This window comes from Brienomyrus brachyistius, unplaced genomic scaffold, assembly GCF_023856365.1.
Source record: "Brienomyrus brachyistius isolate T26 unplaced genomic scaffold, BBRACH_0.4 scaffold53, whole genome shotgun sequence".
Taxonomy (NCBI): Eukaryota; Metazoa; Chordata; class Actinopteri; order Osteoglossiformes; family Mormyridae; genus Brienomyrus; species Brienomyrus brachyistius.
Window position 1 is genome coordinate 1,388,911 of NW_026042328.1, and position 239,049 is coordinate 1,627,959.

At 49.8% G+C, this 239,049-nt stretch overlaps 3 protein-coding genes and 2 long non-coding RNA genes across 16 annotated transcripts; all 5 read left to right on the forward strand.

Moving 5' to 3' along the window:
- Window positions 1–907: 907 nt before the first annotated feature.
- On the forward strand, window positions 908–93,981 carry col15a1b (collagen, type XV, alpha 1b). Of its 4 annotated transcripts, XM_049000840.1 has the most exons (45): window positions 908–1,021; window positions 11,477–11,600; window positions 20,180–20,345; window positions 20,429–20,505; window positions 54,524–55,071; window positions 58,817–58,891; window positions 59,898–59,990; window positions 61,917–62,043; window positions 62,661–62,701; window positions 63,921–64,118; window positions 68,399–68,425; window positions 68,740–68,802; window positions 69,033–69,104; window positions 69,305–69,361; window positions 69,781–69,894; window positions 74,256–74,309; window positions 74,526–74,561; window positions 74,658–74,801; window positions 74,888–74,941; window positions 75,483–75,518; window positions 75,608–75,649; window positions 76,472–76,534; window positions 76,860–76,895; window positions 76,979–77,062; window positions 77,232–77,294; window positions 77,776–77,817; window positions 79,104–79,166; window positions 79,865–79,954; window positions 80,029–80,064; window positions 80,369–80,422; window positions 80,635–80,691; window positions 81,937–81,996; window positions 82,086–82,127; window positions 82,726–82,753; window positions 84,312–84,404; window positions 86,109–86,134; window positions 86,765–86,863; window positions 87,706–87,850; window positions 88,466–88,530; window positions 88,756–88,884; window positions 89,797–89,901; window positions 90,260–90,319; window positions 90,588–90,785; window positions 92,251–92,366; window positions 93,038–93,981. In XM_049000840.1, exons 3-45 carry the CDS (start codon window positions 20,335–20,337, stop codon window positions 93,252–93,254), a joined length of 3,840 nt encoding a protein of 1,279 aa, XP_048856797.1. In that variant the 5' UTR covers window positions 908–1,021; window positions 11,477–11,600; window positions 20,180–20,334; the 3' UTR covers window positions 93,255–93,981. The 4 variants fall into 4 exon arrangements, with proteins under 4 accessions (XP_048856797.1, XP_048856794.1, XP_048856796.1 ...); XM_049000837.1 differs by lacking the exons at window positions 908–1,021; window positions 11,477–11,600; window positions 20,180–20,345; window positions 20,429–20,505 and adding an exon at window positions 48,753–49,237; XM_049000838.1 differs by lacking the exons at window positions 908–1,021; window positions 11,477–11,600; window positions 20,180–20,345; window positions 20,429–20,505 and adding an exon at window positions 48,754–49,237 and having other exon boundaries at window positions 77,782–77,817.
- Window positions 93,982–99,662: 5,681 nt separating this feature from the next.
- Window positions 99,663–150,914, forward strand: LOC125723977 (reversion-inducing cysteine-rich protein with Kazal motifs-like). Its single transcript, XM_049000794.1, has 21 exons — window positions 99,663–100,035; window positions 114,073–114,134; window positions 117,618–117,692; window positions 118,707–118,743; window positions 120,759–120,844; window positions 121,865–121,912; window positions 122,189–122,222; window positions 123,482–123,679; window positions 123,833–124,097; window positions 125,156–125,335; window positions 128,940–129,146; window positions 132,788–132,924; window positions 134,021–134,161; window positions 139,092–139,280; window positions 140,349–140,471; window positions 141,025–141,196; window positions 142,672–142,867; window positions 145,041–145,251; window positions 146,669–146,742; window positions 147,993–148,148; window positions 149,500–150,914. The coding sequence occupies exons 1-21, from the start codon at window positions 99,966–99,968 to the stop codon at window positions 149,713–149,715; spliced, it is 2,877 nt and encodes a 958-aa protein (XP_048856751.1). The 5' UTR covers window positions 99,663–99,965; the 3' UTR covers window positions 149,716–150,914.
- On the forward strand, window positions 143,165–145,024 carry LOC125723980 (uncharacterized). The gene is made up of 3 exons (XR_007387086.1): window positions 143,165–143,376; window positions 143,613–143,848; window positions 143,908–145,024. It is a non-coding gene; the product is annotated as an uncharacterized LOC125723980 (long non-coding RNA).
- Window positions 150,915–157,585: 6,671 nt separating the features above from the next.
- LOC125723978 (TGF-beta receptor type-1-like) lies at window positions 157,586–193,616 on the forward strand. Of its 2 annotated transcripts, XM_049000796.1 has the most exons (9): window positions 157,594–157,744; window positions 179,849–180,094; window positions 182,367–182,603; window positions 182,835–183,065; window positions 183,189–183,356; window positions 184,050–184,206; window positions 190,214–190,338; window positions 190,428–190,558; window positions 191,966–193,616. In XM_049000796.1, exons 1-9 carry the CDS (start codon window positions 157,675–157,677, stop codon window positions 192,089–192,091), a joined length of 1,491 nt encoding a protein of 496 aa, XP_048856753.1. In that variant the 5' UTR covers window positions 157,594–157,674; the 3' UTR covers window positions 192,092–193,616. The 2 variants fall into 2 exon arrangements, with proteins under 2 accessions (XP_048856752.1, XP_048856753.1); XM_049000795.1 differs by having other exon boundaries at window positions 157,586–157,744; window positions 182,835–183,356.
- On the forward strand, window positions 186,698–190,205 carry LOC125723979 (uncharacterized). Of its 8 annotated transcripts, none has more exons than XR_007387080.1 (3): window positions 186,698–187,100; window positions 187,140–187,295; window positions 187,374–190,205. It is a non-coding gene; the product is annotated as an uncharacterized LOC125723979 (long non-coding RNA). The 8 variants fall into 8 exon arrangements; XR_007387082.1 differs by having other exon boundaries at window positions 186,698–187,061; XR_007387085.1 differs by having other exon boundaries at window positions 186,698–187,061; window positions 187,140–187,217.
- Window positions 193,617–239,049: the final 45,433 nt, after the last annotated feature.

A 239,049-nucleotide genomic window follows, 5' to 3' on the forward strand; every position in this document is an offset into this window, starting at 1 on the left:
TACATAAGTATATTGATCAGTTACATTACAGATGGTATTGCTGAAGCACAGTGTTCTGAGGCGTACGAGTGTTATGACTGTTCAGTATGAAACTGAAATGAAAATAAGCCACATTGTGTTAAAATTAGATACGCTAACCAAGTGCATTACTGAAGCGTTTTACTGAAGTAGGAAGTACAATGACTGACTGTAGCCCGGGACGTTACAAAACTGGGGGCTCATCAGGTTTTTCTATTTTCTTTTATAGAATTTCTGTACCCTGAAAAGTACCTAAGAAGGTATTTAAGAACGCACTGCATCTCAAGCTGGTAAGCAGCAGATCTTACCAGAAGGAGGTGAGATCTTGGGTTCTGCATCTCAGTCAGAGCCATCTGAGGGTTTGGTTGTGGCGAATGCAAAGGGACATCCAGCTGAAGGAGCTGGAGCTGAGAAGCAGGCCTGCTCCTGATCATCCTCTACCTGCCAGGTTTCCTGCACCTACTCCTCTTGCATCCGCATGTAGGGCCTCAGAGCTTGTCATCTGTACGCTTCCCTGGACCGTGAATCCCATCCTGTGGGCCACAAATCTAAAATGGGGAGATTGCATTGGTCCACGAAGGGCCACCGGCACCGTGCTTAATTTGGGCAGTAAGTACTGTATAATAGGGCTGAATGACTTATCGATTCAAAATGAAAATCTCAATTTTAAACAGCATGACTAGCAAATCGCAAAGGCTACGATTTAGAATATACATTATACAGCAAGTCTGACCAGGGTTTAAAACTCAAATTCATGCTGTCCTCTTTGTGTTACAGTCACACTAGCCAATCAAAAGTGCCGTGCACCTCATGTCAATCATGCTGACCAATCAGAGTGGCCCAAGGCGACTGCATATACGGCCACAAACAACAAACACGTGAAACCCAATAACATTTTGGCCATATTGCCCAGCTCTACATATTTGTCAGGTTGTTCCCTACATTTATGGCTGCTGATGGCTCACTCAGCATTTTTGGGGCTGCTCCCATTGAAGCTTTTGAGGTAAAAATAAAAAAAATATTTCATTTTCAAGTGAATTATCTGAACAGTTCACTGCATGTTAGCTTCTCTGTCTGAATTTGAATTGTGTTTCTGTGCCAAATGAATGACATTTTTTAAAAACACGAGTATCGGTACTTGGTTATCAAATGGGATCTAAAGTGCCCCAATGGGCCTTGCCAACGTGTAGTGATAAATAGGTGGGCCTTAATGTCGAAAAGCTTGGGACCATTGTATTAGCAGACTTATTTTAGTGGTTCCTATGTTCACGGAAAGTGAAGCTGACACATACTTTCCTGTGTTTTGAGTGCATTGCTCTCATGTTACAGTGGCCAAAGAATATCTGGGTCTTAATGCTGCAATGAAAGTTTGTGGGGAGAGTTCAAGAGGTGGGTTAGGGTTTGTGTTATGAAGCTGCTGAGGCTCTGTTGCACGCCTATGAACTCGCCCCTGTGGTCTAACAGCAAACGTTCCGGAAACATGTCAAAACCGCCAGCCACACCTTTGTTGAATTCGCCCATGAGAAAACTGCTCCCTTTGATAAACATTGTACTTCAGCCAAAGTTACAAAACCTAAAGGAACTGATCTTGTTAGAGGTTATTTGAATGAACAAAAGGGTCTCTTTACTCTCTGATGCTGCCGTTTTAGCAGATGAGTCTGTGCTCAGCCACAGAAGCACCATTTTTGGATGGTCTCACTTTCTGACGTTTCTGACTGTCAGCAAAAACATGTTGATATTCTGAGGGACGCTGGAGCTGCACAGCCCTTTATTCTGGACAGTGTCCTACCATTTTCTGGTCTGACCTTGTCTATGGCTTTGTCACAGTTCTAGTCGGCGCTCACTTTCGAATGGCAGGAGTCTCTTTTATACTCGAGAATGATTTAGGGAAAGTTACTTTTTTTGCCTGAAGTTGATGTTAGACTGTTGTTAGACTTCACAGAAATGCAGGGTAGAGATCATAGGTGTGAGTTTGGAGCGCGCTTGTTAGAAAGGGCAGGAAAACCACAAGATCGTGCAAAGTGCAGATACTCTAGGCCTGCAGATTATAGAGATTATAAGGGGCATATGGCAGCATGCAGATTATAAGGGGCATAAAGTAGCATGCAGATTATAAGGGGCATATGGCAGCATGCAGATTATAAGGGGCATACAGAGGCATGCAGATTATAAGGGGCATAAAGTAGCATGCAGATTATAAGGGGCATACAGATTATAAGGGGCATACGGCAGCATGCAGATTATAAGGGGCATACAGCAGCATACAGATTATAAGGGGCATACGGCAGCATGCAGATTATAAGGGGCATACAGCAGCATACAGATTATATGGGGCATACGGCAGCATGCAGATTATAAGGGGCATACAGCAGCATGCAGATTATAAGGGGCATACAGCAGCATGCAGATTATAAGGGGCATACAGCAGCATGCAGATTACAGTATAAGCCATCTGCGGGTCCTTGAACAAGGCCCTTAATCACCAGCTCCCTGGGTGCTGCTATGGCCTGCTACCTTTCACAGACAGCTTACTCTACAAAGAGCAAATTGATGGAGGCATAAAGAGAATTTCTTCACAGGGTTATTAATATTATATGAAGTATATACATGCTTGCAAGATGCAAAAAGCATAAAGTATATGTGTTGCAAGGTGCTCGCCCCACCCTAACCAGTTTGATCTGGTTCTGAGGAGGGGCGTGAACTGTCTGTGTACCCCTATAAAAGTTGACTAGAAGGTCTTCAGAACATTACCACAGAGATGTCATTGAAGTGGTTGTTACCTTGAGTTCAACAATAAACGACGTCATATTTCAAAGCATCAACTAAGTGTCATAAATTTCTATGATAGCATATATTGTAATTGGACACAAGCTTAAACAATGTAAAATGTGATACATAATTCCCAGTCCTTTATGTGTAACGATGGTCCTGAAGTCAGGCACACTGCTCTCTTTACTCATAGTAACATTAAGGATAATTCTTACGAAGGAATGGATGGCAGTATGTTCCCCTTGGATCAGGCACAACTAGTTTATGCCCAGAAAACTGATGTTTCATTATCGCGCTGCATCTCTTCTGCATCACATCCTTCAGAGCTGCCTCAGCATCCTGTATCTTATTTTTTATGCTCATGTGCTTATGCAGGAATGGACACCAGCCAACTCAAGAATGATTCAAGTTCAGTGTTTCAAGTTGTTGTTTCTAAACCCTTGCAGCAGCATGTGTTAAGTGCGGCACATGACGGTAGCCTGTCTGGTCGTCCTGGAGTAATAAAAACCTACGGTCGTCTGTTAAAACATTTCCTTTGACCCTCCATGAAATCATGCAATTAAGATTCTGTTGTATAGTGCTCCAATTCTATGTTTCTTCTCCAAGAAGTTCAACCATAATCCCATCAACTATAGCACCATCAAAAAAGAAGCTATTGCGTGGTTATTGGCCTTTCAATACTTCAAAGAGTACTGGATCCACTTCAAAGGGTACACTGGATCCACTTCAAAGAGTACACTGGATCCACTTCAAAGAGTACACTGGATCCACTTCAAAGGGTACACTGGATCCACTTCAAAGGGTACACTGGATCCACTTCAAAGGGTACACTGGATCCACTTCAAAGGGTACACTGGATCCAGTTCAGAACCCATCCTATTAGCCCATGCATCTATGCTGCCAGGCTGTGGGGCATCAAGGCAGAGGCCTCGACTACGCTTGGACATCAGCCTAACTGCAAGCCCAAGCCACCAGTTAGACCACGGGAAGTCCAGTGCAGCCCCTTTAGTAGACTCCTCCATTCCCCCATCTAATGTTCCCGGTCTCCCTGGCTCTTCTAAACTTCCCATAGCCCATCTTTGCGGAGGTGCATACTGTCTAGCAGCCCAATATGAACCACCCAGCTGCCTCCCCTTATCCTACCCAGCCTGTTGAACCCAGCCTCCAGATATATCTAGGGCATGCACATTCCACCCCAGTTCTCATGTCAAGTTTAAAAACATCACCATCTACTGTTAGGCAGGATATGCCCTGCTAAACTGTATTACCAAATTCCATCACAGCCCCCGCCCGACAAGCCCAGCTTATGTCTGCTGCTGAGGGGAACACACCTCATTCAGCACAGCCTTTAAATGCTTACAGTGCATGGTATCCTGAGCAAATATGGGCAAGCAGCAAGGTGAAGAAGACTGGCACAGGAGAATAGGAAGCCCCCGTTGGTGGGCCCCAGGGAGAGATGGTAGTCACTGGAATAAAATGCAGGGTTCTCATACACTCTGCCTCTCAAGTAACCAGTATGACTCACAACTACTGGTGCAGCCACCTGGTCCTTCAGAAGTGGAAACTACGATCTTCTGAAATACTCATACAGGGTGCAGCAAGTCAGATCGTGCCCTACTGTGGTATCCCGTATGCTGAACTGAAAGAGTATAAGGTTGTACCAACTTTCATAGTTCCTGATTCTGACTTCATTCTTTAGTATCCTTGCTGGTGGGAACCAGTGTCATTGAAGCCTCAAGGATCCAATTCAATTTAATTCAATTCAATGTTATTTGTATAGCGCATTCTCACAACATTACATTGTCTCAAACTACTTTTTACATTATCCCCGCCCAAAGCCCCCAGTGAGCAAGCCAGAGGCAACAACCGGGGGGTAAGTAGGTGATGGCAGGCAGGTGCTGGTGCTGCTTCTAATGGCAGGATGAACAGTGGTATAACAGCAGAACATTCAGGAGAGACGTCACAGGCAGGAGGGCGAGCAGACAGGAAGGACGTCACAGGCAGAAGGGTGAGCAGGCTGGAAGGGCGTCACAGGCAGAAGGGCGAGCAGGCCGGAAGGGCGTCACAGGCAGAAGGGTGAGCAGGCTGGAAGGGCATCACAGGCAGAAGGGCGAGCAGGCCGGAAGGGCGTCACAGGCTGAAGGGCGAACGGGCCAGAAGGGCGTCATAGGCAGAAGGGCGAGCGGGCCAGAAGGGCGTCATAGGCAGGAGGGCGAGCGGGACGGAAGGGCATCACAGGCAGAAGGACGAGCAGGCCGTAAGGACGTCACAGGCAGAAGGGCGAGCAGGCCAGAAGGGCATCATAGGCAGAAGGGCGAGCAGGCCAGAAGGGCGTCACAGGCTGAAGGGCGAGCGGGCCAGAAGGGCGTCATAGGCAGAAGGGCGAGCGGGCCAGAAGGGCGTCATAGGCAGGAGGGCGAGCGGGACGGAAGGGCATCACAGGCAGAAGGACGAGCAGGCCGTAAGGACGTCACAGGCAGAAGGGCGAGCAGGCCGGAAGGGCGTCACAGGCAGAAGGGCGAGCAGGCCAGAAGGGCATCATAGGCAGAAGGGCGAGCGGGCCAGAAGGGCATCACAGGCAGAAGGACGAGCAGGCCGTAAGGGCATCACAGGCAGAAGGACGAGCAGGCCGGAAGGGCGTCACAGGCAGAAGGGAGAGCAGGCCGGAAGGGCGTCACAGGCAGAAGGGCGAGCAGGCCAGAAGGGCATCATAGGCAGAAGGGCGAGCGGGCCAGAAGGGCGTCACAGGCTGAAGGGCGAGCGGGCCAGAAGGGCGTCACAGGCAGGAGGGCGAGCAGGCCAGAAGGGCGTCACAGGCAGAAGGGCGAGCAGGCCGGAAGGGCGTCACAGGTAGAAGGGCGAGCAGGCCGGAAGGGCGTCACAGGCAGAAGGGCGAGCAGGCCAGAAGGGCGTCACAGGCAGAAGGGCGAGCAGGCCGGAAGGGCGTCACAGGTAGAAGGGCGAGCAGGCCGGAAGGGCGTCACAGGCAGAAGGGCGAGCAGGCCGGAAGAGCGTCACAGGGAGAAGGGCGAGCAGGCCGGAAGGGCGTCACAGGCAGAAGGGCGAGCAGGCCGGAAGGGCGTCACAGGCAGAAGGGCGAGCAGGCCGGAAGGGCGTCACAGGGAGAAGGGCAAGCAGGCCGGAAGAGCGTCACAGGGAGAAGGGCGAGCAGGCCGGAAGGGCGTCACAGGCAGAAGGGCGAGCAGGCCGGAAGGGCGTCACAGGGAGAAGGGCAAGCAGGCCGGAAGAGCGTCACAGGCAGATGGGCGAGCAGGCCGGAAGGGCGTCACAGGTAGAAGGGCGAGCAGGCCGGAAGGGCGTCACAGGCAGAAGGGCGAGCAGGCCGGAAGGGCGTCACAGGGAGAAGGGCAAGCAGGCCGGAAAAGCGTCACAGGGAGAAGGGCGAGCAGGCCGGAAGGGCGTCACAGGGAGAAGGGCAAGCAGGCCGGAAAAGCGTCACAGGGAGAAGGGCGAGCAGGCCGGAAGAGCGTCACAGGCAGAAGGGCGAGCAGGCCGGAAGGGCGTCACAGGGAGAAGGGCAAGCAGGCCGGAAAAGCGTCACAGGGAGAAGGGCAAGCAGGCCGGAAAAGCGTCACAGGGAGAAGGGCGAGCAGGCCGGAAGGGCGTCACAGGGAGAAGGGCAAGCAGGCCGGAAGGGCGTCACAGGGAGAAGGGCAAGCAGGCCGGAAAAGCGTCACAGGGAGAAGGGCGAGCAGGCCGGAAGAGCGTCACAGGCAGAAGGGCGAGCAGGCCGGAAGGGCGTCACAGGGAGAAGGGCAAGCAGGCCGGAAAAGCGTCACAGGGAGAAGGGCGAGCAGGCCGGAAGGGCGTCACAGGGAGAAGGGCGAGCAGGCAGGAAGGACTTTTAGCTTGTCTATGTAGGTTTAGGTTTAGAGTTTATATTTTTTCGTATTATATATGCAAATTCTATGTGCCTTCTGTTATATGTACTCTGTAAAACTGGAACCACATCGTCTCATCTGTCTATACTTGTATATAGTGACAAAGATTAGTTTGACTTGACTTTGCAATTATCCTTCTATTTGATAGGCATATGTCGCCCTCTGGTGGTGATACTAATTGAAACTAGTTGAGTCTGTGTTAGAAACTGAATGAAAGAGGACTTTCATAAAAGGATTCAGCTTCTTTTCTCAACACAAGTTCCAGTTTGTATTAAATCAGGTGCACATATTTCTTCTGTTTTCTTCCTAAATTATATCTGTTTGAGATTTAAGATAAGATTAACTTAACTGACTTAACTAGCTTTTTATTATGAATATAGTGATTAAAGGCTGCCTCGTGCCCATTGCTTCCAGGATAGGCTCCGGACTGCAAAGAGAATGTGCTTCGAAAAAGAACCTGATGCTTTTTAGTTCTTAGACAAATAACCGATGCTTCTTAATTCTCAGAAAAATAACCAAATGCTTCTTAATTCTCAGACAACCTGATGCTTCTTAGTTCTCAGCTGAATAACTGATGCTTCTTAGTTCTCAGCCGAATTACTGTAATGTCCAATGATCAGAGAGGAGACGGACCCCGTAATGCGGGAGATCAAAGGTTTATTTATGAAGCCGGGAGTGAACGAAGCCAGAGGGAATTTCCAAAAGAGATGTCGAGTTGCAAGCAAAGGTTCCGTAGCCAGGGAAGTCAGTCGAGGGTGTAGAACAGGGCAGGCAGGCAGGGCAGGCTGGACAGGCAGGCAGGCAGGGCAGGCAGGCAGAACAGGCGAGGCAGGCAGGGCAGGCAGGACAGGCAGGCAGGGCAGGCAGGCAGGCAGGGCAGGCAGGCAGGATGGGCGAGGCAGGCAGGCAGGATGGGCGAGGCAGGCAGGCAGGCAGGACGGGCGAGGCAGGCAGGCAGGCAGGCAGGACGGGCAGGCAGGGCAGGCAGGCAGGCAGGCAGGCAGGCAGGGCAGGCAGGCAGGCAGGGCAGGCAGGCAGGCAGGCAGGACGGGCGAGGCAGGCAGGCAGGCAGGCAGGCAGGCAGGACGGGGGAGGCAGGCAGGCAGGGCAGGCAGGCAGGCAGGACGGCGGAGGCAGGCAGGCAGGATGGGCGAGGCAGGCAGGACGGGCGAGGCAGGCAGGCAGGATGGGCGAGGCAGGCAGGCAGGCAGGCAGGCAGGCAGGACGGGCAAGACAAAAGGGTTAGACACAGCAGGCAGGGCAAGCGGGAAAGACACAAGACAGATTAATGCTCAGCAGTGCTCCAGCCCATGGCAACAATACTTCGCAATAATAGTGAGGTGACTTCCACCTTAAGTGGCAGAGTGATTTCTAGGACACTGATTGCAGCCGTCCCGTCCTGCCCATGTGAGCGTGACAATAACCCGATACTTCTTAGTTCTCTGATAAATAACCTGATTCTTCTTAGTTCTCTGATAAATAACCCGATGCTTCTTAGTTCTCTGATAAATAACCTGATGCTTCTTAGTTCTCAGAATAACCCGATGCTTCTTAGTTCTCAGAAGAATAACCCGATGCTTCTTAGTTCTCTGATAAATAACCCGATACTTAGTTCTCTGATAAATAGCCTGATGCTTCTTAGTTCACTGATAAATAACCCGATGCTTCTTAGTTCTCTGATAAATAAGCCGATGCTTCTTAGTTCTCTGATAAATAACCCGATGCTTCTTAGTTCTCTGATAAATAGTCTGATGCTTCTTAGTTCCCTGATAAATAACCTGATGCTTCTTAGTTCTCTCATAAATAGCCTGATGCTTCTTAGTTCTCTGATAAATAACCCGATGCTTCTTAGTTCTCTGATAAATAACCCGATGCTTCTTAGTTCTTTGATAAATAACCCGATACTTAGTTCTCTGATAAATAGCCTGATGCTTCTTAGTTCTCTGATAAATAACCCGATGCTTCTTAGTTCTCTGATAAATAGTCTGATGCTTCTTAGTTCTCTGATAAATAGTCTGATGCTTCTTAGTTCTCTGATAAATAGTCTGATGCTTCTTAGTTCCCTGATAAATTACCCGATTCAATGTGGTCCTAGTCTGTTGTATAATTTCCACCTGGAGTGTACCCTTTCTTTGTGCCCTCTGCTGCTTGGGACAGGCCCAAGTCATCCCCCTACCCTCCTGCCTGGGACAGGTGGTTGGAAGATGGAAGGATGGATCACCAGGGAGAAAAAGCTTTCAAAGGCTCACAATCTGCTGTGGGAGTATGCTACAGGAGATCTAGAATGTCCTCATTGTTCAGTGTTCAGGGCCACTATTCACTGGTTACTGAAATGCACTGTATTCTATAATGCTACCCTTCTGCTTTCGAAAGCAAAGTTCCGGGGCTTTCCGGGTTATGTATGAAGCACAGGCCGATGGTGAAGAGATGGACTTGTGAGAAGGTGGAACTAGACAATCTCATCCTAGAGATTCTTACACTTTAGAGACACATATCTAGTTTCGGCATATTTTAGCATTAAAACACAAGATTAAGCATTTGAACAGTTTTGAGTTTTTTAAGGTTAAAAGAATACATTTTTGGCGTCAACACTGAAGAGCCGGGAGAATATTCTTCATAGCTCTGAGCATATGAACATAGTTATACGTCCCGGGGTAGCTTTGTCTAGTCATTTTAGTCTATTCATTCTAGTGCTTTCCAGTGACTCCTGAAAGACTCACCGGATGATCTATGCTTGCGTCTTTCCTCTGGTGCTGCTTGTTCCCAACTAACCTTGAATTTCTGATCAAAGAAGGTCGCACTTTGCATGGTTTGTGAAGCCAGCAGTGCCAAAAAGCCCAAGTGCCAAGGAAGCTTGTGTTTGAACTCAAACCCGATCTAAGATGGGCTTCTCCAGGCAAACCACGGAACATCGGGGCTGTCAAAAACCAGGTCTGAAACCAGGTCTGAAACCAGGTCTGAAACCAGGTCTGAAACCAGGTCTTTTGATTCTTAATGTAATCATATGTGGTTAATGCGGCAACAGTCTCAGCATCAGTAAATGACTAGAGTCAACTGAAAAGGGCAAACTGCAGACTGTATTGTTCAGCGTAGGGAGGCGTCGGATGCGGGATTGTTACAGACTGGCATTCCTGTCAGGGAGGGTCAGCTGATCGCAGGCTGATGAGGGATGTTTTCAGGTGTGACCACCTTGTCATGATTTTTAGTTTCTTCAGAGAAAGTTGTTTCTCTTCATGTTGCAGGCTGAGCATTTGATGACTCACATTTGCTTGGTATGAACAAAAGCACAGAAGTATATGACCACAAATTTGTGATAAAACAGCACCTACACTATTCTTTCTGACTAATTGTTTTGTTCTGCAAATTGTTTTATTCTGAGAATGAAAAAACCTTTTTTTTTGTTATTGATGATCAGAAGTAAGTCAGGTGGTGCAGAGTCAGCGCCTGGACACGACCCAGATGCCCTGCAGCTGTACGCAGCAGACCAGTGTGGAGTTCCACAAAGGGCAGTTCTGTGACGGCCTTGCGTGTATGTTCCTCCTAAAAGCATGAGGGGTAATCCCGCATGCTCCCACGGAATCCATGAGGGGTAATCCTGCATGCTCCCACGGAATCCATGAGGGGTAATCCCGCATGCTCCCACGGAATCCATGAGGGGTAATCCCGCATGCTCCCACGGAATCCATGAGGGGTAATCCCGCATGCTCCCACGGAATCCATGAGGGGTAATCCCGCATGCTCCCACGGAATCCATGAGGGGTAATCCCGCATGCTCCCACGGAATCCATGAGGGGTAATCCCGCATGCTCCCACGGAATCCATGAGGGGTAATCCTTTGTGTTCCTGAAAAAACCAGGACAGGTAATCCCATGTGCTCCTGCTGAAAGCAGGAGGGGTAATCCCGCGTGCTCCTGCTGAAAGCAGGAGGGGTAATCCCACGTGTTCCTGCTAAAAGCAGGAGAGGTAATCCCGCGTGCTCCTGCTGAAAGCAGGAGGGGTAATCCCGCGTGCTCCTGCTGAAAGCAGGAGAGGTATTCCCGCGTGCTCCTGCTAAAAGCAGGAGAGGTAATCCCGCGTGCTCCTGCTGAAAGCAGGAGGGGTAATCCTGCGTGCTCCTGCTGAAGGCAGGAGGGGTAATCCTGCTAAATTTTAATACCTACTTTAAGTTGCTTTGATTCTGGTACTTATAGGAGACATTTAAAAATCCACTCCTGCATGAGCACTGACAGTTTTTTAATCCTGTCGGGATAATAAACACACTGTGACTTGTGCAGATCTTACTTTATGTTAACTTGTAAGTAGCAAAGACATTAACGCTATTAGTAGCAGCAATATTGGAGTTTCTGAAAAATGTTTAGAGGCGACAGGCCCCTATATGGGGGGGGGGTCTATTCAATGTTTTCACCCAGTAAGTCTTTCCTGGCGTATAGAGTATCCCAGCTTTCTAAATAGAAAGTCTGTATTCGTGTCAAACAGCCCAGCCTCTGGAAGCCAGGGGCATCGAGTGGGCATTTGCAGGCAAGCGCAGGAATTAGCAGATGCATGTAGTTAGCAGAGTCCAGCTAGACTTTTTTCCTTTTAAAAGTAAATTTAGCATATTTTGATTTCTTTCTTGAATTGATCTGAAGCTTTCACGTCAGCTAACAGCCTTCATGTGAACTTCCTAACCCACATTCCCTGACCTTTAGTGTACATTCGTTTCCTAGCCTGACTTCACAGCACGCAGCTTCGTTTGCCAAACGAGCCATTGTCCTGCTGTTCCCACAGAGCTTTCCTTTGTCTTTCAGAATGAGCCCTCAGTCTGGGCCACTTGGCTGTAGGCAGATGTCTCTGGAGACCAGATGATCTCCTCTGTCATGTCCATCTGCACTGCTGACATTGCGATGTGAAGCGACACCATCAGTTATGGAGGTTAGTTTGCGTGTGAATGACAAGCAGGTACATAATGAAAACAAGACAAAATGTCCAGGCTGCTGCTTTCCTTACCTGCTATTGGGCTCGAACCTCTAATTGGAGTTCATGTCTGCCCCGGACTCCATGGTATTTGTTGTATTCATGTTCCCCACGGTCCTCATGTTACCCAGTTAACTATTCTGATGTTTATCCAAGGTTAAATAGCATGTTTGACAGTATCTTTGATCCTACAAGCTGTCGTACAGTCATGACACTCTCAGAATCTGAAAACATTAGGAATTCTCATGTTACTCATGTGCTGTTTTTGTTCCTTATTATTTAATTTTAAATTTCATACATCATCCACGCTAAATTCATGAAGAGCATGAATTTAGTCCACAGCATGCTTTAGTCCACACGGCCTGTCCATCTTCAGCCTGTTCCCAGAACAGCGGGTCCCTGCACAGAGCCGTGCTTTAGTCCACACGGCCTGTCCATCTTAGGCCTGTTCCCAGAACAGCGGGGCCCTGCACAGAGCCGTGCCTTAGTCCACACGGCCTGTCCATCTTAGGCCTGTCCCAGAACAGCAGGTCCCTGCACAGAGCCGTGCTTTAGTCCACACGGCCTGTCCATCTTCAGCCTGTTCCCAGAACAGCGGGTCCCTGCACAGAGCCGTGCCTTAGTCCACACGGCCTGTCCATCTTAGGCCTGTTCCCAGAACAGCGGGTCCCTGAACAGAGCCGTGCCTTAGTCCACACGGCCTGTCCATCTTAGGCCTGTTCCCAGAACAGCGGGTCCCTGCACAGAGCCGTGCCTTAGTCCACACGGCCTGTCCATCTTAGGCCTGTTCCCAGAACAGCGGGTCCCTGAACAGAGCCGTGCCTTAGTCCACACGGCCTGTCCATCTTAGGCCTGTTCCCAGAACAGCGGGTCCCTGCACAGAGCCGTGCCTTAGTCCACACGGCCTGTCCATCTTAGGCCTGTTCCCAGAACAGCGGGTCCCTGCACAGAGCCGTGCCTTAGTCCACACGGCCTGTCCATCTTCAGCCTGTTCCCAGAACAGCGGGTCCCTAAACAGAGCCGTGCCTTAGTCCACACGGCCTGTCCATCTTAGGCCTGTTCCCAGAACAGCGGGTCCCTGCACAGAGCCGTGCCTTAGTCCACACGGCCTGTCCATCTTAGGCCTGTTCGCAGAACAGCGGGTCCCTGCACAGAGCCGTACCTTAGTCCACACGGCCTGTCCATCTTAGGCCTGTTCCCAGAACAGCGGATCCCTGCACAGAGCCGTGCTTTAGTCCACACGGCCTGTCCATCTTAGGCCTGTTCCCAGAACAGCGGGGCCCTGCACAGAGCCGTACCTTAGTCCACACGGCCTGTCCATCTTAGGCCTGTTCCCAGAACAGCGGATCCCTGCACAGAGCCGTGCTTTAGTCCACACGGCCTGTCCATCTTAGGCCTGTTCCCAGAACAGCGGGGCCCTGCACAGAGCCGTACCTTAGTCCACACGGCCTGTCCATCTTAGGCCTGTTCCCAGAACAGCGGGTCCCTGAACAGAGCCGTGCCTTAGTCCACACGGCCTGTCCATCTTAGGCCTGTTCCCAGAACAGCGGGTCCCTGCACAGAACCGTGCCTTAGTCCACACGGCCTGTCCATCTTAGGCCTGTTCCCAGAACAGCGGGTCCCTGCACAGAACCGTGCCTTAGTCCACACGGCCTGTCCATCTTAGGCCTGTTCCCAGAACAGCGGGTCCCTGCACAGAACCGTGCCTTAGTCCACACGGCCTGTCCATCTTAGGCCTGTTCCCAGAACAGCGGGTCCCTGCACAGAACCGTGCCTTAGTCTACACGGCCTGTCCATCTTAGGCCTGTTCCCAGAACAGCGGATCCCTGCACAGAGCCGTGCCTTAGTCCACACGGCCTGTCCATCTTAGGCCTGTTCCCAGAACAGCGGGTCCCTGCACAGAGCCGTACCTTAGTCCACACGGCCTGTCCATCTTAGGCCTGTTCCCAGAACAGCGGGTCCCTGCACAGAGCCGTACCTTAGTCCACACGGCCTGTCCATCTTAGGCCTGTTCCCAGAACAGCGGGTCCCTGAACAGAGCCGTGCCTTAGTCCACACGGCCTGTCCATCTTAGGCCTGTTCGCAGAACAGCGGGTCCCTGCACAGAGCCGTACCTTAGTCCACACGGCCTGTCCATCTTAGGCCTGTTCCCAGAACAGCGGATCCCTGCACAGAGCCGTGCTTTAGTCCACACGGCCTGTCCATCTTAGGCCTGTTCCCAGAACAGCGGGGCCCTGCACAGAGCCGTACCTTAGTCCACACGGCCTGTCCATCTTAGGCCTGTTCCCAGAACAGCGGATCCCTGCACAGAGCCGTGCTTTAGTCCACACGGCCTGTCCATCTTAGGCCTGTTCCCAGAACAGCGGGGCCCTGCACAGAGCCGTACCTTAGTCCACACGGCCTGTCCATCTTAGGCCTGTTCCCAGAACAGCGGGTCCCTGAACAGAGCCGTGCCTTAGTCCACACGGCCTGTCCATCTTAGGCCTGTTCGCAGAACAGCGGGTCCCTGCACAGAGCCGTACCTTAGTCCACACGGCCTGTCCATCTTAGGCCTGTTCCCAGAACAGCGGGTCCCTGCACAGAACCGTGCCTTAGTCCACACGGCCTGTCCATCTTAGGCCTGTTCCCAGAACAGCGGGTCCCTGCACAGAACCGTGCCTTAGTCCACACGGCCTGTCCATCTTAGGCCTGTTCCCAGAACAGCGGGTCCCTGCACAGAACCGTGCCTTAGTCCACACGGCCTGTCCATCTTAGGCCTGTTCCCAGAACAGCGGATCCCTGCACAGAGCCGTGCTTTAGTCCACACGGCCTGTCCATCTTAGGCCTGTTCCCAGAACAGCGGGGCCCTGCACAGAGCTGTGCTTTAGTCCACACGGCCTGTCCATCTTAGGCCTGTTCGCAGAACAGCGGGTCCCTGCATAGAGTCGTGCCTTAGTCCACACGGCCTGTCCATCTTAGGCCTGTTCCCAGAACAGCGGGTCCCTGCACAGAGCCGTACCTTAGTCCACACGGCCTGTCCATCTTAGGCCTGTTCCCAGAACAGCGGATCCCTGCACAGAGCCGTGCTTTAGTCCACACGGCCTGTCCATCTTAGGCCTGTTCGCAGAACAGCGGGTCCCAGCACAGAGCCGTGCTTTAGTCCACATGGCCTGTCCATCTTAGGCCTGTTCCCAGAACAGCGGGGCCCTGCACAGAGCCGTGCTTTAGTCCACACGGCCTGTCCATCTTAGGCCTGTTCCCAGAACAGCGGGGCCCTGCACAGAGCCGTGCTTTAGTCCACACGGCCTGTCCATCTTAGGCCTGTTCCCAGAACAGCGGGTCCCTGAACAGAGCCGTACCTTAGTCCACACGGCCTGTCCATCTTAGGCCTGTTCCCAGAACAGCGGGTCCCTGAACAGAGCCCTGCCTTAGTCCACACGGCCTGTCCATCTTAGGCCTGTTCCCAGAACAGCGGGTCCCTGAACAGAGCCGTGCCTTAGTCCACACGGCCTGTCCATCTTAGGCCTGTTCGCAGAACAGCGGGTCCCTGAACAGAGCCGTACCTTAGTCCACACGGCCTGTCCATCTTAGGCCTGTTCGCAGAACAGCGGGGCCCTGCACAGAGCCACAATGCCCAAAATGTTGGGATTCAGTTAGTTTGTTCCCATTGCTTCTACTTGGAGGTTCTAAATGGCCTGATGACTGAGCTCCTGCTGTCAGTCATTCTCCTGTTGTTCTTCTCGGGACGTTTAAACGGCCCGATTACTGAACTCCTGCTGTCAGTCATTCCGCTGTCGTTCTTCTCGGGACGTTAAAACGGCCCGATTACTGGGCTCCTGCCGTCAGACATTCTGCTGTTGTTCTTCTCAGGACGTTCTAAACAGGATGATGACAATCATTATGCTGTTGTTCTTCCTGTAACCCCCCTGTGGGTTTGTGGACCTGTAACCCCATTGGGAGGGGAGGGTGGACCTGAAACCCCACTGTGGGGGGGGGCGGTGTGGTCCTGTAACCCTACTATCAGGGGGTGTGGACCTGCTCAAGCAAACCTGATGCAGATTGTGAGGCTTCCCTGCCTGCACTGCTAAATGACAAACTTACGAAGGAGCCGAACTCTTTATAAAATCCCCTCTGCATGCAGTAAATAAATACTGGGATCACTGAGAATGAGAAGCAGTGGTAGCCATGGATCTACATTATGTACATGAGCAATAAGCAGAAAATCCAGTCACTATATGACACCGATTTCATTCCTAATGAAGATAAAATCTGTGTCAAAGAGCTAAATGACTTGCAATCACTCCAAAAGGTCCTCGTGCTGATTTTTTCCGTCCTCGCGTGTAAAAGAACCAACGAGCTGCTTCCACAGCATAAGGAGTGAAGTGCTGTTTGAACAGCACCATGACGACACAAAGCCTGCACTCACTCACCTTCCTGGAGTCCCTGGAGTCTCTCTGCAAGCTTCCTATTTGAATGGAAGCCATTCAGTAAGAGTGAGTGCATACTGCATTCACCACGAAGGCGGGCTTGTACCAAACCCAGGCGTGTGCTCTGCTATTTCCACTATGTCATCTAGAACCATTTCAGCAGAGGGTCACTTAGGTTCTGCATGAACTATTATACAGTTACAGTACATTTCTCTTGTGTAGAAATGAGCTACAATCTTCCACAAACAAGTTGGTGTCAAATATTCCCTTAATGTAAAAGATGACATTAAGAATGCAGGAAGGGTCCAGATGAACTTTATAGAGTGCTTAGGGTACCCCCGCTACCCCCGCTACTATGCCCCTCATGTGGTCATGGCAACAGCCCTGGGAGCACTTGGCTGGCGGCTCGCCGCTGGGCCGGTACTGCCTCATCCTACACATGCATTCCTGACAAGTCACGCACTCGTTCATGGAGATCTGACGGCGAGGGGGGGCATCCACTTTAAAAGCAGAGTCTCCGGCTTGTCTGTCTAACCTGGGGCCCTTTGACCTCAGTAACCGAGTTCAGACAAGCCACTCCTGTTACGCCAACAAGATATCACAGTAGCTGCTGGGAGCTAGAACACACACAGATCTTCTCACTTCTAGGACCTGAGCAGCTCAGCAGAAGTTATTATCCATCCGTATCCTCATGACACAGGCAGGTTTATGTCGATTTTTGCCTGTACCCCTGTGACAGCAGTTAATCTGCCAGCATGTCCTTAGGGCGATGTGTGGAGTGGAAACCATTAGTCCGTTATAGATAAGTCCCCTGGAAATGGCCCTTAGGGTGGCTGTACTGCACCTCCTACTGAGCTCTGTGTGAAACTGAAAGGCAGCCCAGAGAGAACAGGGGGCAGCAGGCCACTGGCAACCCAGAGAGGACAGGGGGCAGCAGCGGTGCCCAGAGAGGACGGGGGGCAACAGACCGCAGGGGACCCAGAGAGGACAGGAGGCAACAGACCGCAGGCGACCCAGAGAGGACAGAGGGCAACAGACAACAGGCGACCCAGACAGGACAGGGGGAAACAGAACGCAGGGCGACCCTGAGAGGACAGGGGGCAGCAGACCACAGGCGAACCAGAGAGTATAGAGGGCAGCAGGCCACTGGCAACCCAGAGAGGACAGGGGGCAGCAGCGGTGCCCAGAGAGGACAGGGGGCAGCAGCGATATCCAGACAGGACAGGGGGAACAGACTGCAGGCGGCCCAGTGAGGACAGGGGGCAGCAGACCGCAGGTGGCTCTGAGAGGATAGGGTGCAGCAGGCCACTGGCAGCCCAGAGAGGACAGGGGGCAGCAGCGATATCCAGACAGGACAGGGGGAACAGACTGCAGGCGGCCCAGTGAGGACAGGGGGCAGCAGACCGCAGGAGGCTCTGAGAGGATAGGGGGCAGCAGGCCACTGGCAGCCCAGAGAGGACAGGGGGCAGCAGCGGTGCCCAGACAGGACAGGAGGACTGTATCACACCCATGTTAGCTGACACCATGAGTGGCACGGTATCACACCCATGTTAACCACCGTGTGTGAGGATACAAAATCAAGAGAAAAGTCTGACAATGTTTCTAATTTTCATTTTATGATCAGTGATCTTGCCGGCAACTCAGATCGGCCTGAGGCCCCCAGCCTTTTTCAGGCAGGATCATTACGCCAGTTAGACCACCACAGCCACACGTCTTAAATCTGGTGTATCTGCATCTGTGAACAGGAAACCAAGACACACAGTAAGTAATCCAAGAGGTCTAAGGCTGGAAAAGGTTGCCTGAACAGCCTCCTGCCACGTTCAGGAGTTGGTTAATAAGACACATTGGTCTCTGGGCTTGAGGAAAGCAAATCTGAGGACCAATGTTTGTTATCCTGACTGTGGGTGGGAGGTTCACCCCCCGTATGTGGCTTACTAGTTACCCGGTGCATAGGGCACCGCGCTTCGCCAGCATGAATGCACAATATTTGGCTGCCTACATGCGGATTCCACGATACCAGAAATCCCCCAGCATGTTGGTTTCCCAAGTCAGAGCTACACGGCTGATGAAAGTGAAGCCCTCAGCCCCACATGACGGCCTGTGGGCGCGGCTGTGCCCTTGGCCCCAAGTGACGGCCTGTGGCCATGACTCTGCCCTCGGCCCCACCTGACGGCCTGTGGGCGCGGCTCTGCCCTTGGCCCCAAGAGACAGCCTGTGGGCATGACTCTGCCCTCGGCCCCACCTGACGGCCTGTGGGCGTGGCTCTGCCCTTGGCCCCAAGTGACGGCCTGTGGGCGTGACTCTGCCCTCGGTTGCAATTGACGGCCTGTGGGCGCGACTCTGCCCTTGGCCCCACCTGAAGGCCTGTGGGCGTGGCTCTGCCCTCGGCCCCAAGTGACGGCCTGTGGGCGCGGCTCTGCCCTCGGCCCCAAGTGACGGCCTGTGGGCGCGGCTCTGCCCTCGGCCCCAAGTGACGGCCTGTGGGCGTGGCTGTGCCCTCGGCCCCACCTGACGGCTTGTGGGCGCGGCTCTGCCCTCGGTTGCAAGTGATGGCTTGCGGGCGCGACTCTGCCCTCGGTATCCACCTGACGGCACACACCATGCATCTGCACGTGCCATGCAGCGCCTCTGCATACGTCAGATACCGATTAAAAATGCTCTGACCTACTGCCCTGAAACCAATGCCTGCCTATCAGATATCAACCTTTCACAGACCGTTGATTAAAGTCCAATGGAAGAAAAGTCCCCAGTTGCAAAAAAGCTCTTCAGATGTTCGGGGTTAGCCGGGATGGCTGTGATGGGGCTCATCTGCTGATAGGGATCTTCCCGACTGCGTCTAGCTGTGCAGGCAGGCAGAGAGCTGAATGAAGGGCACATTTTTACATTCATTAGTGCACAGAGGAAGATCTGATGCCCACTGCACTTCTGGCCCAGACAGGAACACATGCTGTTATGACAGAGGAAGGGCTGATGCCCACTGCACTTCCTGCTTGGACAGTAACACAGACTGTTATGAGAGAGGAAGAGCTGATGCCCACTGCACTTCTGGCCCAGACAGGAACACATGCTGTTATGACAGAGGAAGAGCTGATGCCCACTGCACTTCCTGCTTGGACAGTAACACAGACTGTTATGAGAGAGGAAGAGCTGATGCCCACTGCACTTCTGGCCCAGACAGGAACACATGCTGTTATGACAGAGGAAGAGCTGATGCCCACTGCACTTCCTGCTTGGACAGTAACACAGACTGTTATGAGAGAGGAAGAGCTGATGCCCACTGCACTTCTGGCCCAGACAGGAACACATGCTGTTATGACAGAGGAAGAGCTGATGCCCACTGCACTTCCTGCTTGGACAGTAACACAGACTGTTATGACAGAGGAAGAGCTGATACCCACTGCACTTCCTGCTTGGACAGTAACACAGACTGTTATGACAGAGGAAGAGCTGATGCCCACTGCACTTCCTGTTTGGACAGTAACACAGACTGTTATGACAGAGGAAGAGCTGATGCCCACTGCACTTCCTGTTTGGACAGTAACACAGACTGTTGTGACAGAGGAAGAGCTGATGCCCACTGCACTTCCTGCCTGGACAGTAACATAGATTGTTATGACAGAGGAAGAACTGAGAGGAGGGGGTCTGAGAGGGGACCAGGGGCCAGAGAGGAGGGGGTCTAAGAGGGGACCAGAAGCGTTTCTAGATATTGAAAAGATCAGGGTACAAAGTGAAGTTTAAATGGGCCTTAACTTTTTTTTGTTTTTGGGGGAGGATAATTGGCATCGGAGCTAGAATACTTGGTGCTATAGCCCAGAGTGATGAGACCTAATGACGTCCGTGGTGGGGACTGTGCCGAATCATGCTCGACAGGCTGGCTGTAGGTGAAGATCGATCTTTTATTCAGGAAAAGTTCAGCTATCATTTCATTAGTGGCTGTTTAGATTCACCAGAAACATCTGATGAGTAAAAAAAATATTCAGACATATTTTGCTAAATAGCAAATAAAAATCGATGGACTGGAGGTGCAAGGTTTGAGGCGGGGGTCTACAGGGGGACTTAACGGCATCGGGTTTCACTGTCTGAGGGCCGTTTGAGGCACTGAAATACTGAAGCTCCCTTTGTTTGGTCCAGAGCCGCCAGCGGTTTAGAGAGCGAGAAGGTAAAGGGAAGGGGGGAGAGGAGGAGGAGAGAGAAGGAAGGAGAGCGTGTGCGGGACGAACTGGGACTGCAGCACGCGCACGTTTGCATGCCAGGACTTTATCCCGGGATCGCTATTGGTATCCACAATGAATTTCCGGTACGTACCTCACTATTAAATGTTATTTCAGTTAGCATGGTTTGCGAAAATGAATGCTGTCTAAGCCCTGACTTCGCCTTCAGCCTCTCTGGGTGGCCGCCGGTCGTACAGCTCGCCTTCTGGATTTACCACCTTTCCGCTGCTCTTCAGCTTATGGAAGGTAAGTCACGCTGCTGTTTTACCTGGACGGGTTCGTTAGCTTCGATCGCTTCGCTGAATCACTGGCATTTAATACGAAGGGGGTGGGGGATGTTCCCGAAATAAACGTGCAGAATAACAAGCGATATGAGGAAATGAGGCGTATTCGTGTGTATCTTACCATTTTTGACGGTGATGTTGCATGTTTCATGGAACAAACTAAAAAGTTTGTGGAACATGTACTGATGATTAAAACGTTGCGTTCGTAATATTTTTAGTAGTTTTTTTATCATTAAAGAAGAAGCTTATTTGTAAACTTCTAGCGACATAGAATGAATCAATTTATCCGTGTTTTTATGGAGGTTTTCCAAATGACGGGTTTGTACAAATACTTGTTCATCGAATTATAAATATTTCAGGTAAATGCCTGTAATTGCAAATTTCTTGGCATCTCACGTCGACTTTTTGACGAAGTTTCAATCAATAAAAATGTTATTATATGGCAGATAGCATGTTATTGGTATCTATTCGTTATCTACGCTGATTCTTTCATCTTTTCATATCTTAAAATCGTTTTAGGGGATGATTTGTAGCATCGATGATATTTTAAATGAACTGATGGGCGTTTTCTCTGGTGTTGGTTTGTTTAGGCTGTGTATATTCATGAACATTTATAACAGCATCAAGATATTAAGCCATATCCATAGCCATATCCAACTGTTAAAATGCTAAGATGGTAATGATAAAGTAAGAAGTTATGCAAAACTATGGCCGTATCGACCTACGTTTGTTTTATACACGCACACACACACACACACACATTACTTCAGGAGACAGGACACATACTTTCCCACACACAATGTTTATCTCATTGTAAATGGTGGGAAAAACAGTTCCCAAAGAAAACCTTGGTTTCTGTTTATTGAACTTAAATGGAACTTGGGATCAAAAGTGAATTTATTTGTGGCATAAATAACCAGTTGCATGTACAAAAGAACATTTTTATATTATATTCATTTTGTAGCCTATTTGTCTGGCTGAATGCTGGATGATGGACACAGATAATAATACTTTATTTATTGATCTGTGTGGGGAAATTGTCGTTACGCTTCCCTCAACTTACTCTTTTTTTGTAGAGTAAGCTGTCTGCAAAGGACAGCCACCTGTTGGGGCACCCAGGGAGCTGGGGGTTAAGGGCCTTGCTCAAGGACCCACAGACATGCAGAGGCTGGGTTTGAATCAGTAATCTTCTGATTATAGGCTAAACCCACTGAACCACACACTGCCCACGAAAGATTAAGTGCTGGATTGGTAGATACGAGTGGTGACTGATCATGAAGAACGACGGGATATTGGAAATGAGGACTTGTTGCAATTGTGCTGAGGAGGAGAATAGTTATAATGATAAGAAGAGTGATGAACAGGGACCAGTACTATGCTGAATTGGTATCAAAATTAAATTTTTAGGGTGGGTGTGATGTTTAGAGATTTAATCTAGACGTTTGTCCGTGTAGGGGAAGGCTGAGGGTCCCTGGTGAGGGAACACGCAGAAGGCAGTTCTCAGGCCAGCGAGGGCCAGAATGAGCAGCGGCTCCTGGTCAGGCTGAGGGTCCCTGGTGTGGGAACACGCAGAAGGAGGCTCTCAGGCCAGCGAGGGCCGGAATGGGCAGCGGCTCCTGGTCGGGCTGAGGGTCCCTGGTGAGGGAACACACAGAAGGAGGTTCTCGGGCCAGCGAGGGCCGGAATGGGCAGCGGCTCCTGGTCGGGCTGAGGGTCCCTGGTGAGGGAACACACAGAAGGAGGTTCTCGGGCCAGCGAGGGCCGGAATGGGCAGCGGCTCCTGGTCGGGCTGAGGGTCCCTGGTGAGGGAACACACAGAAGGAGGTTCTCGGGCCAGCGAGGGCCGGAATGGGCAGCGGCTCCTGGTCAGGCTGAGGGTCCCTGGTGAGGGAACACACAGAAGGAGGTTCTCGGGCCAGCGAGGGCCGGAATGGGCAGCGGCTCCTGGTCGGGCTGAGGGTCCCTGGTGAGGGAACACACAGAAGGAGGTTCTCGGGCCAGCGAGGGCCGGAATGGGCAGCAGCTCCTGGTCAGGCTGAGGGTCCCTGGTGAGGGAGCACACAGAAGGAGGCTCTCAGGCCAGCGAGGGCCGGAATGGGCAGCGGCTCCTGGTCGGGCTGAGGGTCCCTGGTGAGGGAACACGCAGAAGGAGGCTCTCAGACCAACGAGAGCCAGAATGGGCAGCGGCTCCAACTCAGGCTGAGGGTCCCTGGTTAGGGAACATACAGAAAGAATTTCTCGGGCCAGCGAGAGCCAGAATGGGCAGCGGCTCCTGGTCAGGCTGAGGGTCCCTGGTGAGGAAACATATAGAAGGAGGCTCTCAGACCAGCGAGAGCCAGAATGGGCAGCGGCTCCTGCTCAGGCTGAGGGCCCCTGGTGTGGGAACACGCAGAAGGAGGTTCTCAGGCCAGTGAAGGCTGGAATGGGCAGCAGCTCCAGTCCTTGTCTGAACTTGCTGCAAATTTCAGTGGGCAGCACATCTGATAAAGGCTTGAGTGTTTTCCTTTTGGCTGACATAAAGTCAAAGGTCACGCCTTGTGGATAGCTCCAAGACCTTCCTACACCCAGGCCCTCAAGATATGAGGTCAGGCTAACTGCAGTGGAAACAGCACATGTCAGGCTAATAGCAATGGAAACAGCACATGTCAGGCTAACTGCAGTGGAAACAGCACATGTCAGGCTAACTGCAGTGGAAACGGCACATGTCAGGCTAACAGCAGTGGAAACAGCACGTCAGACTAACTGCAGTGGGGGAACAACACATGTCAGGTTAACTGCAGTGGAAACGGCACGTGTCAGGCTAACAGCAGTGGAAACGGCTCATGTCAGGCTAACAGCAGTAGAAACGGCACATGTCAGGCTAACTGCAGTGGAAACAGCTCATGTCAGGCTAACAGCAGTGGAAACAGCTCATGTCAGGCTAAAAGCAGTAGAAACGGCACATGTCAGGCTAACTGCAGTGGAAACAGCTCATGTCAGGCTAACAGCAGTGGAAACAGCTCATGTCAGGCTAACAGCAGTGGAAACAGCACATGTCAGGCTAACTGCAGTGGAAACGGCACATGTCAGGCTAACAGCAGTGGAAACAGCTCATGTCAGGCTAACAGCAGTGGAAACCGCACATGTCAGGCTAACTGCAGTGGAAACGGCACATGTCAGGCTAACAGCAGTGGAAACAGCTCATGTCAGGCTTACAGCAGAGGCTAACACGGAGCTGGACAGCAGAAAACTTAGACACTTTGGTGACTGTCAGCCATCAATAAAGACTGATTCTCATACCTATTGCTTTTTATTATTATTATTATTATTATTATTATTATTATTATTATTATTATTTGTCATGACCTGCTCGTTGGCTCCTCATGTGTGCCATGCCCCCTGATTATCCACGTGTGCTTCCCCGATTGTCTCCAGCTCTGTCTGATTACGTTGCCTAGTCCTGTGGTACTTAAGTCCCGGTCTTACCTGTTTCCCCCGTCCGTCATTGTGGTCTGGTGATGGTTAGTGTGTTTCCTGTCTCATGTTCCCGAAGTCCCCGAATAAACCCGTTGCGTTTCCCCGATTTCCGCCTGCCTGGCTCGTTCCTGACCCACCTACCCGCACGATCGCCCGTCTGCCAACCCTGGTCGTGACATTATTATTATTATTATTATTATTATTATTATTATTATTATTATTATTACTGTAATATAACGCAATTAAGAAAAAAGTTGAGTAAAGCAACAATCTAACCAATAATGTAATTGCAATAACTGTAATCAATTCTAACCCCAATTTTAAATCAGAAATGAATGCAGCGAGGCTGAATGGGGGGCACGTTTTTATGTGTATTCAGATAAGCTTTCACAGTAGGTCATTTCTGATGTTCAAGTAAAGGCCGTGAGGTGGAAAGACAAAAAATGTGAGTCTCAACGGTAAAATGAGAGACTTGACACCTATGAACCCGCTTGGCTCAGGACACAAGCATGTCATTATAAACTAGCCTGTTAAACTATAGAAAAATGCTTCCCAGTTCCAGTCCTGGAGGGTGATAATCCAACACAGTTTGCAGATTTCTCTGTTCAAACACATCTTACACAGCTAATTACCAGGTTTAGTAGGTAATTTTTAGTAGCTGTGTTTGAGCAGGGGAATCTACAAAATGTGTTGGTTTTTGGCCTCCAGGACTGCAACTGGGGAACCATGCTGTGAAATTATACACAGACAACCGCCTCAGTCACTTTTCTGTGGTGTTGAATAATTGATTATTATTAATTCCCTGTGTGTTTGTGTAAGTAGATGTAAGCTTCTTTTTATCAGAGCTGCTCTTGACAGGCATGTCCAAAATCATGAAGGAGACTTTGAGGTGCAGCTTAAGGCTGCTGTCACAATGCACTGTGTTGCTAATCATCAGAAGACATTCAGGAATGTTAGCTTTAACACCTTCATTGCAGTGTGAGGACAGCCTTAACACATTCATTGCAGTGTGAGGACAGCCTTAACACTCTCATTGCAGTGTGAGGACAGCCTTAACAACCTTATCACAGTGTGAGGGCAGTCTTAATACCCTTACCACAATGTGATGACAGCCTTAACACCCTTTCTGCAGTGTGAGGACAGCCTTAACACCCTTATCGCAGTGTGAGGGCAGCCTTAACAACCTTATCGCAGTGTGAGGGCAGCCTTAATTAACACCCTTTCCACAGTGTGAGGGCAGCCTTAACAACCTTATCGCAGTGTGAGGACAGCCTTAACACCCTTACCACAGTGTGAGGGCAGTCTTAACACCCTTACCGCAGTGTGAATGCAGTCTTAACACCCTTATTACAGAGTGAGGGCAGCCTTAACACTCTCGCAGTGTGAGAGCAGCTATAATACTCTTATTATAGTCTGAGGACAATGTAAGCAGCTGTGGTACTCCATAGATCAGTGAATGGTCCTGAGTTAGCCACCATTCTGTCTGTACAGGGTACTGGTAGGACCTCCTTGTTTCCTGGGGATTCCCTTCCACTTCCCAAAGATGTGCAGTTTAAGTGAGTATAATTCTCTGGCCAGAATGTCAGTGTGTTCCTGCCCAGACATGGACTGCCGATCCATCCCCTTGTCTTGTGCCTTTTGCTATCCATGACTCTCCTCTGGAAAGTGGCTATTGAAAACAGATGGCTGCTTCTGGATGCACCAACATATAGATAAGGGCCCTTTTTTAAGCACACAGTTAAAGAGCTGTCAAATTCGTGTCATGGCAAGCCGGCTGATTAGCTGCCGAGCCACCCAGCACTCATGTGTCTGCAGAAAGTGTGTGGGGGCACTGAAGAGATGAGCAGCTGTTCCTCTGGTTACATCATGGAAGACTTAAGGCGATCAGGTGTCAGGTGCCGTTATAATGATTATCCTCGTTCGCCAGAGGAACTGGGCTGTCTCCTAATGATAGAGCAGCCTTTTGTGCTGACGGAGTTATGAAGTGTTCCTCTTCAGAAGCAGGAGTGAAAAACACGCTTGGCCCTTTTTGAGGTTTGAAGCTGATGTTGGGGTTTCCACTGCCTGTCAGTCAACACCTTGCTTTTTTCCATTCTTCTTGCTATGGTAAAACACTCTTGTCAGGTTGGCAGTATAACAATGACGGTCTTCTCCGTGTCATTTTGTGGTACAAACTAGCAAGTGGCTGTGAGCCCTGGGCTTCATATACATCGGAGTGGATTGTATGGCAGATGCATCAGAGGTAGACTCTGGGAAACAGGTGAGAGAAGGTGAACATTGAAAAATCCAGGAGCATAAATACAATGTTGAAATCTTTAATTTATTCAAAGGACATTAAAAATGCTTTGTTAGGGTGTCACATTTGGTCTGATGCATTCATTTTGGATTCAGGTGAAGCGTTTAGTGCAGATAGTCTGTTTTACATCCCAGATAAGCTGAGGAATGTCCAGCGCGGCAGCTTGAAGGTGAAGGAAATTATCTTGTAGGAGATGGAGCCGTTTGTCTAGAGGGCGAGAATGAGGTTCTGGGTTTCAAGGCTTTATGAGACGGGGGGGGCATGCCTGTGCGTGGCAAACACTGTCCACGAGACAACAGGGGGCATGTCTGTGTGAGGCAAACACTGCATACGAGACAGCGGGGGGCATGCCTGTGTCAGGCAAACACTGTCCACGAGGCAGTGGGGGGCATGTCTGTGTGAGGCAAACACTGCATACGTGACAACGGAGAGCATGTCTGTGTCAGGCAAACACTGCATACGAGACAGCGGGGGGCATGTCTGTGTGAGGCAAAAATTGCATACGAGACAGCGGGGGGCATGTCTGTGTGAGGCAAACACTGCATACGAGATAGCGAAGGGCATGTCTGTGTGAGGCAAACATTGCATACGAGACAGCGGGGGGCATGTATGTGTGAGGCAAACACTGCATACGAGACTGCGGGGGGCATTTCTGTGTGAGGCAAACACTCCATACGAGACAGTGGGGGGCATGTCTGTGTGAGGCGAACACTCCATACGAGACAGTGGGGGGCATGTATGTGTGAGGCAAACACTTCATACGAGACAGCGGGGGGCATGTCTGTGTGAGGCAAATACTGCATACGAGACAGCGGGGGGCATGTCTGTGTGAGGCGAACATTGCATACGTGATGACGGAGGGCATGTCTGTGTGAGGCAAACACTGCATACGAGACAGCGGGGGGCATGTCTGTGTGAGGCGAACATTGCATACGAGACAGCGGGGGGCATGTCTGTGTGAGGCAAACACTGCATACGAGACAGCGGGGGGCATGTATGTGTGAGGCAAACACTTCATACGAGACAGCGGGGGGCATGTCTGTGTGAGGCAAACACTGCATACGTGACGACGGAGGGCATGTCTGTGTCAGGCAAACACTGCATACGAGACAGCGGGGGGCATGTCTGTGTGAGGCAAACACTGCATACGAGACATCGGGGGGCATGTCTGTGCGAGGCAAACACTCCATACGAGACAGTGGGGGGCATGTATGTGTGAGCCAAACACTCCATACGAGACAGCGGGGGGCATGCCTGTGTGAGGCAAACACTGCATACGAGACAGCAGGGGGCATGTCTGTGTGAGGCAAACACTGCATATGAGACAGCAGGGGGCATGTCTGTGTGAGGCAAACATTGCATATGAGACAGCGGGGGGCATGTCTGTGTGAGGCAAACACTGCATACGAGACAGCGGGGGGCATGTCTGTGTGAGGCAAACACTGCATACGAGACGTCGGGGGGCATGTCTGTGTCAGGCAAACACTGCATACGAGACAGCGGGGGGCATGTCTGTGTGAGGCAAACATTGCATACGAGACAGCGGGGAGCATGTCTGTGTCAGGCAAACACTGCATACGAGACAGCGGGGGGCATGTCTGTGTGAGGCAAACACTGCATACGAGACAGCGGGGGGCATGTCTGTGTGAGGCAAACACTGCATACGAGACAGCGGGGGGCATGTCTGTGTGAGGCAAACACTCCATACGAGACAGCGGGGGGCATGTATGTGCGAGGCAAACACTGCATACGAGACAGCGGGGGGCATGTCTGTGTCAGGCAAACACTTTATACGAGACAGCGGGGGGCATGCCTGTGTGAGGCAAACATTGCATACGAGACAGCGGGGGGCATGTCTGTGTGAGGCAAACACTGCATACGAGACAGCGGGGGGCATGTCTGTGTGAGGCAAACACTGCATACGTGATGACGGAGGGCATATCTGTGTGAGGCAAACACTGCATACGAGACAGCGGGGGGCATGTCTGTGTGAGGCGAACATTGCATACGAGACAGCGGGGGGCATGTGTGTGTGAGGCAAACACTGCATACGAGATAGTGAAGGGCATGTCTGTGTGAGGCAAACATTGCATACGAGACAGCGGGGGGCATGCCTGTGCGAGGCAAACACTCCATACGAGACAGTGGGGGGCATGTATGTGTGAGGCAAACACTCCATACGAGACAGCGGGGGGCATGTCTGTGTGAGGCAAACACTGCATATGAGACAGCAGGGGGCATGTCTGTGTGAGGCAAACATTGCATATGAGACAGCGGGGGGCATGTCTGTGTGAGGCAAACACTGCATACGAGACAGCGGGGGGCATGCCTGTGCGAGGCAAACACTGCATACGAGACAGCGGGGGGCATGTCTGTGTGAGGCAAACACTGCATACGAGACAGCGGGGGGCATGTCTGTGTGAGGCAAACACTGCATACGTGACGACGGAGTGCATGTCTGTGTCAGGCAAACACTGCATACGAGACAGCGGGGGGCATGTCTGTGTGAGGCAAACACTGCATACGAGACAGCGGGGGGCATGTCTGTGTGAGGCAAACATTGCATATGAGACAGCGGGGGGCATGTCTGTGTGAGGCAAACACTGCATACGAGACAGCGGGGGGCATGTCTGTGTGAGGCAAACACTGCATACGAGACGTCGGGGGGCATGTCTGTGTCAGGCAAACACTGCATACGAGACAGCGGGGGGCATGTCTGTGTGAGGCAAACATTGCATACGAGACAGCGGGGAGCATGTCTGTGTCAGGCAAACACTGCATACGAGACAGCGGGGGGCATGTCTGTGTGAGGCAAACACTGCATACGAGACAGCGGGGGGCATGTCTGTGTGAGGCAAACACTGCATACGAGACAGCGGGGGGCATGTCTGTGTGAGGCAAACACTCCATACGAGACAGCGGGGGGCATGTATGTGCGAGGCAAACACTGCATACGAGACAGCGGGGGGCATGTCTGTGTCAGGCAAACACTTTATACGAGACAGCGGGGGGCATGCCTGTGTGAGGCAAACATTGCATACGAGACAGCGGGGGGCATGTCTGTGTGAGGCAAACACTGCATACGAGACAGCGGGGGGCATGTCTGTGTGAGGCAAACACTGCATACGTGATGACGGAGGGCATATCTGTGTGAGGCAAACACTGCATACGAGACAGCGGGGGGCATGTCTGTGTGAGGCGAACATTGCATACGAGACAGCGGGGGGCATGTGTGTGTGAGGCAAACACTGCATACGAGATAGTGAAGGGCATGTCTGTGTGAGGCAAACATTGCATACGAGACAGCGGGGGGCATGCCTGTGCGAGGCAAACACTCCATACGAGACAGTGGGGGGCATGTATGTGTGAGGCAAACACTCCATACGAGACAGCGGGGGGCATGTCTGTGTGAGGCAAACACTGCATATGAGACAGCAGGGGGCATGTCTGTGTGAGGCAAACATTGCATATGAGACAGCGGGGGGCATGTCTGTGTTAGGCAAACACTGCATACGAGACAGCGGGGGGCATGCCTGTGCGAGGCAAACACTGCATACGAGACAGCGGGGGGCATGTCTGTGTGAGGCAAACACTGCATACGAGACAGCGGGGGGCATGTCTGTGTGAGGCAAACACTGCATACGTGACGACGGAGTGCATGTCTGTGTCAGGCAAACACTGCATACGAGACAGCGGGGGGCATGTCTGTGTGAGGCAAACACTGCATACGAGACAGCGGGGGGCATGTCTGTGTGAGGCGAACATTGCATACGAGACAGCGGGGGGCATGTCTGTGTGAGGCAAACACTGCATACGAGACAGCGGGGGGCATGTCTGTGTGAGGCGAACATTGCATACGAGACAGCGGGGGGCATGTCTGTGTGAGGCAAACACTGCATACGTGACGACGGAGGGCATGTCTGTGTCAGGCAAACACTGCATACGAGACAGCGGGGGGCATGTCTGTGTGAGGCAAACACTGCATACGAGACATCGGGGGGCATGTCTGTGTCAGGCAAACACTGCATACGAGACAGCGGGGGGCATGTCTGTGTGAGGCAAACATTGCATACGAAACAGCGGGGGGCATGTCTGTGTCAGGCAAACACTGCATACGAGACAGCGGGGGGCATGTCTGTGTGAGGCAAACACTGCATACGAGACAGCGGGTGGCATGTCTGTGTGAGGCAAACACTGCATACGAGACAGCGGGGGGCATGTATGTGCGAGGCAAACACTGCATACGAGACAGCGGGGGGAATGTCTGTGTCAGGCAAACACTTTATACGAGACAGCGGGGGGCATGCCTGTGTGAGGCAAACATTGCATACGAGACAGCGGGGGGCATGTCTGTGTGAGGCAAACACTGCATACGAGACAGCGGGGGGCATGTCTGTGTGAGGCAAACACTGCATACGTGATGACGGAGGGCATGTCTGTGTCAGGCAAACACTGCATACGAGACAGCGGGGGGCATGTATGTGCGAGGCAAACACTGCATACGAGACAGCGGGGGGAATGTCTGTGTCAGGCAAACACTTTATACGAGACAGCGGGGGGCATGCCTGTGTGAGGCAAACATTGCATACGAGACAGCGGGGGGCATGTCTGTGTGAGGCAAACACTGCATACGAGACAGCGGGGGGCATGTCTGTGTGAGGCAAACACTGCATACGTGATGACGGAGGGCATGTCTGTGTCAGGCAAACACTGCATACGAGACAGCGGGGGGCATGTCTGTGTGAGGCGAACATTGCATACGAGACAGCGGGGGGCATGTCTGTGTGAGGCAAACACTGCATACGAGATAGCGAAGGGCATGTCTGTGTGAGGCAAACATTGCATACGAGACAGCGGGGGGCATGTATGTGTGAGGCAAACACTGCATACGAGACCGCGGGGGGCATTTCTGTGTGAGGCAAACACTCCATACGAGACAGTGGGGGGCATGTCTGTGTGAGGCGAACACTCCATACGAGACAGTGGGGGGCATGTATGTGTGAGGCAAACACTTCATACGAGACAGCAGGGGGCATGTCTGTGTGAGGCAAACACTTTCCACGAGGCAGTGGGGGGCATGTCTGTGTGAGGCAAACACTGCATACGTGACGACGGAGGGCATGTCTGTGTGAGGCAAACACTGCATACGAGACAGCGGGGGGCATGTTTGTGTGAGGCAAACACTGCATACATGACGACAGAGGGCATGTCTGTGTCAGGGAAACACTGCATACGAGACAGCGGCGGGCATGTCTGTGTGATGCAAACACTGCATACGAGACAGTGGGGGGGCATGTCTGTGTGAGGCGAACATTGCATACGAGACAGCGGGGGGCATGTCTGTGTGAGGCAAACACTGCATACGAGATAGCGGGGGGCATGTCTGTGTGAGGCAAACATTGCATACGAGACAGCGGGGGGCATGTCTGTGTGAGGCAAACACTGCATACGAGACAGCGGGGGGCATGTCTGTATGAGGCAAACATTGCATACGAGACAGCGGGGGGCATGTCTGTGTGAGGCAAACACTGCATACGAGACATCGGGGGGCATGTCTGTGTCAGGCAAACACTGCATACGAGACAGCGGGGGGCATGTCTGTGTGAGGCAAACATTGCATACGAGACAGCGGGGGGCATGTCTGTGTGAGGCAAACACTGCATACGAGACAGCGGGGGGCATGTCTGTGTGAGGCAAACACTGCATACAAGACAGTGGGGGGCATGTCTGTGTGAGGCAAACACTCCATACGAGACAGCGGGGGGCATGTATGTGCGAGGCAAACACTGCATACGAGACAGCGGGGGGCATGTCTGTGTGAGGCAAACATTGCATACGAGACAGCGGGGGGCATGTCTGTGTGAGGCAAACACTGCATACGAGACAGCGGGGGGCATGCCTGTGTGAGGCAAACACTGCATACGAGATAGCGGGGGGCATGTCTGTGTGAGGCAAACATTGCATACGAGACAGCGGGGGGCATGTATGTGTGAGGCAAACACTGCATACGAGACAGCGGGGGGCATGTCTGTATGAGGCAAACATTGCATACGAGACAGCGGGGGGCATGCCTGTGTGAGGCATGCACTGCATACAAGACAGCGGGGAACCACTGACTTCACTGACTCCTTGTGAATGAGAGAGGATTTTCTCTCCTAATAAACCGAAGGTACCTTTGGTCCTTGGCACAGTAGTTCCTATACATTTCTCCTGCATAGCCTTCACAGAACAGATCAGCTCATTTTTGAAGAACTACAGTAGCTTATTTCTAAAATGATGTGCTGTGTCTCGTGAAATTCATTACTTATTTGCCTTAATATGGTTATTTTTCTGCAAAGGTTCATGGTAGCCAGGGGGCCCCTATTGTTAACCAAGCTTAATTTGAGCCTGTTAAGTCATTCATCAGGAAATCTCTCTGTTGGTAATGCAGCATAACTAACAGGATTTAACTGGGGCTTTTTCCTTGGAAGAGCTTCCACTTTCCACATGATTAGCCTTTTGAAAGAGAAACTTTATAGCATGGACTACCTGTCAAAGCTGTTAATGGCTTATAAAATGACTCTCCGACTTTCAGTGATGATTCTTGGAGGGACATGAGCATCTTTTCTTTAGCCCCTGTGAAAACATTTTAAAATGTCATAGTACTTGACATAATGGGAAATTAGCTTCTTTGGGGCACTATAATAATGGCACAGTGAATTAAAATGTCCATACATGCATACATCCTTCCATCCATCCATCATTTCCTGCCATTTATCCTGGGTTGGATCACAGGGGTAGCAGTCTAAGCTGGGATGCCCAGACCTCCCTCTTCCCAACCACCTCCTCCAGCTCCTCTGGGGGAATACCAAGGCGTTCCCTGGCAAGTCCAGAGATATAATCTCTCCAGCGTGTCCTGAATCTGCCATGGGGCCTCCTCCCGACTGGACATGCCCAAAACACCTCCCCAGAGAGCTGTCCAGGAGGCATCCTAGATGCAAGCTGAACCACCTCAGCTGGCTCCTTTCAATGTGGAGGAGCAGCGGCTCAACTTTGCGGCCCACTGCATTACTTCGTAGAAATATCTAAACACAGCTGATCCTGTATCATCTGCAAATAAATAAATAAAATTAATTAGAAAATGCATGTAATAAAAAGTATGTGAAGTACAAATGGATAGAAGTATTTGGAAGTCTAAAGGAAGAACACAGGTGGAGCACAGAACATGCTGAACCGCGATATAACGGGGCATCACTGTATTACAGTTCTTTTCTGTTTCGAACTGGAAAATTTGTTCATTCTTGTTTAATTACTTCAGTGCTCCATGGCATACGTTATAACATGTCTTGCATGTTTTGACAACATCAAGTACAACCTGATGCTCTGGGCTGTTTATAGAATTGGTGCTACTTTGTATATACACTCACTGGCCACTTTTTTACATTGTGCTGCTGATATATGATTGGCTCATTAGATATTTGAATTTGTATTAGTTGTATTGAGCTGATAATGCAGTGACTGAGGTAAGAAGAAGGCTGCAGCATGACATGCCATGAATATCAGCTTCACAGCTTCAGGCTTGCACAGAATGCTGCAGCGTGACATGCCATGAATATCAGCTTCACAGCTTCAGGCTTGCACAGAATGCTGCAGCGTGACATGCCATGAATGTTATATCTGTGAACATGCTTCTTCAGTTTCATAGCTTCAGGATCCCTCATCGTCACAGTTGAAATTAGTCTGTCTGGTGGGTAAAATGATGTAAATGTGTCATATATGCTGAAGTAAATGTAAAGTCCTTCAAAAGCAGCTCTTTGTTGCTTCAGTAAGCCTGAGTGGTAACTGCTTCTGCTGAGCTGCTCTTCTCAGTGTGAGATGTGTGACGCTGCTCGGTGACATCTGGAGGTGATGTTCATGATGGCAGTTACACCACGCATGTGAGTCATGGATCCTGGGAACTGCGGTGACTGCCTGATAGAATCCCTCAGTCAAAACTCTGACTTGGCAATGTGCCAGGTGAAAGTGACATTTGCAGCATTTACTTTATGTATTTTTTCAGATTTGGCTATGCTGCTTACTAAGGCAAATACAGCATTAAGTCTTTGGGAATGATGTGTGGTTCAGCGGGTTAGACTCTGCACCTATGATCAGAAAATCCCATGGCCAGGAGAGTGGTGCCACTGTTAGGCTTTGAATGAGAAGCTTAATCCCAACTGCTCCGGGGATTGGCTGACACTGTGAAGCTTAATCCCAGTTGCTTCGGGGATTGGCTGACACTGTGAAGCTTAATCCCAACTGCTCTGGGGATTGGCTGACCCTGTGAAGCTGAATCCCAACTGCTCCGGGTATTGGCTGACACTGTGAAGCTTAATCCCAACTGCTCCGGGGATTGGCTGACCCTGTGAAGCTGAATCCCAACTGCTCCGGGGATTGGCTGACCCTGTTTCCCAGCTGCGTGTCACTTTGTATAAAAGAGGCTGCTAAATAAATATTTGTAAATGTTTGTAATGACCAAGATGAGTTATGCAGTGCGACAAATAGATATTAACATGCATGGGAAATGTAGTTCATGGAAGATGTATCATTTATGTGTGAAACAGTTTGAAAGGTTGAAAACTGCAGTTTTCTTCTGCCTGAGTTCAGTTCAAAATGAACTGAATGTTTTTTTAGGCTTTCTTTGGCAGATTTTTGGTGTATTTACTGCTTTTTATATTCTCTTCTGGGAGATTTTGTAAGTTTCTTTTTCCATTAGACGATACAGCCACACTGACCTCTAAAAGTTAAGAGTTAAGAAAATGCTGGATCTGGGAAAACACTTTTTGGGATCTGAGTGTTTTATCCTGCTACATACCGTCTCGTATGAGAACTGAGGAGAGTGCAGCCTGCACCCCCACACCCCTGCACCCCCCCACCTCGAGAACCAAGGGAACAAACAAAGTCTTGGCTACATGAAGATGTAGTTGCAACATTCAGTTGGATAAATAAATAAGAAAAATCTAACTCATGTCTCTATTTCTGGTCTCCTTCCTTTGAATATATAGGAGCTCTCATGTGTCATTATTATTATTAATATCATTATCATTGTTATTATTATTATCAATAATGACGATAATGATAATAATAATAATCATCATCATAATAATAGCCATTCACACCTGGCCGCACCCCCCCATCCTTTTATGGCGTTGATGGGGATGTTTCCTTGTTCATCAAATTACCGTGCAAATCAGGTTTGAATGCATGGTAATACGGCTATTTAGAATGTGAATAGCGATCTTGAGGCAACACAAGCCACCCATGCAGGTAAAACAAAGTAAGTATCACGATCGCCGTGGAACGGATAAGGCAAACAGGCAGGCGGGCAGGAAGGCGGAATACGGGACAAACTAGGGGTTTAATCGGGTAAGTAAGGGCAGGACGGAACACTGGCATTGACAACATCAATGACGGACAAGGGAAACCGGGGAGACCAGGACTTAAAACAGGACAAGACTAATCAAAGTAATCAGACACAGCAGGAGACGATCAGGGAAGCACACATGGGTAATCAGGGGGGCGTGGCACACACGAGGAGCGGACGAGCCGGGCATCACAGTAAGGTGACATGGTTTACTTTTTTGGCAATTTATCCTAATTTTAAAACTTTAATACTTCCGACAATGGGCGTTTCGAAAACAGATTACGGATTTAGTCAGCGTTTTTTTTTTTCATGATTCTACACACAGACTTCAGTGAGATATAAACTGAAATACATGCGAAAAATATGCGGCATCGACTACGCGGCACTCGACCCCAGAAGGTTAAAAGAGTGTCTGATGTGTGGTTTGTCCTTTGGGCCCTAAATGACAGACCTCTAATGGACTAGACCTTAATGGACTGGGCTCTAATTGACTGACTCCTAATGGACCAGGCCCTAATGGACTAGGCCCTAATGGACTGGGCCCTAAAGGTCCAGGCCCTAATGGACCGACCCCTATTGGGCCAGGCCCTAATGGACTGACCCCTAATGGACCAGACCCTAATGGACTAGGCCCTTATGGACTGGGCCCTAAACGTCCGACTCCTAATGGACCAGGCTCTAATGGACCGGGCCTAAAGGACCAACTTCTAATGGACCAGGCCCTAATGGACCGACCCCTATTGGACTGAGTCCTAATGGACCAGGCCCTAATGGACCGACCCCTAATGGACCGACCCCTAATGGACCGGGCCCTAATGAACTGGGCCCTAAAGGTCTGACTCCTAATGGACCGACCCCTAACGGACCGACCCCTAATGGACCGGGCCCTAATGGACCAGGCCCTAAAGGACTGACCCTTAATGGACTGGGCCCTAATGGACCGGACCCTAAAGGACCGACTCGTAATGGACTAATTTCTTTACCTGGACCTGTCAGTCACTTGATCCCTTCAGAAGCTATTTTGCCATTTTATTGGAATTGTTTAGCAGTACCATGCTGCTGCTGTTCCTCTTTATCTTACTTAAATTCCTCTGTACTTTATGAATTAACATGTCTGTCAGGTATGTTAGAGCAACCTTTGCTCAGGGGTATGTTTTGCAGATCATTAGTTTGACAGCCATAAATGTGTCAGACAGGTGTCTGGGCCTTGGTAGCTGCCCTATGGTTTTTGACGTTAAATTTAATTTACGTCCATAAAGTTAATGAGGACAAGTACAAGTTTGAGGTCAAGATCAAAGCCCTACGTGTGGAAATGTCCTGAACAGCTGAAGGGTAATAAAGCTACATCTACAGTATCTTACAGTACTTATAGGTACAGGTAGTTTGAGATTTTTATAGTCTGTTGGATCACACAGGCAGCTGGGACTTTCTGTTCATGCGTCTTGTCCGCATCCCCGAGGGACATTTCATTTGTAAATATTGAGACTACTTATGTCAGCTCTGCGTCTCTGTCAAACCCTCATGAAGAAAAACTGAAGAAAACGCAGCAGATAGCAGATGAATGCATATAAAAGTACTGTAATCATCCTACTCTGAAGTAATTGTGCACTTGTAAGGCCTGTCTGCTGTGTGTTTGACCTTTAGCATTAGCATCTGGATGCACATAGAGTAAAGGAGCCCTTAGCTTCAGTGCAGTGGGGTGGTTAGATAAATCAATCGCTTTGAACAGTAATTATAGCACATGGTGATCCTGACCTGAGCTCTCAAAACAGTCAGGTTTCCCTCCCCCGGCTTGACTTGATGACCCCCGTCCTATCAGGCTTTATGGGTCTCTGTCCTGCCCGGGATCAGCACAGACAGGTGGCAGGCGGTCCCTTGAGGTAGGACTTGAGACATGTTCAGAAAGGCAAAACCAGGTGGGCTGACAATGTGTAGTGTGGGGTTTTAGTCCCAGTGCATCCCACACCAGCCTTTGCACTCAGGGACGCGGCTCCGTCCTGCACATGGACTTGGCGTGAGAGGGCCAAGCTGGGCCAAAGAGGAACAGTTTGTTTGCACAAAGACCACGAGTCTTTGATGTCGACCTTCCTGACAGAAAAATCTGGGGAATTAGGTAATGGAGCCAAAGCAACCAGCCTGTTTGACCAGACAACATGGGTCTGGCAGCCTGTGTGTGAATCTTATGGCTAAAGCCCGTTGGAACTCGGCAAGAAGAGCAGAATGGTGAAGCAGAGGGGTGGCAGCCTGAAGCCTTTCCCTGACGTTTAGTGCGGAGGCTTCACAGCTGGTTAAATGCAGGGCAGGGCAGAGCTGTGAAATCCCCACATCACTTAAATGACATCCCCGGTTCCCAGAAAGTGCTGGTTCTGCCCAGAAGTTAAAGTGGAGGGTCGTCTCATTATTGTGTGTTAGGGAAAGTAGGGAATGTTTGGAGTTTCCCCACAAAGAAAGTTCACTTACTTTGAAAAAAGTACAAAAGCCTCCCATGCTTTCTCACAAAGAGGGTTTCATTTTTTTTTACCTCCACAGTCTGATTATTTTTTCACTTTGAAATGGCAGCTTCCCTCTTCTCTGTATTTATATCTTTTGCCCTTGTTTTCTAGGTCACTGCCGCCTTTCGGAAGGCTGACACCTGAATTCACCAATTTCACAGGCAGTTTTACAGGCCTTGTGAATAATAATGACAATAATAATAATAACAAGATCATCATTCTTCTTCTTATTATTATCATCATCATTAATAATAATAATAATAATAATAATAATAATAATAGTATAATTATCATTGTTGATAATAATAATAACAATAATAATGCATATAAAGGCTCATAAGTGAGCAGACTGATGGTCCATTTTCCATCAGCTGCATTTTGGAGATCAAACCCAAATGATTAACTTCTGGGGGTCTCGCCTTCCAAGAGCCCGTTTGGGCATCGTGAGGGCCGAGACACACAGGCACACACACACACACACACACACAGGCACACACACACAGGCACACACACACACACAGGCACACAGACACACACACACAGGCACGCATGCAGACACCCATCCCAACACATCACTGGAAAGTAATCTGTTACTCCCAGGCCTGGTACAAAGCAGCTTTTTGTGAGTTAACCTTCTAGATGAATCTACCCAGTGAAGATGGGGAGCGGAATCTCGACTGAGTCATTTTCGTCGCTTTGACTGTTTTTTGTTTAATTCGCCAAGAATCCCTGCCAAGTTTTTGTGAAAATGTCCTTTGGAGTTGAGATGATTTTCACACTGGATTTGTATAGAAATCCTGGTTCGACAATGTGAAATGTAACAGTGACAAATACCACATGAACCAATCAGCTCTGTGATTTTCCCCACAAAATAAGTTTCTAGCATTCTTTAAAGCATAGTTTACCATCTCAAGTTGTTATCTCTTAAAATATAAAATTAAATAATAGCTTTGTGGTTGTTTCTTACAGACTAATAGGACATCGCTGGACTTCTGTTTTGACTCAGACTGGAAACCTGGCAGTGTGCTATAAATCCCTCAGCAGCCGCTTTTGTTTGCAAAGACAGGTGTCCCTGTCTGACGGGATGAAAGGAAAGAGGAAGACAGTCCTGTAAATGCCTTTGTCTTCTGGAATCTTCTTCTGCAATCCTGCTGGCACTTGCTGGATCGCCTGGCCGGGGTGATGGGGCCAGCTGTGTGCAGGGCGTTTCCCCTTCTCACTGTTTGCTGGGTGAAGCAATATGCGGACTTGAATTGTACAGTGAGAACAGTTTGCTGGCCCAAGTGTGAGAAATTGTCACTGTGCCAACTTCCAGTCCCTGTGGAGAGGTGGAGGGTTCTTACACATGCACACACAGACATGCACCACATGCGTGCAATTACACAGGCAGACACATGCTGCGGTACACACAGGCAGTGGATGGAGGGGTCTCTCACAATGCTGAGGGCCTTGTGGATGCTGTGGTACCTCCTGCCAAACGGGAGGCGGGTGAGCAGTCTATGCAGTGGATGGGAGGGGTCTCTCACAATGCTGAGGGCCTTGTGGATGCTATGGTACCTCCTGCCAGATGGGAGGTGGGTCAGCAGTCCATGCAGTGGATGGGAGGGGTCTCTCACAATGCTGAGGGCCTTGCGGATGCTGTGGTACCTCCTGCCAAATGGGAGGGGGGTCTGCAGTCCATGCAGTGGATGGGAGGGGTCTCTCACAATGCTGAGAGCCTTGCGGATGCTGTGGTACCTCCTGCCAAATGGGAGGGGGGTCTGCAGTCCATGCAGTGGATGGGAGGGGTCTCTCACAATGCTGAGGGCCTTGCGGACGCTGTGGTACCTCCTGCCAAATGGGAGGGCAGTCTGCAGTCCATGCAGTGGATGGGAGGGGTCTCTCACAATGCTGAGGGCCATGCGGATGCTGTGGTACCTCCTGCCAGATGGGAGGTGGGTCAGCAGTCCATGCAGTGGATGGGAGGGGTCTCTCACAATGCTGAGGGCCTTGTGGATGCTGTGGTACCTCCTGCCAAATGGGAGGTGGGTCAGCAGTCCATGCAGTGGATGGGAGGGGTCTCTCACAATGCTGACGGCCTTGCGGATACTGTGGTACCTTCTGCCAGATGGGAGATGGGTCAGCAGTCCATGCAGTGGATGGGAGGGGTCTCTCACAATGCTGAGGGCCTTGCGGACGCTGTGGTACCTCCTGCCAAATGGGAGGGCAGTCTGCAGTCCATGCAGTGGATGGGAGGGGTCTCTCACAATGCTGAGGGCCATGCGGATGCTGTGGTACCTCCTGCCAGATGGGAGGTGGGTCAGCAGTCCATGCAGTGGATGGGAGGGGTCTCTCACAATGCTGAGGGCCTTGTGGATGCTGTGGTACCTCCTGCCAGATGGGAGGCGGGTGAGCAGACCATGCAGTGGATGGAGGGGCCTCTGAAAATGCTGAGGGTCTTGCGGATGCTGTGGTACCTCCTGCCAGATGGGAGGCGGGTCAGCAGTCCATGCAGTGGATGGGAGGGGTCTCTGAAAATGCTGAGGGCCTTGCGGATGCTGTGGTACCTCCTGCCAGATGGGAGGTGGGTCAGCAGTCCATGCAGTGGATGGGAGGGGTCTCTCACAATGCTGACAGCCTTGAGGATGCTGTGGTACCTCCTGCCAGATGGGAGGTGGGTCAGCAGTCCATGCAGTGGATGGGAGGGGTCTCTCACAATGCTGAGGGCCTTGCGGATGCTGTGGTACCTCCAGCCAAATGGGAGGCGGGTCAGCAGTCCATGCAGTGGATGGGAGGGGTCTCTCACAATGCTGAGGGCCATGCGGATGCTGTGGTACCTCCTTTCCAGATGGGAGGTGGGTCACCAGTCCATGCAGTGGATGGGAGGGGTCTCTCACAATGCTGAGGGCCTTGTGGATGCTGTGGTACCTCCTGCCAGGTGGGAGGCGGGTCAGCAGTCCATGCAGTGGATGGGAGGGGTCTCTGAAAATGCTGAGGGCCTTGTGGATGCTGTGGTACCTCCTGCCAGATGGGAGGCGGGTCAGCAGTCCATGCAGTGGATGGGAGGGGTCTCTCACAATGCTGAGGGCCATGCGGATGCTGTGGTACCTCCTGCCAGATGGGAGGTGGGTCAGCAGTCCATGCAGTGGATGGGAGGGGTCTCTGAAAATGCTGAGGGCCTTGTGGATGCTGTGGTACCTCCTGCCAGATGGGAGGCGGGTCAGCAGTCCATGCAGTGGATGGGAGGGGTCTCTCACAATGCTGAGGGCCATGTGGATGCTGTGGTACCTCCTACCAGATGGGAGGTGGGTCAGCAGTCCATGCAGTGGATGGGAGGGGTCTTTCACAATGCTGATGGCCTTGCGGATACTGTGGTACCTCCTGCCAGATTGGAGGTGGGTCAGCAGTCCATGCAGTGGATGGGAGGGGTCTCACACAATGCTGAGGGCCTTGCGGATGCTGTGGTAACTCCTGCCAAATGGGAGGGCGGTCTGCAGTCCATGCAGTGGATGGGAGGGGTCTCTCACAATGCTGAGGGCCATGCGGATGCTGTGGTACCTCCTGCCAGATGGGAGGTGGGTCAGCAGTCCATGCAGTGGATGGGAGGGGTCTCTCACAATGCTGAGGGCCTTGTGGATGCTGTGGTACCTCCTGCCAGATGGGAGGCGGGTGAGCAGACCATGCAGTGGATGGAGGGGTCTCTGAAAATGCTGAGGGCCTTGTAGATGCTGTGGTACCTCCTGCCAGATGGGAGGCGGATCAGCAGTCCATGCAGTGGATGGGGGGGGGGTCTCTCATAATGCTGAGGGCCTTGTGGATGCTGTGGTACCTCCTGCCAGATGGGAGGCGGGTGAGCAGTCCATGCAGTGGATGGGAGGGGTCTCTCACAATGCTGAGGGCCTTGTGGATGCTGTGGTACCTCCTGCCAGATGGGAGGCGGGTGAGCAGTCCATGTAGTGGATGGGAGGGGCCTCTGCCAATGCTGAGGGCCGTGTGGATGCTGTGGTACTTCCTGCCAGATGGGAGGAGGGTCAGCAGTCCATGCAGTGGATGGATAGGTCTCTCACAATGCTGAGGGTCTTGCGGATGCTGTGGTACCTCCTGCCAGATGGGAGGCGGATCAGCAGTCCATGCAGTGGATGGGGGGGGGGGTCTCTCACAATGCTGAGGGCCTTGTGGATGCTGTTGTACCTCCTGCCAGATGAGAGGCGGGTGAGCAGTCCATGCAGTGGATGGGAGAGGTCTCTGATAATGCTGAGGGCTTTGCGGATGCTCTGGTACCTCCTGCCAGATGGGAGGCGGATCAGCAGTCCATGCAGTGGATGGGGGGGGGTCTCTCACAATGCTGAGGGCCTTGTGGATGCTGTGGTACCTCCTGCCAGATGAGAGGCGGGTGAGCAGTCCATACAGTGGATGGGAGGGGTCTCTGACAATGCTGTGGGCTTTGCAGATGCTCTGGTACCTCCTGCCAGATGGGAGACAGATCAGCAGTCCATGCAGTGGATGGGAGGGGTCTCTCACAATGCTGAGGGTCTTGCGGATGCTGTGGTATCTCCTGCCAGATGGGAGGCGGATCAGCAGTCCATGCAGTGGATGGGGGGGGGGTCTCTCACAATGCTGAGGGCCTTGTGGATGCTGTGGTACCTCCTGCCAGATGGGAGGCGGGTGAGCAGTCCATGCAGTGGATGGGAGGGGTCTCTCACAATGCTGAGGGCCTTGTGGATGCTGTGGTACCTCCTGCCAGATGGGAGGCGGGTGAGCAGTCCATGCAGTGGATGGGAGGGGTCTCTCACAATGCTGAGGGTCTTGCGGATGCTGTGGTACCTCCTGCCAGATGGGAGGCGGATCAGCAGTCCATGCAGTGGATGGGGGGGGTCTCTCACAATGCTGAGGGCCTTGTGGATGCTGTGGTACCTCCTGCCAGATGGGAGGCGGGTGAGCAGTCCATGCAGTGGATGGGAGGGGTCTCTCACAATGCTGAGGGCCTTGTGGATGCTGTAGTACCTCCTGCCAGATGGGAGGCGGGTGAGCAGTCCATGCAGTGGATGGGAGTGGTGTCTCACAATGCTGAGGGCCTTGTGGATGCTGTGGTACCTCCTGCCAGATGGGAGGCGGGTGAGCAGTCCATGTAGTGGATGGGAGGGGCCTCTGACAATGCTGAGGGCCATGTGGATGCTGTGGTACCTCCTGCCAGATGGGAGGAGGGTCAGCAGTCCATGCAGTGGATGTATGGGTTCTCTCACAATGCTGAGGGTCTTGCGGATGCTGTGGTACCTCCTGCCAGATGGGAGGCGGATCAGCAGTCCATGCAGTGGATGGGGGTGGGGTCTCTCACAATGCTGAGGGCCTTGCGGATGCTGTGGTACCTCCTGCCAGATGGGAGGTTGGTCAGCAGTCCATGCAGTGGATGGGTGGGATCTCTCACAATGCTGAGGGCCTTGTGGATGCTGTGGTACCTCCTGCCAGACGGGAGGCGGGTGAGCAGTCTATGCAGTGGATGGGAGGGGTCTCTGACAATGCTGAGGGCTTTGCGGATGCTCTGGTACCTCCTGCCAGATGGGAGGCGGATCAGCAGTCCATGCAGTGGATGGGGGGGGTCTCTCACAATGCTGAGGGCCTTGTGGATGCTGTGGTACCTCCTGCCAGATGAGAGGCAGGTGAGCAGTCCATACAGTGGATGGGAGGGGTCTTTGACAATGCTGTGGGCTTTGCGGATGCTCTGGTACCTCCTGCCAGATGGGAGGCAGATTAGCAGTCCATGCAGTGGATGGGGGGGTCTCTCACAATGCTGAGGGCCTTGTGGATGCTTTGGTACCTCCTGCCAGATGGGAGGCGGGTGAGCAGTCCATGCAGTGGATGGGAGGGGTCTCTCACAATGCTGAGGGCCTTGTGGATGCTGTGGTACCTCCTGCCAGATGGGAGGCGGGTGAGCAGTCCATGCAGTGGATGGGAGGGGTCTCTCACAATGCTGAGGGCCTTGTGGATGCTGTGGTACCTCCTGCCAGATGGGAGGCGGGTGAGCAGTCCATGTAGTGGATGGGAGGGGCCTCTGACAATGCTGAGGGCCGTGTGGATGCTGTGGTACCTCTTGCCAGATGGGAGGAGGGTCAGCAGTCCATGCAGTGGATGTGGGGGTTCTCTCACAATGCTGAGGGTCTTGCGGATGCTGTGGTACCTCCTGCCAGATGGGAGGCGGATCAGCAGTCCATGCAGTGGATGGGGGGGGGTCTCTCACAATGCTGAGGGCCTTGCGGATGCTGTGGTACCTCCTGCCAGATGGGAGGTGGGTCAGCTGTCCATGCAGTGGATGGGTGGGATCTCTCACAATGCTGAGGGCCTTGTGGATGCTGAGGTACCTCCTGCCAGACGGGAGGCGGGTGAGCAGTCTATGCAGTGGATGGGAGGGGTCTCTCACAATGCTGAGGGCCTTGTGGATGCTGTGGTACCTCCTGCCAGATGGGAGGCTGGTCAGCAGTCCATGCAGTGGATGGGAGGGGTCTCTGAAAATGCTGAGGGCCTTGCCGATGTATTGCTTGTGAAAGATGTCCTGAATGGACAGAAGATAGGTCCTGATGAATTTTTGCACTGTATTCACTGCATCATCCTGCCCCCTACCCCTCACCTTACATTATCTGACTCTTGTGACTCCACACCCTATATTATCTTCCCCCTGTGACACCTCTGACCGGCTCATACCAGTAGGTGCTGGACGTGGGTTTTAGGACTCTAGTACGAGGTAGCTGGCCATTATGGGGACTTTGTATGTTTTGGGTTAGGGGGGCGCTGGGGGCTGCTGGGGGTTAGGGGAGTGCTGGGGGGTGCTGGGGGCTGCTGGGAGGTTAGGGGAGTGCTGGCGCTGAGTGTGGACATTCCTCACATTTCGTTCCCCAGAGCTGTGTGTGCTCTGCCTTAACTTGGGAGTGTGAATCACAATGGGCTTTTGCTCCACCCCCTTCAGCTTCACTGCTAACTAAGCTGTTCCATTTCCCTCGGGCCGCTTCCCTGCACAGTACCGAAATTAGCCAGCAAGGGCACACAGTGACCATTTTTCACCAAAGGAGTCAAAATCCATGTAACTCATATTAACAACTCTCACATTCAACCTGTGTTAATTCAGTGAAGCAATCTGTAGGCATTTCTAGACTGTGAAATATGTGAAATATTAGTGGTGCTTATTCTCTAAGGGCTTATTTCTGGATCATGCTCTTGGCTGTGCGGTGAGATCTATAATATGCTGTCCTTACAATTTATGATTTTCTAATTTTCTGAGCTGCTACAAAATATTCCCTTGTTGACTAAGGGGTGATTTTAGGGAATTTGAGTTTGAGAAAGTATGAAGTGTTATTTATAAAAATGTGATATAATTATTACATCACAGCGTACTGCACTGTGTCTCTCTGTGTGGGCAGTCCGTCTCTGTGTGGGAACAGCGTGTCTCTGCATGTGAACGTGTCTCTGTGTGTGAACAGTGTGTCTGTGTGCGAACAGCGTGTCTCTGTGTGTGAACAGTGTGTGGGGACACATGATCGGCTTGGCAGCCCCCCCTGCCTTGCTCACATTATTCAGCCATCCCTCAGCTGGGAGTACAAACCAGGGGGCACCGCTGAACATGAGATCCTACGGCATCGAAAAGGATCAACAATAACTTCCTGTCCGTGAAGGCTATGAGAGAAAATCTAAAAGAATCTCAGCATGAAAGATAATATTCATGTTTAACTTCTAATGAAAAAATGATGTTTTGTTTCTTGGAAGAATGTAGACAAAATCAGTTTATGATAGTTATGCATGTGAGTATAAACACAGAGATACTTCAAAGAACATAAAATCTGGCGGGTGACTAGGCTGGTTCCGTCTTGGGGGGGTGAATGGGCTGGTTTTATCCGGGGGGGCTGGGCGGGTGAGACCTGTAATGATAATTTGGCCTGTTGGGTTGTTCCAATCAGGCTAATGAAGAGAGTGCAGGGAATGTCTCTGACTTGCGAAATGAGACCTGGATCTCATTTGGACACCGAGGACCATCTGTAAACATTTCTTTTGAACGATAATTGTAGTTTTCCATCCATCCATCCATACATCCATTCATCTATTCATCCATCCATCCATCCATTCATTCATTCATCCATCCATCCATCCATCCATCCATTCTGCATAACAGACTTTCCACTACAGGGTCACAGTGATTCTGGGGCTTTCCCCCACCTCAGGGCAGCCGTCCAGGCACCAGGAAGCCCTTGGGAAGGCAGTAGAGGAGAGAGGAACTGTCTGCGAGGCCATAGAGAGACATAGGAGCTGTACAGGCCGACAGAGGTAGAGTACAGCGTTTACAGCAGTGCTGAGGCTGAGGAGCCTCCTGGTATGTCTGTGCATGCGCTTGGTGCAATGGAAGCCTTCTGCCCTCCTTGCGAGCAGCAGCACATTTAGTCTGAGCTCCCCTCGCAGCCAGGCCTGTGGTTCCCCCTTCACCGGCTCCTCTGATGCCTCTGCTTTTGTGCCCAGATCTTCAGCAGGTGTCCCACCCTCTGGCTATGCATGAATGGCTCTTCTGGGGTTCTCCACGGCGTGAAGGTCCCTCTGAGGGCTCTGTGCCCTGCTTTCCCAGTGATTTAGTGCAGTCATCTGGAAGCCATGCTCACTTTGGTTTTTCCATGTGGCTGTTAACTGCCTTTTGATGGACAGTGAATGCTGGCTCAATGAATGGCCATTTAATTGCATCTGAGTGGCAGCCAAGACAATACCATGACCTACTAAGCTGCAGTTATTCTGAAAGCCCTCACTCCAAGGCTGTCATGGCCAACGTAGGATCTGCTGCCATGCTAACATTTCCTTCGGTCCATGCATTTATGGGTAGGAGAGATTGTCTTGGGCCAAGGCCTACTTTGCAGAATTGAAACTACCCCAGAATGTCATTCAGATCATTCCTGACACATGTGGAGCCCAGAGAAAGAAAGTCAGTGACATCAAGCTTTTTAGAATGTCCCACTAGCAGCTGGTAATGGGGGGGATACAGAGCCAAGTGAAACACAGGCTTCTTCCTTGAAGACTACGTAAAGAAACAGAGGGGGCTTTCAGACACAGCTGTGAATCAGATGATCCCTCATGCTGCATTCACTGTCCCTTGTGCTGCATTCACTGTCCTGACACTGCATTCACTGTCCCGCATAATGCACTCACTGTCCCTCATGCTGCATTCATTATCCTGATGCTGCATCCACTGTCCCGCATGCTGCATTCACTGTCTTGACACTGCATTCATTGTCCCGCATAATGCAGTCACTCTCCCTCATGCTGCATTCACTATCCTGATGCTGCATTCACTGTCCCGCATAATGCACTCACAGTCCCTTATGCTGCATTCACTATCCTGATGCTGCATTCACTCTCCCTCATGCTGCATTCACTATCCTGATGCTGCATTCACTGTCCCTCATGCTGCATTTACTGTCCTGATGCTGCATTCACTGTCACTCACGATGCATTCACTGTCATGATGCTGCATTCACTGTCATGATGCTGCATTCACTCTCCCTCATGATGCATTTACTGTCCTAATGCTGCATTCACTGTCACTCACGATGCATTCACTGTCATGATGCTGCATTCAGTCTCCCTCATTATGCCTTCACTGTCCTAACACTGCACTCACAGTCCCTCATGCTGCATTCACTATCCTGATGCTGCATTCACTGTCACTCATGATGCCTTCACTGTCCTAACACTGCATTCACTATCCTGCTGCTGTATTCACTGTATTACTGCTACATTCACTGTCCCTCATGCTACATGCTGGACCTGTTTCCAGTTTATCTTCATACTGGGCTTCTGTAAGGCATCCAGATTGTGGATCTTGCTGCTGCCACTGTTCTTATGGCCACTGCTGTTTATGCCAAAGCCCATGGCTTCTCTGGGAGGACTCTATCCTCCCTTCTCATGGCCAGTGACGGCCAGATAGGAGCTTTGCTGCGCATCAGAACAATTCACTTTTTGTGGTGAGGCTTTGCCCACTGCTAAGCGGGCTGTAGAGGCTTGGCAAGCCCCCCCGTCTCACGTGGACCCTGCCTCCATCTACAGAGACTGTGATTTGCGCCATGGTGGGAGTTTTTATTTGCCTCTTCCAGGGGAAAAAAATTACTATGTTCTCAGTAACCAGGCCTTTTAAGGGGCAAAAGCAGAATCCTCAGCTAAAGGAAGCAGTCGAGACAGTGGGGCAGACATCACCTTTGCTGGTTCACTGAGCTCATAGATGCCGGTGGGGAACACAGCACTGGTGTCCCATCTGTCAACACACAGCACAGTTTATCTCATGGGCTGGGGGTAGACTTCTGATCTTCCTGGTAGTATTATTTTATGCTGACATGAGCTGTGTACTGGTGGCATGTGCTGCTGCAGTCATCACATGACGAAAATGTCTCAAAGGAGGAGAGAAGGCAGAGCAGAGGTGCACGGCACTGCCAGGATCGGCTTTATTCACTGGGGGCCGCCTGTTTGGTAAGCAAATCTTGTGGTTGGCCCACACCGAGCTGTGTTTCATTTCCATCATAAAAGGTGCTGGGGAGGGGAGTGAGTTTGGTAGAATTGGGACGCTGCTTAGGGCTGGAAAGGCGAGGATACAAATAGCACCTTAGAGGATCCGTTCGGATATTCTCATTGCGCAGAGGGTTGTCTCTCTCTGGCAGCCGGTAAATGCCAGTGGCTGCATTGCCTTAGAGGTCTGAGGTTTTGGGAGGTGGGAGTGGCCAACGTCCACCCCCCACCCCCCCTTGTGAATGAGACACTAAGGCTGACTTCAACACAGCGTTCCCTCACTGGGCCATGCTGAGGATGGAGGCCAGGATCACTCGCCTCTGCTGCCTGCTGGTCCTCTGCTCTCCGGGGAGCAGCCAGTGGTGGGGATTTCTCTGGGGTGGCGGGGAGATCCCCACAGCCCCTGGAAGCACCATGACAGCAAATGCAGGTCCTGGCCATCCGGGGGAGGAGCGCGAGGAGCTGGCCAGTACTGATGCCACTGCCGGGAAGATCAGGGAGAGCAGCCTTGCCAGAGAACCGGTTGTTGAACCCAAGGCTAAGAAGAGACTTCTAAACCTCTGGAGGAGCGGTGAGTGAGTGAGTGAGTGAGTGAGTGAGTGAGTGAGTGAATGAGTGAGTGAGCAAGCCAGAGAGTGAATAAGTGAGTGAATGAGTGAGCAAGCCAATGAGTGAATAAGTGAGTGAGTGAACAAGCGAGTGAGTGAATTAGTGATTGAGCGAGTGAGTGAATAAGTGAGTGAGTGAGCAAGTGAGTGAATAAGTGAGTGAGTGAGCAAGTGAGTGAACAAGCGAGTGAGTGAGCGAGTGAATGAGTGAGCAAGCCAGTGAGCGAGCAAGTAAGTGAGCATGTGAGTGAGTGAGTGAGCGAGCGAGTGAGTGGGTGAGCGAGTGAGTGAGCGAGCAAGCCAGTGAGTGAGCGAGTGAGTGAGCAAGCCAGTGAGTGAATAAGTGAGTGAGTGAGTGAGTGAGCGAGTGAGTGAATAAGTGAGTGAGTGAGTGAGTGAGTGAGCGAGTGAGTGAATGAGCAAGCCAGTGAGTGAATAAGTGAGTGAGTGAACTGGGGGAAAAGGAGAGGCTGAGCGACCCACCGGTTTGTTCTCTCACCCTAGAGATAATAGATTGACCCAATGCAGTGTGACTGCCTCTGATGGGATCATAAGAGAGAAATCTGCATGATGGCTTTGTACCTGCCTGTTTGCGATTGTGAGCAGCTTGGACTGGATTAGTTTAGAAAGTTCTCCTATGGGCTTTTCGGCTGTGGTCCAGTTCAGAAACATGCAAAAATAAGTGGGAAAAACACCAAAAAAACCTGAAGACTGACAGTAAGGGTACAGAAAACCTTGGGATGTGATTATGACAGAGAAGAGGGAATATGGGATAAAAGTCCGCTACATGCTTCAGGACAGTCCAAGGCAGCGGATGTTTGTCCTGTTTGGTTAACCAGCGGCACTATCCTCCCTCCATGTGCAGCGATTCACTGGCAACGCTGGTGGCCGATTAACCTGTCGCTAGGGGCGTCTATCAGTCGTTTAAACTTTCACCGAGGGTGTCTGGTATCTGTTTAGCCTGTTGCTGGGGGCATTTAGACCGGCTGCTCGCTGTTGTCTCCCTGTTTGCTGTTGTCTCAATTTCTAAAGCAAAATGCTGTCACATGAATTTGTATCAGGACAGATGATGAGTATTTCCTATGAGATGTGGAGTGACCCGCGGGTATGGGGGCATGGGGATTGCCGGGAGGGAGGGTGAGCACCCATTTCAGGGGGGGGCATGGCGAGGAATTCAGCCCAGTGTGTAATTACAGCATGAAGAATGCCCCATGTGGATTGTGGGATGTGGGGGGATTGTAGCTGTGAATCCCGTGGGTAGCTGTGAGTCCTGTGGGTAGCTGTGAATCCCGTGGGTAGCTGTGAGTCCTGTGGGTAGCTGTGAATCCCGTGGGTAGCTGTGAGTCCTGTGGGTAGCTGTGAATCCCGTGGGTAGCTGTGAGTCCTGTGGGTAGCTGTGAATCCCGTGGGTAGCTGTGAATCCCGTGGGTAGCTGTGAATCCCGTGGGTAGCTGTGAATCCCGTGGGTAGCTGTGAGTCCTGTGGGTAGTGGTGAGTCCCCTGGGTAGCTATGTCTTAAGGGTAAGCCAGTAACCTCGCGAGTTTCAGGCAGGCGTATCAATTTAGTTGCAGTTTGGGACAAAGCTGGAGGCAAGATGGGGTGGAATGGCGGTGGCCATGACTTGGACTTGCTCCCAGGTCCTGGATGGAACTTGGATGCACAGTACCACGCAACTTATGTGTCCTTAGAAGTTTGGAGTACCATAACTGGGCAGGTGCGGTCAATCAATCCTATAGACACTGAGACAACAGAAGAGAGCAGAGGGGCAGCAGAGGTCCTGCACAGGTAGACATGGTGTGTCCTGCTAAATGGATTAACAGCAAGGCAGCATTATGTGGCTGTGCGTCTGATGGACACATGGCAAAAGGAACATTCTGCTTCACCTTTAAGTAATGAGGAAGGAACAATAGGGTCCAGTAATCAAGGTGTGGATGGAGGGTCTCTGAGAAGTTTAGAGAAGTATGACGTTTCCCCTGTACTCAATTGATGAGTTACAGGGCATTACAGACTGGATCTGTCATCAAATTGGAAAACAATGTTTTAACTGGTTATGTAATGGTGGCAGGGCTGTGGGCGTCATATTCTGGTACACGGGGGTGTGGGGGTCATGTTCTGGTACGCGGGGATACAGGGGTCATAATCTGGTACGCGGGGATGTGGGGGTCATGTTCTGGTACGCGGGGCTGTGGGCGTCATATTCTGGTACACGGGGGTGTGGGGGTCATGTTCTGGTATGCGGGGATACAGGGGTCATAATCTGGTACACGGGGGTGTGGGGGTCATGTTCTGGTACGCGGGGATACAGGGGTCATATTCTGGTACGCGGGGATACAGGGGTCATAATCTGGTACGCGGGGATGTGGGGGTCATGTTCTGCTACGCGGGGCTGTGGGCGTCATATTCTGGTACACGGGGGTGTGGGGGTCATGTTCTGCTACGCGGGGATACAGGGGTCATAATCTGGTACACGGGGGTGTGGGGGTCATGTTCTGGTACGCGGGGATACAGGGGTCATATTCTGGTACACGGGGGTGTGGGGGTCATGTTCTGCTACGCGGGGATACAGGGGTCATAATCTGGTACACGGGGGTGTGGGGGTCATGTTCTGGTACGCGGGGATACAGGGGTCATATTCTGGTACACGGGGGTGTGGGGGTCATGTTCTGGTACGCGGGGATACAGGGGTCATATTCTGGTACACGGGGGTGTGGGGGTCATGTTCTGCTACGCGGGGATACAGGGGTCATATTCTGGTACACGGGGGTGTGGGGGTCATGTTCTGCTACGCGGGGATACAGGGGTCATAATCTGGTACACGGGGGTGTGGGGGTCATGTTCTGGTACGCAGGGATACAGGGGTCATATTCTGGTACGCGGGGGTGTGGGGGTCATGTTCTGCTACGCGGGGCTGTGGGCGTCATATTCTGGTACATGGGGATGTGGGCGTCATATTCTGGAACGCGGGGATACAGGGGTTATAATCTGGTACACGGGGGTGTGGGGGTCATGTTCTGGTACGCGGGGATACAGGGGTCATATTCTGGTACACGGGGGTGTGGGGGTCATGTTCTGGTACGCGGGGGTGTGGGGGTCATGTTCTGGTACGCGGGGATACAGGGGTCATATTCTGGTACATGGGGGTGTGGGGGTCATGTTCTGGTACGCGGGGGTGTGGGGGTCATGTTCTGGTACGCGGGGGTGTGGGGGTCATGTTCTGGTACACAGGGGTGTGGGGGTCATGTTCTGGTACGCGGGGGTGTGGGGGTCATGTTCTGGTACACGGGGGTGTAGGGGTCATGTTCTGGTACGCGGGGGTGTGGGGGTCATGTTCTGGTACACGGGGATACAGGGGTCATATTGTGGTACACAGGGGTGTGGGGGTCATGTTCTGGTACGCGGGGGTGTGGGGGTCATGTTCTGGTACACGGGGGTGTAGGGGTCATGTTCTGCTACGCGGGGCTGTGGGCGTCATATTCTGGTACACGGGGATGTGGGGGTCATGTTCTGGAACGCGGGGATACAGGGGTTATAATCTGGTACACGGGGGTGTGGGGGTCATGTTCTGGTACGCGGGGGTGTGGGGGTCATTTTCTGGTACACGGGGATACAGGGGTCATGTTCTGGTACGCGGGGGTGTGGGGGTCATGTTCTGGTACGCGGGAGTGTGGGGGGTCATGTTCTGATACGTGGGGGTGTGGGGGTCATATTCTGGTGTGCGGGGGTGTGGGGGTCATGTTCTGGTACGCGGGGGTGTGGGGGTCATGTTCTGGTACACGGGGGTGTGGGGGTCATGTTCTGGTACGCGGGGGTGTGGGGGTCATTTTCTGGTACACGGGGATACAGGGGTCATGTTCTGGTACGCGGGGGTGTGGGGGTCATGTTCTGGTACGCGGGGGTGTGGGGGTCATGTTCTGGTGTGCGGGGGTGTGGGGGTCATGTTCTGGTACGCGGGGGTGTGGGGGTCATGTTCTGGTACACGGGGGTGTGGGGGTCATGTTCTGGTACGCGGGGGTGTGGGGGTCATGTTCTGGTACGCGGGGGTGTGGGGGTCATTTTCTGGTACACGGGGATACAGGGGTCATGTTCTGGTACGCGGGGGTGTGGGGGTCATGTTCTGGTACGCGGGGGTGTGGGGGTCATGTTCTGGTACGCGGGGGTGTGGGGGTCATGTTCTGGTACGCGGGGGTGTGGGGGTCATGTTCTGGTACGCGGGGGTGTGGGGGGTCATGTTCTGGTATGTGGGGGTGCAGGGGTCATGTTCTGGTATGCGGGGGTGTGGAGATCATGTTCTGGTGCGCGTGGGTGTGGGGGTCATGTTCTGGTGTGCGGGGGCGTGGAGGTCATGTTCTGGTGTGTGGGGGTGCAGCGTCATGTTCTGGTACACGGGGATGTGGGGGTCATGTTCTCGTGTGCTTGGGTGCAGGGTCATGTTCTGGTACGCGGGGGTCATGATCTGGTGTGCGGAGGTGTGGGGGTCATATTCTGGTAAACAAGGGTGTGGAGATCATGTTCTGGTACACGGGGGTGCGGGGGGTCATGTTCCGGTGTGCGAGAGTGTTGGGTTCATGTTCTCGTACGCGGGGGTAAGAAGGTCATGTTCTGGTAGGTGGGGGTGTGGGGGTCATGTTCTGGTACGCGGGAGTGCAGGGGTCATGTTCTGGTACACGGGGGTGTGGGGGTCATGTTCTGGTACACGGGGGTGTGGGGGTCATGTTCTGGTACACGGGGGTGTTGGGGTCATGTTCTGGTACTCGGGGGCGCAGGGGTCATGTTCTGGTGTGCGGGGGTGTGAGGATCATGTTCTGGTATGTGGGGATGCGAAGGTCATGTTTTGGTATGCTGGGGGCGCGGGGGTCATGTTCTGGTGTGCGGCGGTCATATTCTGGTTCTCGGGGGTACGGGGATTATGTTCTGGTATGGGGGGTGTGGGGGCTATGTTCTGTTTTGGGGGGTGTGGGGGCTATGTTCTGGCATTATCGCACAGGCACTTTGGCCCAAGTGAGAAAAGTGTGGGTTCCATGAGTAGAGTTAGCCAGTGTCCCTAGAGCAGTTAGAATTATGGGCCCAATAATGATGTGATTATTGTGAGATTAATAATGATATGATTAACGTGAGATTAATACTGATATGATGTGTTAGCCATGAGATTTACAAACAGAGCTGTATTGATCTTTCAGGTTTGCCTCACTTCAGCACCTGTTGGTAGTTGCATTGCATTGCTTTGAGCTGGGTTTTGTGTTTTTTGCAGACCGGAACACTAAGGACAACCTGAACTTGCTGGAGTTAATTGGAGTGCCCCTCCCCCCCTCTGTCTCCTTCATTACTGGATATGAGGGCTTCCCGGCCTACAGCTTCGGGCCGGACACCAACATTGGGCGGCTCACAAAGACGTTTGTGCCTGACCCTTTCTATCATGACTTCGCCATAATCGTCACCGTAAAGCCGATCACGGACAGAGGGGGTGTGCTGTTCGCCATCACCGACGCCCTGCAGAAGATGGTGTATCTGGGCGTCGTCCTGACGCCAGTGGAAGACCAGACGCAGAGAATTGTCCTGTACTACAGCGAGCCGGGGAGCTCCAGCTCCCAGGATGTGGCGTCTTTCAAGGTGCCGAGCATGACTGGCCGCTGGAGCCGCTTCACCCTGGCCGTGCAGGCGCGCGAGGTGCGGCTCTACATGGACTGCGAGGACTTCCATGCCGTGGCCATGCAAAGGCTCTCCCAGAGCCTGCGGTTTGAGGCCGGCTCGGGCGTCTTTGTGGCCAACGCTGGTGGGACTGGTCTGGAGAGATTTGTGGTGAGTAAAGCTTTGGGTCTCTTTAGCCAGAATGTGAGCATTTCTGCAGGAGTTTGTCATGCATTTGTGTGTGAATCTGTATGGGAATATGTGTCAGTCTCATCATTGTCTTCAATTCATATTTCAGACCAGTTGATGATTTATCTTCCCAATAGACGAGAGAGACCAGGTCATGCAAGACAAAGATTACCCATAGAAATACATGACGCTTTCCTAGTCTTTACAGATAACGTGACGGCATGAGAGTTTGGCTAGTCATGTGGAAAAGGATTATTGTTGCACCAGAAGCCTCCCGTAGCCGATTTAGTAGGGATTAGGGTTTGTTAATGGGCCATTATGCCCATGTTATGGGGGAGCTATGCCTGTATGGGGTCTCTGTGGCACAATGGGTAGTGCATTGGACTTCTGGGTGGTGATTCAAAGGTTGTGGGTTTGAGTAACACTGGAGCCATTTTTGAGGGCAGTGTGGCTCAAAGCAGGTTGGGACTCTGTGCCTATAATCATAAGGTTGCTGGTTTGAATTCTGCAACCACCTGGCTGATGACACAATTGGGCCATTGCGCAAGGTCCTTAACCTAGCTCTAGGGGTGCTGCACGCTGGCTCACCTTGCACTGTGACCCCAAGGTTGCTCTGACCTCTGTATGTGTCCATGTCTCTCATGGAGAGTAAGATGGGTGGCTGAAAATACAATTTCCTTACATAGATGGATAAAGTGTTACTGTTTTATTGTGTAAGTCTGAGACCCATAATGAGTGGGGCTACCCAGCTCTGTCAGACACTGATTGGTTTAATCCATTGGGAATAAGTTAAGTAACCAATAGGAAGTGGGTCAAGCCTGTCAGCAATTGACAGCAAATGGGAATCCAGACTTTCAAAGCCTCATTCTTCCCATCACCAGTACTAAAGCCATGCGACATGTTAAATACGTCATGCGTTTCTACATATCAGACAAACTGTTTTTAACTTCTGCTGCTGGATCCGGGGACATGTTACTGAGGAAGGTTTGCAGTTCAGGCTTGGGCCAGGCCGACCTTGGAGCTGCAGCTGTCCCAGGTCACTGTGAAGGAGGAGGATATTACGCCACGGGGGGCAGGGTCTTCTGCCTGAGTATCTCTTTGATGTGGATGTTCTGCATTGACTTCCTGTCAGCCTGCAGATGGAGGGGGCAGTCACTGTCCTTCTAATGTTCTTAGAAACCTCCACGCTCAAACTCTGATTCATGTAACACGCCCTCTGCCCCCTCATTGGCTTACCTCAGGATTGAGGGGCTTACCCTCAGATTGGCCAGAGCTACCACAAAGCCGCCTTGGAGTAATAAGCTAAGGAGAAGTTCTCTCAGACTTCATCTCCTTGTTGGAAATGCTCAGTTAAGTCCCCTTTACTGGTGCCACATTTGCCCAAAAAGCAAAGCTACTGGTAAGGAATAGATAGAATGGAAGGACTAATGACAGCATTTTAATGCAGAAGAAAAATATATTCTGTCTTTAATAAGGGGCAGATTTCAACTTTTCTCTCAAAGTGGTAAGAAATGCATGTTTGAAGTGAATGAACTTCCTGCTCGGTGCTGCACGGTCGGCCGGCCGTCATTGTCAGGGCGCTCCTCATGCGCCTAATTGCTCAGTTTATGAAGTTAATCAATTATTCTGGCCTCAGATGTGCCCTTTACTGTCTCATTAACATGCAGACACTGCCAGCAGTGGAGTGTTTACAAAAGCAGTTGGCATGGCAACGGCGGCCCGGGAAACGGCTCTTTGTGCGGACTGACTGGTGCCTCATGTGCTGGGAGTGAACTGGGGTGAGGGGCCCTGAGATCCATCGCTCTGTAAGGAGGAGGAGGAGAAGGAGGGGGAGGAACAGGAGGCGGGGAGGAGCAGGAGGCGGGGGAGGACTGCTGCATCCTGGCGGAGGCCAAGGTCTCTCGGCGCAGACAAAACCCTGTTTGTTTAGAGAGCTCGCCTGCTTCCCCTCAGCACACAGTCAGGATGCAGAGCTTCACTTCTCATTTTATTGCTCTCTCTGTTTTTGTACAGATCTCTCTCTCTGAGATCCCAGTGTATCATACTTAAATATACCACTATTCTGCTTGGTTGGTCGCAACTGGATTTACTGTGATTGTTTGAGTGGTCATGTCCCTCCATCGTATCCTGTCCCGTTATTTAGATTGTGCAGGAAATGGCGGAAGGCACTCTTAGAGAGAGACATCGTCGACATTGGTGGTGGGGGGGCCACATGACAGATGGTCTCAGCACATGTCGCAGCTACACCTTGGTGTTGACACAGAGCCAGGAAATGCAGCTTGAAGCAGATGTTTAGCATTTTTAAGGTACGGCCACAGAATGCCCTTGGACCCGGGCTTTGGCCAGGGTAATCTGCACCAGTGGGCTTATTCTGGGATGTCTAATGCCTCCCCCCATTTGTCCTGGTTTGGAGACGTACTCAGCTGACTCTGACGGGAGGAAGCGGTGCAGGAGGTCACCCCGGGGGTTTCTCTGAGTGTGGCGGGGGGGGGGGGGGTGGGGAATTCTGGCAGGGGTGGACTTGGGCAGATGTTGGGAACAGTAACACTGGGTTATAGGTTAGGTGTAGAGCAATAACTCTTCTCCATCTTCTCTTTTCCGAGCTGATACTGAGCCGACTCTACACTGTGAACCCGCACCTGGACTCCTGGAGATAACAACATGAAACCAACTGGGACTTTATAACTATATGAACTCTAATGAATCTCAGTATAAATGCAGTTTAATGCTTCCCGGTCGCCCAGAGGAGGATGGGGTCCCCTTCCGAGACTAGGTTCCTCTCAAGGTTTCTTCCTGCTAGAGGGAGTTTTTCCTTGCCACTGTCGAGGCGACAGTGGCTTGCTTGGTGGGGTTCTGGCCGGTTAAATGTAAAGTGCTTTGTGACAATGACTGTTGTTAAAAGCGCTATATAAATAAAATAAAATTGAATTGAATTGAGGGGCGGCATGGTGGTGCAGTGGTTAGCACTGTTGCCTCACACTTCTGAGACCCAGGTTCGAGTCTCCGCCTGGGTCACATGTGTGTGGAGTTTGCATGTTCTCCCCATGTCATCGTGGGGTTTCCTCCGGGTACTCCGGTTTCCCCCCACAGTCCAAAGACATGCTGAGGCTGATTGGAGTTGCTAAATTGCCCATAAGTGTGCATGTGTGAGTGAATGGTGTGTGAGTGTGCCCTGCGATGGGCTGGCCCCCCATCCTGGGTTGTTCCCTGCCTCGTGCCCATTGCTTCTGGGATAGGCTCCGGACCCCCCACGACCCAGTAGGATAAGCGGTTTGGAAAATAGATGGATGGATGGATGGATGGATGGATGAATTGAATTGAATTGAGGAAACACTCCATAAACCTCTGCATAGACCATTCGGGCTCTTCCTGTCGACAGTAGTGCCAGCAATAAGGTGCCCTCCTGGTTGGGGTGGGAAGCCGTGTGTCACAGGTTCCTGTGGGATGTTCCTGTACTCACTGCAGCCATAGTGAATACATTTCCTGGGTCTATGATGCCCCCTCCAGTTTGCGAAAGAACATCTGACTTGGTTCTGTTTGATGAGTGGAACACCTGTGAAGGTGATGCATTGTGGCTCGTCTTCCTGCTCCGTCATCTGCCCCCTGTATCTGCTTGCTTTCTTACTGGCTGCACTCATCTGGACTTCTGAAGCTTCTGGGGTGAGGAATTTCAGTGTGCCTGATTAAATCTCTCCCACCCACCCCCACTCCCTATCTCTCACCCCAGGGCTACATGCAGCAGCTGCTGATCCGGCCAGACCCCCGAGCGCCAGAGGAGCAGTGCGAGGAGGATGACCCCTACGTAAGTGCACTGAGCTTAGACGCAGTAGCTGGGACTAACAGTGTCACTGCTGGAAGACTATGAGACAATTATGTCCCCCTAGTGGTCAAAGGAGAGTCATGTTTTTCTGAATGGTTTCTGATTGATCAATGGATCTGTCACAGAGTTCTCTGTTAAAGTAAAACAAGAGATGAATACCCAGTAAGGTTGTAAATATCCATCCATTTTCCAAACCGCTTATCCTACTGGGTCACGGGGGGTCCAGGGCCTATCCCGGAAGCAACGGGCACGATGTAGGGAACAACCCAGAAGGCCAGCCCATCACAGGGCACACTCACACACCATTTACTCTTACGGGCAATTTAGCAAGTCCAATTAGCCTCAGCATGTCTTTGGACTGTGGGGGGAAACCAGAGTACCCAGAAGACTAAGAGAGCTGCACGTAGCACAGGCTGAGAGAGCTGCACATAGCACAGGCTGAGAGAGCTACATGTAGCACAGGCTGAGAAAGTTGCACGTAGCACAGGCTGAGAGAGCTACACGTAGCACATGCCGAGAGAGCTGCACGTAGCACAGGCTGAGAGAGCTGCACGTAGCACAGGCCGAGAGAGCTACACTTAGCACAGGTCGAGAGAGCTGCATGTAGCACAGACCGAGAGAGCTACACGTAACACACGGTGAGAGTTTCACGTAGGACAGGGTAAAGGAGCTTCACATAGCACAGGGTGAGAGAGCTTCACGTAGCACAAGGTAAGAGAGCTTCATTCATGTAGCACAGGGTGAGAAAGCTTCATTCATGTAGCACAGGGTGAGAGAGCTTCATATAGCATAGGGTGAGAGAGCTTCACATAGCATAGGGTGAGAGAGCTTCATGTAGCACAAGGTAAGGGAGCTTCATTCACATAGCACAGGGTGAGAGAGCTTCATTCATGTAGCACAGGGTAAGAGAGCTTCACATAGCATAGGGTGAGACAGTTGGGGTGCATAGTGGGTTGGAGCTACGGGGCTGAGCTTTCTTTTGTTCCAGGCCTCTGGAGAGGGCAGCTCTGATGACAGCCTGGATGACCGTGAGATGACAGATGAGGTGGTGAAGAGGGAGAGGAGGCCCACGACTTCACAGGTGAGTAACATGTGGACTGGGGGGCCTGAAACAGCCCACTGACAGGTACAGGTATGTCTGCACTCAATGAGCTCAAAATGCAGAAGAGGCAGAATCATCACAGTCAGCCCAGGCGGTCCCGAGATGCCCCCCAGTGTTGGGTATCAGTCCGGCACAGAAGGCCGGGGAGCTCTGTGGAGTGAATGCACAATACCTCCCCTGAGTTATGAGGCAGTTAGCACAGGTGTCAAGCCTGCAGTGTGCCTGGCTCAGCCTGTCCTCCTAACTGTCAAACACCAATTCCTGGGGAGCAGAGGCTGGCCCGTCTGCGGGGTTCCCGTCTGATGGCCCGTCCGCAGGGTTCCCGTCTGATGGCCCGTCCGCAGGGTGTCCGTCTGATGGCCCGTCCGCAGGGTTCCCCTCTGATGGCCCGTCCGCAGGGTGTCCGTTTGATGCCCCGTCCGCAGGGTGTCCGTCTGATGCCCCGTCCGCAGGGTGTCCGTCTGATGCCCCGTCCGCAGGGTGTCCGTCTGATGGCACGTCCGCAGGGTTCCCATCTGATGGCCCGTCCGCAGGGTGTCCGTCTGATGGCCCGTCCGCAGGGTGTCCGTCTGATGCCCCGTCCGCAGGGTTCCCGTCTGATGGCCCGTCCGCAGGGTGTCCGTCTGATGCCCCGTCCGCAGGGTGTCCGTTTGATGCCCCGTCCGCAGGGTTCCCGTCTGATGGCCCGTCCGCGGGGTGTCTGTCTGATGGCCCGTCCGCGGGGTGTCCGTCTGATGGCACGTCCGAAGGGTTCCCGTCTGATGGCCCATCCGCAGGGTGTCCGTTTGATGCCCCGTCCGCAGGGTTCCCGTCTGATGGCCCGTCCGCAGGGTGTCCGTCTGATGGCCCGTCCGCAGGGTTCCCGTCTGATGGCCCGTCCGCAGGGTGTCCGTCTAATGGCCCGTCCGCGGGGTGTCCGTCTGATGGCCCGTCTGCGGGGTGTCCGTATGATGGCCCATCCGTGGGGTGTCCGTCTGATGGTCCATCCGCGGGGTGTCCCTCTGATTGCCCGGCACTCTGGGAGTACAAGCCCCTCCTCCTCATTCCTTCATCTCCAAATTCTTAAACTGCCTTCAGCTTCAGGCCTGTGCATTTTCAAATCATAACCATTCAGTTGAAAGAAGCCTGGAATGGGTGACGCGTCATATCACCATGAGTAAAATCACTCAGGCAGTTCATCACTTAATAAACTTGGCTTCAGAGATGGAGCTGCAGTACATAGCTTCCTTTTGATAAATAGCTGTTTATCTGAGATCAGCTCTCATTATACTTAACTCAGTTATTGTTTAATAATGTCTGATCTGTGTGTGTCGTTTCATCTATGTGATGGTTACAGGTGACTGGTGAAATTATTGTTGGTATTCTGGTTCTCATCTTACAGTGTCTCCAACTGCCCAGACTGTTAGCTTGAGTGGCCCAGCTGTGTAACTTTCTGACAAGAGTCCAGCAAAGCTTTTGTTCTGGGTCTGCTGCTTGTAAGAGGAGACTTTTGTGTCCACATGCAGCGGCCTTTGCCGTTAGGGAGCGAGGCCAGCAGAATTCAGCTACAGTACAGCACGTCTCAGCTGCCTGTGGGAAGTCCTGCTCTCACATAGATCTCTGTCACCCCCTGCTGGACACTGCAAAGAAACGTTTTACTCTCTCAATCGATCATCTTAATAGGATAAGTATAATTGAATATAAGAATAATAAGAATAATAACTTTAATTTGTTAGCGCTCAGAGCTTTACAGTGGGTGATGTTTAGAGGACTCAGCCTAAGGTGACCCAGCACATTGTATTGACATCGTGAGGACTATACACCAAACTCTCAGAAGCTGAGGAGCTCATTGAAAACACCAATGCATACATACTCATCTAAACGTGTGGTGGGCTTGTCGTGAGTGGACTTCATTTACCCTCTCAGATGGAGGGAAGGCGGAGCTCCCCAGTACAAGCCCCGCCCACAGAAAGTCCCAAAGGAGACGAGCCAGAGGAATACTCTGGTCAGGTGACCCCCACCGTGGAGCCTGCTGAGGAGAGCTCAGTGTACAGTGAGTGTCCTTCAGTTTGATGCTGTACTGCTGAAGCTAAAGGCTCTAGGCAGACTGCTGTGTCTGCTGCTGATAGCAGAGCGCCATGCCGGAGATCCCCAATAAGTTATTAGGTCAAAAGCAGTTACTATTCTTCTTATTATTATTATCATTATTGTTATTATTATATGTGTATGAAACATGCATGAACAGTATCTGTATGTCATTGTTTTAGCTGTCAATCAATACTTATTATTGAATTAAAAACATACACCGTAAAAGAATTGTAGTCTTTAAGGACTTTGCAAAAACAGGTTGTGCTGTTGGGCTGTAAAACTGCCACTAGGTGGCACTAAATACAAAGATTTCATGAATGGTTTGCCTGCCTTAGGTAATAGCTAATGAAACCAAGGAGAAATCTGCTTCTATACCAGGATCTTATTGTGATTTTTACAGTATTTTAGTTCTTGTTTTGTTTATCCTATGAGGAGAGTCTACAATTTCGTGCGATATCAGCCAGATGAGTAATATGAACTGTCATCATAGCTACGCATTTCAAATAGCTTGTCATGTGTGTCTGCATTGAAGTGAAACTGTTATTCCAAGATTGTTAGTTGTTGCATTTGTGATACTTGCAGGACTGGACCCAACCGATGAGCTGGGAGAGCCATACAGGACGGTGAGTAACTCTTCCTCGATGAGGCACGTTTTGACCCTAGGGGGACTAACAGAAGCTCCTCCCCTGCAAGTGACACTCAGACCCTCGGTGGCGAACAGGAGCTCCTCCCCCGCAAGTGACGCTCAGACCCTCGGTGGCGAACAGGAGCTCCTCCCCCGCAAGTGACGCTCAGACCCTCGGTGGCGAACAGGAGCTCCTCCCCATGAGGCACGCTCAGACCCTTGGGGGCGACCAGGAGCTTCTCCCCATGAGGCAGGCTCAGACCCTCTGCGGCGAACAGGAGCTTCTCCGCATGAGGCACGCTCAGACCCTCTGTAGCGAACAGGAGCTTCTCCCCATGAGGCAGGCTCAGACCCTCGGGGCGAACAGGAGCTTCTCCCCATGAGGCAGGCTCAGACCCTCTGGGGCGAACAGGAGTTTCTCCCCATGAGGCAGGCTCAGACCCTCTGGGGCCAACAGGAGCCTCTCCCCATGAGGCAGGCTCAGACCCTCTGGGGCCAACAGGAGCTTCTCCCCATGAGGCAGGCTCAGACCCTCGGGGGCCAACAGGAGCCTCTCCCCATGAGGCAGGCTCAGACCCTCGGGGGCGAACAGGAGTTTCTCCCCATGAGGTATGCTCAGACCCTCCGGGGCGTACAGGAGCTTCTCCACATGAGGTACGCTCAGACCCTCCGGGGCGAACAGGAGCTTCTCCCCATGAGGCAGGCTCAGACCCTCGGGGGCGAACAGGAGCTTCTCCCCATGAGGCAGGCTCAGACCCTCGGGGGCGAACAGGAGTTCCTCCCCATGAGGCAGGCTCAGACCCTCGGGGGCCAACAGGAGCCTCTCCCCATGAGGCAGGCTCAGACCCTCCGGGGCGTACAGGAGCTTCTCCACATGAGGTACGCTCAGACCCTCCGGGGCGAACAGGAGCTTCTCCACATGAGGCAGGCTCAGACCCTCTGGGGCGAACAGGAGCTTCTCCCCATGAGGCACGCTCAGACCCTCGGGGGCAAACAGGAGTTTCTCCGCATGAGGCACGCTCAGACCCTTGGGGGCGAACAGGAGCTTCTCCCTATGAGGCAGGCTCAGAACCTCGGGGGCGAACAGGAGCTTCTCCCTATGAGGCACGCTCAGACCCTCGGGGGCGAACAGGAGCTTCTCCCCATGAGGTACGTTCAGACCCTCGGGGGCGAACAGGAGCTCCTCACATGCTCATGTTCTGACCCCCCTCCCTCAGGTGGACCCCAGCCAAGGACAGAAGGGAGAACGTGGGGATCCGGGCCCTGCAGGCCCTCTTGGCCCTCCGGGGCCACCTGGTCTCCCCAGTCCGTCAGTAGATGGAAATTCTCAAGCAGCTCAGCCGGGTCCCAGAGGCCCCCAGGGACCGATGGGACCTCCAGGTCCAGTGGGAAAGCCAGGAAAAGATGGCCAGCATGTAAGTGGTCTGGAGCCTGTGGTATGCATTGATAATGTGGGAAGTGAATGAGATTACACTGCGCTGGTAACCAATGTCGGCTTTACCCTCATGAGAACCAGTACCATAGATAATATGCTGTACATGTATACGATAGAGCAGTGGGTTACACTAGTCTGTGATTGGCAGTGCATGGTCCCACTAGTGGTAGGCATTACATCACTGACATAGGCGAATTAGTCATTAGAGAAACATGCAGAAATGTATGTTATTGTAAATTTGAATACTTTGTTTCCAAGTACACAAAAAGGTCATATTTACACACGTCTGTAAAGTATCAGCCTTCTGTTGAAACTCATAAATGAGATCTGAGGCTGCTGCAGTGGATAGCATCACAAAGACTGTATGCTGGCCTAGATTTGTGTGCAGAGGTGCAGCCTGGGGGGGCACTCTCTGACACCGGGACCGCTACTCAGAAGCCGTTTACATTCACTTGTCTTTGACTTTGCCATTAAGCAGCCCCCATTAAGCATTTCCTTTCGTCCACTATGCCACCCCGTAAGCTGTGGGTGGGGGTGGGGTGGGGGGATGTTTACGGCAGTGTTTGATGGCACGGAGCTGCCCATTTTCCTGTCCCTCTCCCCACAGGATGCAGATGTAGGCCGTTGCTATGATACATACCCGGTAAAGTTCAACCTGTGACATTAAGGGCAAAAAATTAATTTTATCAAATAGTAAAATTAGGCCAATATATTGTGTACTCTGTCCTCTGAGCCCCTGTATTCTGTTACTCTGTCCTCTGAGCCCCTGTATTCTGTTACTCTGTCCTCTGAGCCCCTGTATTCTGTTACTCTGTCCTCTGAGCCCCTGTATTCTGTTACTCTGTCCTCTGAGCCCCTGTATTCTGTTACTCTGTCCTCTGAGCCCCTGTATTCTGTTACTCTGTCCTCTGAGCCCCTGTATTATATTAATCTGTCCTCTTTAATAGCTCAGAGTCCAATCTAATCAAATCCTATCTAGCTCTGATTTAAAGGAACTCAAGGTTGAGCCATTGTAGCAGATTTCGTTCTGCATTGTGTAGATTTCCTTTTTCCAGTATGATGGACATGATCAAGTCAACAGACAAGTTTATTTCTTTCACCTTTCACTTGAGCAGAGAGTTTACAAATATGTTAATAAAGCACATCTTCTCTCTCTCTGCACCTAATACATGTCAATAATAACACAATTAATACCCTAACATTACTGTCACGGGAACGCTCGCGATCGCGGGCAGAGCGGCGATCGTGCGAGGCGAACGTCGGGGTAAACTGGGGTTTATTAAACAGACTGGGAGCAGGAAACATGAAACGCCGACTTACATCAATGACAGACAAGGCAAACAGGTAAGACCAGGACTTAAATACACAAGACTGATTGAAAGCAAACGGACACAGCTGGGTACAATCCGGGAAACACACGTGGGTAATCAGGGGGCGTGGCACACACGAGGAGCGGACGAGCCGGGCATGACAGACCCCCCCCCCAAAGGCGCGCTACGCCGGGCGCGCCAAGGAAGGGGGCGACGGACGGGACGAGGCAAAACAGGACCTGAAAAACAAGAACAGAATCAACGCAGGACAGGGAACAGGACCGAGGCACAAAACAGAGCGAGGGACAAGACAAAAGACAAAACCTGACAGAGGGTCGGGAAGGCAGACAGGCAAACCAGGAAGGGAGACACAGAAGGAACGGGCGGAACAAAGGGGCCAGGAGTGCAAGGCGGGTACACCGGGGCACAAGGAACAGAGACGGGCGGAACGAAAGGGCGAGCAGAAAACAGAGGGGCAGAGACAGGCGGGACAAAGGCAGGGGCGTAGGGAGACAAGGAGGGGGAACTAGGGGAGCCCGAGGGAGACCCAGCGGGCGACGGGGGGCAGCCGGAGGGGCCGCAGGCGGCCGGGAGGCCAGAGCAGGAGGGGACCGTGGAGGGGCCGAGGAGACAGGGTGAGGGACCCGCGGAGGGGCCAGGGAGGGAGCAGGAGGGAGCACCGGGGAAGGGGACGAGGGAGCTGGAAGGGGCCAGGGCGAAGGTAAGGTGAGGGGGGGAGCCGCCGCAGGCGGCGACGTCCTCCGACGGGCCGAAGGTAGGGGCCCCGCAGGCGACCGAGGAGCCGCCGTCGGGGAACCCCCAGGCGACCGACCAGGCACCGGAGGGGGGAGCGAGGCAGGGCGACGAGGCATCGGAGAGGGACCCGCAGGCGACAGCCGACCCGGAGGGCCAGGACCCGCAGGCGCCAACCGAGCCCCAGCGCAGGCGAGGCAGGGCGAGCCAGGGGGCAGGGTGGGCGGGACCCCAGCCCTGCGTCTGTGTCCCCTTCCCCTGCGGGACACAGACAGGTCGACCCTAGGTCGGGGTCGACGCTGCCGGGGCGAGGGACAAGGGGTCGCAGGAGCGGGGCCAGGGACAGGAGTGGGGCCAGGGACAGGAGCTGCTGCAGGCGGAGGGGGCGCCTCTGGAGCTGCTGCAGGCGGAGGGGGCGCCTCTGGAGCTGCTGCAGGCGGAGGGGGCGCCTCTGGAGGAACTGGAGCGCGGTCAGGAACTGCAGGCTGCTGCAGTGGGGGCGCCTGCCCGGGAGCTGCAGGCTGCTGCAGTGGGGGCGCCTGCCCGGGAGCTGCAGGCTGCTGCAGTGGGGGCGCCTGCCCGGGAGCTGCAGGCTGCTGCAGTGGGGGCGCCTGCCCGGGAGCTGCAGGCTGCTGCAGTGGGGGCGCCTGCCCGGGAGCTGCAGGCTGCTGCAGTGGGGGCGCCTGCCCGGGAGCTGCAGGCTGCTGCCGTGGGGGCGCCTGCCCGGGAGCTGCAGGCTGCTGCCGTGGGGGCGCCTGCCCGGGAGCTGCAGGCTGCTGCCGTGGGGGCGCCTGCCCGGGAGCTGCAGGCTGCTGCAGTGGGGGCGCCTGCCCTGGAGCTGCAGGCTGCTGCAGTGGGGGCGCCTGCCCTGGAGCTGCAGGCTGCTGCAGTGGGGGCGCCTGCCCTGGAGCTGCAGGCTGCTGCAGTGGGGGCGCCTGCCCTGGAGCTGCAGGCTGCTGCAGTGGGGGCGCCTGCCCTGGAGCTGCAGGCAGGGGGAGCTGCGCAGGCGGCTGCGAAGGCAGCTGCAGTGGGGGCACCTGCCCGGGTGCTGCAGGCGTTCTCCGGAGTTGGATTAGCCTCCGGAGGTCCTCAGCCATTCTCTCCAGATCTGAGAAAGGGGAGTCTGGAGTGAAGGAGGCGAAGTCCTGCCCCAGCTGTGCGGCGAGTCTTTCCCCCTCCAGGGGGGCCTGTGGGGCCGGTTCTCCCATCACCCTTCAATAAAGCCCCTGGAGGGTGAAGTATCGGTCAGCTAGGACCGCGGGTGAAATGGACGTGGCCCCTTTAAGAGGGCGAGGAACCCGCGGGATGGCGTCCCTCACTGCCCTACTTCCTCCCCACGTTGTCAGCCGCTCGGGCTGGTTATCATACCTCTCGGGGGGTGGCAGCTGTTCCGCGGGGAGGGGCTCTAGGTCCGGGAAGACGAAGGGCGTGTCCTCTTCGTCGTCGCTCGGAGCCCAGAGCCTCGCCAGGGAGCAGGGTCCCAGACCGTATGGTCCCAGGTCGGGACCCAGGACGAGCTCCTCCTCCTGAGGGAGCCAGGGGCTGGAGAGCGAGCAGGCGCCCAGACAGATCGGCTCTTCAGGGAGCTTCTTCCTTCTCCTCCGCTTCTTTTTGTGGTCTGTCATTCTGTCACGGGAACGCTCGCGATCGCGGGCAGAGCGGCGATCGTGCGAGGCGAACGGGCAGAAAGCAGGCGGAAGTCGGGGTAAACTGGGGTTTATTAAACGGACTGGGAGCAGGAAACATGAAACGCCGACTTACATCAATGACAGACAAGGCAAACAGGTAAGACCAGGACTTAAATACACAAGACTGATTGAAAGCAAACGGACACAGCTGGGTACAATCCGGGAAACACACGTGGGTAATCAGGGGGCGTGGCACACACGAGGAGCGGACGACCCGGGCATGACAATTACAATAATAACAAAAATTACATATTTGTATACATATAAAACAAAAAGCAAAGAAAATTAGCGAGCAGACCACAAGTACCTTTCACCTGCGTGCCATGTATCGGAAAGAAAGAATAACGGGGCTTCTTTACCCTTAACCCAGGGGCATGGATCAGTCCATATTACAGAGGGGACAACAATGCAGGAAAACAACAAACACTGTGACAGGACAACACAAATGCTTCTGTTGTTCTTCTGCCTTGAAGAAGCTGCACACTGACATTATTCGCCTTACTTTACAGGGAGATCGGGGCAGAGACGGCGACCCCGTAAGTACCCTCTACGCATGCAAGCACATTTACTTTTGTATTTTAATAGATTACACCTCTAATAATATTTAATGCAGAAAATGTGGCTGACTCTATGCATGTACCTTCATGCCCAAGAAGGGTTTGGAAAAAATGTGCAGCACACTCTTACAGACATGGCAGCAATCAGCGTATTCTTAAAGATGTTTATTTATGTAACTGATTAAAAAAAGGTGGTTCTAGTACCGGGTGCCTTCTCTTGGTGGGTGTGTCTACCACTGGCTCCACCCACATTCTCATGATTGGCTGGTCCTCTCTTTGCCCTCATCATACAGGGTAGCAGGGGTCCTCAGGGAACTCCTGGTTTTCCTGGAGAAACTGGAGCCAAGGGAGACAAAGTAAGATTCTTAATTGTGTCCAAAAGTCACTGTGTCCAACCGTCAGTGTGTCCCAATAGCCAGTGTGTTAGACTGCAGGGTTAATATCGACTCTAATGTATACACTGTGCTATTGCTGCTGAAGGCCAGCAGAGGGCAGTTATGCATATCTGGGTCTGTGATGACAGCAGGGCCTCCCATGCTGAGCCCTGAGCTCTAACCTTTGTCTTTCCTATCTCCTCTTCCTGTAGGGTGACCACGGAGTTGGCCGCCCCGGACCACCAGGACCACCTGGACCACCGGGACCACCAGGCCGGCTCTTGGTGTGTCTGTGTTTGAGAATCTGTGTGTCTGTGTGTGTGTGTCTGTGTGTGTGTGTGTGTGTCTGTGTGTCTGTGTCTGTGTGTCTGTGTGTGTCTGTGTGCCTGTGTGTGTGTGTGTCTGTGTGTGTGTGTGTGTGTGTCTGTGTGTGTGTGTGTGTATGTGTGTGTGTGGCTGATGATTCTGACACTATGTCTCGCAGGGTGCCATCGATGGCTCCGGCTACAGTGACCTTGACAGCGATTCAGAGCCCATTCGAGTACGTGGGCCTTTCCTGCCGCTCTTACGGCATCAGACCAAGCATAACCATGACAATCACATCATTGGTCCAAGCATAACCATGACAATCACACCATCAGTCCAAGCGTAACCATGACAATCGCACCATCAGTCCAAGCGTAACCATGACAATCGCACAATCAGTCCAAGCGTGACCATGAAAATTGTTCGTTTCTCACCACATGAACCTGTTGGAAATCAGTACAGTCGTCACATCATAGCTTACATAAGTATGAACACAATGTGGCATATACCCTGGTAGGATATATATTAATAATACCCCTGAGTAGTAAATAGATAAGTAATAAATATATATTTAATTTTTGCATGTGTTTTTTTTTCTTGTCTGTTTTCTGTTCTCCTTTGATGTCATGATGTGCTGTCCCGTGATCTTTGCAGGGCCCTCCTGGCCCCCCTGGCCCACCGGGGCCCCCGGGGCCCAGTGGCCCCTCAGATGGCCCTTATCTGCCGGGGACTAGGAAAGAAGGGGGAAAAGACCAGCAGGGGCTGCCTGTAAGTACATGAGCATGATGGGGGGGAGGTCACGTGTACCTGCATGGTGCTACCATTAAGCAATACGACGTGGCTTTACTGATCTGCTGCATCTGGGTACTGATCTGCTTCATTCGTTAAGGTCCACAGCTCTCAGTGTCGGCTGAGCAAATAAAGATAGAAGCCACACTGATCAATTCCCATATGACCAATAATCAGCCAGGAAATCCTTAGATATGTGAGGTAAACAGAGATAGCACAGTCCTGCGTCTATATGTGAGGCTAAACAGAGATAGCACAGTCCTGTGTGTATATGTGAGGCCAAACAGAGATAGCACAGTCCTGTGTGTGTATGTGAGGTAAACAGAGATAGCACAGTCCTGCATGTATATGTGAGGCCAAACAGAGATAGCACAGTCCTGTGTGTATATGTGAGGCCAAACAGAGATAGCACAGTCCTGTGTGTATATGTGAGGCCAAACAGAGATAGCACAGTCCTGTGTGTATATGTGAGGCCAAACAGAGATAGCACAGTCCTGTGTGTATATGTGAGGCCAAACAGAGATAGCACAGTCCTGTGTGTATATGTGAGGCCAAACAGAGATGGCACAGTCCTGTGTGTATATGTGAGGCCAAACAGAGATAGCACAGTCCTGCGTGTATATGTGAGGCCAAACAGAGATAGCACAGTCCTGTGTGTATATGTGAGGCCAAACAGAGATAGCACAGTCCTGTGTGTATATGTGAGGCCAAACAGAGATAGCACAGTCCTGTGTGTATATGTGAGGCCAAACAGAGATAGCACAGTCCTGTGTGTATATGTGACGCCAAACAGAGATAGCACAGTCCTGCGTGGATATGTGGGGCTAAACAGAGAAAGCACAGTCCTACGTGTGTATGTGAGGCTAAACAGAGATAGCACAGCCCTGTGTGTATATGTGAGGCTAAACAGAGATAGCACAGTCCTGTGTGTGTATGTGAGGTAAACAGAGATAGCACAGTCCTGTGTGTGTATGTGAGGTAAACAGAGATAGCACAGTCCTGCGTGTATATGTGAGGCCAAACAGAGATAGCACAGTCCCGCGTGTATATGTGAGGCCAAACAGAGATAGCACAGTCCTGCGTGTATATGTGAGGCCAAACAGAGATAGCACAGTCCTGCGTGTATATGTGAGGCCAAACAGAGATAGCACAGTCCTGTGTGTATATGTGAGGCCGAACAGAGATAGCACAGTCCTGTGTGTATATGTGACGCCAAACAGAGATAGCACAGTCCTGCGTGTATATGTGAGGCTAAACAGAGAAAGCACAGTCCTACGTGTGTATGTGAGGCTGAACAGAGATAGCACAGCCCTGTGTGTATATGTGAGGCTAAACAGAGATAGCACAGTCCTGTGTGTGTATGTGAGGTAAACAGAGATAGCACAGTCCTGTGTGTATATGTGAGGTAAACAGAGATAGCACAGTCCTGCGTGTATATGTGAGGCCAAACAGAGATAGCACAGTCCTGTGTGTATATGTGAGGCCAAACAGAGATAGCACAGTCCTGTGTGTATATGTGAGGTAAACAGAGATAGCACAGTCCTGCATGTATATGTGAGGCCAAACAGAGATAGCACAGTCCTGTGTGTATATGTGAGGCCAAACAGAGATAGCACAGTCCTGCGTGTATATGTGAGGCCAAACAGAGATAGCACAGTCCTGTGTGTATATGTGAGGCTAAACAGAGATAGCACAGTCCTGTGTGTATGTGAGGTAAACAGAGATAGCACAGTCCTGCGTGTATATGTGAGGCCAAACAGAGATAGCACAGTCCTGCGTGTATATGTGAGGCCAAACAGAGATAGCACAGTCCTGCGTGTATATGTGAGGCCAAACAGAGATAGCACAGTCCTGTGTGCATATGTGAGGCCAAACAGAGATAGCACAGTCCTGTGTGTATATGTGATGCCAAACAGAGATAGCACAGTCCTGCGTGTATATGTGAGGCCAAACAGAGATAGCACAGTCCTGTGTGTATATGTGAGGCTAAACAGAGATAGCACAGTCCTGTGTGTATGTGAGGTAAACAGAGAAAGCACAGTCCCGCGTGTATATGTGAGGCCAAACAGAGATAGCACAGTCCCGCGTGTATATGTGAGGCCAAACAGAGATAGCACAGTCCTGCGTGTATATGTGAGGCCAAACAGAGATAGCACAGTCCTGTGTGCATATGTGAGGCCAAACAGAGATAGCACAGTCCTGTGTGTATATGTGACGCCAAACAGAGATAGCACAGTCCTGCGTGTATATGTGAGGCTAAACAGAGATAGCACAGTCCTGTGTGTATATGTGAGGCCAAACAGAGATAGCACAGTCCTGTGTGTATATGTGTGGCTAAACAGAGATAGCACAGTCCTGTGTGTATATGAGGCTAAACAGAGCTACAGTAGCACAGTCCTGCGTGTATATGTGAGGCCAAACAGAGATAGCACAGTCCTGCGTGTGTATGTGAAGCTAAACAGAGATAGCACAGTCCTGCATGTGTATGTGAGGCTAAACAGAGATAGCACAGTCCTGTGTGTATTTGTGAAGGTAAACAGAGATAGCACAGTCCTGTGTGTATATGTGAGGCTAAACAGAGCTACAGTAGCACAGTCCTGCGTGTATATGTGAGGCCAAACAGAGATACAGTAGCACAGTCCTGCGTGTAAATGTAAGGCTAAACAGAGATAGCACAGTCCTGCGTGTATATGTGAGGCCAAACAGAGATAGCACAGTCCTGCGTGTATATGTGAGGCCAAACAGAGATAACACAGTCCCGCGTGTATATGTGAGGCCAAACAGAGATAGCACAGTCCTGCGTGTATATGTGAGGCCAAACAGAGATAGCACAGTCCTGCGTGTAAATGTAAGGCCAAACAGAGATAGCACAGTCCTGCGTGTATATGTGAGGCCAAACAGAGATAGCACAGTCCTGCGTGTATATGTGAGACCAAACAGAGATAGCACAGTCCTGCGTGTATATGTGAGGCCAAACAGAGATAGCACAGTCCTGCGTGTATATGTGAGGCCAAAGAGAGATAGCACAGTCCTGCGTGTATATGTGAGGCCAAACAGAGATAGCACAGTCCTGCATGTATATGTGAGGCCAAACAGAGATAGCACAGTCCTACGTGTATATGTGAGGCTGAACAGAGATAGCACAGTCCTGCGTGTATATGTGAGGCCAAACAGAGATAGCACAGTCGTACGTGTATATGTGAGGCTAAACCGTGAAAGCACAGTCCTACGTGTCTTTGTTAGGCTAAACAGAGATAGCACAGTCCTGTGTGTGTATGTGAGGTAAACAGAGATAGCACAGTCCTGCGTGTATATGTGAGGCCAAACAGAGATAGCAAAGTCCCGCGTGTATATGTGAGGCCAAACAGAGATAGCACAGTCCTGCGTGTATATGTGAGGCCAAACAGAGATAGCACAGTCCTGTGTGTATATGTGAGGCCAAACAGAGATAGCACAGTCATGTGTGTATATGTGACGCCAAACAGAGATAGCACAGTCCTGCGTGTATATGTGAGGCTAAACCGTGAAAGCACAGTCCTACGTGTCTTTGTTAGGCTAAACAGAGATAGCACAGTCCTGCGTGTGTATGTGAGGCTAAACAGAGATAGCACAGTCCTGTGTGTATGTGAGGCTAAACAGAGAAAGCACAGTCCTACGTGTGTATGTGAGGCTAAACAGAGATAGCACAGTCCTGCGTGTGTATGTGAGGCTAAACAGAGATAGCACAGTCCTGTGTGTATGTGAGGCTAAACAGAGATAGCACAGTCCTGTGTGTATATGTGAGGCCAAACAGAGATAGCACAGTCCTGTGTGTATATGTGTGGCTAAACAGAGATAGCACAGTCCTGTGTGTATATGAGGCTAAACAGAGCTACAGTAGCACAGTCCTGCGTGTATATGTGAGGCTAAACAGAGATACAGTAGCACAGTCCTGCGTGTAAATGTAAGGCAAAACAGAGATAGCACAGTCCTGCGTGTATATGTGAGGCCAAACAGAGATAACACAGTCCCGCGTGTATATGTGAGGCCAAACAGAGATAGCACAGTCCTGCGTGTATATGTGAGGCCAAACAGAGATAGCACAGTCCCGCGTGTATATGTGAGGCCGAACAGAGATAGCACAGTCCTGCATGTATATGTGAGGCCAAACAGAGATAGCACAGTCCTACGTGTATATGTGAGGCTGAACAGAGATAGCACAGTCCTGCGTGTATATGTGAGGTGAACAGAGATAGCACAGTCCTGCATGTAAGTATTTCCCTGTGTCAGAACCGCACGCATGACGTTTGTGATCAGCTGTCGTTATTTAAGGTGACACTGTCTCATGGGGGCTTTTACAGGGTTCTCCTGGTCTCAGAGGGATGCCTGGGCCCCCAGGGGTCAAAGGAGAGAAGGTGAGGAGGCCTCTTTGCTCTCGGTTGGTCAGACCCACACTAAGAGTCAGGTGATGTATACTATCCAGCAGTTATAAAAGGAGCTGGGGCGGTGTCTGTCAAACTGTGTTCCGTCTGCTGGACGTTGCTGCTGTTAGAGGTAGCGTACCACACTGAACTTAGACAGTGTTTGTTGTGATATTCGTCACGAAAATGCACCATGTGTCGCTCTCACAGGGTGAGCAGGGTGCTGTTGGAGAAGCTGGACCAAAGGTACTCCAGCAGTCTCACAGAACATGTTTTGGTCTGAGACCCGTGGTTGCACTCCTTCTGGACGAAATACTCTCTTTTGTTCCTCATTTCTCTCAGGGTGAACAAGGCGATCCAGGGGTGGCTGGACCCCCAGGACCAGTGGGAACTCAGGGGCCAGTGGGTCTCCCTGGACGTGAAGGCCCCCCCGGGCCCCCGGGGCCCCCAGGACGTACAGCTTGGGTCCCAGTCTCCGACCCAGAGGTAGAGGTCTTCGCAGCCTCGCTTGATTTTCTGTGTCACTTTCATCATCCCCGTAAAACAGTGGTTCACTGTGCTTATGCTTTCAGGACCTGGACGGGTCCGGAACCTCGCCTGTGTTTGCAAGTCACAGAGGCACTCTGGTAGGTTCTGCCAGCTGGGTCCCGAGACATTGAAAGTCACAATTTTCACAATAATAATGTTTTTGTGGGGCAGTGCAGTGGTTAGTGCAGTGGGCAGCATTGTTGCCTCATGCCCATGAGACTAGGGTTCGAGTCTCTGCCATGGTTCCATGTGTGTGGAGTTTGCATGTTCTCTCCATGTTATCGTGGGATTTCCTCCAGGGACTCTGGTCCCCCCAGACAGTCCAAAGACATGCCGAGGCTAATTGGAGTTCCCAAATTGCCTGTCGGTGTACCTGTGTGAGTGACTGATGTGTGAATGTACCCTGTGATGGGTTTGTGCCCCATCCTGGGTTGCTCCTTGCCTTGTGGCCATAGGTTCCAGATTCCCCATGACCCTGATTGGGGCATGTGGCTGAGAAAATTATGAATAGATATATGGAATATTTTTCTGATCATATAGAACTAAAGTCTGTCATGGGCATGAAGGTGGACTGGTTGGTTCCACTGCTGTGCCTAATTTCCCCTACTGACCTGGACCACACCTCTATGTCTTCTGCAGGGAATTCCTGGTCTGCCTGGCCCTCCTGGACTTCAGGTAATAGGCTTTGTTCAGCAGTCATTTGGGGTGTCTGAAAGCACGCCATTGGCTGCTGTCCTGATGCCAGCGTCCCTCTCACCACGCAGGGTCAGAACGGAGCTCCCGGGCCTCCCGGCACTGCAGTGAAGGTAACCCCACCCCCCACCTCTGACACCTGCTTCTGATTCACCTCCACCAGGGGGAATGCTGGACTGTGTCAGTGACTACTCACCCCTGTGCCAGTGTCTCCTCACCCCTGTGCCAGTGACTCCTTACCCCTGTGCCAGTGACTCCTCACTCTTGTGCCACTGACTCCTCACCCCTGTGCCAGTGTCTCCTTACCCCTGTGCCAGTGACTCCTTACCCCTGTGCCAGTGACTCCACACTCTTGTGCCACTGACTCCTTACCCCTGTGCCAGTGACTCCTCACCACTGTGCCTGTGACTCCTTACCCTTGTGCCTGTGACTCCTTACCCCTGTGCCAGTGACTCCTCACCACTGTGCCTGTGACTCCTTACCCTTGTGCCTGTGACTCCTTACCCCTGTGCCAGTGACTCCTCACCACTGTGCCTGTGACTCCTTACCCCTGTGCCAGTGACTCCTCACTCTTGTGCCAGTGACTCCTTACCCCTGTGCCAGTGTCTCCTTACCCCTGTGTCCCAGGGCTGATGTTAACATATAGATCATTGGAGTTACCAAATTCCCCATAGGTGTGGATGGTGTGTGAGTGACTGATGTGTTTGTGTGCCCTGCAATGGGTTGGCGCCACATCCTGGGTTGTTCTCTGCACCCCTGCAACCCTGAATAGGACAAGCTACAGAAAATGGATATTATGGAGGAAACATGAGATTTTATACTAAGCAGAAGCATCAACCAAACAGTTGTACCAGTCCATACATCCACCCTTCCATGTTCTGCTTGTTTGTTTGGGGAAATTTCATCTCTCCCCCCCCCCCTCTCATTGCCTGCAGGGTGACCGTGGCCCCCCAGGCCCCGATGGCCCCCCCGGCCCAGCAGGCCTGCCCGGACCCATGGTCAGTACATTCCACATCCACACTTTGTCCATTGTAGGAACTGCCAGCAGGATTCATGATTCAATGCTGCCCCAACATCTAATGCTTTGCCATATACAGGCTTCCAGGAATAACACCTTTATCCGGTTTTTTGTCCAGCTGCACTGTACAGCAGGCTGCCATGTCATTATTATCTTTATCCGTATTAATACTTGACAGTTTTAGCCAATAAATAGCGACGATACTGATGGTTCTGTTTCATCACTGGTGGGCATCAGGCAAACACTAAGAAGTATGTAGAGCATCCCCCGAACGGTACCGTCCGTCATGTCTGTGTCTTTGGCAGGGACCAGCTGGGAAGAAGGGCGATCCAGGACCAAAGGTATGTACTAGAGCTTCTCTGACCTGCCATCATCATGCATGGAGTCACAGCACAGACGAGCTCAGTGATCTTCTGTGTTTCAGGGAGAGCTGGGCCAGAATGGGAGAAGCATCGTGGGCCCACCGGGGCCCCCGGGACCCCCTGGACCAGCCGTTAACCTGCAGGATGTAAGTGACGGGTGCCATTTGCCAGTGTCTACCTGTGTATTGATAGGTGTTTCCAGACTGGGTGATGTCACAGTGATAGTGAATTAGCTGCCACTGAATGACAGTTTCCTATGTTTGGAGATATACGGAGGCCCCCAGGACATAACTCCTTTTATGCCCCCCCAATTAGCTCCTTACTGACGCAGAGGGAGTATTTAACCTCAGCTGGATCCCGCCCCCCCCGGGCCCTCCGGTGAGTAGCCAAGACCGTCGATCCAGCATGGCAATCGCGACTCGTGTCTGTAGGTGATTAAAGCATGAGCGGATGGCCTGGCAACCTGCGGCCGGCTCTGTGCCCTCGCCAGGCGGCCGTGAGCGGATGGCCTGGCAGCCCGCGGTCGGCTCTGCGCCCTCGCTGGCTGCAGAGAGTGGCCTATCTGCCCTCGATCTGCAGTGGGCGCATACTGCCAGACAGACCAAGCACTCGTGCAGATTATCCTTGTTTTTTTCTAAAATGGGCAGAAGCCTATAGTCTTTATTAAACCTTTAACTATCTTCACCCTGAGCTTTTTATTGTTGTGTAGGGACTTTTTCTTTGTATCTGCACAATTCCTTTCACTTATAAATGAAATGGGTCCCTTTCTGTAAGTTTCAGAGCCTGTTCCTCTGGCTTTGTGTAGAGCTGTTGTCTTCGCCCTTGTACCGACTCTCTGTGCCTTTGTGTCTCCCACGAGTCTCAGGGTCCCGAAGGCACGCCTGGACGCCCCGGATTTCCCGTAAGCTCCTCTCGGCTACGCTGACTGTCTTCTGTGGAACGTTGCCTGTTGTGCTCTGCTGAGAATTCACCTCCTCCTGTGCCGAACACGACCATATGAAAGGAAGATGTCACTATAACCACAGCATCACACAGCAAAAGCCACTCTGAAAGACAGCTTGCAGTACGGATGTCCGTAACTGCAGATTAACATCCAGCTGCAGCATCATTATATTTAATTTAGCTGAGTAACTCAGTGCAACAAGAAACTTCACGACTTTGTTCCTCAAGTTCCACGACGCAGGTTTTTGGGAATCCCACACCTGATACTAATTGGGTCGAGAGGCCTTAACAGCACAAATACCAAAACTTCACTTTGATGTTATTAGTTTATACAGGGAAACAGTCTGTGCTGTAGTCATTGCTGTAGTCATTATGCTCTTTACACTCAGAGCCGCGACGGATTCTCCTGGAAAGCGGCACCCAGCCTCCTGTGCGGCGCTTCACAGTCAGAGATCCAGGCTTATCTGAACCACAGCACACAGTATCAGGCCCACAGATATTGAGGAGCTTACAGACACGGCTGTGTTCAGGATTCCTGCTCTCCTGTGCGGCGTTTCACAGTCAGAGATCCAGGCTTATCTGAACCACAGCACGCAGTATCGGGCCCACAGATATCGAAGAGCTTACAGACACGGCTGTGCTCAGGATTCCTGCTCTCCTGTGCGGCGTTTCACAGTCAGAGATCCAGGCTTATCTGAACCACAGCACGCAGTATCGGGCCCACAGATATCGAAGAGCTTACAGACACGGCTGTGCTCAGGATTCCTGCTCTCCTGTGCGGCGTTTCACAGTCAGAGATCCAGGCTTATCTGAACCACAGCACACAGTATCGGGCCCACAGATAACGAGGAGTTTTACAGACACGGCTGTGCTCAGGATTCCTGGTCTTACAAATTGCTCCACGCTGCTTTAGAGCACGAAGTGTCATTAAATCTTCCATTTTGTGTAAGAATGTCTTTATGGTTTTTTTATGTATTTATTGAATAATTACTCAAATCCCATTTTCCTGCTATCCTGGAGGAAAAAATAGGTATGTGTTGCATTTATTGGACAATATAGGAGCTAAACCATGTTCGCTATAAATCATATGATATGTAGCATTTTTCTGAAGACTTTACTATTTGGAAACACTTTTCGGACATCATGTTGCTGTCACATGGTGTCACAGGAGGAAATTCATAATCCGCAATTAAATCCCCACCATGCCACCATTTTACAGTTAAACATGCCCTATGCTTCTTGCAGGGGCCAAGGGGCCCGAAGGGGGACATTGGAGTGCCGGGTGTCCATGGGCCTCCGGGACTGAAGGTGAGAATCAAATGGACTTCCTGCGCAGTGCCAGGACCTGCCAGGTGTATTTGCTGAGCAGGCCGACGGCTGTATTGAAGGTGGCAGTAGACACAGCAGAACATTCAGAGCATATTGAACGGACACCTTGAATCGATGCTACAGGGCATGATGTTGTCAGGTGCGGGTTTGCGATCGCTGGGTAAACGTGTGATTGCACAGGCAGGAAGCAGGCAGGAAGCAGGCAGGCAGGCAGAATCGGGGAAAACGGGGATTTATTTTAGAGCAGGGTTGCACAGACGGAACAAGGGCTCGAACATCGACTAACATCAATGATGCTAACTAACATCAATGACGGACCAGGAACGAAGGCAAGACATGGACTGAAATAGACAGGACTGGGCGAAAATAATTGGACACAGCTGGGTACGATCGGGGAAGTACACGTGGATAATCAGGGGGCGTGGCACACACGAGGATCGTACGAGCTGGGCGTGGCACACACAAGGATCGGACGAGCCGGGGATGACAGTTCCTGTGTCTGATCAAGTTTTGTCTGTATAAATCGTACAGCAAATGCAGCTTAGATACATGGAATGTGTCAAATGAGAGGAAGACCAGGGAATGTAAACACCGTCCCGGAAAGCGATAGTCTGCTGTGCAGGGTTTCCAGGACCTTATACACATGTGGAGATCATTACCCCCGCCTGCATGTCTAGGGCGAGAAGGGAGAGCCGGGCACCGTCGTCGCCGCAGACGGGTCCCTGGTGTCTGGGCTGCGGGGTCCCCAAGGCCCCAAAGGGGTTAAGGTCAGTGTCGTTTCTCCAGTCTGTCAGCAGGTGCACTTGCTGCTTGCTAATGCCTGTTCTGGTGTGTTGTGCAGGGTGACCACGGCACGCCTGGAGCTCCTGGATTTGTGGTAAGTGTGTCAATTCCATGTCTCCAGTGCATGACACCTGATTCTGATCTGTCTGCGTTGCACTCTGATAGCTGAGGTTTTCACGCCAGCTCACACGTGAGGAGCTGCTCTTTTGTTTATGTTCTGATCTCTGATCTTTGGGCCGATTGTCTTTCTGGAGCTGCTGTAGTTGATTTCGATTCTGAAAGATCATTGCAGTTATGCTGACTGTTAGGCCAATAGCCGAGTATCGGGAAATTCTGCACATCACAGATGAAAGTCAGCTTTCTTACAATCGAATGGTGCCCTTCTTGCTGTGTCGCAGGGGCCAGTAGGACCTCAAGGACCAAAGGGAGAATACGGCTTTCCTGGGCGTCCAGTAAGTACTTCACCTTTCCAAGAAATGTGCCTCTGTCATGGTCTTTCTTTTAACTGAGCTTGAACATGGTCATGTGACATCCCTGCATGCCGATTGGTGCGCCAGCTGAAAGGCCTGCGTTACGATGTGTCCCCAGCCGGGGGGGCGTCACCCCCAAGTGCTGCTCCTGCTACCACAGTCCGCAGACATTAGTGTCGTTTGTCACCCCCCAGGGTCGACATGGAGCTGCAGGCAGGAAGGGCGAGAAAGGAGACTCTGCGGGTCTGCCGGTGAGATTCGCCGGGGGGGGGGGGGGGGTGAACCACACATGGATGAAACATGAACAGCAGCTTGAGAGACTTTCCCACGCAGCTGCACATGTGTGTTTGCTGTTCGATGTGTGTATCTCTCAGGGACAGGATGATACTCTTCTCACCAATGTGTTGGTGCACCTGATTTTTACGCCACTATTGCATAAGCATTAAATGTTAAAAACAGTCATCCTAGGAAGTCTGGCCGATGGTGCTGCCTCCGTCTCTCTCAGAGGATGGTGTAAGGCGTAGGACGACTTCTGCCCTGAAAACTCACAGTCTCCCTCTGCTCCGTCACTCTCAGAGTATGGTGTAAGGCGTAGGACGCCTTCTGCCCTGAAAGCTCACAGTCTCCCTCTGCTCCGTCACTCTCAGAGTATGGTGTAAGGCGTAGGACGCCTTCTGCCCTGAAAGCTCACAGTCTCCCTCTGCTCCGTCACTCTCAGAGGATGGTGTAAGGCGTAGGACGCCTTCGCCCTCAAAGCTCACAGTCTCCCTCTGCTCCGTTACTCTCAGAGTATGGTGTAAGGCGTAGGACGCCTTCTGCCCTGAAAACTCACAGTCTCCCTCTGCTCCGTCACTCTCAGAGTATGGTGTAAGGCGTAGGACGCCTTCTGCCCTGAAAGCTCACAGTCTCCCTCTGCTCCGTCACTCTCAGAGTATGGTGTAAGGCGTAGGACGCCTTCTGCCCTGAAAGCTCACAGTCTCCCTCTGCTCCGTCACTCTCAGAGTATGGTGTAAGGCGTAGGACGCCTTCTGCCCTGAAAGCTCACAGTCTCCCTCTGCTCCGTCTCTCTCAGAGGATGGTGTAAGGCGTAGGACGCCTTCTGCCCTGAAAGCTCACAGTCTCCCTCTGCTCCGTCTCTCTCAGAGGATGGTGTAAGGCGTAGGACGCCTTCTGCCCTGAAAGCTCACAGTCTCCCTCTCCTCCGTCTCTCTCAGAGGATGGTGTAAGGCGTAGGACGCCTTCTGCCCTGAAAGCTCACAGTCACCCTCTGGTCCGTTACTCTCAGAGGATGGTGTAAGGCGCAGGACGCCTTCTGCCCTGAAAGCTCACAGTCTCCCTCTGCTGCTTGGTTTGGGTTTTGCAGAAAAATAAATCCCAATTTTGTCTAGCACCTTTCAGTGGTGGTGGCGCCTAAAAGCTACAGCACTGGGCACTGGCTTGTGGTTCACTGTCCCCCGGTCCAAAGATACGTCACCTCACACCTGTGTCTCTTCCAGGGTCCACCAGGACCTCCCGGACCACCGGGAATCCCAGGACGCGTCATTGGCCTGAACGGGGTGAGTTTGTCCTTGGGCCTCGCTTCTTATTTGTCACACTGTTGCTCTATTCTGAATCAACTCAATGCATTTTCCTCTAAATTTTAAAGACAGTCTTTCCGGTTCCTCCGCGACCTCACTGCAAAACAGCAGTAAGTGAATGAGAAGCCTCCGTAGGCTGGAGGAAGCCTGTGTCAGACGGACGTGGGGAGAGAGGCGTGTGTGCTTGGGGATCCCGCAGCCCTTAACCGATGCAGGCTTGATCAAAAGTCCCCCCTTAAGCATGCTGCATGGCATAAAGTTTAGGCTTTGGGGTGTCTGGGGTGATTTTAAGGTGCTTTGAAAACTAACAATGAGAAAGCAAGGTGACCTTCCAGAAACAGCACAGTATTGGAATTGTCTTACAAACGGTTAATGCAATGGTGTCTGCCTTTAAATTTCAGTTTCATGTTGCATTTTTGGAAAGCCACCTTCAGTTAACATTCCCATCTAAGACTCCAACTCTTCATTCTGTATTTTTTCGGTGTCTTTGGTACTGACTGCCATTATTCTTCATTATTCTGTCATCTTCCCAAAGCCGCTTCTCAAACAACTAATTTTTGTAAATTTATAAATATGTTGCTTGGCTTTGTATCTGGCTTGTTAATAATGTCAGTCTCTTACAGACTGCATCATTTTGGCCGTCCTCTGTTCAGCAGAATAATTTGTCAGAATTGTCTTGCCAGATTTGTCCTTATGTGCTTTGTGCAGGTGAGCGGTGATCGGGACGCCCCACAAGGTGAGCTCATGCCCTGCAGCTCATTTTAGCATTTTATAACTTTCTAAGTTTCTGATATTGCTTAGCCAATTATTTTGTTAGCGCTGTTAAAAGTTATTAGTGCGCAGAACATGGGAACAAGGGTTAAAATACAGCTGCTGTTTTCTTTTTAGTTGCTGAGGATCTGCGGGTGCTACTCGTGCATTAAGCCTTAGCGCTCCGTAGCGGTGACCCCCTGTGGCCATGCTGAGGATCTGCGGGTGCCGCTCATGCACTAAGCCTTAGCGCTACATAGCGGTGACCCCCTGTGGCCATGCTGAGGATCTGCGGGTGCTGCTCATGCATTAAGCCTTAGTGCTCCGTAGCGGTAACCCTCTGTGCCCGTGCTGAGGATCTGCAATGGCTGCTCGTGCATTAAGCCTTAGTGCTCCGTAGCGGTGACCCTCTGTGCCCGTACTGAGGATCTGCGGGTGCTGCTCATGCATTAAGCCTTAGGGCTCCACAGCGGTGACCCCCTGTGGCCGTGCTGAGGATCTGCGGGTCCTGCTCGTGCACTAAGCCTTAGGGCTCCGCAGCGGTGACCCCCTGTGGCCGTGCTGAGGATCTGCGGGTGCCGCTCGTGCATTAAGCCTTAGCGCTCCGTAGCGGTGACCCTCTGTGGCCGTGCTGAGGATCTGCGGGTGCCGCTCGTGCATTAAGCCTTAGCGCTCCGTAGCGGTAACCCTCTGTGGCCGTGCTGAGGATCTGCGGGTGCCGCTCGTGCATTAAGCCTTAGGGCTCCGCAGCGGTGACCCCCTGTGGCCGTGCTGAGGATCTGCGGGTCCCGCTCGTGCATTAAGCCTTAGCGCTCCGCAGCGGTGACCCCCTGTGGCCGTGCTGAGGATCTGCGGGTGCCGCTCGTGCATTAAGCCTTAGCGCTCCGTAGCGGTGACCCTCTGTGGCCGTGCTGAGGATCTGCGGGTGCCGCTCGTGCATTAAGCCTTAGGGCTCCGCAGCGGTGACCCCCTGTGGCCGTTCTGAGGATCTGCGGGTCCCGCTCGTGCATTAAGCCTTAGCGCTCCGCAGCGGTGACCCCCTGTGGCCGTGCTGAGGATCTGCGGGTGCCGCTCGTGCATTAAGCCTTAGGGCTCCGCAGCGGTGACCCCCTGTGGCCGTGCTGAGGATCTGCGGGTCCCGCTCGTGCATTAAGCCTTAGCGCTCCGCAGCGGTGACCCTCTGTGCCCGTGCTGAGGATCTGCAATGGCTGCTCGTGCATTAAGCCTTAGTGCTCCGCAGCGGTGACCCCCTGTGGCCGTGCTGAGGATCTGCAATGGCTGCTCGTGCATTAAGCCTTAGTACTCTGCAGCGGTGACCCCCTGTGGCCATACTGAGAATCTGCGGGTCCTGCTCGTGCATTAAGCCTTAGCGCTCCGTAGCGGTGACCCCCTGTGGCCATGCTGAGGATCTGCGGATGCTGCTCGTGCATTAATTTTTGCATTTATTGCTTTCTTTCCCTGTCATGTGGCACAGAGACAGTTCTGGGCTCTTGGCTGTGTCATGCCCTCTGAACTGCCTGTCTCTACTCTGCACCTTCTTTCAGGCTCATCTGTGGGACGGGACAGGAGGAGGGAAGCCATGGGGGCCAAAGGAGAAAAGGGGGAGCCAGGACCTGCGGGGGAGCCAGGACCGCCAGGTGCTGTACAGTGCTGAGCATGGTTATACCTTTAGAGTGTAGGAGAGTACCAGCTTATACTTCTGCAGTCACTGCACATTGAACATGGTTATACCCTCAGAGTGTGGTAGAGTACCAGCTTATACTTCTGCAGTCACTGCACATTGAACATGGTTATACCCTCAGAGTGTGGTAGAGTACCAGCTTATACTTCTGCAGTCACTGTACATTGAACATGGTTATACCTTCAGAGCGTGGGAGAGTACCAGCTTAGGCTTCTGCAGTCACTGCACATTGAGTATGGTTATACCCTCAGAGCGTGGGAGAGTACCAGCTTAGGCTTCTGCAGCCACTGCAGATTGAGTATGGTTATACCCTCAGAGCGTGGGAGATTTCCAGCTTAGGCTTCTGCAGTCATTGCACATTGAACATGGTTATACCCTCAGAGTGTGGTAGAGTACCAGCTTATACTTCTGCAGTCATTGCACATTGAACATGGTTATACCTTCAAAGCGTGGGAGAGTACCAGCTTAGGCTTCTGCAGTCACTGCACATTGAACATGGTTATACCCTCAGAGCGTGCGAGAGTACCAGCTTAGGCTTCTGCAGTCACTGCACATTGAACATGGTTATACCCTCAGAGTGTGGTAGAGTACCAGCTTATACTTCTGCAGTCACTGCACATTGAACATGGTTATACCCTCAGAGTGTGGGAGAGTACCAGCTTAGGCTTCTGCAGTCACTGCACATTGAACATGGTTATACCCTCAGAGCGTGCGAGAGTACCAGCTTAGGCTTCTGCAGTCACTACACATTGAGCATGGTTATACCCTCAGAGCGTGGGAGAGTACCAGCTTATGCTTCGGCAGTCACTGCACATTGAACATGGTTATACCTTCAGAGCGTGGGAGAGTACTAGCTTATGCTTCTGCAGTCACTGCACATTGAGCATGGTTATACCCTCAGAGTGTGGTAGAGTACCAGCTTATACTTCTGCAGTCACTGCACATTGAACATGGTTATACCTTCAGAGCGTGGGAGAGTACCAGCTTATGCTTCTGCAGTCACTGCACATTGAACATGGTTATACCTTCAGAGCATGGGAGAGTACCAGCTTAGGCTTCTGCAGTCACTGCACATTGAACATGGTTATACCTTCAGAGCGTGGGAGAGTACCAGCTTAGGCTTCTGCAGTCACTGCACATTGAACATGGTTATACCCTCAGAGTGTGGTAGAGTACCAGCTTAGGCTTCTGCAGTCACTGCACATTGAGCATGGTTATACCCTCAGAGCGTGGGAGAGTACCAGCTTATGCTTCTGCAGTCACTGCACATTGAACATGGTTATACCTTCAGAGCGTGGGAGAGTACCAGATTATGCTTCTGCAATCACTGCACGTGGACAATGCATGGTGCTACTCACGCTGTGAATCTGGAGTACCTCACAAACAATATATTTATTGTTTTATAAGCGTACATTTCTTGAACTACACAATGTTCAACAAAACTATACTTTTTCTTATATATGTTCACAGTACAGTTTCATGGTAACATGCATTAAATTTGTTGCCTTTCTGGAAAATGAATAACAATTACCAGTTTTCTCGAGGTTCTTCTATCTGTGTTTGTTATCAAAGGGCCATTGTACAGTTTCCTTTCTTCGACTGGCATGGCAGCCTTCCATTTGCAGAACCACACAAAACCGTTCTTTTTTCCCCCACACAGGTCCCATACTTCCTGACAACTTCGTGGTGAGTCTGCTCTCGTGCCTTTGCTGCTAGGAGGTGGTGTTCAGTGAAGGTTACATGGTTCTGTAGAGAATGAAATGTAGGTGATAGGATGGGGTAACTCTATTAGATTGTGTACTAGATAAAAGATAAATTTCTCAAACTAAAATTAAATTAGACTTGCGGGTCACTGCGGGTAATTCTAAGAACATCTTGCGGGTCACTGCGGGTCACTCTCAGAACATCCTGTATCAAGGTATATGTACAAGGCGCTGCTGAGTGTAATATTTTAGCATAAAGTTTTACGTAAACTTTCAAATGGCCACATGATGGCTCTGGGGATGGTGCCAGAAGGTCAAGGGTTCGAACCCTCCTTCTGAATCTCAGAAGTTTGCTCCTGCAGTCCTGCATTATACAAAATTGTGTCCCTTCATTGTCCTTAGTGTGTGATTGTGTGTGTGTGCCAGCAAAGCGCGTCACCCACAAGGTGTCTCCTGACATCCCAGCTCACTGCGCCCAGACCTGAATCAGTGCCTAGAAGGTGGATCGTCACAGTGATATTTGGGCACCGTTATTGTGTCACTGTCACTGTGTTTCTGTCCCATTAATCCCATAGTCAGTGGATGAGCCTTTACTGGGCTGGTTCTCTTTCAGGGGAACAAGGGAGACAGAGGCTACAAAGGGGAGAAGGGGCAGAAGGGAGACGCGGGGGCCCTGGGCCCCCCCGGGCTGCCCGGCAGGTCGGGCCTGGTGGTGAGTCACGGCTCCACGAGACGAGGCAGCGTAATCGCTTTCTGAGATGACACTCTTTCCTATACACGAGCAGCAATAAAACCTACCATGTGATTACACAAGATGCAAAAAGGAACTGCACAAGGGCAGCTGTACTGCTCTTAACCAGTCAGTCACACGTCACTGAAGGGAGAGGGGTACATGTGTACATATGCATATCCGTGTTTGTCTTATACGGTTACATGTGCATATCCGTGTTTGTCTTATACGGTTACATGTCCATATCTGTGTTTGTCTTATAAGGTTATATGTGCATATCCGTGTTTATCTTATAGGGTTATATGTGCATATCTGTGTTTGTCTTATACGGTTACATGTGCATATCCGTGTTTGTCTTATAGGGTTATATGTGCATATCCGTGTTTGTCTTATAGGGTTATATGTGCATATCCGTGTTTGTCTTATACGGTTACATGTGCATATCTGTGTTTGTCTTATAGGGTTATATGTGCATATTCGTGTTTGTCTTAGAGGGTTATATGTGCATATCCGTGTTTGTCTTATACGGTTACATGTGCATATCCGTGCTTGTCTTATACAGTTACATGTGGATATCTGTGTTTGTCTTATAGGGTTATATGTGCATATCCGTGTTTGTCTTATACGGCTAGATGTGCATATCCGTGTTTGTCTTATAGGGTTATCTGTACATATCCGTGTTTGTCTTATAGGGTTACGTGTGTATACTGTATATGCATACCAATGCTATTCCAGCAGCTCGGCTGGTACCTCTCATACTGATATCATTTTGATAGTGGTTGAATGTGTGGATTTATTCTGTACCCCTGCTTTTATCACTTTAGGGCCCCAAAGGAGAATCTGTCATTGGTCCCCCAGGACATCCTGGCATCTCAGGGCCAGCGGGAAGCCCAGGGTATGGACATCCAGGACCGCGTGGCCCCCCTGGTCCTCCGGGGCCCCCCGGGCCTCTTTCCCTGTATGGCTCAGGTAGTAAATGACATTAATATGTGTATTAATACAGCCACTGAAGTGTTGACATTCCTCCACACATTCATTCGTGTCGATGCCAACTTTCTGCCAAACTTCTCAGATTTCTCACTCTGCTAAAGTGAATGTACTTAGAGCTGGGAAAAGTGGTGTGATTTATGGTGGAAAGTAAAGACAGGACTGCTGCTTTCTTGATGCATTTAGCACAAATTCAAGAGTATCACTGTTTAGAAAGAAAACATCTGCTGCCTGGGGCTTATCGAAGGTTTATGACTTTTCAAAAAGATATATTACTTACTTTTGATATTTAATTTAAAGGAAAAACAAACAGATTAAATGAAAAGTGTATGTATTTCCATTATTAAGGTTAGCAAATTCATTGCTGATGTGGAGACAAAGCACCCCCACGCACTGTTTGGTATTCAGGACGGCTCTGGTTGAATATTGGGTGTGGAGTTGGATTTTTTTTTCTGTCCTTTTTATTGTTTTATGATTTAAGCTGTAAATTAATGATGGGATCATCTCTTAGTTCCGGTCAGTACTTCATCTAGCAGAGGACCATGTCTGTCAGTTTGAACCTTTGTCTCAGAGTGGTTCTTCGTCGCTTCATTCCAGCTGTTTCTATTCCGGGGCCTCCAGGCCCTCCTGGACTTCCAGGGTCGCCCGGACACGGAAACCCGGTAAGGAGACACCAGGAGCTGCTTCTCGAACATCAGCAGTGGGTTGTGGCCTCAGAGTGTTTTGAGCCTTATGTTCTCTAACCGGAGGTGCATTGTGTGAGGATGGAACCATATCTGCCCATAGGATGGGACCTTATCTGTACTGTCGACTTCTGCAAAGCCCTGTCTTCTATTGTTATCCTGCTTCTGAGATGGTCCAGTGTGACTGTTTTGGGCCCTTTCTAGGTTACGACATACAGAGACGGTGACACTCTGGTACGGGAGATGTACCGCATGGCGGAAGGCACCATGGCCTATGTGTTGGATAAAGGCGAGCTCTACATCCGTGTGAGAGAGGGCTGGAAGAAGGTCCAGGTGCTGTATGACCACTTTTACCTGCTCCATTCAAGTATTCACTGGTAGTCACTGTGTTGAAAGTGTTGTGTGTTAGATTTGCTTGGCATGACCTTGACCCGTTACATTAGCTTAGCATGACCGTGGCCAGTTACATTAGCTTAGCATGACCTTGGCCCGATACATTAGCTTAGCATGACCTTGGCCCGTTACATTAGCATAGCATGACCGTGGCCCGTTATATTAGCTTAGCATGACCTTGGCCCGATACATTAGCTTAGCATGACCTTGGCCCGATACATTAGCTTAGCATGACCTTGGCCCGTTACATTAGCTTAGCATGACCTTGGCCCGATACATTAGCTTAGCATGACCTTGGCCCGTTACATTAGCTTAGCATGACCTTGGCCCGTTACATTAGCTTAGCATGACCTTGGCCCGTTAAATTAGCTTAGCATTACCATGGCCCGTTACATTCGCTTAGCATGACCGTGGCCAGTTACATTAGCTTAGCATGACCTTGGCCCGATACATTAGCTTAGCATGACCTTGGCCCGTTACATTAGCATAGCATGACCGTGGCCCGTTATATTAGCTTAGCATGACCTTGGCCCGATACATTAGCTTAGCATGACCTTGGCCCGATACATTAGCTTAGCATGACCATGGCCCGTTACATTCGCTTTGCATGACCATGGCCCGATACATTAGCTTAGCATGACCTTGGCCCGTTACATTAGCATAGCATGACCGTGGCCAGTTACATTAGCTTAGCATGACCTTGGCCCGATACATTGGCTTTGCATGACCATGGCCCGTTACATTAGCTTAGCATGACTATGGCCCGTTACATTCGCTTAGCATGACCATGGCCCGTTACATTCGCTTAGCATTACCTTGGCCGACCTCACAATGTGATTTTCAACCCCGCAGCTTGGAGAGCTGATCCCCATCCCTGCTGACAGCCCATCATCAGCCTTGTCTCAGGAGCTGAAATGGGGAGAGGTGGAGCCAAAAAAACCCAACATTCTGAGCCAGGTGCTGCTCGGGTGCTGCACAGGGGTCGCCCTTAGGGCTATTATACCTACTAGCTGAGATGCTAGTCTGAAACGATGCTACCAGGAAGTATAAAATATCAATATGCCAAGGACATGAAAGAGAAGTGCTGTGATCTGTGGGAGAAACGTCCTCGAGATGCACAGTGGGCATCAGTCCCTGCCGAAAGCAGCCAATAAACCAACCAGTGGCACTGGCCACAGTGACCGGCACCTCATGGTACCACCACCTTCCATGGGTGTCAGAACGTCCCTTCTCCCATAACTGCTCATTTTATTTCAGTTACTGACTGTTCCCCGGGGATGTGATTGAGTATGTAAGCCTCTGTGTTGTGTTGTAGGAGTTCCAGGAGCTGCCAGGCTATAGCACCCTACCAAGCATGTATCACAGAGCCTCTGGGGTGAGTCCTGGCTTGTTTTTCTCTCACCAACTGGGCTGGGCTATGTTACATTGTGTCTCATTTTTGCCACATGATGGTAAAGACTAACATACCGGGCATGAATATAGATACACTTCTGCTCTGCGCTTGTTTCAAAGCAGCCTCCATTTCTGCTCCATTTTACAGTTTGTTTCAGAAGCTCTTACGGGGTTTCTGGTAGAAGTTCCTGAGGTGCTTCAATTGGGATGTCACCATGCCCTGATAGTGTTTTTTCTGTCCTGCTCTCCAGCTCCACCTGGTGGCCCTGAATGCCCCGTTCTCAGGTGACATGCGTGGCATCCGGGGGGCCGACTTCCAGTGTTACCAGCAGGCCCGTGCCATGGGGCTGGTGTCCACCTACAGAGCCTTCTTGTCATCACACCTGCAAGATCTCGTCACCATTGTAAAGAAGGGCGATCGTGACACCGTGCCAGTCGTTAACCTCAAGGTCAGCTTGGGCCTTCAGACATGCTGGGTGATCTTAGACAGACGAGCTCAGCAGGACTGGATGGAGCAACACTGCTCAGCAATTAGTTATTATTAGAGGTGGAAAGTTCAAGTTCAGGAAGAACAAATCCGGGCAAAGTTTTATTTCATCCAACCAGTTGAGTATTCTGTGAATAGCACTCTTTATTCTCAACTGGTTGGCTGAAACATAATATTGGTCTGGATTTGTACTTTCTGAACTGAAACTTTCCACCTCTGGTTATTATAGCCTAAAATGTGACTGCCAGTAAGCAGTATGACATCAGAAAGAGCGCAGAGCTGGAATAAACTGAGTCTCCAGGCAGGAGGAGCTTAGCTTTATATCTGACGTTCATTGTGCTTGATGATAATTCAAATGAAGAGGAGCTTAGCTTTATATCCTACGTTCATTGTGCTTGATGCTAATTCAAATGAAGAGGAGCTTAGCTTTATATCCGACGTTCGTTTTGCTTGAAGCTAATTCAAATGAAGAGGAGCTTAGCTTAATATCCGACGTTCGTTTTGCTTGATGCTAATTCAAATGAGGAGGAGCTTAGCTTAATATACGACGTTCGTTTTGCTTGATGCTAATTCAAATGAGGAGGAGCTTAGCTTTATATCCGACGTTCGTTTTGCTTGATGCTAATTCAAATGAGGAGGAGCTTAGCTTTATATCCAACGTTCGTTTTGCTTGATGCTAATTCAAATGAGGAGGAGCTTAGCTTTATATCCGACGTTCGTTTTGCTTGATGCTAATTCAAATGAGGAGGAGCTTAGCTTTATATCCGACGTTCGTTTTGCTTGATGCTAATTCAAATGAGGAGGAGCTTAGCTTAATATACGACGTTCGTTTTGCTTGATGCTAATTCAAATGAGGAGGAGCTTAGCTTAATATCTGACGTTCGTTTTGCTTGATGCTAATTCAAATGAGGAGGAGCTTAGCTGTATATCTGACGTTCGTTTTGCTTGATGTTAATTCAAATGAGGAGGAGCTTAGCTGTATATCTGACGTTCGTTTTGCTTGATGCTAATTCAAATGAGGAGGAGCTTAGCTTAATATCCGACGTTCATTTTGCTTGATGCTAATTCAAATGAGGAGGAGCTTAGCTTAATATCTGACGTTCGTTTTGCTTGATGCTAATTCAAATGAGGAGGAGCTTAGCTGTATATCTGACGTTCGTTTTGCTTGATGTTAATTCAAATGAGGAGGAGCTTAGCTGTATATCTGACGTTCGTTTTGCTTGATGTTAATTCAAATGAGGAGGAGCTTAGCTGTATATCTGATGTTCGTTTTGCTTGATGCTAATTCAAATGAAGAGAATATAGCCAAAGCTTATTGGATACAGGTGTTTTTAGCTGGTTGTGCGGAATGTGCAGCAGGCAGGGATTCGAACCTGCCGCCGGCTCCGAGAGCCTCACCCCCCCTTCTCCTGTGGCTCTGTTCCCAGGGGGACATGCTCTTCAGTAGCTGGATGGCCATCTTTTCTGGAAACGGCGCCGTGTTCGATCCCCAGATCCCCATCTATTCCTTTGATGGACGGAATGTGATGACAGACCCGTCTTGGTGAGCCAGCCTGGGGTTTGGGGTTCGGGGGGCGTTATCCCATCCAATCACTGGAAGGGGATCCTTAGGCACAGATGGGTGAATGTAGTGCTGAAAGCAGGACTGCTGGCGGCCTACCTTGGAGGGTTCATGTTCAGGGCTGGTCAGTCCCTTATGCGACACAGGCGGCCGCTTAGGGCGCCATCTGCTGGGGGGGTGCCAGCTCAGCAAACCGCCAAATTCCCTCTGTCTCAGGCAGGGGGCGCCGGTGGTGAAGCTTGCCTAGGGCATCGCATGGGCTTCGACAGGCCTGTTCATGCTGCCCCTACCCCAGGCAGCCGGGTCTGTTCCCCCTTCACCAGAAACTGCCACACTTACAGCCATCGTTAATAGAGCAGGCAGTGATTGGTGATGCCAGACCTGGGATGCGACTGAGCTAAATGCCTTCATGTAAGCAGAAACCGGGGCTCATCACCATGTAGCCATAAAGCATTAACGTTATGGTCAGGTTAGCACTGCCGCTATGGAGGTTCTAGATTTTTGTCAAAAATAATTATTAAAAATGTCAAACACCACAAAAAAGGCAAAATTAGTGTTGAATGGCAGATGTGAAACGAAGGCAGCTATTTGAAGTCCCCCCCCCACATAGTCCTGCTGGTGTGGTATAACCCGTGTCGGTGCTGTGTGTGCAGGCCTCAGAAGCTGCTGTGGCACGGCTCCAGCGAGGGGGGCATCCGCAGGACGTCCAGCTACTGCGAGGCGTGGCGTGCGGGGGACACGGCCGTGACGGGGCAGGCCTCCCCGCTGCTCAGCGGCCTGCTGCTGGGCCAGAACACGCGCAGCTGCTCCAACCGCTTCGTCGTGCTCTGCGTGGAGAACAGCTTCATGCCCCCCCCGGGCAGGAACTGAGCATAGGTCCCTAAACCGCAGAGAACCAACCCCGCCCCCCAAAATCAGGCAATGTCTCCTCCCGTTTTTTAATTTTGTTGTTTCCATGTGTCACTTTTTCAAAGATGTAAATATATGTAAATCAATCCCTGATGCTGCAGTTTGTCCCCCTCATTGTCCAATCAGCAGAAGGAATGCCAAAGAGCTGATACCTCAAGTGCCATACCCCCCCCACAGGAAGTCGCCCTCTCCCTCCTGCTGTCTGGTCACTCCCCCCCCTCCCCCCTTCAGCTTCTGACATTTAAATGGATTTAAATGACATTTAAATGACATAATTTAAGAAGACAAATATCCTCGCCGCAGCTGATTAACGTTCCTGTCCATGTTCTAGTAAGAGAACCATTATTACTTCCTAACCAATCGCTCAGCACCATTTAAAATGTTTGTTTCATCCCAGAGGCTTCAACACACTCCTTTTTTAAAGGGTTCTAAGGGTTTGTGGTGTCGGACTCACACCTTTTTATATGTAAAATACGTTCAGTGTTTTAATTTATACGGCATAGCATAATACTAATAAAACAAGTGGTTCATGTTAGATTTTTTGATGAAGACACAAACACTACTGTGCAGAGTGGTATTGCCTTTAATAGCAGTATGTCTGTAAGGCATCAGGTTTCATGTATTAACAGTTCTAAGGTTCCATACTAGGAACCAACTGCTTGAAGAATAAAATGATGTGTGTAAGTGACTTTTTATACGTTATAAACATTCAGATGAAAGTAGTGGGACTTTTACATTTACACCGTTTTACTGTAACAAAAAATGGTCTCGCTTACCTAACTGAAAAAGAAAAATCGGTGTATTTTTGGTTCCAAAAGCTAATAATCATGAGAAAGTATGTGTTGTACTCTCTGGCTTAAATAAACGTGTTTTTTAAAAAATAGCAGATTTAAAATACAACATGGCCGGAGTTCCCTACTTCAGCGGCTGACTATGAACAGCGACTCCCGATCCAGTCCGGCCATATCCACTCCAGGTTTTTGTTCTCTTCCAACACCTACGTGGTTGAGCCCGGTGTTAAACGGTGAGTAGTGTAATCAGCAGTGAGTGGAGTCAGGACTGCAGGGCCATGGGGTCCCTCAGGGAGGGGGGACACACGACAGCCTCAGTCACGTTAGTGTCACGTTATTATTTACAGGGCGAGTGGCAGCCCCCTCATAAGACGTGCATTTGCCGGCACAGGCTGCCCCGCTGCTGAGAGGCCGGAGACGGTCCGTGTGGCACTGAGGGAGCAAGTTGGCGTTAATTTAAAAAGCTACAGACGGGACTGTGTGATTCCAAAAGCAGCCGCAAGGACGCTGCCGGGGAACAATTTTGCAAGGCAGCTAAGTCCAGCTATTAGAAAAGAAAATGAAAAGAAATGCCTGGACTTCCGGGTACAGTATGACACGCTGAAAACGTATCGCTTAAATGGCACTGAGCAGCGGTTTGCTTTAAAAGTCCATGGACAGAGAGAAACGGCCACGGGAGAAGCAGAACGGATCCCTCCCCGCCGTCTGGGCACCGTAGCCACAGAAACGGCGGCACTCGGAGTGACTGGCAGGTCGTGCTGCCACCAGGCAGGATGGGGGGTTCGTTCAAAAACAAAGACAAACTGGAAAAACACTCATATCAAGTTGCTGAAAGAAACACTCAGACGCAAAGGTTAGCTGATGAAAGCACACATGGAGACCCCCCCCTTCCTGTCCCCCCCATTTCCCCCTAACACTGCCCCACCCCCCTCCCAGGCCTTACAGCTGACCCCCCCATATCTCCACCGAGCCCATAGAGTTAACAAGGTCCAGCTGGACTTCACAGGCTGGCTTACCTCTAGGCTCAGGTCCCAAATCCCCCCCCCTCCCCCGTGCCCCTGCGGGGCTCAGCTTGTCCATAATGCCAAAAGGACTCTCATTCTCAGTGTATCTTCATTTATATCGAATGTGTGGCTTTTTGACTGCCCCCTTATGAACCCCTGATGCCAAACGTTACTCATCTTGCTCAAAGCAGCCGGGTTCCGGACGGTCCGAGGTCGGCCCCTTCGCACAGCTGGCACAGCGAGGAGTTCATGCTAATCAGCTGCTCTTCACATTTTTGGAAGCATTTCACCACTATAAACAGTAAAACAAACAATCCAAATTTAACTGCCGTTCGTTAAACTCAGAAGATTATTCTCTGTATGAATCCTGTCATGTTGCGTTGCCTACATGAGTAGTCAGACTTCCGTTTTGAGAATGGCGAAGAGTCATTTCAATTTTAGGAAATGACCCTCAAGTGCACATAATCTATATATATATATATATATATATCTCACAGTGTTGGATATCTGATAAGTCATGCAAACGCATACCCATAAACATCGTATCCTATTCTGCTGTGTCCTGTCACCGGGCTTCCTGTTCACTCTGCGGGTTCCTCGTACAGCCTATTGTTTAGTGATCTGACCCCCACCTGCACCCCTGAGCGGCAGAAGCGGGGGGATATAACCTCCCGGCACCCGGGAGGGGCGTCGTACCCCAGGACTTCAGCTGCAGTCATTAATTTCCTGAGGAAAACCTTCTGCGTAACCCACACTCGAATAAGTGATCTGCGTGACCTCTGCTGAGAGCAGCACTCCTGAGATGATGGGATTTATATTAATAGAGCTCCTGCTAAAGGCCTAATGGAAGTGCGGACAGGAACTGAAAGAGATGCACTTAGTCGCAATGGAAAGTGCATTAAACCAGAGATAGGATGTTGCAGAGAAGGTGTTTCTCAGCATGCACACTTGAACGTACTTGTGTTCTCGCGGACCCGTTCTACGTCACCTTCCACTGCTGAAGACCGGTTCCGATACCGAGAACAGAAGTACAGAGGATGGTACAAATCCCAGCATGCTGTTCTTGCCCCTCCCAAATCGCAACGGTACATTGGTTGCATCTTTGCCAAACGAGACTAATCCCATGATTCATTGCAGCCCAAGTTTGTTCTTAGGAGGCAAGATAGCAAGATTGCTGAGAAATAGCTAGACTCTGTTTACAGAAACAATGGCGGCTTCATCCAAGAACCATTTTCTCCTCTCCTAGGCTGGGTTTCACGCAGCAAACTGCATATGTTAGCCTGCATTTAGCTACATGTGTAAAGCACATTTGAAATGGAATGTATGGAAAAACATCCTTTTGTGAAGCCTGAAGGCTTTTTCTGAGAAGTGACGTCATGGGAATTGGACATTCATTGATATATCGCCCCGTCCGTCTGCGTCTGTAAGACCCGTATCGCCCCGTCCGTCGGCGTCTGTAAGACCCGTATCGCCCCGTCCGTCGGCGTCTGTAAGACCCGTATCGCCCCGTCCGTCTGCGTCTGTAAGACCCGTATCGCCCCGTCCGTCTGCGTCTGTAAGACCCGTATCGCCCCGTCCGTCGGCGTCTGTAAGACCCGTATCGCCCCGTCCGTCGGCGTCTGTAAGACCCGTATCGCCCCGTCCGTCGGCGTCTGTAAGACCTGTATCACCCAGGTGCTGACGGTGTCATTTTCGTTACGGCGACGTTCAGCACAACATGAAGCACCAGCCGTCCTCCTGCTTTTGACATCAGTCACACTTCACAATCATTTCCAGCACTGTTTACATCTTGTTCATTTTCAGCCCCCCCCCCCCACCCCCTCACCCTTTGGTATGCAGCACCAGACGGACGTTTGTTTACCTGAAACACGTCTTAGATTGAAGATTCATGAGATTCACGATTATATATTTGTCATTTACACAGTTATTCAAGTACAACATGTAGTGAAATGTACCCTGATTGGGTCCTGAGATTGTGCAATAAAGTTTAATAAATTTAAAAGCAGAAATATGAAAAGGCTTAAACTAAGGAATTGTAAATACACCACCAGTCAAAAGCTTTTGTGCACACTGAGATTTTCTATATTTGCATTTTACTCACTTAACATTTTACGAAAAATACACTCAGTATTCTTTGCTAACAAATAAATGTACAGTATGTTCACCATTTGAGTACCTTTTTAGCAAGAAAGTGTCATATCTTTAATTCATCAAAGTAACCTCCTCTAGCAGTTATAACAGCAGAGACAATTTGAGGCATTCCTTCTATAAAGGACATTAAATACTGCTCTGTTTCATGGGATGAAACAGTTAACTAGTGCACTTAGACAGCATATTTAACCCTGCCATCACCACACAACCTTTTAATAGGATGTCAGACATGCCTGTTACATACTCTGTCCATGTTATAAAGGAAACTTGTTTTATTATATTTTCATTAATAGTTGTTCACTCAACTTTCCAAAGCTTAACAAGAAAAAAAATACATTTAAAAGTGCTTAAAAAAACGCCGGTTATCTACAAAAACTTTTGACTGATTGTGTATATAGAAAAATATATTCCAAATAAACATTAAAATTATAGACAATATCTGTGTAATGTACAATGTAGCAGAATAGAATATATCTACATATGCATTGTAAAGAGCAGTGTGCTGGTTTGTTGTTGATGTAAATATACCTAAGATGAATTTTATATATATGAGAATAGCCAGTCTCCTAGGTATGACTCTCCATCACTACAGCCTGTGCATCAGATCCCTTGATCATCCAGCTACAGGGCACCACACTGGGCAGCATGCACTGTGAATGGAACAGGGCACCACACTGGGCAGCGTGCAGTGTGAAGGGCACCACACTGGGCAGCATGTAGTGTGAATGGAGTAGGACACCACACTGGGCAGCGTGCAGTGTGAAGGGAGCAGGGCACCACACTGGGCAGCGTGCACTGTGAAGGGAGCAGGGCACCACACTGGGCAGCGTGCAGTGTGAAGGGAGCAGGGCACCACGCTGGGCTACGTGCAGTGTGAAGGGAGCAAGGCACCACACTGGGCAGCGTGCAGTGTGAATGGAGCAGGGCACCACGCTGGGCAGCGTGCAGTGTGAAGGGAGCAGGGCACCATGCTGGGCTACGTGCAGTGTGAAGGGAGCAAGGCACCACACTGGGCAGCGTGCAGTGTGAAGAAAGCAGGGCATCACGCTTATATACATTATGGTTTTGATGACATTTAAGTCTCTTCAATTAAAGGCCGTGCCTAAGATGCCCTCGGGGTCTGCGAGCTGTTCTCTCTACACTTTGATGTTTGTCCTCCATGCTGATCATATGATGACAGAGACCCTCAAGGCTAGAGGGGTCATGTAACCCAAGGTGCCTGGGTTGAGGCCAGAGGGGTCATGTGACCCAAGGTGCCTGGGTTGAGGCCAGAGGGGCCATGTGACCTAAGCTTACTGGGCTGAGGTCAGGGATCATGTGAGCCACTTATTAACTAAGACATGCTAATACACTTTCCTTCTTTCTGATTATGGCCTTGTCTTTGCAGTTTGCATGTTATTCATATGATGATCATAATTATTATGTCAGCCTTAATTGTAACTGTGCACACAATTGCTAACACTGGACTAAACCTTTGTTCTACAGTGTTGACCACTAAAAATAAATTACACACTTAAATAAAGATATATATATTAAAAAAAAAAACAAAAAAACTTTTAGGTCTTGGGAGCAAGATGAGTGTGTATTATTTAATGAAACATGCCAGCTCTCAGGGATGGATTCGGGACGCGCATGACGTCATATCTATTGGAGACTGAAAGTCCAGCGAGGCTGCCTGCGGGAGTGTTATACCATAGTCCAACAGCAGCAGACTTACCGCCTCTGATGGCAGAACAGCCGGCACGGCTGGGGCTCAGTGTGGTATTTCTGTACCGATGTGCTGCCGCTGACCAGTATTTGACTTTTTATCCGGGGTGTCGCTTGAGATGGCTTGGTGCAGCGTTCCCGGGAATGGCATCGCACCCCGACATGAACAGGCACAGACTCCCGCACGAACGCTCGGGAAAATAACCCCAGTTTGGTGCAAGGAATCAGAAACCATCAAAACATTTGCTAAATACCCAAACGATGCATAATGGATTTAATGAATCGATATGGTAAAGGTAAAAAGGCTCACCGTGGTTTGAAGTACGAAAACACAATATAGAGCCCCCAGATTTCACATACGGAACTCGTCATTACCCCCATGACAGAACGTAGGAACGATCAGTGAGTGTTAAAAAGTTCTCGTTTTTATTATATATTGACGTCTATATCGAAGGTTACTGTTAATTCATTGACGTTCAATAAATGCTGTTTTGTTACTTAAAATTATTCCAGACCTCTAACTCCGAACCAAGGGAGTTTTTAGCTATCGAAAAGACGGGGGATAAGTCAAGTTTGGGGCTGGATTTTTTTTTGAAGGAAGATTGGCATCAGGGTTAAAGTTCCCGGGGAGGTTGGACCTATAGTGACACTCATGACTCTGAACAAAATATCTGATGCGGACTTCAGATCAAGAAGTTTGAGAACCGCGGATTTAAAGCAACGGGAAGGGATACGTGCTTTGCCAAGGACCAACGCCGAAGTTTTTCCCCGTTAGTTTTCTTAAAGACAGTTATCAGTGCGCTAAATGCCCCCCGCCCTATAATAAAGCGCAGCCCCCCCCCTCCTGCACATGCTCAGTCGGCGCCGCCCGCGGAGGCCGCTTCTCCATCTCCGCGCTCCGGCCTGCGAACCGCTACAGAGCTGGGAGCGAAGCCCCGGAGCGCCTCCCATGGAGCTTGTCAGTGCCGCAGACGCCCCTCTATGTTCCCCTTCACGATGTACTTCGGGATTTCAGTAAGATGTTCCTGTGTTTGGAGATGATCTTCTTTTTCCTGGCGTTCAACACCTACGATATCCTCCGTGCGCAGGGTAAGGCTGCTTTAAATTAAATACGTCTTTCTTTTAGGAGGGGATCTAGTCTTCGCCGGGCCTCTTCCCAGATTGTTTTAAGGTTTTCCGCTCTCTGTGTTTTTTTTTTTTTTTTTTTTACTTTTTTGATGTTTAAAGTTTGCGTTTTCGCTAAGAGCCGCGGATCTAACTGCTTTGCTAAGTGCCCCTTTGCCCCAGTCTGGCATTTGCCGCTGTAGTTAGTGGCTTAGAAAGGTAAACAAACGCATAAAATCAGCGCTGCTGCAATATACACCAGTTATAAAAATGGCAAAAAATACTAATAAGCATCTAGGAACTGATCGCAGCGTTTTTTGATACGTTGCACCACTTTAGATCTTTGACAGCAGAACTAAGTGTTTCAGAGTCGGATGCAAGTAAGTTGGTTTGCAGAGGGAACTCATGTAAGATTAATGTGTGCTTTCTTAAACAGATTTTTTTCTCATTTTATCGTTAGCTTTTTGTTCTACAAAGAACTGATCAATGACAAATAAACGAAAAAGTGACAGTTAATCTGCGACTGTGAACGACGCTGATAGTTATTTTACTTCTCGTTCAACCGTTAAGAATGACTGAAATATTTCGTGCTTTCCCCGAATTTAGGCAGTTTCTGGCATTTCCTGTCCAACCTCTGTTATAGTTACGAACAAAGTCACGATAACTCTCGTTAAAGAATAAAATACATCAGTAACTAACATTAGAATACGTGTTTTCAGGATTAGGATGTATTAATGTTTTTTTCCCTTGCAATCTGAGTGAATACGACAAATTATCTTAAATGTGTTTTGGGATCACGGCGGTAAAGATGTATTACGGGAGCGGCGACGATACTTGCTTTTAAAAACCAGGAAATGTTCGACTACGTCTTTCATTTACTTAGTGTCTAAAATCATGTATCATCTGAGTTTATTAAAACTTCAAAAAATCCGTCTTAAAATGGTAACTTTTTTTTAAAGGAAACGGGGTGGCTCTATAGATTAGCATCTGGGTCGTCTCTGAAGTCCTGTTTCCCTGCACATGTGCTCAGGATGTGGCTTTCTGTGGTAAATGCTGCCCTGGAGAGTCACCGCGCAGAGTGGGGGGCAGAGCAGGGGACAAAGGGTGGGACAGAGCAGGGGACAAAGAGTGGGACAGAGCAGGGGGCAAAGAGGGGGACACAGTGGGGAACAATGAGGGGGACAGTGCGGGAGACACAGCAGAGGACAAAGAGGGGGACACAGCGGAGACACAGCAGGGGACAAAGAGTGGGACACTGCAGGGTACACAGCGAAGAGGCAAAGAGGGGGACACTGCAGGGTACACAGCAAGGGGCAAAGAGGGGGACACAGCGGACGACAGCGAGGGGCGAAGAGGGGGACACAGCGGACGACACAGCAGGGGGCGAAGAGGGGGACATGGGGGGGAGACACAGCAGGGGACAAAGAGTGGGACACTGCAGGGTACACAGCGAAGAGGCAAAGAGGGGGACACTGCAGGGTACACAGCAAGGGGCAAAGAGGGGGACACAGCGGACGACAGCGAGGGGCGAAGAGGGGGACACAGCGGACGACACAGCAGGGGACAAAGAGTGGGACACAGCGGACGACAGCGAGGGGCGAAGAGGGGGACACAGCGGACGACACAGCAGGGGGCGAAGAGGGGGACATGGGGGGGAGACACAGCAGGGGACAAGGCGGGGCACAGTGCGGGGGGCAAAGAGGGGTGTGTAGCAGGGGACAGAGCGGGGAACAGAGCGCCCCTACACCGGAGCGTCATCAGCGCAGGTGATGCATCGCAGTGCCGCACACAGTCAGCCGAAGCCGCTTTAATAACCCCAGGTGACGCGGACTGTAGCTGCGTGTCTGTCTCCATCGGGATGGGCGATTTCCCCCCCGTTTCTCCTCTGCATTTCCCCGCTGCAGCCACGTCCCAAAGCCGGAGCCTTCATGCCGAGAAACAGAACAACATCTGTAACCAATTGAATCCCTGTAAGAGACTGTAGGAGTGTCTTTCCGAAGAAACGCCATTGTTAGTTTCTTATTTTTTTACATTTATTATAATATTAATAACAACCATCGTCGGTTATTAAAAGTTATTTTTAAACTTGGGCTATTTAGATTGTATCCATTCTGTCTTTTTATTGGACGGAATGGGAGATGCACTCAGAAAACACGTTTAATGAGACTTTTCTGTTATACCGAGAGAGTACAAAGTGGTCGGAGTAGGTGTGGGGGCTGCTGGCTGCACGGTCCCGCCTGCGGTACCATGTCCCGACATTCTGGCCTATTTACATCAAGCCCATTGGGCCACGATTTGCCGCGTTTACCGCCTCTGGCTCACTAAAGTCTAAACACTAAAGTGTTTAACACGTGTGATGTAATTTCCCTGGGATATTCTGTGAAAGACTAAAGCCACACACTCTGCACTAGTACATTGTACCTTAATAGTGTCTAATGTGTGTTCATGTATTTATTTATGTTTTTAAATATAAATTGGGATAATCTAGGATGGAAAAGGCAATTTAGGAGTCTGTCACATTGCATCAGGTGATATTGTATCAAACTATGAAAAAAAAAGTTTGCTATATGCTAACTATAAACGTCTAGTTTTTTGAATTGCTTCTGATTTTAACTTATATAATTTTTGACGAGTCTTCGCAGAATGTGCTTTGTAACAATGAAAGAGGATCCTGAGAGATTGTAATCACAGGTGTGATTTGTGTGCGTCTCAGGAAGTGTTGCGATACCGAGCAGGGAGGTGAATGGAGCATTTTCTAATCGGAGCACATTTTCATTGTGCACAGGTATGAACAGAACAAACACAGGAATCGGAGTGCAGTATCTCTGCTCTGTGAGTGCTGTGTAACGCAGAACGTTTTGGACGTGAATTCTAAGAAAGTAAATATTTTGAGAAGTAACACAGGACCAGGGCTTGTGAAAGAGGCTGTGTGAAAATAATAAAATAATGCATTCATAACTATTTATCCAATTTTTTGTATTTGCATTATTTTTAAAACGATGTTTTCACTAAAATGGTATGCCAACTTGTGTGCCCCGGTGGGGTGCCCCCTGCCCCGGTGGGGTGTCCTCTGCCCTGGCCGGGTGCCCCCTACCTCAGTGGGGTGTCCCCGTGTCCCCTGCCTCGGCGGGGTGCCCCCTACCCAGGTGGGATGTCCTCTGCCCCTGTGGGGTGCCCCCTGCTCTGGTGGGGTGTCCCTTGCAGTGGTGGGGTGCCCCCTACCTTGGTGAGGTGTCCCCGTGTCCCCTGCCCCGGTGGGGTGTCCTATGTCACCCTGTACTGCATATGCAGCTGAAACATGGATGGAAGTACTTTTTTTGATGCCAGACACATAAAGTCACCTCAGGCAGTCCTAAAATATTTCACTTCTCCGTGTGTGTTTACATCTAAGCTTGGGCCTAAGGACCAAGTGACTGCCACTGGCCTGGCACTGCATTTACTTTGCCAGTGAAACTGAAGCCACGCCTGCGGCACAAAGTCATATCATTGGTTACTTGTGAGATTCTATATAGGATCCCTCATTAGAGGTTAGCATAAGGGAAACCTGTATGACTATTTTCAGACCACCCTCAAACCAGTCAGTATTCTGTTTGGTTGTTGTAGTGCCCCAGAGGATGATGGGACAGATGGGTATCCTTTTACTTAGGCCTTAGCTTTGACTAAGGATCATTATTGCGATCAACCTACAAATACCCACAGGCTGTGAACCTGATTAGGTTTAGACCAGTGTTTCCCAACCCAGTCCTTGGGCACCTACAGATTGTCCATGATTTAGCCCCCTCCCAGCACCTTGCCAGACAGTCCATGTTTTTGCTCCCTCCCAGCTCTTTGGGAGGGAGGAAAAATGTGGACTGTCTGCGGTTCCCTGAGGATAGATTGGGAAACACTGGGTTAGACTATAGACACATCAGTGCACTGCTGTTCTGCACTAGTTAACCGTAGAATTTTCTCTACACATCGTGTTCTTCAAACTTTGTCCATCAGATCTCCGGGTCTTTTTCAGCAAGTTGCCTATGCAGGTGTTGGACACCTTTCTCCTTCTGTGACTGGCAGTCTGCAGTCATCACAGTCTTGTCATTTCAGTCCAAGTTAAACCAAAGAAAATCTAAAACCGGAGATCTTCTCTTTAAATTTGTTGGCTTCCTTATATCCACTAGTCATGTTAGCTTTAAATGTGACCATGCAAGACCATCTCAATTACAGGAAGTGAACTCTGATCCACAGACATTAAGCTCCCACTAAGGGGCATGGGCTTGCCACTAAGAAATGCTTTTGGGGAAAAGAAAATTGAGAGAGACACGTCCCTCTTTCATTATGCTGGCAGCTCGACTCTAGCCAGGAAATGATTGATTTGGTCGTGCTTTGAATTGTGTTAGTTCCTAGAAGATGAAGGAAAAGACCCCAGCATTTACATTTATGCTGAAACCAGCACTGCAGTCATCATACGACAAACGTGTAACCATTTTGTCAGGAAATATAAAGCAGGAAACAACCATGAAACTCTCAGGGGAATTGGACAGATGGAAAACTCTCCTTGTCATTTGATTGTACCATCAATGTCCCCCAGAAAGGCTATAATCTTGATGCTAGTCTTTTGCATGATCCTTAGGAAATATGTTTTTTTTTTTTTTATGGTACTACAGCATACGCTGCAGAGATGTGATGCTGCCTGTAAACCCTCACTTATCAATCCTGATGTCTTTCCAGCCTTCTAGAAGATATTTTTCAGCCATGTCACCCTTGAAAACATTTTCTATTACCATAATGTGGACAGGCAGTCAGCACACTCAAAGTTGTGTGCACGCTCGCATATGTTGGGTAAGCATATCTTTGTGGGGACCGCTCATTCATTTCTATTGGGAAAATGCTAATGCTAACTATGACAACCTTAGCCCCTACCCAGACCTAACCACAACCATAAGTAACCAAGTGAAATACTAGGGTTTTTGCATTTCTAGTTTTTTCATTGCAGTCACAGATTTTTATTAAATTGAGTTTTCTCTTATGGGGACTAGGAAACTGGTCCTACCTGTTGGCTTAATAATTAATGTTCAGGAAAATGCTATTCAATTGAGAAAGGTGGATCTAAAGTAGGTCTTTGGTTTGAGAATGTGGAATAAAATCTGTAGCCTATATGTTAATATTTAGTAGTGATTATTACCACAATAATCACAGCCTAAGAAGGTGGGTCTGAGTAGTAAATCTGAAAATGTAGCATGAATAGCCCATGAGCTGGCATGGATCTGTGCATTGAGAGACGGGTTCACAGAGGCGTGAGTAGCCGTGAGCTTGCTTGGATCTGTGCATTGAGAGAAGGGTTCACAGAGGCGTGAGTAGCCGTGAGCTGGCTTGGATCTGTGCATTGAGAGAAGGGTTCACAGAGGTGTGAGTAGCCGTGAGCTTGCTTGGATCTGTGCATTGAGAGAAGGGTTCACAGAGGCGTGAGTAGCCGTGAGCTGGCTTGGATCTGTGCATTGAGAGAAGGGTTCACAGAGGCGTGAGTAGCCCGTGAGCTGGCTTGGATCTGTGCATTGAGAGAAGGGTTCACAGAGGCGTGAGTAGCCGTGAGCTGGCTTGGATCTGTGCATTGAGAGAAGGGTTCACAGAGGCGTGAGTAGCCGTGAGCTGGCTTGGATCTGTGCATTGAGAGAAGGGTTCACAGAGGCGTGAGTAGCCGTGAGCTGGCTTGGATCTGTGCATTGAGAGAAGGGTTCACAGAGGCGTGAGTAGCCGTGAGCTGGCTTGGATCTGTGCATTGAGAGAAGGGTTCACAGAGGCGTGAGTAGCCGTGAGCTGGCTTGGATCTGTGCATTGAGAGAAGGGTTAGGCTTTCTGCTTCCATTCTGTCTCAGATACATCTGTTGCTGTTTCAGAAAAGCAGTGATTTCTTTCTGCAGAGAGGTGAGCAGGAGGTTACACCAGTCTGGGCCATAGAAAACATTTTTAAAGTACCGAGGTCCAAAGTGTTATCCCTTCCTATGTGTGGCCTGTAATGGGTCATGGCTGTTGGGCTTGCAGAAAAAGTGCCTGACCTGGGTGTCTTCAATGGTAGGTCATTAGTGAATAGTAACTTCACACAGTTCATTGTGATAAAGGTCTGTCCTCCAGAAATCTTAATTTAAACAATTGCGCGAAAAAAATCTGTGTTGAGGGACCCACAAAGGATTCCGGGAAGCGGCTGATGTATTTCATTATTTTGAAGAGCTGGCATGTTGGCACACACGTGTCCGCACCCCAGGCATGGGTGGGTGCTAGTGCGGGGCGGGGGGGGTGCATGTCTGTGGGCTACAGCTGAGTCTTTCGACATCCTCTGCTGTTCTGATGCTAGCCAGACTCAGCTTCAAAGAGAGCCCCCCCCTCCACCAAAGCCCAGGGAATTAGATTACCCTCAGCTGTTGGTGTTACACCACCAAGAGCTGTATAGAAATGCCTTCAAAGGATCAATACAATACAATACAAGACAATGGTGAGGCTCTGATAATCACACCTCTGTGCAGTGATTATTAGTATTTTCCTCTCTTACAGTTCTAGGACTAGTTGACTAATCCTGGCCGTTTTTTTGAAACTGACTGCTTGTCACTGTAATCTGTCTTCCCCTGCCTCCGTTGACTGTGGTCCCATTGGCCACTCCCACCTTCATTTTGCGTGGTCCCATTGGCCACCCCCACCTTCATTTCGTGTGGTCTCATTGGCCACCCCCACCTACATATGCTTCCATTTCCAATGGTCCCATTTGCCTCCCCTGTCTCCATTTCCCATGGTCCCATTGGTTACACCTACCTCTGTTTCCCATGGTCCCATTGGTTACCCCTGCTTGTGTTTTCCACGGTCCTATTTCCACCCCTGCCTCCATGTCCCATGGTCCCAATGGCCACCCCCTAACTCCTGGCCATTTTCAAAGTTTACCTTCAAATCTCATCCTGGGTCCTCCCATGATGATATGGATTTGACGTGAACACCCTAATTCTACTTAATGCCTGCCCCTCCCATCCTTAAGCGTCTTACTTGCCCATTCTTACCCCTCTAGCCCCCCCCACGCTAACAATGCCTCACATCTGCGTGCAACCTGCAGACTCACGGGCTCAGCCTGGGGTCTGCCACATAACTTTCCAATTCCATCTATCATCTGACCGCAGGCCATGAGGCTCTGCTAATCATAGGGGGCGCCAGAGAGCATTTTCCTCAAGCATGGCACTGGAAGGGCTGCACACGTTGCAGTATTGGTAGGAATGTTTAAAGGGCATTTACAGCAGGCAGGGCTGGCTCAGCGGGGAGCAGTGCACCCTCACTGTTGTGGGTTCGCGACCCGCCAATGGCTCTGAGCTTGTGCCTCTTACCTATGTTTGCGAGGGTTTCCTCTGGGGCCTACGGCTTCCTTCCAGGCCAGAAACATGCAGTCAAGGGAGTTCTTGCCTGTAAATTGTGAGCTTCAGCTGGTGTTCCCTGCCCTGTTCATTTGTGTAACGGTCAGTGGTTTCATTCAAGCATCAGTTCGGTGAGAAGTCTGTGGAGGCCAACTTCCCTGCAAAGGGTGTGGCTCAGTGTGCTGCGAGCCTCTGCCTGTGTTCAGGGGATCACCAGTTTGAATCCCAGGGTTGGCAGAGTGATTTTACTGTTGAACTTCTCAGCAAGGAACTTAACCCCAATTTTTCTCCAGGGACCGTAAGCCTGCTTTTTCCCTTTTGATAAAAGCATTAGCTAATTGCCTGATTGTATCATGGTGAATTTTGTGGATGTTGTTGACTGGAAAAAGGAAACTGCACATTGTCTGTGGTCCTGCTGGCTGCTACGGCTGTGTCACGCAGCGGCAAAATGTCTGCAGTGGAATGTGGAGAATGGAAGACATAAAGACCCCGTACGGTTGGTCTGTTTTCCAATTGCAGATGTGTGTAGAGAGCAGTGTGGCCGTCTGGGTGGGGGGGATTGCCTATTTGTCCCATCCCATTGCTGTATCTGTCCCCCAGGACCGTAGGCACACACCCTGAAGCCACGTAAACTCCTGCCAGAGAGGAGGATGTTAAACTGCTGCTTTGTCCACTCCTGTACATGTGGTCTCTTTGCAGGGCTCTGTGCGCCCGACAGTGTGCTGTTTCAGAAGGATGTGGATGCAGAGGGCTTGGGGGTGGGGGTGAGCTCCTGGGAGGCCATCTGTAGCAGTTTGTTTGGAGGGTGGGGGGTGGAGGATGGGGGGGCAGCGGGGAATGCCTTTGATGGAGCTTTTGGAGCTTTCTTTATTTTTTCCTATTAGAAATAGGGAGACGGTCACAGGGAATCGAGGGCGCATGTGTAACCGGTGCTGAGCCACAGGATATGAAGAGGGCATTCCAGCGAGGCAGGGGCCGGGGAATCGTGGGCACATGTTTAACTGGTGCCGAGCCACAGGATATGAAGAGGGCATTACAGCGAGGCAGGGGCCGGGGAATCGTGGGCACATGTTTAACCGGTGCTGGGCCACAGGATATGAAGAGGGCATTACAGCGAGGCAGGGGCCGGGAACGGGGCAGGGGACGGGGAACCGAGTGCGCATGTGTAACCGGTGCTGAGCCACAGGATATGAAGAGGGCATTCCAGCGAGGCAGGGGCCGGGGAATCGTGGGCACATGTTTAACCGGTGCTGGGCCACAGGATATGAAGAGGGCATTACAGCGAGGCAGGGGCCGGGAACGGGGCAGGGGACGGGGAACCGAGTGCGCATGTGTAACTGGTGCTGAGCCACAGGATGTGAAGACGGCATTCCAGCGAGGCAGGGGCCGGGGAATCGAGGGCGCATGTTTAACCGGTGCTGAGCCACAGGATGGTGAAGAGGGCATTCCAGTGAGGCAGGGGCCGGGGAATCGAGGGTGCATGTTTAACCGGTGCTGAGCCACAGGATGGTGAAGAGGGAATTACAGCGAGGCAGGGGCCGGGGAATCGAGGGCGCATGTTTAACCGGTGCTGAGCCACAGGATGGTGAAGAGGGCATTCCAGCGAGGCAGGGGCCGGGGAATCGTGGGCACATGTTTAACCGGTGCTGAGCCACAGGATGGTGAAGAGGGAATTACAGCGAGGCAGGGGCCGGGGAATCGTGGGCACATGTTTAACCGGTGCTGAGCCACAGGATATGAAGAGGGCATTACAGCGAGGCAGGGGCCGGGAACGGGGCAAAGGACGGGGACGGGGAACCGAGTGCGCATGTGTAACTGGTGCTGAGCCACAGGATGTGAAGAGGGCATTCTAGCGAGGACGGGAAATCGAGGGCGCATGTGTAACCGTTGCTGAGCCACAGGATGTGAAGAGGGCATTCCAGCGAGGACGGGAAATCGAGGGCGCATGTGTAACCGTTGCTGAGCCACAGGATGTGAAGAGGGCATTCTAGCGAGGTTGGGGAAGGGGCCAGGAATGGGGACAGGGAATCGAGGGCGCATGTGTAACCGGTGCTGAGCCACAGGATGTGAAGAGGGCATTCCAGCGAGGACGGGAAATCGAGGGCGCATGTGTAACCGTTGCTGAGCCACAGGATGTGAAGAGGGCATTCTAGCGAGGTTGGGGAAGGGGCCAGGAATGGGGACAGGGAATCGAGGGCGCATGTGTAACCGGTGCTGAGCCACAGGATGTGAAGAGGGCATTCCTGTGAGGCAGGGGCTGGGGAAGGGGCCAGGGACGGGGACAGGGAATCGAAGGCGCATGTGTAACTGGTGCTGAGCCACAGGATGTGAAGAGGGCATTCCAGCGAGGCCGGGGACGGGGCCAGGGACGGGGACGGGGACAGGGAATCGAAGGCGCATGTGTAACCGGTGCTTAGCCACAGGATGGTGAAGAGGGCATTCCAGCGAGGCAGGGGCTGCGGATGGGGCCGGGGATTAGGCCGCGTGGGGCTGGGGATGAGGCCAGGGACGAGATGAGGCTGGGGCCGCACAGCGGGAGCCGCTGGGCTCCAATCCTCCCCCCCCCCATGACAGCCTTCTGCTCCAGATGTGTGTGCATGTACGTGCATGCATGTGTGTGTGCGCGTATGTGTGTGTCTGCATGTGCATATGTGAGTGTATGTCTGCATATATGTGTGTGTGTGTGTGTGTGTGTGCGTCCATCTGTTTCTGCATGTGCATATGTGAGTGTGTGTGTGCACTTGTGTGTCTATATGTGTATATGTGTGCATATGTGTGTATCTGCATGTGCATATGTGAGTGTATGTCTGCATATATGTGTGTGTGTGTGTGTGTGTGTGTGTGTGTGTGTGCGTCCATCTGTTTCTGCATGTGCATATGTGAGTGTGTGTGTGCACTTGTGCGTCTATATGTGTATATGTGTGCATATGTGTGTTTCTGCATGTGCTCATGCGTGTGTATGTGTGCATGTGCGCATATGTGTGCCTGTAAGTGCATATATGTGTGTGTGTGTGTGCGTGCACATGTATGTGTGTGTCTGTATGTTCGTGTGTGTATGTGTGCACACGTATGTGTGTGTCTGTATGTGCATATGTGCGCATAGTTGTGTGTCTGTATGTGCATATGTGCGTGTGCATGCGTGCGTGCGTATGTGTGTATCTGTATGTGCATATGTGCGTGTGCGTGCATGCGTGTGTGCGTATGTGTCTGTGCATATGTGCGTGCGTGCGTATGTGTGTGTCTGTATGTGCGCGTGCGTGCGTATGTGTGTGTCTGTGCATATGTGCGTATGTGTGTGTCTGTATGTGCATATGTGTGTATGTGTGTGTCTGTATGTGCATATGTGCGTGCGTATGTGTGTGTGTCTGTATGTGCATATGTGCGTGCGTATGTGTGTGTCTGTATGTGCATATGTGCGTGCGTATGTGTGTGTCTGTATGTGCATATGTGCGTGCGTATGTGTGTGTCTGTATGTGCATATGTGCGTGCGTACAGTTGTGCTCAAAAGTTTACATACCCTGGCAGAATTTGTGATGTTTTGGCCATTTTTCAGAGAATATGAATGATAACACAATAACCTCTCTGTCACTCGTGGTTAGTGGTTGGGTGAAGCCATTTATTAGCAAACAATTGTGTTTGCCTTTTTTACATCATAATGACAACAGAAAATATCCAAATGACCCCGATCAAAAGTTTACATACCCTAGTTCTTAATACCTTGTATTGCCTCCTTTAGCATCAATGACAGCTTGAAGTCTTTTGTGATAGTTGTGGATGAGACACTTTATCTTCTCAGATGGTAAAGCTGCCCATTCTTCTTGGCAAAATGTCTCCAGTTCCTGTACATTCTTGGGCTGTCTTGCATGAACTGCACGTTTGAGATCTCCCCAAAGTGGCTCAATGATATTGAGGTCAGGAGACTGAGATGGCCACTCCAGAACCTTCACTTTTTTCTGCTGTAGCCATTGACAAGTTGACTTGGCCTTGTGCTTTGGATCGTTGTCATGTTGGAATGTCCAAGAGCGTCCCATGCGCAGCTTCCGAGCTGATGAGTGCAAATGTTCCTCCAGTATTTTCTGATAATGTGCTGCATTCATCTTGCCATCAATTCTGGCCAAGTTCCCTGTGCCTGTGTAGCTCACACACCCCCAAAACATCAGCGATCCACCTCCGTGTTTCACAGTAGGGATGGTGTACTTTTCATCATGGGCATTGTTGAGTCCTCTCCAAATGTAACGTTTATGGTTGTGGCCAAAAAGTTCAATTTTAGTCTCATCACTCCAAATAACTTTGTTCCAGAAGTTTCGAGGCTTGTCTCGGTGCTGTTTGGCATATTGTAAGCGAGCTATTTTGTGGCATTTGCGCAGTAATGGCTTTCTTCTGGCCACTCGACCATGCAGCCCATTTTTCTTCAAGTGCCTCCTTATTGTGCATCTTGATACATCCACACCACTTTTTTTCAGAGACTCCTGTATGTCAGCTGAAGTTATTTGTGGGTTTTTCTTTGCATCCCGAACAATTTTCCTGGCAGTTGTGGCTGAAAGTTTTGTTGGTCTACCTGGTCGTGGTTTGGTTTCAACAGAATCCCTCATTTTCCACTTCTTAATTAGGGTCTGAACACTGCTGACTGGCATTCTTAATTGCTTGGAAATCTTTTTATATCCTTTTCCTGTTTTATGAAGTTCAACAATCTTCTCCCGCAGATCCTTTGATAATTCTTTTGCTTTCCCCATGGCTCGGAATCCAACAAAAATCAGTGCAACACTGGATGACTCATGTCAGGAGCCTAGAAACTCACTGACTTTTTATACACACCCACTAATTACAAGCAAACAGATCACAGGTGAGGATGGTTACCTTTAGTAGTCATTTACACCTGTGTGTGTCAACCTGTGTCTATGTTATCATGCCAGAATTTCCAGGGTATGTAAACTTTTGATCGGGGTCATTTGGATATTTTCTGTTGTCATTATGATGTAAAAAAGGCAAACACAATTGTTTGCTAATAAATGGCTTCACCCAACCACTAACCACGAGTGACAGAGAGGTTATTGTGTTATCATTCATATTCTCTGAAAAATGGCCAAAACATCACAAATTCTGCCAGGGTATGTAAACTTTTGAGCACAACTGTATGTGTGTGTCTGTATGTGCATATGTGCGTGCGTATGTGTGTGTCTGTATGTGCATATGTGAGTGCGTATGTGTGTGTCTGTATGTGCATATGTGCGTGCGTATGTGTGTGTCTGTATGTGCATATGTGCGTGCGTATGTGTGTGTCTGTATGTGCATGCGTGCGTATGTGTGTGTGTCTGTATGTGCATGCGTGCGTGCGTGTGTGTCTGTATGTGCGTATGTGTGTGTCTGTATGTGCGTGCGTGCGTGTGTGTGTGTATGTGCGTGCGTGTGTGTGTGTGTGTGTGTGCATATGTGCGTGCGTGTGTGTGTGTGTGTGTGCATATGTGCGTGCGTATGTGCATGTGTGTGTGTATGTGCATATGTGCGTGCGTATGTGTGTGTGTATGTGCATATGTGCGTGCGTGCGTATGTGTGTGTGTGTATGTGCATATGTGCGTGCGTATGTGTGTGTCTGTATGTGCAAATGTGCGTATGTGTGTATCTGTACAGTACAGTGCCACCATCGTTCCCCCGCAGCATGTGAATCGCTTTTGGTTTAGTTTGTTTTTGCTCCATATCAGCCAGATGCTGGTGTCATTCTTGGTGGATTCGCTGCACCACTGCCGCTGTGGGGCTGTGCCGTCCTGGGCTGTGACGGAAATTCTCTGCAGGAAATCGGTAAATGACGTACTGGGTGACATCACAGTGCTAACTTTACGTTATGTGTGTCAGAAAGAGGCTCCAGTAGGAGGGCAGATAGGCAGAAAAGTCTTATTAAATGCTGTCTGAATATTTGAGCTGTCTCCTGAAAAAAGATGTTTGGTCAGGAGGGGCTCACCAAGGGCTGGATATTTACAAGATATGTGTGTCTATCCAAGACAATGGCTGATAAACCCAGTAACAGAAAGTGTGTCTGTGTGTTTGTTTTTGTGATTATAATTATTATTTTGAGAACAGTGGACGTGATAAACGAATATAAAGTCCATTTAAGCTGTGGTACCTTAAATCTGACAAGTTACCCCTATAAGCCAGTAACCCGCTTCGTAGTACAGGCCCCAGATTTCCCCACAATGTGATAAAACCCGGTTATTTTGAATTTTTTTCAGTTTGCACAAGAAGAAACTTAATTTAATAAAAATATTCAAAACCCTAAAAATGCCAAAAGTCTTGTATTTTGTTTGGTTACTTATGGTTAAGGTTACGGCTGGTTTTCAAACTAAGGTTTTCATTGTTGGATTATGGTTTTTCTCAAAAAAAAGAATGGCATTTCCCCACAAAGACTCATGTTTGTTTGTGTGTCCAGGTGTACATCAGCCTTGACACAGGTGTAACATGTAACTTTCCTTAAAATGCTATACGATCTCATCGTTGTAGATGTCCAGCGTCTGTAATGTTTCTGTAACATTAGGCCTCATTTATTCGGAGCTGGCTTGGTTTGCCATGGCTTCTTTTGAAGGTATTATCTGAATATGGACCTGCTCTGTCTCGGAGGAGTTAATGCTTAAATGCCTGTCTTCCTCTTTCTCTTTTCTCCTGACAGATTCCTCGTGTTGTGACCATGCAGAGGCGGTGCCCTCAGCATGTAAGGAAGCATGTGATCAGGTAGGACATCTCCTTCTGAGCAGCGCTTGGTGTCGCCTCTGAGTGGACGTGGGCGGGGGTTGGGGTGGGGCGGCGGAGGGTCATCGATATTGATTAGAGCTGGAAGTGGGTGTGCCCTGTGTTTGGATCAAAGTGGGGGATCCTGGTGTGAGATCATTGCGGGAGATGGTCAGGCGATTATCGGAGATGGTACATGGGTGATCTGGATCATCGCTCTCCAGAGCTTTATATAGCCCCTCGCTTCACTGTGGAGTGAGTCAGATCTTTGCAGAGAGAATTTGTTCATCTGGCCTTGAAAGCCGGTAGGAGTGTCTGAGAGCAGATTGTATGCTGAACATTTGTGGGAACTTTTGTAGGAGCATAGCATCGCCAGCCCAGTCCCCTAATAGGTCATACCCAAGCTTGTGGGCTTGCATTTTGTGGGATCCTGTTCCTCTTTCCACTAATGGTTGTTTTGGCTTTTTTGAATCCGCAGTGAGTCCCTGAATATTGGGTTTTGCTTCACGAGGTTCCAGCTAGAAACAGCTTTTTATACTGTGGACCGATGGTAGGACGTGTCCAAACTACACGAAATAGCAGTCAGTTACCACAAAGCAATCATTTGTTTGTCATTTTTGGACAGCTGTGCAGTATATCTAAGTATTACAATTCAATTTGCTCCATTTGTTTGGGGAACGAGAGCAAAACCGAAGGACCACTGTGTAGCCATGTTAATTATCCCTTCAGTGAACGGAACTTCAGATCAGCAGTGGCGACTTCAGAGGCTCGGCGAGACAGCCTGTAATAAAAATAAAGGACGAAAAGAGGCACTGCGATTCGTGGGAGCTCACTGCAGTGCCGAAGCGGGTGTTCGGCTGCGTCATATTCAGCAATGACACACTAGTTAGAAAATTCCTCATGCCTTTATAACCATTGAGAGAGGGAAGGAAGAGGAAGAAAAGGGACTGTACAGTTGTACACAGCCGGCTGAATGTGTCTTTATGGCAGGGTGAATGTACCACTGGAGCCGGGCAGAGTCCAAGGTGAAGCACAGCCTTTGGGCTTTCAGCCTTGGCCCCTACGGTAAATGCCCGCTAATCGAGAGAGAAAACTTTTCCTTCTTTTGATGTCCGGAGATGAAAAGGAGACCCCCGTTCGTGGATGGGACTGGGGGGGGAGCTCTCATCCGTGACCCCTCCTCCCTCACATTGCTCCAGACCTACTTCACCCGTTCCTCTGTGTCTCTCTCTCACGTGGGGGACATGAAAGGCCATTTTTATTAGAGAAGGTTTCGTACCCGTGGCATTCCACTGACCCCCCCCCCTCCACTCCATGTGAAGGAAAAAGCCCCGCCCCCCTTTGATTGTCTGCTCCGTGCACCTGCCTGTATTGAGTGTTGGAAACAGCGCCCCCTAGGTCCTCATGGAATTACTACTGGAATCCTGCCTCAGAGAGGTGTCCGGTTTTCAGGAACACCACGTCATGGACGTCATGGACCCCGTCACAGATATGACCTTTCAGGTGTACTCTCCGTGTCCCCGTCACAGATATGACCTTTCAGGTGTACTCTCCGTGTCCCCGTCACAGATATGACCTTTCAGGTGTACTCTCCGTGTCCCCGTCACAGATATGACCTTTCAGGTGTACTCTCCGTGTCCCCGTCACAGATATGACCTTTCAGGTGTACTCTCCGTGTCCCCGTCACAGATATGACCTTCCAGGTGTACTCTCCGTGTCCCCGTCACAGATATGACCTTTCAGGTGTACTCTCCGTGTCCCCGTCACAGATATGACCTTTCAGGTGTACTCTCCGTGTCCCCGTCACAGATATGACCTTTCAGGTGTACTCTCCGTGTCCCCGTCACAGATATGACCTTTCAGGTGTACTCTCCGTGTCCCCGTCACAGATATGACCTTTCAGGTGTACTCTCCGTGTCCCCGTCACAGATATGACCTTCCAGGTGTACTCTCCGTGTCCCCGTCACAGATATGACCTTCCAGGTGTACTCTCCGTGTCCCCGTCACAGATATGACCTTCCAGGTGTACTCTCCGTGTCCCCGTCACAGATATGACCTTTCAGGTGTACTCTCCGTGTCCCCGTCACAGGTATGACCTTTCAGGTGTACTCTCCGTGTCCCCGTCACAGGTATGACCTTCCAGGTGTACTCTCCGTGTCCCCGTCACAGATATGACCTTCCAGGTGTACTCTCCGTGTCCCCGTCACAGATATGACCTTCAAGGTGTACTCTCCGTGTCCCCGTCACAGATATGACCTTCCAGGTGTACTCTCCGTGTCCCCGTCACAGATATGACCTTTCAGGTGTACTCTCCGTGTCCCCGTCACAGATATGACCTTTCAGGTGTACTCTCCGTGTCCCCGTCACAGGTATGACCTTCCAGGTGTACTCTCCGTGTCCCCGTCACAGATATGACCTTTCAGGTGTACTCTCCGTGTCCCCGTCACAGATATGACCTTTCAGGTGTACTCTCCGTGTCCCCGTCACAGATATGACCTTTCAGGTGTACTCTCCGTGTCCCCGTCACAGATATGACCTTTCAGGTGTACTCTCCGTGTCCCCATCACAGATATGACCTTCCAGGTGTACTCTCCGTGTCCCCGTCACAGATATGACCTTGCCACTGTTGCATTTCAGTTACTTTTTGTTACGGTCAATGTCAGAGTGTATGTTCCCCCAGAGAGCTTGCCAGCTATGAGGCACCGGGTACCTGACCACATCAGACTGGTATTTGGTGTGAGACCCTGCTTTTGGGGATAGTTTTGTCAGTGACGCCATAGGTTCTGATGCGCTGATGTGCTGATGGGCTGGGATTTTTACACTGTGAAATATAAACTTTTCCCACATTTCAGCAGTGTTACGCAACACTGAGTAGAGTCATCGTCGTCTCTCTGTGTTACAGGGGAAGTCATTAATCTCACCTTGCATTGCTTGGGGACTTTGAAGCCCTGTAGATGAATTTCACACCCTCTTTGTCCTGCCCAAACCGAAAACAGCTTTTTTGGCTGGGGAGGGTTTGCTTTCTGTTGCGTGGTGGGTTACGCGCTGTGCTTGTCAGGCCCCACTGGCCCCCCCACGACCCCGACGTGAGGCCGGTTTACATAAAGCCATCGCGCAATGCGGGGGGTCGGAGCTTCACAGCAGGACTTCAGCTACGGTGCAGGAATCCTGAGGAGTGACACTGTGATGCGGAATTTAAACAAACAGCATGGCTGTGTGCAGGAGGAGCGTCTGAGAATGCGTGTGGCTTCCCCCCTGATCCTGCCGCCTGCGACTGTGAGAACGCATGGGTGTGTGTGTGTGCGTGTGTGTGTGCGTGTGTGTGCGTGTGTGTGTGTGTGTGTGTGTGTGCGTGCGTGTGTGTGCGTTTGCGTGTGCGTTTGCGTGTGCGTTTGCGTGTGCGTGCGTGCGTGCGTGCGTGCGTGCGTGCGTGTGTGTGTGATGCACACATGCAGACTCTTTGACGTGAAGCCTGTCTTTCTGCAGCTCTCCACCATAAAGAGCGAGTCCCGGCTGAAACATATGCTCCAGCTACTGCCAGACTACTGCCCAGAATCTATGGTGAGCTCATCTGTCTGAAACATTTACTCCATCTCTGTTTTTCTGCTTATTCCAAACCTCAATATACATCTTAGCGACTTGGATGCAACATAATAATTTACTGCTCTCTCATTGAAGCATCTTGCAGTTTTTTTGTGATTAAACATTTGCTGTGTGACTCAGTTCCCTTTTCATTGAGAAGTAACGGCAGCTGATTCTTGTTGCCAGCTTTGGCACCGTGTCAAACCCGCCCAGCCCAGATTCCTTGGCAGTTCAAGGGCTACGCTGGGACTGGCTTAAGGAAAAGCACAAGCGTCTTCTCTTAGTCACACACGCAGTTAATTTATCTGTTTTCGTCTCTGTATTTCTTAGATGTTTGTCTTTCATTTCTGACTTCTTGTTTTCCTTGGGTTCCACGTACAAAGCTGGTGTTTGATGTTCTGTTCCTCCCGTGCCCCAAGACCTTGGGCTGCCAACTGCTAGAACTTATGAACATGAATCACAAGCAGTAATCAGATCTTTCATATTAGTCATTTTTCCTCAAAATGGAAGTTGGTACTGCTAACATCATAAAGCTAATGTTCAAGTCCGAGAGATATTTTTACATAACTTACTAAGTACTACTGCCGGTGCAGTATTGCAAATGTTAAATCATTCATGGAACACATGTAATACAAAATCAATCACTTCCGCTGAGGCAGTAAATAACTAATAATTAGTTGCCGTGGTAAACTTTAGCAAGGATTCAAGGCACATTTATTTAATTAGTTCTTTGTTTCATATTTTTCACTGTTGCTTATCTTGGACAGTAACATGGCAAATATTATTGGCCAGATGTATGTATCTGTGAGGTTATTTGTGATCTTAAAATTGCCATGGAGACATAAAAAGCCCCTTGAAACCCCGTCGTATGATTGTGTCACGTGACTGCTCAGACTCCAGTGACAGTTTTAGAGCCATGTACACTTCCTCTGACTTTGTGTGTTTTTTTACATGAAGCCATTTTTATTGTGGTTATTTTTTTGTCTCTCACAGAATGAGCTTTGGAACTGCATCAATGCTTCTCTACCAGGTAAAGCATAAAATAGCCGATGATACAGCCGTCCCTACGCCCCGCGTGGGTGACTCAGCCCTTCCTACGCCCCGCGTGGGTGACTCAGCCCTTCCTACGCCCCGCGTGGGTGACTCAGCCCTTCCTACGCCCCGCGTGGGTGACTCAGCCCTTCCTACGCCCCGCGTGGGTGACTCAGCCCTTCCTACGCCCCGCGTGGGTGACGCAGCCGTCCCTACGCCCCGCGTGGGTGACGCAGCCGTCCCTACGCCCCGCGTGGGTGACCCAGCCGTCCCTACGCCCCGCGTGGGTGACCCAGCCGTCCCTACGCCCCGCGTGGGTGACCCAGCCGTCCCTACGCCCCGCGTGGGTGACCCAGCCCTCCCTACGCCCCGCGTGGGTGACCCAGCCCTCCCTACGCCCCGCGTGGGTGACCCAGCCCTCCCTACGCCCCGCGTGGGTGACCCAGCCCTCCCTACGCCCCGCGTGGGTGACCCAGCCCTCCCTACGCCCCGCGTGGGTGACCCAGCCGTCCCTACGCCCCGCGTGGGTGACCCAGCCGTCCCTACGCCCCGCGTGGGTGACGCAGCCGTCCCTACGCCCCGCGTGGTTGACGCAGCCGTCCCTACGCCCCGCGTGGGTTACATAGTCGTCCCTACGCCCCGCGTGGGTTACATAGTCGTCCCTACGCCCCGCGTGGGTTACATAGTCGTCCCTACGCCCCGCGTGGGTTACATAGTCGTCCCTACGCCCCGCGTGGGTTACATAGTCGTCCCTACGCCCCGTGTGAGTGATGCAGCCCTCCCTACGCCCCGTGTGGGTGACGCAGCCCTCCCTACGCCCCGTGTGAGTGACGCAGCCCTCCCTACGCCCCGCGTGGGTTACATAGTCGTCCCTACGCCCCGTGTGAGTGACGCAGCCCTCTCTACGCCCCGCGTGGGTGACGCAGCCCTCTCTACGCCCCGCGTGGGTGACCCAGCCGTCCCTACGCCCCGCGTGGGTGACCCAGCCGTCCCTACGCCCCGCGTGGGTGACCCAGCAGTCCCTACGCCCCGCGTGGGTGACCCAGCCGTCCCTACGCCCCGCGTGGGTGACCCAGCCGTCCCTACGCCCCGCGTGGGTGACCCAGCCGTCCCTACGCCCCGCGTGGGTGACCCAGCCCTCCCTACGCCCCGCGTGGGTGACCCAGCCCTCCCTACGCCCCGCGTGGGTGACCCAGCCCTCCCTACGCCCCGCGTGGGTGACCCAGCCCTCCCTACGCCCCGCGTGGGTGACCCAGCCCTCCCTACGCCCCGCGTGGGTGACCCAGCCCTCCCTACGCCCCGCGTGGGTGACCCAGCCGTCCCTACGCCCCGCGTGGGTGACGCAGCCGTCCCTATGCCCCGCGTGGTTGACGCAGCCGTCCCTACGCCCCGCGTGGGTTACATAGTCGTCCCTACGCCCCGTGTGAGTGATGCAGCCCTCCCTACGCCCCGTGTGGGTGACGCAGCCCTCCCTACGCCCCGTGTGAGTGACGCAGCCCTCCCTACGCCCCGCGTGGGTTACATAGTCGTCCCTACGCCCCGTGTGAGTGACGCAGCCCTCTCTACGCCCCGCGTGGGTGACGCAGCCCTCTCTACGCCCCGCGTGGGTGACGCAGCCCTCCCTACGCCCTGTGTGGGTTACATAGTAGTCCCTACACCCCGTGTGAGTGACGCAGCTGTCCCAGTACCCTGTGTGGATGACATAGCCTTTATAGGGAAGATAGACTTAATCTGGATGTTGCTTAGGTATTTCCCATTTGACCGCAGGTAATACATAATATGCAGTGTGATCTTTTTCATGTTGCATGGTTTGCTCTGGAAAAATAAATTACAGAAACCAGTGAATGCTTAATGGTTTCCAGACGTTAATTAAAAAAGTTCATTTAAACCTGAAATCAGAAATAGTTGGTCATTAAACCACAACAGGGAGATTCAGTTTTTGAGGAAGGAAATTTTGTATTTCTCCAATGTTCACTATTGTTTTTTCTCAAGTTAGCGTGGTACCGTTTTCAGGGGCGTCCAAAAAATCTGACGGATGGGTGGGTCTCGGATGCTGTGAGCTGGCCATTTCTGCTGAGTGCCGTCAAAACTGCAAGCTGGTGAGCGATCCTGCAGGAGTACATTTCCTCACTGAAATGCCATGTGCATTAAAATGGAAGTTAAAACAAACATACAGAACTGTGCAGAAATCTTAGACAACAAAATTATATTTAAATGGTCTTTATGATATCATACACACTAACTATCTGTTAGTGTGTGTCAGCTTGACCATGGTTTAACCACTCCTTAACTTACTCCAACGGTTCCTGTATCCATCCAATATACCTACAAATTTGCCGAGTCAGCCAAGCTGTACAAGAACTTTGGTCGTGGAAACAGCAGCACGGCATCTCAGCATCAAGCATCTCATCTCGCGTCACCCTTTTTTCAGTCTCGGTCTCGGTCTCAGTCTCAGTCTTGTTACCGAATGCAATAATACAAGATGTCAGTGAAAAGGAAGAGCATGACTTCACCTGGAGGATGAATTTTATAATTTTCTATAACATGTAAGAATTGTGTAAATTAAAACAAAGTTTTCAAGTTGGAGTTTCCCTTTGACCTTTTCTTTATGTGTGTCGAGGCTGATTTAATGGTGCAAAGGTGATATTAAAGAATATTTAAAGATGATTGGCACAAACCAACTTCCAGTACAGCATGCATGGAATATCGGTTAGGCGCTGCTCCTCGTTTGTAGGAATGGAACTCGGTCGTTAAGTTGGGAGTGTAAGTGAGCTGGTGGCAAAAATTGACAAATGTTTGGAATGGCTGGGGTGCCCTGGAGGAGAGGTTAGGGAGCTGACATGGCATTCGTCTCTCTATCCAACAAGATATCAGTCTTCTTATGTTTTTTTATCATATCTCTATTGTTTTACTGTTCATTTGCAAATATTATAATGTTGAATTGTGTGAATTTTTTCTGCGCAAATACACGCTTTTTTAAACATTCTGTTTGATGGTGTAGAACTTCTGCAGCACTGACTGCCTCCATGGTGTGATTACAGGCTCTTCTCTTCTCTGGTCGGTTAGCAGAGTGATGAGTTTTTTTGCCAAGTGAAGTTCACCACCATTTTCACTTGCAGGCATCATCCAGGAATGACATCACAAAAGTATGCAAGAAGGACTCCGAGGTGGGGGTCCACGTCACGCCGTCTCTGACAGCAATGTCGCCCTTAAGCCTCAGCGGAAATTCACCCATCAGAGTAGTGCTCTGGCTTTTACAGCCGCCTAGTATTTGCCGTCGGAAGCAGAATGTTTATCATATCAGGAATGTTTTATGTGCTGTTCAGCTGATGTTTACTTGAAATGAAAAGAGAATGTTGTTTTCATGAAGATACGGTGTCAGTTGCAGAACATGCCACTGTAGTTGTCTGTCTTCAAGCAGTTCATATTATTTTTGTTTACAGAAACCACTTTACAACTGTATCACCAAGAATGAGAGTAAGTTGTGCATTTCAAATACCATGAATATATTGTACTTACCACAATTTCATTTTTTTATCCTGAGTTTAAGGGCAAAAATACATAATGAATGTGTTTCTGCTGGAATTGTTGTTGATTTGTAATTGAATTGCCTCACATTATGAGCTGAAGTTCTCCACTTCAGTGTGCCCTGCCCCCCCCCCCCCCCCCGCCTTCGAGCAGTGAAAACAAGCCTCTGCCGTGTCCAATGAGCTGTGTGCGTGCCTCCAGGGCAGGGTCGCGACCTCTGGCTTGCTGAGAAATGGGCTCATCTGTTACGAAGCTCAGCACTGAATGGAATGCTTGTTTATTTTTTCCTCAAGACCTGGCATGGCAGACGTTTGCTTCTTCCACGCAATGAGGGCCAGTGAGGGTGAAGGTTCCCTTTCCCCATACCTTTTAGCTGTATGGCAGCCATTCTGTGAGGGTGAAGGTTCCCCTTCCCGTCTAGCTGTATGACAGCCATTCTGTGAAGGTGAAGGTTCCCCTTCCCTTCTAGCTGTATGGTAGCCATTCTGTGAGGGTGAAGGTTCCCCTTCCCGTCTAGCTGTATGGTAGCCATTCTGTGAGGGTGAAGGTTCCCCTTCCCTTCTAGCTGTATGGTAGCCATTCTGTGAGGGTGAAGGTTCCCCTTCCCGTCTAGCTGTATAGTAGCCATTCCATGAGGGTGAAGGTTCCCCTTCCTGTCTATCTTTATGGCAGCCATTCTGTGAAGGTTCCCCTTCCTGTCTGTCTGTATGGCAGCTATTCTGTGAAGGTGAAGGTTCCCCTTCCCGTTTAGCTGTATGGGAGCCATTCTGCGAGGGTGAAGGTTCCCATTCCCGTCTAGCTGTATGGTAGCCATTCTGTGAGGGTGAAGGTTCCCCTTCCCGTCTAGCAGTATAGCAGCCATTCTACTTGTTTAGTGAATTGCGCCTGGAGATTCACAGAAATCTTTGAAGGTCACCAGGAAATGTGTTTTTGGACAGGATGCTGTGGAGAGGAAAGCCTGGATAGCATCATTATCTTATATTAAACTCAGAGTTGCAAAGGAAAAGTGTCTCTTTTAAATACACAGTGGGTGGGACTATGGAGCTTTCAGTCATGGGATAATTTAAGCCAGTTGAATGATGAGTTTACAGTAATTTCACCCACCATGGACTTTAAATGCACACTTGCTCCATCAGTAATTAAAACCATGCTTGACGCATCTGTGTCTCTGTGCCTGCGCGTGTGCGGACGTGTGTGTCTCGCACCAGTGGGCTCGGTGTGTTGCAGCTATGCCGGACGACACACTAACTGCCGGGAGTACTGCCAAGCCATCTTCCGCACAGACTCGTCCCCCAGCGGCTCCCAGATCAACGCCATCCTCAGCTACTGCCAGAGCGTCAGTCCCCAGCTGATCAGCTGTGTGGGCAACTACACCAAGTCTTACCCAATCAGGAGCCCCGTGGACAGTGAGTGCCAGCCTCCCATGCTCACCGTCACCCATGAGCCAGTGGTGACTACTGTCTTCTGACCTATGAGAGATGTCAGCTTGCCTGCTGCACTGGCACGGAGGAGAGAGTGGTTTCCTGCCCTGACCTCTCCCTCGTAACCCCTTCCCCCAGGCCTGTACTGCTGCGACCGCGCCGAGGACTCGCACTGCCAGAGTGCCTGCCGCCACATCCTGCGCACGCGCACCACCGAGCAGGAGATCATCGACGAGCTGATTGCCGAGTGCGACCGCCAGCCGCTGCCGCAAGACCCGCTCTGGCAATGCTTCCTAGGGAACGCGCACGCCCCCCAGCCCAGCCATCCTGACACCTCCCCCACTGCCAAAATGGACTGCGCCAAGCTACACTGCTGCTCCAAAGCCAACACCTCGGTGTGCAGGTTAGTGCGACCGAACCTGAGGAAATTTAAGCAAGACCGTGTTTCATGTCCACTTCAAATGCAGCTTCCGCTCAGAGTTGGCAGCATGAGAATGCCCTGAGGCTATTGCCACGGGGTATATGGGAATATATACGCAAGGTATATGGGAATATATACGCAGGGTATATGGGAATATATACGCAGGATATATGTGAAGTATATACGCAGGGTATTTGTGAAGTATATACGCAGGGTATATGGGAATATATATGGAGGGTATATGGGAATATATACGCAAGGTATATGGGAATGTATACGCAGGGTATATGGGAATATATATACGCAGGGTATATGGGAATATATATACGCAGGGTATATGGGAATATATATGCAGGGTATATGGGAATATATACGCAGGGTATATGTGAAGTATATACGCAGGGTATTTGTGAAGTATATATGCAGGGTATATGGGAATATATATGCAAGGTATATGTGAAGTATATACGCAGGGTATATGGGAATATATACGCAGGGTATATGTGAAGTATATACGCAGGGTATATGTGAAGTATATACGCAGGGTATTTGTGAAGTATATACGCAGGGTATATGGGAATATATACGCAAGGTATATGGGAATATATATGCAGGGTATATGTGAAGTATATACGCATGGTATATGTGAAGTATATACGCAGGGTATATGGGAATATATATGCAAGGTATATGGGAATATATACGCCGGGTATATGTGAAGTATATACGCAGGGTATTTGTAAAGTATATATGCAGGGTATATGGGAATATATATGCAGTGTATATGGGAATATATACGCAGGGTATTTGGGAAGTATATACGTAGGGTACATGAGAATATATACGCAGGGTATATGGGAATATATACATAGGGTATATGGGAAGTATATACACGGGTATATGGGAAGTATATACGCAGGGTATATGGGAAGTATATACGCATATGGGAAGTATATCCAGTCAGTCCTTACTCTTCTCAGGAATATCCCTGTGTTGTCTAATTGCTGTCCCACTGATGCATGGCACCCGCCTCCTATCAGGGAGATGTGTCACCACAGTAGCACCAACTGGCGTATGCAGACCATGCAGGAGTTCGACCAGCTGTGCGAGTATAACCCTGTGGAGGCTGAGCTGGTCAGCTGCCTGGCCGACGTCCGGGAGCCATGCCAGCTGGGCTGCAAGGACCTCAGCTACTGCACCAACTTCAACAACAGGCCAGTCTCCCATATGTGCTGCTACTGCACTAGCTTCAATAACAGACCACTCTGTCATACTGCTACTACACCAGCTTCAATAACAGACAAGTCTGTCATACTGCTACTGCACCAACTTCAACAACAGACCAATCTGTCATACTGCTACTGCACCAACTTCAACAACAGGCCAGTCTCCCATACATATTGCTACTGCACCAACTTCAACAACAGACCAGTCTGTCATACTGCTACTGCACCAACTTCAACAACAGGCCAGTCTCCCATACATATTGCTACTGCACCAACTTCAGCAACAGACCAGTCTGTCATACTACTACTGCACCAGCTTCAATAACAGACCAGTCTGTCATACTGCTGCTGCATCAACTTCAACAACAGGCCAATCTGTCAGACATACTGCTACTGTACCAACTTCAACAACAGGCCAGTCTGTCAGACATGCTGCTACTGCACCAGCTTCAACAACAAGCTGGTCTGTCATATATTCTGTTGCTGCATTAGCTTCAACTACAGGCCAGTCTGTCATCCATTCAGTTAGTACACCAGCTTCAACACCACCTTTTACTGCTTGTAGTAGTATTGCAGTGTTTGACATTTCTCACTGCTTGTCTTTGTTTAAATGAACCCACTTTTCTTTCTAGCTTTTCAGCATGCTTTTTAACATGATTTTATCCCATGAATCTCTTAGACTGAGTAATTAGCTGGATATCTGTCCTGCTTTCGCACAGACGGCCTGTGTAGGGAAACAGGCTGATGTTTATTTGTCTGAGTGCACTGTGACAGTCCCCAGTTTGCAATGACCTCACCGTTCCCAGGCTTCCTGCTGAGTTCAGACAGACAAACAATGCTTTGGAATTTCCTTTGAAGGACCTTAGGAGTTGTGTGTCAGAAAAGATCATGGCGTGTGGGAAGGACTGAAGCTTGCTTGTGTTTCCTGGAGTTTAGGAGTGTTACAGATATCAGGTTTGTGGTGAGCAGCTCAGCAGGCTAAGACGCTGTGCCCATCATCAGAAGTCCGCTGGTTCAAATTCCCTGGTCGGTATAGTGATTTCACCATTGGGCCCTTGTGCAAGGCCCTTAACTTCAGCTGGTCCTGGGCCTGGCTGTGTCTGTTTTCTCAATAGTACGTCACTTTGAATAAAACCTTCTGCTAAATATATGAAACGTAATGTAGTGCTAGTGACCAGTCTCACGTCTTTGAAGGCATTTGTACCAGTGCCACCTCTGGCCACCAGGGTGGCGCTCTTTCATACCAGCCGAATTTTGTATTTCAAATGTTGGGCAAATAAGAATGGAATGTAAAGTTGCAAAATATGCACTGGGACCTGTACCTGGAAATGGCCTCTTACCAGTTACATTGGGAATGTTACGAAAGTAGCTTGATCAAAGCTTTAGCAGGAATTATGGCAAATGTTTTCCTGAGGAAGTCTTTAACCTGGAGGGCTGGACCTCGTTCCTCATTCAGAAGCCTTTCATCGCAATTGTGGGTAGTTGTTCTATCTTATTAGCATAGATCATGACTCAGATAAACATAGCCGGCTGGAGGAGGGGGGCTACCTCTCACAATGCTTCTCAGGTTTACCTCACAGATCTGGTGTTAACTCTGCTTTGACTGTCCCCCCACCCTCCCACCAGCCATTCCGATGCCCTTGAGGAGGAGCAGGGTGCTGGACACTACAATCCAGCCATGGAAGCCAAACCAAAGGACCCCTATAAAAGCCGTAGCCAAAAGTTTTGAGAATGACACAAATATTAATTTTCACGAAGTCTGCTGCCTCAGTTTTTATTATGGTAATTTGCATAAACTCCAGAGTTTTATGAAGAGAGATCAGATGAATTGTAATTAATCACCAAGTCCCTCTTTGCCATGAAAATGAACTTAATCCCAAAAAACCCATTTCCACTGTATTTCAGCCCTGCCACAAAGACCTGCTGACATCATTTCAGTGAGTCTTTTGTTAACACAGGTGAGAGTGTTGATGAGGACAATGCTGGAGATCATTCTGTCATGCTGACTGAGTTAGAATAGCAGACTGGATGCTTTAAAAGGAGGCTGGTGCTTGAAATCATTGTTCTTCCACTATTAACGTTGATTACATTTGCAGACATTGTTGCTTTGCACAAAAAGGGCTTTACAGGCAAGGATATTGCTGTTAGTAAGATTCTACCTAAATCAACCATTTATTGGATCATCAAAAACTTCAAGGAGAGGTTCAATTGTTGTGAAGAAGGCTTCAGGGCGCCCAAGAAAGTCCAGTAAGCGCCAGGACCGTCTCCTAAAGTTCATTCAGCTGCAGGATGAGGGCACACTTGCTCAGGAATGGCAGCAGGCAGGTGCGAGTGTATTTACACGGACAGTGAGGCGAAGGCTTTTGGAGGATGGCCTGGTGTCAGGAAGAGCAGCAAAGAAGCCGCTTCTCTACAAGAAAAACATCAGGGACAGACTGATATTCTGCCAGAGATACAGGGACTGGACTGCTGAGGACTGGGGTAAAGTCATTTTCTCTGATGAATCCCCTTTCTGATTCTTTGGGGCATCCAGAAAATAGATTGTCCAGAGAAGAAAAGGTGAGCGCTACCATCAGTCCAGTGTCATGCCAACAGTAAAGCATCCTGAGACCATTCATGTGTGGGGTTTCTTCTGAGCCAAGGGAGTGGGCTGACTCACAATTTTGCCTAAGAACACAGACATTAATAAAGAATGGTACCAAAACGTCCTCCAAGAGCAACTTCTCCCAACCATCCAAGAACAGTTTGATGATGAACATGCCTTTTCCAGCATGCCGGAGCACCGTGCCATAAGGCAAATGATAACTGGATCAGGGAACAAAACATCAACATTATGGCTCTATGGCCAGGAAACTCCCCAGACCTTAATCCCATTGAGAACTTGTGGTTAATCCTCAAGAGGCTGGTGGACAAACAAAAACCCACAAATTCTGACAAACTCCAGGCATTGATTATGTAAGAATGGGCTGCCGTCACTCAGGATTGGGCCCAGAAGTTCATTGACAGCAAACCAGAGCAAATTGCAGAGGTCTTCAAAAAGAAGGGCCAACGCTGCAGATATATAACTTAATATAATTGTCAATAAAAGCCTTTGACACTTATAAAATGCTTGTAATTATACTTCATTAAACCATAGAAACATCTGACAAAGATCTACAAACACTGAAGCAGCAAACTTTGTGAAAACCAATATTAGTGTCATTCTGAAAACTTTTGGCCAGGGCTGTATAGAGATACGTTTATGCACAGTTAAAAAATAATTAAAATGGCAAATTATGCATTTGGACTGTGGAACAGTTTAATTGCTAATGAAGGGATCCTGTTATTGTTATTTTGTGGGTGTGACTCTGTGGGTTTGGATACTGTGCCTGTGATGGTAAGGTCGCCGGTTTAAATCCCAGGGTCGGCGGAGTGATGTCCCCATTGGGCCCTTGAGCAGGGCCCCTAACCTCTATTGCTCCAGGGACCAGCTGACTTGCTCCCTCAAATTGTATGTTGCTTTAGATAAAAGCCTTTCTAAATAAGTAAATGTCTGCGTCCTGAGCCTGCCTTGCAATCCGCACCTGAGCTTCTCTCACACTTGCTCTCACAGGCCGACGGAGCTGTTCCGCAGCTGCAACACGCAGGCAGACCAGGGCGCCATGAACGACATCAAGCTGTGGGAGAAGGGCAGCATTCAGATGCCGCATATGAGCATCCCGGTGCGGGACATCGGCAAGTGCCAGCCAGACATGTGGAAGGCAGTGGCCTGCTCACTGCAGATCAAGCCCTGTTACAGCAAGTCCCGCGGCAGTGTCATCTGCAGGTGGGAACTGCCGTAACACAGGCAGGCGGGTCGGGAGAGACGGGCCGACCAGTACACCTCACACATAGATGGGCGGGTCGGGAGAGACGGGCCGACCAGTACACCTCACACATAGACAGGTGGGTCGGGAGAGACGGGCCGACCAGTACACCTCACACATAGACAGGTGGGTCGGGAGAGACGGGCCGACCAGTACACCTCACACATAGACAGGTGGGTCGGGAGAGACGGGCCGACCAGTACACCTCACACATAGACAGGTGGGTCGGGAGAGACGGGCCGACCAGTACACCTCACACATAGACGGGCGGGTCGGGAGAGACGGGCCGACCAGTACACCTCACACATAGACGGGCGGGTCGGGAGAGACGGGCCGACCAGTACACCTCACACATAGATGGGCGGGTCGGGAGAGACGGGCCGACCAGTACACCTCACGCATAGATGGGCGGGTCGGGAGAGACGGGCCGACCAGTACACCTCACGCATAGATGGGCGGGTCGGGAGAGACGGGCCGACCAGTACACCTCACACATAGATGGGCGGGTCGGGAGAGACGGGCCGACCAGTACACCTCACGCATAGATGGGCGGGTCGGGAGAGACGGGCCGACCAGTACACCTCACGCATAGATGGGCGGGTCGGGAGAGACGGGCCGACCAGTACACCTCACACATAGATGGGCGGGTCGGGAGAGACGGACTGACCAGTACACCTCACGCATAGATGGGCGGGTCGGGAGAGACGGGCCGACCAGTACACCTCACACATAGATGGGCGGGTCGGGAGAGACGGGCCGACCAGTACACCTCACGCATAGATGGGCGGGTCGGGAGAGACGGACTGACCAGTACACCTCACGCATAGATGGGCGGGTCGGGAGAGACGGACTGACCAGTACACCTCACGCATAGATGGGCGGGTCGGGAGAGACGGGCCGACCAGTACACCTCACGCATAGATGGGCGGGTCGGGAGAGACGGGCCGACCAGTACACCTCACGCATAGATGGGCGGGTCGGGAGAGACGGGCCGACCAGTACACCTCACGCATAGATGGGCGGGTCGGGAGAGACGGGCCGACCAGTACACCTCACACATAGACGGGCGGGTCGGGAGAGACGGGCCGACCAGTACACCTCACACATAGACGGGCGGGTCGGGAGAGACGGGCCGACCAGTACACCTCACACATAGACGGGCGGGTCGGGAGAGACGGGCCGACCAGTACACCTCACGCATAGATGGGCGGGTCGGGAGAGACGGGCCGACCAGTACACCTCACACATAGATGGGCGGGTCGGGAGAGACGGGCCGACCAGTACACCTCACACATAGACGGGCGGGTCGGGAGAGACGGGCCGACCAGTACACCTCACACATAGATGGGCGGGTCGGGAGAGACGGGCCGACCAGTACACCTCATGCATAGATGGGCGGGTCGGGAGAGACGGGCCGACCAGTACACCTCACGCATAGACGGGCGGGTCGGGAGAGACGGGCCGACCAGTACACCTCACGCATAGATGGGCGGGTCGGGAGAGACGGGCCGACCAGTACACCTCACACATAGATGGGCGGGTCGGGAGAGACGGGCCGACCAGTACACCTCACACATAGATGGGCGGGTCGGGAGAGACGGGCCGACCAGTACACCTCACACATAGACGGGCGGGTCGGGAGAGACGGGCCGACCAGTACACCTCACACATAGATGGGCGGGTCGGGAGAGACGGGCCGACCAGTACACCTCACGCATAGATGGGCGGGTCGGGAGAGACGGGCCGACCAGTACACCTCACACATAGATGGGCGGGTCGGGAGAGACGGGCCGACCAGTACACCTCACACATAGATGGGCAGGTCAGGAGAGACGGACTGACCAGTACACCTCACACATAGATGGGCGGGTCGGGAGAGACGGGCCGACCAGTACACCTCACACATAGATGGGCGGGTCGGGAGAGACGGGCCGACCAGTACACCTCACACATAGACGGGCGGGTCGGGAGAGACGGGCCGACCAGTACACCTCACACATAGATGGGCGGGTCGGGAGAGACGGGCCGACCAGTACACCTCACGCATAGATGGGCGGGTCGGGAGAGACGGGCCGACCAGTACACCTCACACATAGATGGGCGGGTCGGGAGAGACGGGCCGACCAGTACACCTCACACATAGACGGGCGGGTCGGGAGAGACGGGCCGACCAGTACACCTCACGCATAGATGGGCGGGTCGGGAGAGACGGGCCGACCAGTACACCTCACGCATAGACGGGCGGGTCGGGAGAGACGGGCCGACCAGTACACCTCACGCATAGATGGGCGGGTCGGGAGAGACGGGCCGACCAGTACACCTCACGCATAGATGGGCGGGTCGGGAGAGACGGGCCGACCAGTACACCTCACACATAGATGGGCGGGTCGGGAGAGACGGGCCGACCAGTACACCTCACGCATAGATGGGCGGGTCGGGAGAGACGGGCCGACCAGTACACCTCACACATAGATGGGCGGGTCGGGAGAGACGGACTGACCAGTACACCTCACGCATAGATGGGCGGGTCGGGAGAGACGGGCCGACCAGTACACCTCACACATAGATGGGCGGGTCGGGAGAGACGGACTGACCAGTACACCTCACGCATAGATGGGCGGGTCGGGAGAGACGGACTGACCAGTACACCTCACGCATAGATGGGCGGGTCGGGAGAGACGGACTGACCAGTACACCTCACACATAGATGGGCGGGTCGGGAGAGACGGGCCGACCAGTACACCTCACGCATAGATGGGCGGGTCGGGAGAGACGGACCGACCAGTACACCTCACGCATAGATGGGCGGGTCGGGAGAGACGGGCCGACCAGTACACCTCACGCATAGATGGGCGGGTCGGGAGAGACGGGCCGACCAGTACACCTCACACATAGATGGGCAGGTCAGGAGAGACGGACTGACCAGTACACCTCACACATAGATGGGCGGGTCGGGAGAGACGGGCCGACCAGTACACCTCACACATAGATGGGCGGGTCGGGAGAGACGGACTGACCAGTACACCTCACACATAGATGGGCGGGTCGGGAGAGACGGACTGACCAGTACACTGCAGATAATCTTTAGACTTTACCCTCCTTGAAAGTGTAACACCATGGCTGTTCAGTAACAGGTGGTTAGAGCGAAGCTGACATTTTTTGCTTGATTGCAAACCGGTGCTGTGCTGTGGCCAGGTGACGGACCCTATGGTACCTTGGGTGTGGGTGAGCCTCAGGTAAGGCTCATTTTTGTGTTCGCTGAGCCGTGATTCCAAAAGAACCAACTCAGGATATAAAAGGAATGGAAGGCGGCTTTGGGGAGCACTGGCCGATGCCAGGTCACCTGGGAAAACACAGCATTGAGCGTGGGAAATGCATTTGCCCCCCCCCCCCCCCCCCCCCGCTGACGCCAGTGTTTCCAGTCTGCTGACACTCGGGCTCTGCTCCAGCATTTTCACTTCATTTATGTTGGCTTTCTGAAGTTGTCTGGGCCGCAAATCCAGTGAAACATTAGGCATGTAAAAGTCACTTGTGCCTGAATAAGCAGCTCCCCCCATGCTGAAACTGCCTCTGTCCCTCCCCCTACCCTGTTTTCCTGAAGGTCTGACTGTGTGGAGATCCTCACCCAGTGTGGAGACCACAGCAGGTTCCGTGAGGGCCAGACTCCAGAGAGCATCTGCGATATGCTGTCCCCTACTGACGACCCAGACCGTTGCATCCCACTGGAGAAATACCTTAGTGAGTCTGGGAGGGCAGGGGCCTTTCAGGATTCCAGGTGTACACAGGAAGTGTGTGCTGAAGTGTTTACAGGAAGTATGTGTAGAAAATGTATACAGGAAGTGTGTAGATGAAGTGTTTACAGGAAGTATGTGTAGAAAATGTATACAGGAAGTGTGTAGATGAAGTGTTTATAGGAAGTATGTGTAGAAAATGTATACAGGAAGTGTGTAGATGAAGTGTTTACAGGAAGTATGTGTAGAAAATGTATACAGGAAGTGTGTAGATGAAGTGTTTATAGGAAGTATGTGTAGAAAATGTATACGGGAAGTGTGTAGATGAAGTGTTTACAGGAAGTATGTGTAGAAAATGTATACAGGAAGTGTGTTGATGAAGTATATACAGGAAGTGAATGCAGGAAGTATGTACAAGAGATGTGTGCAGGAAGTATATGCAGGAAGTGTGTAGAGGAAGTATGTGCAGATAATGTGTACAGGATGTATATGCAAAAAGGGTCTATAGGGAAAAATATACAGGAAGTGCATGCAGGAAGTATATATGTAAGGGTGTACAGAGGAGAGTACGAGACGTGTATGCGGGAGGTGCATACGAGAAGAGCAGAGGGCCGAAAACGTCTGGTGTTTGTGTTGCTGCGGATTTGGGTTTATCGGGTGAGCAGACGGCTGTGTTGATGTTCACACTAATTGCCTGATGAGATAACTGGTAACGCCCCCGCTGGCGGTGGAGGATCGCCATCTGCCGTGTGCCCATGAGGTCAGCGGTACGCTCAAAGCCGCCTGCTGAAGGTACACGGCTCGGCGGTAACCAGCGAGCTCACACGGCTCACACACGTTCTACATGCCTGCTGTCTGATTGTCTGAGAAGCGTTTCTGTCGGGGTACCTAGTCTGCTCTTCTGCTGTGAACGACAGAGAACATGAAGTGTCAGATAGTGGGGGCTCTCAACACAGCGCTACTCGAGGACTATGCTCTGAGCCACTGTAACTCTTGCAGCCCCCAGTGCCCTGGGCGACATCACACAGGAAGTATCAGATAGTGGGGGCTCTCACCACAGCGCTACTCGAGGACTATGCTCTGAGCCACTGTAACTCTTGCAGCCCCCAGTGCCCTGGGCGACATCACACAGGAAGTGATTCACCCCTGCAATCCAAACCCCTGTCCCAGCCACCAGCTGTGTGAGGTCAACAGGAAGGGCTGCCAGCCAGGCCAAGACTGTCTTCCCTACTTCTGTGTTCCAGGTACTGTAGCGCCCCCTGCTGCTTTCCTTATTGTACTTAAACCATGAAGAATGTACATTTGTTTCAAAGTAAGTGATTATAAGTTATTTTCACATATCCCATCTTGGTCACTTTTGAGACACACACACATATGCAGGTGATTGAGAGAAGCTTGGGGCCAGAGCACAGGGTCGGTCATTTATCCTGCACCCTGGATGGGCCAGAGCACAGGGTCGGTCATTTATCCTGCACCCTGGATGGGCCAGAGCACAGGGTCGGTCATTTATCCTGCACCCTGGATGGGCCAGAGCACAGGGTCTGTCATTTATCCTGCACCCTGGATGGGCCAGAGCACAGAGTCTGTCATTTATCCTGCACCCTGGATGGGCCAGAGCGCAGGGTCGGTCATTTATCCTGCACCCTGGATGGGCCAGAGCACAGGGTCGGTCATTTATCCTGCACCCTGGATGGGCCAGAGCACAGGGTCGGTCATTTATCCTGCCCCCTGGATGGGCCAGAGCACAGGGTCGGTCATTTATCCTGCACCCTGGAAGGGCCAGAGCACAGGGTCGGTCATTTATCCTGCACCCCGGAAGGGCCAGAGCACAGGGTCGGTCATTTATCCTGCACCCCGGATGGGCCAGAGCACAGGGTCTGTCATTTATCCTGCACCCTGGAAGGGCCAGAGCACAGGGTCGGTCATTTATCCTGCACCCCGGATGGGCCAGAGCACAGAGTCGGTCATTTATCCTGCACCCCGGAAGGGCCAGAGCACAGGGTCGGTCATTTATCCTGCACCCGGGATGGGCCAGAGCACAGGGTCGGTCATTTATCCTGCACCCTGGATGGGCCAGAGCACAGGGTCTGTCATTTATCCTGCACCCTGGATGGGCCAGAGCACAGGGTCTGTCATTTATCCTGCCCCCTGGATGGGCCAGAGCACAGGGTCGGTCATTTATCCTGCACCCTGGATGGGCCAGAGCACAGGGTCGGTCATTTATCCTGCACCCCGGAAGGGCCAGAGCACAGGGTCGGTCATTCATCCTGCACCCTGGATGGGCCAGAGCACAGGGTCGGTCATTTATCCTGCACCCCGGAAGGGCCGGAGCACAGGGTCGGTCATTCATCCTGCACCCTTGATGGGCCGGAGCACAGGGTCGTTCATTTATCCTGCACCCCGGAAGGGCCAGAGCACAGGGTCGGTCATTTATCCTGCACCCCGGAAGGGCCAGAGCACAGGGTCGGTCATTTATTCTGCACCCCGGAAGGGCCAGAGCACAGGGTCGGTCATTTATCCTGCACCCTGGAAGGGCCAGAGCACAGGGTCGGTCATTTATCCTGCACCCCGGAAGGGCCAGAGCACAGGGTCGGTCATTTATCCTGCACCCCGGAAGGGCCAGAGCACAGGGTCGGTCATTTATCCTGCACCCCGGAAGGGCCAGAGCACAGGGTCGGTCATTTATTCTGCACCCCGGAAGGGCCAGAGCACAGGGTCGGTCATTTATCCTGCACCCCGGAAGGGCCAGAGCACAGGGTCGGTCATTTATTCTGCACCCCGGAAGGGCCAGAGCACAGGGTCGGTCATTTATCCTGCACCCCGGAAGGGCCAGAGCACAGGGTCGGTCATTTATCCTGCACCCCGGAAGGGCCAGAGCACAGGGTCGGTCATTTATTCTGCACCCCGGAAGGGCCAGAGCACAGGGTCGGTCATTTATCCTGCACCCCGGAAGGGCCAGAGCACAGGGTCGGTCATTTATTCTGCACCCCGGAAGGGCCAGAGCACAGGGTCGGTCATTTATCCTGCACCCCGGAAGGGCCAGAGCACAGGGTCGGTCATTTATCCTGCACCCCGGAAGGGCCAGAGCACAGGGTCGGTCATTTATCCTGCACCCCGGAAGGGCCAGAGCACAGGGTCGGTCATTTATCCTGCACCCCGGAAGGGCCAGAGCACAGGGTCTGTCATTTATCCTGCACCCCGGAAGGGCCAGAGCACAGGGTCTGTCATTTATCCTGCACCCTGGATGGGCCAGAGCACAGGGTCGGTCATTCATCCTGCACCCTTGATGGGCCGGAGCACAGGGTCGTTCATTTATCCTGCACCCCGGAAGGGCCAGAGCACAGGGTCGGTCATTTATCCTGCACCCCGGAAGGGCCAGAGCACAGGGTCGGTCATTTATCCTGCACCCCGGATGGGCCGGAGCACAGGGTCGGTCATTTAGCCTGCACCCCGGATGGGCCGGAGCACAGGGTCGGTCATTCATCCTGCACCCTGGATGGGCCAGAGCACAGGGTCGGTCATTTATCCTGCACCCCGGAAGGGCCAGAGCACAGGGTCGGTCATTCATCCTGCACCCTGGATGGGCCAGAGCACAGGGTCGGTCATTTATCCTGCACCCTGGATGGGCCAGAGCACAGGGTCTGTCATTTATCCTGCACCCTGGATGGGCCAGAGCACAGGGTCGGTCATTCATCCTGCACCCCGGAAGGGCCAGAGCACAGGGTCTGTCATTTATCCTGCACCCCGGAAGGGCCAGAGCACAGGGTCTGTCATTTATCCTGCACCCCGGAAGGGCCAGAGCACAGGGTCGGTCATTTATCCTGCACCCCGGAAGGGCCAGAGCACAGGGTCGGTCATTTATCCTGCCCCCCGGAAGGGCCAGAGCACAGGGTCTGTCATTTATCCTGCACCCCGGAAGGGCCAGAGCACAGGGTCTGTCATTTATCCTGCACCCCGGAAGGGCCAGAGCACAGGGTCGGTCATTTATCCTGCACCCCGGAAGGGCCAGAGCACAGGGTCGGTCATTTATCCTGCCCCCCGGAAGGGCCAGAGCACAGGGTCGGTCATTCATCCTGCACCCCGGAAGGGCCAGAGCACAGGGTCGGTCATTCATCCTGCACCCCGGAAGGGCCAGAGCACAGGGTCGGTCATTTATCCTGCACCCTGGATGGGCCAGAGCACAGGGTCTGTCATTTATCCTGCACCCCGGAAGGGCCAGAGCACAGGGTCGGTCATTCATCCTGCACCCCGGAAGGGCCAGAGCACAGGGTCTGTCATTTATCCTGCACCCTGGATGGGCCAGAGCACAGGGTCTGTCATTTATCCTGCACCCCGGAAGGGCCAGAGCACAGGGTCGGTCATTCATCCTGCACCCTGGATGGGCCAGAGCACAGGGTCTGTCATTTATCCTGCACCCCGGAAGGGCCAGAGCACAGGGTCGGTCATTCATCCTGCACCCCGGAAGGGCCAGAGCACAGGGTCTGTCATTTATCCTGCACCCCGGAAGGGCCAGAGCACAGGGTCGGTCATTTATCCTGCCCCCCGGAAGGGCCAGAGCACAGGGTCTGTCATTTATCCTGCACCCCGGAAGGGCCAGAGCACAGGGTCGGTCATTTATCCTGCACCCCGGAAGGGCCAGAGCACAGGGTCTGTCATTTATCCTGCACCCCGGAAGGGCCAGAGCACAGGGTCTGTCATTTATCCTGCACCCTGGATGGGCCAGAGCACAGGGTCGGTCATTCATCCTGCACCCTTGATGGGCCGGAGCACAGGGTCGTTCATTTATCCTGCACCCCGGAAGGGCCAGAGCACAGGGTCGGTCATTTATCCTGCACCCCGGAAGGGCCAGAGCACAGGGTCGGTCATTTATCCTGCACCCCGGATGGGCCGGAGCACAGGGTCGGTCATTTAGCCTGCACCCCGGATGGGCCGGAGCACAGGGTCGGTCATTCATCCTGCACCCTGGATGGGCCAGAGCACAGGGTCGGTCATTTATCCTGCACCCCGGAAGGGCCAGAGCACAGGGTCGGTCATTCATCCTGCACCCTGGATGGGCCAGAGCACAGGGTCGGTCATTTATCCTGCACCCTGGATGGGCCAGAGCACAGGGTCGGTCATTTATCCTGCACCCTGGATGGGCCAGAGCACAGGGTCGGTCATTTATCCTGCACCCTGGATGGGCCAGAGCACAGGGTCGGTCATTTATCCTGCACCCTGGATGGGCCAGAGCACAGGGTCGGTCATTTATCCTGCACCCTGGATGGGCCAGAGCACAGGGTCTGTCATTTATCCTGCACCCCGGATGGGCCGGAGCACAGGGTCGGTCATTCATCCTGCACCCTGGATGGGCCGGAGCACAGGGTCGGTCATTTATCCGGCCCCCTGTAAGGGCCTCGCTCACTGGCAGTGTGTTCCGGGTGCAGTGGGTTAACCCGCAGAGCCACACATACTTGCTCATTTACAGCTTCTGATATTGGACATGAGCTAATGTTTCTCGGCACATGTTGCTGCATCCTTAAGCGTAGCTGTGTGGAAATAGGGGAGGTGATGACAGAATGTTTATTTCACTTAGATTTCATTTACATTCTGTGTATAACGTGTCTCTCAATGTGTGTCTCTGTGCTTTTCCATGTATGTGCGTGTGTGCTGCTTTGCATGTGTGTGTGTGTGTGTGTGCGCTCCTGTTTGTGTGTGTGTTTATGCGTATGTCTGTATGTATCTGCATTTGTGTGTGCGCGCGTATGCGTGAATGTGTATGCGTATGTGTGTATGCGTATGTGAATACATGTGTTTGTGTGTGCATATGCGTGAATGTGTATGCGTATGTGTGTCTGCGTATGTGAATACGTGTATGCATATGTATGTATGTGTGTATGCGTATGTGAATACATGTGTATGCGTATGTGTATGTGTGTATGTGTATGTGCGTATGCGTGAATGTGTATGCGTATGTGTGTCTGCGTATGTGAATACATGTGTATGCATATGTGTGTATGTGTGTATGCGTATGTGTATGTATGCGTATGTGTGTATGCGTATGTGAATACATGCTTATGTGTGTATGCGTATGTGAATACATGCTTATGTGTGTATGTATTTATGCGTATATGCGTATGTGTGTATGCGTGCATGCGTATATGTGTATGTGTGTATGCGCATGCATGCGTGATGCAGGCTGCAAGCTGGGTGAGGCTTCAGAGCTCCTGGTGCACATGGACTCCCTGATCCAGGTACCAGTGCCAAGCGGTAAGGCCGGTTGCTACGAGGTGTGCTCCTGTGGCCAGAGCGGCCGGCTGGAGAACTGTGCCGACATGCCCTGTGTGGACATCTCCAAGACCTGCGTCGTGGGAGGCCAGAGGAAAAGTAGGCCATTGTCACCCCCCGTCACAGCAGAGAATGGCACATTCCATCACTGGGCTTCTCCAGTGGCCTGACGCACTCTCTCTCTTCTTTAAACATTTTGCTCATTATGTTTCTGGCTGCAAGTCTATTACAAAGATTAAGGTTAAGCTTCTCAGTGGTACATCATCTGGGCTCATCCTGGGACATCACTGCCGTGTGATAGATGCAGTCACCATGGAAATGTTTCATCATCATTAACAAGCTCGGGGATACCCATTCCAGCACCGAGTAATAGCTCAAGGCGCTGATGGCCTGGGTGGGGGTAGGAGCTGTGCTCATAGATTGGTCAGCCTTGGAAAGCGAGGGGCAGGTATGCCGCCCCGCCCCCCCACCACTGTGGAGGGCCAGCATGCAGCACAATGGGCACGCTTGTTCCCCAGGCCCTGAGCACAAAGCCGGCCTTGCAGCCCTCGGAAAAGCCCTCAGCGAGGCCCTTTGTGCCCCCCGATGAACTGTAGTGACCTGCAGCGGCCGGATCACATTCCCACTGATGGCAGCGGGCGGGGGGGCAGCTTACTTGTTTCACACAGCCGGTGCTGCTGCACTGCACTGTCCGGGGTCCGAGGTGCTGGATGCAGTCCATCTGCAACTTTTAAGCTTTAACTTCCACCCATCAGCTTTATGGTCGCCGTATTTATAAGGATGCTATGCATCTGTACTGTTAGAGCAGGAAGGAATATGTTTGTGTGCAACAGGTAATTCAAACGGCAGAAATTAGTTCCAATGAAATTCATCCAGCTACAATAATGACGCCACCTAGTGGTTACATTACAGCAGAAGGCCTCTAGTAGTGTTTTTCTAAGAGCCAACCGCATATAAACCCAGAGCACTTCCCATACAGAACTTTATGTTTGTGTGTAACCAGCGTCCTGCTAAACCATGGCTTTGATATTAGCGTTCAGGGTAAATTAGCTGTCTTGAGTTTTAGCATTTGTGTTATTTTATACATTCAGTGTGAATGACATGTTGATTGAGCCTGGGGGCCACAGATTGGCTGCTGAACAGAATGTGGCTCTCCTGTCTCCACAGGTCATGGCTCTGTCTTCAAGGTGGACTGCCAACTGTGCTCCTGCTTTGCTGGGACGCCCATCTGCTCCACACGCCAGTGCCTGAGCTTGCTGAGCTCGGAGGAGGACCGGCAGCACTTCACTGGTGAGGAGCCAGGAGGAGACCTCGGTCTGTAGTAACTTTTGTTGATGTGAAGCTCAAGGTTCGGTCTGTAGTAACTTCTGTTGATGTGAAGTTCAAGGTTTGGTCTGTAGTAACAGTGAGGCAGAGTGTGGCTTTGTGGGGTAAGATCCACAGTAGATGTCCAGATCACATCTCCAGGTCGGCAGGTTAGCTGCACCATCACTGCGCCCTCCAGCAAGGCCCATGGCCACACTTTCTCCAGGGCCTGGCTGATCTTTCTCTCTCTCAGTTCTACGTCAGTTGGGATAAAACCATCTGCTAAATAATTACATTAAATAATTAACCTCTGTGCCTCTGAATTACCATGTTATCTCTGTGTGAACTTCTGTTTAATAAGTATCACTGATTTCCTAACATCTGCTTAATATGCAGCTAGGCCTTATTTATGCTAACTTCTGCCTTAGCAGCAGGTGGCTGCACTGGGTCATCAGAGAACAAACGTTCTCTCTGAACCTCTGCCCTTTCCTGTCATCGCCCCCGGGGTCCATGTTGAACATACGTCTCCTGCCCACAGGTCTTCCCTGCAGCTGCCCAGACCAGTTTGTACCGGTGTGCGCCCAAAACGGGCGGACCTACCCCAGCGCCTGTGTGGCACGCTGCATGGGCATGCAGGACCAGCATTTCAGCTTCGGCACCTGCAGGAGCAGGGATCCATGCATGCCTAATCCCTGCTCCAAGAATCAAAGGTGATGGGGCGTGTGGGGCATGTGGGCATTGTGGGTTAGCAGGGCAGCGGGATGCTGACGGTGTCTGCTACACGCTTCAGCCGTTTCCTGTGGGTATATGCTGACAAACTGTGGTACTACGTGACTCCAGAGTCATGGGTGACTTGGCTTCGAGGGGGCTGTCTCCCAGATGAGCCATGGTACCCATAAACCATCAGTGTTTCCAGAACATGGTCAAGGAGTAGGCAAGTAACGATGAATCGCGAATCGGTTAAAAATCAATGTAAATGTACGACGATTTAAACCGGCTGATATGGAAAATGAATCGCTACTTTAGGAGAACTTCACGGTACTTTACTTAACAGAAAAACTGATGTAATTACATTTGATTTTACAACGTCAGTTCGGCATTAAATGTCACTGCGTATTCACGTCGATGCCGGATGTTAGATTTTGGTTTTGACCGAACTCGAGATGGGGAGCGAATTTGAGATTGAGGACACACCCCTCGATCTTAAATTGGCAATGTGGCAGCATTTTAGCTTTCCGGCAATCGCAAACGAAAACGGCCAGAAAAGCACAGACAAGACAAAAACTGCATGCAAACATTGTAAAAGACTGAAAACATACACAAATAGCACAATGAACATGCTTCAGCCTGTCCACCGGCACCACGGTGAGCTCAATTCACCACCACCAGAGCGAAGATTATTAATAGGGCAAACCATGCTGAAAAGCTGCACATGCAAGCCTTAGTTTATTTGGTAACACTTTATATTAAGTTCACCTTCATAATGCATTAATTAGGCATTTATAGAATTCAGTGCACATTCATAATGCATTCATAGAACATTCATAAGCAGCTTGCAAGTACAACATCCCAACATCCCTTAACAGCTTTAATATACATTAATAACAAACATTACATGATTATACAATGATGATGTTTGTTATTATTATATAATGTTTGTTATTAATGTATATTACAGCTGTTAAGGGATGTTAGGATGTAATGGTATGCATCCATGAATGTTCTATGAATGCATTATGAAGGTGTACTGAATGTTTTATGAATGCAATATAAAAGCATTATGACGGTGCAGTTAATATAAAGCATAACTGTTCATTTGAAGATTTTTTTTATTATTATTATTATTTTGATTTGTGATTTTTTTTTTAAACAATATTTAATTCAATTTCAGTTGCAGTGATAAGAAGAGGACAAGTTTTGTACAGTTTAGAAAGATAAATAAAGGAATATTTCTGAATGAATTTGTCTGCAGCTACTGAATTTGTAACAGTAGTTAGGGCTGGGTGAGGGTGAAGGCTGTCATGACTGGGATTAGGGTTTTGCCCATAGAAATGAAAGATGTCCCCACAAAGATATGAGTGTAAACCTGAGTCTGTCTATCTGTGTGTGTCTGCCTGTCTGTCTGTCTCTCCATCTGCCTGTCTCTCCATCTGCCTGTCTGCCTGACACCATTCCCCTCCCGCAGGTGTACCCCAAGCCGCAAGGTCTGCCTCAGTAGCACCAGTAGCTCCCCCTGCAGGCAGTACGAGTGCCAGGCTCGTTCCCTCACTTGTGACAAGAACCAGTTGGACCCAGTGTGTGACAGCACCAACACGGAGCACCCCAACCTCTGCTTGCTCTACCAAAGAGGAAAGACACTGTCCTACATGGGCCCCTGCCAGGTAGGAGCTGCAGGGGGGGCTGGTGAAAGTATCAGTGGGTCTCCCTTATGCTTCTTTTCCTTCCTGAGTAAACACAGGCTGCTTGGTACTCCCTGGCAGTAACGCTGCCGTTCGCCTTGCACGTGGTCCCTTGGGGGGGGAGAGGATTCTGATTCTGGGACCAGCCTGATCACATGGTTATGACTCTGAGGCCTGCATGCATGGCGCCTGTGCACATTCCTCACACTTCTTTCCAGCTACGCGCACGCCTTAGGGTTAGCATCCTTAGTGCAGGTTCTTCTTGTTATACCCCCAGCTACGCGCACGCCTTAGGGTTAGCATCCTTAGTGCAGGTTCTTCTTGTTATACCCCCAGCTAAGCGTATGCCTGAGAGTTAGCATCCTTAGTGCAGGTTCTTCTTGTTATACCCCCAGCTACACACACGCCTGAGAGTTAGCATCCTTAGTGCAGGTTCTTCTTGTTATACCCCCAGCTACGCGCACGCCTGAGAGTTAGCATCCTTAGTGCAGGTTCTTCTTCTTATACCCCCAGCTACGCGCACGCCTGAGAGTTAGCATCCTTAGTGCAGGTTCTTCTTCTTATACCCCCAGCTACGCACACGCCTGAGAGTTAGCATCCTTAGTGCAGGTTCTTCTTCTTATACCCCCAGCTACACACACGCCTGAGAGTTAGCATCCTTAGTGCAGGTTCTTCTTCTTATACCCCCAGCTACGCGCACGCCTGAGAGTTAGCATCCTTAGTGCAGGTTCTTCTTGTTATACCCCCAGCTACGCGCACGCCTGAGAGTTAGCATCCTTAGTGCAGGTTCTTCTTGTTATACCCCCAGCTACGCGCACGCCTCAGAGTTAGCATCCTTAGTGCAGGTTCTTCTTGTTATACCCCCAGCTACGCGCACGCCTCAGAGTTAGCATCCTTAGTGCAGGTTCTTCTTCTTATACCCCCAGCTACACACACGCCTGAGAGTTAGCATCCTTAGTGCAGGTTCTTCTTGTTATACCCCCAGCTATGCGCACGCCTGAGAGTTAGCATCCTTAGTGCAGGTTCTTCTTGTTATACCCCCAGCTACACACACGCCTGAGAGTTAGCATCCTTAGTGCAGGTTCTTCTTCTTATACCCCCAGCTACACACACGCCTGAGAGTTAGCATCCTTAGTGCAGGTTCTTTGCATGAACCCCCAGCTACCGGCATTCCTGAATGTTAGTGTCTTTAGCACCCGGGAGATTCTCAGCCCCGCTGACATTTGCGACCGCAGACTAAGCAGGTCGATGCAGCTGCTGATTGACAGGCAGCAGCACGGACAGGCCGCCGCCCAGTCATTCCTGTTTGTGTGTATGAAGGCACAGCACCTGTTAGCCTGGCAGCCTGCAGGAGTGTGTGGCAGCTACAGCAAGTCAGTCTGCTCCTCCTCTGCTAGACTCTGCTCTGTTTCCTGCCTCTGACTCCATCTGTTTTTCTTTCTTACCCTGTCCTTCCCTCCCTCTCTCCCTCTGTTTTCCCAGCCGGTCCTCCTCCCTCCCTCCCATCATTTTCTCAGCTTGCCCACCTGTCTCTCTCCTCTCACTCTGCCCTTGCTCTCTATCCCCTTCCTCTGTTTGGCGCTGGGGACTGAGAGACCCCTCTGGGGGCACCAGTGTACCCCGGGCTTCTGTCGCCCCCCCACCTCCTCCTCCAGCTCCGCATCTCCTGCTGCAGGACGCCCCCCCCCCTTAGGTAACATACAGCAGCCTTTCTAAAAATGTAACATTATCTTGTCACCTGTGTGCATGTTTGTTTTCATACAAATGGGTGGGTGCAGACACCCCACACAGACCTGAATGGAGCATCGGCTCATTGATGGACCTTTGACCACCAGTTGACCTCTGACCCCCAGAGGTTCTTGCTTCCTCTCCTCCGTTGTCATCTAGCTTCCCTTCTTTCATTGCTGTCTCCCCTTTTGCCTATTTTGTATCATTCTCTCTTAATGACGCTGTAATGTATAACGGCCCCCATGTGACACCCCTTGGGGCAACTCTGTTGTGAAAGGGGCTATATAAAAATAGACTGAATGTAATTAAATTGATTAAATGCATGCATTTCCTGCGGGCTGCAGCCTGCATGCGGCAGAGGGGGCAGCATGAGGAAGGGCCACGTGAGGCTCGCTAACCCGAGTGTTTGTGTCACCGCCCCCCACAGGATGCTTGCAGGAGCCGCAGGCCAGTGTGCGGCCATAATGGCGAGACCTATGGCACGGTGTGTGAGGCCTACTCAGACCGCGCGGCGGTGGACTACGCCGGGCCGTGCCACGCCGTGGGCTCCGTGTCCGAGTTCGGCGGCGAGTCTGGCTGCGATGCTGTTCTTTGCCCGCCCCTGCCTAGGAGAGGGTGTCAGCCCGTCAGGCCGCCAGGTCAGGGGGGGGCGCTCACGCACCACACACAGCATTAATGGAGGGCTTGCCTACACAGTACTCTGAGCTTGGGAGATTATATTTCACATACTTTAAGTTAGGGGAACTCTTATGAAAATGAATTATTAACTATTACTTCGCTGAAAACTGGGGTGTCAGCCCAAAGGAGGGGGCGGCAGTTGCCACCTGGAAGACCCTCCAGTGCGTTTCGGTCCTGATGTGGCCCAGAATCCACCAGCTGGTGAACATTTGGCATCGGGGTGTAATGCTATTGATGTTAATCTGTATTGCATGTGGCCACTAGGTGGTGCTGTAAGTCACCTTATACAGGTTGTGAGCTGCCAGCTCGCAGTTCGCTAACTCTGCTCCTCTGGGCTTGCTTTTGTCTTGTTGAGCTCTTAATTAGAGATATTAACTGAACGCTATTCAAATCATATTATGGGATTCATTATTCGAGGGCCCCTTGTTATTTATTACTTTACTCAAACTGGAAAATAAAAGCAGGGTAAGGGCTGCAGGGTTAGAGCTGCACACACACTGAGCCTGGGCTGGATCGTGTCCCCGGCCATGCAGGGTTAGGGCTGCACACACACTGAGCCTGGGCGGGATCGCATCCCCATCCCTGCAAGGTTAGGGCTGCACACACACTGAGCCTGGGTGGGATCACATCCCCATCCCTGCAGGGTTAGGGCTGCACACACACTGAGCCTGGGCGGGATCGCATCCCCAGCCCTGCAGGGTTAGGGCTGCACACACACTGAGCCTGGGCAGGTTCGAGTCCCCAGCCCTGCAGGGTTAGGGCTGCACACAATGAGCCTGGGTGGGATCGCATCCCCAGCCCTGCAGGGTTAGGGCTGCACACACACTGAGCCTGGGCAGGTTCGAGTCCCCAGCCCTGCAGGGTTAGGGCTGCACACACTGAGCCTGGGCAGGATCGCGTCCCCGGCCATGCAGGGTTTGAGCTGCACACATACTAGCACTGTTACCTAATGAGACCCCTAAAAGTCAAAACACTGGACTGTTGTCCTCCTTTGCTGGAGACATAAAGTAGTCTTAACCCTATGCCTTCCTTGTTCGTCTTTGTCTCATGGTCCAGTGTGAGTTCTGGTTTACACAATCCACAGTACGACAATCCAGCCAGCTAACATTAGCTACATTCACATTACAAGCTTCATTGTCCAGGTCCAATTGTTTGCTCAGATCGGGTTTTCCTATCTTTAGGGTTCATATCTATAATTACAAGTGACCTGTAATGTTGCACATGCACATTGATATGTTTTAGCACGAGCTCAGCGCATGTGTGTAGGCAAAACACCACAGGAATTCCGGCCTATGGCTGGGCTGGGCTGGGGTGTGGTGTGGCAGAGGACCCATGCCCCCTGGTGGAGCTCACTGCGTACTGCGTTCATCTCCACAGGAGCCTGCTGTCCTCTATGTGCTGGGATGTTGCAGATCCTGTGGAATAAAGAGCAAATGAATGTTTTTCCTGAGGTAAGATTGCATTCCATCACACCTGTGCCTGCAGGATGTGAAAATGCCATCACACTTTTCTGGGGATTGGGGGGGGGGCACTCATCTATAATTACACGACTGCTGCGTCATAATCGCTGTATCTAACCACAGAGTCCATTTCTACTCTGTGTGTGTCTATGTATGTGTGTGTATATTATATATACATTCACACACAAACATAAATATGTATATCCAGTTTTCCAGTTAGTCACAATAACAGGCTGTGATTAATCATGATTTTAAACAGAACTTCTGTGGGGACATCCCTTTATGCCCACAGTGTACTCACCTTCCAATGGCTACTTCCAGCAGGATAACCGCCATGTCACAAAGCTCACTGCATCTCACGCTAGTTTCGTGAACAAGTTCACTGCAGTTGGCCTCCACAGTCACCAGATCTCAATCCAGCAGAGCACCAGTGAGATGCAGTGGAATGGGAGATTTGCATCAGGAAGGTGCAGCTGACACATCTGCAGTGACTGTGTGACGCTGTCATGTCAACATGGACCAAAAGCCTCTGAGGAACGTTTCAAGCAGTTTGCTGAATCTGTGTCACAAAGAATTAAGGCAGTTCTTACATAGAAAATTATCATCATCAAAGCATTGGCATTATTCTCAGCCCTTAATTTGTTTAACTATCTGCTCGTAAACTTGTCTTTAAATTCATTAATAAATTAATAAATCCATTAGACAATTATCAAATGTCACTCTACTGACATTTCCCGGTCCACTTGCTGTTTTTAGAAGCATTAGCAGCATAACTGAAGGACCTTCTGTCATTTTGTGACATTAAAGTGGTCCACATTAAGGGCTTTGCGTAGTCGAGTTCCCGCAGATGCATGGAGACTGATTTTCTCCCAGCCCTGTAGTATGTAGCCTGCATGCCCCTTGGCTGGGGTTACCGCTTCGATAAGTTCTGTTTACATTGGCTGTTTAGCTACCCGCTTACCTAAGATGGCCTTGAGTGACTGTGCGGTTTCTGGTTCATGCTAAATCGATGTTTGCGCAGACTGACTGTGGGTCTCATATCCATTGGGGTCAGGTATTCACACATGGCCGTTTGCTGTCTGCGCACATTTGGCCAATGCCGGTTGTCAGGGTAAAGTGTCCAAATGCAGTGACTGCACTCTCCACAAGTTGGTGTTGGGGGTGTTGGGGGGGGGGGGGGGGGGGCGGGCAGGTCATCACACCGGTGTTACCATAATGCTGACGCCGTCTCTGTCTTTCAGTTGAATCACAACCGGCCCATGACAGTGCATGACGTCCTGCGCATCCTGCGACTGCACGTCTCTGTGCCCCAGTGTGACATCTTTGGCTACCTGAGCATCGACTCGGCCATCGTGGTACTGATTGTGCCTGTGGACTACCAGCCCACATCTCTGCAGGTACAGTAGCACTACAGTGCAGGAGTCACCCTTGATGAGATTCCAGTACAGTGTCCTCACACCTATTATACACTGCAGGCAATGCAGGAGTCACCCTGGACGAGATTCCAGTGCAGTGTCCTCACACCTGCAATACACTACAGACATTGCAGGAGTCACCCATGACAAGATTCCAGTGCAGTTCCCTCACACCTGCAATGCACTGTAGGCAATGCAGGAGTCACCCTGGATGAGATTCCAGTACAGTGCCCTCACACCTATAATACACTGCAGACATTGAAGGAGTCACCCATGGCAAGATTACAGTGCAGTTACCTCACACCTATAATACACTAGAGGCAGCCCAGGAGACATCAGTCCTCCTAAACCAGTTTTTTTCACTGCTTGAGGAAACTGAACCTATACACACAGAGCCATGATGGGATTCAAACCCACAGCCTTGGTGATGACCATCCTACCCACTGGGTCTCCCTGCTGCCCTGCAGTGGTGCTGTTCCCATACACATGCACTGCCATATTGACCCACTGCAGTGCTGCATTTCTGGTGAAATCTTGTTCCTCCCAGCCCCGATATTTTTGATAGCACAGTAGAGCTTCTGCTCATTTTCTACACTTTCTGTCTGAATGTGTCAGAACACAGATTGACTAGCTTGCCTGACCCCAAACCTTCCTATTTGGCACGTTTCATGGTGGAGCACGATGTTCCGATCCAGATTCTGGTATTGTCAAACAAAAACCCAAAGAAAAGGGTCCAGGATTGTATGAACATTTCAGTATAAACCCACAGAGTTTGTTTATGTCCGTGAGTAATGTTACTGTAGACTGTGCCACTTGGCAGTATCTGTGTTTATTCCTGCAGAAATAGGCTACATTCGGGGGAGCATTTCATGTCCTGCTAGACCTCATAACATACCAACGTCCAGTCATCATACATCTCCCTCTGGCCAGCTTCGCACTCACCCCCACACACACAGGCACGCGGTCGGGACACGCAGATATCACTGCAGAGCACTGGAATCCCATGAGCCTTTTGGCCAGCAGTCTTGGACGGGTTAGTCGTGGGTCGGGATACGATCAGGCCCATAATATCTGCTGGCATCGAGATAAGGTGACTGATCTACACAATCCACATGTGTAGAAACGCCTCACCCCATCTCTGACATTAAAAACAAGGCCCTTTACCTCAGAGCGGACTTTCATTTTCACTTGTAGCCCATCTCTCCTTTTGTAACCTCGCTGTTGCCTCAGTTCCCGACTTCAGTACTCGGCTCTTCACCCTTGAAAGCGTCAGCTTCACGCTGGAATGTTTTCTTCTCGCCACCCCCCGTGCCCGTGCTTCATCCTGCTGCAGATCGAGGCATGTAACAAGGAGGCAGAGAAGATTGACTCACTCATCAACTTTGGTAGCCCCACCCTGGTGTCCCGCGTGCCCCTCTCCGCCTTCGTCATGTCCGAGGTCAAGGTCTCCGCCATCAGCCAGGCCACGCGCCCCACCCCGGGTTCCCCACCCATCCAGCTGCTTGTCTGCGCACTCCTGGCTCTCCTGCTCACTCTGTGGGCCCCCTAGCTGCTTCTGCCCCCTTCCCCCCTCCCCCGCGTCCCAGTATCAGGGCCTCAGCACAGCAGTGCTCCATGAACTGCACCATGGGAATTTCCTGACAATCACGCTCCGTCCCTGCCAGGCTGCGAGGAAGAGACCGCGTTCCAGAACGTTCACTGCCGCCACCTTCTGCTGGAGCCCCTCCAGCTGCGGAGACTGAGGGGGCGGCCTGGCTGTTTCTGCTGAGGGTGTGACGGCTCAGCAGTTAGACCAGGTGGCTCAGACTCCTGGGCACACATTTGCTGTGACACCGGGCTGGCTGGCATGCCCATCAGTCCTGCCAGTGCCCCCACCCCCCCCAGACCTGCCAGTGCCCCCGCCCTCTAAGGCCTCCACATTTTTAGCTTGCAGATCCACGCCGCATGCGTCCAAAATACTGGCGGCAGCGAGATCAGTGCAGAGAAGTAGCCGCACTGCCGCCTGTAAACTAACGTGGGAAAAAGGGATGACTTGTGTACCTCGGCGTAAATAAATAATCTTGTTCTCGCTAAATGAAGAACAATAGCCATGCTAATGATTATGACAATCGATGCTCGTGGGCAATGCTGGCTCATGGGTCCTTTGGACATTATATCACAGTATAAGTAAAATTCTTATATAATGTAATACAGTCATTTTAATGTTTGAGGGAATCTTTATGTTTGTGTGTTGGCGAAATCAGGGTAGGGCTCTCCTGGCCTTCAGCTAAGGGAGCGAGATCACCGTGCCGACCGTAATTACTCTTGCGTCTTGACATTTACAAAGTGTTTCATCTCAGAATATAAGTCAGTGGGGTTCGCTCCTCGCGTCTGAGTGCCTTTGCTTCCTCTGTCACAAGAAGTGTTTCCAGTGTCTCAGTATTATTGTGCTGGGGGGCGGGGGGGGGCTCGGGGAGCAGCAGGTTTAACGTACTTCCTGCGTCTGATGCCATCACCTCTGACGCTTTCAGGGCCTCTGCAGAATGCGTCCTTTTTAAATTTGTCATTGTTATGTTTCTGTCTTTTGTTGCATTTTATATTTTTCTTTATTTTCTCTACAAAACATGTAGTAAAAACAAATGTAGGCACTTACGCATAAACTACAGTGTATTTCTTTGTGATTTAGTACAAATGCAAGCGTTTGTAATTTCTTAAAATGCCAAGAAAATGCATATTTTATAAATTTTTAAATTACAAGTGTCAAAAGGACAGGTGTGTGCTGTGGTTCTTTAGGCTTTGATACACCACAACTGGGGAGCGAGACCATCTCGCCTTTCCTTCCCCTGCATAATTCATTGGCTGCGGTCGTTTTTTTGCGATATCGATTTCTCCGCTGCGATAAACAGACCTTTCTCTCGGGGGCTGTCGTGAACCTGATAGGATGCGAGGGGAGCCAGTGAGCCACACTGTGTGAGCGAGTCCCGGACAGCAGTGCCCTGCTTGTCGCCTGGTGATGGAAAACAAAGTTTCACCCAGTGAACTGAATAACTGGGTCAGCCATGCATGGTGTGATTTTACAGGTGTTTTCACTGCGCATTTCACTGCATGCTGCCTCATCAGAAGCATGGACTGTTTCACTGATTATTTTTCCTCCCCATCGTTCTTTCCCACTTTTATCTTTGATCATAAGCAGCATTGAAGAAATGAGACACAAAGAGTAGCTTGTGGGTGTCTGATTGGCTTTCAGGGATGATATTCTGGCCTATCATTTGCAAGCTCCCTTTGTCACATGTTTTATTGGGTCGCTTCTGCGGGTCATAGTCAGGAATAGGCTTTCAGCTCTGCCCCTGTCTGTGTGTCCGCCCTGGCGACCCGCTTGAAACTGCAGCTTAGTGTCTGGGGCAGCGATGCATTGCATCATTCTGATAACCAGACCAGCTTATTGCATCATGCTGATAACCAGGCCAGCTTAATTATGCAGACCAGAGTAGCAGCATAAAGGCAGGAAAGTACACATGGTATTCTCTGACAGCAAAACAACATGAAAGATGACACTCAAAGGTGCATTTGCTGCCGCTTGGGCTTGCTGTTAATTCTGGTTGCAGGTTGCTCTGTGTACCTGGGTGAGAGACACGGTAAACACCGCCGGCCCCCAGGACAGCGCGGCATGTAGCAGCTACAGCACGGAATACTGAATCGCCCACGAGCCAGAGCACCGCAAGTGCGCCGCTGACGAGGCCGGGTCCCGCTGTGCGTCCCAGAATAGCGGAATGGCGCTACGCTAGCCTGTAGCGTAACCAGCTGTTTATGCTGGAAACAGACGAGCGCGGGGAGAAGGCCGACATCCTCACGACAGGCCGTCACTGACCGGCCCGGGCTGCTGGAAGGCGGGAGCTGGCGTGGCATGCAGTGTGCGCCAACAGACACGACAAATCCACCTTTCAAACGTAACGAGCAGCACTGTCACACTTTTTAAAGTGAATAAGATAATGAATAAAATAACTGACCTGTATCTTCCCTAATAAAGTAACTGGTCTGCTTTGCCCATATAAGAAATTTAATGCTGTATTTGCTGCGCGTGGTGCCTAGTATCAGCTGTAATGGTTACTCGCTCACTGTATAACAGGTGTAATGGTTACCAGCTGGCTGTATAGCAGCTGTAATGGTTACTCGCTCACTGTATAACAGGTGTAATGGTTACCAGCTGGCTGTATAGCAGCTGTAATGGTTACTAGCTCACTGTATAACAGGTGTAATGGTTACCAGCTGGCTGTATAGCAGCTGTAATGGTTACTAGCTCACTGTATAACAGCTGGATAATGGCCTGCACAGTTTGACATAGCATGTAGCATGTTGGTGCTTTATTGATGTTTCAATTAGGAATGTCAAACAGTCATAGGCGCTGGATGTTTCCTCAGGTGCCGGTTCTGATTGGGGTGTCCGTATCTCATTACACGGTTGGCTCTGGGCAGCCATTAAGGTCGTCTTCTATTCAGGTGTTAATGGAGCCTCACCATATGTCTGGGCAGGTACCTTCAGCGTCCTTTCTCACACCATCTGGCCCCTCTGCATCTGCTGCCGTGAGCACGGATGGGCCTGACCAGGTCCCTCGCGCTCACCTCTGCCTCTCACTGATACCACTCACCCCTGACTCTCATTCCTGCCGCTCACCCCTGCCTCTCACTACTGCCGCCCACCCCTGCCTCTCACTCCTGCCGCTGATCCCTGCCTCTCACTCATGCCGCTGACCCCTGCCTCACTCCTGCCGCTCACCCCTGCCTCTCACTCCTGCCGCTGACCCCTGCCTCTCACTCCTGCCGCTGACCCCTGCCTCTCACTCCTGCCACTGACCCCTGCCTCTCACTCCTGCCGCTGACCCCTGCCTCTCACTCCTGCCGCCCACCCCTGCCTCTCACTCCTGCCGCCCACCCCTGCCTCTCACTCCTGCCGCCGATCCCTGCCTCTCACTCCTGCCGCCGACCCCTGCCTCTCACTCCTGCCGCCCACCCCTGCCTCTCACTCCTGCCGCCCACCCCTGCCTCTCACTCCTGCCGCCCACCCCTGCCTCTCACTCCTGCCGCCGATCCCTGCCTCTCACTCATGCCGCTGACCCCTGCCTCTCACTCCTGCCGCTCACCCCTGCCTCTCACTCCTGCCGCTGACCCCTGCCTCTCACTCCTGCCGCTGACCCCTGCCTCTCACTCCTGCCGCTGACCCCTGCCTCTCACTCCTGCTCACAACTGTCCCTAGCGCTTCAACTCCCCTTGATCATAGACTGTTGTGTCCGAGTTTCTGTCCAGGACAAACTGCCACTTATGACACAGAATATTTTACCACAAAATAAACCATGACTGTGCTGGTAGCTGCAGCTTTCAGATGATTACTGTTAACTAAACAGACTTGTATTCCAAACAGCCTGCCTCGCTCGGAGCAGTAGCATTCGGTTTAGCGTGTTAGCCGTGTACTAGCAGTTAAGGCTGTCGTTTGCCACATGACCCATGGAATCATAGACTGTGTGTTTCACACGCACCCCTGGATGCACAGCGGCTGCGGCCGGTTCCTCCCGCTATGCCGGTGCATCCTGGCATAAAAGGCTTCCGGTGCTTACCAGGATAATGGAATTGATGTGACAGGTTCTGATGACATGCTAAAAATAGTGGCAGGACGTGATGCATGTCAGGAACATCAAGACCAGTTTTGCTGCAGCACGGTACAACAAAGGATCCATTTTAAAAGGGGAACTTGGAAAGATTTTAAAGAATAAAAAAATGGACAATTTGTGTTACATGCTGAATGGCAGAAAATGATGACAGGGCTTGTAGTTTTATTTTCATATAATTAACAGTGAAATGCAGCATCCTGCAATATTCCTCAAAAACAAAGCAACCGAAAGCCATAAATGAGACTTTACAGGCAGAGAAACTTTACAAATATTTGGTGGCATCTAAGATTAATTATGTACTGCAGTTTGTTTCTATAACCCCGGACCACTTGCAGTTCACTGCTCTTTGCCAAAGTCTTCATGTTTCAGCTTAATTCACGCAAAGTAAACTGGTGCCTGTGCGTGTATGTATACATTTAAACATATACATATACATTTTTACTGATATCACTTGCGTATATACATATACATTTTTACTGATATCATTTGTGTATGTATGTATACATTTTTACTGATATCACTTGTGTATGTACGTATCCATTTTTACTGATATCACTTGTGTATATACATATACATTTTTACTGATATCATTTGCATATATACATATACATTTTTACTGATATTTGCATATATACATATACATTTTACTGATATCATTTGTGTATATACATATGCATATACATTTTAACTGATATCATTGGCGTATATACATTTTTACTGATACCATTTGTGTATATGCATATACATTTTTACTGATATCAATTGCGTATATACATATACATTTTTACTGATATCATTTGCGTATATACATATACATTTTTACTGATACCATTTGTGTATATACATATGCATATACATTTTTACTGATATTTGTGTATGTACGTATCCATTTTTACAGATATCACTTGTGTATATACATATACATTTTTACTGATATCACTTGTGTATATACATATACATTTTTACTGATATCACTTGTGTATGTACGTATCCATTTTTACTTGTAAAATTTGTGTGTTTATAAATAAAACATTAACTCAATGGCATGAAAGGTGAAGCGATTCCCAAAAAGTCTGCCACAGCATTTGTGTGTCATGTTTCTCTTGCCACCTGTCTTGTGTGGCGACAAATTAATTTGGCTGTTTGCAGATAATATTCTTTCATTAACGGAAAGCACTGTGGCGAAAGCTGCATATCATTTGATAAAATTAAATCAAATTATACATCTTGAGGTATTCTTAGAGACAAAGACTTTCCCGGAACCCCTGCCCAGCCTTCGCTCCCCCCCCCCCCACCTTCTCCTGCAGGGACCAGATCCCAGAGTGAAACAGATTCAGACACAGTCACACAAAGCAGAAGCGGATGGCAGATAGAGCAGTCAGCTGCACCCCCACTGGTGCCCGCCTGCCTGTTTGCAGGGGGGGGGGGTCACAGTTCACTTGACAATCACACAAACAACGTTGCAAAACCCTGAACGCAGCCTTCCACACCGATTGAGTCTTTGGGGAGCTTTCCTGCAGTGCGTACATGACCAGCGGTAAGACCAGCAGACTTCCGGACCGGGACCGGACAATGGCCAGGCACCCGTCTCCGCCCACAGACTGGTCCAGCGTGTGCTGGTGTGGACTAGTGGGGAGTGGAGATGTGCAGCAGGAGTGCAGGAATAAGGTGTCCATCCATATCCCTCCTGTACAGTTCATGCTGACAGATCTTATAACCATACACACAAATGACAGTCTTAATTCTTAACAGCTAGTTACATCTGCATTCACCACCACTGTTTAGACATGACAAGGTACTCATATAGTTCCTGGATTAAGTTCAGGATTGTGGTACATGTTGCATTAGTTATTCTGTGTCATAACTGTTCTTGCAAGATTTTATCTTAATTTAATAACTGGTGTCACGCCAGGCAACTGAAGTTCAGGCCTGAAGCCATAAACAGGCAGATGTATTTATGTTAGTTTCTACATCGAATTCTGTCAAATATTGTGCTTGTAACCAGCTTTTAAAGGAAGTAATAGATTGCATAAATGTTGAATTTCATGGCAAAAAATATTAGACTTGATGGGGGGAATACACTGCTGCATGTTTTTCTTCTATTTATTATTAGCAATAAAAAATGTAATGTTACAATAAACATGCTTGCCTAACACTGTATATGGCTGTAGAGAGTGGTTATTATGCCAAATATAAAAATCAGCTAATTTTTCGTCCTCTGGGTTATTGAACTTCAAGGTCAGTCGACAAAGAAGATGTAAACAAACTACATTTTTAAGCATATGTTAGACAGATAGCGTTCAGTTATTTGTGTAGGTGAAGGAACGAACAAATCACGAGAAAGCAATTTACAAAACGTTACATTATTCATAGAGCGAAGGGAGGCTCATAATTCACCGAGGATTATATTTACGCTTTATAAGCTCCTATAAACACTATTTTAAAATTGTCTCTAATTGGTTCAGGAGCTGTATTTCAAAACATTAGTAGGAAATGCTTTTGCGAAGGCGACAAGCAAAGCCAAACAAAAGGTGCTTTACGGTAATCTGCCCACAGGCGTCGAAGGGGCGCGTGCCGCACGCTCTGGCACTTATTCATTTCGTCTTTCACTGTCATTTGTTTTCACGGTATCATTACAAATAAATTAACTGTTAACCTAATATACGCTTTTAAATATGTATTATATTAAGCCCCTACTATATTAAAATAAACTTCCCATGTGAGTTCATCTATAGACATTAGTCTTGAGAGTTTTGGTTTTGTATAATTAAACGATTCCCACTATATCCCCAATGTTATAAATATTTCGTGGATGTAGCAAATTTCAGTTCTTTCGTACTAAATTGTATTTGACAAGATACTCCTTATGTTTCACTTCAATGTTTTTTCTGTCTTATATTTTAGGACGCCATAGTGAAAGAATAAATACATATAAAGTTTTTCCCCTCCGATTTCTAGTCTGTTTTCATCTTTTTCTTCTTGTAATTTTGTTTGCTATCACTTGATAGCCAAATTTATGTTGGAAAAAAACTGACGCCAGTGATTTTCTTACTTATTAATAGAATGTAAATGCGCATAAATTTGTACAAAAAAATCGCTCGACACACTTAAATGTCATAAATTATTTTCAAAGATGTTGACATTGTACATAGGTATGCCCGCATTTCTGCCATTGTTTACGTTTCAGCTATAGATTGTGAAGATTGCGCAGGCATGAAACGTGATTTTGAAATTTGTTATTGCGAAAGAATAGCACCGCTGGATTATAGAAAATAATTCTAGACACAAATTCACATGCAAAATTTAAATCATGATCAAATATTACTAATACCGTCAATGTTACAAAAACTATTAATATTATATACAATAGTAAGGAGCCCGCGTCGTTACCTTCATAGACTTGGTTTACATAAGCGGAAACTCTTACTATAATAAACCAAATAACCAATCAGTAAGTAATTAAGATACAGAACAAACGACTTGAGACACTGTCAGTCTGCCTGCGCATGTGTATCTCGAAACTGAATGCACTTGCAAAGTAACCGCAAATGATCAGACTTTGGCTCACATACAAAGCAAGATGTCCGTGACACTGGCATCTGGCCCTGACTTCCGATGTATTAATCTCGCCATTTCCCACTGGCGTGCTGCTCGGTCGCAGCCGCCGCCGCCGCAGCCCGGACCTGCGCTCGTCACGGGCGTTTGTGGCGCGCCGTGAGCGAGGAGACTACTCCGCGCGAGCTGGGCGTGGCGTGACAGCGGCGCCAGCCAATCAGATGTTTGTTTTTTTCCTCGAGCGAAGACTGGAGAAGTTCTTTTAGAGAGGCAGCCTGCTGGCTCGCGAGTCTGGAGTAACTTAGAGCCGCGATGGACTCACTTTCTGTTTGTCTGGTGTTATTAGTCCTGCTTTCAGGGACGGGATTACGACAAGCCGAAGGTAGGCATACGCTCAGGCGCCGTTAAGGCTTTTGCACTTTGAATCGGTTTTTAAAGTTTGGTTTTGAGTCTAGGGCTCCCTCCCCCCTCTTTTTACGTTGCTGTTTTCAAGACTCGCTGCCTAAAGACTGTTTTCAAAGATGGCGCAGGTCAGAGAGCGAGCGAACTCGAGCCGCACCGTCAGGAATCGTTAGTCTTATGTGACTTGCGAGCTCCCGAGGAGGAGAAAACGAGAGCGGTGGGGAGGGAAAAAAACGGAAAGTCACTACAGCTTAATTAGGCTTTGGCGCGGCTGGTCCGAGATTAGAGCCAGCTCCAAAGTCGCCTAACTGGTTTCCATCCCAGCGGTGCCTGGGCGCCCCCGCCACGACGAGCGGAGCCCCGCCGCAGCCGCGCACTGCCAAGTTGCCCCGAGGCTTTCCTGCGTGACTGGGACGAATCGGACCGGGCGTATAGTCAGGACGTGGCCGCGGCGGACGGTGTTATAGCGGGAGTGCGGATGAGTGTGAGCCCGTACGGTCAGCGGCCTGTGTGTGTGTGTGTGTGTGTGTGTGTGTGTGTGTGTGTGTGTGTGTGTGTGTGTGTGTGTGTGTGTTTCCCGTGCGGTGGTGCAGCGGGGAACCGGGTGGGGGGGTCTGTGCCACTAACTATACAAACAATCCAACAGTGATACAAATGTCTGACACCGATGGTCGCTCTATTGAAAGCAAATCCTTTGCCTTCAGTTTCCAGATGACATTCCAGCATGTTAACCTGACTCGCACGTCGCCTGTTGTCAAACGCATGTGCATGTCCAGTTTCGATGGATATGTAGTTACCGCGAGGTTGTCAGTTTGTATAACCTTGCACTGATTTCTAGTTTTCAACACGGGGTACTAGTTAAACAAACGGGTGGATAGATGTGCGATGAGTGAAGCGGACTGTTATTGTGCACGCAGCGCCTTTGTCTTCTCGGATACTTGTTGAAGGACGTGATCGTTAGTGTATTGGCGTCACCGAGTGAGCATCGAGACGGTCATTTTTATTACTACTTAAATTATATGCTAACAAACCGTTTTAAATCAACTTCCGATGGTGGTCTTACTGGGTCAGAGCCGTTCGGAAAGCCCTGTGCTTGCCTCCGGACCGTCACACGCCCATCTCGTACCGCCTGTAATCATTGCTGGCCGCAGCGTTTTCCGTCCATTTGCTCCCCGCGGCTGGCACGCTGTGGCCGGGCTGGCGAGGAAACGACGCTGTGACGACCAGCTCCATGTGTAATTTTCACTCGTGTTACACCTTCACAGTTTGGAATTGCACGGGCACATGATCGCGGGGCATATGGCAGTTTGTTCTGCTATGTTGACATTTCAATACAGCCTCTCTGGGTGCAGACAGTTTCACCATGCGAGTGCTTACGTTATCGCCACGCTGGTTTTTATATAGTGAAAGAAAATAATATATTCCGTTATGTATAAATAACAGTGTAAATTAGTACATGTCAAAGAATCGTTCTTGTCGCGTTAGTGGTTCCTTACGCGAGTCGGATAATCAGCATCACAATGCGATGGAATTCAGATCCTGTACCGTGTACTCTGGCGTCTCTCTACCAAACGGCTGGGATGCGCGCCCTTTCCGCTGTTTTGATGGATGTTCTCGTTCCCGTCTTTGTTTGCTTTAGTATGCCCAGAAACACGTACACCGTTTCCCTGCGGGAACTGATAAATAAAACATAAATAACGGTACGCGCTTCTGAAATGCAAACATTACCTGTGCACACATGGGTATTGTTACATTGTGGAAATCTTTTGGTTCAGTTCCTGACACAGGTGTGACATTCAGGTTACATTTTCACTTCACCAGTGAACAGTTGAATCCTCTTGACCAGAATGTTAACTTTCTCTCACTTAACCCAGGCTGAATGCCCAGTGTGTGTGTGCTGTTGCCTTTTACAGGAGCCAGGAATTTTGCAAACACTTGTTTCTCCAACATCCTCATGTCATTCACTGCCCTGTGCATCTTCCCGCTGACAAACCTGCTATTTAGTCAAAGTCATGTCTTTGCTATGCAGTGACAGCCAGTAAGCAGCATTAAACATTAATGGCCTGTGCTATGAAGAGTGAGTGTTGATGAGTCCGGTCCCCAGCTCTATGGTGGTGAGGAGAGACATTTTTGATCCACGCTTTTTCAGAGTCCAGGGGCAGGTTCATTCTGGAAGTCTGTTCCCTCTTCATTTCTGTAAGAGGTGATGTAGTTGTGTTACAGAAAAAATAAAAAATACACATTCGCTGTCAAGTTTATTTTTTCAGCATTTTTGCCGTTATGGTGTATTTTTCCCACTGCAACTGAATTATTTGAATGGGTTTCGTTTTGGCTGTATGGTATTATTATTATTATTATTATTATTATTATTATTATTATTATTATTATTGTCATTGTTATTTATTACATTTTATTTAGAGATGCACCCGTTGCTGTTTTTGCTCTTTCTGATTTTTTATTTTTTTATTTTTTGCAGTTGTGACCAACCGATTCTGATTTTCTTTCTAAGAACTATAATTGACAGCATATAGAAACAAAAATCAGCTTTCATGCAAAATTTTATTTTCATAATATAAGAAATTGTAAAGTTTAGCAATTTCCCCCAACCTGGACTGAGTTACCAGGTCTTCTCTGTGCTCTGTGACTGGAAAGGGGTGCAAATAACAACTAACTCGAAATGAGCTGCTGTGTGCCCAACTTTACCCGACATATTTTACTTTACCAAACAAGAGCAACAGATTTAAATAACAAGACAGTTACTTATATCATTTTCCAGTTTGTTTAAACTCACCAGATAACACATTTGACCTTTTTCTTTTTTTACTCGTGTTAAAGTCCACAGCTTGCAATCCTCCAAAAAAGTGAAGTCTAATATGCTCTTCCAAATAATAATAGGTGCAAGTTAATATTGATACCAGCATCACATGTTATGCACATAATCTAACTTACTAGCGGTGTAAGTATTGTAAGATCAGCCTTTTTCATACCTTCATACTGTTTGGACGTTATAGCGCAGTGGCTTAAAGTTTCACTGAACTGTTTTTACTCTCATAGGAATAAACCTTGGCTAGCTCTGCACTTTTAATGATTATTCATTCTCAAGATTACCTTGTATATGGTTAACGATCATTTTAAAGTTCACCTTCCGACGTTTCACCACGTTTTCTTCTTGCTTCCCTCACAGTTTACTTTAGCTTTACATATATTACAAATTGCAGTTTTCATGTCGTCTTCATTTACAATGAAGAACTTGCTTGCTAATGACATTTTATCATGTGGCTGTGAGCGTGCAGGTGCCTGTGAGGTTGTTGCCTGCACTGCTGTGTGTATGACCTGTGGCGCATGCCTGAAAAAGACCGGTTTGGTATTGGAAATGCACGAGACTGACCAGCTGGTCTCCGGTCCGGGCCAAGCACGCTGAACATTGGTCGATTCCGGTCCCTGGCCAATCGATCGGTGCATCTCTAGTTTTATTTATTTATTTCCTTGCATAAGCAACAAATAGTCAAACCTGCTGTACAACTGAGTTCCTGAAATGCAATCAGACTGTTTCCCAGCAGGTGGATGTGGTTTATGGACCTGGAAGTCACTGCTTTAGCAGTTACTGAGGATGGGGACCCAGAGACTGATCTGCAGCCGCACCTTGGCGGTGATGGCAGTGAGGGGCTTTAGCAGTTACTGAGGATGGGGACCCAGAAACTGATCTGCCATGTGCCTACAGGAAGCAAGCAGGCAGGCTGCAGCCACGGCCTTGGTGGTGATGGCAGTGAGGGGCTTTAGCAGTTACTGAGAATGGGGACCCAGAGACTGATCTGCCATGTACCTACAGGAAGCAGTCAGGCTGCAGCCACGGCCTTGGTGGTGATGGCAGTGAGGGGCTTTAGCAGTTACTGAGAATGGAGACCCAGAGACTGATCTGCAGCTGCGCCTTGGCGGTGATGGCAGTGAGGGGCTTTAGCAGTTACTGAGGATGGGGACCCAGAGACTGATCTGCCATGTACCTACAGGAAGCAGTCAGGCTGCAGCTACGGCCTTGGCGGTGATGGCAGTGAGGGGCTTTAGCAGTTACTGAGGATGGGGACCCAGAGACTGATCTGCCATGTACCTACAGGAAGCAGGCAGGCTGCAGCCACGGCCTTGGTGGTGATGGCAGTGAGGGGCTTTAGCAGTTACTGAGAATGGGGACCCAGAGACTGACCTGCCATGTACCTACAGGAAGCAGTCAGGCTGCAGCCACGGCCTTGGTGGTGATGGCAGTGAGGGGCTTTAGCAGTTACTGAGGATGGGGACCCAGAGACTGATCTGCCATGTACCTACAGGAAGCAGTCAGGCTGCAGCTACGGCCTTGGCGGTGATGGCAGTGAGGGGCTTTAGCAGTTACTGAGGATGGGGACCCAGAGACTGATCTGCCATGTACCTACAGGAAGCAGGCAGGCTGCAGCCACGGCCTTGGTGGTGATGGCAGTGAGGGGCTTTAGCAGTTACTGAGAATGGGGACCCAGAGACTGACCTGCCATGTACCTACAGGAAGCAGTCAGGCTGCAGCCACGGCCTTGGTGGTGATGGCAGTGAGGGGCTTTAGCAGTTACTGAGGATGGGGACCCAGAGACTGATCTGCCATGTACCTACAGGAAGCAAGCAGGCAGGCTGCAGCCACGGCCTTGGTGGTGATGGCAGTGAGGGGCTTTAGCAGTTACTGAGAATGGGGACCCAGAGACTGATCTGCAGCTGCGCCTTGGCGGTGATGGCAGTGAGGGGCTTTAGCAGTTACTGAGGATGGGGACCCAGAGACTGACCTGCCATGTACCTACAGGAAGCAGTCAGGCTGCAGCTGCGGCCTTGGCGGTGATGGCAGTGAGGGGCTTTAGCAGTTACTGAGGATGGGGACCCAGAGACTGATCTGCCATGTACCTACAGGAAGCAGGCAGGCTGCAGCCACGGCCTTGGTGGTGATGGCAGTGAGGGGCTTTAGCAGTTACTGAGAATGGGGACCCAGAGACTGACCTGCCATGTACCTACAGGAAGCAGGCAGGCTGCAGCTGCGGCCTTGGTGGTTATGGCAGTGAGGGGCTTTAGCAGTTACTGAGAATGGGGACCCAGAGACTGACCTGCCATGTACCTACAGGAAGCAGGCAGGCTGCAGCTGCGGCCTTGGCGGTGATGGCAGTGAGGGGCTTTCTCGGTGAGCTCCACCGCACGAGAAGGAGGACACTCGACATTTCCTGTGTTACCAGTGAATTTCAGAATTTTTTTGCAATTTTTCCAAAATGTTTTACTAAATTTATAGGTAATTTCTTCTGTAAAAGGTCAGGTGGCTAGCTTGGGAGCTTCAGTATGCATTCAATGGCCATGTTATTAGGTATCCCTACATTAGTATAATGTGGAATCCCCTTTTGTTCCCAGAGTATTTGTATGTCAGTATTCGGAGATGCTTTTCTGCACACCACTGTTGTATTTCACTGTTATTTTTGCACTTTTTTTGCTCTCCTATTAGCTGACTCTGGCCATTCTCCTCTGGGCCGTTTCATTAACAAATTTTTATCAACAACAGCCCTGCCCCTGACTGGATGTGTTTCTCTATTGTACCATTGTCTATACATTTATAGACATTGGTACTTGCAATTCTCAGGAGGGTTTCAGTTTCTGAGATGCTGCCACCAACAATCACACCACAATTAAATTATTGTACACAATTGTGCAGAGTGCAATTTTAAATGCGCTTCTCTTGCTTCAGTAAGTTACTCTGCAGTTCTGTTGAAGGGGATCAGTACTGCTGCCAGTTCTGATTCCTACCTGTGTAATTTAACAAAATACTTGCTCTGTGACATCGAGGAGGAAGTCTTGTGAGTTTGGTCTGTCATCCGCCTATGTTGTAATTACTAATAATAAAATAGACAAACATTTGTGCAGTGTTTTTTTTTTTCAAAACCCAAAGGTGCTAACAATATATATATATATATATATATATATATATATATATATATATATATATATATATATATATATATATATATATATATATATATATATATATATATATATATATATATATAATAAAAAACATTTCTCAGAGGATGATGTGTAATTTGTCGCCCCTGCTTTTGTTGAGCCAATTTATCGTTATATTCAAGGTATATGCCTGAACATTTTTCTTATAGCGTTTTTAGGTATTTCTTACCTTATGCAATTCGGCAGGTCCCGGCACCTGTAATTTCCATTATCTGGGAGAGAGATGGGCAGTGAAGCCAGTGCCTGTACTTATCCATACACTGAGCCTGCAACAAAGGACTTGGGGACCTGTTCCAGAATATCGTGTCTGATATCACACACTTGAGCAAAAGAGGTATTACATATATATCATTGTTTTCCAGTGGTACCATAATTATGTGGAAATGCTGAATGTCAATTGAATTTTGACAGAATTTTAATACTGTAACCATGAACCCTTAAATTCCAGAGTAGAAACGGAAACATTTGGTTTCCAATCTGATTAAAAATCGAGACACAAGTGTGGTGATTCTTTTTATTCCTCCTCCCTTCTAAACGCTAAAGCAATGAATTGTTTCTTGATGGTCTGTGAAGGGGAAAGCTGTAGCAATATGCAGAAGGTAATAGGGAAACAGTATCTGGGCAGACGCTCTGTTTTCGCTGAAGGCGTAGGGTCTCCGTGGAGGTACTCGGCGCTTTCCGCTTGGCTTCAGCGGTACTTGCAGTAACTCGGATGATGTAAAGGATGCTCAACCCAGAAGCAAGGATTAGCTGAAACGTGCTGCAATTTCATAATTTTCAGTGCCTTATTTTTTTTTGTCATTGACGTGTGCGTGTCCTGGTTTTTCCTGCAATGCTTCCGCATTGTACCTTTCCTGTCCAGTGCATTTCCTTTGATAAGGTTTTGGTGAATAGGATTCTCCTTCTGTCACCACTAAAAGGTGTGGCTGTGCACTATTGCTGCATGAGGCATTCATTCCGATATCCCAGCAGAAACATTGCATCACCATGATTGCAGCACTAAGCTCAGTTACTGTCTCTGGTGTTTAAACTAATTATTACTGACAAGAATAAAACTGTTTGTTCATTATGCATGGCTGCAGCTTGCTTTTCTCAAAGTAGTTTTTAAATGTTGTGAAATGTCCTGATTTGACTGCAAGAAATTTTATTTGTTTTCCTTTTATTATTTTTTTGAGTTTGTTAAACTGTTGCATACACATTTGAAATTGTGTTATATATATATATATAATTGGACCTTTTAAGCCATCATGTTGTATTTAAGGTTTCCTAAAGTGTGTGTTGCAGTTCTGCAATGCTATTTAGAAGGTATTTAGGCAGGATAATTAGTGGATTATGTTAGCTGGCCTTTCGGGGAGACGCTTTAAGTGCAGTCCCGCCTAATTGACGGCTCCAGTACGACACACACCTCATGCCCCACGAAGGACAGACTGAACTTCCTGCGTGCCTGAGATCACTTGTTCCCAGGTCCCTCTCCAGACATTGTGTCACCTTGCAAAATAGCACCAGCCTCATTTCTGATTCTCTAATTCTGATAAGACTTTGCATGTGTTTCTGTTCTATCATTATTACTGAGCCATTTCCTTGTACATCGGCTTTCTAGCTGGAGACGGCTAGAGTCACTTTGCCGCTTTTGCCGAATGTCCTGATCATGGCTCATCTCTTGATGAATAGGTGTGGCTTCGGCTCGGGGGGGTTACAGACCCACCATTGCTGTTTAAGGGCTCTTTACCTAAACCTGGCTTTTAGGCAAAGTGCCACCGGTACCCTGTCCTGTTTGCCTGCCCCTTGCTGTATGGTCCCCCACCCCACACCCCCCATGTGCTGTTTTCTTACACAGCTCTGTGGTTTCCTGGGTCATTATACGTGTAGATTCTATACAGTTTATTGATCATTTTTACCTGGTGAATGACATGGACTAGACCTTACAAAGTGAATTTCCCACTTAATTTTTAAAAATCAAAATAATGTCTTATTAATGTGCACTAAAATTTGACGAAATATTTACTATTTTTTGGCAGCGGCTGGACATAGAAAGTATAGAATTAGGCCTCATGTTCATTTCTCTTGAGAGACTGGTCACATCCCATCTGTGACTGGGATTTGAAATTTACATGTGTGCTTGCCGCAGTTTCCTTGGCGTGCATAGGTACATGCGGTGCCCCCTGTCCAGTGCAGCGCTATTGCCGTGAGCAGGGGCTCCACTGTAAGCTGTGGGGTCTCAGTGATGACCTGAAAGAGAAGGTACAGTGACGTGTGCTGCTGGCCTGTTTTAAATGCTCAGATTTGCTCCCTGACTTTGAGTCTGGTGTTTACCCACGATGCACTTTCAGACCACCTGAAGTCTGGCTTCTCGGAATCTTTCAAGTGCTTCTTGTGCAAACTTCTGCCAATGAGGAGATTTTTTTTTTTACTTAGCTATGCTATTCAGAGGGTTGCTTTGTTTATTAATGGCTTCTTTGGGCCTGTTAGTTACTAAATACGCATCAAAAGAATTTCTCTTTCTCTTATCCTAGCCTTTAAAGAAATGGATCGGTGAATTGATGTGTACTAACATTATCCATGCATAGCTTACACATTAGTGATGTAGGGTACAGATGGTAAGCTGGCTGCATTAGCCCAGAGGAGGAGCAGGATCCCGGTGTGAATCTGAAGGCTTATGATTTAACTGGAGGGTAATAAGCAGGGAAATGAAGTTCGGAAGCTCATCAGTGCTGACCAGTATATGCTGTGTATCAGTCGGGGGGCATGTACAGTTTTTTTTTTTTTTGGCTCTCCCCTTCATGTCTGGAATTTTTATGACGAACATCAGTACTTGTGCCAAAAATGCTAATTTTCAGATAATTTTGCAGTAAATGCTTATATGAGCAGTATTTTTCTTTTATGTTAATTTTGCACATCTAAACTTAAGGCCACTTAAAAAAAAATTGGTTCTCATCCTTTTTTTTTGGAGGGGGTGGGTAGGGGGGAGGGATTTTTTAATTTTTTTTTTTACAAATTTTGATTGTTCGGACTTTCAAATATGTAAGAAAATACATATTTGAAAATACATACCGAAGAGAGCAGACCTACTTAGTACGCCTCCTCAGTTCTTCCAGTTTGTTGCGTTTCAAATATATTAAATGTAAGAAAATACAAGAATGTAAATTCCTTGATCCATGTGTATCTCATAAATGCCTTCCCAACTATGGATTTGGATACTTTATGCTGATGTTTCATTCGTGAATATAAAAATGATACTATTTGAAAGCAATATTCTGTTTGTCATTCCCATTCTAAATGAACAACCAAGATTTTAAAATATATATCTAGAAAGAAAGTGTATTAAAACATGTTAAAACACGAGGAATTTACAAAATACAGGAACCTGAATGGTTGAACAAGGAAATGCAGCTCTACAAACAAGTACTTAAGAACATGTACCACATCACTTCCCCAGATTTAAATCTTTGCACCAGCCCATCTCAGGTAGAGACAAATTTAGGTTCATGAAACCATTCCATGACTAGGATTACACAATGTGGATCAATCGTCGATGTGGAATGTGCGGGAAATTGAAATTTCGTCATTCTTGGGCATTTTCCAGGCGATTTTTACAAAAAAAAAAATAAAAATTTGGGTCGGAGGGATTTCGGCGGGTCGGGAAGGGACGAGAACCAATTTTTTTAAGTGGCCTAATTCTAGAATTTTTTTTAAAAGAAATGAGTGAAATGTGAGCTCTGGTTATGGTTTTTCATTGGTAACTAAAAATATTCAGACCAGCTTAACATTTCCCCCCCTCCCTCCACCACCACCATGAGACACACCCCTATGTGTCACACACTGTTATGTCTAGACGCTGTTAATCAGTGCGTTAACATGTCTCACAGCTGTTATCTTTACCCCAGCAGATGATGTTCTGTCACATTGTAGTGTCATATAGGCCCCAAATGCAGAATGCTCTAGATGGACTCCTTAATTTAATTTTTTTTTTGTAGCCAGGTCAGGTGATCTGGACTCTTGGGCCCAGGGGGCAGCATTTGTGCACCCAATTCTCTGTAAAATGGTGCCATACACACATTTGCGTGCGAGGTGGGCAGTTCCTCGGGAAGACAAACTGCCCTGCAGTGAGTGTTTTCGTGCTGGTATGTTTGCTGCCGTTTAGTGTGAGAGGAGCCCTGCCAGTGGCCAGTGTTAAGCAGCCGCTGCGCCCTCTATCTGTGGAGTGGGCTGGTGGTGAACTCTGTAATCTCTCAAGGCAGCAGATTATAGCACCAAAGCAGCGGCTTGGGAATTGGCATTCTCAGGGTTTAGCAAGTTGCCTTTTTTTTTTGCACGTACCTGCCGTCGTATGTCGCTATGGAAATGTCACCCTGTTTGGCAGCGCTTATGTGATTGTGGCCATGGTCTTTCAGATCTTACCCCGCTGTTGATGTGCAGGGACGGCCACGCCAAGCTGACCGGTCAGGTTTCAGATCTGACCCCGCTGTTGATGTGCAGGGAGGGTCACGCCAAGCTGACCGGTCAGGTTTCAGATCTTACCCCGCTGTTGATGTGCAGGCAGGGTCACGCCAAGCTGACCGGTCAGGTTTCAGATCTGACCCCGCTGTTGATGTGCAGGGAGGGTCACGCCAAGCTGACCGGTCAGGTTTCAGATCTGACCCCGCAGTTGATGTGCAGGCAGGGTCACGCCAAGCTGACCGGTCAGGTTTCAGATCTGACCCCGCAGTTGATGTGCAGGCAGGGCCACGCAAAGCTGACCGGTCAGGTTTCAGATCTGACCCCGCTGTTGATGTGCAGGGAGGGCCATGCCAAGTGGACCAGTCAGGATTCGTCTTATTTTCGGGTGTGACCTGCACTCTTAGTTCTTTTGGGACATTATGTTGATGTTGCGCCCCGGCGATATAATCGCTTGGAGATGGAGACAGGAAACGTGAGTCACGGCGGCTTGATGAGGAAGTTGCCGGGCAGATAGATTCCCGCTATGTTGTGTACGATGTGCTGTCTCGGAATTCCCCCCCCGAAGCTGTGGTCAGCTCAAAGAAGGGCGTGTCCTATGTAAGAAGCCCGCCTCCGCATTCAGAGCCTCTGGCGTTGCTTCATAACCAGTGGCCGGTGCTACGAAGCGGGGTTACTGGCTTATAGGGGTAACTTGTCGGATTTAAGCTAAGTTTAAATGGACTTTATATTTGTTCACTTACATTTTGCCCAGACTCCCTTAGATCTGACAAGTTACCTTGCTAAATCAGTAACCCTGCTTCGTAGTACAGGCCATTGGCTTCATCTTTAGGATTGTGCGTGTGTGCGTGCGCGTGCGTGCGTGCGTGCGTGGTCTTCTTGGAGTGTCCACTGGTTGAATTTTGAGGAACTGAGAACGTGTCTGTACGCTGAGATTTCAGCTGCCTGTCCCAACCATATTTAAATGAGTTGCGCTGGGTGAAGAAGTGAGCACAGATGAATGGGCTTTCTGGCTAGAACTGCATTTTCTGTATTTTCACTTATTTTGTAAAGCAGGTTTTTTAAAAGGGGCTTAGGTTATGCTATATGCCCTATTAGTCAGTGTGCTTTTTGTGTCTGTGCCATGAGCCTGATTAAGAGGCATATTCAGGCATCTGGCTGGCAGGGAGGAAGGTCACAGAGCAGAGCAGTTGCTGTGGACATCTGGTGGCGAAGAGCCTCATCTTCTGCCAGACCTGCTTCAGGTACAGCAAGGACAGGCGGATGCTTTTGTGTGCAAGCGTGTGAATGTCCACATGCGAGTGGCACATGTCAGCGTGCAGTGCGTGTGGCGAGTCGTGACACCTGGGTACACCCCCCCCCCCCATATGCTGCGATACGGTATAGACACAGGCAGCCCATAGGGGTGCAGGGATTGTGGTTGCCAGGAGACGGCAATAATTAATTCAGCCATGCAGCCTTGTGGCAAATAAGGAGTTAAGGGCTGCATATTGGCGAGGGGCTCACAAGCACGCCCCACCCCCACACAGAGTGAGGCGAACACGCGATCCTGCAATCAGTCAGGATGAATGTGCCTTATTTTCGCAGGCAGCTTTTATAGTGAGCTGACTGTCAGCTTTGGGGCCTTTTGCTCTTGTGTGTGTGTGTGTGTGTGTGTGTGTGTGTGTGTGTGTGTGTGTGTGTGTGTGTGTGTGTGTGTGTGTGTGTGTGTGTGTGTGTGTGTGTGTGTGTGTGTGTGTGTGTGTGTGTAGGGGTGCAGGTAATAAATAGTGGGAAGGAGTGTGTTAGGGCTGTGAGCGACAGCTGATGCAGTTTGAACCTCTGGCCTCATCCGGTTACCGATGTTGCTCTTTTGATGTTCAGCAATTTCAGTTACACGATGTTCATTTATCACAGAATATATAAGTAAGCGAAACATGACGTGGCAAATGCTCCCCTTTCACGGCCCCTTGGAGGGAGACCAGGTGGGCAGCTGCCCTCGGAGGACGGATCAGGCGTCCTGATCGATCAGCCGGGCTCCCGTCATCGTGCCGCAGCTCCTGCAGCAGAGCAGCTCTCGCTTCAGTGGCGCCGCCGTCCTGCTGCCTGTGGCCCCGACCCGGACAGCTTTTCTGTGTGGCGTTGCTCCCCTATGCTGTGTCAGGTTATATGTAAGCCCATACCACCCACTGTCTGTCTCTACATCCAGTAAATCTGAATACCACCGTCAGTTGGGTCATTCTTATGCCATATTCTGACTGCCGATGGAGATGTGAACATTTGTCAGCTTAAAGTTTAAACGCCTCATAGTATTGGCTGTTAATTTAGTCTCTTAATGGACACCTACTGGCGGATTCTGGAACTGAATTTATTAAATGTACTTTTTGTCCAAGCCTCTTGTATCTTCGATAGACTAAGATTGCACCATTTTTATAACTTGAGATTAGTCTTCCTCACCTGTAAATGTGGAGTAACAGCGACTCTTTCCATAGCGTTATAACATAATGCCATGTTTGCCATTGCAGCTCCTGTATGGAAACACTGATCCTCTTTCTTGGCTCCATCTGTAATTCTGGCTTTTCTTACGGAAAAGGTCTCACGATTTGCCCACTGGAAGACTGTTCTGGACGTACGTTCAGGGGCTGATGGTCCCATGCATCAGGTTTTTGCTGTGTCCGCTGAAAGACGTGGCTGTTGTGTCAGGTTAGGTTATGCCTCCCTTGCAGCTGAGCTGCGCAGACACCAGGGGAGACGAAGGACCTTGGCTTGCAGCTATGGCCGGGAATTCGGGGAACACAAACGCTGCAGACAATGTGCAGAGAGTGCAATCGCAGGCCCCATTAAAGGAAGACGCTGCATTTCCCACACTTCCCGCTCTCCAGTGACACATGGCTTGGTCCTGAGCAGCAAAATTTAGGGGAATAGGCTTCTGGCTGCCGCCCTCTTACTTAAGTAATTACTTTGATTTGAGCGCTTGGTTTTCTGGCATGTCTTGTCAGCGTCACTCCCTTTACTACTCATGGTTATGCAAATGCTCGCCAGCCCTGCACTCGGTGCACTCGCCGAAATAATCAGTAAGTGTACTATAGGGAGTGGCACGAGCTACCGAGGGACTCCGGCAAATTGATTGCACAGATGGACCCATTTCAGCCCATTCATGGAGACTCGTCGCTCTCCTCCGTTACCATCATCGGGAACAAGTCCGCGTCGTGGAGGCACAGCACGCGGAGTTTGTCAAAGGCCGTGCAGCTGCCGTCTGCAATGCTGCCAGCATTACCTTTTCCCCACTGAGGCTTTTCGACATTCCCCTTTTAATGTACCTTTTATGTCCCCGCCTTGCCATTTTCACCCGTGGTCAGGAGCTAATTCACAGGTGTTAACTTTGCACTGCACGCATGTGTTATATAGCAGTCTGCTCTTAGTCAGTTCTTAACTGGCATTATATATGGCTCCCACGCCTATGTCTGGCACGTCCAGTGTCGAACCTGCAGCCTTTGTCCTCTGTCACTCCTCCCCTAACGATGACTCACCTTTGTCTGCTGTAGTGTGAATGGCCTCTTATTCCTATGCAGTCGAGGAATATATATGGATTTCTGATGATTTCTTTATGCTTTTCTGTCTGTTACGGTTATGGTTCTACTCAAGGAGAATTTATCTTTTGTCTTGTTTTCTTTCTTTGCAACAGCTGGCATTCTGACAGCCTGCAGGTCCACATTCTGGCATCACTGTACGTCTCAAACTGCGCGTTTACCTTTTGAGCACGTGCAGAATACTGAAATACCACGGAACGGTGTGTGTGTTGTCTCTTGGGAAGAGCTGATGGGTGCGGAAGGGCTGTCTCGCTAAGCCCGCGTGCAGTACCTGCAGGGCAAGCCCTTCCTTCTCTGCCATCTAGCTGCAGAGCCTCGCCGCGCTGTTGAATGCCTGGTAATTCAGTTACCTCTTTGGAGGTCGTAAGCAGCGGCATTGGGAATCCTGTTACTATCGAACATCTGAAATCTGAATTGTGGTTTGCTTCAGTAACAGCCCCAAGAATCCCAGGAGAGATGCACCGATTTGCAAATTTTTTTTGTGTTTGACCAGCCGATTCCAATTTTATTTCTAAGAACTATAATTGACAGCATATAGAAACAAAAATCAGCTTCAGTGCAAAATTTTATTTTCATAATAAAAGAAATGGCTAAACTTTACAATTTCTTTCCCCCAACCTGGACTAAGTTACCAGGTCCTCTCTGTGCTCTGTGACTGTAAAGGGGTGCAAATAACGATAAACTCAAAATGAGCTGTTGTGCATCCAACTTTATGCAACATATTTTACTTTACCAAATGGGCAACAGAATTAAATAACAAAACAAATGCCAGTTATATCATTTTCCAGTTTGTTTAAACTTGCCAGATAATACGACATTGACCTTTTTCTCCACAGTTTACAAACCTCAAAATAAAACTGGAATTTACTATACTCTTCCACATAGGTGCAGGTTAATATTAATGCCATCACCGCATGTTATGCACATACAATACTTACATCGCTAGTAAGTTAGATTAAGATCAGCCCTTTTCATACCTTCATACTGTTTGGATGTTATAGCGCAGTGGGTTAAAGTTTCACTGAAATGTTTTTACTCTCATAGGAATAAACCTTGGCTAGCTCTGCATTTTTAATGATCATTCATTCTCAAGATTAAAATGATCATTAACCATATACAAGGTAAAGTTCACCTTCCGACGTTTCACCACGTTTTCTTCTTGGTTCCCTCACAGTTTACTTTAGCTTTACATGTATTACAAATTGCAGTCTTCGTGTCGTCTTCACTCACAATGAAGAACTTGCTTGCTATTGACATTTTATCGTGTGGCTGTGAGCGTGCAGGTGCCTGTGAGGTTGTTGCCTGCACTGCTGTGTGTATGACCTGTGGCGCATGCCTGAAATAGACCGGTTCGGTATTGGAAATACATGAGACTGACCAGCCGGTCTCCGGTCCGGGCCGAGTAAGTTGAACATCGGTCAATTCCGGTCCCTGACCGATCGATCGATGCATCTCTGCATTCAATTATTTTTTTTTCTTTTCCCAACTGGAAAAGTTTTACTTTGCTGTGAAGGTCATGTCATCTAATGTGCTGTTTCCAAGTAAGTGTTTGGTAAATGTTTTTTATTTTTTGTGGGTTTTCACAACATCCTGGAGAGGGACGAAAAGTACTCTTAAGCACTGGAGGACGAGGGGTCTGTTTTGAATTGTTTTATTGACAGATAATTGTCTTTTTAATGGCATTATCTGTGTAATAGGTTTGTGTGAGTTGAGGATGGTCATTTTCAATTACTGATACTGGCAAGCAGCTCAGTGAAAGTGTCTGACAGGCGATTATTGCTTTTCTTGAATTTTACTTGCCTTAGACTGTTATAAACGGGCCGCAATGCATTTTTAAATCATAATTAAATCCAACTCCCTGATCAGTTGTTCTCCAAAGATGTAATGTTATTTATTTTTAGATTATTTTCTTCATGCTTTCATGTTTTTCTACGAGCTAAAAATTTAACTGGCCTGCCCCGTGGTGTGTGTGTGTGTGGGATGCTGGTGTGCTCAATTTTATCATTTTACTTTTAAAAATTGCATTGTTTTTATTGACTGATTGTGATGGTTGCAGTAACGCCGTTGTGATTTGAGAACATGTCTTCTTTGAAATAACTTTTCCTACTTGCCATCATTCATAGATAGATAGATGTAATTTTTTTTTATTGATCCTTAAGGAGGTTTTGGCATCCTGTAGCTCAAACAGAAACAAATACAACAGCACACATAACACAACAATAGAATAAAACTCAGGATTGCAGAGGTACAATGTGTATCTATGGATGCTTTGAAAATGGTCAATATATCCATAGGATAGAATCGACTTTACGCTGCGTGTGTCTTTTGAACAGTTAAAGATAACATAATGGAAAAAGTAGAAGAAAAACACGACACTCAGAGATATTGGTTAGGCAGGTACTTGGGGCAGCATTGGTCATATACTGTTTAAATCCTGTTTAAGTTTTAAAATCAGGCCTGCTGTAACCAGTTGAGCAGGCTGTTGAAGGATATAATATGTGGTCACAGAATACATCACTGAAACGGTGTAAACAGTAATATAGAATTCATTACATGCCATCTATTGCAAATAGCCTTTACTTTAGTTCAGCCTATGTTGTTTAATGTCTTTTTAGGGAAGCGAACAGGGCATGAATGAGCAGGTGAGTCTGAATAAGTGAGTCATATGCACTTTTGTACTGGTCCACTTATTCAGATTCCTCTGCTTTAACAGTCCTAGTGAAAAGTTTAGATCCTATTAAGTAAAGCCAGGCAGCTGCATTCAAACAGCAGAAGCATCAGTATGAGGTTGATTTCCGACGTATAAAATGAAATTGGCTGGTGTGTTCAGCAGATTCATTAATGAGTGTAGTGTGGCAGTCATGGTGGTTGTCAAGGACCTGCGGAGATGTACGATAGTACAGCGCCCGCACACTTCCACCCTGATTATGTTCCCGCCCTTACAGGTGTTGGCTTGTCCCGTCCATTTTTTACTCCTTTCAAATGATGGCTTGTATTTTTATATTTCTGTGTTTTATTTAGCAAATGCAATAAACACACACTCGTCATTTTGTATTAGTGGAAGAACTACCACTTCCCTAAAAAGACATTAAACAACATAGGATGTAAAGACTATGATTTAAAAATAAAAAAATGAATGCTGTAGCAGCCAGCAACTGTCCTAAATTACGTTGGCTAAGTTCTGAACTCTGTTCACGATTCAGGGACTTTCAGTTTTTCTACTTGCTGCCTTGATGGCACCTGTTGGCCCCAGTGCTGGCTTGCCTGCCCCTGGGAGAGGTTGTGGATTATTATGCGTGAATCCTAGCAGGACCGGCCCCCTTTGGCTCCTCCCCCCACCACTGGGAGAGGTTGTGGATTATTATGCGTGAATCCTAGCAGGACCGGCCCCATTTGGCTCCTCCCCCCACCACTTGGAGAGGTTGTGGATTATTATGCGTGAATCCTAGCAGGACTGGCCCCCTTTGGCTCCTCCCCCCTTCTGTAGTGGTACTCGGTGTTTTCGTGGGTGCCCTTGTAACAGGGGTCCATTAAACCAAGGCCACGCGTGTTGACCACCACCACCACCACCACCACCACCACCACCACCAGCAGCTGGGCTGGGCTCCCTGAGCTGCATAGATCACATTTGCTGAGCTGCCCACTCTCATGGGCTCCACACGCCAGCATGTTTCCAGGCTCTGCTGGTCAGATCTGGGTCGCCGAGGAGGAGATGGAGCAGGGAAAGAGCATATGAACAAGCCCTCTGTTTGCTGTGGGAAGTTGTGCTGTTTTTTTCTGGTTTGGGCACTTTCTTATCTTCCTTTTCAGATAGTTTAAAGGGATCAATGCCCTATTTCACCCCCACCCTTTAGCCCTGTAAACAGTCGAGCCGTCCCACAGTACATTTAAGCCCCCTCCCCCCGTGCGTAGACCCCTTTCCTTCCCAGTATATGAAATTCTGCATGCTAACTAGTCATGCACCCATCCAATAATTAGATCGTATCGGCATTCGGGCCAGACCCATTAGACAGATCGGGAATCGGACATATGTGACTGATCCATATCCGATACTTATTTAGTTTTCGGCAGTTGGTAAAAAGAGAGTTCCTACTTCGTGTGAAATCGATTTGTACAATCAATCGCAGGACAGCAATTTCCCATTTTAGATGTTTTTTTGCAGCATTCAAGCTGAACGCTAACACTGCCTGCAGTGAGGTCATGTGCGTACTCTTTGCAGTATGAGGGGCGTAAGAACGTCAGATAAGAAGAGGCTGATTATCTGGAAGTATTTTATGCTTTTAACAATGACTAGTAGCACAGCGATTTGCGATCTTTGATACAAAGCTTTGAGAGGTAGAAACAGCTTTTAGTGGAAAATCCCTCTAAACTGACTGCACGCAATTGTGCAAGACAACCCGAATAATATGGAAAAAAAGCCGTGGATGACTTGGGAGTCGCAAACCTGGGCTGTTTCACACACTCACTGCGGCTTGTGATGTGTAAGTGACGCTGTTACCAGTGGGAGAAAAATTGTGGGGCGTTTTAAGCATTTGCTATTTGTGTGTCCACGCTTGGAAGATATTCAAATTGAACTGCAACTGCATCATAAACACGTAAAACAAAATGCATAAACAAGGTGGAACAGTATCTTATGTTTGTAGTGGCCTAATTAAATCTTTTTTGGGTATTTTTACATTTGTATTTACTAGTGTTTTTAAAAATATTTCCGTTCATTATATTAAAATATTAAAGTAAAAAGAACTCGTCCATCAGAATCTGTGTCTGTATCGGCAGATGTGTATTGGAGTCGGAGATGTGTATCGGATCAAAACTGGAATAACGTGGATCGGCCCTCCCTAGTGCTAATGATGTCCTATGACTTATTTTTCATCCCCTTAAAGTGAAAATTAGTTTTTAAAATGTGGCATTAGCCATTAGAACCTGACATCCATGGTGCCCCCGGCCTCTCAGGAGATCTTTGAGCTCTTGATCTTAAATGGTCATAACTGCACATGATGCAAATGTTGTTTTTATCTGGTGAATAATCTCTCTTTGTCTCTTTAGGATATAGAGGCAATAAGCATGAATGTCCACTCATTATAGTAGCTTATGAACTCGTTTTGAATGAACAGGCTGCCTGTATTGGGTAATGGGATTCATTACACAGAATTAGATTTGGAGATTTTGGGATGTGTACTTTTCAGTTAAACTGATAGCAGGTACTTCATGTTTAAATTATAACAATGAAAGTGAAGTCAGAGGCTATTGTTAATGTTATTCTACCCCATAGTGCCCTGGGGGGGAATGAAAATTATTAATTACTTTTGTTCCTGCCCGTATTTCTTATTGATATTCCACTGCTCTGTCACAAGAACCCTGAAAATGCCTTTGATGTCAGTCTTGGGGGGGGCAGGGGGGGAGAATGATTTTTGATTCTTTGTTACTGTAACGTGCCCCCCCAGAAGCTGCCATTCCAGAGGTCTGTAATACGTTTAGCCTGGAGGCCCTCTGCTGGAGGTCTGCTTTTTCCGATGCGATGGAGGGAAACGAGTTCTCACTGAGTATCGGGGGGGGGGGTCTCGTCCTGAGGTCAGGGCTGGTCAGTGATGGAGGAGGTAGCCCCCCCCCCCCTCCCATTGCCAGCTGGAGGCCAGGGCCCTGTATGGGTTAGCGGGTTGAGCTACCGTTCCTGCAATCCAGGCTCAAAGCGGCGACCTTCCAGCTGCATGTCCGTGGGCCCTTGAGCAAGGCCCTTAAGCCCCTGCTTCTGGGATGCCGCACGCTGGCTAACCCTCTGCCGTCACCCCCAAGCTTCGCTCTCAACTGCATATGTGTCCCTGTGTCTCATGGAGAGAAACATTGTGTAGGCGAAGATGAAACTTCTCCACTGGGATTTCCCACCTGGAATCGCTGTTCTCTTCCCCTTCTAATGGCCGAGAGGGCCTGCACCTCCAGCCGGAGAGCCGCTGTCTCCTTGCCGGTTCCGCTTCTCACAGCACTGTGTGTCCTCTATGTGAGCATGACTGTGGCAGATTCACGTAGCGTAGCTCCATCTTTAGCTGAGCAGAAGTAATAATCATCCGTCGTTGGTCAACATGGGCTGAGCAGGCTGGCCAGCCGTCCGCCGTTTGGAGTAGGTGCCGCCATGGGCTGAGCAGGCCGGCCAGCCGTCCGCCGTTTGGAGTAGGTGCCGCCATGGGCTGAGCAGGCCGGCCAGCCGTCCGCCGTTTGGAGTAGGTGCCGCCATGGGCTGAGCAGGCCGGCCAGCCGTCCGCCGTTTGGAGTAGGTGCCGCCATGGGCTGAGCAGGCCGGCCAGCCGTCCGCCGTTTGGAGTAGGTGCCGCCATGGGCTGAGCAGGCCGGCCAGCCGTCCGCCGTTTGGAGTAGGTGCCGCCATGGGCTGAGCAGGCCGGCCAGCCGTCTGCCGTGCGGAGTAGGTGCCGCCATGGGCTGAGCAGGCCGGCCGTCCGTCCGCCGTGCGGAGTAGGCGCCGCCATGGGCTGAGCAGGCCGGCCGTCCGTCCGCCGTGCGGAGTAGGCGCCGCCATGGGCTGAGCAGGCCGGTCGTCCGTCCGCCGTGCGGAGTAGGCGCCGCCATGGGCTGAGCAGGCCGGCCGTCCGTCCGCCGTGCGGAGTAGGCGCCGAGCCGGCTGGCTCTAGGGGAAAAACTTATTATGCAGTGGAAATGACTCGTTTTTTCAAGGTATTAAAGTGGCTGGAGGGAGGCAGCTTTGGGCCACCTAGGTTACCCTTTGGCCCGGCAGCCTTGCACAGCTGCCCAGCGCACCAGCACAGTGTGACTTCCTCAGTAGCCGGAGGGCGCTGTGACAGCATCTCTGTTTGCCTGCTTTCTTCTTATTCTTTATGTACTTCAGATGGTGTCATTCATGTCTCCCGCCTTGGATAACAAACCTTTTCTTTTCATCAATAATTCATGTTTAGTTCCGACATTACGGAGCAAAGAATTTATTACGTGGTCAAAAATTTAATAGAGAGCAGTAGTTTTTAAATGGTGTTTAAACAGTGCCTTTGTATGATCTGGTCGAGCTACCTAATAACTTAGTCTTACAACTTAATGCACAGTCTACTCACTTTGGTGCTCAGCTATTTAGAGGTAGTTCTAAGTGCCGCCCCCCGCAAATGTTTAATTTATGAAAGGCAGGGACTTTTTAAGATCAAGTAGATGTGGGGTTTTGTTGGTTGTTCTGGACAGAATCCATATCTGATGTTGGTTCTTGGTCTTTCACCTCACACGTGTAACCACTGCACACGAATCTCAAAGCAAAATGAATTTCTCTTTACCATATATGGCTCCATACGGGCATAGGCTGATTCGCAAAACCTACCTCTGCTAGCTTGGGACTGTTAGTAAGTTTTAATGTAGGAAGCATCACTTCCTGGCTTTTTCTCCTGCTAGAAGCTTTTTTTTTCTCTTCAAATCATAAATGTTTAAAGACATAGTACGGGCGGTTTATCAGTGGGTTTTCTGCCTAAGACCGCATTAAGGTGCAGGAATTCATCAGCCAGTTGAAAGAGATGTCAAGTCCTGTTCCTTATACAGACACATCAGAAAGCTGCTCTGAGCCGGCCTCCACTCCTACGGTGACCAAAGGGCGTTTTCCATGACTTCCACAACTCCTGCAATGTAAAGGCTGCTCTGAAAATAAAAAATGCGGAAGTTTTTCTGCGTCCGAATTAAAAACATAAGACCGTGTCTAGACCTAGTTGACTCACCGGCTGCTTGTGGTTTTGCGTGTGACTGGGGCGTCATGGTGCCGCCATGGTGCTCTCAGCCGGGGGAGGGCTTCATGCCGCTGAATAGGTCCCGTGCATGTAGGCTGGCCCCGGCCCCCGGCCCAGCATCCCCTGAGCTTCCTCTTCGGTGTCTCTGCCTCGCTACCCGGTTCCCTGAGCAGAAGGATGGTGGTGCCTCCACAGCCGTGATTGCCGAAGCTGTTTCTGGGGCCTTTTTGACACCGAGTCCCCAAGTCCCGACAGAGAGCTTGTTGTTTTGTACGTCCTTAAATGGAATAAACAAAACTGTAATCACAGCTAGCTTGCCTTCTAACCCCCCCCCTTCTTTCTTTTTAGCCTTAGAGTGTTATTGCCCACACTGCAGTAACTCTACATGCTCTACGGACGGTGTGTGCCTCATCACCATCTTGAAGTCTGGGAACAAGATCACCGTGGGGGAGAAGCTTTGCGTCGCTAACAAAGACCTGATTCCCCAGGAGCGACCGTTCATCTGTGCCGACTCCATCAAAGGGGACACTAGAGTCCACCCCAAATGCTGCTACACCCACATGTGCAACAAGGACTACGAACTAAATATGACAGGTGAGCCCCGTAGCCCCTCCATCGGGCCATGCTTGGCTGAGACTGCCTGGCTTCTTTAGGTAAGACCACAAGCGTCAGTCCCTGAGAGCGCGGCCTGTTTATTTACATTGTGCCTGATGAGGGCTGGATTCAGCCTGCTGTGGTGGACAGCCTTATGGGTAATATTTGTGTCTTCAACCTCAGTGCTGGAGCAGACTGAAGACCAGGGGCCAGTTGCACAAAACACATTAAGTTGTCCCCTTAAGTATTAAGACACTTAAGGTTTAGTTTTTCCTTAGCTAAGGGATTTACAACATTGAAAGATGCTTTACAGCAGTAAAATTGTCCCGTTTCCATGGAGACCTTACATATTCTTGCACTCGTGACTGCTTGTGATTTCTGTTATCGCCTCTCAAAGTTACTCACAAAGTAAAAGAAATGGGAGAAAAGAAGACAAGGAAGCCACATTGGTCAGAGGAGGAAAAGATTATACTTTTGCAGGAATACAGTAAAGGAAAGAACATACTAAACAGTAAATTTTATCCGTAAATAACAGCGAACAGAAAACGACGATTGTGGAAGGAAATTGCAATGAAAATTAATTCAAGAAGTTTGGTGAAAAGGTCCATCCAAGAGGCCCAAAAAATACAGCTTATCTGTTCTGGCCAAAAAAGAGATTCTAATTACAGGAGAGAATGCGACAGAACTGGTAAGAGAACTCTTACCAGAACTCTTACCAGTTGACGTTAACTTACAACTATAGGTTAAATGACTAAAGGACTTGAAGGAACTGTTAATGTTAGTCTGTGTTGCTAACAGTGAAATAGATCTCTCTACAGAAGTTACTCATCTTTCAATAAGTATTATTACACATTAAAGTATTTAAGGTATAGAAGTATTTAAGGTATATAAGGAGGAGACTTAAGGGTGTTAAGGGAGACCTTAACTTGGACTTTAAGGAAGTCTTGACTTAAGGTGTTTTGTGCAAGCGGCCCCTGGTCCTTAACGCAAATCTGGCTTCTTTAACTGCTGTATTCTGTGGCCGAATGCTGCCCCATACTGAGTGGGAATCGCACTGAAGACTCTGTGCGAGTTTTGGCTGTACTGAGCTCTGGGCACAGGTGCTTAGGTTACTAGGCTAATTAGCAATTTGAACTGCTTGTTAAGCGAGATCCTCTGCTTCTCACATAGTTGGCATGCCACAGGGTGTGACTGCTTAGCACTATATCTACATAGTGCTTAGGGGAGCTTGTGGGCCATTCTTTCTAGTGAAATTATTGTTATATATTTTTAAATATGATTTTTAAAGTACATTATGACATGACCAGCTCAAAAGTGCTTTTCTGAGCGGAGGTGTGCATGGCCCTGCGATCAGACTCTATAAGCATGCCTGCCAGACCGCCAGCGGGCGCCCAGTGCAGCGTAGTGAGAGGAACTGTCCTGCAGGCTGAGCTCTGAATGGGGCGTCTGTGCCGGAGGCAGTGCAAACGTGTTGTCAGTGACAGGCGGCTTTGTTCGGCACAGCGGGACGCCCACTGCTGCGGTGCTGTGTTCTTGTACAGCAGACACTAATACGCCGTGCGTCAGGAGGGTAGCGGCCGTTTTCGCCTGCCTGTCGGGACGGCCGCCGCTCCACCTGTCTGTACCGCGCGTCTTTCCGCCCCTGAGCGCGTGTGCCTGCCACCTCCTACCTCTGGAACCCGGGTTCGAGTCTCTGCCCGGGTTCCATGTGTGTGCAGTTTGCATGTCCTCCCCATGTCATCGTGGAGTTTCTTCCTGGTACTGGGGTGCCCTCCCCCCCCCACAGTCCAAAAACATGCTGAGGTTAACTGGAGTTACCAAATTGCCTGTAGGTGTGGGTGTGAGAGTGACTGGTGTGTGAGTATGCCCTGCGATGGGCTGGTGTCCCATAGGGTCCGGACCCCCTGCGACCCTGAATAGAACAGGTAGTTTCAGGAAAAGGATGGATGGGCGGAGATTTGTATAACAGCTGTCTGGGTGTGTCTGTGTGTCTGGTTCATTTGCTTTAGCCGCTCTCCGATTCAGCAGCTATTTAAATGCCTCTTTTAGGGTCCTTAGCATCACATTCTATGTACTGGCTTTAGGAGAAAAAAAATAGGTGAAAAAGTAAACAAATAAATTATTTAGGTTAAAAATAATTCCTTTAAAAGAGAGAAAGAAAATTCTGTGTATGGTGTTTATGATTTTTAGCAAATATAACGGTATAAATGCCTACCTGTGGGTGGGAGATTGTTTCACTCACTGCTATGCTTTCCTGTCTTTTCATGGCCAGATGCCCCCCCTCGAGCCTCCCCCCTGGGTCCCGTGGGACTGGCGGCAGTAATTGCGGGACCTGTCTGTGTGCTTTGCTTCGTGCTGGTCCTGGTCTTCTACATCTGCCACAGCCGCTCCGTCATCCACCAGCGCGTGCCCAATGAGGAAGACCCGTCCATGGACCACCCCTTCCTGGCTGATGGCACCACTCTCAAAGACCTCATCTACGACATGACCACGTCCGGCTCTGGCTCTGGTGTGTCTCTCCTGGGCTCGGAGGTCTCCACATCACCAACGTTCCCTCTCATGGCTTACATTGGCTTTCGACATGTGTGCCGTTAGAGAACTTGCACCTCTCCTGCAAGTTTGCAGTCAGCTTTTGTGTTGCGGGCCTATCTATGAGGAGTCGGCTGAGCTTTGGTTGCGTGGGGATCACGTGACCTCGTGCCATGTGACATGGGAGTAACACATGATTATCTTCCTGCAGGCTTACCCCTCTTGGTGCAGAGAACCATCGCAAGAACCATCATCCTGCAGGAGAGCATCGGCAAGGGTAGGTTTGGGGAGGTGTGGCGCGGCCGCTGGCGGGGGGAGGAGGTGGCCGTTAAGATCTTCTCCTCGCGAGAGGAGCGCTCCTGGTTCCGGGAGGCCGAGATCTACCAGACCGTCATGCTGCGGCACGAGAACATCCTGGGCTTCATCGCCGCTGACAACAAAGGTGAGAGCCCCACGCGTAGCCTGGCTGCCGTGATGACATCATCCATGCTCTGCTGCTTACGGATGCTAGCAGCTTGCTGCCTCCCAGAGCCTCAACCAACCCCCCGTGTGCTTGAACCCCCAGATAACGGCACGTGGACCCAGCTGTGGCTGGTCTCTGACTACCATGAGCATGGCTCCCTGTTTGACTACCTGAACCGGTACACAGTCACTGTGGAGGGCATGATCAAACTGTCCCTGTCCACCGCCAGTGGTCTGGCCCACCTGCACATGGAGATTGTGGGGACGCAAGGTGAGGGGGCCGGAGTGACCCCACCGCCATGCACAGGCTAGCTGACACACACACACCGCGTGCGCATCACACACACACACACACACACACACACCGCGTGCGCATCACACACACACACACACACACACACACACACACACACACACCGCGTGCGCATCACACACACACACACACACACACACACACACACACACACACACACCGCGTGCGCATCACACACACACACACACACACACACCGCGTGCGCATCACACACACACACACACACCGCGTGCGCATCACACACACACACACACACACCGCGTGCGCATCACACACACACACACACCGCGTGCGCATCTCTCTCTCATACACACACACACACACACACACACCGCGTGCACGTCTCTCTCACACACACACACACATATGCAGAGGTGCCTCATTAATTAATCGCAGGCTTCCTCCCAGGCTGCACTGACCCTGCGTGCTCAGGTCTGAGATTGAGGCCAGTGTTCAGGCCAGTGTTCAGGCCAGTGTTCAGTGCCTCTAGCCCACTCTTCATCATGGACATTTTGAGTCTTTAAGTATTACTGCTGTCTTCCAGTTGCCCTCCAACACAGAGAGCTTTACAAGAATGATGCAGCATGATTTCTTTATTTTCTTGGCTTACCAATTCACACCCTGCCCTTGCACTGTGTCCTCTCCATGCAGGGAAACCCGCCATCGCTCACCGTGATCTGAAATCCAAGAACATCCTGGTGAAGAAGAACGGCACGTGCTGTATCGCGGACCTGGGCCTGGCAGTGAGGCATGACTCTGCCACAGACACCATCGACATCGCGCCCAACCACCGGGTGGGCACCAAGAGGTAAGGGGAGCGGGTGAAAGCGGCCATCGCTCTGGTCCCGCCCCACGCCTCCCGTTTCCACATCTCCGCTCTGTCATGTGACCTTGCTGTTTACACCCTTAATCCCGCGCTGTTGACTCGTCTCCGGCTGCTTGTCCCGGTCACAGCAGTCCGATATGCAGCATTGATTTGATCGAACTTTTGCGCTCTGTACACAATGAAGGTCTTTGCACAACAATGGATCCATTGGCCTCTGTGGCAGATGGATGATGCTGTCAGTGTCCTTTTAGCACCATGCGTGCGTGCGTGGCTGCGTGTGTGGCTGCGTGCGTGCCTGCGCGCGTGCCTGCGAGCGCGTGTGCCTGCGCGCTTTAAAGATGGTGCTAAACAACTGCGCAGGAGATATGCGCCTTGTGTTCACTTTGCAACTTTGACTTTGCTGGTTATTGTTCCTCCTGTGAAATTTGCCTCAAGCTGAAAGCTCGAGGATGAACAGCCCAAATAATCGCCCCCATGGGGCTCCGTAGGACAGGATGGACTAACTCATCCTTGTGATTGTAATTAAGCACCCCCCCTACCGCCTTGATTGATCAGTTGATTAATTGTATAATGCAAAGGTCGCTAAACCGGTACGACTCGCTTTTTCTATTTAGAACCCTGTCTGTTTTAAGAAAGTATGTTGTATTCCCATCACATGAATATTTAGCTCTTTAGTATGTTCATTATTAACCAAGACTTCTGAGTGCTTGTGTGTTATTTCACAATGAAGCATTGTACATTTTGAATCTTTCTAATAATAATACAATATTAAGCAGTGGATGCCCACAACTTAATTTTAAATTCTGTGTTGTCTGGAACAAATCCCGGTACAACCTTGAGCACTGGAGCTCCATCGGATTTTAGCTCCGTTTTTAGTGATGTGAAGATGGATGGAATCGGTGGAAGGCGCCCTGCACAGAGGCTTGTGGTACCGCAGCTCGTTTGACTGCTTATTCCACTGACTATTTCAGTGTTGCTGCTGCCTCATCTTTAAAATAAGATCTCTGTATGCCTGCTGTCGGAGACCTGAGCTTCCTTCTGAGGTGCCGTGTATCTGCCTGTTGGTGTGCAGTACCCATTGTCTTCTCGCTTCCCAACTGTGCTGTATTGACAAGCATTGCCTCAGCCCAGAAATGCACAAAGTAGCTTTCTCAGTATGTTTTAAGCGTTTATTGGGCTCCCACATAACCCCTCCTCGGCACCCTACCAACTCTCTGTCTGCTGTTCACTGCTCTTGAATTCTTCTTTCTTAACTAGCTGTTTCTTGTGTTTCTATACAGACAGCCCCCGGGTTAAAAACACCTGGCTTACGGACAGGGCTGGGTACCGAACTTCTGTACTTTTGTGGTACTGACTGAAATGCTCCAATCCAATCGAGGATCACATTTTTTTTTATAAATTTTTTTTCGGTGCAAAATTCTGATACCGAAACCGTAAATTTCAGCATCTGCGAGCAAACGAACATGTAGCATACTTGTGTAAAAGTCGCTGGTGATTGGCTGTGTAATGTAATGTCACACAAACACGTCATAGAGGCTTGGAGGGAAAACGTTTACACAAACTTGTGAACTAGTTTGTGTGTGCTTTCATTTGTCACGTAGTGTAAAAAATGTTTAAGAAATCAAAAGTGTGGCTCCACAGGGGCCCAGGCAGGGGGGGAGAGAGAGAGAGAGAGAGTGTGTGTGTGTGTGTGTGTGTGTGTGTGTGTGTGTGTGTGTGTGTGTGTGTGTGTGTGTGTGTGTGTGTGTGTGTGTGTGTGTGTGTGTGTGTGAGAGGTCATCGGAGGTACAGTTGTGGAGGCGTTTACAGTGATCACTTGCTGATTGCTTGACCACAAGCACCTGCACTAACATGGAAGTCACACAAGTGCAGCAAAAAGAGAGTAGATGCCATTATTTTTGTACCTCAATAAGACTGAATAGCGTTTGCCTGAGTCTCCAGCCGCTGCCGCCGGTGAAACTCGCCAGCGTTTATTAGCAGGATAACGTCACCATCCTTTTTTTATTCCGTGAAAAATGAAAGATCAATCTGCTGGCCACATTTATTTATGAATTATACACATGCGCACGTATTTCAACCATTTCACACACTCACACAAGTAAGGGATAATGCCAAGGTGTCCTGTTATATAGAATTAATGGCGCTGCCATACGGAGTGGAGTTTTCCTCCGAGTTCGTAGCTGTCCCAATTTGAAGTTAATAGCCACCTGCCAGCCAATCAGAAAATAGCATTTGTTGCTTGTGATTCTGCTGAAAGCATGTTATTACATGGATACGCACAAAAACAGAGTGCATACAAGGTGCAAGTGGCCGAGCAGGATGTGATGAATGCAGTAGGCGGGGCTGCAAAGTGTCACGCATTGACCGTGAGACACAGGCTTCGCCCCTAACATGGAATCGCTCTCCAGACTTCAGATGGAACTTCTGTATTCTGAATCTGTATCGAAATCAAGGTATCGGTCTGGGACAGCCCTACTTACGGACAACTCGTACTCATGAGTGTACCATCATAAAGCATATTATATTCAAATTTTAAGTGAAATACGATCATTCGTAATAACAAGCACACGCAGTACTTTGTGACGCCTGTAAAACCATTGCCCGGTTTCCGCTATTTGTCTGCTCAAGGTACAATAACATATGTAGTAACTATTATCGTCATTTTATTATTGTTATTTACAGTACTATTCTTCCGACTTTGCTACAAATTCAATTTGCAGGTAGACTTAGGGAGCGGGTCGCATTTGTGATTCGTGCAGGTAGACTTAGGGAGCGGGTCGCATTTGTGATTCGTGCAGGTAGACTTAGGGAGCGGGTCGCATTTGTGATTCGTGCAGGTAGACTTAGGGAGCGGGTCGCATTCGTGATTCGTGCAGGTAGACTTAGGGAGCGGGTCGCATTCGTGGTTCGTGCAGGTAGACTTAGGGAGCGGGTCGCATGCGTGATTCGTGCAGGTAGACTTAGGGAGCGGGTCGCATTCGTGATTCGTGCAGGTAGACTTAGGGAGCGGGTCGCATGCGTGATTCGTGCAGGTAGACTTAGGGAGCGGGTCGCATTCGTGATTCGTGCAGGTAGACTTAGGGAGCGGGTCGCATGCGTGATTCGTGCAGGTAGACTTGGGGAGCGGGTTGCATTCATGATTCGTGCAGGTAGACTTAGGGAGCGGGTCGCATTTGTGATTCGTGCAGGTAGACTTGTATCGCCGTTTCAGGCTTGGTCTCTTACTACATTCTCCTTAGTGATGTTTGTCTTTTTTGTGCTTCCCTACAGTATCTTGCACTATCATCAGACGTTTCACCCAGTAACACTCATACCTAAGTTGGCTCGCTGACTCTATGCTCCCCAGCTGTTTTATACACTCACCTGATCACCTGCTTGGACATGCAAATACCAGCCAGCAGGTGGCACCAGGTGAAGCATCAAAATTGGGGGAAATGTCAGCCAGTCACGTGGCGGCAGGTCAAGCATAAGAATGAGGGGAACGTGATATAATTGCCTTTGACCATGGCATGGCTAATGGTGCCCGGTTTGGGGGTTTGTCTTTCAGAAACTGCTCGTCTCCTGGGACTCCTAGGAGTTTATGCATGATGTGGCAAAAAACAGAAAAGATGCGGCGAGTGGCATTTCTGTGGGTAGAAACGCCGTGTTGGTGAGAGACGGGTCTGAGCAGACAGACAGGCTCCGGCAACTCTGTACAGCAGTGGTGAGCAGAAGAGCATTTCTGTGGGTAGAAACGGCGTGTTGGTGAGAGACGGGTCTGAGCAGACAGACAGGCTCCGGCAACTCTGTACAGCAGTGGTGAGCAGAAGAGCATTTCTGTGGGTAGAAACGGCGTGTTGGTGAGAGACGGGTCTGAGCAGACAGGCAGGCTCCGGTAACTCTGTACAGCAGTGGTGAGCAGAAGAGCATTTCTGTGGGTAGAAACGGCGTGTTGGTGAGAGACGGGTCTGAGCAGACAGACAGGCTCCGGTAACTCTGTACAGCAGTGGTGAGCAGAAGAGCTTTTCTGTGGGTAGAAACGCCGTGTTGGTGAGAGACGTGTCTGAGCAGACAGACAGGCTCCGGTAACTCTGTACAGCAGTGGTGAGCAGAAGAGCATTTCTGTGCGTAGAAACGGCGTGTTGGTGAGAGACGGGTCTGAGCAGACAGACAGGCTCCGGTAACTCTGTACAGCAGTGGTGAGCAGAAGAGCATTTCTGAATGGCCAACACCTCTAAGCGTGAGCTGGATGTGCAGCTACGACAGAAACCACATCAGCCAAGCACAGAACTCTTAGGCTACCGTGAGCACCAGCCCACCAAACCGGGACAGTTAAAGACCGGCAGAGTGTAGCCTGGTCTGATGAATGTCTGATTCTGCTGCGGCATGCAGATGGTAGGGTGAGGATTTGGCGTAGACGGCTTGAGTACTTTTGCATCCCTTTGTGGCTGCAGTTTGCCCAGTTTCTGACTGATACCTCCAGCAGGAAAACTCTCCATGTGACAAAGCACAAGTCGTCACTGACCGGTTTCCTGAGCTTGACAATGAGTTCAGCCTCGCAGCTCCCCAGATCTGAATTTAATGCGGAGCTTTTAGGCTGCAGTGGGACATGAGATTCACAGCATGAATGTGCGTCCAGGAAATCTGCAGCAATTATGCGATGCAGTCATGTCGGCAAGGAGCAGAATCTCTATGGATGTTTCCAGCCTGTTGTGGGAGCAGTGTGGTGACCCATCTGGCCAATGAGTATGTACTTGTCTCATTAGCTGCCTTACTTTGTTTTGGACCTGCCAGAGCCTAAATCTGATTGGTTAATTGATGCACGTCCTTCATGGTGACTGGAGGTGATTGGCTGGCTGACTGGTGGTCAGTCATGGAGGCTAAAGCTGGTTGGGTGATGAGAAAATACGTAAACACTGAAAGAGCTGTCTTGGCTGCATTATGTGAGTCCTGACCTTTGCATCCTCCTGTATATGACAGATCAGAACCAAGGGGGGCATGATGGGTCATGTGAGCTTTACTTTCTAAGTGAAGACCAAGGCACTCATCTGGAAACGAAGTTTTCGGCTGAGAGCAGAAAAGGACAGTAAGAATAGGCTGCAGAGAATGTGACGGCCTTGGCCAGAGAGCGCCTGGCATTGATGAATGTGCTGCGGAGGAGCGTTTCTGCTGCCGAGCAAACAGCCTCCTTTCTCTGCTCCACCTCACCTTTTTAAGTAGGAGCTCTAATCTAAAGCAAACCCAACTGCAGAATTAGCTGTCAGCCAGGAGCCACTGTGATTACATATGAAGGCACATGGTCTCCTGCCTCTAATCAGACTACAGCTGCTTTATGTAGTATGTGGGAGTCAGAGGGCAATTCGCCGAGTGACTGTGGCCAGCACAGGGTGAGTGACTTTGTAGCGGCTCGACGTTTCTTGTTAAATTTGGAAGTTTGGAGGAGCACAAATATAAGCAGGACTTGACAAATGGATGCTTATTTGCTGTTTCACTTGAGTGATTGAACAGTTGAATGTTGCGGGTTGGGAAGTCAGTACGTCCAAAACTATGCATGGCCTCTCATTCTGGGGCTGTATTTGCTGAGTGGCTCAGGCACCAGCTCACGGGTATAAATGCTCGTGACGGGACTGGCCGCCTGCATCGGCCACGGGGTCGACTCACCGCAGAGATCTGTCTCCCTTTAGATATTAACGGGTTATGGGTCACGCTGTCAGCCCCCTTACAGGAAAAACAAGATACATTTTCACTTCGGCAGAGATGCTCATTATAGGAAAATAATGAAGCAGATGATGGCGAAAAAGTGGGAAAGGCCAAACAGCTGAAGTTACAATGGTTTTGCTCTCTTTGCTGTAGTTAGTTAATTGGTTCAGGCATGCTTGAAAAAAAAAACCACACGTTTGATGTGGTGAACAATACAAGTGGCTGTTGTTGATGTAGATGATGTTGCTATTGATGATATTATTAGACTGGAAAGAAAATGAGCACCGAGATTGCTGCCGTGTGTCGCCAGGTACATGGCCCCCGAGGTCCTGGACGACTCTATCAACATGAAGCACTTCGAGTCGTTCAAGAGGGCCGATATCTACGCCATGGGCCTGGTGTTCTGGGAGATCGCCCGCCGCTGCTCCATCGGAGGTGCCCGCCGCCTCCTCGCCCTCTGCCCTCTGCGTTATCGCTGTCGGCCTCTTGGCTTTTTTCACGAACGTCTTCTGCCTGATTCTCAGGCATTCACGAAGACTACCAGCTACCCTACTACGACCTGGTGCAGTCAGACCCCTCGGTGGAGGAAATGAGGAAGGTGGTTTGTGATCAGAAGCTGCGACCCAACATCCCCAACAGGTGGCAGAGCTGTGAGGTAAGTGTCCTGCCCTTCAGCGCTCTCCAGCGCCCTCTGGAGAGCAGTGCCACGCCTGCGGGCCCCTGGAGCCGAGCCGGCCGGGCCCCGGAACACGTGCACCAGGCTCACCCACCTCCTCTTATCGACAGCCCTTTATCCTATGGAATCATTAGAGCTAATTTGCAGTCATAAAACTCCATAATCTAATCTTCCACTGTGAGATTACAATAGCAGCCTGTCTGCTTAAGCACAAGCTCTGTTTGATTACTCTGAAGATCTGAGTATTAAAAGGATGCGCTCTGCCCCCCCTCTCTCACCCCTCTCTTTGTGTATCTCTTGTGGAAACTGCTGTGGAAAATCACCGAATCGAATTAACTCAACGCTGAATTCGATACGGGGAAACAATCTGAGAGAGTAACTCACATTGCAGTTGCTATGCCAGGCCTGCGGGGGCGTCGCTGCTCATGGATATTTTGTCAGAGCTGCTGACTTTGGTGTGTCATTGAACAAATGATTCTGCGTTTACCTGTTGTACAAGTACAGGAACTGGTACATTGGAATGTGTCGGCCTTTGCATGTCCTGTCGTGCTTTAAGATGCACAGACACAGAGGTGAGAGGTAGGCTGGCCGTCTGAGTGCTGGCCCATCTGTCTGGATCCCCTGGACGAATCAGTCACTCGCCGGCTCCCCCAGGTCTCCCATCTGGGCCAGAGGGCAGGATGTCGCGCGCGGCTTTGCCTTGATGCGAGAGCGGCTCCTGCTTACCGTGTGCCTCTTGGGATTTTTGCGTGTCTCTCTGTGGTTCTGATGCTGCGCTCTGTCACTTGAGGGATAAAAAGCCAGCTACACGTTCAGACCGCTCTCCTGCTCGTAGGCCGGCTGCTGCACTCGCATTCCGGCTCTGATCAGATCTCAGCCGCCTTTTGTTTACTGTTGGTTCCTTGCATTGTGCCATAAAGGGATGTGATTTATGCCGCTTTGCTTTTTTTCACTTATTGATGGTTAAATGTTTATTTTAGTAATAATTTGAATTTAAGATGTTTTAGCCTCTGTTTGCTATGTAGGGCAGCATTTCCCAACTCTGTTCTCTGGGAGACCCACAGACATTTTTGCTCCCTCCCAGCACCCTGTCAGGTGGTCCGCCCTCCTGGAGCTGCGAGGGAGCAAAAATGTCTGTGGGTCCCACAGAGAACCGAGTTGGGAAATGCTCCCCTACATAGCAAACGGGGGCTAAAACATCTTAAATTCAAATTATTACTAAAATAAACATTTGCTGTTGGTTGCCGTGCGTGATGCTGTTGGTTGCCGTGCGTGATGCTGTTGGTTGCCGTGCGTGATGCTGTTGGTTGCCGTGCGTGATGCTGTTGGTTGCCGTGCGTGATGCTGTTGGTTGCCGTGCGTGACTGCGTATCCTGTGCCCCCCAGGCCCTGCGCGTTATGGCCAAGATCATGAGGGAGTGCTGGTATGCCAGCGGAGCCGCTCGCCTCACCGCCCTGCGCATCAAGAAGTCGCTGTCCCAGCTCAGCCAGCAGGAGGGCATCAAGATGTAGAGCCCCCCCCCCCCCCCCCCCAGCCTGCTGCCTTTCCCTTCCTTCAGTCCCAGCGCCGCCCCCTTCTCACTGTCACTTCACGCCCGAGAGGATGCTAGTTCTACCTCGCCGAGGTGACAGCAGGTCGCATCCCACAGCACCCCCTGCTGGTTCTGCATAGGACGATAGCTCCCTGTTGAACTCTGTGCTGAGACACTACCCCCCCTTCCCCGATGAACATACACAGGGCAGCCCAGTCAAACTGGGAGATGGAGGAGCAAGAAAGGCCTGCTCTTAACATCAGAGGGATGTGGGGGGCAGAGAAGCTCAGAGCTGTATTACCTACGAATGAAACGAACCAGATGTTGTTTTGAATCTCTTTATTATCAGGTACCCTGAATAAGCATTTCTCCTTCCTGTCTGCCTGGGAGAGAGGGGGGGTCCATCTTTAGTTACTCCCCCTCTTTGTTGTTAATTTGACAGATGACTATTTCTTACAATTGTGTTTTCATACAAAAACTGGACATGACCTCATTCAGTCTTGGCAAACATGCTATGACATATGCAATATTATACAGTATGTGTGTGTATGTGCATGCATGTAGTGTATACATGCCTGTCTGTCACGCATGTACACCTCCATGTGGACACAGACACACACGTGCACATACATATGCACGCATATACGCCGGTATATTTATATATATATATGTAGTTACTGCAGTCTCAGTACGACCATGCCTTCCAAACCAGGTCTTACCAGAAAGTGCCATCGCTGTGAATGGGTCCCGTCTGTCTGTAGCCAATCAGCATGAGGGGCCTGCACACACGCTCGCGTCGGTCACTGGAGACCCAGAGGGTCGGGCGGCTGGGAGCAGGGCGGGGCTACAAACCGCAGCCCCGCCCTCTAGCCCCCACCTCAGCACAGGCAGCCACCCGGGACACTTCAGGGTCCTGATCTCTTCTGTTCACACACACTCGCGCACAAACACACACCCACACACACACACACACACACCCTATGCTGTAGTGCCTCTGCACGCACACTGGGAAGCATTAACTCCTCCTCACACACTCTGCTCTCTGTTCTTCCTCTCTTTCACACTCTCTGTCTCCACACACGTGTGTATCCATGGCGTGGCAAGTGGTATGTTTTATTCAAATATAGCAAGTGGACATTTTACTAAGCCATAGGTTTGTCAGCATTTTGTGGCAATTTTTCTATAAGAATGCAGATTTAAAAATTGCTGTTACAGACGGACTGCTGCACAGTGAATCTGAGCATGTCTTACGGGACCAATATTGGTTTGATCTGGTTAATCATCATTAGAAGCGTATAGATTTGGCCGCCACACTCTGTCAAAAGGAGGTAAGGAGCAGCTTTTGGCCAGATGCAGTGGATCCTGTTCAGTACATCCCCATATTACCACACGGCTTGTATGCTGGTAGGTGCAGCGGAAGATTTTTTTTTCATTGATTTGCAAAATAATTTATTTCTACATTTTCTATATAACGTTGTATTCAAATATATATATGTGTGTATGTATGTATATGTGTAATGTGTGTGTGTGTGTGTGTGTGTGTGTGTGATTTTACTCAGACTACATGTTTGTGTCATGTATGTAACTTGGACAATGCTAATTTCTTTTCATCATAACTGTTTGTTCTGCTCCTGGCCTCCTTAGCAATAAGTGCCCTTTCCGCGAGCCTGTTCCAGCTAGCGTGTGTGGTAACATGGTTTGGTGCAGACTGAGGTGTGAGACGCTTTCCGCCCAGCGGTTTGAGCCAATGCTACAGCAGTCTTCCCTACAGCCCTGTGGCAGGTCATTCTGGAAATGGGAGGGGGCGGCGCCCTCTGCAATTGGGTAGGAGGGGGCACAAAACTGTGAGATGCAGGTTCACCTCTGGGTCTAAAGCACAACACATGCCTGTACCTCTCACCAGCCCATAACTCTGACCCAAAATCGGCACCAGGTTGTCCTGTTTTGACCAAAAAGAACTTGCCCTAGGAATATGATGTGCCATGCAAACAGTATGTGATTGTATCCTATTACATGTTAATACTGTAAATTATTCAAGTACATTTAAAGAGAAGTTGTGCATAGGAAATTGTGTGCGTGGAGCAGTTCAAGCTGCACGTTTTAACAGCATTTGGCATTTAAACGGGAATCTGTAGGAAGTGCGCAAAGGACATGGAATTAGGCAATGCTGCTATAAAAATACGCCGTCAGCAATGGGAATGAAAACGACAGGATTGCAGAGAGAAAGCCAGTGGCAAAGTAGGACACATTCTCTGGGACCATTGTGACGGTGTTATGGTGACGCGGTCATCGTCACCTGGTCATTTTGACGGTGTTATGGTGACGCGGTCATCGTCACCTGGTCATTTTGACAGTGTTATGGTGACGTGGTCATCGTCACCTGGTCATTTTGACGGTGTTATGGTGACACGGTCATCGTGACCTAGTCATTTTGACGGTGTTATGGTGACGCGGTCATCGTCACCTGGTCATTTTGTTGTACAATGCATTAGTGTAAAATCACCAGCAGCCTTTTCTTTTCCAAATCAAGGAAAGTGAGCTGAAGGGTACACGGCCCCCGGATGGGGTAGTTGCTCCCCGGTTGGGGTACACACCCTCCGGTTGGGGTACACGCCCTCCGGTTGGGGTACACGCCCTCCGGTTGGGGTACACATGGCCTGGTGCCCCTTGCTCACTCCCAGGTACCTGTGGCCGCAGCAGCCAAAACTTTTCAATCTGCACTGTTGCTCCTCCAATTCCTGCTCGAGGGCTCGAGGGCAGTCAGTGGCCTGTGTATCCCCACCTTCCCTCGGTCCTGCGGCTGTGCGGCTAAGTCTGCGGAGCCTGCAGTCAGCGGCCAGTGCGAGTGGCCTGTGTATCCCCGCCCTCCATGTGCCCCAGGGGCTGTGCGGCTAAGTCTGCGGAGCCTGCAGTCAGCGGCCAGTGCGAGTGCCCTGTGTATCCCCGCCCTCCATGTGCCCCAGGGGCTGTGCGGCTAGCTCACTAGGGCACAGCTTGCTTCATGCCAGCTATGGTGCTTATTTGCAAACTCTGTGTGGCTGCGGCAGTGAAACCATTGTGCACCAATAGAGGAAAAGCTTTATTACATTTTTAGTGCCTGAGTTTAACTATTTTAATTATTTTAATGGATCTTTTTTCACCAAGAATGATAACACTGCATGTTATTGATTTCCGTTTGCATTAACTTTTTTTTCTAAGTATATTATGAAATGAAAATGAACTTAAAAAATGAAATTGTTAAAAGAGATGCATAGTCTGAAGAATAATGAAACATACCTCCTCTCTTAAAGACCAATGTGTTCTTACCTCTGTGTACAGAATGTGTTTATTTTACCTCCCAATTTGCTATTTTGTTTCTATGAAATATTCAGTTGAAGATACATACTCTGTCAGTGGTACTCACAATGTATTGTGTTTGTATTGTGCCCATATTGTAGCAAGTAATTACATTACTTTTTTCATCGGTCTATATTTGTTTTTTTTTTGTCATAATTGTGATGTGTAAAGGATGGCGAAAGCTGTTCTATGTTTTTCTTCCCCAGAACAGTGCATTAAAAATGCCTTGTACAGTATCTATATTTTATTTTGGATTTAATGATCAGGTGGGCGGCACCCCGAACTGATCCCTGCTACGGACCTGATCGGTCTCCTTTATTTCTAAATGTTTTACCTTTTGACTTTTTGTAGGATGTACAAAAAGGTTGAACAATCAGCATAGGAAAGTTTGACGCTTATGTTAAGTTCTAACATAGTCCAGTTACGTGAATAAAAAGATGTTTCCCTATTCTGCAGTTTGTGTCTCTGTCAGGTTACCCATCACTGACTAACCTGGGCATGTCTGTTCGCTCGCCGCAAGTTAAGATGACGACGCTGGATTTGGGCGCCTGTGATCGCTGTGAGCGCGTGTTTCTTTCGGGCTCTTTGCCCGGCGCATTTCCCACGGCTTACCTGCATGTGCATCAGGCGTCCAGCTGCGAGCCAGAAGCGCATTTCCGTTTCAGTACCAATCGTGCTCCCGATGCTGCGGCGTCTGTGGTATCATGCATCCTCACCCGTTCGCTGGAATCGCTGCCTTGGCTTTGGTTGATGGAGAGTGAACATAGATCTCTGACGAGTGAGTGAGTGACAGACTGAGACAGACGGGCAGAGAGACGGTGTGTATCGCTGTATTCCCACAGTCGGGATATACACTCGCAAACAAGGTGCATATTATCAGTGCGCCCAACAGACTCAAATAAAACATTTACTGCTATGTGGCGAGATTTCAAATTCTCTCTAATTGCCATATACAATATAAAGATCATCTGGGATTTTTCATTCGTTTTGCAAAAGGCTCATTGCACATTCGTATCTGAGCTTTGCGTTTCAACCCCCCTCAGAATTGTACCCCGACTTCTCGCTATCTGTTATTGCTCTGTGTGTATGTCTGCTGGAGTCCTACTCCAGATGTTAGTGATAAGGTGTGGGATGTGTAATGATGTGTGGTATTGCTTGCCGAGAGAGGGTGCTGTTGTGCATGATTTGGCAGGGACTCTGTACATCTTGCCGCAGACAAATGACAGTTTATATGTATATGATCAAACTAAATCTTCCCGTGGTCAAATTGTGATTAGCTTAAAGCCAAGCGACAGGCCCAATTGCAGTGTCGAAGAAGCTTATCTTCTTTATCTTCATTTTAGTGTGTTTTCACATTGCATTTTCTCAAAATGCTTTGCATTATCCATGCTGAAAGTGTTTTAAGGTAATCTTTTAAGTAATATATTATTATTTAAGTATGCAGGTTACTCACAGTGTGCTGATAGTTCATAGATCTTTAGAGGACAAACCAGTGGTTGAATATGCAGTGCTGTAGTCCGTACTCTGCCTATGTGTACAGGTATAATGTCATTTTATATTTACTTTTTGTAGTATACAGCAGATCTAGCATTGTGCAAAGTAAAGGCTCAGATTGAGATGCACTGGAGTTTATGTCATTTGTGTTACTCCACAACACTGCATAGTCCGGTGCCTAAGCAGCCCCCTGAGAGGTGGCTTTGGGTTCTTGGGTGTTTCCCCTTCACTAAGAGAGAGTGTCATGTGACTCATGTAATTTCCTCTGCTAATTGATATTTGTTCTTCGTTATTGTATAATTATATAAACATGCACACACCTCCAGATGTTGCCGATTCTTGCATAATGTGGCTGGGGGAAGAAGGAACATCCCCCTTACATGTAGAAATCTCTGCCGACCCGCTGCTGTTACCGCCCTTCGGAGAGTCCCTGCCGACCCCTTTGCCGTTACCGCTCTTCGGAGAGTCCCTGCCGACCCCTCTGCCGTTACCGCCCTTCGGAGAGTCCCTGCCGACCCCTCTGCCGTTACCGCCCTTCGGAGAGTCCCTGCCGACCCCTCTGCCGTTACCGCCCTTCGGAGAGTCCCTGCCGACCCCTCTCGCGTTACCGCCCTTCGGAGAGTCCCTGCCGACCCCTCTGCCGTTACCGCCCTTCGGAGAGTCCCTGCCGACCCCTCTCGCGTTACCGCCCTTCGGAGAGTCCCTGCCGACCCCTCTGCCGTTACCGCCCTTCGGAGAGTCCCTGCCGACCCCTCTGCCGTTACCGCCCTTCGGAGAGTCCCTGCCGACCCCTCTGCCGTTACCGCCCTTCGGAGAGTCCCTGCCGACCCCTCTGCCGTTACCGCCCTTCGGAGAGTCCCTGCCGACCCCTCTGCCGTTACCGCCCTTCGGAGAGTCCCTGCCGACCCCTCTGCCGTTACCGCCCTTCGGAGAGTCCCTGCCGACCCCTCTGCCGTTACCGCCCTTCGGAGAGTCCCTGCCGACCCCTCTGCCGTTACCGCCCTTCGGAGAGTCCCTGCCGACCCCTCTCGCGTTACCGCCCTTCGGAGAGTCCCTGCCGACCCCTCTGCCGTTACCGCCCTTCGGAGAGTCCCTGCCGACCCCTCTGCCGTTACCGCCCTTCGGAGAGTCCCTGCCGACCCCTCTGCCGTTACCGCCCTTCGGAGAGTCCCTGCCGACCCCTCTCGCGTTACCGCCCTTCGGAGAGTCCCTGCCGACCCCTCTCGCGTTACCGCCCTTCGGAGAGTCCCTGCCGACCCCTCTGCCGTTACCGCCCTTCGGAGAGTCCCTGCCGACCCCTCTCGCGTTACCGCCCTTCGGAAAGTCCCTGCCGACCCCTCTGCCGTTACCGCCCTTCGGAGAGTCCCTGCCGACCCCTCTGCCGTTACCGCCCTTCGGAGAGTCCCTGCCGACCCCTCTGCCGTTACCGCCCTTCGGAGAGTCCCTGCCGACCCCTCTGCCGTTACCGCCCTTCGGAGAGTCCCTGCCGACCCCTCTGCCGTTACCGCCCTTCGGAGAGTCCCTGCCGACCCCTCTGCCGTTACCGCCCTTCGGAGAGTCCCTGCCGACCCCTCTGCCGTTACCGCCCTTCGGAGAGTCCCTGCCGACCCCTCTCGCGTTACCGCCCTTCGGAGAGTCCCTGCCGACCCCTCTGCCGTTACCGCCCTTCGGAGAGTCCCTGCCGACCCCTCTGCCGTTACCGCCCTTCGGAGAGTCCCTGCCGACCCCTCTGCCGTTACCGCCCTTCGGAGAGTCCCTGCCGACCCCTCTCGCGTTACCGCCCTTCGGAGAGTCCCTGCCGACCCCTCTCGCGTTACCGCCCTTCGGAGAGTCCCTGCCGACCCCTCTGCCGTTACCGCCCTTCAGGGACTCTCTGATGTGCTGTCAGTATGCCTGCTTCTATACCATCCCTGTTCCCTGCTGCTCCAGCATAAACAACACTGTTCACACTAATTCTGTCATCAAAGAGAACAAACAGCAGTCAGCTCCCACATCTGCTCCCACTTGGTACTGTGGCTGTGAAGCTAAGGCTTATCTCCACCCATGACATTCGAGAGAGAAGACCAGTATGGCCGCATGTAGACTGGAACAGTAGGACCTCAGTATGAATGCGGTTCGGCTAGAAGCCCTCGAGAGTGTATGGCTGTATGATGGAGGTCTGCGTGTCTGGAGCCGCTGGTACTGACCCTGCCGCTGCCTTCTCCAGTGATATACCTATTTATAGTTCATTGTTCCTTCCCCGGTTGGGGACTTGCAGCCCTGTTACATCACACGAGTGGCTTCCCGCGTCGCCGGCCTCTTGGAGGCACCATAGGACGTGTCTGCTCTACAGGGCCGTGATCCAGAAATGAAATCGGCACCTGACACTTGTTTGTTTTGCGAGGGCATCCCAGGAGGGTAATTAACGCGCCTTGCGAGGGTCACGCCAGGCGGCGGCAGAAAGCCCTGAGAGGAAAGTGCACTGCGTTTCTGCTCAGCGGCGGTAAATAAAACATCACCTTTCCTAGCCGTCGCTCAATCTTCATGCTGCTTCTTAAAGATGACCTTCGCCCGGGTAGACTAACCGGGTGTGACCTGCTGTAGATCAGCTTTATCGCTCTTCCCTGAGAGATCCTCCCGGTCACACTGTTGCCTCTGGCTCTCTTCTCAGAGCTGCAGTGGGGAATCTCTGCACTTGAAGGGCGTTGCTGGTGGCTTTCGAACCCCAGCGTTAAACTGAATCCACCGCCTCACAGCCCTGTTCCTCCGAGCACAAAGCTGGTGTGTGGCACTGCTACATGCATGTTAATAAAGTTAATTTAACCCCAAGCCGTTTACCAAGTTAACACTTTTTATATATATATATATATATATATATATATATATATATATATATATATATATATATATATATATATATATATATATATATATATATATATATATATATATATATATATATATACACACACACACCACCTGCCCCTTTTGTCCCTCCTTGATGTTCCAAATGCCCTTCGCAATCATGCAAAATCCCGATCATGAAAAATTAAGTTCTTTTCTAGCACCTGCCCCTCAAATGCTGCATGCATCAGTGCACCTGGGCATTACACTGAAGAGACCACAGGGATGGGTCCCGCTGAGAGGGGACAGTAGGGCAATAAACACACTGAATTTGCCCCACGATGGTCTCAAGGCTTCCGCTGATTTTTGTGTTATAATGGGCGCTTTAATCCTTGACAGGTGAAAAATGTGTTTCATTACGGAAGGGTAATGGTACCAGGGCGAGTTCACACGTCCCGGGCGGCTCTCCGGGGCACGGGACGCGTCCTAATCCTGCGCCGGCTGCTTCCTGTTGCCTTTCAGGGCAAACAAGCTGCAGGTTTCGCTCCTGGCTGCGATTCCCGCTTCTCGTCTTCAGAGCTCCTCCGCAGGTGAGTTAGCAGCAAGCATGCAGTGCATTCTTTTGTCGTCGTCTTTATTTGGGTGTCGAAAACAAAAGCTCACCAGCTCTATACATCTTACCGATGGCAATAACAAAGCTGAAATATTGATCAAACTCAAATGAAGAATGATGCCTTTGTTAGAATTGCTTTTTTGCAGTACAACAGCATTTATTTTAATATTTTTCGGATGTGCTTTTTAGCGTTAGCCACTGGGCAGAACGGCTGCCGCTGGCCCTCATGTCCTGCGGATAGCATGCTGCTGTTCTGCAACCCTGTCCCTGAACAGAGAGCCTCATTCACGCTCAAGGTGAGGATGAGGTGAGTCAGCACTCGGTCACGTTTCCCGACAGCTCCTCCGCTGGAGCCCATCTGCTGCCAGGAAACACCTGCTTCGTGCTGTACGTGGAGATGATGAGCCAGGGGTGAGGGGTCCATGATCCGGGGGAGGTAGGGGCCACATGCCTCTGAAGCTACTTGATGGAAAGTTTGTGTGATGCAACAGCATCCGCGCAGTGAAAGACCGAACATCTGCGCAGTGCGTGGAAATGTTCAAGCTTCCTGTGTTTTTATTGTCGTCTCGAATCCAGTCATGGTTTAACTGTAAGCTTTGGAGAGAGGAAAAAACTGAAATGTTGTTCAAATGCTGAACACCTCATGGAAATGGTAGGAATGGAGGTGGGTCAGGCAACTGTACCCCCGTTAGCTTACCAGTCTCCCACAGAGCCGCCTGGTGCCCCCCCTCCAGTTCAGAAGACCAGTTCTTCAGTGCCCGTCATGAGCATGGGCACGTTTCAGCAGGGGCAGAACCATGCCCGGAGGTACGCCAGCACGCTTTGTGCAAAAGCCCTCAGGTGCCCTTGGAAAGGCCTGTATCCTCGCTGAATCTTGCAGTTTTGCTAGGTGGTTTGCTAAATTGGCTTAAGTGCAATTCAGGGTATTGAGAGTAGCTAATGAGAATGTTTGCTTGCAATCTTCTGTCCCTGCACTGGGCCATCTGAAGCATTATGTTAGCGGACCTCTCACATGCGCTCTCCGAATGGGTCTCCTGGGCCGGAATGCGTATTAACTGGGCACCTCTGTGATAAATCCAAAATCCTATATATCATGTTTAACCAGTGGCCTGTACTGCGAAGCGGGGTTACCAGCTTATTGAGGTAACTTGCCGAATTTAAGGTAGTCTGGGCGAAATGTTAAACGAATATGAAGTCCATTTAAGCTGTGGTACCTTAAATCCAACAAGTTACCCCGATTAGCCAGTAACCCCACTTCGTATTACAGGCAAACTGAGAAAACCAGTTAACCCTCTGGAGTCTGAGGCCTCTCAGCCACTGTCAGGGTAGTCTGACATGCCTTGGCATTTAAAAATATTTCACCTATCTAAAAAACATTTACTACATTTATTACATTTATTACATGTGCTTTTATTTAGCGCAAACTCAGCACCAATAATCTGAGACCACTTAGAATGTTATTTTTTGTTAAAATCAACTTTAAACATATACTTTTCAAAAACCTATTTTCAGACATGCTGGGAAATTGTAAAAATCACATTACAGACATTTTTAGCCAAGACTTTTGAGCTCTGAAGCTTATAGACACAGTAAAATGTACTAGATCCATTTTTCCCATACGGTATGTCGATTTTATGTCACAGCGTTAGTTTTACGAAGTCTTATTTACTCCCCGTAAAACAGTTTATTTCAACTTTATTTCGATCACAGCTGATAATATGACAGGGTTTCACATGTCATTATCTCACAATCCCCCAGCTCTTAGGCTACCTTTCAGAGATGAAATATCGGCGCCACTTCACAATAAGGCACCCCATATAAAGGGGTATGAATGGTTTATAATCTGGTAATTAATTAGGTTGTAACATTTTTGTTAAATTTAAAAATGAATAATTTACAGTTATAACAGTTTTCTTTTTATTAGTGAGTTACTACCATTTGTGCCCTTGAGAGGTAAAGTGGACTATCCCACATTTTTGACCCCTTTTATTGATTTTCAATTGGATAAGTTATCTAAGTCATACCTCTGTGCTACCTATGATATATATCAATTGTAGGGTCTAGTCATACTGATTTTTTTTTTTTAATTTTTCAACTTTGGAGCTCATTTCCTGAAAACTTTGTTTTTGTGGGTTAGCCCACTTTACCTCTCAAGGGCACATTTACAAGTGGCAAAAAGGAGCCTTATTGTAAAGTGGTGCTGAAATATCTTCTCAGAATAGTAGTCGCAGCTCAATGAGACTATATGTTAAATAGAAGAAAAATCTAATGGATGATGGAGTATGAATGCAGATTGTAGCGTAACTGCTTCACGCAAATGCAGTGGTATGTAAAGCGAGAAAACATTACCATTAACCTGAATAGTTTAATAGTCGGTATTTTAGTGCAGTCCGTTAAAACACTTCGCACCGTAACACTTGTGCTTTCTGCCTGAGGTCAGGCGCTGACTTGCATTGGATGCTGCTGCCTCGCGGCTGGAGCAGATCTATCTCAGCTATAAACGCTTTGCTGACGGTTTCGGCTTCTGTGCGTCTTAAAACCAGCTGCGAAAAAAGGGGCAGACAGTTACAGCTCTTGTGGGGAGGTTACTGTGAAAATGCCCAAAATACAGGCATGCTTACCAATTTAACTAACAAATATGAAAAACTCTCGCTTAAATTTCTCAGTTGGGAGACGCGATGGCAGAATGATAGTAACTTTAAAATATTACCATTTATATTTCAATTTCTCAGTGTCAGTACGGTTGGTATTCACTGGTCTTGTACAGGTGCTGTCTGTGAATCTGTTGAGGCGCCCGCAAATTTAAGCCTAAAATGAACCATGAGCGAAAGCACAGGAAAGGCACACAAAGGCATACTTTCTGTGCCACCTGGAGTTCTACTTCGCAATATACGCCAGTTTGTAAAAAGGGCGACTGAGTCTGACAGTTCGTGCAGGGAAGAATATTTCCACATATGGACAGCATCATATTTCACAGGTTTTATAACATGAAAGTGACATAAGTATATCGGCATTAGTACTATTAGTAGTTATGCTTTCTCATTCCCTTAAAAATGATGGTAACATTTTGCGTGGACATAAATACTTCGTAATAACGAATTCAGTGGCTCTTACAGTGAGCCCTACGAGTCTGCCGGCCGGGGCCCGTTGCTCAGACCAGCTTTAACGAGGTTAGTCAGCAATTCTGCAAACTCCTCTGTAAAATATAGGAGTTGTATGGACCAATTATAAAGAATGAATTATGATGCATTATAATTGGTTGAGTATGCAGCATTAAGAACCAACATTTCAAATATTAAGTATGTAGCCCAACTTCTGAAATCCCTGCATTCAGCTGAAATATGGCAATAGCAGCAACACCGGCCTTTGACTAAGATGGCTGTTAGGTTTACAAATATAGTGAATTATTTAGTGCTATGAAGTCATTGCCAGCTTTCTGTTAGGCATAAGATGCTGAGATATTAGTATATGTAAGTAATGCCTTTGATTTATTCCAAGCCCAAGCTGTAGTCTGCTGTAACACCGTGTGGACTAACACTGAATCCCTTATGCACTCATTTTGTGCAGAAGCTGCACAAAGTCTGTTCTGATCTTAAGTGATGTTTGTTCTACAAAGCAAACATGATGTAACATTCCTGCACGGCTGTCTTTTACTGACGGAAAGATGGTTACCGAGGCACATATTAATAGGCACATAAGTGAAGAGGCTGTGGCAGGAGGGGGCCTGAGCTCGCCACATACAGGCATTAGTGCCCCCGGGGGGGGTGCTTGTGTGCTTTAATTACAAGGTGTGGGGAAGTGCTGGGGCAGGCTGTTGGTGGGGGAGGGGTGTCACTATGAGCTGTGAATTCCGGGGGGAGGCAGGTCCTCTGGCAGGGTGATGCACGAGGGGGGCGGGGGTCAGTGCCAAGCCTTCTGCTGGCTTCCTGAGTCAGCTTCACCCCAGTCTGGGAAGCGGATCAGTGTGAGCCTGCTTCCTGAACCCCCCCCCCCCCCCCCTTGGTGCACGTCAGGTCCGCGTTCACCTCCCAGGGCACGGCTGACAGCTCCCCCCCCCGTCTCACTGGGGATGCCATCATTGGTCTGAACATCCCCGGGTGCCGGTTCCCGTCACGCCAACCAGCGGTACGTCAGGAGACAAAAATAGGATCTAAAATTAAGAATACAGCCGCAAAAATTACACTGGAATAAAAGTTTTTTATTAAAGTCGATCTTATCAAATTCTCATCTGTCAGTCATGCGTGTGTCAGATCAGGAAAATACAAGAAAGCACAACAGGAGCAAAGTCTGCTTCGCGATTGTACTTTAATGCAAACAATGTCTGGTGAGGAGCTTCAAAGGGATGAAAGGCTTAGCGTTTCTGCCGGAAATCTCCATTCTGCCAGAAAAAGAGTTCATAACGTTCCGAATTTCAAGAAAATGTGGAGAAAAAGAATCATGAAGCGCAGCTGGTCGCATTCAAGTCTGTATTACAAAGAAGGAAGAGGCAGGGAGCTCAAATGAACACGGACCAGACATACATATGGTGCTAAAGAACAAGAAATGGTCCAATCTGGAAAGAATCTGGGAGAGCATGTGGAGGTCAGTGTGGACATCCGAACCGAAACACAGCATGACTCATATCTATCAGATAAGGAGCCCAGCGATCAAAGTGACCTCTCTGCTCTCAGAAGAACCATCAAACACAGGCAGCAGCTCACCCACGCAGAGCTCCATGCTGTCATAGAAGCGGGGCAGATTTATGAAGGGCGCACTCTGGCAGCGCATTGCAGTGGTGAGCAGATGCGCACACCTGGAACCAGTCCCTGCCACAGACAGGGAGGGGACGGGTCAGCGGGAGTGGGGCTCCAATGATGCTAAATAGCCTCCATGCTTGTAAGCAGGTGGCAGCTTCTTCAGCTGTCCCCTGTACTTAATGAAGGCACATCTATGGCACATCGAACCACCAATGCAGGCTGCCTGATTTCTGGCTGCGCATATCTATGGCACATCGAACCACCAGTGCAGGCTGCCTGATTTCTGGCTGCGCATATCTATGGCACATCGAACCACCAGTGCAGGCTGCCTGATTTCTGGCTGCGCATATCTATGGCACATCGAACCACCAGTGCAGGCTGCCTGATTTCTGGCTGCGCATATCTATGGCACATCGAACCACCAGTGCAGGCTGCCTGATTTCTGGCTGCGCATATCTATGGCACATCGAACCACCAGTGCAGGCTGCCTGATTTCTACCTGCGCATATCTATGGCACATCGAACCACCAGTGCAGGCTGCCTGATTTCTACCTGCGCATATCTATGGCACATCAAACCACCAGTGCAGCCTACCTGATTTCTGCCTGCGCATATCGGCGGCACGTCCAACCACCAATGCAGGCTGCTTAATTTCTGCCTGCGCATATCGGCGGCACATCGAACCACCAATGCAGGCTGCCTGATTTCTGGCTGCGCATATGAGCGTCACATCGAACCACGAGTGCAGGCTGCCTGATTTTTGGCTGCGCATATAGACGGCCCATCCAACCACCAATGCAGGCTGCCTAATTTTGGGCTGCGCATATCGACAGCACATCGAACCACCAATGCAGACTGCCTGATTTCTGGCTACTGGTTGCTTTTTTTGCACAGTCTGTCCAAATGGTATCCGCAGGTATAGGCAGTAAACACAGACAATGTATGTATTTGCATCCTAAATGTATTGACAAGTCCCCCCTAAAGTCGTCTTACAGGCAGCATGAAGGAAGCGGACAGTGGCCGCGCTGACAAACTGTGTCGCTCTCCTGTCAGTGTCGATGGAGACACATCTAAATCACCCCAGCTGAGTAATGGAGGAGAAGGATTTGGTCATTTAGTCGTGATACCAGCTCATCCATCTGCAATGACAGCAGCGGCTGCACCTGGAATTTCGACAGGAGCCTGGACAGCATCTGATGTGGAGAGCCCTCCCCAGGAAGCTGGCCGTGCTCTGATAACGGCACGGAACTGCAGCACCGCATACAGATTTAATCGTCATCCAACAGGGCATGACCACCTTTGAAAAGGAACACTTTTCATTAATGTTTACAGGAATATGCCCATAGTGCGTTTTGTATGATATATATATGCTAAAATGTCAAAGTATAAGAAGAATCTGAAATAGCAGGCCTTACTATTCCTAAAAAAAGCATTTTTTCCTACCCTTGGACCTTGGACAGGAAAGCAAATGAGTGCCAGAGACAGAGAGGCAGGTGCACGGACATAACTGCCTTGCTGTGAATTTGCAGCTTAGTCTGTGTTTGTCTGGGTGATGCACAGCTGGGAATTGCACTGAGCCTGAACTGTAGCTGTACGTTTCTCCGGGGGACCTTACGAATCAGTGTCCTTCACAATTTTGCCCTGTGTTCTGAACACATTAGTCCGTATATCCAGGTGTGCAGACTGCACCGGGGGGGAGGGAGTGTCAGCAGCTGGGGGGGGGACTCCCGATATGCCCCAGACCAAGCCCACTACCAGGTGTTGCCTTGCCTACCATCTCCACCCCCCCCTTTAAAAATGGAACCTGCAATCCTGCACCCCCCCTTCCCCTGGCAGAAGCATAGTCTCTGTGACACCCTGTCAAGGAAGCCATAGCTAATTGATATTGGGCAATAAGTGAGATAGAAAGGCAGTGGGGTGATTTCATTCAATTCAGTTTTATTTGTATGGTGCATTACGTTGCCTCCCTGCCCAAAGCCCTAGTGAATAAGCCTGAGGCCACAGTGAGCATGTGCAGAAGGGAAGGGTAACTCCTGAGGGCTGTCCTGCATCATCTCCTGTGGCTTGTTAAAAAGAACATGGAACACAAACTCAATACTGCAAACCTGCAGTAGTCCGGACCGCCTGCACTGGCAGCTTCACAAGACCCAGGATCCCATGCTTATTGCATAAGAAATATCAACATTTCCCATTTGGAGAAAGCTACTTGTATCCCAGTGGAAACATATACAGCCATGCTAATTATGTTATATATAACTCCACAGAAGTTATACAACTCAACGACTTGTTTGTTTACTGAAAGGTGGCCCAGCACAGAAAATCTCTCATCTGTGCTCAACCTGTCTCAGACGAACGGCAGGGGGTGCTGTCTGCAGAGCTTCATCCATCTCCTTCCTGGCAGAAGGGGGGTGGAGTCCCTACTATCCACCAGATTTAGGGAATTGCACCAAAAACTGTCGCACGGTACTGGTGACATTAAACTACTTACTAACCAGGTAATTGCATGCCTAACGTGGTGAGTCGTTGAAGCCCACCCAGTGCAAATTAAAGTGAAATCCCAGATCTAACGTGGTGTATGACTTCAAATTAACAAATGTTTACACAGGACAGGAAAATGGAGTGACCAACAGTTGGGTTGCAGCAGGAGAGTTCACCAGTAGAACCGTTGAGATCTTCAGCAGGACTGCAGACAGAGATGACAGTGGCAATAAGTGATTATGGCAGCCATAAGGAAACCCTCTCGGGAGACCCCTCTGGGAAGACCCCTTTAGGGAGACCCTCTGGAGAGTTCCTGAGGCTGTGGGGCACTGGGGCCCCTACAGAAGTGGGCCGGCGTCTCCATGTGGGAAGGTCACCTTGTGGCTGTTCAGGTGCCGCGGGGCCTTTCTGATGTGGTCCACAGCACACCGCAGATGGGACAGGTCCCAGGCGAGTGGCAAGGGAAGCAGGAGAGGACACAAAGAGAGCGGCGGAGCACAGAGAATGTGGAATCTCAACTGGGAGGACCGCGTCAAAAACAGAACAGGTTATGCCAAGGAGGGGCAGGTTTAGCGTTGGCATTACTTAGACCCCTTTGTACTGGGACACGTGCCGCAGTATTGGTCTGCTGTGCCCCAATAAAGTCTTACATTCCAGTTTGAACAAGCTCTTATATTTGGCAATGTGTTCATTTATATTGATAACTCACAAAGAACTGATTTTTTTCTAATCCGCAATGTCAAATAAATGCAGTGTAACCCAGATTACAAGCGAAGACATACACCACGTGCTCCGTGTTCGTACACCATGATGCACCCATTACCGTCCGTGCACGCCAGTGTACGCGTCGTAGCTGGCACACTGCGCCGCGCACATTACCGTTCGTGCACGCCAGTGTACGCGTCGTAGCTGGCACACTGCGCCGCGCACATTACCGTCCGTGCACGGCAGTGTAGCATGTGCACCATGGCGCACATATTACCTCATGCAGGCAGCAATCCGTCTGTTGGTGAGCAAAACAAGAATCAGGATTGAGGAACGATAATATGACAGGACTAAAGTAAGTTTGTACGTAATACCAATAATCTTATTTGATTTTGATTTGACTCAGTATGTTGACATCAGTATGGCAGTAGCAGGACTAGCGGGCTAAGCAAGGAAAGCTCAGACAGCACGTTGTATAGCGCATCTCATACATACAGCAGGCATTCAGGAAAAAAATTGTGTGATCTGAGCTTTATGACCAGCAGCGGCTCTGAGGTTTGGGTTGGAGTCATGCCTGTTACTGTGCACAGCTCTGGGCTTACATTCAGTTAGATGCTCGCTAAACAAATATAAGCTGCATATGACCAGTTGAGCCTGGCTTTCTATACTTTATCACAGTCAGTTTAAAACTCTCCTACTTACATTTAAGGTGCTCCATGGCCATGCTCATCACTCTCATTCAATACAGTTGAATCCTGTGTAGTGCCTTTTACAGCCGAGTCATCCTAAGGTGCTCTGGGGGTCTACTGGCTGCCCAACTCCCCTCCTCCCCTCATGTTAATGCTAACATTATTGAAACGGAAAGAGTGGGCTTTCTTGCTGAAAGCAAGGTGTAAACTGTCAAGGTCAAAAGCAAAGTCCATCAGTGAGTCAGTTCTCCACACCGGCCTGTAGTGAAGTAGATTGAAGTCTGCACCCACGATGTTACAGTTCGTAAGTCACAACCACAGTGTCACCCCTGCATGGCACTGAACCAGGACTCCAGCTCAGGTGGTGCCCACCCCGGCTACCATCCGGACATGTGGGAAGTACTCTGTTTTCAGTTTTAAATCCCCAAGTGATGAGCAGAACGTGGTGTCTCAGATTAGCCATCTGCTGACAAGAAACTCCTGAGTCAAAATAACATGAGCTCTAGCTCCTTAGAGAGTCGCCTATAACAAATAATTTCTTACAGAACTGGATGGAAGACGCAACTGTACCTCAGTGCACTGCAATACAATGCACTACAATATGGAACACCACACTACAATATAATGCACTAAAGTGCACTACACTGCAATACAATACAATGCACTACAATACGGAACACCACACTACAAAATAATGCACTAAAGTGCACAACACTGCAATACAGTGCACTACACTGCAATACAATACAATGCACTACAATACAGAACACCACACTACAATATAATACACTAAAGTGCACTACACTGCAATACAGTGCACTACACTGCAATACAATACAATGCACTACAATATGGAACACCACACTACAATATAATGCACTAAAGTGCACTACACTGCAATACAGTGCACTACACTGCAATACAGTGCACTACACTGCTATACAATACAATGCACTACAATACAGAACACCACATTACAATATAATGCACTAAAGTGCACTACACTGCAATACAGTGCACTGCAATACAATACAATGCACTACTGTGCACTATACTACAGTGCTCACTGTGTCAGAGGGGCAGAGAACATCCCCTCAAACAGGATTTGGCTTATGAGTGTGATACCAAAGCTATCAGTATCATAGTGCTTTCAGCAAAACTAATGCTACGAAAATTCCCATGTAGCTTTGCGGGGGACAGCTGTTACGCTTGTGTTCAGTCCCTGAATGCAGCGGGGCCTGTGGTAAGCACCTTCAGGGAGACGATGCAGGCAAGCGTGCATTTCACTCCTCTCAGCTCTGTTTAGGTCATCTGTTCAGAAGTATTATTCAGCTTAGTTTATTCATTTACACATCTCTATAGTAAGTTTTGTATAAAGAATCTAACGACGCAAAGCCCCCGTCGACTGTAACCCTTCTGAAGGACTGTGGCGGCTTTGACACCCCACAGAGCTGAACCGTGTCCACCTCCCTTGGTGAGTAGCTCTGTGGGGAGAATCAACAAAAATACTTCTGAGAAATCCAAAGAAAAGCAGAGCATCCAGCCTAGAATAGGGCAGAACGAGTGTCTCCGTCGCATTGCGAATCTCTTTCAGATCATATTTTAATTATCTTAGGGTGAAACACCCTAAGGGTATGCAGGACTTCAGCTTGAGGGTGTTGTGTAACTCAGGGGGTTATTGGGTACTGTGATCAGATGCTTGCTGGTTCAAATTCCAGGGTTGGCGCAGTAATTTCAACATTAGGCCGCTGAGTAGGACCCTTAACCTCAATTGCATCAGGGACTGTGTGACCCCACCTTCTCCGTCGTATGATGCTTTAGAAAAAAAGAATCTGCTAAATAAGTGTAAATGATACCAAGACACAGCCGAGCCTGGGAAGGCTTCTGGCCCCACCTTCTTGGACCTGCCTTCTGGCCCCACCTTCTTGGACCTGCCTTCTGGACCCATCTTCTTGGACCCGCCTTCTTGGACCCGCCTTCTGGCCCCACCTTCTTGGACCCGCCTTCTGGCCCCACCTTCTGGACCCGCCTTCTGGCCCCACCTTCTTGGACCCGCTTTCTGGCCCCGCCTTCTTGGACCCGCTTTCTGGCCCCGCCTTCTTGGCCCCGCCTTCTGGCCCCGCCTTCTTGGACCCGCCTTCTGGCCCCACCTTCTTGGACCCGCCTTCTGGCCCCACCTTCTTGGACCCGCCTTCTGGCCCCACCTTCTTGGACCCGCCTTCTGGCCCCACCTTCTTGGACCCGCCTTCTGGCCCCGCCTTCTTGGACCCGCCTTCTGGCCCCACCTTCTTGGACCCGCCTTCTGGCCCCACCTTCTTGGACCCGCCTTCTGGCCCCATCTTCTGGACCCGCCTTCTGGCCCCACCTTCTTGGACCCGCCTTCTGGCCCCACCTTCTTGGACCCGCCTTCTGGCCCCACCTTCTTGGACCCGCCTTCTGGCCCCACCTTCTTGGACCCGCCTTAAGGCCCCGCCTTCTGTACCTGCCTTCTGAACCCACCTTCTAATGGTGCATCTGCTAAATAAATTAAAATGTGGACCTGAGTGTTCGCTGACAGCAATAGGAAGGTACAGCACCTGACCCGGCTTTGGGCCGTGTGTGTGCCTACATTGGCAGTGTGAGAGTTCATCGTTAGATTTCTGTTGCGGTGCATCAGTCATCAGTTTTTTCACCACGATGGAGTGATTACAAAATGTTCTGAACAGTCAGGTAGGATGAGCACTGATGTGATCTTTTTCCATATTTCATGTTGTTTGATATTTTAATTCAAAAGGTAGGTATTTTAATCAGATCTTTTTGCATCTCCCATTTATTTTTAGATGTATTAACATGTTTTGATCAGTGATACCTTTTTAACTAAGTGATAACTGATTTTTAGTTTAATTGAAGACAGTTGAGATACTGAGTAAATATTTATTTTTAATTTTAACCGAATGACATTAAATAAGTGACATATCACAGAACGAGGTCATAACTAGAGCCAGGTAGGTAGAGCCTTGTTCAGGGCTGTAATCTCTGCTCCGCTGTAAATATAAATGGATCGCATAAATGGATCGCATATATATAGCGCTTTTCTACTCCTACTCAAAGCGCTTTAAATTTTATGCCTCACATTCACCCATCCACACACTCATTCATACACCGGTGACGGAGGCTGCCATGCAGGGCGCCAACCTGCTCACCGGGAGCAATTTGGGGTTCAGTGTCTTGCTCAAGGACACTTTGATGGGGACAGGAGGAACCAGGGCTCGAGCCTGCAACTCTCCAGTTGCCTAACGATAGCACTACCTCCTGCGCCACCATCTTCCTATTACATTTCCCATATATCTACACTTACATTTAGCTTCACGGTCTGAGACTCTCTCTTTGACCTAACTGGGCAGTCATGCCCCCAGTTGCTTGATGGGTACAGGGTACTCACCGCTATAATGGTGTTTGAAAGCAGTGAATGACGTTTGTTGTTATTGTTGTGGCTGATTGCCGAGCAGTGCAGGGATCAGACCGCCTGACTGTGGTGCTCAGTGTAAATAACTGGTGGCCCCATTTTTTAAGTAATTCTCAGTATGCTTGTTTGTACACAAGGTGGTGGGGGGTCTGTAATGAGCCAGTGACCAAGAAGGCCAGCTTACCCCCATCTCTACTCAGAGTCTTTTTTTTTAGCTTGAGTGGGAGCCACCTTCATACACAGAAGAGAGAGACTTTAATTTAATTTAAAGGCTTATTTCATTAGCATGTGTTGACTGTGCTTTATATTTCTGTTTAACGTACCTTGTTCCAGGGGTCAATTTCAACTGAGCAGCAGAGGAAGATCAGCAGGTCCCAGCCAAGGGCTCCTCAGCACCTTATCATCCATTCTCTTCTGTCTCAGACAAACAGTGCTGCTTACCTGTGGAGACTCTAGCACTTTCTGCAACCCGCCCTTGGTAAAGTGCACAGCAGAGACTTTGTGTGTGTGTGTGTATCTATTCAGATAGATGGTATTCATAGCCTCAGATAGATGGTATTCATATCTATTTCGAATCGGGAAAAAATCATCGCAGAGTCTCAAAGCACTTATGTAAGTCGTCCTGGCTAAGGGCGTCTGCCAAATACTGTAAATGTAAATGTGTGTGTTTTCAGGTGTCCTTCAAGCATATATATATATATATATATATATATATATATATATATATATATATATATATATATATATATATATATATATATATATATACACACACACTTAAATAGTAAATTCCCTCAAGATGCACCCCCGCCCCCCATTTCGTCATATGACTTGATGCCCTCCTGCTCTGGACTGAGCAGTGCATTGGGGGATGACTGATTGATGATTGGGAGATGGTGACCTACCTCTCCAGGGTGGAGGTCTGGATGGAGTAGGCTATTGGAGATGGTGACCTACCTTTGCATGGTGGAGGTCTGGATGGGGCAGGGTGTTGGAGATGGTGACCTACCTTTGCATGGTGGAGGTCTGGATGGAGTAGGCTGTTGGAGATGGTGACCTGCAACTAGAGTGGAGGACTGGATGGAGTAGGCTGTAGGACATGGCGACCTACCTCTGCAGGGTGGAGGTCTGGATGGGGCAGGGTGTTGGAGATGGTGACCTACCTTTGCAGGGTGGAGGTCTGGATGGGGAAGGGTCTTGGAGAAGGTGACCTACCTTTGCAGGGTGGAGGTCTGGATGGGGAAGGGTGTTGGAGATGGTGGAGGTATGCTAGGTCAATTGCTGATGGGCTGAGGTCACCTGACAATATGCAGAACTAAATACATCATTGTATCATTCTCTGCCCATGACTTCAATGGACCTTGGAGATGCTGCACCACGGTTCCTCTCTGCAGACATCAGTGCACATTCTGGCTGTCTATCAGTCAGCACGTGTTCCCCCAGAAGTGAGATGTTTAGCTGGAGCCGATTAATCCAGCCCCACAGTGATAGGTTCCACTCAGCATACAAACACTGCTCATTGCTGTTCAAGAAATCAACAGTGCTCTTGTAATTCATAATTCCCGACACATCTCATAGTTGTTTGCAGTCAAGCTCGCCCAAACACAGACCACAGTATAATAGGAGACTTAATGATTTAATGATTATGTTTTAGGGCATTATGGGATGCACTTCTCAGAGGAATGCAGGTCAGCCGCTAAGTGCTGGGCTCAGTAAGTGAAACTGATCTGAGGATCTTAAGGCTCTTGGTTTCACTGAGTGTGACAGTAGATCCCACTGGAAAATGAGGCCAGCAGTCGGACTGAAGGGTCACGAGAGGACGTGTGCAGTCATATGTATTGTGAAAGTAGGTTGCCGAGATTGTAATGATCAGGTAGAGACAGTTCTAGGTTTTAACCACTTGGTGGTGTTTATTGCACCCGTGCCACTACTACTGACAGCGCCCTTGCACTGCCCACCGTGCCAGTCACCCGCTTACTCCTAACACATGTGGTGGGCGCACACACCGACCCCCTATGCACAATGATAACTATTCAACACTATATGTGACACGACAACAGCACAGCACATTTAAATTGCACACAAGCGCTTAAGGAAAACTATTTACAAGGCTGGCATCAGTCCAACCTGCCGCAGTGCTTGCTGGTGCCTTTGTGCTACAGTATGTTTCAGTGAAGGATGTAGCCCCTGATTCATGTTGCTTTGTTATTGAGGATATTTAAATTATATACAAGGCCAGCCAGGGAAGATCTAAACTCGGCTCTGACAATATCCTTCCCTGATGATGCTCAAGGGGCCGCTCCTTCACTTGACATTTTCAATAATCTGTTCGTTCAGCAAATTACTCAGTGGACCCCAAGGAACGACACTGTGCAAATGAGTGAGGAGAATGTCGATGGCTTGTTAATTGGTGAGCGTGGTGTGTTTAGCTTTTGAGCAATTAGCCGATTTTGAATGGGCAAACATAATCGGTCTATGAGTGTGATTAAGCATGACTGAGCCACCCAAGTGATTAGCACTGCTCACTTACTCACAAGCTACCTAAATCTGATTCATTCTTTCATTTTATCCATCCACTCATGTTAATGATTGTTGTGGTGGAGTCTAACTTCCCAACAAACCTCAGTGCATTGCTACACCCATCTCTCTTTACAGCTGAGGACCAAAGTAGACGAGATGGCCCTCGTGGAGATGGTGGAGGCCATGTCTGCTACGTCCATCCAGGGAGCTGTGGTCTCCGTCTCAAACACAGAGACTGGCGAGGTCAGCCAGTGTTGGTGCCAAACTCTGAACCTAATCCTCACTGTAAGTGTAACACAGAAAACAAAATCTACTTATTGCATTCAATACTGTTGCCCATTTGCCTAACAGTATTTTTGTCGTGTTTAAGTGTCTTATGTATTTATATTTATTTATTACTTTCCTTTTTAACTATATCCAAAGGGATTGAAAGCCCATCTCAGGGTGTGACTGATGCATCACGTAGCTGAAGACTGCAACAAAGACTCTTTGACTTTTTACTTTAAGTCGAGTAACCTGATCAAATAACTCCAATGTCGAGCTGATAAAATGATGCCTGTGCATCACAACTGCAGCACCGATTCACAAGAGGGAAGCTGGTGAATGTGTTGGATCCATAAGACATGACAGCCATGTAAACACAGCATGACGCAGAGGCTGCTAACTGCTTGTCACGATTGGCTTCCGCTGCACAGTTACCCCTCAGTCACTCACCACAAATGGCTTCCGCTGCACAGTTTACCCTCAGTCACTCACCACAAATGGCTTCCGCTGCACAGGTACCCCTCAGTCACTCACCACAAATGGCTTCCGCTGCACAGTTTCCCCTCAGTCACTCACCACAAATGGCTTCTGCTGCACAGTTTCCAACTGTCACTCACCACAAATGGCTTCCGCTGCACAGTTACCCCTCAGTCACTCTCTGCAAATGGCTTCCGCTGCACAGTTACCCCTCAGTCACTCACCACAAATGGCTTCCGCTGCACAGTTTCCAACTGTCACACACCACAAATGGCTTCCGCTGCACAGTTTCCCCTCAGTCACTCACCACAAATGGCTTCCGCTGCACAGTTTCCCCTCAGTCACTCACCACAAATGGCTTCTGCTGCACAGTTTCCAACTGTCACTCACCACAAATGGCTTCCGCTGCACAGTTTCCCCTCAGTCACTTTCCCCTCAGTCTTTTATTCAGTACAACCATTTGTACTGAATAAAAGAGCATCAGGTGCTCTGTGACGAGCTGGACGTGTGAGACCGCGTAGGCTCATACCTCTAGAGATGTGATTTGAAGCTAATTTCCTGTATTGGAATAATGGCATCCTGGGCCGTGATTCAGCCAAAGCCGCACAATAGATTGTTTTGAAAAGGATTATTTTTAGCTTATGGCCAGAATCCCACGGCGTGGGGATGAGCTGGTGTCCCTGGGGAAGGGAAGGGAGGGGGTCTCAGCGATTGTGTCATTGGTAACCCAGAGCTGTGGCGAACGGCTTCACTCGAGGAGAGAGACCACACTGTCAAAGCTGCAGTATTGCTGCTGCCACTGCATGCTTCTTCTCCGCCAAGGTACACGCCCTCAGGCCCAGGAAGCTGTACCGCTGCAGGGACTGAAAGGAATGAAAAATAATCTTGTCCCAGGTCTTCTTTCATACACATTTAGCTCCGCTATTCTGACTTAAAATACCCATAGGAAAATCATTAAATCCATTGCCTTAAGGAAACAAAAGAAAAGGGTCTTCATTCCAGCAGGGACAGTGGCTGTTTGGACCAGCGGCCATCCGGCATCTGGCAAGAATGTCCAAGCAACAGTGACACCTGGTGGCCTCTGAGGGTGAGTCTGCAGGATAACTGGCACACTTTCCTTCCTCAATAACAATGTAAAATAAATCGCTGTCATTGATTTGTTGCCAACAAGCATAAATCATGTGAGTGGTGCCTCCAGCATTAGGGCGAGGTTTGTTACTATCTGTGTGCCAGGGTGCCTTTGCCCAGATCCTCTGCAAGATGCTTGCACTTTAAACGAGATCAGGAACAGTAATACCAGCAGACTGGAGTACAGGGCGTCTGGTCACCAAGAACCACTGGACACTCTTCCACCAGTGCCCTGCTTTTCTCTCTGGGAAACTAAATAGCACTTTTCCTTGATTATTTTCACTAAGCCCACTCATATCGGCTCTTTAAGATCTTGTACGTGAATTTCTGACATCTTTAATCTTCCTTGGTCCCATCTGGGCTTGGAGACCTTTCTCTCTCTCTCTCTCTCTCTCTCTCTCTCGTTTCTCTGGGGAACTGAGCATTTAAATCCAAACCATGTACCTGTTTCCTAAACAAATTATTATTAAACCTATTAAGTTTATAAACTCTCAGAGTAATAACTCTCAGAGGACCACTGTTAAGAGTGTTTTTATCACCATAAACTTCATGATAAAAATCATCGCATGGACACACAAGGCTATGAAGTGTTTTTCTAATTTCAGTTATATATGACAAATGCATGATGTTTTGTATCCGCTGCAGGTCAGTGTTTCTTTCTGTATGATTATGGCCACATTCTCACCAAAAACACACATGTAAGGCACTCGAGGGAACAGCCTGCAGGAAAAACATGTAACTTACATGAACTTCTCATTTTACTGTACCTGATATCATATGACTTTAGTAGGAAATGCATGTATATTGCTTGTTGTTTCTTAATAAAGAAAATATTTACTTTATATTATTCTTAGGAAAGACGCATATGATTTCTCCACATTCAGTTAGTTTAATTAGCATTAATTTCCTCAAGTCTGTGTTCTCAGAACACAAAGTAAATGTATAAACTAAAAAAAGGATGTTTCCTCTTCAAAATTCTCAGTCTAGTTGTGTGGTACCCCCCCATGATTCAATCCAGGTCAGTCAAAGAATCATGCATGAAAACGAATACTGACAAAACATTCATAAAAAATACATTATACGTTTGACAAACTATTAATTCAATAGATCTTCTACATAAATAAAGGATGTATATGACTAATGAGACACATTAATGTGGATTGTACATGAACGTAGGACTTGTATGTTTGGCAGTACATTCATTTCATATGCATTTTACGGACATATATATCAGTAACAGAAATATGTCACATTACGTTGATATGAATTTATTTTGAGTGCCATATAACTAGCTTATATGATTTGGGTAACACACATCACTGTTCCACATCCATCCACGTGCACAGACGTGTGTCCCTGACACTTGTGGTCCCACAGCTCATACTTACCTTCTACATGGGTCTGTTACTCCTGCGTTTGCTGTTGGCCCTGTATAGTGTTGGCTGGGTGTACTTTGTGCTCGCATCCATACTAACTTGTTTTCTCTTTCACAGGATGCCTTACATCTCCGTCAAAGAGCAGGATCGATGTCATGAGGTCAGCTGAGCGCTGGGGCTGTGCTTTCATTCTTTCCCATTCACCAGGACACAGGAAATCGGTGTCACGGAAGGCTTAGCTTTGCGCTAGCAGTGAGATTGTTTATTAACAAACCATGCTCATGCCTGCAGGCTAAGGGTGAATCAAGCACATCCTCGCAAAACACTTCAGCTTTGGTCTGGGGAAGGAAGGCCTTGAGCTGCCTTCTGCTTGCTGCTAGCTGGACTCTGGACTCTCTCTGTCACCTGGTGTTTGAGGGAAGGAGTAGCGGCATTGGCTGGGGGCTGCGAATGTGCTCTGGCTCAGGCCGCTGCCGCTGGAGAACTTGTGCGCCATGCGCCCTGTATAGGGGACCGTCCCTCCAGTGCGAATCGGGTACCATTCTCCCTGGAAAGGGGACCGTCCCTCCAGTGCGAGTCGGGTACCATTCTCCCTGGAAAGGGGACCGTCCCTCCAGTGCGAGTTGGGTACGGTTCTCCCTGGAAAGGGGACTGTCCCTCCAGTGCGAGTCGGGTACGGTTCTCCCTGGAAAGGGGACCGTCCCTCCAGTGCGAGTCGGGTACGGTTCTCCCTGGAAAGGGGACCGTCCCTCCAGTGCGAGTCGGGTACGGTTCTCCCTGGAAAGGGGACCGTCCCTCCAGTGCGAGTCGGGTACCGTTCTTCCTGGAAAAGGGACCGTCCCTCCAGTGCATGGCAGGTTCCATTTTTACCCAGATCGTGGTCTAGGTCCACGTCTGGAGTTGGACTGGGGGAGAGGGAGGGGGAGAAGATGTCCCCCATGATTATTTGTGGCAGCCCAGATAGCTATCAGCCCGCTCGGACAATGCCTGGTGTGCCACATGCCAGTCCTGCCCTGTCCACAGCAAAGGACTTTTCCGAATAGGCAAAAAAAATTAACAGATGTGAAGATCCATGTTGTCTGGACCGTCAGTTACAGCACATGATTATTAGGATCTCAGGACTGATGCCTGCAACCTCGTTGCATTAGAATCGCCATAACAGGCTACATGTGTTTTAGAATCCGACCAGGCGCTCAGTGATGTGGGCTGGTCATGGGGGGCGAGGCGGTCATGAGACGTGGGACACCACAGAACCTGGCCCTGGACCTGCAGTGCACCGCAGGGGTCCCCGCCATGCCTGGGCCGGGTGGCCCGCAGTGTGGGCGCCGTCTGTGTTTGCAGCTGTGCGTCACAGCGCCTGCGGAGAGCATTATACACTCTGCTAGAACGTCGCCTGAAAGATTGAATACTTACTTAAAGCAGGTCTTGCTGAGTCCAAAAGTATAAATTATATGAGGCATTTAGGCTGCTGCTCGGAACCTTTTCAGGGAGAGAGATTTTTAATCGGACAGGATGATCATATCATTTATAATTTCACTGGTGGCAGGGCATTTGCTTTCCATATTGTACTGTCACCATCACCCCATACTTTTTATAAACTACTATTCATTTAAGGGGGGGGGGGCAGATCAGGACAGTGAAAGCTTTGCTGTTGTCTCTGTGTGTTGTTGGATTCTGGGACGTGTCTCGCCTGCATCACCGCGACTCCACCGACATACACTCACTTTGCTGTTGTCCCTGTGCGCTGTTGGATTCTGGGACGTGTCTCGCCTGCATCACCGCGACTCCACCGACACGCACTCACTTTGCTTTTACCTTCTTTCCTACACACCAGCTGGCCTTTTCACCTAAATCTGTCATCTTCGATTCCCAGCACTGTCATTATGCCCCTCTGAAGTCTTCCGCTTGACGTTAACAACATCGCCGCCAAATGGCGCGTCGTGCGGGTGGCGTTCCGGCTTGTCACAGGCTTGTTTGCTGGTGGATTCTGCCACATCTCTATATTTTCAGAATTTTATTTATTCATTTTTTTACTGACAGGAGAGATTTAATATTAGGAAAAGGTACCTTATACATGGCAGAAATCGGAAAACTGAAGATCCTGTGAATCTGTATGTGGCTCTAATCATGGAGCCTATGGGGACATTGAGATGCATCAGAGAGCAACAAGCCATTAAAAATCATCTGCTCTGTCTAATGTAAATGGTGCTCAGTTCAGTTTCACTTCAATTCAATTATATAGCATATTTTTACAACATTACATTGTCTCAAAGCACTTTACATTGTCCCTGCAAAGCCCCCAGAGAGCCAGCCAGAGGCAACAGGAGCAAGAAAAACTCCCTGGAAGGAAGCAACCTTGGGAGGAACCAGATTGAAAGGGGGAGCCAGCAAACGAAGTCCAACATAGCAAAGGTGCAGATTATAAAGTAAAAGTGTAAATAGTCCAGGTATAAATGTGGAAGGTGCAGCTGATATCAGGACTGGCACTGGATTAATATGTAAATTAATACTGGCCAGTCCACAAAACGCACATTGTTTAAAACAAAGATGGGAAATGAGTAATGATGGAATAGGACTGAGAGGTGTGTGCAAAGAGCACCTCTGATTCAAGAGCATCCTGCCTCTCGGACTGATATCGAATCATTAGCTTGTGATTCGGAATCGAATCCCGGCATCTGTGCCAGTACCCAGCCCTATGTTACACCGTGTGAACGGTTGACCAGTCTGCTTCAGGAGCATCCTGCCTCTCGGACTGATATCGAATCGAATCATTAGTTTGTGATTCGGAATCGAATCCCGGCATCTGTGCCAGTACCCAGCCCTATGTTACACTGTGTGAACGGTTAACCAGTCTGCTTCAGGAGCATCCTGCCTCTCGGACTGATATCGAATCATTAGTTTGTGATTCGGAATCGAATCCGGGCATCTGTGCCAGTACCCAGCCCTATGTTACACCGTGTGAACGGTTAACCAGTCTGCTTCAGGAGCATCCTGCCTCTCGGACTGATATCGAATCATTAGTTTGTGATTCGGAATCGAATCCCGGCATCTGTGCCAGTACCCAGCCCTATGTTACACTGTGTGAACGGTTAACCAGTCTGCTTCAGGAGCATCCTGCCTCTCGGACTGATATCGAATCGAATCATTAGTTTGTGATTCGGAATCGAATCCCGGCATCTGTGCCAGTACCCAGCCCTATGTTACACCGAAATACTTCTGACATATAGGAACATGTAAGACTTTGGACAAGTTCTAGTCCAGCATTAAACTGTTCTGGCACCACCAACATGTTAAAAAATCTCTAAATGGAATGAAAATTTACAAATGCAGAGAAACAAACTGTGGAAGCCACTGTGTTTGTGAGTGATGGCGTGAGTTGAAACGATTACACCTTGTGTCTGAGGGTCAGCTGGAGTCTCTGTGACAGTTCCCCAACATTGCCTCACAGAAATCCTTGATCAGCTTTTCTCGTGACTATCCCTAAGGAGGCCGGCTTCACGGCCACAGGAACACCACAGCCTTTAAGCAGGTACCTGTAGCCCTGTGATTGGCTACAGTCTGATCCCTCACTCCTCAGAGAATTTTTTGATTTTCTTTCTTTTCTGATTGCCGCACAGTGGCAGCAGACAGGTGAGTGAGTCATTTTACCCCCTTCTGACTCTTTAATTGAGTTACATTTATACTGTAGGCACTTCCAACTCATGACAGATGGGTTTTGTCTTCAAAGAGTAGAATCATCTGCTTGAAACGCTTCTAGATTGTGCTAGACGTACTGCCCCATGCATTTTAGGATTTCTTGTGGAATGAGATAAAAATAAGTAAATTCTCATTTTCTGTTTGTTTCATGGCAAATCCAGAATGTGGATACTATTTAATAATTAACAGTTTTTTTGAATAAATTGTGAATTATTAAGTGCTGGGGTTGCCAGTATTTTTGGCCAGAACAGTCATGTTGTGATGATCAGGGCAGCGGGTCTTGGTGGTCCAGGGCGCCCTGAGCTTTCTCTGGCTGTAGATGGATATCAGAGGAATGCAGAGACGAGCAGAACCAACTGTGCTGCCTGCTCCTTGGAATCGGCCCTTATTGTCACGAATGAGCCCTGCTTCAGACCACATGGGACTCGTCTCAGTCAAATACACAGTTTGCTAGGTTAACATTCCCTCGCTTTGTCGTATTGCAATATGATGCAATTTCGTGAACAAATACAGTATAAAATATTTATCCATCCATCCATCCATTTTCCAAACCGCTTATCCTACTGGGTCGCAGGGTAAAATATTTATACTGATTGTAATAGATACTTTATAATAAGAAACTTATTATAATGGTACTTTATCCATCCATTTTCCAAACTGCTTATCCTACTGGGTCGCGGGGGGTCTGGAGCCTATCCCGGAAGCAATGGGCATGAGGCAGGGAACAACCCAGGATGGGGGGCCAGCCCATCACAGGGCACACTCACACACCATGCATTCTCACATGCACACCTATGGGCAATTTAGTAACTCCAATTAGCCTCAGCATGTTTTTGGACTATGTGGGGAAACCGGAGTACCCGGAGGAAACCCCACGACGACATGGAGAACATGCAAACTCCATGGTACTTTATAATAAGAAAAATAAATTTTAGGACCATCCCTCGCAATGTATCCACAGGACAAAAGAGGAATTCAGCCATAAAGAATGCCGACCAAAAGCCCCTTTACTGAACCCAGGACTGCAGGCAGCTCCTCAGGGAGTGCCCGTCCTCAGGAAGCGCCCGTCCTCAGTGAGGGCTGGCCCTCGGTGAGTGTCCGTCCTGAGGAAGCACCCGCCCTCAGGGAGTGCCCGTCCTCGGGGAGCATCCCGTCCTCAGGAAGCGCCCGTCCTCAGTGAGGGCTGGCCCTCGGGGAGTGCCCGTCCTCAGGGAGTGTCCCATCCTCGGGGAGCATCCCATCCATAGGGAGCGTCCCATCCTCGGGGAGCATCCTGTCCTCGGGGAGTGCCCATCCTCGGGGAGTGTCCCGTCCTCGGGGAGCGCCCGTCCATAGGGAGTGTCCCATCCTCGGGGAGCATCCTATCCTTGGGGAGTGCCCATCCTCAGTGAGGGCTGGCCCTCGGGGAGTGCCCATCCTCGGGGAGTGCCCATCCTCGGGGAGTGTCCCGTCCTCGGGGAGCGCCCGTCCATAGGGAGTGTCCCATCCTCGGGGAGCATCCTATCCTTGGGGAGTGCCCATCCTCAGTGAGGGCTGGCCCTCGGGGAGTGCCCATCCTCGGGGAGTGTCCCATCCTCGGGGAGCATCCCGTCCATAGGGAGCGCCCGTCCTCAGGGAGCGTCCCGTCCTCAGTGAGGGCTGGCCCTCAGGGAGTGCCCGTCCTCAGGGAGATGTGAAATAGGTTCTTACTAGAACTGACTTACTGCTAGTCAACCGAACGAGGCTCTAGAAAGAAAAATAAGTGGCCAGAGCTTGTCTGTGATCTACGGGCTTGAAATACCTTGGTCAGTAATGCAAACAGGGTTCTCTGCTCACACAGTGCCTTGTTATCACTATATTCACTTTTGGTAAATGGCCACAGAAGGCTTGAGCATCATCATGATTATCCAATCGCAGTCATTTACTACCCGCCAGCCAATCGGATTGAAGCTTTCTGTGAAGCCGGCCACTCTTGCTCCTCTCAGTGTGTTTTTGATTGCCGGTTCACACATGCTTCCTGCCTCCATGGGCTTGTTTTCCCAGAAAATTCTGTTCTTCCAAAGCTTCTCTCCTACTGTTGCCTGTGAATTCTGATGATTTAAGGCCATTTTAATGACTCGCTCCTCTGTCCTGCATTTCTGTCTTCCCACAGAGTATTTTCCAGTCCAACTTTCCAGTTGCTCACATCATTGTTTGAGGGAACTGGTACAAGCTGCTTCTAAGAGACACAGCAACTGTTCTTCCTGCTTCATAATGAATGATCCACAAAGTATTTTCACATTTTGTCTCTTGCTAGTGTCCTTGCTTTCACAAAAATGTACAATTTACTATTTATCTCATGAATTACATTTACATCTGCTGAAATGGCTGCTTTCACCTTTACATTGCTACCTTTTAGAATCGGAAACATACTGAGGATAAAAAATTTCAATTGTGCTTTAGAAAGCAGGGCTCACAAGCAAGTCATTTTCATCTGAGCTGACTGACGTGCAGATACCAGTGTGCATGACGGCTCCTCTCACCCGAAGCTGCACAAATCACCCACAGTTATATTACTCATTGTCTTAATCTCAAACCTGCAGCGTTTTTTCAAGTGCACAAATATGTGAGTGGGTGTGGATTATGATTGTTTCGTCAAGACCAATGAAATCAAAAACCTAAAAATATTAAGTCTCATATTTTGTTTGGTTACTTATGGTTAAGGTTAGGGCTGGGTAGAGGTTAAGGTCGTCATGCTGGATTCGATTTTTCCCCCATAGAAATGAATGGAGATTCCCCGCAAAGATATAATTACAAACTTGTGTGCGCGATTGGTATTGGTGTGTGAGTGTGCCCTGTGATGGGCTGGTACCTGATCCTAGGTTGTTTCCTGCCATGAACCCATAGCCAACCTTTCCTTTCATGAAAATAGCAGACCCCCCCCCACGCCCCAGCAGAATTCAATGCCAACATTAGTTTAGAGTGGTTTTTCAGGGTCAGCAAACACACCCCATACAATTTCATTTCATTTTCCACGACACTTATGATGGAAGACTTCTTCTGAAGGGGAGTCGTCACGTTTAGCAGAAAAAGGACATATAGAGGAAGGAGGTCAAAATTGCTCAGCGATGAGCCAACAAGGTTGCTATGGCGATGGACAAGGGTAACAATAACGGGAGTGTGCTACAAGTACATTTTATACTGCCGATGGTCTGGCGTTCTACAGCTGACCATGAAACCAGACCTGCCATTCTCAGCTGTATGATATTCGGGGACCTCCGCTGACCCAGTAAAAACAAGAAGCAGGAAGCGAGCACATGGGGAGCGAGCGGGCCGTGAGAGACGGGAGGGAGCACATGGGGAGCGAGCACATGGGGAGCGAGCAGGGAACGAGCACATAGGGAGCGAGCAGGGAACGAGCACATAGGGAGCGAGCACATGGGGAGCGAGCACATGGGGACCGAGCGGGCCGTGAGAGACAGGAGGGAGCACATGGGGAGCGAGCAGGGAATGAGCACATGGGGAGCAAGCAGGGAACGAGCACATAGGGAGCGAGCAGGCTGCAAGAGACGGAAGGGAGCACATGGGGACCAAGCAGGCCACGAGAGACGGGAGGGAGCACATGGGGAGCGAGCACATGGGGAGCGAGCAGGCCGCGAGAGACGGGAGGGAGCACATGGGGAGCGAGCAGGCTGCGAGAGACGGGAGCGAGCACATGGGGAGCGAGCACATGGGGAGCGAGCACATGGGGAGCGAGCACATGGGGACCAAGCAGGCCGTGAGAGACAGGAGGGAGCACATGGGGAGCGAGCACATGGGGACCAAGCAGGCTGCGAGAGACGGGAGCGAGCACATGGGGAGCGAGCTCATGAGAAGCAGCCTCAGATGCCTACTTGTGGAGTCAGATCCAGACTAAAGGGTCCCACAGAGCCGTAGTAATCACAGCTGAACTCACTCTATCTGTCTGGTCCATGGAGGTCGACTGGGTGTTGGAGATGGCAGGAGAGAGTGGGCCACCTTTTTGGCAGAGGAGGGTGCCTGAAGGTTGTGGAGGAGAAGCTAATGCAGCACCGGAGGGGTGGGAGATATCATTAGCACAACCGTGAGTGAAATCACTTCCAAAAAGATGCCTGTGAAAATCAGTGCTTCGACTTTAATAGGCGTTTAACTTAATTAGAAAGCCTGTGTTTGGCTCGCGCTTTTAGACATACCGGCGTGTCCTGAGGGGGATTCGAGTCTGGCTGCATGAGTTATGGGTGAGGCTCACAATTTGCTTTAAGCAGGGGCTATTAAATGGCCCAGACTATCAGATAACCTGCCCTGTGATATTCAGGGTTTCCTGCTACTTTCTGGACATAAGTCACCTTCTGTTACATTGTCCCAGGTAGCGGACTTAAGTCACGGAACGCTTAGTCAAAAACGGAGGCAAAGTCTAAGGGCAAAGCCATCATTTATGTTAACAACCAAAATGTAGCCTACAAGGGCAAAAAAATGTAGAGGACATAAGTAAAAGGGAACTGCCTGTACTCTGCAGTTCCTGCAGGTGTCCAGAGCTGGCTCTTGTATTAAAGACCTTAAGATACTCTGTATGCTCCTTATTGCATTATGAATTATGCAGAAACTTTATGAATGCTAATCGCCATATAAAGGCGTTATCTTTATGAGAGCATCAAAAGGCGATAGGCAGCTAACCGAAAAGGTAGTCTGGGCTAAAAGTAAGTGAACAAAGTTAAAGTTCATTTAAACTATGTTCCCTTAAATCCAACAAGTTATCAAGCTAAGCGAGACACCCAGCTTCGTGATTCAGGCCTCTGTTCTGCACTTACAGGTTCACGGTACCCCTGTTTAAATGGGCCTTTTTCTTTGTTTCCTCACATTTAGCCCAGACTACCTTAAATCTGATAAGGTATCGACTAATCATGTCTTGTGTTTACATGTAGTCAGCCAACAGCGATCCAGACAGACTGTTGCCGACACACGCAAAGCAGCCAGGAACAAATATGCATGATTTGTATGAGTTTGCAAATGCTTTTGATTAGCGGCACCCTGCCCAGCACTGACAACCATCAATACCACCTTAAAATTCTGGATGTAGTCATGTGGAAATGTACCTGAATATCAAACACTCTTTTTTTTCTACAACAAGGACAGAAAGAACAAATTAAATGATGTGAGTAAGAGCTTAGCTTTGCTGGGAGATCTTTCAGGGCATGACTGGTGTCAGGTTACATTTGTGGATTATCTAATGAGGCTCTTATATTCTAGAAGTTTCCTGGGATCTGTCAAATTCAGACATGGGGTTAAAACGCTGTTCTGGCTGGGAAAAATCCCAACAGTGAGCTTCCTACCAAGCCGCACAGCTCCAGATGAGAAGATTCTCTCCTGGACACTGCAGGTTCGCTCTGCAAATCCGAGCCGCTGCCCCCACTTGTCCTCCTACTCTGTCTTCTCCTCCTCCTGGCCTTGGAGCACGCAACCGCGAAAAGCCGTCGGTTCCTCACGTCCGCTGTCTTTCACTGATAGCGGCTCTTACAGCGGAGGCAGGTCCCTGCGTGCGCTTCTCCATTCCAGCCACTCGAAATTGTCTCTGGTTGATGTGAAGAGCAGAATCTGGGCCTTTGTGGGGAAGCGTCTTGTGTAATTTGCAGCTATTTGCCTTCAGTGTTCGACATTGTATTGACATGTAGTGATTTCCGGAGCCCTCGCCGTCGCCCAGACCAGCCTCGCAGTCATTTCTGCCATGCTGCATTCATCTCCACATTTAATACCTCAATAATGCAAATCAAATCAGACTTCAAAGAAATCTGACATGTAATGGGCTGTGTGACTGATTTTTAAACTGCCTTAGTCGCAGCGTTATTTCCTTTCCATTATTACACAAACCACAAATTCAAGAGCATGAGGGAATGGCTGAATTCCTCCACAGCGGAACATCACTCCAGCCTCCACACTAAATATCTAGACTGCGCAGACCGCTTAGTTCACACTGCACAGTGTTCAGATCCGACCAGGAACAGGATTTACAATTTAAGCCAGCGGACTGACCCACATCTGTGCATAGAAACTCTAACACCTGTGTTTTTATTGTGTCAGTTAACACCTCTGTTCTTAGTTTACCAATGAAACAGTTTGTGTATAGCTGCTTCCACCATAGTAAAGTACACTTCAAGCTCTATATACTCTGCTGTTACCCAGGAGTGAATGTAATTTCTATGGCTAATGAGTCATTTTATATATGGGTGCATTTGTAAGACGCAGAAAGGGTGAGGGCATGAGGTCCACATGCATGCTTTCCCCTGCCAAGCCAGCAGGAGGCAGTGTCACGGCATGCAGTGGCTTTGCTTGTGACAGAGTTGCTGATCTTTCACAAACCCACGGCCATCTCAAGCTGCATGGCTATGGTAGCATACTTCAGAGGCACACTGGTCCATCCGCGTCTTGGCTGGTCGGGCAAAGCTTCATTCTACTGCAAGATCACAATCAAAGCTGCCTAATAAAACTGAACAAAAACTCCCAGGAGGAAATAGAACATGAAAGACAGCTCAGGCTAATGACCTGGCCGACCCAGTCTCCAGAACTCAGGCCCATAGACCTCGACAAGGATGAAGCGGACTGAAAAATCTAAGCAAAGCTACCCACAAGCACCCTGGCTGACAACTGCTGAGGAGACAAGAAATTGCGTATTTTTTGCTGAAAGTTGTTAACTGAAACAACTTCAGAAGCATGAAGGTGTCTGTTTTGAAGAATTTATGGTTTAGAGACCAATTTCAGTTTTTCATATTTCATTCAATTTCGTATTTTTTATTTCCTATAATATCCTGCTGTTTTCACTTTCAAGTAGTTACAGAGAAAAGTGAATGTAAAAGACCTACTTTCCAGCAGCCAAGCTTTTGAAGGCTGGTTCTGCTGTCAAAGGTCAGCGAGCCAGTTAGCTGGCTGCCCCCTTTCCTCGGATCCTCCTTGGAGTTTGTCCTCCCGTATCCCCACAGGAGGCCCTGTTTCCCATCCTCCCGGCTTCTTCCACCCAGACGTTCCTGACTGCGTAATGTTACCTGTTGTTACATCAACTTGATGTTGTCCTTGTTAAATCCACTTTGGCGAAGGCTGCAGCAAGATGAGAAAACACCGGAGCACACTGCGTGTCGTCATTGCGCGGTCATGCGGCTTTGCATTTGTCGTGGTGATAATGGGAGTGTCGCAGGTCCTAGTTTGGAAAGTGAGAGAGAGAGACAGCAATGTTCCCAATCATCACAGAGCTGGAGCGTAAGTCGGAACCATAAATCATTTCATAGTACAAATGACAGAAAGCTTGCATGCACCATAAAGGAGCCTATTACAGATGGAGGGGGCGACATACGGAAATGCTACCTTCTGAAGAGGAAGCAGACACCCTGCGACACAGCAAACCAGCTCCACACTCAATGCCATCAGCTACATGCTGAATCGAACGGGTGCATGTTATGTACACAGGATCTCACGTTTGAATCCCTGCTGATGCTGGATCTGGAGGGATGTGCTATGTCCTGAACCTCTGACACACTCCCTGTCCATCATCCATGATCCTTCCAGCTCACATGCAGCTCTAGTCACCATCACTGTATGTGTTTATCACCGCTTCACATAAACAGGAGAATTTGCTGTACGGTGGTGAATCTCGCATTCATATAGGCCACTGTCATTGCTGCCTTTGTTCATTTTGGTGACTCTGCAGTGTTCACAGAAAGAACACAACAATTTCCAGCAGCTCTGCATCGTGTAAATGCAGCTGTACTCTTAGACTGCATTAAATATTTATGCCTTATTTCCAGCTGATGGCTGAGGCGAACGATGGCATATGTGGTCCCAGAGTGACAAGGTCAGGAAATGGGAATGGATGGGCAGGGGGGCGGACTGTGAGCATGTGTCCTTAAATTGGCGTTACTATGGCAACTGTGCGCCCGCTCCCCCCACCCTCCAGCCTGGGCCGCAGATCCCCCTGCCAGCTTGCATGTGGACATCCTATTAATTGATGGGACCTGCCGTCGGGGCCAAATATTTAGATAGCAGCTTAAGGGCACCGCACTGGTGGAAATGGGGCATTAGTGTCACATCACCACTTCAAACGTTATTTGTTTATTTCCATAAGAGCTGATGGCACCATGCCATGACAGGCCACATTAACATACCTCACTGTTCACCTGCTTGTTTTTCTTGGGATGCTGTGCCTCTGCTTCTGCAGTCCTCCTGTTCATTTCCCAGCAGTGAGGGATGGATGATTGGATGCTACAGTTCAGGCAACCAATGGGACGAAGGCTACTCATGAAATACACCCGCCCATGCCTGGCCCTTATTAGCAGGTGTTTCTTCATAACAAGATTCTTTAAGATAGTGTGAAGCCAAAAAGAGCCACAGGAACAGGAATGTGCACCTGGGTTTGCCACAGGATTGGAGCGTGCGTTCATGCTTGCCACAGGAACAGGAGTGTGCACCCACAGGTATAGGAATGTGGCTTGGGTGTGCTACAGGAACAAGAGTGTGCACTCACAGGGATAGGAATGTGGCACGGGTGTGCTACAGGAACAGGAGTGTGCACCCACAAGGATAGGAATGTGTGTCTGGGCATGCTACAGGAACAGGAGTGTGCACCCACAGGAACAGGAATGTGGCTTGGGTGTGCTATAGGAACAGGAGTGTGCACCCACAGGAACAGGAATGTGACTTGGGTGTGCTAGAGGAACAGGAGTGTGCACCCACAGGGATAGGAATGTGTGTCTGGGCATGCTACAGGAACAGGAGTGTGCACCCACAGGAACAGGAATGTGACTTGGGTGTGCTAGAGGAACAGGAGTGTGCACCCACAGGGATAGGAATGTGGCACGGTTGTGCTACAGGAACAGGAGAGTGCACCCACAGGAATAGGATTGTGGCCTGGGTATGCTACAGGAACAGGAGAGTGCACCCACAGGAATAGGAATGTGTGTCTGGGCATGGCACAGGAACAGGAGAGTGCATCCACAGGAATAGGAATGTGTGTCTGGGCATGCCACAGGAACAGGAGAGTGCGCCCACAGGAATAGGAATGTGTGTCTGGGCATGCCACAGGAACAGGAGAGTGCGTCCACAGGAATAGGAATGTGTGTCTGGGCATGCCACAGGAACAGGAGTGTGCGCTTACAGGAACAAGAATGTGCCTCTGGGTGTGCCACAGGAACGGTGTGTCACACGAATGTGCACTTATGCTTGCCACTAGACCAGGGGTGGATGTCCACAGGAACAGGACTGTCAGCCTGAGTGTTCCACAAGAACATGATTTTGTGCTTGAGGGGCTCCACTGGTCATAAAGTGAGCAGTGAAGGGGGTGGTTGGGTGTGAGAGACTCAGTGGATATGCCAGTGAGCTGCTGAGTAAAGAAGACGTTGAAGGCAGCCTCCTCACTGAGGGAGGAGGGGTACATGCATTTGCACTGGAAAAAGTGTTCCGCAGCACAGCAGGATGCCCAGCATCAGCAGCAGCCTGTGGGAAGTACAGGAGTCCTGGAACAGGAACTGGAGTCCTGGAACAGGAACTGGAGTCCTGGAACAGGAGTGCACTGGTCAGCTGCCGCCCTGCCACACACTCATCCTGAAACACCATCACCCTGATACATCACCATTAGCGAGCCCGAGGACATCATGTGGCTCAGAACACGTGGGATGAGGAGCAGATAAACTAAATACAGAATCATTTGTAACAGTTACATTAAGGTTACTAATTTGCAAGCATTGTTGACACACCACAGTGAGACGTGTTCTCCGCTTTTAACCCATATGTCACATAACAGGGGACAGCTACTTCAGCTATCTTCAGGGTATCTCAGTGGTACTTTGCTGGTCAGGGATTTGAACCAGCAGCATTTTGGTAAGGAGCACACTTCCCAACCCATTAGGCCATCATACCCCTCATGCTAATACATATAAGGAATGTACTGTCCTTTTATGGAGTCAAATGTGTGCAAAAGAAAGTGTCCAAATAATCATTCATTCCAGAACATTCACATCATCCTCATGTGCTCCATAAGGCATCTGCTCCCCTGAATAATCTCACCATTCACTTTCATGTGAATTTTCATCTACAAGAATGAATGAAACAGGAACACAGAGATTTAGCTGGATTTGCCCATTTCCATATAATTATACAGATCTGTACAAATAGCAGTTTAAGCAATTGGGGATAAATGTAACTGACAAAGTATGATTATAACTCAAGCCTAGTTTGGCACTTTGGCTCGGGTTCACAGTCACAGCAGCTTCTCCCCCTGGGGTAGTGGCAGGGGGGGAGAGCAATTAGGGCTGGCAAGCGTGCCGGCAGAAATGTGCCGATCCCGCTGCAGGGGCACGATGCATTGCTGCTCCAGCCTGCCTGGTATCGATCAGGCACTGACAGCAGCATGACACACGTGCCTATTCAGAGCCGCCTGCTGCCATCCCGGTTTTCTACACCGACACACATACGAGCTAGTCAATGCTTCAGAAGCAAGGCGATGGGAATCCCACATTATAGTGATTGACAGGCCATGGAAGTAAGTACTGATAACAATGATAATCTGTGCAAAGAATGCAGTACTGATAATCATAATCTGTGTGAAGAATGGACTGCTCATAGTAATGACAATCTGTGTGAAGAATGCACTACTGAAAATCCATGCAAAGAATGCACTACTGATAATGATCTATGCAAATAATGCACTACTGATGATAATCATAATCTGTGTGAAGAATGCAGTACTGATAATCATAATCTGTGCGATGAATGGACTGTCCATAATAATGATAATCTATGCAGAGTGCACTACTGATAAAAATTTATGCAAAGAATGCACTACTGATGATAATCATAATCTGTGCAAAGAATGCACTACTGATAATCTTTGTGTACATTGCACCACTGATAAAAATCTGTGTGAACATTGCACTACTCATAAAAATCTGTGTGAAGAATGCACAAGTGATAATCCGTGCAACGAATGCACCACTGATAATAATGATAATCAGTGTGAATAATGCAATACTAATAATAACCTATGCGCAGAATGCACTACTTGAAATGTGTTCGAAGAATGAAATACTCATAATAATAATCTGTCTGAAGAATGCACTACTGCTAATAATCTGTATGAAGAATGCACTACTGCTAATAATCTATGTGAACATTGCACTATTGATAATGACAAATCTGTGTGAATCATGCAGTACTGATAACAGTGATAATCTGTGCAAAGAATGAAGCACTGATAATAATGACAAATCTGTGTGAATGAACTACTGGTAATAATCTGTGTGAATCATGCAGTACTGATAACAGTGATAATCTGTGCAAAGAATTCAGCACTGATAATGACAAATCTGTGTGAATGCACTACTGCTAATAATCTGTGTGAATCATGCAGTACTGATAACAGGGATAATCTGTGCAAAGAATTCAGCACTAATAATGACAAATCTGTGTGAATGCACTACTGCTAATAATCTGTGTGAATCATGCAGTACTGATAACAGTGATAATCTGTGCTCATATTTAAGGAGTTTTTCCATATTGCAGATTTACTGACCAAACTCATACCTGTCTTTAAAGAAGCTGATTAGGGCTGGCTTCTACAGATCTGTTTTTACAATAATGTTTCACACAAGTATCAGTCCCACAGAATACAAACTGGAGCAGGGTGTAAGAAGCCATTTTCTTATAACCATTATATCGTATTAGGCTTGTGAATAAATGGAGCTATTAGTGACTCGACATGAAGAGATGGTGCCCCCTGATGGCAGTGCTCTGCCTGGGCGCTTCTTTTGGTCAGGTGGACGGCAGTCACTGGTGTTCCGTCAGCAGCACTGGATTCCTACCTGAGCCCCTCATGTTGGTGCAGGTTTCTGTCGCAGCCTAGTTTCCCGGGTTACCAGGCTTAGCTGGTAGATAACCATGTGGACTGTCCATAATAACAAATTTCACCAAGTATCATTGAATTACAGAACAGTCATTTCACAACATGATGCCCTAAAGCTGAATTCCTCAGGTGTGGGTGAATATTTGGAAAGTGATATGCTGTGTATGAAATGGATGTGTTGAAATAGCCTGGCATGGTGGCTCACACCTCCGGGACTGAGGGTCAGAACCTTGTCCTCGTATGTGTGTGGTTTACGTGTTCTCTCTGCAGCATGTGGGTCTCTTGCAGTCCAAGGACATGCAGTCAGGCTAACTGTCCTCTCTCACTTATCCGCAGCATCTGAGTGGAGGGCTGTCCTGTGCAGTATTGCCCTGTGCTCCTTGTAAGGGTTTCAGGCCACACGGACCAGGAGAAGCCGTTAGAAGAAGGGTGGATGTAAACACTGAAAAGATGTATAGGAGGCAGGATTACTGTCAGAACATAACCTTGGCAGCCTTGATCTGATCAGCTACACGTAGAGGATGGTCAGTGGTGATCACCGTAATATGTCACCCCGTACAGGGCATTACATTCAACACCAGGCAATTTGCCTGCTTTTGTTTTGACACGAGACCCTGCAGTAGATGGTTGTTGTGGTGCTCAACGGCCAGCTCTGCTCCCTGAGACGCCCAAAGGGGGAGGTTCACATCGCACCTCTTCTTCGGGTGTGGAGTTTGCACATTTTTAAGCTGGTTCTCATTGACACACAGAGCGAATTGTGCGGCTGCAACTGCATATAGATGTAAGGTTTCAGTTACCATGTTGCTGACATGACGCCTGATCTAAGCGGCTTTAAATTTAACAGATTCATTGATGCCAGCTGTAGTTGTTGCAGCATCTCAGAAACATCCACCCCCCTGGGACCATCATGTACTAGAGAGTCTAGAGTTTAGTGTGATAAACAAAAAGTACACAGTCAGCGGCCGTTCTGTTGCCAGAACACCTTGTTAATGAGGGCGGTCACAGGGAAACGGCCAGACTTGTTTCAGCTAATGGAAAGGCCAAAAGAGCACAAATAACAGCTCAGAACGACAGCGATGTGCAGAAAGGTGTATCTGAATGCAGAACTAGCCAAGTGGTTCCATAGACAAAAAGGGTCCTACTTGGATACTAAGAGAGTACACTGCCTGGACAAAGCATCTCATTCCAAACCCAGAGATGTTAATATGAAGATGGTGTTGTAATAGCTTTTGCTATTCTGACAAAAGTGGAAAAGTGCCAGTGTAAAGGCGGCGTCCAGTAATGGTACCAGTGGAAAGGCGGTGCCCCGTGATGGTGCCAGTGTAAAGGCGGCGTCCAGTAATGGTGCCAGTGGAAAGGCGGTGCCCCGTGATGGTGCCAGTGGAAAGGCGGTGACCCGAGATGGTGCCAGTGGAAAGTCAGGGTCCCTTGATGGTGCCAGTGGACAGGTGGCGTCCCGTGATGGTGCCAGTGGAAAGGTGACGTCCCTTGATGGTGCCAGTGGACAGGTGGCGTCCCGTGATGGTGCCAGTGGAAAGGTGACGTCCCGTGATGGTGCCAGTGGAAAGGTGGCGTCCTGTGATGGTGCCAGTGGAAAGACAGCATCCTGTGATGGTGCCAGTGGAAAGTCAGGTTCCCTTGATGGTGCCAGTGGAAAGGGACAGTGGAAAGGTGGCGTCCTGTGATGGTGCCAGTGGAAAGACCGCATCCCTTGATGGTGCCAGTGGAAAGGCGCCATCCCGTGATGGTGCCAGTGGAGAGTCCCACTGCCCATTCTGCTGCCAGAGCTTTTGCTGAACACTGCATAACTCTGCTTAATCATCAGGCTTTGTCTGCAATGGATATGGCTTAATTACCCTAGCAGCACACCGTGATCACTATCTGTTCCAAAAACTCATCTGGGAAATCCTACCAGCTCCTCAGAACCCAGTCTACTCAGCAGCTGAACAGCTTATTTCCTGGAGCTGTGAAATTAGCCATCCAGCTCTCATAATCAATGCCCTGAATACAACCCTCTTTTCTACCCCGACTGCATTGTTTTGTACTTTAAATTGTTATTGTGTGCTTTGTGTTATATTTATTATAACTGTGCAGTGTGTATATTAATAAGTACAATATTTACAACCAGACACACCAAAAGAAACTCCTTGAAATGGTATTGGAGGAGTCTGCAACTTAAGTGTTTTCATTTTCATGAAGGATTACTAATGACTTGCAAGCAGAATCAGAGCTCACTTTGTTTCCAGTAGGTGTGAATGGGAGGCCGTAGGATCGTGTTTGTCCGGTGCCGCATGGGTCTCATCCTGCGGTTCAAAGGCCGGTGGCCGTATGATCGTCTTTGTCCTGTGCCGCATGGGTCTCATCCTGCGGTTCAAAGGCCGGTGGCCGTATGATCGTGTTTGTCCTGTGCCGCATGGGTCTCATCCTGCGGTTCAAAGGCCGGTGGCCATATGATCGTGTTTGTCCTGTGACGCATGGGTCTCATCCTGCGGTTCAAAGGCCGGTGGCCGTATGATCGTGTTTGTCCTGTGCCGCATGGGTCTCCTCCTGCGGTTCAAAGGCCGGTGGCCGTATGATCGTGTTTGTCCTGTGCCGCCCGCATGGGTCTCTTCCTGCGGTTCAAAGGCCGGTGGCCATATGATCGTCTTTGTCCTGTGCCGCATGGGTCTCATCCTGCGGTTCAAAGGCGTGGCCGTATAATCGTGTTTGTCCTGTGCCGCATGGGTCTCCTCCTGCGGTTCAAAGGCCGGTGGCCGTATGATCGTCTTTGTCCTGTGCCGCATGGGTCTCATCCTGCGGTTCAAAGGCCGGTGGCCGTATGATCGTGTTTGTCCTGTGCCGCATGGGTCTCATCCTGCGGTTCAAAGGCCGGTGGCCATATGATCGTGTTTGTCCTGTGCCGCATGGGTCTCATCCTGCGGTTCAAAGGCGTGGCCGTATGATCGTGTTTGTCCTGTGCCGCATGGGTCTCCTCCTGCGGTTCAAAGGCCGGTGGCCGTATGATCGTCTTTGTCCTGAACACAATGTCCATCACATTCACTGAAAAAACTAAATGAAAATATCAAACCCACTCCATATTACAGCCTTTTGCGACAGGAATAAACCAAGCCATTTGTGAACATCTGTATACAAATCTATACTTCACCTGTGAAATATGTATTTTGAACAATGGCTTTTTCTGGATTCTGAACTCTCAGCAGTTGTTAATTAGTGAACTCAACCGATCAGCTCTTTCCCATGAACTTATTTTAACTGCCTGATTTTCTGTGTATTTGTAGAGTGAGAGATGACCTGTAACCCTTCCTCTTTTACCTCTCTCTCAGCATCTTTCCTTCCTCAGGAAGTGCAGTGCAACAGAGCAGGCAGACTGTGGCATGCCACAATAGCACTTTAATTTTCTTAATTCAAACAAAGATTAAAAGGAAATTTGCAATTAGATGAGGCTGTAATCAGCCTGCATTTATTCCTACACAGTGTAACACCAGGACGAAACATGGATTTTATTAGCACATATTTGGATGGTATTATGATGACAGTGGCAGTCATTTTGTGCCATTAGATGATTGTGTCCCGCACATACATCAATACACAGTGTCAGCACATTCTGAGAGGACTTGGCCATTAACCCTGCATTACCCTGACAACGTATTGGCCAGGTTTGGGATGTGTTACCGCGGCGACTGTGGTGGTGCATGCCAGCTCACTTGCTACAGTCTGACTGCCTTGTTATAACTTTTATAAAGTCAGCTGATGTGGATCTTGAGGGGAAGGGCTGGGGTGTGGGGTTTGCTGCATTTTCTTTCTGTTGGGGGTGTCTTCATGTCCAGTTCCCCCATCAGCACTGTCTCTGTCTTCTTCATGGGGCCGCATTCCCATTTTGATTTGACTTTAGTTACTCCCTGCTGCCTGTGCAGTGTAAAATACACCTCTAGACAGAAACCCCTCAGGACAGAATCCACGGCTCATCGCCTTGCATTTTGCCATATTTGCTGCATTTATTTAACAGCATCAGTAATTTCCTGTAAATGTTTATTCGGACGGCGTTGGCTTGGTGAATCCTGGGTTATTGCCCGCCTTGCGCTCATAGCTTAGCTACAGTTAGACACAGAACATCTGCTTAGACCGTAAGAGCCACCGACATACCAGAGTGAGGCTGAAGACTCAACTTCAAGGGATACACAGGTATACAGAGGCCTGACAGGGAGGAAACAGACCGATCTGGAGCACAACAAAGAAGCTAGAAGAAGACAATTCATATTTAATGAGCAGCTTAAGAGTGAGAGTGCAGGTCAGAGATGAAGAGCATCTCGAGACACAGCGCACAGTAATAGCTGCTGAATGTTTACTCCTGGGTTTGGTAAAACGGTGCTGCCATCACCGCAGACCGCTGGGTTTGGTAACACGGCACTGCCATCACCGCAGACAGCTGGGTTTGGTAAAACGGTGCTGCCATCACCGCAGACCGCTGGGTTCGGTAACACGGCGCTGCCATCACCGCAGACCGCTGGGTTCGGTAACACGGCGTTGCCATCACCGCAGACAGCTGGGTTCGGTAAAACGGTGCTGCCATCACCGCAGACCGCTGGGTTCGGTAACACGGCGCTGCCATCACCGCAGACCGCTGGGTTCGGTAAAACGGTGCTGCCATCACCGCAGACCGCTGGGTTTGGTAACACGGCGCTGCCATCACCGCAGACCGCTGGGTTCGGTAACACGGCGCTGCCATCACCGCAGACCGCTGGGTTCGGTAACACGGCGCCGCCATCACCGCAGGCAGCTGGGTTCGGTAACACGGCGCCGCCATCACCGCAGACAGCTGGGTTCGGTAACACGGCGCCGCCATCACCGCAGACCGCTGGGTTCGGTAACACGGCGCCGCCATCACCGCAGACAGCTGGGTTCGGTAACACGGCGCCGCCATCACCTCAGACAGCTGGGTTCGGTAACACGACGCCGCCATCACCGCAGACAGCTGGGTTCGGTAACACGGCGCCGCCATCACCGCAGACCGCTGGGTTCGGTAACACGGGGCCGCCATCACCGCAGACAGCTGGGTTCGGTAACACGGCGCCGCCATCACCGCAGACAAAAGTATGGGCAACTTATGCCAGGCAGCCTGAAAGCATGTGCAGGAAAACTGGAGGACCAGGAGGAAACCAGCACAACATGAGAAGAACATCCACCACTCCTCACTTAGAATGAGGCAAGATTCAAACCCCAACCTGAGACGGGTGAAGCACCCGGCTGAACATCAGCTGGCTTTCAAATTTTACTCTGTCCACGGTAACGTACTTCTTTTTCCAT

What these genes read in the sequence shown, in the direction of transcription:
- col15a1b (XM_049000837.1), top strand. Translation starts at nt 48,955, where the DNA reads ATGCTGAGGATGGAGGCCAGGATCACTCGCCTCTGCTGCCTGCTGGTC. An exon ending in CAGCCGTTAACCTGCAGGAT is followed by an intron (nt 77,063 to 77,231) that starts GTAAGTGACGGG and finishes CCCCCCAATTAG; the next exon opens with CTCCTTACTGACGCAGAGGG. An exon ending in CTGGACGCCCCGGATTTCCC is followed by an intron (nt 77,818 to 79,103) that starts GTAAGCTCCTCT and finishes TGCTTCTTGCAG; the next exon opens with GGGCCAAGGGGCCCGAAGGG.
- LOC125723977 (XM_049000794.1), top strand. Translation starts at nt 99,966, where the DNA reads ATGTTCCTGTGTTTGGAGATGATCTTCTTTTTCCTGGCGTTCAACACC. An exon ending in TCAGCCCGTCAGGCCGCCAG is followed by an intron (nt 145,252 to 146,668) that starts GTCAGGGGGGGG and finishes TCATCTCCACAG; the next exon opens with GAGCCTGCTGTCCTCTATGT. An exon ending in AAATGAATGTTTTTCCTGAG is followed by an intron (nt 146,743 to 147,992) that starts GTAAGATTGCAT and finishes TCTGTCTTTCAG; the next exon opens with TTGAATCACAACCGGCCCAT.
- LOC125723978 (XM_049000795.1), top strand. Translation starts at nt 157,675, where the DNA reads ATGGACTCACTTTCTGTTTGTCTGGTGTTATTAGTCCTGCTTTCAGGG. An exon ending in CACCGGGTGGGCACCAAGAG is followed by an intron (nt 184,207 to 190,213) that starts GTAAGGGGAGCG and finishes GTGTGTCGCCAG; the next exon opens with GTACATGGCCCCCGAGGTCC. An exon ending in CCGCCGCTGCTCCATCGGAG is followed by an intron (nt 190,339 to 190,427) that starts GTGCCCGCCGCC and finishes CCTGATTCTCAG; the next exon opens with GCATTCACGAAGACTACCAG.